Consider the following 213,000-nt stretch of genomic DNA (forward strand, 5'->3'; position numbering starts at 1 on the left):
CATGCATGCTTTATGTGTGTGTCACAAGTATGTACACATGTATGTACACATGCATTTTTTTTAAGAGGCCGTGGAATAAAAAAAAGCCTTTTCTGATCTTGTGCCGCACGCACACACACACACACACACACACACACACACACACACACACACACACACACACACACACACAAACAGAAAACAATTCCATGTGCAGGGGCAGAAATCAATCTCACATCTCTTTAGTTAATCCGCGATGGCTCTCTCCAGATCCTGACACTAATAAGGTATTGAGCAGGTGAGGCCATGGGCTGAGGGTGGGGGTGAGGGGTGGGGGGGTGGTGGGGACAGAAGGAGGAGAGCCTTCCAGTCTGGGGGCCCCCCGACCCACCCGGCTGGCACCGTTCCAGTGCAATTATGGGTCTTGTGTATGGGAGAGAAGGGTGCAGGAAAGAAGCAGCAGAGATAGAAGGGGGAGAGAGAGGCATAGAGAAAGAGAGGGTTGGGGGGTGGGGGGGGGGGAGAAAAATTGATCCCATCTGTGGTATGATGGTTAATTAAAGCAGCTCTTGAGCAGCCTAAGGATGAGAGGCTTGGCTGGGCTCCTGGAGGCACAGCTCTGATTACTCACACAGAATGGATGGTTTCTTAGCAATGAAAGGAGGGGGCCAAGAGCTGCCTGGTGGGGGGGCACAGACGACGTCAAGGAGGGGGGGGGGGAAGAGAGAGAGAACACATGTGCACGCACGCACGTGCTAATGCACGCACGCACGGAAACGTACGCATGCATGCATGCACACGATCGTAAACACGAGCGTATATACGTCGCCAGCCTGTTGACACATCCAATTAAAAATAATTGCATCAGGAAACTAATCAGATATAATGTGGGTCCACTACATGTGAACGAGATGAGCGCGAGAGGTTAATGACAAAACAAGTGAAGTTCAGCTAATTGTGGATTGTGTGGAGAGCCCATGTCTGCAGACGTGGAACACGCGTGTGGAACGAAGCAACCAGAGGAAACTTTCAACTCGAGGAGGGATTGGGAGGGGATTTTTTTTTTTTTTTTTTGCAAAAACTTGTTTTTTTTCTTACATTTCCAGTCTTCCAGGTTTGACTCCAATCCTGAGGGGACGTGGGTGACTCTGGTATGACCCCACCCTCCCATGGTGAGGTGCGGTATTGCATAACATGGTAAGAGAAGGTGGGTGTTTCTGCACTTCTGCTCAACATACAGGGAACGTGTCTGAGATTTAAAGGGTTACTGCAGTCAGCAAGTCACGTGATCAGAATTCGATTTTTTTTTTTGGGGGGGGGGTGTTTTTCTTCAGTGTATCTCAAGAAGTACTTAGTGTAGCAGTGGATTCTGGATTTTAGAGTCTTGATAAGGATATATATATATATATATATATATATATATATATATATATATATATATATGTGAATTGAATGAAATATACTCTTTGTTCCAAACAAATTTATTTGCAAATTCACGATGCAAATAAATGTAAAATATTATGTTTGTACAGTTTTTAAAAAAAAACATTCAGGAAAGAATTGTAGTTCAAAGTGTTTCACATTAAAAAAAATAAACCGTGAACCAAAACGCACAGATCAAAATGAACACCTGAAATTAAAATAAAAAATTGAAAATCAGACATTTGTCAGGAGTTCACGAATTAGTGTTAATTATGATTTGAAATATGAAGAACAGTGTCGGGTAGGTGGTGCTAATTCAGCAAGACGCACATTGGCATCAAGTTACATCACTAATGTTAAAACTTCAAGGCTTACACACAGGCTTAGTGATGTTTCTGTATAGATGTGTTTTAAAAAATATATGAAATAACTTGAATTATAAATACATTTTATCTTTTAAACATTTACATACTAAACTAAAATTAAAATTAAAATTGTATTCCTTTGTTCAACAAAAGTTTAGTCCAACACTGATTTCAAGAGTCAAAGAACGGTAAAATGTGAATTCAAAATACATATAAACAAAGAATTCTTGCTGATGTTTGTTTTTGTCAGACAGACACGCCCCCAATGACGTGATTGGACGATTGACAAAAATATAATTTGCTGGCAGACCTGGATGACACACGCCCACTGGTTTTCTGGAGGACATCCTCCATCACACAGTGCCACCACATTGTAGGTGGTTGTCATGGCAACACTGCAAAGCTACTGTGACATCATCTTCAACATGATGACCAAAGGACAGGAACATAGCGTTTCTGCTAGCGTAGCATGGGTAGGACAGTGATGGTGGCGCCAGGTGCTAATATTAGCCAATGGTATTTGTTATCATGGTAATATTTGCATTTCTTCAGGCTTATGCTAAAGTAAAGCTAACGGTGGCTAATGGTAGCTATCGTTATTTTAATACATACATTTGTTAATGCATAACCTCAGTCACAAATAATTTTAAATAATGCTACAAGTGTCAGTGGGGTAACATTTAACGTGAGAAATGTTTAGCATTATACCTGCTAAGGATTATCCAAATGCAGAGCTAACGGTGGCTAATGGTAAAAATTTTCACGGTAAAAATGAGAGTAAAGTTTTATAACAGCGTCATTATTTATTTATTTATTTTATTTTTAAATGCCTCACTGATAAACAGCCGATCCAGGAATTTAGACTATTTTTCTTATTGTTCCGATTTTAGTAAATAAGGCCTCAGTGATGATTTGGGCGCTCCGAGTGAGGAGTGGAATGAATTATTTCTTGATCATAATAATACAACAATGGCTGAAACACATCTTTACAGATAGATGGAGCAGATTCAGCCCATCCTCCTATTTTTATAAAGTTGAATATATAATCATACTCTCAGAGTTAGAGGGGGTTATAATAAACTTCCAAATCTGAGGTGTATGAATTATGTATATGGCGATGATTTGATGGCTGCAAAATAGAAAAGAGGGTGCCGGCGTCTGATTGAGGTGCGCCGCGTGGTGCATCGTTCGTCACCGTATGTGAGGTCAGGGCCTCGTGCTAATTGGTGTCGGGCCGAGCGCTCGTGAGCTAAATGAGAAAATTGCACGTTCCGGGGAGGAATCATCTGCAGTTGTTGGGGCGGCTTTTTAAAGAGCAGCTGCAGGCGTATCTGCGCACAGACACACGTCTGGCTCTGTTTGAAGGAGGCGAGGGAGGGGAGGTGGTTGGTAAACTTCAGTTTTTAAAGGTATGGGAGCTCCAGCTCACCTCCACCGCCCCACCCATTAGATATACAACACCGACTGACGCATAATCACAGAGGTGAAAGAGTTAAAAACGACATAAACGGAAATAAAAAGACAAGAAGACTCCTGTCGATCAGCTCCTGCTAATATGTATTATTTATCCTGGAATAATCATGCTAATAAAAACTATTTCAGAACCAGTAATGTCCAATAAATGCATTTATTTTCTGTACTGCTTTTTCCACCTTTGGGGGTCACGGAGGTTGCTGGAGCCTATCCCGGCGTAATTACGGGCGAGAGTTGTGGAGACACTCTCATTTTGGAGATAAAATATAATTGTGATGTAAAAATAAAGTTTTTTTTCCCAGCAGAAACAGATAAAGCCTTAATTCTAATATTTTATCCAGTAGAAATAACGACTGAATGATAACATACTAGAATTTGTGGGAAGCTAAAGTTTGCTAATATTAGCTGTCAGTAACGTTTATATTTGATGATTGTCACTCCCAAAGCGAGTTAACGTTAGTTAATATTAGCTGTCAGTAATGTTTGCAGTTGAATGTTCTTATCCAAACACAATAAAAGTTAGCTAATATTAGTCGTCAGCGTCTGGCGATGTGTATGCAATGAAGCTTAGACTCAAACAGAGCTTCTAACGTCGGGGTTGAAGGATTCAGAGCTCTCCGATCCGATAAAAAACGACACAAAGACGTCAAATCACATGGTTTACTGAACACGCATTGAAATAAATCAAACTCTGCACAGGTTTCGTTCAATGACGTGAGATCTTACCAAGAGGACGTCCAATCATGGAAGAACAAAAACTCTAATCCGTGCTGAGAAGCGATGGCGTTTCTCTCCTCCTCATCCAGACAATGCAGGACGACCCTGACGGGTTTGACGACCTGTTGGATGTTTTCTGTCGTCTGGTTTAAACACTCTGACACTCAAAACTCACGTTTTATCAGCCAGACCTTGAGTGTGTGAGGAACAGGATATTCAGTTTTAAACACATATGAAAACATACAAAAGCATAAGTTTTAGTGATCTGACTCTATTATGCTATATTAAAAGTGAATGAACCTTTAAAGTTAGTTATGTCTACTAAATGATTCCATGATTGATCCAAGCACATATCTGAGCAAACAACACAATTATTCCACCAAATAGATTATATGATTATATACGTAGATTAATTATATGATTGAGTAAATATTTTAACAATAATTCTGCATTTTTTGTAAGAAGATAAAAAATTTAGGTGGAATTAACCTCCTAGAAATACTGGGAGGCAAATCCTCGCCTAGTTTAGACTCTTCGTTCTTCGATGACTGGACTTCCTCTTGGTGAGATCAAATGTCGCTGAATGAACACTATTATTCATTTCATTGTCAGTTCAATAAACTTTGTGATTTGCTGAAATCTGACATCTCTGTCTGGTGTCGTTTCTGGAATAAACAAAATCCATGTGTGGGTTTCTGAGGACCAGAGGGTTCCAATCTCAACCCCAACATGAACAAATGTTGGTTGCCGGTAAGATAACTTTCATATTTGACAATAAAGCTCCATGCAGACATGCTGCTGCATGAATTGCTAAGCTACTGCTAAAGCTGCTATTTTATAAGCGAGGTTATTTAGTTCAGACATACGCGTTTAACATTATTTATTTGTAATTAACTTCACAGATACGTTATATGGGTTCTCATCATTGGTTTAATATATTTCTTATTTGTACTTTGGTGAGTTTTATTTGTCTAGTAGCGTCAGAGTCATTGGACACAAATGCTCATTTTTTTTATACATAATTATTACATTATTGTATAATAAAATGACTGCATGGCGCCGCATTGTTCTCTGATTTCTATCTTTATTGTTCATCAATCGCTTCTGAAGCTCATTTATCGAAAGGCTATAAAAGTTTAAATGACGGGAGAAGGTGAAATATGTTTGCATTGTTTCCTGGAGGCGAATTTACCCGTCTCAAGGGAAATGAAAGAAAAAATAAAAATAGACAGAGTTAAACAATGACAGATGGGATGATAAATCAGCGCCTTTACGGTCACCTGCCTCTATAAGATCAGCGTTCATTCTTTCTGATCACGAAGCGATCTTTGTTTTCAAATCAACTTATTGAATCCCCTGATGAGCCGTTGGGTCTCATCCAATCACGTATTTATTCATGCGATGCTTTCCTTTGTGTGCAGGTAAGGCGTTCGAGGCCCGAGCGAATGATTCACCGCTGAAGGCAGCATTCCTCCACTCCTCGGACACGCCCGACAAACAGGCAAACAACAATGTGGAGTAAATGACTAAAAGTGTTGAATAGCCTTCCTTTTGTTCTTCCCCCTTCTTTCTCCGCTCTGCCGTTCTTTCTCTCCCTTCCGAGGCCGACTCTTTACTGGTGAGCTCCGGTAATCTAAAGTAAACGTCATTAACTGTTTGCTCCTATCGCCCACAGAAACTACGCCACGGCCTCCTTTGTCTCATTATCAGTTGTTTAAAGAGGTTTGTGCTGTAATGGCGTGGCCAGCGAGAGCCGGGAGCTTTGAAGCACCGTCTCCTCTGGGGGAATTAACCTCTATGGTTGCGGCAATCCCGAGGCCGAAATGCCCAGAAATGACCCCCCAAGCGAACACCCCAACGAAGACTGCAGGGTGGCAGAAACACCCGGCACCACGTTCCAATACCGACTCATCAAGTACAGTATTTTCTACACTATAAGGCGCACTGGACTACGAGCGGTTTCTTTTTACTAAAACAAATAGTAAATAAGAACAGAAAAATTACATATTAAAATACATATTAACAAAACAAAACTTTGACCCCTTCAAAAATATAATTGGACTATAAGGTGCTAAGAACAAGCACCTTGACTATAAGGTGCTATAACAAGACTAACAAGTGTTATAACAAGTGCTATAACAAGTGCTATAACAAGTGCTTTATAACAAGACTATAACAAGACTATAAGGTAGTGGACTATATAAGGTACTGGTGCCATAGCAAGACTATAGCAAGTGCTATAACAGTGCTTTATAACTAGACTATAACAAGACTATCAGGTACTAGTGCTATAATAAGACTATAGCAAGTGCTATAACAAGTGCTATAACAAGACTATAACAAGACTATAAGGTACTGGACAATATAAGGTACAGGTGCTATAACAAGACTATAGCACCTGGACCATAAGGTGCTAAGAACAAGACTTTTGTCTTTTTCATTTCAAATGAGCCAAATCACTGGACTATAAGGCGCACCTTCAATGAACGGCCTATTTTAAAACGTTTTCATATATAAGGCACACTGGATTGTAAGGCGCAATGTCGGTTTTTGAGAAAATAAAAAGGCTTTTAGGTGCGACTTATAGTGCGGAAAATACTGTGATGTATTAATGTTTTACACAACAGGAATGTCCTTTGGATTGGTTTGCATCAGAACCCCCCCAATCTGAGACATCAGACCCAACACATTCCATCAAGCACAACTCGGCTAGCCCCGCCCACCACCGATTCTAAACCCCAGAGTCAAGCAGGACATGCAAGCAAACCTTGGTTTTCGAACACTTTAGACATGGAACAAATCGGAATTCGACCAAAAAATTCGGGATTTTTTTGTCTTAGAAGTCGAACAACATTTGGAAGTCAAACGCGAAACAAACACCTTTTTCTCATACGTTAGGCTAACCTGATTACATCGATGTTTCATGTTTGCTTCTTTCTTTTACATTTCTCTGATATGTTTCATTACTATACAATTTGATATATAAATGACATCATGAAATAACGTATTAGGTTGAAAAAAAGGTAGTTTTCTAGCCTCTTGGAACGGATTAAGACCATTTACATTATTTGTAATGGGAAAAATGGATTTGGAATTCGAACAAATCGCTATTCGAACAGCCTTCAGGAACAAATTGTGGTCAGAAACTGATGTTTTCCTGTAGTTTCCAGGTTGCGTTGAAAAAAAGGGAAGAAAATCTACAAAGGCAAACTCATCCCTGACCTTAATGCCAAAAAAAAATAGAACAGTTACATCCTAAAAAGCCCCCCCCCCACCCTGCAAGGTTTCACTCTTTTTTTTTTCCTTATAATGACACTCACTTTATGTCAAGATGCTTTCGGGGACCCGGGGCCCATTATTGCAGAGATTTTGGCACCAGGTGAGTAATGGCAGTAGTACATTAGGAAAGACATGTGAGGCAACATCAGAGGCCCGGGGGCCGACCCTATGACAGTGGTAGGGGGGGGGTCGCTCTGGTTTAAGAGCATCTCTGCAGCATCACTCCAGTCTGCAGCTCTCACCTGACGCTAGCCTTCCTTCCTGCTAACACCTGTCTGGAGCTGCGCTCTACTTTTAGGGGGTCAGATGGAGGCCCATCAGTTTTCTCCATCCATGCTGGGGTGGGGGGTGGGGAGGTGGGGGGGACTGAGCCCCTGCAGCGGTAAGTAAATACAGCCTAATGGCCTCTGATTAATTCCACATCGCTCTCATTTGGCCAGTAAAAAGAGACGTAATGACCTGCATCGCCCTCGTTTCCCCCCACACACACACACCCATTCTGGTCTTTCGCAATTTCTCCCTCATTTGCTCAGTTTTTGATTATGAATTAAAAGGGATTGCAAATGGTATGCTGTCGGTTGGCCCCCTGATTGCCATATTTGATTAAGAAATGTCAGCGTGCATGTTTCCCATGTGTCTTTTTCTTTTTTCTTTTTTAGCCCCTGTGTAACAGTCCGACAGCAGCACAATGGCTCTCAATGGCAGCTCTCAGACACAACGCCAACAGCAAACTTGTGCTAATCAAACGCATTCTTCTGTCGTTCCGGGTTCCTTTTTCTCTTTTTTTTGTTGCCTTTTTAAAATACAGTTTCGGTTTTCTAGTCAGCACAAGACGCAACCGAGAAGAAATGGAAAAATGAAGACCTCATTTGACCCGCAGATCTCTATTGGATCGATACCGACTAAAAAAGCATTACATGTTTCATCCGGATGGTCGGCCATTGTTGATCATTTTTACACAGAGAAACAAACATTTTCCTAGTATCAAGTCAATTTGGGTTCCTAGCGCTGGGTTGTAACCGAATCAGGAATCAGATCACGGAGGCTAGCTGGAGAAATTAGCTTCCTGTTTAGGGGATGAAGCTCAGCGTCACACCTTTTGTGCTGAAAACTGCAATAATTTCTCTTTGAATTTTTTTAAATAGTTCTGCAGTCACATGGGAATAATTCCCCTACAAAAGGAAAAAAATAAATAAATTGAAAATGCTGTAGTGTGCATGCCAGGGCAGTAGGTGGCAGTGTGACTTTTTAGAAATCAACACCATAGAATAAGATCACAGTGGTGGATCTGAAGATCTACACCAGAGGAGCATCAGTTCTTGTTCTTCTTCTTCTTAGCTGTTTGAAAAAGCCAAACAGGAAGCAGAATCGACCAGAAAGAGGGCGGCGACGTCTTTTTTTTTTTTTTTACCCATTTCCACGGCAACAGGAAGGCGGTGCTATCAAGATTTTGTTCTTGCATAAATGGACGACAAAAAAAAAACCTGAACAGAAGTTTCCTGTTCATGTTTCCTCGGTCACTGCTAAGCCATCAGTCAGAGGAAGCCATTTTTGTAGTTCCCTCTGGAGGCTTAATGCATCACCGTCATCACATCAGCTGATTATTCACAATAACTAAGTATTCATCATCAAGAATCTTCCATCAAAACAGGAGAAAAACAGATGTTTAAATGAAAAAGGGTCTGAAAACTTTAAGTCTGTTGAATTTGCGGCGATAAAAGACACGGAGGTAAAAAAAAAAAAAAAAGCCTCTTCAGGGCTGCAGCACTATCGCACCATAATGTACACGTCTGATGCATCTGTATGCACGTGCACACACGCATGTGTGTGTGTGTGTGCATGTTTTTTTTTTTGCGTGCAAGTGATGGTATGTGTGCGGTAATGGACCATCCGCACATAGAACACAAGTATCAGGCGGGAGGATGCATTTAGTGCCTGCCACAGGGTCAGGCGAAGTGCACACAAAGAACACACTTCTTTGAAAAACAGAATCCAACCAAGGACAGTTTTCCCATTTGCCAAAGAGCAAGAAAAGGGAATGGAAAAAAAAAAAAAAAAAAGGGAGGGAGAAAATGGGGATGGAGAAAAAGGTGTAGGTGCCTTTCCGGAGACAAATGTGTTGATCTTCAGAGATGAAAAGGACCGCTCTCACCCGCCTGCAAAAATGGAAAGGTGGGCTTCAGGGCCAAGGCTGTAAGGAGACGAGGTTCTTCGCCCTCCAGGTTCTTTTGTTATCCTCTCATCAGTCCATCTAGGAGGAGGTGGAAGCACAGGGGCGAGGGCATGGGAGGAGGTGCCCCCCCCTCCCTCCCTTCACATCCCATCAAAGGGGGAGGGGGCTGGATGCAGGAGGTACACCCCGGGACCAGGAGATGAAGACCAAGGTGAGATTGGGGTCTGACGCGGAGGAGAGTGTTAATGAGGGGGAGCGCTGGAGGAGAAAGAGGCGCCACTGGGCTCTTTTTAAGAAGGTGTCCCCTCTTGCATTATATTCTTGACTCCCCTCCAGGAGGGCCTAATGATGCTTTGTGAGACGGAGGGGGGGGGGGCTGGAATACCAGGAGGAAGCACCGGCAAATGCCACAGAGGAGGTAGCCAAGAAAAAGGGGAGAGAGAATGGTGTCCCCACTAGAGACAAGAAGGAGCTCCTTTTCTCAAGACTCTTCATGCTCCCATCTTCCTCTCACTTCAATCTCTCTCTCCTGCCTCACCTCACCTCTCCACCTCCACCCATCCTCTCTCCTCTTTTCATCTCCATCCTCCGGAGCAGGTTTGTCGCACACAGGAGCATTATTTTCCATTAGCTTAAGTACGTACAAGGAGCATGAATCCTGACTGAGTTAAACGTGGATTCCGATGTCCGTCCATCCGCCCGCCCGCCGCCCCCAAAAGATGAAGATGAAACTCGTGTGTGTGTGGGGGGGGGGGGGGGGGCTCAGTTTGAAGAACTGTTCTTGACCGTTTCAGACTTGGAGCGCGAAAAACAAACTGTAGTTTGTGACGTCGACGTTTCAAGTCGCTGACATATCCGGCTCAACCTGTGAGGCGGCGAAGGTGAAACCGCACAGGAAGTTGCGGGAAAATTCCCATCCTTCCCAATTTTTCACTGCAACCCCCTCCCCCCACCCTGCAAAACCCATCTGACTCCCCAAGAGCGTCAGCATCTACAAACAAAATCAGGGGTACAGTAAGGTCTCTAATCAGGGCAATCAGTGCTGTTGTCAGAGGTGTGCCGCCGCCGCCGCTCCCATCTTTGTGCTTTAATTACTTGCTTCTGCATTTTGATGGAGGGGGGGGGGCGGGGGGAGGAGGATGATTGTGCCTTATCACCTATCCCCTAGGATAAAAGACGCACAATTACTTTGTTTGGATGCTAATGATTGCATTTCATTAGTAGCCGCTCTTAGCCCTCCTCACCCGGTAAATGAATGAATATGGCGTAATTTCAATTATTGGAATTATGAAAATTGCTTCTTTTTTTTTTTTTTTTTTTTTTTTAAAAAAGAAAAGAAAAATACGGTGAGGGTGTCATCAGCTCTCCACTGTGACATGATGCCAATTTAATTTCTATAATGGTTTTAATTGTCGGCGGCCCCCGCTGTGCATTAATCATTTAATTGTATTGTCTTTTTCTCCATTGCAAACACCTACACCCCCTGAATGCGTTTGCGCTTTTCCCGCCCCGGCTTTGAACAGACAAAAGCGCAATCATCTCCATCAGAGCGACGAGTCGGGAACAAGTTAGAGGCGTAATTTAAAGTTTAACCACGTCCCGTGGATGAACTCTGACCCCAGATTGAGGTCTGATCTGATCTAAAGCGTTGAAGTTTGATTCGTTTGTGGATTTAATCTTTACAAAATAACATTTTATTATGCGTGTCGGGCATCACCGAGTCAAGGCTGCTGTATCGCGAGGTCACATAGAAAGGTTAAAGGTCAAGAACATCACACTGCTCTTTGGGGGGGGGGTGTTGCGAGACAAACATATGAGAGCAAGTGAACAGAAAATGTGTGTAAAATAAATAATTTATTTTTAAAAAAAAGATGATTTTGATTATCCGCATGATAAAATCAGGAATATTTATTAGTTGATTTTTCAAATTAAAATCCAGATCCACCAGATTTAAGTGTGTTCTCCAGTGGGGGAGGGGGTGTGACTTTAAAACCAGATTGAATGAAATCTGGATTGGGATCAGGTTGTATTGGAGGTCTATTCTGACCCCAAAACCTTTGATCGAGAGCTCAAACTGGACTCTAAACGCGACGCTTTTGAATCCTAGCATGTGATATGATGACGCCACTGAAGCAGCTAATGATTCCAGTCGGAACAGAAAGCAGCTCTGCAGCGAGACAAATCTATAAAATCGGTTTACTCCAGGTTTTGTTTTGGGGGGTTTTTTTACGCGGCGGAGTCGCAGCGGCGGGAGAGGAAAACATCAGACTGACAGCCTTGAGCAGCATCCCACTGTCTCCTCCATGGCTCCTCAAGAGGGAGGTCAAGTGTGCCCCCTCAAGCAAACACACTCAGATGCCCATGCAGAAACCTTGCCAAGCCTTTTTAGACAGACATTTTTCTTAAGCTCGTGTCATGAAGAGCACCAGAGGCATCTCTCAGCCTTGAACTTGTTGGGTTTTGAAGTGGGACGATGACCTGGCAGCAAAATACATCAGTGTGAGGCCGATCAGGTGTGTGCTCCCCCCCCCTACCCCCACCCCCCAGGAATAATGCCTCAGCCTCCAAATGTTTTCATTGAGGTGCTTTTAAAGTGTAGAAAAAGAAAAGAAAAGAAGCATTCCACCAAACGTTTATCAGGCGGCACAGAGATGGAATCCAGTCAGACAGAAAAAAGAAAAAAAAACCCTTCAGAACCTTTGAGATGAGGAATATAAAGCGAACACACACACACACATACATGTACAGATACATACGTGTGCAGATGTATGCATATACAGGTCGCTGTCACTTAAAGGAAGAGTTCCTACTCACCTCATGGCCACAGGAAGTGGTTTAGTTCATACGTCTCTGAGCGCTGCAACGAAACGCCTGAAGAAGAGGAGGCTAGTTTAAAGTCGTTTGTTTGCATCAGTTTGATTTTTTTTCCCATTCCGCATTATAATAACCAGAACCAACTACTTCCTGTTTATTCATTAAAGCTGGAATGAATCTTCTCACCTTAAAAAGAGTTAATATTTTCATGAAATTTTCATGAGTTTGTGGCTTCAGACGGGTGGCGTAGATAAGAGAGACGGACATGGAAAGAGGTGGACAGAAGGTCTCTTTGACTTTTTATTCCCTCGATAAAGTTTCTGTATTTTAATTATGAAGTCTTCAGGTGTGTGTGTGTGTGTGTGGGGGGGGGGGGGGGGGCTGGGGGTCTCTCACCTGCAGGAAAGAAGGTGGATGTTGTGTTTGCCTACGTCACTGCCGACCTTTCCCTTCTGAGGTCACGGCTGCTGGTCTGAGAGCAGCTCCTACACAACACTGCCACCTGCTGGAGCAAGAGGGAAGAACATCATTCACAGGTTCAGCTTGATAGAAAATATCTGATCGAACAGATCGAATTCCTTGGTGTTAAAGTGTTATTTTAAACTTCTATAATTTGACTTTCTTGTGAAGATTTCTTCTGGTAATTATATGTAAAAAATAATGTATGTTTGGTATACTAGAGGTAACAAAGCTGTGTGAGAACTGTTTAACGGTTTACTAAACAAAAAAATGTCACTGAGCCAAAGAAATAATGTAGAAATGACAAAAAATATATCAAAATAAATAATAAATAACCACGTACCTAAAGAAACAATGATAATCAACATGTTACAGCAAATAAAAATAAAATAATAAACTAAAAACATAATGCAATATGTTATATTAGTATAATATGATCCTTTCTAAACATGTGTTTCTTATTAATTATAAATGATAACTAGACCACTTTAATTAAAATAGATAATATAAAAATACTAAATGTAAATGTTTATGTCAGGGATGCTTCGTTTGAATCATTTAGTGAGAATTAACTAATGTTGATAAAGAAATATAAATGACTCATTGATTTACTTGCTGCTGATCAGTCAACACAAACAAGTTGACAGCAGGAAAAAGCAACAGCCATCGAGAAAAAAATCTGACCGATGAAGAACCTGAACAAATGTTTCTGCATCTGCATCTTCCTCATTCCGTGGATCGTGTCGCTGCAAAAATCTAAACCAAGAACTTCCTGAGATCGTAAAACCGACCAACCAGAAGATTGTTTGGATATTATTAGCAAATAGGAACAACAGAAATGCCTCAATGAAGGAAAGTATTTGATCTTGGATGAGCTCAGAAGCTGGTGTGTGTGTGTGTGTGTGTGTGTGTGTGTGTGTGTGTGTGTGTGTGTGTGTGTGTGTGTGTGTGTGTGTGTGCGCGCGTGCTGGGGAATGGAGATTGGGCAGCACACAAATGGATCTGGCTAATAGACGGGCCTCTGATCCTGACCGGTGCACAGCTGGAGCTCTCCTAATTGGAGAGGGTGGAGAGTGGCGAGGAAGGAGAGAGAGAGGGAATATGGAGGAAATGCACCTCGGCGGCGGCGGCGACGCCATCGACTCCACGAGGATCACGTCGAACCGCCGGAGCAGCACACACACGTCACTGGGAGGGTGGCCTTATTTCCTGCAGCTCGACCCGTTTCTGTGCTTTAAATATCTGATGATGACTTTTAACAGAGAGACACCGGTTCCCCGACTCGGTTCAGGACCGTCAGACTCATGGCGTGGGCCTGATGAACCCACACAGGAACCGGTTTATTGGGCTGATCGATCAATGGATGTCAGACGCATTCAGGTGACAACGATAGGGTGGGAGTTCAAACTACTGACTGCACAAAACATCCAAAAATACATCGAGGCTCATCGATCTGATTCTGAAAGGAACCCGTCGCACCGTCATCCCGTTTCCATGGTGTGTTTTATAAAAACAGCCATCCTCTCTGAATCACTACAAAACCAGGCTGTAAGGAACCAACATCAGGAACTGACATAGGGAACAATCATTGGGAACAGTTGTAGGGAACAGACGTAGGGAGCAGATGATTTGGACAGTCATAGGAATAGTCATAGGGAAGAGTTGTCGGAACAATCAGAGAAATCAGATATAGGGAACAGATGAAGGGAACAGTCACATGGAACAGTCGTAGGGAGAAGATGAAGGGAACAGTCGTAGGGAACAGTCATAGGCAAAAAGATGAAAGGAGCAGTCATAAGGAATAGTCGTAGGGAAAAGGTGAAGGGAACACTTATAGGGAACATCCGAAGGGAACAGTCATAGAGAACAGGTGAAGAGAACAGTCGTATGGAACAATTGTAGGGAACAGATGAAGGGAACAATTGTAGGAAATAGCGGTAGGGAACAGGTGAAGGGAACGGTTATAGGGAATAGGTGAAGGGAACAATCATAGGGAACAGGAGAAGGGAACAGTGGCAGGGAACAGTTGAAGGGAACAGTTGTAGGGAACAGGAGAAGGGAACAGTGATAGGGAGCATGTGAAGGGAACAAATGTAGGGAACAGTGGTAGGAAACAGTCTTCGGGAACAGTCGTAGGGAAGAGGTAAAGGGAACAATCTAAGGAACAGTCAGCAAGCTAATGAAGGGAACAGCCGTAGGGAACAGTCTAAAGAAAAGTCACAGGGAACAGTGGTAGGGACCAGTCGTAGGGAACAGCAGAATGTGTTATAACCACCCAGCTGAGAGTCAACAAGCTAACGTCAACACATCAGCACCCAAACACACACAGTCAGGTCCCGCAGGGCGGGGCCCCTCCCACCGTGTTCCCTTTGTGGCGTCCATTGTAACAGTTTTGTAGCAGCCATATGGGCTGGTTTAGGGGACGTGGCCCCCCAGCAGCTGACGCTTTGTCCCGGTGTCCCGGGGGTCGCTGGGATTGTGTTCCCAGCTAATACCCTCTTTCTGGGGCTGCAGATCAGAGTCTATAATGATCTGGGAGGCCGAGCTCAGGGATTAGCGCCGCCTCCGACATCAACAGGCTGGGGGGGGGGGGGCGCGGGGGCGGGGGTGGGGGGTTGACATCTTAACATGAAACATCGTCGCTGCTCCTTAACAACAGGATTCAATCCTCCACCCTGAAAACGATCCACCCTCCTCCCAAACACACACACACACACACACACACACACACACACACACACACACACACACACACACACACACACACACACACACACACACACACACACACTGAATTTTCCAGCTCATTTCCTTCAGTGTATCCTAAACAAACATTATTATGGGAGGAAGTGAAGCGGTGGGGGGAGAGTAATCGCTCCTCCTGTTTGACCGACCTCCATCGGGAGCTTTACAAATCACAGGCCGCTGTAATGTAGCCGCTAAGGCTAATTAAGTTAAAGTATTGATCTGTTAAATCCAATACAAATACCTCATTTCCCAAACACAAAACTTTAATTTAAAGTAATTATGAACCAGTACAGTAAACAAACCTCTCCGTTATACAACATTATACTAAAATATTCAATTATTAAGATTCATTGACTTCAAGAATAATTTTGCTGAGGTGTGCTTAGTTAAATATTAGTGATTATTTTTATTTCAACTTGAATAATTGATTGATCACTTTAGTTGAGGAATTTTTCTGTCATAAATTTTTCACCATAAAATGTGTGAGATTTAGTTTTTACATTCGGAAAGTTTAAATTAGTCATCACTGCCATTTATTATTAATATAATACGATCTCAGTGTTTGATGAGTCAGGGTTTAGAGCCTGAACAATCAGGAAACAGTTTCCAGACCTCATCACAATAAAAGCATTTAATAATTATGGATTTTAAGTCATATCATATCATGTAATATTGAATAAATTATCATGAAATAATAAAAAAAAGTACCACAAAATGGGAGTTTCATTCAGTCAAATAAAAAGTACAGGAAGTTAGAATTAGACCTCCACACGTGATCTTTCACGTATTTTTGATCTATGATATATTCTCGTCTTAAGTTTGTGTGAATTTAAATGACCGTCCTATTTCAGCGAGAGCTTCTCACTTAGTTCCAGAAACACGGAGCTGGAGCCGGCGGACGGACGCTGATGTTTCCGCACCGGATTGTCAGACGTTCCTCAGAATAAGGAAGTAATCAGATATACATGTCTGAAGAGGAGAGGCCTCAGAGGAAGAGCACTCACACCTAGTGAAGAGGAGGCTCTCCAGTGCCTGATGAAGAGGACTTTCAACTGCAAACCAAACTTATTTGCTTCCCTTCATTCCGGTTTTCTGCTCTCATTTGTTTCTGTAGGAATCTACAGATATTTTATTCTCTTTCTTCTTTCGCTTGCTGAAAATAACGTTGATTGAAATTCAGGCACTCAAGGACCGGCGCTCATACAAGGCCGGAAGATAACAGGCCGACCTATTTACCCAGCAGTTTGATTTACCCACCTCCCCCACTCCCCACTCCGCCCCCCCACCCTCGGGCTGATCATGGCCGCTGCAGGGCGACAGCTATCTCCGGAGCATCAGCATTGCAAATGAAATGAAGGACAGATGAGGATCATGTGTGTCCGACCAGAGATGTACAGTCTGAACACACCAGGATCGGGATTGGGATCTGGATCAGGATCAGGATCGGGATTACGATCGACATTAGCAGCAGGGTTGGGATCAGGATCTATATCAGAATTAAGATCAGGGTCGGGATCGGGATCAGGATTGGGATTAGGATCGGGATTAGGATCAGGGTTCGGATCAGGATCTATATCAGAATTAAGATCAGGGTCGGGATCGGGATCAGGGCCAGGATTGGGATCAGGACTGGGATCAGGACTGGGATCAGGATCGGGATCAGGATCAGGATCAAGATTGGGATCAGGATCAGGATCAGAATCCCAACGGAATGTGATGATTAAAAAATAAACAATAATACAAATATTGATTTCACTTTTTTCTGGACGAGAATGTGGAACAGATTTTTCTTTCTACTTTTACATCTATTTTAAATTCAATATTTTCAGGTTTTCATATTAAATTTAATTTTCAAATGTTTTATATTTCAATTTACAGCCGCTTTAGCAGTTTTTGGAGATGTTTTTGACACACACACACACACACACACACACACACACACCTGTGCAAACACATTAATCTGGTGTTCCTGTTTTTCAAATAAATATTCTCAGGATCTAATTTCCAGACCATAAATTGGGAATAATTATAATTATAAAAATCATTTATATGAGGTTTTAATCATTACTACTGATGGGAAGAAGGGGCGTGGCTCCAGCACCCGACGCCATAAAGTTGGATTTGAACTCAAAACCGTCAGAAATACGATAAGGACATATCTCTGTCAGCAATTCTGACAAAGCAGAACAGCATGCGTCAAATGTGTGTACCTGAATGCATCACGAGGCATTCAAAGAGTCTCCTTCTGAGATAATTCAGTTTGTCTCAGTTTTCTTCCTCACTGGACGAAAACATTTCATCCCAAACTTAACAAAACTTCTCCCGAAGATTTTTCTGATGTAAATCAGAGCTCCGATGTCCTGGACCCTGAATGCAACACATCGTCAAGCGCTAGCATTGAGCTAAAGGTTTAGCCATGATGAACACCGGAACACAAGTTTACACCAATACTGCCTCAAAGTGGTGAAGAAACGACTTCAGATGTATCTGTCCTCACCTGTCCTCCAGGAAACACCTGGCCATGAAACCAGGAAGTGCCAAACAAGCCCCGCCCAGTGACAGTGGATGATAAGCAGGAGGGGGGCGGGGTTAAACCGTTGGAGTCTGTAGATTCTCTTCTTCCTCGTTTTGCGCGGTCACACCTGGGTCATGAGAGCCAATAGGATGCCAGACGGAGTATGGGACACGCCCACAATCAGCGTGGATTGGTGGATTCTTGTGGGGGGTGTTTTCATTTATTTATTTATTTATGTATGTATTTATTTATTGCAAGATTCTCACATTTAATAAATGTTTGAGTTGTTGGAAGAAGTTCTAGTTTTAGATCCCATGAAGCTACTTATGGAACAAATTTAATGACACCTCCACTAAAAAATATACATATTTAGTCCACATTTCTCTATTTAATTTTATTTCTTTAATATTTCTTTATTTTATTTTACCTTTTTTTTAAATTTTATTTTATTTTGTTTCTCTACTCCTCTGCTTTTGCTTTAACTATCACTGAGTGTTTTCACCTGTTCCACATTCACCTGCCAAACACGCCTGTGTGACGTTCAGGGCCCGTCGGATTTTACAGAGCTAAACAGACACAGAGCGAGCAACTCTTTGTAACTGTAACCCCCCCCCCCCCCCCCATCGGCAGCTCCCTCCAGCAGGACCATCATTAAATTCTTGGCCCCTCATTCTGCCCCTCTTTGTGGTCCTTGGAGGGGACACCTCACTCCAGTCTCTTCTTTTTCAGGTGCCTGTGTGGCCCCCGGTCGGAGACACCACTCAGCCTTTTCTCTCCTTTTTGGAAAGACTGAGACCAACTGAAAAGGGGGTCCTCAACTCCCTCCCCAAAGACCCTCTCCAGCCCACCCCGCTGTCTCCACCCGGGCCTGTGTGGACTCCCCAGCCTGGTTCTCAGACCCCCCACCCCCCCACGTCTGTGTGATGCAGCCGTATTGTGAGGGGCTGACAAAGAACAGGAAGCCCGGGGGTCGGCGGGGGCCGGCCCGAAGGTCAGCTCAATCAGTGTCCGTATGATGGATGCAGCACCGGGGGCCGGGTCACCTGGAACGGACCAAACGGGGCGTCCCGGGTGACGCCCCCCTTTACCCACACCCTCCATCATTTCACATCGTCAGCAAAGATGAAGCTCAGCGTCAAAGAGGCGTCACAGCGCCACCTGGATCCATCAGGAAGTTAAAGCGCCTTTTATTAAATATATCAAATAATTTAATTATGTAAATTTATTCATCTTTTTTTCTTTATTAAATGTTTTTTTTATCAACCTGCTGATGTGAGATGATCAGGAAGCCCCGCCTCCTCCTCCAGCTCAGTGGGCGGGACCAGGTCAGCTTGTGGGGAGGGGGTGTCTGTGGTCGTCATGGATACGCCTCCGTGTGGGAAGCAGTCCAAACATGACAGGCCTGAGTTTACTGACTCAAGGTGTCTGGGATGGGGGAACAACGGGGGGACAATGGAAGCTCCATTAGCGCTAATGTGGGACACATGTAACCAGATTAGGGTGAGGACACCTAGGGGGGACCACATGGGGAGATGTTACCCCCCCCTCCCAAAAAAAAAAGTGCCTGTCCTGTCCTACTCCATCAATCCTGCACAAAACCAGCTGTCTGGGATCAAGAAATGATTTCACATCCGGGAATAAACCTGAAATCTTTAGTATATTTAAGGTTCTAAAAGATAATTTTTTAAAATTTTTTTGAATATTTAAAAAATATTTAAAATTATTCATGAAAAGCAAAGCTCAAAAGTGGCTCCAAATTTGTAATTCCAACTAAAACCTGACTAAATTCTTTCATCTGCACCTTAAATCCAGACCTACGCTAAAATTAATCCTTTCATTCTGGAAATCTGGAACAAACCAACAGACATCGACGCTACATCTGGATTATTTTTGTGTTTTGGCGGGAAAAAAAAAAAAAAATCCCTTGAGGAAAAGACCTGTCAGATTTGTCCCTTTATCTGCAATAAAAAAATATTCCTTGACTCTTTCCGGATCCTTTAACGACGATTCGTGGAATTAACTTTTTGAACATTTGGAGAAAATGATGAAATAAAATTTAAAAATTTGTTTTCCAATAAATTTTAAAAAAACCAAAAAAAAAAAAACCCCACAATGATGATATTCTCACTGGAACAATCCGAAAATTTTATATTATTAATTATTTGAAAAGTCAGGAGGGTAAAAACATTGGAATCGTTCTCTCCTGCTGATGTAAATCAAACAGACAGAAGTCCGAGCTTCGTGGATTCTCATTGGTCGATTGGGACTCTTCCCCGCCCCTCCCTCCCCTCCGTCCCCTCCGTCCCCCTTCTTCAAATTCCTGAACTCTGCCCAAGACGGCCAGTCAATTAATAAGACATTGTCTCCTCCCCTCGGAGCCCGAGCACAAGGGGCCACCCAGGAGCCGGGGGGTCCACACTCTAAAGCCGCTTCTCTGGTGGCCCCCAGGAATGCCGATCACCTCCACTCCCCCCTCCTTACTGGATTGGACTGGGGGGGGGGGGGATAATAGAAACAGCCCAATCATGATCCTATGCCAGGGCAAGACAGCAAAAAGTGGAGGGCAACAAAAGGAACCAGGGGCACTTCAGCCGGACCCTGGACCCCTCTGAGGGCCGAGAAGCAGGAAAGTCATGGATCAGTTGCCCCCCCCCCACCTGGTTTAGATCTAGACCCGGGTTTAAACCCGAAGGTTTTTTTTCCCCCCATTCTTCAACGTCTTTAGCTTATTTGACGTCTTTATAAACTCCGGAGGGTCAGATGGGAGGAAATATCAAATGCAGTGGAACTCCTCTGAGACACACTTGTAACCATGGAAACAAAACAAAAAATTTAAATCAAAGAACTTCCCAAAAAAACACATCAGCAAAAAAAAAAAAGCATCATTTTATATCATGATTGATGTTTCTGTGGAAGTTTCCTGAAAAGATGTGTTGAGGAGCAGATTGGGTGGAGGCGATCAATAACCTTCATAATTAACAATAATTAACAGATAAAAACAAGACGAATCTGTTGTTTTTAAAAAAAATTATTCACATATTTATTTATAAACACGACAGGTTTTTTTAAATTGTTTATTTACAATCAGGGCATTTCCTTCTGAAATGTACTGATTTTATTTTCATCTGCTGATTAAATCCATCCTGATCTGTGATGATGGGGAGGGAAATGGGGTGGGGGGGTGGGGGGGTGGGGATGGACGTCTGATCGGATCCGGATCCTTTAAAGATCCGGTTTATTCTTGTCTTGATTGTATCAGAGCCTCCATCTGAACACTTGACGGTGGAACACAGTGGATTGTTATAATGCATCGTACCGAGAGATTTTCAAAGAGATCTCTCTCTCACTCACACACACACACACACACACACACACACACACACACACACACACACACACACACACACACACACACACACACACACACACACACACATGGAGTAATGAGTCTCCTGCTCCATACTGACATCCACACTGCAGAATTAGCCCAGCAGAAGTGCCCTCTAAGTGCACCAGCTGTATTTCTGCATACGGTAGTAAAGTGGGCTGAAATCACAATAATTCAAGCAGCTGCTTTGTTTTCGAAATGTTGTGCAGAAGGAGGCCGAGAGCTTCGACTTGATTGTATCTGCTCTCATTGTTACCTCTCTTGTCTAACTGGATGTTGATAGTACTGGGTTTGCATGTGTGTGTGTGGGGATGGACCCAGAAAAGAGGGGCTCAGTGATGCTCTGGATGCTGCTTCACTTCCTGGTCCCCTGAAAAACTTGGTCAGATGGATCCCATCACGGATCAGGAAATCCTGGATGAAGGCACCTTCGTCTGTGATGATGAAGAAGTTTGGATGGTCCAAAAAGAGAAAGGATCCCGAGCAGGTTTCAGAACGCAGAAGAAATCATTCTAGAGGCGTCACTGTCACCTGAGTGGAATCAGTCAGGTGACCTTCACTCAACAAATTAGGCTACCTATATGTATGCGAAATATTTTTTTTTAGCATTGTGTAATTTAAATGGTATTATATTATTATTGTCTGAATCACGTCCTTAAAATAAGGCACCACTGGTGAAGCCTTGATGTTTTATTACAGTTATTATTAAAGTCATTATAATAATAATAGTTCCCCTCCGTCAGCTTCAGGTGGGAACGTGAGTTACATTACTTGGATGGAAAAGTTCCTTCTTTTTTTTTTAAACACTTAAAAAGAACGAAAACAAAAAACAAAAAAACCAACAAAAAAACCTACATTTTTTTATTAAAAGATGTTAAAAACCCACGCATTGCGTCAGTGACGTCACGCAGAGGCTTTTGTTTTGAGCGACGTAACGGGAAAAAAGGTCACTTCATAAAAAAACTTCAAACCAGATGTTAACGTCAACTAATTAATGTGTGAGAATAATGTAGAGACGTCAGACTGTGTGATAAAATGAACTAACCGGAAGTCACCTTCAGTCCACTTTTTTTGCGCTGACGTCACAGCCAGGCTGATGGAGATGAAGAGCGCCCTCCTCTGTCGTAATATGGTACTACAACACGAAGGAACTGCATCGCTTCAACACCTGATCGATAGCTGGATTTATAGATTCTGTATCTTTTTTAAGAGCAGAGACTGAATGATTTTGGTTTCTCATTTGTTAGGTTTTTCTGCTTTTTAAAGATTTCTATGATCACAAATTTTCTATCTTGGATTTGAAACTGAATTGAGCAAAAAAAAAAAAAAAAAATAGACCAGCTTTGATTTTGATAAAATTTTCTAATCTGCCACTAGAAAACTTTCATTAATTAGAAAAAAGCATGACATACTCAGAATTTCTTTACATTTTTACTAGTGATAGTAATTCTTAATACCTGTGTATAATTTTTAAAACAAAAATTGACATCTTAAAATGTACCAGAACTCAACAGGTGGCTCTCCAGCAGAAAATCTGGTGACAAATATTCAATAGAATGAACCTCAAATTATGTATGGAAGAAATAAATCTCCTAAATTAATTGAAGTTTGCAGAAAAGTTTAAAAAAAAATATTGGAGAGTGAGGGATGGAACCGTTTCCTTTACCTCCCTCCTCCCTTCAGACTGGGGACGAAAATAATTCACTTCCACCACGATGGACACCATATTTAATCTTATTATTACAATATTATTTTATTCAAACAATTGACAAACATTTCATGTTTTCCTTAAAGCCCTTCACATGTAAAATGAACATTTCTCAACAGATATGACACCAAACAGGTTAATATTAGTCCCACAGTAACAAACATGGCTGCATCTTTAACACAGGCTGGATACGAATATTTTAATCAAGCAGAACATTTACTGTCGGTTTGCTTATAAATATGCATTTAATGGATAAAGGTACAAAGACATGAGCCTCTAGTCCTGCTAGACAAGATGAAAATACTGTTTTAATTTTATATTGGACTCTAAACCAGGAGTTCATGCAGCACACGCTCTTAAGTGGTGCTTTATCAAACACTGCCACCTACAGGCCCCCTCCGGACATGCGGTTTAAATGTCAATATGAATAAAAGGACATGAAACATTTATTATCCCCTAGGATATGTAAATACACTCCATGACTGGTACCAGGCGACTAAATCTACAGATGTATTCAGCCAACGAGAAAAGCATTTATTGAAGCAAATCAACTGATCAATCAATACCTAAAGACCCGGACGGTGTTGCTCACAGTGGCCTAAAACGAAGCAGCTGTGGTCTCAGGTGTTGTTTCAGTATAAAACAGATGAATGAGCTCAAGAGACAGTTTCTTCACAAAATAATTAATTGCATGATCAAAAATAACATTCAAGTGCAAAGTTCTGCCCTTTAAAGCTTGATTGGAAACAGTTCAATATCGACCGATCTCAAAAGGGATTCGCTGCTACAGTACTGTTGAAACACGCTTCAGCGACAACACGACCAGAAATCCATAGAGAGAGGAATCCAGAAACGCACGCGTTACGGCGAAGATGAGGATGAGGATGAAGAAAGAGGACTTTGTAAAACACCGAATGAGACGTTTTATTAAAGGGTCGTCTAACGTGAGTTTGATGCCGACACAACAAGCTGATCTCAGGTCAGTCTGGATCATCAGACCAGATGTGTGCTGGATCTGATGGTGATGTCATCGGCTCTTTTTTCGTCTAATCAATCACTGCAGACGTTATCCACAAAGTTAGAAGATTAAATCTTGCAAAGAGGTTATTTTTTTTAGTCTAATGACTCAAAAGCTACTGAATGGATTTGAATGACACTTGACGGAGGAGGCGGGGCTTGTTTACATAAATAAATAAATACATTTGCATTAGTTTAAATTCACTTTGAATTAAAGGCATTGAAGATCTTGGTGGAGTTACACACTCCAAGTAATATTTTTAATTCTCTTAAAAATACTTCATTGATTTTAAATCAATAATTTACCAGCAAAGACTTCTGGCTACTTTTGTTTTTAAACCTCCAACCACTAGATGGCAGTGTTGTAATTTATCTTCAGACTTTTCACTCATCAACATCAACTGAGACAGGAAGTTAGCAAGTAGCCCTAGCGTAAACACAAAGAACACAGGTTGATGAAATAAATCACACCACTTACATAGAAAACTGTAAACTGTTTAGTGACTCGTATCACATTGACAAGTTTTTTTTTGTTGTTTTTTTTTTGTTTGCTAACACACGACTATAAACACCATCGGACTAACGAAGACGAGTACGAAATCGAGACAGAAAAATCCGTTCACTTTCATTCTGCACGTTTTCTCCCTCGATGACTCCGTTTCCCACAATGCAACTCAGGCACAGACAGTTTGGTGGAAGGATCAGGTGTTTTTTTTGTGCTAGCGAGCTTCGAGCAGAGGAAACAGGTGGGACAGAATTGTCTGGGCGTGCTAATTTTGTTTTTGTTTTTTTTAAACGTGTCGTTTTCAGTTTCCGATGGACTCGAATGACATCACTGGACGACTCTTGACGTCACACGGCTCGATGTAAAACGATTTCATTGGCTGAGTTCCACTTCATGATCAGCTGTAAACAAGTTTGTTTTTTTTCTTCCTTAGAATAAATTTTAATTATTAACTGGAGTTCCACGAAAACAAAACGAACGAAACAGTTTAAAAAAAAAAACGGTTTGCGCCGACCCCGCCATCAAAGGATCCCGGTTCAAGCAGGAGCTGGAAGACGCCGTCGATCACACGTTTAGCTGTTTGACTGTGAAGCTCCAGAAACGTTTTACAGACCAAGAAACTTTCCATCTGAGTGGATTTAACATTTAAACAATTAAACTTTCATTTCTGGGTGAACTGCTCCTTTAAAAGTGGAGCGGTTCCCTTCTAGCACCAGAAGTTGACTAGTCCAACAGCTTCTGTCCGAAAAACCTCACAAACGACATCTGCAGAGGAGACGGTGAGTTTCCAGAGCAAAATGTCACCTTTAGGACCAGACGTTTCCATTCCAATGGAGAAGAAGAAGAGGAAGTCCTGCAGGGAGAAACCTACAGATGATAAAACCTTCCTCTTCCTCTTCCTCTTTCCTAAAAAGGAGTGAACCTGGTTTTTGGGAACCTGTTTTCTTTGGAACAATCGGGTCTGCGGTACATCAGCTAATGGAGCCGGCTCCCGGAGGGAAAGCTCAATATAGGACACTTCTCCTCTTCCTCCACTCGAGCTATTAATACCCCCAAACAAAAGAGGAGGGGCTGAAGGAGGCAGCGGCGGGGGGGGGAACTCGTGCAAACCGACTCGGACGAGAGCCGCGCGTACGTCGGCCTTCCGAGCTTCCTGTTTGAACGTCTACGGAGAAGAGCTGCATAGTTTAAAGCGTGACGAATGAGCCGGCGTGACACGGGCCAAACAGAACGGTGACACACGGAGCGTTTCTTTGCATATTTGCATGAAAAGAAAAAAATCTCATGCGGATGAGAGCAGCTACCTTACAAGTTAATGCTTTGGTTCAGGTTCAGAGTGCATTCCGATGGAAGATGAGGGAGGAGTGTGTTAAAACGCAGTTCGTGTCCTGACTGAGCAGCTGCACACACACACACACACACACACACACACACACACACACACACACACACACACACACACACACACACACACACACACATACTGAACAAAAACACACACACGGAACACAGCGTTTCTACTGTTAGCATGGAAACAGACTCGTGTTCAGTCATACTGGCGTACCGCCGCCGTCAGGATGGACTCCGTACCGCGTCACATGACCGTTTGGATCACATCCCACATGTCATGTGTAACCTTGATTAATTTATTTATTAATTTTTTTTCAATTAATCTAGATCGGCATCAATTCTTCCACTTTTCTGTTCTGTTCGTCGTTTTGAGACGGTAACACAACGCTAAAGGCTGCTAACTGCTAATTCAAAGGAAGAGGAAGTGATGCTAAACCTCCATATGTGGGTAAAATGATCCAATGAGAGCCCGCCTCTGCATTTTAAAGGTTAAATATAGCAGGAAATTTATCAATAAGGGCCGAAAGGTATGAGAAAAAAACCCTGATATTACGATATCTTGAATCATAATTCATCATTCTGGGTGCAGTATTTTCCACACTACCTTTTATTTGCTCAATTTCTTATAATCCAATGTGCCTTATATATGAAAAAAGTTTTAAAATAGACCATTCATTGAAGATGAGTTCTCAGATGAGTTTTATAATCCAGTGCACTTCATATAATCCAGTGCGCACATTGAGGGTACACTTTATAATCCAGTGCGCTTCATAGTGTGGAAAATACTGTATTTTAGAAGTCCATCCTCTTCTAATTGAACTGACACCCCCCCCTCTGCTTCTACCACAGATGGTTCAGTCCAATTTAGCATCATAGGGAGTGTGAAATTTACGAAAGTGTGCTAATCTGAACACACACACACACACACACACACACACACACACACACACACACACACACACACACACACACACACCGGAAAGACCTCACAGCGCGTAGCGTCTACTGGTCTGACACCAGTAAGGAAATACTTGAACGTTACGATATTCAGACGACAGCAAAACAAACAAAAGAGGTTTCAGGTGTTTCTACCTTCAAACGACAAAGATTCAATCAGAGAAGTAAAAAAAGTCACAGAATCAGGCAAGAAAACAGAGAAGAAGAAGAAGAAGTTGATGTTTGAGTTTCGGAGCTGTCACAGTGAAAAGATCACCGCTTCAGTGGAGCAGTAAGAAGAGCAGGAGACACATCTGAAGGAGAACCTCCTTCATAACAGGTAGAGGAACGTCACAGGTGAACTTCACCCAAACATCACCACCTCCTCACCTCCAGGCTGATGGGAGTCTGACGGCGTTCAGCGAAACGCCTGAAGGAGGAGTCACAGAAGCAACACCTAGAAGATCTGAAAGCTTCACTTAAACCGCTGAGCTAAACATGTTAGCGCTAACCCAACAGCGAGCCGTACGGACGGGTTCTTCTCCGTCCAATCAGCAGGGAGGTGAGGGAGGGAACGGCGTGAACTGTTCCTTTAAAGCCTGGAAAACGAAACGAGGGGCAACTTTTTTCACTTTTTTTTTTTTTTTTCAAACTCAAACCTAATTTTCTGACTTTTTTTTGGGCACATTTAAAAAACAAACAAACAACAACTTAGAAACTAAAGAAGCTACTTGAAGCTGCCCAATAAACTCAACCTCACACATCTGAACTCGTTTTGCACAAATCCGATCCGAGTACCGCTCAATCCGATTGGTCGAGCTGACAGCTAGCTTAAACGAAGTTCCATACGCAAAAATCGCTACTGGGCTAAAAGCTGAGCCTCAGAGTCGTCAGACTATCAACACACCGCTCTTGTTCGGGGGCCACACCCCCCCGAACGGCGACAAAACCACAGATTTGGCTGAACGTCCATATTTGGACGTTCCTACAAAAAAAACACTTTTTGCTGCTTTAGTCCTTATAAATAAATACTTTTTTTCTTCTTCTCTTTTTGACACAAACGCAGCTCGAATCCCAAAGTTCATCCATAAATAAACATAGAAATTTGCTTCTCGCCTAAAATCGTAGAAGATGGTCGTCATGGAAACGGCCGCGAGGGGAAAAAACACACAAATGTTAAAGTTTCTTCTTTTTCTATCCGTTATTTCTCTTCAGATCCATCTGAGCTTGAAAGAAATTAATAATAGAGCTTATATCATAAATACACTTCAGTCTTTAAAACTCGCATATAAATTACCCTGCTCCCTCTCACAGAGAAGCCCCCCCAAAAAAAGAGGCGGGGTCGACTCTCCTCCCCCCACTTTTTGACGTCACAAAGCATCCGTGACGTCTCTCCGGCGTCCGTTTGGACCGGCGGCAGCGGGCGGGGCAGCCCTTAACGTGTCCCAGTCCAGTCCCTGATTGATATGCGAACATATGGGGGGAGCTGGGGGGTTCAGGGGGTCGGGGGGGGGGGGGGCTATTGCTAGTCATGAGGTGTTGTTGCTCCTGCTGCATGCTTGGTTTTCCAGACGAGCCATGCAATCTGAGGGACGGACAAAAAAAGAAAGGAAACTCCTCCGGCTGCGTCACGGTCCTGAGAAGTCGAAGGCCGGGGGGGCGGGTTGGTGTTCGGAGTCCGGCCCCAGCGCCACTGGCATGTCGGTGGGCGTGGTGATGGGCGTGGTGGTGGGCGTGGTGCTGGAGGGCTGCGGGTTGGCGCCGCCCCCTCCCGGGTAGGTCTTCTCCTGCGACTGGGAGGAGGAGGAGGAGGAGTGGGTGCTCTCGCTGGAGCTGCTGCGGGTGTCGGTGCTCGTGCTCGTCTTCTTCATCTTCCTCCTCTTGGCCAGCGGCGCCTTGTCCACCGTCTGCAGGCGGAAACCTTCACGCTTACATTTGTTAAAGGCCTGGGGAGAAAAGATGAGAACCAGAAAGGGGGGGGGGGTTAACTGATGAACTGATTAGTTTTGGTCTTCAAATTTTCCAATGAAAAAACATTTTTCATGTAAAAAAAACCCAAAAACATATTTTGTTCAGAACAGGATTCAAAAGTCAACGCCTGGAATTATAAAAAGCTTAAATTAATTATAATATTTAAAATGAGAATTTAAATGTTTTACTTGGAGATTGATACAATTAAATGCTATTTAGAATTAAATAAATATTTTAATTGCAAAATAGTACTTCAAATGTATTGAATTTTTTTATAAAAAAATTGTTAACTATTTTATACAGTTTAAATCATATAATGTGAAAATATTTACGTAATAAAATCACTGCACATTCTATTAAAGTTTTAGCATTTATTCTTGATAAATTAGATTTTCATAAAATTTCACTGCCTCTATTTTTAAAGTTTATTTTAAAGAAACTATAAAACAATGAAAAATTCAACAACAACAACAATAATAATAATAATAGTGATAAAAATAATAATAATAATGTATAAGTTACTTTACTTCTATGCGCCACGTGCGGAAATTTTCCATAATTTCACATTCAATAATGTATAAAACATAAAATACAATAATTTGCTTAAAATGGTCACTAAATTTGACATTATTAATAAAATTCTAAACTCTTCTTAAGTACATTTTTAAATGATAATGCTGAAGTCCTTCACTAAAGCGGACTGTTCTCACGTTGAAGGTGGCTTTGACGTAGGTGTGGACGGAGGCGGTGGACGAGCCCAGGATGTCGGGGGTCATCAGCGGGTTGGAGGGCAGCTGGCTGTCGTCCTGGAGCCAGGCGTTGTAGCGCAGGCCGCTCATCTTGATCCTCTTGTTGGGGTCGACCGTCAGCAGCTCTGACACGAGGAGAAGGAACCTCTAATCAATAATAATAATTATCGATAACCAACCAGGTGGCGTCCTGGGTAACGGTTTGCTCACCTTGGATCAGGTCCTTGGCCTGCTGGGACACGTTTCTCCAGGCCTCCCCCTCGAAGGAGAAGTCCCCCTGCTTGATCTTCTTCATGATCTCCTCGGCGCTGGTGTGAGTCAGGCTCTTCTCCTGACACTGGAACGGCACCTGGCCGGACAGCATGGTGTACTGCAGACAGACAGGAGACAAACCGTCTGTCTGACGTCCTCCTGATGGTCACATGACACACGGTCTGGGCCCAACGTGAGGTAGGAGCCACAGAGCCCGTTTTTAATTCATCTGTTTGAAAACTCCTCTCCCATCAGGCCTCACGTCTCATTAGGACGTTGGGAACGGCCCTGGAGGCGGTGGCTGTTCTGCTCTCTGTCCTGCCCCCCCCCCCCCCCCCGTGTTTCCACTCTTTGCTTCCAGTTCTTTGAACACACAGCTTGTCAGGAGACATTTCATCAAACCTCCATGGGGGCACATTACTCCCCTCTGCCCCCAGGGGGCGGCGCTGAAAAAAAACGGAACGGGAACGAGGAAACGGAATGGATGAGTGACCGAATATAGAAGTCTGTCAGCGCTGCCTCCTCTTCCTCTCCTTCACTCCTCCTCCCTTCCTCTCCTCTTCCTCCCAGCAGCGTTAGGATGACAGATCCGGCGTCTCTGAGCCTTAAAACTGTGTCAGTTCACCGCGGGATGCTGAGCGTTGTAGCGCACAACAGGGAGATGAGTATCAGGCAAAACAGAGCAAACACACTGATATGTAAAAAACCACACACACACATACACACACACACACACACACGTATGCAAGCGCGCGCACACACGATCTTAAGTGCCGACAAACAAGAATCAGCAACTGTTTCATCATAAATTGTGCGGCTCACGCTGAAACTATTCGTTCTAGAAACGCTTCTTTAACAGCGTTGGAATAAAAAATTTAGAAAAAAACCTTTAAATTGCAGTTTTAAAAAGGAAAATCACTAAATTCAGTTCCTCAGAACGAGGTCACTTCCTCCAGGACACCAAAGGAAGTGATGATTATCCTGGTTGTTAGAGGAATAAAATTGATGCCACATATCTGGGGCAGAGGTTTACATGACAATCGAATGTAGCCTTAGCTTAGCTCAAATGGAATGAATGAAATGAATCCGGCTTTAGCTTTAGCATGTAGCTCGTTTCAGACAGCTAGAGCGAGGATGTCATCAAAAAGTTAGCTTTAATCACGCCGTAAGAGCTGCGAGCATTTCTGAAAACATCCTCCTTATTATTATTATTATTTGCTTCCTTATCCTCTGCTTCCCGTGGCGCCCCCCCGAACCCACTCACCAAGATGACCCCCAGGCTCCACAGGTCGCAGGACTCGTCGTAGCCGTCGTACTTGAGGATCTCGGGCGCGGCGTACTGCAGCGTGAAGCACGGCGTCTTCAGCAGCTGATTGTCTGGAGGTTTGAGGCGAGCGAAGCCGAAGTCGATGATCTTTATCTCCGAGCTCTCGCTGTCGTCCGTGAAGAGGAGGTTCTGGGGGGGGGGGGGCAATCCGAGACACGGGTGGGAGTCATTTGTCTCCACTCGGGAAAAACACTCGATGGATCCTGAACCGTCTCATCGGTCACGTTTGACCCGACTTAAGGTCAAACAGTTTTACACAGAATATGGCCGAGTCAGAAAATGTTGAATCATGTGTGTGTGTGTGTGTGTGTGTGTGTGTGTGTGTGTGTGTGTGTGTGTGTGTCCGTACCTCCGGCTTCAGGTCCCGGTGCACCACCCCCACGTCGTGCATGTGGCTGACGGCCGACACCAGCTTCCTCATGATGCGGCTGGCTTCCGTTTCGCTGAAGTGCTGCTTCCTGCGGATCCTCTCCAGCAGCTCCCCCCCGCCCAGCAGCTCCAGGACCAGGTAGGTGTGGAGCTGCAGATCACATGACAGCGTTTTTTACACGTCTCACCTGACACCCCCCCATTTGAAACCTTTACTGTATGCTCTGAACGTGGGCGTTTTGTGGGGTTTTGTTTCTGATAAACCTGAAGGGTACCAAACGTATTTAGACGGAGCTAGAGGTGGTGCTGAGTGTCGTGATGGAGGTGAGGCTCAGATCTGGGTCAGATGCCTCTGAGGTACAGTCCTCCGCCACCCCCCACCCCCCTGCTGGGCTCATCAGACTGAAGTGGTTTTCCTGGTTTTGAAACATCGCGGCTAATCAACCTGTTTGAGGTCATCAATCCAGGGGCTCCCGTTCATACCTGACATCGACATCCGTCCCGGGTGACCCTGTGGGTTCACGTCTAACCAAACACCCTCTTCTGATTGGATATCGCTTGTTTCTATTCACTAAGGACGAGATGTCGAGACGACACAATACATTCAGGATGAAACTGCGAGCGCCTGGAGAGACGTTTATAGGACGGTTGTCAAAGATCTCCAGGGGGTTCCCGGTGGATCCGCCCTGCTCCAGTTCCAGGACTGAACTGGATCTGGAGCAAACGGGTCGGACTCACCTGGTCGTGGTAAATCTCGTGAAGCTTGACGATGTTGGGATGGCCGTCGCAGAGCTTCAAGGCGGCTATTTCCCTCTGAGTTTGTGCTTCCATCCTGCAGCAAACACAAACGCATCATTAAACATCTGCACACAAACACACACACACACACACACACACACAAAAGCTAACAGGTTAGCCCGATCTTTACCTCTTGCTGACTATTTTGACGGCGTACTTCTGTCCGGTCTTCTTGTGGGTGCAGCGTCTGCAGATGGAGAAGCTGCCCTCCCCCAGAGCGCTGTCCCTCAGGTCCATCTCGTAGCTCATGTAGAACGGAGAGTCCTGCAGGAGGAACGGAGGCGGGCCGTCAAACACTTCTCCAATTTTTTTCATTTGCATAAAAAAACAAAAAAAAAAACAGAAGCAGTTCCAAATGTGCTCAAAAACACGGAAGTGAAAAACACAGATTGTGACGATCTGAACTGGAGGCGACGGGATGCTTGTTTTACGACCATCAGAGGATATCAGGGGGATTGAACCGACAAAAACAACCAGGATGACGATGAGAAACTGGCTTATATAAAAACATATCAAATAACAGGATGATGAAAAGTGAATCTGAGCGCGGCAAAGCAGAAGAAAGAGAAGAACGGTGGGGGGAGGGGGGAAGGAAGAGCCTCATCTGTCTCTGGCAGCAGCCATTAGCTTAAGTGTGTTTGTAGCGGAGGGCCGCGGCCCATTCGTCTTACCTTCATCATGGCGCTGCGGGCTACGGCGGCAGAGCCCGGCCTGTCGGAGCCCCCACACAACTGGACGGGGTCGTCCATCACAACATTCCTCTTGAACAGGATGGATGGGGCCATGAAGGAGTAGCCCTGCAGTCAGAGACACAGAAACGCAAAGTGTTTACGCTTCACAGAGGAGGAACCGAACGTTCTCTTCAGTTCACAGCCGCGGAAAAGATTCAGTTTGTTCTGCATCTGTTAATAGATGTAAAAATATAAGAAAGAAGCCCAGAGTGTTTCACTGTGTGAACCTGGACTGTTTCACTGTGTGAACCTGGACTGTTTCACTGTGTGAACCTGGACTGTTTCCTCGTGCGAACCTGGACTGTGTGTAGAACACAGAACCACCATTGACATCAGACATCGTGTCATATATTAAATCATTAAAGACGTCAAGTTGCTTTGCATTGTGGGTAAATGTCACAAACAGCGGAGACACACCTCTGATTTCTGCTGGGGGGGGGGGGTCACTTCAGGTGATGTCATCAGTATCTTAATGACAGATTATTTCATCACCTGCTCCATCAGCTGTGAATCAGAACCATCCTTTCTCTGACGCCTGCGTCAACAAAACTTGTACACGCAGGCGTGAGGACTAGCCTTCCTCTTCCTCCTCCTCACTTAAATTTGGCTGATGGGACAAAGGATTGTTGGTGGGAGGGGGGACTGACAGGCCTGTCACTCAGGGTGACAGCGGCGGCTGTTTAAACGCTAACACATTCAGGAAGTCGCTGCACAAAGACGCACAACAAACTTTGACATTGTTCCACCATCCAGAGGGAGTCCGACACGCCATAAATAAATCACATTTTAAATACATGCATTATTTTCTGTGAAACTCTAAATTGTTGTCGTCTTTGCAGCCTGTCAGCCTCACAATGCAGCCTCTTCTGCCGGTCCCTGAGTGACGCCGCCTGTCCAGCTGTCCCTATTGTCCCCCCTGTCATTGTGGAGCTGAGCTGGAATCCAGCTGTGGGGAGCCCGGAGCTTTGAGCCGGCATTTCCACTGACACACACACACACACACACACACACACACACACAGCTGTGTGGCGTGTAGTGATGGATGGATGGACGGAAGGATGGATGCTGAATGAATGAGATGCCCCAAATTGCCGGGCTTGAATATTTGATTGCTCTGCTGTGAAATTACATCTTGGCATCCTTAATGCAATTTTAATTTTGTTTTGTGAGGCGCCGTTGGGGGGGGGGTTTTGAGCAGGGGCGGGTGGGGTGGGGGGGGCAAAGCGCGCGGTTTCAAATTGAGACTGCTGTCGTTATCTCAGAGATTGCTAGGCTTGCAAATTATAAAGACCGCAAGATTTCAGACGGTGAATGGCAGCTGGGAGCGGGGTGGGGGAAAAAAAAAGAAAATAAGAAGCCAAGATGAAGTTGGCAATCAAAGACTGGAGGCGTAACCGAGACAGACGTGGCGATGCTCTCCAAGTGTAACCTTTTATTCCACGAGAGAAGCCCGTTAATGGATCTATTGATCTCGCCAGCTCAAGGATCCAGGAGGCAATCAGAGTTGAAAATTTCATGCAATACATCAGACAGCCATCAGCTGGCAGCGACTTGTGGGCCACATCGCGGTTCAAAGCTACATCAAAAATAGTCATTCACATCTGTTACTTCAATACGAGCCGCATGTGGCAGCAATTACCCCAATAAAGGAGTCTTTAGTGGGGGGCTGAATGGCAGTGGATACAGACAGGCTCATGTTGACTTACAGCAACCTTTTGAGGACATTCAGAACTTCACTTGACTACTCTGATTGCTGTGGAGTATTTCAAATATAGTCGCAGACCAAAAAAAAAAAAAAAAGTGACATTTTCTACTCGTGTCAACATTTTCACGAGCAAACATCGGCACAAAAGCAGGAAGAACGGCAGGCAGCTAAAGGAGGGTCCCGCCAACGGATGACTTCACTGACAGGTACGGTGGGGGATGGGAACGACTCCTGCGATAGCATCGCTAATTATTGTTTTAGCTTTTAGCTCCTGTTTTAGCAGGAAAGATGAAGAACATCACACCTTCCTCAAAATCAATTTATGTGGCCCGCGAGAGAATAAAAAGGTCAGTGTGTCTTAAAAATGACCAAAAACTACATTTCCCACAATGCAGTAATTAAGCCCATTTTAACACTGACAGAAACATTTTTGAACTAAGTTAATGTCCTCACTTTGTTAGATGTTTTTTTAAATAATTTTTTTCTATAGTTTTTGTTGTTGTTGTTTTTTTTAGATTGATGGTGATGTGGGTTTAATAACCTGACAAATTAAAAGGATTTATTTTAAAACGGAGCAACAAACGAACATATTTTTTCTGTGTAACTGTAATGTTTGTAACTGGAATAAGTAATAAATTCAGAGTTATTTAACATTTAGGAGTAGTTACATTTATTTTAGGTTACATTGAGTTACATTTAGTTACATTTATTAGTTACTTCTGGCCCTTTGAGGACAGTAACGATGAGTTTGGCACCCCCGCTCTGCAGTGTCTATATTCACACCCGACACCAAAGCATTGATGCTAACAAGGGGTCATTTAGAAAGTATAAAACTTTACATCCCCTTCAACAGGACTATCCTACTATCTGATTGGACTATTTTCAATCAGCTGACGTGAACACGTCCTTCATTCCGGCGTCAGCCTCCCACCTGGAAGATGCGGTCGCAGTTCTGAGGCAGAGCTGCCGGGGAGTAGGTGGGGTCCATCTCCGTGAACTCTTCGGCGAAGTTGCTGACGTCCAGCTCGTCCCGGATCACCGGCTTGAAGGGGGCGGGCATCTTCTTGGCCGCCAGCTCGTCCCAGCTGACCCTCTAAAGCGAGTTGAAAGACAAACACGGCTATCAGCGCGGCGTACACAAACACTCTGTTCCAAACGGGAACAGCCCACCCCGACGCCCGGTTTGTCTAAACACTGTGAGGAAGAGGAGACAGGCGATGAGATCCACCTGGTAGAACGGGTGTTTCTTGACGTTCTCCACTCCGTCAGGACCCGAGCCCAGCCTCTCCTTCGGGTCTTTGACGAGGAGTCGCTGGATGACGTCTTTGGCCAGCGGTCCCATGTCTTTAGGGAACGGAGGGTCTTTTTTTAAAATCCTCCTGTGGTGTGAAGAATACGACACGTCAGAGTCGAGGTTAGGAGGTGAACTGTTAACCGTGGTCGGTGATTGGCTGAGAATCCATACTTGGCAATGTCTGTGTGCGAGTTCTCGTCGCCGTCCACGGTGAACGGGGATCCGCCGGTCAGGAGCTCGTACATCAACACGCCGAGGCTCCACCAGTCCACCGCCTGGAACGCAGGAAGACAGCCAGGACGTAACAGACGGAAAGAACGACCCAACAAACACAACTGACTCATCATCTGGACCCTTTGAGCCCATGAATGGGAGGGCAGCGGTCCCACAATGCTTTGGGACAACTATGCCACACTGAGCTTTTCTTTTTGCCATCTTTTTCGAGAATCCCTGACGCTACAAAATCAAAAAAAAGGGTAAAAGTTGTCACAGGTGAAATAAAAAGGGTCAAGCAAGTTTGATTGTTAGGTTTTCTACTGACATGAAAACTAAAATTCAACTTAAAAAGGTCCAACTTCCTGTTACGTGAATGAAAATCAAGATATCAAAAATCTGGACGAACCCAGATTGGTTTCTGGATTTAATCAAACATCCTAAAAAGAGAAAGAATTCTGAATTACCTTGTCGTGTCCGGATTCTCCACCTTCCACAATTTCTGGGGCCATGTACTCGATGGTCCCACACACAGAAAACGCCCGTTCCACCTGTTTAAACAATCACAGAATTAGTAAAGGACGGAGAAACGTCTTTAGAAGACGAATCCAAACAGGAAAGAGAGTCTTCACTGCAGGAGAAAACCATTGTTTTAATGTTTCCTCTATAATTACACTCATTGTGGACTCGTCTTCCTTTTATTTGTCACAAACACAAACAGGAAGTTGTCATGGCATTATTTAATTGGTGCTCCATCCTCGGTAACTCAGCTAATCCGCATTATCAAGCCTGCGTGGGCGGGATTTGATCGGATCTGACTGACAGTGACGAGGAAATGACGTAAAAGGGATTGAAATCAAAACTTCCACCAGCTCAAGTCTGGGGGAGTTCACGTCGGGACGGACGACCTGATCGAACTCTTTGCTGAGGCCGAAGTCGGTGAGGACGATGTGGCCGCTGGAGTCCAGCAGGATGTTCTCCAGCTTCAGGTCCCGGTAGACGATCCCGAGCTGCAAGAAAAACAGAGACGACGATGAAGAACAGCCGGGAGACTCTTCATCAGACCAGAATGACGGGATCTGGGCGTCACCTTGTGCAGATGCTCCAGCGCCAACACGATCTCCCCGCTGTACAAGGCCACTTCCTGCTCCTTAAACCGAACACGTTGCACCAAGTGGGTGAAGAGCTCGCCGCCGTTGACGTAATCTAGAAGGGAAGAAAATGCACTTTGGCGCTCATTCGAGAAAACCTGAGAAAAGTGGTCGGTGTACTCCACCAGAGGGGTCCTGACCCAGGATGAGGTGGAGCTTGGTGTCCGTCTGGAAGGCGTAGTGAAGCGTGACCAGGAACGGCGACTGGCGGATGTGCTCCAGGACCTGGCGCTCGGTGCGCGTGTGCTCGGCGGTCTTCGCCTTCTGCACGATGGTGGCTTTCTTCAGGACCTTCATGGCGTACAGCTTCCCGGCGTCGTGGCCGCTCACCTTCCGCACCAGGAACACTTTTCCGTACGCTGGAGGTGAAAACGTATGAAAAGCGAGGCTCGAGTCGGATCAGAAAGGATTCTGGGTGTTCGACAGGAAGAGGAGGTTGTGGGTTCGCTCACCTCCTGTCCCTAAAACCTTCAGCAGCTCGAAGTTCTCGATGCCCACCTTTTCCACGTGACCCGTCAGGTTGGCTAGAGTCACAGCAGAAAGAAGCGTTAGCATGTGTGCAGCTAACATTAGCATTAGATTTCATCTAAACTTTATCAGCATCGTGTTTTTTGGGGGCTAAAACCAAGATCACATGACCTGCAATACGACAGAAATCAATGACAGCGCTGCTGCTTCTTCTTCTTCTCTGAATGAGACAGTCCGGATGCTACATCGCCGTACTGTCGCCCTCTACTGGTCATTAATAATGATCTTTTACTTCAGAGGAAGCCAAACATTTTTAATTCATCCACATTTGGGTTCAAGAGCTCAGGGTAAAAACAGTTCCTCTGCACCGCTGGGGAGTAAAACCCGTGAAACCCTGGAGGCCCCATCATACTAATATTTATAAGCAGCTACACCTTAATATTTTTCACATGAGCTATTTTCCCACCCAGTCTTATCTGGATGCTGACGTTCGCTGCATGACCAGTGTTGTATAATCAAAGACGAGCCACTGGAAAGTAAAGTACGCTCTTCAGATCGTCGGTGGTGCTGATGGGAAAATATGATGTTACACAATCAAGACGTTACAGACGCGAGTGGGTCGAGTGGCGGATGCAGATTGGAGAACAAAAGTGGGTCTGATTAGAACGTGGAACCACCTTTAATCCTGGAGAGTCCGCATCCTCAATATCTAATCAATACCTGTGTGAACGCGCGTGAAACCGATCGAGTGATTTAGGTCAAACCCTCTGCAGTCAGTTTGGTAACCACAGCTATGAATGATGTATTCTTGCATTTCATTTTCGACACAAAAGAGTGGAGGCGCTTTGAAGATGAGGAGTTTGAAGAAGAGGGGATTCAAAGCGGCGTTTTGACATCGGGAACGCTGGGAATCTCGTTTTAGAGCCGCATAAAAACCCCGATGTGAAGAAACAGAGACAGGATTTAATATCGCGTTGGGGTTAAAGTTCATCTCTGTTGTCTTCATCGCTCTGCTGTAATCAAACGAGTCAGCAAAATCCTCCGTCGATGATCACCGACTCGCCGTCGGTGAAGCACCACGCCGCCCTAACGACATCTCCATCCGAGCGGAACACGCTGGCAGACATCTTGCCCGCTGTAGTGGACGCATTCTTTCTGTCTCCCACTATGGAAACAGGCTGCTGAGCAATTAAAACGCCTGATTGGATGGTTTCTCCCATCACGCACCCTGAAGGGAATTATTACACTTCTCAAAACAGAACTTCCGTTTGTGACATCTGAGGTCAGAGGTTAAGTTTGACGTCTCACCGCTGGATGAGAGGAAACAAATCAGTCTCTTCAAAGTAATCATGAAATGATTGGTTTCCTTAGTGATCAATGGTAAAAACACAACATTATAACCTAATGATCACATATTGATCATCTGCATGCATCACTGAGATTATTCAACTGTAGAAATAACAGTAGAAGAAGTTACTGGAGCTGCGCTCTCGACGTTTAACGATAATGTTTGATAAAGTTCATTATTACGCTTTCAGCCCCTGCATAGTGATAAATATCTGAAGCTTTCTGTTTTTACTTCATTGCCTCTCCTGGTTCGAATGCTGTGAGTTCACAACCGTGAGAAATTTATCCCAACAGAAACGAGCGCCTGGGTGACAACTAGACTTACTGCATATTTAGGGCAGGGCGGTAAACGGAGGAGCAGCGCAGTCATGTTGCAGCCTGAACAACATTACTGTGTCATTAGAAACCCAACCAGTTGGAGCTGAAGCAGCTCCATTCAGGAATGAACCCGAGGAACTGAATAATGTTAACAAAGCCAACCATCATTATGCATTTAAAAGCAAAATGGTTCCGACTGACATTGTTGTTTATGTGAATTGACAGAATCTATTTATCAGGTTCCTTCAACCACCACATCAATCCCCAGCAGCTTCAGCAGATCAATGCAGCAGGTACTCAAGTGTTTTTACTGCAGGCTCTAATAGTCCGATCCTTAATGACCAGCGTCGCCAGTTTTACCTAGAGAGCCTTTAGCTGCAAACCTGAAGCAGATCCAGACTCCTGCTTCTGGTTCCTGAGGAATCCTAACCCAAAGGAGAAAAACAGCTGTACATTAAATGATTCTGGATGTTTTGTGTTGAAGAAATTGGATGGATGCATGTCTGCGATGCCTCTAGAATGATGCAGGACTTCTTCTGGTAACAGGTCTTGATGGTCTCTAAGGTTTGTTTGGGATCAGTATCCTTTAGGAACATCCAAGCTTCATCTTCCTCACAGATGGAGATATCTTCTACGGATTTCCTGATTTTTTGATGGGATCAATCTGACCCGCCACAAGGCTGCAGGTTTACAGTGGACCAGGAGTCCCTGCCATGCTTCATGCAGGAAGGGATTCATCTGCATCTTCCTCTTCCACACAGCTGATCCAGAAGCCCAGATGGTCCAGTATGGTTTCAAGGCTCCACAGAAACCCATCCCAAACCTTCTTGGTTTGATCTGGATGGTTCTGAGTAGCTGGAGTCTCTTTTCTGAATCAGCAGAGGTGAGTTTCATGAAGTAGATGGAGATCAAGACCTGAACAGAAAAACCTGTGGGACTCTGCTGTTGAAGTAAGAAATCAGATCTACCTCTAATCTGTTATTGTGATGATGATGATGATGATGATGATGATGATGATGATGATGATGATGGTGATTATAAGTTTGCATTATTGAGAGTCTGCGGTTATATCTGTCGTATTAACCCATGCAAACCAATCTTGTTAACTCTGATTATTACAAACATGCTTATATCTAGTACAAATTAGCTAATAAACCTGATACAACTCAATAATTTTGCTTTAGATTGAATCTGTTTGAAATTATATTTTGCATGTTACACCTGCAGTGTTTTCTAGTTTGTTTTTTTAATTAAAACTAGCAGAAGTTGACAGTTCATGCTAACAAGTCCAGGTAACATCAGGATTGACTTAGTGACTAAAAGCAATCAAGGATCAGTTCGTAACATTTGATTTAGCCTTGTTCCATGTCAACAGCTTAGCTTTAGCTAATGCAATAAGATGGGTCGGTGAACACTAACAAGCTAACGCTGCTGAAACAGCTAGGTTAGCATTAGTTAGCGTCCTTTAGCAGCAGCCTTACAGGTAATAAGGGCAGCTAGCCTTCCTTCCTCTGCCATGTTTGGACTCCCATCGCTGCTAGCGCTCACTACTGACAGTGACAGCTTCAAGCTAGCCAGCTAGCCCGCTAACATTCCCACCAGCCATGTGTGAATGCAAACACAAGGTGTTTAATTTTTAAAGTTAAAACGGTCCCACTCACCGTTGGTCAGCTCGTGTTTCACCGTAAAGAGGTCACCTTCTTTGGAAGAGCCCTCCATCGGGGATGGCATCGTAATTCCCACTTTACTTCAAAAGATGCTCTTCAGCCAAGCCTGCGTTCAGCCCCCCTCCCACCCCACCCCCCCGGGTAAGTTTGTAATATTAGCATGCACCAGCTCAGATGGGAACGTCAGGGAATCGAACCCCTAACCGTTAGGCGCCAAACTTATCAATTACATCGATAGAACGGTGCTACTACACGTAGCGGTAAACCTGGAGGAAACACTCGCTTCCTCTAGTACACGAACACTATCGCTACCCTTCGCAACCTGACAGCTCCTCTTCGCTGATTGGTGTTGCTACATGAGAAGCTCTACTCTGATTGGATGATTCCGTTGGCCCGACACGTACGGTCCCGCCCCTTTTAAAACACTGATGCTGCCTTCCCGTGTCCGTCATTTACGCGGAATTTAGACAATACAGTTGTAATAAAGATAAATATAACGTAATTGTTACGTTTTAAGTTTGTTGTATTACGCACAACACCGCGAGTAACTAAGTACTTTGCTCAGGTTCTGTATTTAATTATAAATAGTGTTTTGAGAGAGTTTTTGGCACTGGTGCACTTTTAATTTCACGTTACGATTCTAGCTCAATGTAATGTTATGTAAATATGAAAACTGACTAGAACAAGTTTATTGACAGATACAATTTATGGAAAGAACATTGCATACATAAGATAAAACATGATGCAAATGATGAATTATTGTTGATATTTATGTGGAAATACTTGCTGCTTTTAAAGGGATCGCATCAATCTCTGCACTATACACGGGAGGGTATAGCATTGACATGATTTAAGTTAGAGGGCAAGCAATTCTTTTCAATAAAATGATTTCATGACTATTCCACCAGCACGGGAAAGCATCTTTCAGAAAGTTGCCTAAGACAGCATATCTTGTGAAAGTGATGAGGTCCTGATATTTGAGGTAAAACGGAATAAATAAACCCCATATATTTTCTCTGTAAAGGAACTCAGTGTAGGTGAACATGTCCACATTGAAATACAACTGAATAAATGTTAAGCAAATCCTAAATCAAATCATAGAATCAAATAATTGAAATAACCCAGATAATTAAATTTACACTTTCAAGCTTCTTGTTTTCAGAGCGTCTAAGAGTAAAAACCTCCAGTTACAAAATCAAGATATTTCCTCTCAAGGATATTTGAAAATATCGAAATCAGATCACATTCTAAATTCTGTGGCAAGCTGCAAATTTTATTTCTCATAGTTTTGATGGTGTTTTAGGATTTAAATCTGACAAACTGGTTTCTGCTTCCCTCTTGTGTTAGCTTGCTGCTATTGTTTTCATTTCATTCTAATTTACATGCTTGTGTTTTCTTATATACATAATAAGACACATTGAAGTGTTCGTGAAGCCACAATATCTAATGTTTGTCCTAATTTGAACGACAATGTAAAATAAAATATAATTCTGGACGCCAGCAATCATATATTCAATTTATCGCGGGACTACGAAAGTTGACGCGTTAGGGGGCGTTTTGTAGTCCTTAAACATCCAATGAGAGACGAGGTTTTCAAAGCTAGCCAATCATAGGCGGACATTTTCCACCGAAAGCCAATCAGCGCGTGAGACGGTTTTCAGGAAGTGCAAACTCTTCAGGGAGCTAGCTAGCTCACTTCACGCCACACAGCCGACTGACCTCCGCTCCCAACATGGCTGGTGTAAGAGCCCTTGGTGTTTTGTGCAGGTTAACATCAAGGAGATACCCTCTCTGCACAGGTAAGTAAAACATTCAGCTGTATTTATAAAATATAGAGCTGCCATGAGGTGAAAGATGACGAAAACACGTAGCTTACAGGGCACCGTAGACGGCTAATTAGCTCGTTAGCCCCGGAGTCATTGAGAATCGGGTGGTCGTGCTTCATATATTATAATTATTACGCTTTATCTCCAAGACATAAGATCTAAAACAATAGTCGCATCAAAGTACAAGTTATATACGTTTTTGATTTTTGTTAGGAAGCTAACACACTTGCAATCTTTGCTAACTAGCTAACTAGTCGCTAAACTATTTTTTTTTAGTAATGGTGACTTTGGTTCGGTTCGAAGTTTATCAGTCACTTTTTTTTTTTTTGACACGAGTTGTGATAATAAAATGTTCCCGATGGATGCTTTGTGTGGAGATTTACAGCCGTGGACCGTGGATTGTCTCCTGTCACGGCCGCGGCTGTCTGAATGAGAGGCAGGGAATGTAGGTGAAGGGTCGCTGCCTAGCGGAATCCACAGTGGGAGAGAGACCGTGTGAGGTCATGGTTGTGTGACGTCACCGACTCCTCTCTCTCTATATATATATATTTATAAAGTACAGACTGATGGGATATTAAAACGATCATCTAAATTAATAACCCAAAGTTTGTTCATTATTAACTTTAATTGATCATTAATAACCATTTAGAGACACGATAAGCATCATAAGTTTTGTCCTCCTCCTCATGGACCGCTATGACGTCTAGATGACGTCATCACAGGTCAGAGCCGCATATAGACATACTGTATATCCTTACGCATCTGTGTCGTTACACGTTGGCGGTCTGTTGTTCATCTGGGGAGATAATGCTAGTATATTATGGGATGGTTAGCGTTCACGTCTATGGTGACGTATCTCATGCCAGGGATGTGATCCCTGTTCCAGCTGGGGGGGCTCTTCATCCTGTTTTCTCCCCAATCTTTATGTTGATTAATGACTTGGGTTAATAATAGATTACTCCTTTACATATGGTTATATTTTTTTTAAAACTGTTGCTTTCAGGCACATGACAATCAGTTAAATGTGACCAAACCAGAATGGTGGGAATTCTCCCAGAGGACTCTCTATGTGATCGGTCGTAACGTTGTGCTAAAATATTTGTTTTTGAATCCTTGAAAGCATTTTAAATGTTTTTCTTTTCTTTTTTCCCCCACAATGACAGCTATGTTGTTCAGAGTCATTCAACCATTAACATGTGACTTGATTCTGTCAATCATTTCTCTTTAGGTGGTACCTGCCGCACGTTCTCAGTAGCTTCTGCGATGCTCGGTAATCCCTCACACACACACACACACTCACATTAATGTAAGAAAAATACTTCAGCATCCCCCATGTCCTCTCTCTTATGATATCTCCTCTGCTTTCAGCGCGAACCCACGTCAGCTATGAAGTCAAGGGCGACGTTGCTGTTGTTCGGATGAACGACCCAAACTCCAAGGTATGAGGTCGATGATTATTCAACAGTCTAGAATTTGTTCATGTTATGATTTTGCAATGTCCAGAGAGGTTAGTTTTGCTGTAATGACTTCCTATCATTCATTGCCCCCACCCCAGGTCAACACACTGTCGGTCCAGTTCCAGAATGAGATGACTGAAGTCCTGAGTGAGGTCTGGAAGAACGATGCCATCCGAAGCGCCGTCCTCATCTCCACGAAGCCGGGATGTTTCATTGCAGGAGCTGATATCAAGTAAGAACGTCTGATGAAAATACAGATGAACATTTATTCTAAAATATAAATATAGGAATCTATTTTTCTGCGGTGAAGTTTGGGCGGGTTCACGTCTGGTGTTGCGTCTCTGGTGGCCTCTACTGATCTGATCTCACCTTCACGCTCCTGCGGTCAACAAACGTTTGTTTCTGACAGATCGATATTTAAGTGTTGTGAGAAATGAACGAATCTTTTAACTGGATGTGTGTCAGCATGATCCGGGCCTGTAAGAACGCAGAGGAGGCGACCAAACTCTCCCAGGAGGGCCAAAGGTTGTTCGACAAGATCGAAAACTCCCCCAAGCCCATCGTCGCCGCCATCAACGGCTCCTGTTTAGGAGGAGGCTTGGAGGTAAAAAAAAAAAAATGTTTGCCTAAGCTGGAAATATTTATCAGGATGAGAATGGGATTATAGTCTCATTTGCAAACTGTTTGCTTTACAGTTTGCCATCGCCTGCCAGTACAGAGTGGCGACGAAGAGCAAGAAAACAGTTCTGAGCACCCCTGAGGTCATGTTGGGTCTGCTGCCAGGAGCCGGAGGCACCCAGAGGCTCCCGAAGATGGTTGGTGTCGGAGTTGATGTTCAATCCACTGGAGTTCATTCTGTAGAACCCATCAGAACAGCCTTCATAGTCTTCATCATTCTAATGTGGTGTCAAGAGTTTAAACAGCTCAGCTGAGACGAGATAATCTGGTTAATGCTTTAACTGGTTTAACATGTTTATGTCTGGAGACCTGACACACACACACACACACACACACACACACACACACACACACACACACACACACACACAAAAAACAACTTTTTCTTTTAAAGGTGTATAATCGATACCTTTGTGACTCCCTGTCTTCAGGTCGGGTTACCCGGTGCCTTCGACATGATGCTGACGGGAAGAAACATCCGAGCAGATAAAGCCAAGAAGATGGGGCTGATCGACCAGCTGGTGGACCCCCTAGGTGAGCTCTCTAGACCCAGAACCCCCCAGGAAGGGTTAGATTGAAGTCATTACTTCCTGTAGAGGCATCAGCTGATCGTATTTCTGCTCCCGTCCCAGGACCTGGGCTGAAGAGTCCAGAGGAACGAACGATGGAATACCTGGAGGAGATTGCCATCGACTGTGCCAAAGGGATCTCCAACAAGAAGATCTCACTCAGCAAACCCAAAGGCATGATGCAGAGTGAGTTCCCTTCATGGTTTCCTTGTTTTTCCAGTCGGGTTTACATCGGAATTAAAAAGGCGTTTCTGTCCTCAGAAATTCAAGACTACGTCATGAGCTATCCCATCGTACGGAACCAGATCTACAAAACCGTCCACGGAAAAGTCATGAAGCAGAGCAAAGGACTTTACCCAGCGCCCCTGAAAATCATCGAGGTCCCAAAAAAGTCTCTTATTGATTTAAGAAATGGATTGATTGAATGATTCCTCCAGCTTGTTTGACGTAAATACTTTCCTCTTCTCAGTCTGTGAAGGCTGGAGTGGAACAAGGAGCCACCGCCGGGTATTTAGCTGAGTCTCAGGTGAGGTCGGATTGTAAATGTCGTGTTTAAAGTTAGTAGAACTTCACCAGTAAACACCAGCGTTAATGTTCGGTCACAGAACTTCGGTCAGCTGGCACAGACGACAGAGTCGGCCGCCCTGATTGGTTTATATCACGGTCAAGTCGCCTGCAAGAAGAACCGCTTTGGGACCCCTAAGAGAGAAGTCAAGTGAGTCCAACGTGGATCTATTTGTACTGCAGAATTTTACCTCGTTTCCTTCAGTTTCCCCTCACAAACGTGTTAAAACACCAACCGTCTCCGTTGGTTACGACCCACCAGGACTCTGGCCATCCTGGGAGCGGGTCTGATGGGAGCGGGTATCGCCCAGGTGACGGTGGACAAAGGTGTTCACACGATCCTGAAGGACACGGCGGTGGAGGGGCTGGCCAGGGGAGAGCAGCAGGTTTACAAAGGGTAGGTGGGCCGATAGAGATCCAGACAGGACCCTCAAGGCTGGAACGACTCCAGACTGACATCATCGGGTCGATCAGTGTCATTGAAAGATTTCAAAATTACCCTGTTGGAGCCTAAAACCTGTTCCCTGATGAATCATTTTGCTCCAGACTCAACGATAAGACCAAGAAGAGGAGCATCACGACCTTCCAGAGGGACTCCATCCTCTCCGACCTGACGGGCCAGCTCGACTACAGCGGCTTCCAGAAAGCCGACATGGTGATCGAGGCCGTGTTCGAGGACATCAAGATCAAACACGCCGTCCTGAAGGAGGTGGAGGCGGTAAGTGAGCTGGAGTATCGTTAGCGTTAGCTTCAGGAAAGGTTGATCCACCTTATCCAACATGTCCTTCCGCAGGTGATTCCTCCTCACTGCATATTTGCCAGCAACACGTCGGCTCTGCCCATCAAGGAGATCGCCGCTGCCAGCAAGAGACCAGACAAGGTTTCGTGCCCGAATTCGAGGCCCAACCTTCAAAAAGCTTCACGGATGTGACCGGATGAATGTTTCTCTGCTCTCCTCAGGTGATCGGGATGCACTACTTCTCTCCGGTGGATAAGATGCAGCTCCTGGAGATCATAACCACCGATCAGACGTCAAACGACACGACGGCGTCCGCCGTGGCCGTCGGCCTGAAGCAGGGAAAAGTCATCATCGTCGTCGGGGTGAGTTTCAGCCCCAGTTTTGATTGTGGAAACTTTACAAGACCTCCAGTAACAAAACGTTTCTCCCCAGGACGGACCTGGATTCTACACAACAAGGTGTCTGGCTCCCATGTTGGCTGAAGCAGTCAGAGTCCTTCAGGTTAGTGGGATTATTACTGGGGAGGTGCTGCTGGGTCGTAGGAGGTATGAGAAGAAAGGTCATGACCTGTAGTGAGAGGAGTGTAGAGGTGGTTACCATGGTTACTGCTGTTCACCCCGCAGGAAGGCGTCGACCCCAAGAAGCTGGACTCGCTCACCACCAGCTTCGGCTTCCCGGTGGGCGCGGCCACGCTGGCCGACGAGGTCGGCATCGACGTCGCCGCCCACGTCGCCGAGGACCTCGGCAAAGCTTTCGGTTCTCGCTTCGGCGGCGGAAACGTGGAGGTCCTGAAGACGATGGTGGAGCTGGGGTTCAAGGGTAGGCGTGATCACACTGAACCCCGGGTGAGGGATTAGTTAATTCAGATGGATTGACCCTCGTTTCTATTTTGTTTTTAATCAATAAGGTCGCAAATCTGGAAAGGGTTGCTACGTCTACATGCCAGGACTGAAGGGCAAACAGATCAACCCAGATATAAACGACATCCTGCAGAAATACAAGCTGACCCCTAATCCCGCCGTGTGAGTCTCAAAGCTCCCTGAGATTATTTCACGTTTCACCGGCGTCGCATCGAACGATTTAAATCCTCCATCTCTGAATCTCTCCCCCCCCCCAGCTCCTCGGACTCTGACGTCCAGTACCGACTCGTCTCTCGGTTCGTCAACGAGGCCGTGCTGTGTTTGCAGGAGGGGATCCTGAACGGGCCCCTGGAGGGGGACATCGGGGCGGTGTTCGGTCTGGGGTTCCCCCCGTGCCTCGGAGGTAAAAGCACAATAAGTGGTGTTAAAAAGTGGAGTGTAGATTCCTGAGACAGTCCGGTGTCAACATTCGGTGATCCAATCAGCTCTGAGTACAGGTGTGAGCTGCTGGACTGTGATTGGATGGATTTTAACACCTGGTCTGATCCTCTTTCCCCCCCAGGACCTTTCCGGTTCGTGGACACCTTCGGCGCAGACAAGCTGGTGGAGAAGATGAGGCAGTTTGAAGCCGTCTACGGGAACCACTTCACGCCATGCCAACTCCTGCTGGATCACGCGCAGGACCCAAGCAAGAAGTTCTTTAACTGAGCGACCCCCCCCCCCCCGCCGCCGCCCCACCCCCAAGGCGGGACGCGATCAGAACTCCAGCCTGTCGCTAGAATGTGCCTAAAGTTTCTACCAGTGGCAGCAAACGTGTTGAGGATCCAATCAGTTAGCAGTTAGCAGAGGGGCTCCAGCTAAATGTTTTATTAGAGAAATGAAAGACTTGTCAAAAGTTTTGAGACACTTCCCCAGTCATCAGTATGAGAAGGTGTCTCTTAACTTTTGGCAATTTTTGTCTAGAGGAGTTATTTAACCGATACTCATTGATAGATGCGTCAGCAGATACCAAACAGGAAAGATTGATGGGTTGATTGCATTTCAGTTGTGTTAGCATTCATGAACTCAGTATCTGGCAGCTGAGAGCGACGTTAGCAGGAAATGTATGTTTTTTATTAATTAAATTGAGGATGAGGTGAACGACTCACGCGTTGTGGATGTAAAGGTACCGTAGAGGCAGAAAATGAAAAACACTTTTCGACTGGCAAATTCTTGATTGTCGGTGAATGTTTAACATCTGATGTTTTTTGTGTAAAAGACTAAAAGGCTACGTTTGAATAAAATATGTAAATGTGAAGCCTGAATAAAAGTTTCTTATGAATCCTGACCTGTTATTTTTTTTGTTAAAGTTTTGCTTTAATCAAGATGAAAGAATTAGTGTGTGTGTTACTGTAAAAAAAAAAAAAAGCCAGCAGGATAGAAAGCATGGGTTTAAATAATGTAAAACATGAATTTAAAGCATTGTCCTTAGATTTTTGATATTCTGAAATTGCAATATCATTATTTCAAAAGAAATTATAAGATTTTAAAACTAAAAATTCTGTATTACTTAAAAATATTTTTATTAAAATTAAGTATTAAATAAAAATAATAGATTTTTTTTCCTCTTTCATCCTTTCTGGATGGATAAATCATAATTTTCTGTCAGTGGTTTTCCTTTTTTCTCCCCGTTACCCCTGCCCCTCAGACGGTCTCCGCCCGCCCATGAACGTCACGCATGACGACCCTTCTAATTGGCTGCGTTTGTCACGTGTGTCGCTGCCATTGTCCGCAGAGCAGGGTGTGTTCCGTGGGAGGCTGAGTGGGCCGGGCCGGGATGTTTTTCTCCATCAGCATCCTTTTATTTTGACAGGATGCTGATGATGCTGATGAGGAGGAGGATGATGATGACGACGGAGGCGCAGCGGCGCGCATGAGGCGCGTCTGGAGAAAATGTCCTGATTCTGATCCCCCCACCCCAAAAAAAAAATGTCCAAATGCAAAAACTGCGAGTCGGTTCGGGTGGTGGTCCGGTGCCGGCCCCCCAGCAGGAAAGAGGAGGTCAGCGGGTGCGAGAGCATCCTGGAGGTGGACGCCAGGCTGGGTCAGATCACCATCCGGAACCCGAAGGCGCCCCCTGATGAACCCATGAAGGTGTTCACGTTCGATTCCGTGTTCGGATGGGGGTCCAGACAAAGCGACATCTACGAGGACGCGGTGAGACCCCTGGTGGAGTCGGTGCTCCGGGGGTTCAACGGGACCATCTTCGCGTACGGCCAGACCGGCACCGGTAAGACGCACACGATGATCGGGGATTCGAGCGACCCGGACTCCAGAGGGGTGATCCCGAATTCCTTCCAGCACATCTTCACGCACATCTCCAGGACCCAGAATCAGAAATACCTGGTGAGGTCGTCCTACCTGGAGATCTACCAGGAGGAGATCCGGGACCTGCTGAGTAAAGACAACAGCAAGAACCTGGAGCTGAAGGAGAGCCCAGACTCTGGGGTGTACGTCAAGAACCTCTCCTCGGTGGTCACCAAGAACGCCACGGAGATCGAGCACGTGATGGACATCGGGAACCGATCCAGATCGGTCGGATTCACCAACGTGAACGAACGCAGCTCTCGATCCCACGCCATTTTCGTCATCACCGTGGAGTGCAGCGAGGTGGGCGCAGATGGAGAGGACCACATCCGCGTCGGGAAGCTGAACATGGTGGACCTGGCGGGGAGCGAGCGCCAGAGGAACACCGGCGCGCAAGGGAAGCGCCTCAGGGAGGCGGCCAAGATCAACCTGTCCCTGTCGGCGTTGGGGAACGTCATCTCCGCGCTGGTGGACCGGAAGAGCACCCACGTCCCGTACCGGGACTCCAAACTGACGCGCCTGCTCCAGGACTCCCTTGGTGGGAACGCCAAGACGGTGATGATCGCCACCGTGGGGCCGTCACACAGGAATTTTGACGAATCCTTGGCGACCCTCAGGTACTCCAGCCGGGCCAAGAATATCAAGAACAAACCGCGGATTAATGAGGATCCAAAAGACGCGCTCCTGAGGGAGTTCCAGGAGGAGATCGCCCGCCTGAAGGCGCAGCTGGAGGAGAGAGGGATGCTGGCGAAGGAGAGGAGGAGGAGGAGGAGTAAGAGGTTGAGCATGGAGGTGGAGATGCTGAGAGAGAAGGATGAGGACGTGAGGAGGAACCAGAGGGAGAACAGGAAGAGTCTGATGGAGGAGCTGCAATGGGATCAGGAGGCCGCGGAGAAGATCATCGAGAAATATAAGGTTCGGGAGTTTAAGACGAGACACAAAAGGCTCGACGTCTGCGTTAATAATTCATGTTTGTGTCTGTGTTCTCAGGCGATGGAGAGCAAACTGCTGATCGGAGGGAAGACCATCATCGATCACACCAACGAGCAGCAGAAGATGCTGGAGATGAGGAGGCAGGAGATAGCAGATCAGGTGAGTGTTACCGAAATGAAAGAGAACTTTTGGTTTGAAGGGAAAACCCTCGGTACGGAACATCTCAGGGGCTTCACTGCAAAACAGAGGGTTATAAATAATAAATAGAAGCATAAACAACTCCATATTCACACCTTTTTCAAGATGAAATCTAAAAAAAAATGGCTGAAATGACCTTTTAATTTTTTTTTCATTTTTATGGGTGTACTGCTCTTTTAATTTGCAGATCAGACGTGAGCGAGAGATCCAGCAGCAGATGATGCTGCAGGATGAGGAGGCTCTAGAGATGAAGGAGACGTTCTCCTCCCTGCAGCAGGAGGTGGAACTCAAGACCAAGAAGCTGAGGAGGGTGAGATGATCTGCCTTTTTTGAATAAATAATTATCTTTAAAATTTATGGTGGGAATCATCTGGGTTCAGTTTATTAATGTTTTGTTTTTGTGAACTTAATTCCTCATCTTTTTAAGCACTTTCCATATTTATTATTATTAGTTATTTGTTTTTTGTCTTCTTTAGTGGTGGGAATTTAGTTTCTGATCATCTGACTTTGTGGTTGATTTTATGCAATTTTTGCAACACTTTATGAATTAATGAATAAACATTTCACTGCGGAAAATTTTTTTTTGTGTGTAGGGATCATTCCTCATGAGAAGGGAAGACACTGTAGATCTGTTTGTGTTTACTTGTTGACACCTGTTGTGTTCCTGTTGTGTCCAGCTGTACGCCAAACTCCAGCTGGTGAAGGCGGAGATGAGAGACGTCATCGCCGAACACGTGACCACCAGACAGGAGCTGGAGCAGACGCAGAACGAACTCACCAGAGAGCTCAAGTACAAGTGAGTACAATTAACAAACGTCCACTGACTCTGAACCTGCATTATCTCAGCTACCGATAGGGGGCAGTGTCACATCTCTACTCCTGACCCCTACTGACCCCCGTCCACCTGTAGAGCTGCTAAGCTATTGATAGCTATGAGACAACGCTCACACCTGGGTATTTTGATTTTTATTGGTCTATTTTTGTTGTTTTCCATTTTATTAGTAACATGTTAAAGATTCTATCTCATAAAAACGACCAGATTCACCTCAAAATAAAATTCCCTGGAGAAAAATGTCTATAAATACATTTATTCTGGAATGTTTGTGTTCAGGTGAGTTCATTCATTAAATTTTTGTTTTTCCTGCCATCTCATCCCTGGATTTAATCTTCCAGATATCTCCTGATAGAGAACTTCATCCCTCCAGAGGAAAAAAACAAGATTATGAATCGGCTCCACTTTGACAGCGAGGAGGATCAGTGGCGGCTCCAGCCGGTGCTTCCAGAGAGGTCAGTGGGTTGATGGTTCATCCTGGATCCAACGAAAGGTGTGTTTTATGATGTCAATCTAAATCTTTTCTCCGCTCAGTGCTCCCATCCAAGTCAGGAGAAGGCCTCTCTCTGCTGTGGGATACAAGAGGCCGATCAGCCAATATGCACAAGTGGCTGCTGCCACGGCAACCGGGGCCCCATATCGATACCGGGTCAGTGCATTGGGACAATCAGCACAGAGATGCTTTTACGTTTAGCCCGTTTCCGTTTTCCCCAGGCTGGATATAAACTGTGATTCATGCAGGCGGAGAACGTGATGCTGCTGGAGCTGGATATGTCTCCGCCCACCATGTTCACCTTGAAGCTCGATGGAGCTCACCTGGAGAGAGCCTTCAGTCCCAGGATGATGCAGGACCTCCTGGTGAATGTCAGGACGAGGAGCGGCGCGTCGTCACGGGTCAGGAGGTCCAAATCATGGTGAGAGCAGCAGAAACTTTTTTTAAATTTGAAGACACATTGCATCATTAATACATGATTTTTGCTGTTCTGTACAGGTATCAACCACCACAAGCTGCATCCGTCACACCTTCATCATCCGCCGCTCTGATGTCAGAATCTCAGAGTTCGTCTCCATCACAGAGACCCAGACCTTCATCTGCTGCCTTTCCTCCAGCGGGGGATTCGGTCCAGACGAGCCCCTGAAGGGGGGGGGGGGGCGTCACGCCCGGGTTTCAACCCGGGTTTCACTTTAGTCAGCATGCATTCCGCTTCATAGGTTTTCCTATCGACTAGCACAGCCAAAAAGCGATCTTATAAAACCAGGTGCGACTTTTACAACCACACAAGGTGCAATTTAATTTATCTTCTAAATACAGCTCATCATCATAAGGGAACACTTTAGAATGGTAGCTTTTACTCTTGGAACAAATTACTCTTGTGTGCGCACATAAGTTATTATACAGCAGGAACATATTCATCTTGTTTGCATAAATTATAATCTTGTTGGCAATGTTTTTAGGAACAAATTATTTTGAGATGACAGGATAATTAACAACTTAAACAAAGCATATTATTTTATTCTGGGGAGTGCATCACGTGCACACTATATAAATAAATCCACATTAACAAGACTTCATAGGTTAGATGATCTATAGTTTTTACTTTATTTAGAACACTTGAATGTCTTTTTTTTTTTTAAAAAAAGCCTATGAAATGCATCTGATCTTTGCCAAATCAAATCAATGTAAGGCGATCAGGGAACTGCTTCAGCTTCTATGCTTTGATGGATCGTCGCTTCAATGTGTAGTTAATGTAAAAAAAAAAAAAATGTGAGGGGAAAAAGCTTTTTCTTCTAATTATCTGCCTTATTCTGTTGTCAAATCGTGCCAGACTGTTTCCGCGCACATGAAAATAAACAGACTTGCTGAATTTGCGGGTGGTCGTGCGGGGAAACTTGCGGGACTTTGATGACAGCCATATACAGTGGAGTCACGTGACGCTTTACAGTAAGTCCCAACATGGCAGACGGAGTGGATCCCAGGCGGTAACTCACGCAATATTTCAACTGGAACGCACAATTCTGAACACTACTCCGCTCCAGGACAGTCCACGATGAGGGAGAGACAGAAGAGGAAGAAGGGGAGGACGTGGGCCGAAGCCGCCAAGACGGTAATCCTCGCGTCTGCGCGTCCGTTTGCAGCGTCCGTCTCCCTCGGAGCCACTCGTACAAACTGTTTATGAGTTCATGACCCGCCGCCGGGGGCGAGTTGTTGCGTTACGCCGCGAGAGGCCCACGTTTGACGGGCACGCAGCTGCAGGAGGACCGCTGGTGTTAGCCTGCTAGCTAAAGCCGCGTTAGCTTAGCATTGGGGAGGGGGTAAACAAACAGCAGCCGCGCGCACCTGAAAGACCCTCCAATAACCCCCCCCCCCCCCGCGTGCCGCGTCCGGACAGCGCGGGTGACACGTCTGTCGCGAGCTCAAGTCCGAGCAAAGTAAACACGTCAAGTCCGTGTCGCGCGCTAGCTGGGGCTAGCCGCGCTGTAAGCTAACGCTGACGTCACGTCGTCAACAAGTTTGAAGTGGAAGCGTTTTAAAATAAATGACAGATAAACGTTGAGAGTTAAAATCAAACGTATATCCGTGGCGTCACGTTAAGTTAGCTACATTAAAGTGTCATGCCCCCCCCCCCCCGAGGCTAGCACTTAGCGTGCTAGCGTCCGGTGAGATGTCACAGTAATGTATGCTGCTAGCATAGCAGCGAGCTGTGTAGCATAGCATGCTAATGAAAACACACAACTGTCAGAATTATTAGCGAGTGTGTGCAGCGGTGCGTGAACATGTGAGTGATTTTCACACGTAAACAACAACATATGTAGTAACGCTACTTTAATAAACACAATGCATTTCAGTGACATGTGTAACATACTGCAATTATTTAGGAACAAAGATGCTTAAAGATGTATTTATTTGGGATGAAGTGAGAATATGATGATAAATTTATTATTATTATTATTATGGTGTTAGGTGTTGTTATTGTTGTATTACATCATTAAAACATAAAAAAAAAGTACATCATAACAACAGAAATTTTAAATAGCATCAGAATAGAGCCTATAAAATAAATCCAGAGCCAGATTTAATGTTTTCACACTCAAAGAGATTCCTTTGAGTGTTTCTGAATGGATTTATTTATCTGTGAGAGAATGGAAGTTCTATGTAAATGAAGAAAAAAATCGCTCTGGATGGAAAAAAATTATATTTATGTTAATTTCTTACTGTTTTTGTTGTTATTGGTGTAGGGATATGCTGTCCTAGCAGTTATTTGACAGATAAAGTCATCTAAACTTTGTATTTTATTTAGATAGTATATTAGTAGGGCTGCATTCCTCCTCTTCCATCACATAAAGAATTCACCCATGATGTCGTCCATGTATGACCATGCTCAGTTGCCACCTGTTGTTTATTATCACCATGATGATCGATGAGCTGAGGCCCCGTCCACATGATGCTGGAACTTTTTGAAAACGCAACTTTTTTTTTGCGTTTACACCTTCTGTCCACACGACAACGCAGATATCCGGAGCGAAAACGCAACTTTTTAAAAACGCTGGCCGAGGTGGATTTTTAAAAAAAATGCTGGGTCTGCCTTGTCATGTGGACGGTGTATCCGCAACTTTTTAAAAACGCTGACGTCTTGCCTGCGACGAAAACCTCTGTGATGTCATAATTATGGGCCTGTGTGTTGTGACAACAAAACACGGAGGATTCCAATTGGATAAAATTTGACTCAATACTGCCACCACATGGTTTGGCATGCTTATAGCCGTCTTCGAAAACGCACTAGTGCGTTTACGTGTGGACGGAGATTTTTTTGAAAACGCTGTCGTGTGGACGCAAATCGTTTTCAATGCGTTTTTAAAAAGTTACGTTTTCAAAAAAAATCCGTCATCGTGTGGACGGGGCCTGAATGATGACGCTCTGAACTTTTATTGTTCTAGGTTCTGGAGAAATACCCCAACACACCCATGAGCCATAAGGAGATCCTGCAGGTGATCCAGAGGGAACGACTGAAAGAGATCAGGTAAATGTCTTGCTGTTAGTTATCTCCATGGCAGCGGCGGCGATAACTGGGGGTGGGGGGGTTCCATGAGAGCAAGGGAGGGAGCAGCTTCCTCCATCCGATAGAATACCATGTGCTTTGCTCTTCATGTTCAGGATTATTTTACTGATTGATAATTCTTTCATCTCTTTTTTGTTTCATTGTCACTGTTGTCATCCAGAAGGTAAGAAAAAGCTAGACCCCCCCCCCACCCCACTACCTCCCATCCCTCACCTTTTATCTTAACCTCACCGTTACGCCGCTCTGTTTGGTTTTGCCTTTTGCATGTTATTAACCTTAGACCTAAGTTGATCCACTTAGAGACGCCGCGTTAGACTCACGCCTAGATCGCTAAATCCACCTGTCGCATAAAAGCTACCCTGTTTTCCATTAATGTCAGATATTTATGGGTCTGATAAACTAAAGATACTTCTGACAGTGTTTTAATAGAGTCGACATGACATCATCCAAAGAATTTAGAGAGGGTGTAATGTTAATGAGGGAACAGTCTGCTGCAGAATGTCCAAACATATGTTGATGAGATTTAATGAGACAAATGATTCACCCTAAGACCTAAGAGTCGGTCATTTATAGCCCTTTTTACACAGCAGGATCTTTACCATCATCATTCAAACACATTACAAAAACCGTAACAGAGCTTTTATGTTGTTGTTCGTCTCAGCCAATGGGAGCGCTGCAACTCTAAATCAATGTCTGTAACAAAGAGGCAAGAAAACGAGAAAGAAATGTGTGATTTTTTTTGAAGATATGTCAATTAGAAAACTCACAGCCAGGAGGTTTAAATATATCTAGTAGCTGTTAGCATCTCATAGCGGTTAGCAGCTAACTCAAAGAACACTTTTCAAATTCCATCGTTTAACAGGGTCGCTCAGTTTTCGCTATTGTGTCACGCTTTGCAGATGATAACATGAGACAGGGATGCTCTTTAGCTTAGCGTGCTAGCATCGTTCTGCTAACGAACTGAAGAAGATAGAGATACATTGGAAAACAAAACATGAAAAGACCTGATCTGTCCAGTTCTCCAGACGACCCCACCATCATTTATTTAGTGAAACCCTGTCAAACTAGCGCAGCTTCCTCAGTTGCAGGTAAAGACTGAATTTTTATATTTGGGTGAACTGTTCCTTTAATTCGCTGATCCAAACTTTCCTCCCAACTGTTTGGACGCCAGTCTGTCCTGAACTCGCTCACGTCCTCCGGGTGCATGGCAGAATTCTCCCCAGATATCAGTCCAGGATTCACCCTCCGTCCTCCGAGCTGCGATCCGTCAGACAACAAACGGCTAATCTGAATTTTTCTCCCTAGTGGAACCTCGCCGCTGGCGTGTCTCAATGCGATGCTGCACACAAACTCTCGTGGAGACGAGGGGATCTTCTACAAAGTTCCAGGCAGGATGGGGGTCTACACGCTAAAGGTTCGTCACACACCGAAAGCTGATGTGAGAAAAATGATCCCTAATTGTAATTCGTCTACTTGAGATCAAGAAATCAAAAAATCCCGGGTAGCATCATCTAAGCTAACAGCTTTCTTCCCTATAATATGAATATACTCTGTGTTGTCTCTGCAGAAGGACATCTCAGATGTGGCGAAGGAGCTTTCTGACGATGACTCCGAGGAGAGCAGCGACGAAGGTTCAGACTCCCAAAGCACAGAAAACAGCGGCGCCATCACTCCAGAGGGGCGGAGAGGAAGGTGGATGCGAAGAGGTGCGATGCCTAGAGCGGGTCTTTGTCTTTAACAGCTCATCTCTCCTTCATCCAGCACAGATTTTCATCACCAGAATCCCCCCCAAAAATACTCTCAGGTTTTTCTGAATCCACAAAACATTTCTGGAGCGTCACTGTGTAACAAACGCCTAAAGAAGACGAGGAGTCATTTGGAGCTCTGAAACTGATTTGAGGAAAATGCAGCTCCTTCTGGTAGACAAACAGTTTATAATTTGATGTAAAGTAAGAAAAATGCTTTGAATTCAGTGCGATATTTTCTCAAAGGTGTGTTTTTTGGGCTAAACATAAATTCAACCAATCAGAGCTCACCTCCTGTCCCTTTAAAATGTCTCACCTGGAGCTGCTATTTAACCTGAGGGACTCTGATGGAGCCTCTGCCTCCACCGCCTCTCCATCCTTTGTCCCCTCAACACCTCCATCTGATTGGAGAAGGTAGAGGAGGTGCATTGTGGGTACTGGGTGTGAAAGTAACAGCTGCGCCGGATGTAACCAGCTGTGTCGCTCTGGGCCGGACGTAAAACCTGAGAGTTAACGCCCACTTTTTCAGCCGCCGTTAGAAGCTGAAGCGGAAACACAGGAAACCAGCTGAACTCCAGCAGCGGAGGAGAGTTCATAGAAACCTTCATCGCTAATATTTAGACGTCTTCTTCAAAAGAAATCATCCCTGGAACACGCCAAGCGTCAGACATGAGGGGAGCATCAGGTGGGTTTGGGCTCCATCAGGTTCAGGTTCGCCGCCAATGGAGGAAGAGGAGGAGGAGGAAGATGCTCATGAACATCAGTATAACTTTAATTTACTATCAAGCTGTGTTCTCATTTCTCTCATTCTCATTACCACTGAAACCAGTTGAATATTTCAAGTCGCCATTAAACAGGAAGTGCATTTTCTCAGCCACTTCCTCATTACACTCAAATAAGTAGAAGGAAAAAAAAAAGCGGCTCTGCAACTAAGTCGGAGGAAACTGGTTTTATTATCCTGTTTGTTGGCGACAGCGTCTCTGCTCAGACGTAACGTTATATTTCAGTGATGTAACACTACCTGCTTCTTTGTGCTTCTGTTGGTTTTGGTTTCATAGAGACAAAAGCCGCACCAGGTTGCAGGAAGTGTGTTTTTCTGACACGTTTTTGTGCGTTCTGTTCTCGTCAGTTCCCTCCAAGCTGCCGTCTCAGCCGCCGTCACCTCAGCCTCGATGCTCCTCGCCGTCCGTCACCCCCGGGAAACTCATCTCTCCCTCCCAGAAACACAGCAAGAAGGCGCTGAAACAGGTACGGACGGCGTCCGCGTGAGCTCCACCCACCCCCGCTCTGCTACGCTTTTAATGTTGGGGAAACTTCCTGTCGCTGCTATCAGTTCAACTCTGACCCCAGGTCATTAGTTAAAACTGAAGGAAAAGTGAGTCTCACAGGGGAGATGTTTTCTCTTTCTTTTTTAATTCTAATTTAGCCAAAACTCCCCAGATAATCTAGAGTTTTTGAGATTTAGTCACAAGAGACGACTTACTCCTGCTTTAGTCCACCTGTGTTTTGCTGCTCAGCTGTTGTTCCACCAGTTTGGCCCCTGGGGGGGGGTTTCACAGGGAGGTTACCCTCATTCACTCACACCTGAACTGTTTTTTCCGTCTCTGTTTTCAGGCCTTGAAGCAGCAGCAGCAGAGAAACCAGCGCAGACAGGGGGGCATGCCGACCACCTCCAGCCCCAGACTGCTGCTGAAGACCATCAAAGACATGACGGACATCACTACCAAGACAGGTAGGAGGCCGATCACGTGATCCGACAGCAGATTTAACCCAATCACTGAATGACTGGAGACTGACGTTGGCGTTAGCAGCATTACTGTGGAAGCGGTGACATCACTGAGGCTCCTCCCCTTTCTATCCCATCAGATTTGTGCCTCCCGGTCGTCCCGAGGAAGGTTTCCCAGAGGTCAGGCCGTCTCAGCGCAGGTATGTTGGTGGTGATGCTACAAGTAGCTTTCTGTATAAAGAGAGGGTTCTGGAAGCGTCTTTGCTCACATCTGTTTCCTGTTTTTTTTACGGACGCAGGACACCTGAAACGCACCAAGTGTACCATCGACGTGGAAACGCCAGACTCCATTTTGGTGAACACCAACCTGCGGGCGATCATCAACAAACACACCTTCTCCGTCCTGCCGCCGGACTGCCAGCAGAGGCTGCTCAGACTCCTGCCTGAGGTCGACCAGCAGGTAGCCTCAAACGCAGCGCTAAGTGTAACGCTAGCGATGTCAAACGCAAGCTAGGAGCAGGTTGAGCTAATGCTAGCGATAGCTTATCATGGAGCAGGTTGTTATGTTAGCATGGTTGATAGCATCCCCTGGCAATAGCATGACACCCTTACTATCTGAGGACCAATTGGACGCTGCGAGCTGCTCTTGGTGATGATGTCACAGCGTTGTGTGTGTCCCTCAGGCCTGTATGGACGGCCTCCTGAAGGTCACCAGCTCCGCCTTAAACAACGAGTTCTTCACATCAGCGGCTCAGTCCTGGAAGGAGAGGCTGGCTGAGGGTCAGTGTGTGTGTGTGTGCGTGTGTGTGTCCGTGTCCGTTATCCCCACCAACGTTAACGGCGATCAAAGCGAGCTCACACTTCAAATGACGTCTCGTCTCCTTACAGGGGAATTCACTCCTGAGCTGCAGCTGCGGATGCGACAGGAAATAGAGAAGGAGAAGAAGGTGGAGCTCTGGAAGGAGGCCTTCTTTGAGAACTATTACGGGGAAAAGTAGGTTTGGATTGTGTGTCAAGATCAAGTCAGTATTTTAGAATGAAGATAAAGAGTAAAAAAAAGCACAGAAAAGCTTCTCTGTAGTGATTTATCGATGAAACAGAGACGACGCTGGTTAGATTCTTCACATTTAGCTCAAACATGGCCACTAAAGAAAATATAATCTCAGTTTTCGCAAACAGTTTCACACATTTTTGGTTTACATGTTGATTTCTTTGTCTCTCTGCAGTTCTGGCCTCAGCTTGGAGGAATCCAAAGAGCTGACGAAGGCTCATCTGAATCAGGAATGTGTCCGACCGCAGACCCCAAATCATCCGCCAGGACCCGTCGCCCAAACGCTGGAGGATCCCAAGGCCCCCAAGGACGGCAGTTGTACTGATGCTTCTGGCGTGAAACAAACTCAGGGGTCTTCGAAGGCCCCAGCTGCTCAGAAGGAACCGGCCGTCGCTGCGGAGCCCATGAAGACGCGCCGCTCGCACCACGCCGAGGACCGCAAGATGAACATACCAGCACCATCTGTGCCAATACCTGCAGCGGTAGCACCAGGGGTCAACAGAGAGACGGAGCAGACCGTCGTGGGCACGCCACCTGAACAGGAACACAAAGAGGAAGGGAAGGAGGAGAAACCGGATGTCAAGGAACCTGAGGAGAGGAAGGGGAGCGTTCCACCAACAGTCGGTTCGGAGTTGAAGGAGAATCCGCCAACGATTGCGGTCGAGCCGGCCCAGAAGGAAGAGGTGACGTCTGAGCTAAGCGAGCCGTCGGAACCGGCGAAGAGGAAAGCGGAGACGGAGGGCGGAGTCACGCCAGAGAAAAGGCCTCGCATGTCCTCGGTGTCCTCGGTGTCGTCAGCCTCCTCCGTGTCTCCGACGTCCTCCACATCCAGCCCCACGACCCCAACGCCGACTGTAAAGCACAAAGTTCCACCGCTGAAGGTAGGAGGTTCAAATTATGACCTGATTGGTTTGAATGCAACTAAACTTTTCTGCATGAATGGGTTTCTTGTAATAAATCTCTGGTTTTTCCACTTCACAGATCCCCGTGTCCAGAATTCTTCCGGTTCCTCTCTCACCAAGCCAAGTGTCTCCAAAGACGCCCCTCCAGGCGCCGCTGACCAGTCCGGGTCGGACCGGCGCTCGCACGCTGGCTGACATCAAAGCCAAAGCTCAGCTCGCCCGAGCACAGCGAGTAGCGGCCGCCGCTAAGGGACACGTTCCGGGGCCGGGACCGGGGGGAGGCGGGCAACAGACGCCCCCGTTATCCAGCCCGCTGAAGACATCGACTGTATTATCAGCTCTTAATGGCAGTCAGACCGGTACGAACCAACCTGCTCAGCTAAAAACTCAAACGATTTCTTCAATCATTGAGGAAAAACATCAAAGTCAGTCTCCTGGAGTGTTCAACGCAGGACTCCAGAGGAGTTCTGACCCATCAGCTCAGTCCACTCCGTCGGTTCCGGCCCTGAAGGGACTAGAAAACCCTCCATCTGTTGGATCCACACCTTGGAACGTCTCCTGCATCCCCGCTAACAACCCGCTGGTCACTCAGCTCCTGCAGGGCAAAGAGGTTCCGCTGGAGCAGATTCTCCCCAAACCGATATCCAAGTCGGAGCTGAAGGTGTCGAACCTGAGCCTCGCCGTTAAAGGGAAAGCGTCGCACTCCATGGAGCACAGGGCCGACAGACCCATGTCCCAGCAGTACAGTGCGGCAGGGGTTTACCCAGAACACACCAGGCACCACAGGGAACCTCCCGACAAGGAGACCCAGGAGCAGATCCTCCAGGCTCTGATGCAGAGGAGCCTCCGGCAGAGCCAGCCCTACCTCGGGATGGGGCCCCAGCAGCCTCAGATTAAAGTCCACCAGCTGGTGCCCACACAGGACCAGTCCAGGATAGGTTTTCTGGGTCGTAGGCGGATCCCAAGGCCTGCCATGACGGGACATTACCTGCTGAACGTGTCCACGTACGGACGAGGGCCGGAGAGCAGGAGGCTGCACCAGTCGGCCATCATCAGCAGTTTGAAAAGGGAAAGTACGGACGGAGAGGAGGACGAACCGGCCAGGAAGGATCTATCTCCGGTTTTTAGGGTAAAAACGGAGCATCAAGGATTGTCGATAAGCAAACCCGACGAATTGAGGAACCTTCAGGTTTACCCAAACGTGAAAACTGAACCCGAATCGGACGAACGCTCAGCAGTTGGTGCCGGAAACTACGGCATGATATCCAAAGACACCAGTCCTTTTTTTCAACCGCACCAAAGGCTTCTCAAACTCGATGGTAATCAAGGAAATTCGGAGCCATATCACACCGACGTGGACGCCGGTCACCAGCGGTCTGCCTTCGACAACCAGAGAACGCTCGGCAATCAGGACCCCGTCGTAGCGTCGTCGCGCTACGGCGGCACCATCAGCATGTCTCTGAACAGCGGAGCCACCGGGAACTCATCGGCGTCGGACAGCGGCAGCATCAACGGGAGCGTCATGTCGTTCTCAGTGACCGTCACTGCCATTCCCACCGCTCGGCCTTTGGACGACGGCGAGCCATCGCCCGATCAGACGTACATGGAGGCCTCCAGCATGGATGACGTCCAGTCGAAATGTTACTGCCGCCTCAGGGCCATGATCATGTGCAAAGGATGCGGCGCCTTCTGCCACGACGACTGCATTGGCCCCTCCAAACTTTGCGTGTCATGTTTAGTCGTGCGATGATGTGAAATTAACGACAGCGGAAAGAGTTGGGGATTTAATTTGAAGCGGGTCATCCAGAATCAAGACGGGTGACCGAAGCTGCCTGAAGAAAACCAGCGCGCCGTCGCCGTTGGATCTACACTGGATGCTCCACGGAAGGTCGTTTGTGCCGTTATTTGTGGTTAAAAAATCAAGAGTCTGTTTTTAAATGTAAAATCTGGCAACGTTTGCACTCGGCTAGGATTAGCGCAATATATTTTTTTAAATATACATACGTGTAGTTTTTAAAAAAAACGGAGGGAAAGTAATGAATGTTATTTTTTCAGAACATAAAATGTTTTAGAGTCTCTCTTTTTAATCCTAGGCCTAAAAAGGCTTGAAAAAGGACGCTTCTGATAATCATTGGTTGTAGAGTACCTCCTATCTGGCATTTATGCATGCAGGGCAGGGAAGTGCAACTTTATTTCTATGAAATCTGTACATGTATCTGAACACATTCATTTAATAGCATGTAGGATTTTAGAAAGAGCATTTTGATTGCACATGTCATCAGTTTTACACAGCGTTTTGAAAACCACCTGGATTCATGTTGTTTTCTGTGTCACTTATAGAGACAAATAGAAGCAAAGAGGAGGGGAAAAAAAGTTCTAAAGAGCTCTTAAACTCGACGAACTTGATCTCCGTAGGGAAAGAAGTCCCTGACAGAGATTACTCGAGACGTCGAGAAGCTTTTCAGGGGCGCTGGGCATTAGGGATTTGCTCCGAGACGCTGAGGCCTTTAGACATTTGTTGAGTTGTCTTTGTTGACACGCCTGCTTGGTGTGACGTCGTGTATCCGGGTCTCGATGGTCCTCCTTTTTAAAAAGGGTGGACCGGAGGAAGTGCTCTAATTGTCGGGGTGGTGCAACGTTTGTCCTGCCCTGGATATTTTATTCTAGGGTGGCCTCGACTGATAGTGTAGATATATAGTCTGGGTTCGTGTCGACAGGGGTAACTGTCTCCGGTCCAGAAGTGGGGGGGGCGTTGAAGTGTCTTTGGGTCTCGGTCACAGATGTTGGGAGAACGGACCGTGAGATCGCCAGGCGTGGCGTCGGCAGTGGGTGTCGTATCGGACCACTGTGGCAAAGACCATCCCTGTTAGTTGTGGTTCTCCATTCGTGAGTTGAGCTACGCTCCAACCCTCAGTTGTGATCAAGACTTCTGAGGAGGGGAGAGAGAGACTGTAGATTAAAGAGGGGGAGATGAGCTTCGTCGGTCGGACGTCGACCGGAAAAACATGTTTGTTGACTACCTTTTTTTTTTTTGCCATGTTTGAGACAATAAGACACAACACCGACTTTACTGAACACTAACCTCGACTAAACCAAGGCGCAATGTTGTTGACGAAAAATATGAGATTAATGTAGTTTAATAAAAACGTAGGGAGCAGCTGGTGTGTGGTTTAGGTGCAAGACTTGGGTCTGGAGGTTCGATTCGTGGTCTAAATGTCAGGTGGGGTCCTCTGGTGGAGAGGAGGCCAGAGGAGGGGGTTTGGTCACATGAGGATACCTCCTTAGTTTCCAAGAAACTGGGAGGAGGCCACGAAGTCTACTCAGAAGGGATTGTTTACGTCGTCGAGCCTGGGACGCCTCAGGATCCTCCAGGAGGAAATAGAAAGAGTTCCATAGACGACTTCCATCGCGATCCGCACCTCAGAAAAAGTGCACGAAAACGTAAATTCTGATCTTTTTAATCATAAGGTGTCAACCGGCATTTTCTCGCCTCCAGGAAGTCAGTTTGTAGATACGAGGAGGCGTTTTTCACTGTAAATATTTACAGTATTTGATGTATAAATTTATTTGTGCAGCTTATTTGATCATATCCAGCTATTACGTAATTATTTCACTCTGGAGGAAGAACAGGAAGTTGTGGTGAAACGCTAAATGCCTGATCTGTGAGGGATTCAGCGCTGCCACGATTTGGAGGTACAGTCTGACGCCTGTTAACCGGCAGTCGACACTTTTAACGCGGCACGTTCCGTTGCGGCGTGACCGACCGGCTCTGTAGCGTGTTCGTATGACGGCGTGAGGACAGCGGGAAAGTGCGCTCAAAGCGTCCCGGTGGTTTTATAGCAATCATTTCCAAGGTAAATACCAAAGTCACCTTAAATCAAATAATCAGAACTTGTTTTTAATGTTTGACTAGTTAATCAAAGTAATATATTTTAATTAATATATTTTAATATAAAAAAGAAATCTATTTGCTAATTGTTTTTGGAAATCAACAGGGTATTTACTGTAATAATGGCTGTCCGGTTTTTGTTTCTATGGTCTTTTGTTTCGGACAGGCCTGTACAGAGAACAACTTTTTATGGCTCATGTTGCCCGGCCTTCGCCCTACGTTTATCTGATCGTAGCTGTTTACGTTTGGATTCTAAAATCGCTGTTTTTAGTCCGTTTTGTATGTTTGTGAGATGAAACGGGGATTAGTTTCCATAAATTTAACAATTTCACTAAAAAAAAAACCCCTGTAAATATTAATTTCTTGGGTTGTGATGTCACACATTTTAGGGGTGGAGGGGGTTGAACCACACAGCAAAAACAATAAATCAGTCAATCAACCCGAAAGGCAGCTGAAATCTTTAATAATGAGGACTTTAAGTCACCCCCCACCCTAATCACTGAAGTCACCTGTCTGTCCACAGGTGGAACACGTCTGTCTTTTGTCTCCATCTGAACTCCAGGTGACTGTAATATAGCATTCAGCACTTATAAACAAAATGTATTTTATCATAGACTATTATGAATAAATAATGAGAAGACAAGTTGTGTGTGTGTTCACTGCTGCTTGTATAGAAAGTTTCCTCTTGCACTGAAAGCAGAAAACACATCTTTTTCATCCCATCACTTCTTGATTTAATGCTGTTTTTTGTTTTTTTTAAACGTGTTGATGTAATGTCTGAATTAATTGTCTTTTAATTTATATAACCTCAATTTGTGGGAAAATTGCAGATAATGCAGGTTAGAATAAACTTGGAAGATGAACCAAATTTCTACTTTATTCTGCATTTTATACATTTTATTTTTACTTTATTATACAGTATTTTCTGCACTATAAGGCACAACTTCAATGAAACATTTTTTCATGTATAAGGCGCACTGGAGTATAAGGCGCACTGGATTATAAGGCGCACCGGTTGGTTGTTGAGAAAATTAAAAGCTTTCAGGTGCGCCTTATAGTGCGGAAAATATTTCATTTCCAGAGTTAACCTGTCACCCAGAAGCCCCCACACCTCCACCAGGTTAAAGTGGATCATATTTTCCTCTATTTTGGGGGTCCAATCTGAGCGGTAGTAGCGGATGCTCCTTTAAGCGTCGTGCGTGCGCACATGCGTAACGTATATAGTAGGTGTCCGCGCATGTCTCCTGCGCTCCCGCTCCCGCTCCGCCGTCCTCTGCCGCTCGGTCGCTTGACGATGCCGCGCGGAGCGACGCGCTCCTGCTTCTCCGACGCGCGGCGGCTCCCACCGCGGATCACCGGACGGAAGATGACGGATCGCCCCAGCGGCCGCCCGTCGCCCGGACAGCTGTAACGTCTGGGCGGACTCATCACAGGTGAGAGCGCCGCTGCGCATCGAAGAGGAGATCCTCCGCATCCGATGAGGATGGAGATGAGGATGCTCCGAACGTGATTCTCCTCCGCTTGAGGCCACACACACACACACACGCGCGCACACACACACACACACACACACACACCAACACCATCTGAGACACCAGTGGGAGCATGTTTCTCATCCCCACCACATATTCATCACGACGCGCCAGTGCCACTGCGGGGGATGAGGTAAGCGGCAGGCGCAGCGGCAATATGGCTGCGTTTGTGCGCGTCACAATTTGAAGAGTTGCATTATTTGTGAGTGAGAAGCCGAGAATTGGATGATCCGAGCTGGGGGGGGGTGTGTGTGTGGGGGGGGGGGGTGGGGGGGGGGCACTGCGGTGAGTCGGGATGAAGGTGCGGTTACAGTCAGATACACCTTTGAATGACGCTACTTCAAAAAGTAGCCTTGGTCACGTGATTATTTAATGTACGGATGAGTGAACGGATTCATCCGCACGCTCCATGAATTATTCACAACTTCCTGACATGAAATAATCATCTCATGTAGATTTCCCGTCATGCTCTGCTTTACATTACCGGGGGCCTGAGTTGTCCACTTCGTGCTTTCCCCCCCCTGCATTTCCTGCACAGCCTGGATGTTTGCTGTCAGCTGTTGTGTTATTTTACTGCAGAGCAGGTAGTTCCTCTCTGACGTCATCAGATAGCGATGACTTCATCTCATCCTGTCATGACGGGTCAAAGGGAACCTGGACCCTAACCTTAACCTGTCTGAATATTATTTTTTTATTGTCAAGTCAAAGATAAAATCTGATGAAGATTATTATTATTATGATTATTATTATTATTATTATTATTATTATTATTAGTAGTAGTAGTAGTAGTATTATTATTAATATTATCATTATTATTATCAATTTATTCCATGATTATATTTTATGAAGCATTTTATCATTTCAGTCATTTGAAAAGCAGCCCCTTATAAATAAATCGATACCTAATCCATATTCTAAATACGGGCATAGCCTCATAAAGACGCCGATGATGTCATCACTGTTTCACTTTGACCCTGTTTGGTTCTTTCAGCGCTAGCAGGTGACGTAAAACCTGAGATTCTTTCTCAGCTCGGTCCAAAATTAAGATATTTTTTTAATCAACATCATAGAAAAAATGGAAATCCAGTCTCAGAGTCTCGATGATCTTCTTCTCTGATTGGACAAAAATCTCCTGGACCTCAGATTGGCTTCGAACCTTGAGTTAATGCTAACTGGATGATGTCCCGCCCCCTTCGTACCTTTCCTACTGATGCTGATGCGGCGGCGCCACCGTCTGAGGCTCCTCTCCCATTGGCCGGCTGTGCCGGTTCCGTGTCGGCCATCATTAAGCGGCTCCCATCAGTCGGTGTCATTAGCCCACGGGATGAAGGCGCTGCTGAGAGTGATGTCATAGAGAATCATCATCAGCACGAGCCACAGGCGCTGGAGCGTCCCCATGCCTCTCTACGGGAGCAGAGAGAGGACAAACAAAGGCGCAAATTAAGAGTTAATGGAGTCCTTGAGGTGTTAATGACTTATTTAACTGCATTTTGTGATCCCGTGTCGGTAAAACAAACCCTCTCTAACTCTCTCAACGTGTTTTTTCTTCCCAGGATTTAGGATTCATCGTGTTTGACGTTCAGACAGCGACAGGTAAACATACATTTCTTACACATCAGTTTTTTAGTCATTTATGGGACATTTTTTCACAACATTACATCACTTTTAAGCCACTAACACATTAATGGGTGTTAAACATCTTCATATTTTGTCAAAGAGTCCCTGGAGATCAAATTAGAAAGAGAAATGACTTGTGAGGCTCCACTGATTCTTCCTGAAGGAGGAAATAATGCAGCCTGATTCTCTGATTCTTTGACGTGAGACGGACATTTTTGTTCATCTGATCGTCGGAACGTTTGATTCCTGCAGCCTGAAGACAAAAGTTCATTTACGACCTTCTAAAGCGGTTTATCTGAGCTCTACAGGAGGATTTATGATGGGTGTGTGTGGCAGGAATGTTCATGTACAGTAGTGACAGTAACACTAGTATAGTTACTACTACTCTAACTAATAGTACTAGATAAATATTCACTTGTAAGTAAACCAATTCAGCTTCTACTACTACTATTACTACTACTGTTAATACTCCCACTATTACTATTACTACTACTACTATTACTACTACTGTTAATACTCCCACTATTACTATTACTACTACTACTACTACTACTACTACTACTACTATTACTACTACTACTACTAATACTACTACTACTACTACTACTACTATTACTACTACTACTAATAATAATATTACTACTACTATTACTACTAATAATAATAATACTTTTACTACTACTATTACTACTACTAATACTATTACTACTACTACTACTAATAATACTATTACTAGTAATATGACTACTACTACTACTACTACTACTATTACTACTACCACTACTACTACTACTACTAATACAATTACTACTGCTGCTGCTAATACAGTTACTACTACTACTACTACTACTAATAATAATACTATTACTACTGCTATTACTACTACTACTACTGTTACTACTACTACTAATACTGCTACTACTACTATTAATATTACTAATGCTATTAATTCCACTACTATTACCACTACCACCACTACTACTATTGTAATTACTACTACTGTTATTACTATTAGTACCCTTGTATCCGTGTCGATAGCATCAGCAATACAGATTGGAGTCAGTGTCTGCAGCAGTAGTCTACTGATCCGGTATCAATACCTGTGATTGATTCGGTGTGTATAGATCTGTGTGTTGCCTTCACTGCCTCAGGTCTGAACTGAAATCCAGACTCTCTGTTCCTCGTGTCTCAGAATGATCGAGGAAGGCAGCAAACGAGGGAAGGCCACGGTGGAGAAGAGGCAGCTCTTCATGGAAATGAGTGAGTCAGTCCATCCTCCATCGCTCCTGCAGCCGGGCGTTGGTGGTTTTCCTTCCTCCGGCTCAGACTCGCTGTTTGAACACAACCGTTTTCACGTCTTTTCCTTCAGGAGCTCAGAACTTCGACGTGATCCGACTGTCCACTTACAGAACCGCCTGCAAGCTCCGCTTTGTCCAGAAGAGATGCAACCGTGAGACTGCCCTCTTCTAGCCTCCCTGTTGTTGAGTAAAATCATTGATGTGGATCAATGGCAGTCTGATCAATATCTTTCTGCCCCCACCCCCACTGACTGACTGCAGTTCACCTGGTGGACGTCTGGAACATGATCGAAGCCTTCCGTGACAACGGTCTCAACACGCTGGACCACGGCGCTGAGATCAACGTGTCGCGGCTGGAGACCATCCTGTCTTCCATCTACTACCAGCTGAACAAGCGGCTGCCCACCACCCACCAGATCAACGTGGAGCAGTCCATCGGGCTGCTGCTCAACTTCATGGTGGCCACCTACGACAGGTAAGGCCGGGGGCGTCGGCACGGAGCAGGAAGCTAGGTTTATCTGTATGTCTTCTGTTAGCTACGGCTCAATCAATCCAGACAAGGGTCTGGATCGGCTGGTGCTCTAGGTCCGTCCCTCCTCTTAATGTCTGCAGCTTCCTGCAGAGAAGACAGTCATTATTGACCGCCAGCCTCCCTCTCATTATTGTACCTCGTATGGATCGGCCGCCCACCCCAACCGTCCATTGACCCGTTCACTTAGCGTTCCTCTTATCGGTCAGGACTGTTACTGTTACTGTTACTGTTAGCGCCGCTGCTTCTCTGGGATACCTGGAAAAAGACCGACTGCCATGACAGGAAGGAAGTTTCCCGTCTCCGAGGTCCCAAACTGAATTAGGAAGCTCTCACCCGGTCTGCTCGGAAACGCAGACGAGGATTCCGAAACGAGGAGCTGCTTCCTCCTGACAAATTAAAAAGAGCTGAGTTCATGAGGCACAGAGAGAGAGCACCAAGTTTAAGCTGTCTGGAAATTATACTTTCAACTACGACTCCACAAAATAGAAGATTATATATTCTACCTTTTTATCACCTTTTGAATTTCCTTGTGGTCAAATAAATAAAGTAAAAACTGGGGGATGACATCATATTTTAAAGCGTAGCCTAGCAGAGCTAAAAGAAACAAGTCAGTTAATGTTTGCTTACAGTAGCTAACATCAGAGGCTAAATCATGACTGACTGGATGAAACATCATTTAATCTTTCATGTATGACATTTCAAGTGGACAACCGCAGCTGTGTTCTCTCTACTGGCCACTAGGGGGCTTCACTGGTTTCATAAAGAACACATTGCATAGAAGCTTATGAGAAAATCAACTACTTCTACTTGTTTTGGTAGTTCTTATTAGACTTGAACTTCTTCTTCTCCTTGATAATTGTTTGTTTTACTTGAAGGGTGATGATGTCACTTCCTCTTTGGAACCTTTCTCTCCTCAGTGAAAGCCACGGGAAGCTGACCGTCTTCTCCATGAAAGCCATGCTGGCGACGATGTGTGGAGGAAAGATTATAGACAAACTACGCTGTGAGTTCATTTCTGAACACGTTACAAATCAAAAAAGCTTTAAAGTACATTAAATATATAAAGATGCAGGAAATAAAACACTGGATCTGTGAGGGTAATAATAATAAAGGCTTTTATAAAAGTGTGTGATGGCAATCTAGCATTCAACGTGACATCAATGCTCCTGAAATAAGACTTTATACAATACTTTTGCAAAATAAAAAGTTTTATTTAAAATAATTAATCCTGACTCATAAATGTTGTCATTTTAGAATTGAAATAAGTGAAATATTTCAAATAAAAATAAATAATAATACACCTAAGGCAGGAAAACAAATGTAGCCCAGCTTTAAAATGTTTTCTAATAAATAACAAATAATTATTCATTCTGGTCATTCAAGGTCATCAGATATGTGAAGAAATTAAATTACTTTCATCAAGAAGTAATGAGTTCTCACTGACAAAGTAGTTTCATACTCAGTCAGTGTTGATCAGACGAAGCTGAAAGTTTTCAGTTATTAAAAGAGAGAAAAAGTTCCAAAATCCAATTAAGATTATTTTAATAAAACAGTCTGATAAAAGAGAAATTCTGTAACATAAAAAGTGCCTGGATGAAAGAAACGGACTTGATTTGAAAATTGGATTTTAATTAGTTTTTAATTGAATGATGTCACCTCTTGGTGTAGTTGCTGTTGTTGAACACAGGGGGGCGCTGTTGAGACACTGAATGCATGTGGTTTATTTGATACGCCTGTGAATGGCTGACCTTTGCCCTTTTCCCAGACATCTTCTCCCAGATCTCCGACTCCAGCGGCGTCATGATGTTCGCCAAGTTCGACCAGTTCCTGCGGGAGGTGCTGAAGCTCCCCACCGCCGTGTTCGAGGGCCCCTCCTTCGGCTACACGGAGCACTCGGTCCGGACGTGCTTCCCCCAGCAGGTATGAAGAGGATGTTTGACCTTCATCTCCTCCTTCACACTAATCCACGTGTGTTTGTATCCCAGAAGAAGATCGTGCTGAACACGTTTTTGGATGTGTTGATGGCCGATCCGCCCCCCCAATGCCTCGTCTGGCTGCCGCTGATGCACCGACTCGCCAATGTCGAAAACGGTAACGGAAAACTCCCTCCAGAGCGCTGATAAATGTCTATTTTCAAGGATTTGACATCATCTAATGAACTGAAATACGTTCGCACAACATTTGCCATCCTCATACGAGTGGATCCAGGTTGACAGACTGATCTGGGGTTTGATTTCAAGATTTTTTTTTATTGTCCTAAAATATTCCAGGTTGAACAAATTCTACCTCACACGAACAGAAACAACAGAAATGATTGATTTCACAATCGTTGCGTTATATTCTACCACTTTTATTACTTTAATAATAATAAATAAAGGTAAACATGTGATTTATTGTTGATAGATGATATTTAAAGATCGTAAGGATAGTCACATGACCTCACTAATGATGTCATCTCTCTCTTTCCAGTCTTCCATCCGGTGGAATGTTCTTATTGCCGGAGCGAGAGCATGATGGGCTTCCGGTACCGGTGCCAGCAGTGTCACGGCTACCAGCTGTGCCAGAGCTGCTTCTGGCGCGGCCACGCCAACGGTCCCCATAGCAACCAGCACCAGATGAAGGAGCACTCGTCCTGGGTAAGGCATTCCCGTCATTCTCCGTCCAAAGCCATAAATTTTCTTTTTTGACATCATAAAAGACGCGACAGTTAATTCAGAGAATGTGTTTCCCTCAGCACAAAATTATGACCGCTGCCTCTTCGTCCTTCCTCACAGAAGTCTCCGGCCAAAAAGCTGAGCCACGCCATTAGTAAATCTCTCGGGTGCGTTCCCATCGGCGAGCCGCCGCATCCTGTGTTCCCTGAGCAGGCGGAGCGACCCCAGGAACTCACCCACACCGTGTAAGAGCCGTTGATCTATAGCGTGTTTGGTGTCATGTCACCGCCTCCCATCAGTTCCATTTCGCCGTCACCTCATGACGGATGGGGCCCCGCCCCGCTGAGATGTCAGGCCCCGTGATTGCGTGCTAATGTCGGGATCGGTGATTTACGGCGTGCGACGCCCGTCCTCATCAGCCCGCCGCTTGAATAAAACGGAGACGGCGGGATAAATCTTTTCCCAGCAGCCTCCTCCGAGGTTCCGGAAATCATCGCAGGAAATGCATTAAAATCTTCTTCCGCTCATTTACAATTTCAGCTGAAAAGTAGCGCAATTTCCATAATCAATTCCGTCCATGTCGATAAGGCCACGCCGCGTTTTTACTTTGGCCTCCGTCCAGGAAAAAAATAAAAAATAAAAATCTTATAATGTTTCAGATTTAAAAAAAAAAAAAAGTGATTTATGGTTTTTCTCGTTCGTGCCGTCGCAGGAAATCGTTCTCATTTTAGCGTCGGACGTTTCTCACCGTGCATTTCGCAACGAAAATTCCGCGTCGTATTTCAGTCACGACCGTAAACCTATGCCGTATAGCATGAAATGACATCAGACCATCAGATTAATATTGATTAAAACAGAACTTCTGGCTAAACTGGATTGGATTTCGTCTTTTCAGGCATTTATTACCTCCATCAGTGAGGTCATGTCTGATTTATCGGTGAGCAGATTACACAAAAACCACTAGATGGATTTCTAGCTGATGGGAGGATGTCCACCAGACCAGGAAACTCCTGGTGCTGATCCAAAAATTCCTTTTGCGTCTTCATTTATTTATTTAGTGATAGCAGCAGTTAGCAGCAGCTTCCAGTAATTCCCAGTAGTTCTCATGAATGTGTAGACGCACATCCGGGGGGACGCTGCCTATAAATATGTTCTGGTGATGCTGGAATGCTGACGTGACTCTTGTTAGATGGTTGAGAGGTCTATGTGCTAATTTAAATGGATGCGTGTGAAGAATGTGCATTCTCCTGATGTCAGATAGCAGCTGACGGTTAGCATGATGGATGTTGACCCCTGGGACACAGATGGAGGTCTGTTTCAGTTTCATATCAGTTGTATGGATGTGAAAACGTGTCATTGCAATATTTCCGTATTTAACTGTTAATTTGTTCAAAACACAACAGATTTTAGACTATTAGTTCAGAATGTGATGCCAAATTTCAGATTTAAAGGATGAAAAAATCAATTCTGCATTCAAATCTATTGGTTCCAGATTAAACTGGCAAGACAGTTAGCTTAGCCTAGCTCAAAATCTGATAATTAGAAATTGATAATCTTATCTTCCTTCCAAGTGTCATGATATTTGCTTCATTAAAGTTGGTTTGCTAAAAGATATTATGTCTGTTTTGACATGACACGTGAAATCTGAATCTATGGGATGTTAATGTCTTTGGGGACCTGCAGTAGTTAAACATGGCTGTGCATGGTTGTTGGTATCTATGAATGTTCGTAAGTAGAATGTTTGTATCTTGAGGACTAGCTATAGTGGATGTCTGTACTGTCTAGCAGTTCTGAAGGTGGCTGATTGTGTCCCAGATTATTAACCTGTGGGGGGTGGTCAGGGCTACTCACAAAGAACCTGGACTGTTTACTGTGTGAACCTGGACTGTTTCACTGTGTGAACCTGGACTATTTGGGACCTTTCAGGTATGTGGAACACAGAACCTTGTTCTCCCTGTTCTCATGAACAAACAGCTGCTCTGATGTCAGACATCTCCCCCCCCCCCTGATCCTCGTTTCCCTGCTGCCTCCAGAACCCTTCCCTGGAACCAGATCCCTCAGATAATTAGTCACAGGAAATCTGCCAAACCTCCAGTTTTTATTGATGCTAGACAACAAAGTTGTGCTGAAAATAGAGCGGATCCTGATGAGTATTGTCTGTGAAGAGGTTTTATTTAACGCCGTGAGCCCTGAGACGTCTGTCAGCGCCTCTCAGGTGGGTTGGAGAGGCTGACGAGGCTCCAGTCGGTGAGTAATGATGGCAGATTCAGGCTAGAGTGTCAGATTTGATCTCCCGGGGCCGGACAGACGTGAGTCCTCCGCCTGCCTGATCCGGTGCACCGTCTTCAGACAAAGTGCAGCGCTTCTGATGCTGTTTTGAAATATTTACCGGCGTCTGGAAGGCTGCACGCTGAGCTGCGAATCAAGCTGTCAGAGAGATTCTTGGGGATTTGTGTTTTTATCGGTCTGTCTCAAAAACTTTGAATCTGTGGTACATCCGACCTTCAGACTGACAAACAGTCCAGGAGTCAGGAACGGGCTCCAAAACTTAGAGATCTCTGTTCCGGGGGGGTTAGCATGGCGCTAGCACTACTGAATTTACCCTTTAAATTTCATGTTTGTTCTTAAAATGAAGAGATCTGGCGTAAAACACACAGATTGGGTTGACACCAGCACGGAGAGGCTTTAGTTTTTGGTGGTTCGACCCCTGGGTGATGTGTTTTGACCTCTGAGGCATCAACCGACGGCTGGACCGATTCCTTCAGCATCCGTCTGGCGTGCAGATGCGGATGCAAACGCGATGATCCGGGCAGGGAAGTGAAACTGGTCGGGTGTTTCTCCTCAACCCCGGGATGAGTTGTGTGTTCTGACTCAGGAGGCAGAGAGAGAGAGAGAGAGAGAGAGATGAGAGGGAGGGAGATCTAAGTCGTCATAGAGTCATGTGACCGTTTCCGTGGAGACAGCAGCAGTGTAGTACATTGAGATGCTCGTTCGCTCAGTCGACGGCTGAGCTGGAAGCGGCAGCGGTTGGATGTATTTTGCCCGTCCGACCGGAGCTCTCTCTCCTGACAGAGGTGAGTGAACGCCGCGTCTCTCTGGGGATCTTCATTCAGGATTATTGACTTTTATTGATCAATTAATAAGAGGTCAATATATTTATTGGTGCAGATGCTGGAGGAGGCGAGAAGGCAGCATGTGCAGCTTTGAGAAGTGACTTTTCCCGTTTTCCGCCAGCGTTTTTTGTCTGTCATCAGATTGAAATGTTTTGCAGAGGTGGGATCAGGTCCATCAGATTCTGGTGTCGATCCGGATCAGAATCCAGATTCAGATTGTCTTTAATTAAGGAATTCATTTTATTAGGCTTTATCTTCTAACTTCACGATGAGATTGGATAATCATGACCCAGCGTTATGACAAAACAAATTCCACGACTGTGAGAAGGATCCAGACTGACCTGAGATCAGATCGGACCTGAACCAGATTCAGTCAGGAATCAGGTTGGTCTCCTAAAGTTCCTGATCCAGATCCTAAAGGAAACCTTCAAGAAATCTACTTTATATAGGATCACATTAATAATCAGATCAGTGTGATCTAGATTCTGGGGGCAGGTTTTCATGTTCCAGTAGTCACATGATGAGGCTCAGCCAATCAGGGGGTTGATGGTTATTGGAGACATCTAGGAGTTTATTTGTGATATAAAGTTGTGGATAAAGGTATGAGTTCCTCAAATCTGCATCTTTTTGGGTCGACTTTGTGTGGAAAAAGCTTCAAATTCTACCATCAGACCCGGAACCACAGTTGGATTTGTGATAATTACGTGTTTAAATCTGGTGAATCCGCCCAGATCCAAACCCCTTAAATTAATTTCTGTCGCATGGAGTGAAAAAAGGAAATCCTGGATGTGCACCTAATCTTCTGTTCTGGTCCAGAATCCTTCCATAGAAATTCATTCTGCAGCTTTTGTGTAACAAAACAGGAACCAATGGACCAGAATCTAAAAGGGGGGCAGGGTGGGGGTGGGGGTTCAGGAGTCACATGATCTGAACACTGATCTGGAGGAGTTTTAAAGTCGTGATTTCTTGTCTTTTCTTTGTTAGTTTATTCCTGCGGGGGAAATTCTAAATGCAGCGTCTCTTTAAAAAAGAACAAATACTTCCGCAGATGATTTAAATGCATTTAAAAAAAATAAAATAAAAAATCTTCTCTCGTGTCTGTTTTCGCTTCTTGTAGCAGAATAATTCCCAGAGAGAGAAAGGAAACGATGTTCAGATAACACAAATTCTCCTCAGCGTGGACAGAAATAGTCTTGATTTTGACCGAACGAGCCGGCGCCGCTCGGCGCTTTTAATGTGATAATTAGCACTTTAAATAAAACACAATCAAGGTTTGGACTACATGAGTGGTTGGATGTTTTGGATGCGATAATGAGTCCGTGGTGGGTTTCGGCTGGCAGATGTTTACCCTCACAAATTACTTCCCCCAATGTCACCTTTACTGGTTCTTCACGCACACTTCCAGTATAATTGGGTTTCTTTTGTTGTTGCTGCTCTTGAATTAAATTTCCCTGGGATTAAAAAAAAAAAAAAAAAATCCCGGAGAAGTCAGTCGGTTGTCGGCGGTTTTGTTGACGACGAGGCCTCTGCAGCATTAAAGCCTCTAATCTTGTCTTTTAGTCAGCCCAAACCAGCGGCCAACAACATGAACGACACAATGCTCATGTCCTCTGGGGCACCCACTCCCACTAAGAGGTAAGCCACCCCCCCCCCAACACTCACACACACACACACACACACACACACACCATCTTTCTGATGATGCAGACATCTGTAAAGGTGACTCCAGGTCGCACACACACACAATAAGACGTTCTGATCACCTCGGGGTTGAATCAGCGCTCAGACTCTCGGATGCCTTTTTTTGTGTGTGTGTGTGTGTGTGTGTGTGTGTGTGTGTGTGTGTGTGTTTCAGCATCGCCTTCACGAGGGTATTTTTAGAGTGAAATTTGTTACGCTGTCAGGAAGGATGCGTGAGCACTCCTACTTCAAGGTATGACAAATAGACGATGATGGAGCTCGTGGAGCAGCTCGGATAAATCTCTCATTATTTACTGTCAGCGGCGATGAAGAGTCAGACACCCCCCCCCCCCTTTTTGTGCCGTTCTACCTCTCCACCTTTCAGTTTGTGCCTCTAAGCTGCTCGGGGAGTCGGGACGTCCCACAGCACATTAGAAGGGAAGAGACGAACGGAGGCGTCCATTTTTTAAATGAGCTAAAGTGCAAAAGGTGCAAGACTGTGCAGGACGTGGGGTGTGGCGCCGACCATTTGTAATCTGGGGGTGCGAGGAAAGGTGCGACGCAGACAGAGGTTGTCTAAAATATTCATGTGTGTGTTTTAACCAATCAGAGTTCATCTCAACCCTTAAGATCAGGGGTGTCAAGCTCAATTTCACTGAGGGCCACATCAGCATAATGTCTGTCCTCAAAGGGCCAGATGTAACTAATAAATGTAACTCAATGTAACGTAAAATAATAATGTCAAATAACTCTGAATTTATTACTTACTTAAGTTACAAACATTAGAGTTACACAGAAAAAATATGATTGCTTGTTGCTGTGTTATAAAAGAGATCTTTTTAATTTGTCAGGTTACGAAACCGACAAAATCGAGGATCAAAACTGTCCAAGAGAATAAAGAAAAATCACATCAAACACAAGTCAGAACATCAACTTTGTTCAAAACTTTTGTGTTAAAGTTAAAATTGGCTCAATTACTGCATTGTTTTTTTGGTCAAAGCACGCCTAAGACCTTTTATTCTCTCGCGGGCCACATAAAGTGATATGGTGGGCCACATTTGGCCCTCGGGCCTTGAGTTTGACACATGTACTATAGAAAGTGGAACAGACTTTAAATTCATCCCAAAGACGCCCGTCAGAGCCAGAATAAAACCTTAAAGTTCCTGTGAAGGACAAACCCCCCCCCCACCGTCTCTACTTCTCTGACATCCCGGAGTGTAATTATCTAACCCCCGCTGGAAGATTCTGTGTTCAGGAAAATGAGACGTTCACAATCAATAACGAAGACGAGCTGAGACGAACGTTCCCAGATCCCAGCGGGGGGGGTGTGTGTGAATGCATCCGAACGCCCCCCCCCCCCCGAGGCGCTTGAGCGTTCGTCCGGACCGCTGGAGGTCAAGCGTGGGGTCACGTGTCTCCGCCGAGCTTCATTTCGCCGTGGCGCTAATGAAGACGAAGCCCGATGGCCCGAGAGTCGACGCTTTGCTCCGTTGAGTCAGAGCTGCTCTGTGAACGTGTCAGAAAGAGGATTTCACCCCCGGGGGGGGGGCAGAATGGCGCCGAATTCTTCTGCATTCAGGGTAGAAAGCGTGCATGAAGCCACCCTCTATTGTAGTTGGGTAGAAGATGCTGAAGAAGCTGGTCCTGGTTTGGTTTCTAAAATGTTAATGTGTTGTTTTAAGTACCCCCCTCCCATCTCTTGCCCCCCCCCCCCCCCTATCTGTAACTAAAAAAATGCTGAATAACCCAAAACTCCTCCTGGCCCTGAAAAGCAGCTCCGGTTCCGTCCTTGATGGTCGACCTTTTCGTGAAACCAGAAGCGTTTCCGAGGAGAACGTCGTTCCTGTCGTGTTTCCAAACGCCGTCAAACCGCCGTCCGCTCTGCTGACACGACATCTGCACCACCACCCCCCCGCCCCCACCCCCAGTGCCTCCCTCCATCCCTCAACGCGCCGCTCCTCCAAGGGCGAACGGCAATTTATTACCTGCTAGTCATGCAGAACCGCCGCCGCCGCCGCCGCGGCAGAAGATAAAATTTTTAAAAGACGGGGGAAAACAAAATGAGGTTGATGAGTTTCAGTTGGTTGCTGCATGAAAATGGACCAAATGTGAGTCAGATGTGTTTTTATTACTCCAACAATTCTCATTTAAAGGGAGGAAAAACTTTGGATTCAAGCATTTCCTCTTTGACTGAAATGACTATTAAGCGACAGCAAAACGTACTTGATCACAAAATTTTGTAAATATCTCATTATTATCACTCAGAGATTGATAGAATTGGGTTTTACTGACTAGATGATTGATTTCTAAAGTGAATTTAAGGGAGTCCGTCAGCTGATAGAAGACGTCACAGTTAATCCACCTTAAAAGATCGGTCCACCCAAAAATGAAAAAGTTCTTAAGTAGATGGTAGCATGTCTCGTACAATCTGATCCGATCGATTTTATATAAGACGTAGCAGAGAAGCTAAACGTGTTAGCGCCACAAGATGAGATCAATGATATCAATGATATTGAAAGACAATATCGGTCACAATCCCATTGGCCGCTTACGTCAGTCTCACCAGCAGAGGGCAGCGGTGTGTAATGGAGCAGTGGGCTCCATTACAGATGTGTTTAGAAAGAGAAGATGAGGTTAACTTTAAGACATTTTTGGTTTTTTTCCTTCCGCAGAACAACCGAATGTTTCTCTCGTCTTCAAACGAGCGAACTATTTTAAGACATCGTCCAAAAACAACAAAAAAAAAAAAAAAAAAGCCTTGAAAGAAGCGAGGCGGGCGTTTTGTCTCGTCGCTTGACAGCTTGTTTATCTGCTTGGTGGAAGAGTTTTATTAAAAACATTTTTTTAAAAACCCCAAAAAAAACCCGTTGAACTAAAAGTTCAGAGTGTTTATTTTGGTCTTGGCACTTAGTGGTTGTTGATTCAACAGCTTTAGAGCCAGATTGGGTTTAATGGTCTTAATCATCGCTCACTCTCCGGTCCGATAGCATCCAGCGCCGTTTCATCTGCCCGCCGACAGCATATGTCCCGTCGTCTGTCGCCTCGCTCATGAAAGTCTCACGCTTCATTTGACATTATCAGTCACCGCTGAAATGGCCAGGACAGGTGTTGGCTCAGACTCCGATGCGTTTTGCATCCCAGAATTCATCTCATTCTAATGATACCAATTACCTCGGACCGTCCATCAACATTCATACATGAAGGTCACCTCCATTACGTTCATACATCCTGTCCAAACTTTGCTTATTTCTTCACGGGTCATCAACGTTGGTTGACGCGTGTTTGTCTCTGTTTGGACAGTGTCTTGGAGAGTCCCAGCCGGCTGGATGAAGAGCACCGCCTCATCGCTCGCTACGCCGCCCGCCTGGCAGCCGAGGCGGGCAACTCCACCGTGAGTGTCTGGCAAGACGCCCCGGGGTGGGCGTCAGTCAGCCTGCATTTCACATTGAATGAGTAGACGAGTTATTCTTAGGCTGTAAAGGCCAAAGACAACTTTACAGTCAGACTGAAAGATAGGCAAAATGTACGATGAGTGAGGAAAGGCAGGAAAGCTGCCTATTTTATAGCTATTTCACAGCAGTTTGTCTAAAAAATTATGAAACAGGAAGTCGCTGCAATGAATTAAAGGACTAGTTGAGGGAAAGAATAGACATTGAGTCATTTTCTCTTCACTTTTTTGTTGACAGAAAGTAAGGAAAGTCAGATGTTTCATTTTCTACCAAACATTTCTGGAGCTTCACAGTTAATCAAACAGTTAAACAGCATTCTCCAAAACACCTGGAGAAGATGGGGACTAGTCCTGAAATCCTGAATACCGCCTGCAGCTTGGGGTTCAGCTCAAGTCTGAAGAATCTTTTTTGAAGTGATGCCACCTGTCTGTATTCTGAAAACTTTATCTGCCTCGCCGCGGGGAGTGCTCACACCTGGACATCTATTGAAGTGCTGCTCGACGACATCAGGAGGTGCTGATCGCTGTGTACCTGTACATCAGTGTTCACCTGCGAGTCAGAAGCTGCGTCAATCACACAAAGCCGCTGGAGTTGCAGCGTCCTGAGCTGAGGGGGAAACGCTAACGCTTTTAGCTTGAGGCCACAGTGAATATCCCATCTTTAAAACGGTTTAAATCATATTCTAGAGACGTGGATTACATCATAAGAGCTACATGGAGTTGTTTTATATTTGTTTTTCCATCTTCAGCAGGCAATGAGAACCCTGCACACTGTTTTAATAATAGATTAAAAATTTAGCAGCTCGATTTTTAATATATGTACTGTATACTTGAAGAGAAAATGGAAATAATTTCTCCACAGCAAACTGGCTATGGTTAAACAATGTTAGGTTTGTATTTGTTGGGGTGTTATGAAAGCTGTGGTGAGTGGAAACATGATCCACCTCTATCAGACAATCGTTACTGCCCACTATGGTGAGGAAGTGGGTGCTGAAATCTGATTTTAACGCCATTATATGATTATTTTCAGCAGCAGTGTCCACCGTCTGATCTGAGCTTCAACTTTGATGCCAATAAGCAACAGAGACAGCTGATCGCAGAGCTGGAGAACAAAAACAGGTAAATTTAAAGTTCAGTTTAAAAAAAAAAAACCATCCGTATTTCATTTATTTATTTGGTTGCATAATAATTTATTTTGCAATATTTCTTGTAAAAATGAACATTTTTGTGCCACACATTTATTGTCAACTATTTATTGCATGCAACATATGATGAGTGTATAAAACAATGAATGAAGCTCTGTCCAGTGAAAGCTCTAAAGCACATTAATTAAAACATTTATTTTTTGTTCCATTCTAACAGAAATATGTTGCTAAGAAATACATTGATTATTTTTACGTTTCTCTACCTATAAATTTTTGTTGCGTTTAAAAATGGCTAGCTTGAAGTTTTCGCACTAACTTTAACTATTATGGTCATAACACTTGAAGGTTAATTTAAATATCGTTTTAAATTTCTGATTGTTTCTCTTTTTCTTGCTTTTATTATTTGTGTTTAATACGGACTGAAAAAAAGTTTTAAATTAAAAGTGAACCGGAAGAAGGGGCTGTATTTGTTTCCGCATTTATTACGTACTTCCTGTAAGCATAAAGGGGCGTGACTTGCAGAGACACTGACGTTGATTTACAGATGATTGTTACCCCTCCCTCTCCTGTCGTGTTAATAAAGTTTTTTTTGAAACCGTATTCCGTCATTTCCGTCCTCCAGACGTGACGGGCTAACGCTAATCCGGTGCAGCTAAAAAAAAAAAGTGGACATTGATTGAAGGCTAGCTGCTCGAGATGCTATTGGTTTATGCGATCGGATTTTGGGAACGCCTACCGGAAGTAAACATCACGTGTACTAATCGGAAGCGGATATAATTTTATTATAAAGTTATAAAATTCTGTGTCAACTAATTAATCTAAAATGCAAGACTTGTTTGGAAATCACAGGTAATTTATTTCTATTTATTTGATTATTGTTTTTTAATTTATGTTATGAGAAGAATTAAAATCCTTGCACCTTGTGCTGTCCTTTATCAGTAGAAATGACATTACATTTCTATTCAATTCTATTAAATTGTGTTCTGTTCTTTTCTATCCAGGGAGATTCTCCAGGAGATCCAGCGGCTGCGTTTGGAGCATGAGCAGGCCTCCCAGCCGACCCCAGAGAAAGCCCAACAGAACCCCACCCTCCTGACTGAACTGCGGCTCCTCAGGTATCATTCACCACCGGCAGCATCTTCCCCTCAACAACTTTAAGAAAGACTCATTTATCATTGAAATGAAGTGGTAAAACCACTTTGAGGTGATTATATAAATGTAGACTGGACTCTAGAAGTCAGGCTTTGCTCATTCAGGAAGGTGTTTTTGAATTATCTCCGCCAGCAGCAGCATTTGTCATGCTGGCAGGACGCTGAGACCCCGGGGGCCAGCTCTTGGAAGAGACTCCTTAAAACACTTGATGTCTTAAAGTTGGTTTGGTCTGACCTGAATAATGAATCAGCAATAAAGTTTATCGTCAACAGCCTCAGATTTATATTTATCTCATGCTTGACGACATAAATCATCACGTCTTGTTAGTGGAAATCAAAGTTTCCTCCATTATCATGTTAGAAGATTGTTGCATGTAGAAGAATAACGTTAAAGTTTAAGCTGAGAACATATTATTTTATATCACTCCAGGATACTTTCACTCTCCTTCCCCTATACTGTATGTTCAAAGCATTTTTCAGCTCACAGAGCTGTTTATGAGTCATGAATAATTTCACGGTAGGTTGGCTGTGTTTGCCGCCAGGCTCTGATATTTCTTTTGTTTAGTCTGGGGTTGGATAATACACCAAAGTTGTCTGTCTGCTGACGTCTGCAGGTTTTCCTGAGGATAATTCCACGCAGGTCGATGACTGCAGCAGTTTTTTGTGGGATTTTTCGGCATGTAGTTCCTGGCAATGACCAGCAGGGGGCGATAACTAGCCAGAATCACAAACTGATTACCTATTAGGGTTTTTAAATTAGAATTAAGAACACTAGCAGAAGTCTCAGAGATCACAAAAGGCTCCAAACATGCTTGTATTTCTGTTTAGTCATTCCATTTAACCCAAATTATTACATTACTAATGTAAGGACAGAAAATTTCATAGAGACATTGAGTGAAATAAGACACTAACAACACTGTTAAGAAAAACAACACAACATGGAAAATAAAAGGCAAAAACAAAATGAAAACGCCAGGATGTAATTAGTGATTAAATGATGACAAAATAAATAAAGGTTTTCTCCTCAGGTTCATTAACACCAGTTAACAGGAAGTAGTGAGACTGTTTCCTCTTCCTGCAGACACAGGAAGGACGAGCTGGAGCGGCGCATGTCGGCGCTGCAGGAGAGCCGGCGGGAGCTGATGGTGCAGCTGGAGGGCCTCATGAGGCTTCTGAAGGTGAGATCATCACCTGATTGGCTATCACAGGACGGCGCGTGACAGCAGACACACGCAGCGTGTTAACATGTCGTGTCTGTGCCGTGTGCTGCATGCAGAAATCCTTTCTTCCTCCTTTTTTTTCTGCTTTAATTCTGTTGCTCTCGCTCTTCTTGCTCTCTTTCACTGCTGTCCTTTGCTGGCTGATAGGATGAGGAGCAGAAGCAGGCTGTAAGTTTTCTACCTTCTACCCCCCCCCCCACCTCACAAAGATGGGTTCTATTCCCCTCATCCTGCTCCACCACGTCTAGGCTCTTTAAATTCAGTTTTCTCAGGTCAAATGAGTTGAGAGGAGTGTTTTTTGTTAGCCCACATGTCAGGTACCTGTTCCCTCCTCAGCAGTAACAACCCCCCCCCATAATATGACTCCAGTCTGGCCAGCCATCTGCCGCCTGGCTCGGAGCCATAGACCTGGTTCTGTACCAAACCCCTCCCTCACATGGCTCTCATTGGACGATGGATCTCGATAGAACCAGGAAGTGAAGCTAACATCCAGGCTTGTTTCTGACGATTCTGTAATTGTGTGTTTTTTGTGTTTCAGTCCCAGTCTGGAGGCTCCCCCCATTCCTCCCCCAGTCACGGTGCGGGCTGCTCCATGCCCATGCCCATCCGCTCCACCTCGGCTGGGTCCACCCCGACTCACACGCCCCAAGACTGCCTGGCGGGGGTGGGGGGGGACGTGCTGGAGGCGTTTGCTCAGGGTAGGGCAAAACAATGAGAAGCAGTGGATTTTTATTATTTATTTTTAAATCATGTGGATTTATCAGCTACAAGCTGCTAATCCCGTGTCAATCTGTGTTTTCCAGGTGTACCCAGAAACCTCCGGAATGATCTGTTAGTCGCCGCCGACTCGATCACCAACACGATGTCGTCGCTGGTGAAGGAGCTCCACTCGGGTTAGTTTGTTTTAAACTCAAAAAATTAAAAAAAAAAAAAAATTCAACCAGCTGGTTGAATTAAAAAAACATTGAATTCATTCCATTCTGTAACAGAGGAGCTGATTCTTCGTCTCTTGACGCCAGAGTGGCGCCTCACTGCCCCCTGCTGGTCGATATTAGTAACGCGTCACCGAGTTGACCTTCATTTGTCAGGTTCAGACTAAAAAAAAAAAAAAAAAAACGTCTCCGGCTGATCCCACATCTGTCAGCAGATTTTTGAAACAGAAACAGATTATTGTTTTCCTGAAATAATATTTTCTCTCTCCAAAGAATAAAGTCCCGAAATAAAAGGCAGCTGGTTAGCGTTAGCAAACATCATCAACACACACACCTACTCCAGATGTCTCTCTGAGATGTGGGGTTTTTTTTTTTTACAGTGGATGATGGAGGAGACGAAGAGGAGACCAACATGAGGAACGGTGGAGACAGAGGTGCGTGAAGCCATTCGTTCTTCTTCTACTGATGAACTCAGACCCTCCTGGATGTCAGTGTGTGAACACACTACGTTTGTGTGTTTGTCCAGGAACAGTGAGAGTACCCAAGCACTGACGACGACACCGCCCGCCCCCGTCAAGGACACGCGCTCATCCACCGGAGGGAACTGAAACAATGACCCCCCCCCCCTCTACCCTCCCCTGGCATTAGCACGTAGAGTAATGCATGCTGTAACCTAACAGGATTTCACTATGTGAAAAAAAAAAAAAATCACACCTTGCAGGTAGCAAGTTGTGTGTAATTAGCGAGTGTGTGTGTCGTCCTGTAAAAACACCCTGCTGTAATTACCCCCCGAGTTTCCTCACGACCGCTAACGAGAGGCTTATTGCTGTGCTTGCTCCCCCCCACCAGACCCACTGCAGCAGATCATCTGTAAATACAAAGGGGAACGCCCCCCCTACCCCACCCCAAAGGCCGGGACGCGTTCCCCCCCACCTCATTGCTTTTGTATAAGTAGCGCTAGTTTTAGTTCGGTTTTGTTTTTAATCTATGTTTGATTTTTGCATGAAGTTGCACTCGTGTGGATGTGAGCACCGTCGGATGAGCTGCCAGCTCCTCGTGGGTCTAGGAGGTGTCAGAAGCGTCCTGCCTCAGGGTGTGTTTACCCCCCACCTCCAGACTCGGACCGGGTAAAACTAAATAATCTTTCACGATGACAAAAATTTAATCGAAAGATTTGTTTTCTTTCATAATTTTTTTAGACATTTTTTGCTTAAATTATGAGTCTTGTCTCATATTTATGAGATTATTATATTTAGGAGATACTGGTCTAAAAAAAATCACAGCTTTTCTTATAATTTCTGATTTTTTATCATAATCTTTCTCAATTTTTTCAGATTAGCAAGACCGTTTCTCAGAACAAGATTTTTTCTTATTACATTTTCTCATAATTAAAACACTTGTTGGTAAATCCTTTCCAATTTACAAGATAATTTCTCATCATTTACTATTTTGGCAAAAATAGTAAGAGCGTTTCAAATTACAAGATCTTATCTGACATATTTGAGACTTTTCTCATAATCATGATGCTATTTTCATGATTGCGAGATCTGTTCTCATCATTACATGATCTTTTCTCATAATTTAGACACTTCTCAAAATAGCAAGATCATTTCAAATTATAAGATCTTTTCTCATAATTATGAGAAGTCTCATAATTATGAGATTTCTCATAATTATGAGATGTCTCATAATTATGAAACTTTTCTCAAACAGGCATGATCATTTCAATTTACAATTCACAAAATCTTTTCTCAAGATCTTTTCCGACAAGATAATCATGAGACTTTTCTCATAAATTATTTTATCGTCCACACAAGATCTTTTCTCATAATCACAAAGCTTTTCTCATAACATTGAGATCTTTTCTCATAATTACAAGACTTTTCTCATGATTATGAGACCTGATAGTTATCGGTAGTCTTTAAAATCTCATTCAGCCCATGGTGAAATGGAACCTGTGATTTTGGAAGAGTTATTGATTCCTCCTGTTTTCATGATAATGTTGTTTGTATGAGAACTGGAATATGTTTTAGTCCACTATGGCGACCGCTGGTATCGGAGTACTGTGTGCCTGTAAACACACCCAGAGTCATATACTACTATTACTACTTATACTACTACTGTTGCTGCTGCTGCGCTCTCACTGAGGTGCAAATAAGAGGGCTGCCAGATTAACACTCAAAAATCCCAACCTCTCACTGGACCCTGAACTCACCTGACCAGCTGGTAGCCTCGGTATTTATCGTTTTAAATGTAGGGAAACACCTCAGGATGTTTGGTCATGAGGTAGACACTGAGTTTAGTCATGAGGTAAAACGTACACGAGGATGTAAAATCGTAGTCAAAAGTAAAAAAGCTTTATTTAGTTAAAGAGATTTTAAAAACTGTTCATGTGCAATGACGGATGGAGCTCAGGGACTGCGGAGCTGCTCGATAGGCGTTAAGAACGGAGAGGTTTATTCCAAAATATACATCCAGTTACTTGAAATCAGTCCTTCAACTTTCATCAGTCGATTTGGAATGAAACTCTTTCAATGTGTGGAGGAAACAGCAGGAAGTGACTCGGCTCTGGGTGGAGAATGTGACGTTGGTTGTAGTTTTGTGTGTGTGTGTGTGTGTGTGTGTGAGAGATTTTGTGTCTGCAGAACGGAGGCGTTCAGTTTGGAATCTGGTCTCGGAGCCCGTTCACACCCGGTGCTGACGTCCGAACTGAGATCAGCTGATCCGTTGTTTCCTTTAATCAGCTTGTTTCACAGTTAGAAAGTCTGTCTGAGTCGTTTTTGTGAAATATTAGATAAAAATCTCTCCAGAACCAACAGACGTCAAACAGTCTGGTGATAGTTTGGATTCTTGGGGCCTCGGAGCTTCTGATTGGACGTGAACACCAGGTCTGAACGGAACCTCTTTTACATTTTTGTCTGGTGCAGTGTTTGTTTGTTTTTTGTTGTTGTTGATCTCAACTTTAGCTGAACGGTGTGATGCATTCTGGGAAGGGGTCGGTCTCCTAAACTGTAAGGTTCATCCAACCAACCTGCGACACTGTGTCAACGACTAAACGGACGTTTCCTCTCGATGCTTTCATCACTTCTTCTTCTTTTTCCTGCTTCCTGCAGTATTAGTGTAGTGAAGTCGATGTAATGAGTTCCACGTGCACGCTCACACTTGTGCCCAAAATATACATTGAAAGCAACATAATCGAGACTCCGTGAGAAGCTTCTTCAGCCGAGTTAAAGGTATAAAAAGTGTCTTCCCCCCCCCCTCATTCGTCTTCTGTTTTTTGGGTTTGTGCCTGTTAGCTGTTCCCTATGACGTAACCATCCAGCCAATGAGACGCTCCGTCAGCCTTTATGTCGTCTGTGACTTCATTTCTTTATTAAATGTGTTTTTTGGGGAGGGGAGGAGGCGGGAGGGTAAAGGGGGGGGGGCGATTGATGCTCAGCCTTTTCCATTTTGTGCCAAACTGTTTGCAGACATTGTGCGTCTTACAGGTAAATTATATCTGCATTAGTCTGTTGTTGTTGTTGTTATTGTTGTTTATTCACACAACAGTTCGTGTGTAATCGTGAGTAAAGACAGGAAACACATTCCAGACCTGCTGGTTGGATGATCGCTGCCATCCAGCCAATGTGGAGGCAATACTGTAAACCTGTCAGACCAAACCCGGGGCGAAAACACGCCGCGCATCCATTTATAGCCTCCCCCCTGTTGTTATTTATCTGTATGTGTTCTGTATTTGTTTCTCATGTTGATTTTACAAATCCTAGTTTATGTCACGACGCCACTGTCTTTTGTAAATAAATGAAATGTGAGATATATTAAAAAAAACAAAACAACAAGATTTAAAATATGGATTTAATGGTCCAGTCGTGCTTTTTCTTGAAACAACTTGGAGAAAATTGCATTGATTTGAATTAATTGAATTAATTGAATTTTTAATTTTTTTAAAATCAAAAATTAAATTAAATTAAATTAAACTGAAGGAACGTTTCACGTAAAAATTAAAAATTTACACGCAATTACTGGTGAACTGTCCCTTTAATCTTAACACTGTTCTTGCATGAGAAAATAAATATGATACTAAATAAATGGGATAAATCTGATCTCCTCGATCTAGCAGACCTCTCCTGTGGATTCAGCTCCACTCAGGTGTGTTGAGGTCGAGACTCTTCGACCTCCTCATCCTCCTCCTCTGTGGGTGTCCGGCCTCACGCTGCTGCAGGTCACGCGGCACGCCGCCGCCGCCACCGGCTGCTGATGTCCTCGCCTGAACCACTCAGTGTCACGGACTCCATGAGGAAGAGGAGACGCCTCTACATCGATGAACCGGCACGTATTTCCTCTCCCTAAATCTGCCCTCTATCTGGGCCCCCGTCTGCCGGGTGGGTGTGGGAGGAACGAGGCAGTCAGGAGTCGATATCTGGATCCTCTAGAAGTCAAACCAGATACAGAAGAGAATCCGGGTGAATCCGGTTCAAGGTCAAATAAATGATCAGTTTATTTGACCTTGAACTGAGATGATATCGCAATTTAAAACTACTTTGTTCCAGCAATTAAAAAATGATTCAAGTCGTCTTAAAGTCAACATTGTGCTGTGAAAATAAAAGTAAAATAATCCTGTAGTGACATTTCAAATTAATGAGAAAACTGAAAATGAGTTGGTATTACAAATTAATTTGAGTTAACAACTCAAATTAATTGATTTCTACAGAGTTAAGGTCGTATTTTAATATGTAGGACAAAATAATGACACGTATGATGTCATATCAGCAGAAAATTTTATTTTTTTAGCAGTATTTCAAAAATATCCAGAAACTTTCTGGTGATTATCCTAAAATTAAAAGTCAGTATTTCAAAATAAAGGAATGACAGTAACATAAAAAATTAAATAATATGTTTTTAAAATTTCTAAAAGTCACGGTGAGAGACTTTTTCACGATGATTCCAGAAGAAGATAAAAGTCATCATGTTCTAGAATAATCTTCTGGATTAAAGTCCATAAACCGTTAATACACGTCTGTGGTGGGATTAGAACCTCTGCACCTTCAGAGGTAAATACTTGGAGTCCCCCCAGATGTCGGCGCCGGCCCGAGGCTCCGGCTAATGACACGGCAGCTTCGGGCCCCTCAGCCACCAGGGGGCCCGTAAAGGCAGCAAATTAAAACGGGGAAGTCTCCTCGGGTTCCTGTTCTTTACTTCAGAGCATTAATAACATCTGGTCCTCTTTATTTTCTACCTGTCAGTCGATTCTGCTGGGATCCATCACGACGACCAGCAGGTGAATTTATCACGGTTGTGACGTCACGGGGGGCGGGGCTAAACTGAAGATGCTGCTGCTCTGAACCAATCAAACTAACATGGAGCCAATCTCTGGAGGTGGGACCGGAACGGGTCATCCGTCTTCATGCTCCGGTCCGGACAGGATTTACTGCCCCCAGATCGCGTCAGAGGGGCGGATCACATCCCCATCCGGGGGTGGGGGGGTGGAGGCAGATGGATTAATCGACAGGGAGGCTCCGGGCCCCTTAATGGAGGCCGAGAGATGAAATAATGACTGTTTGTGGCAGTAAAAAGGTGCTGGTGGATTAATTGGTTGATGTCACCCCCCACCCCCCCTTATATCACCTTAAATGGTCGGATGATTAATCGGCGTCGGTGAAAGCTGATGGCGGTTCAATCGTCACCTGTGCACAAGTATATAAATGAATATCAGTACATAGTAGTGGTACTATAATGAAGTATCAGTATCTAAATTGAGACCTACGGGGTCTCAATATGCGTTGACCAATCAGGGCAGAGAAGAAATCTGATTGGAGTTCTGATCTTCCAATCAGCATCAGCTGTGTACCTGTATCCAGTATCAAACTGTTTCTACCTCACACCAAAGATTTGTGATTTTTATTCTGGGGTTTGTTATTTTTCCTTTTTTTTTTTGGTAGGATGTGTGCCAGAAACGTTTCTCTAATCATATTTTTGGATATAAAAAAAAACAAACAAACATTAAAATAAGTAAATAAATAAAAATAATCTGCAGGTTTTGGGTTGTTTTCTGTGAACCTGTCGGGTCAGGAGGTCACCATAAAGTTCACAGGTGAGTTTATAAAGTCTGCAAACATTAGATAGATCCAGACCCCAGCAGCGTTTTTATTGCTGGTCTCCTGAGATGAAATCCCATCCTGAGGCGGTCCAGATCTCCTCTTCCTCCTCATCCTCTTCCACCCTAGTGTAATCAGCGGGGTTTAGGACCCTGCGTCCTCCTCAGACCGTCTGCAGGCCCCTGCAGTGAGAGCGGTGCATCTGGAGGAGACCTGGCCGGCTGGGGAGGTGGAGGACGGGGAGAGAAGAGGAAGGAGGCTCCGGGAGCAAGAGAGAGAGAGAGAGAGAGACAAAAACGGGGTCAGGCCTGGGACTCGGGAGAAATCGGGTAAGGAGCGTTCGGACGCCCGTTTTTACGCGCCGCTTGGCTGCGGCGCAGGAGCGCAGCGCCGCCCGGAGCGCGAAGGCGCGGAAGGCGCTCGATGGAAACGAGGAAATCTTTTTTGCGTTTGCAGATCGAGACGTGCGTTCAAAACCCGAATCCTCCCCGCAGAACCAGAACCTGATATTTGGACCGGCGCGTATTTGGTCTCCAAAGACCCTCCCGGTTCATCCTGCGGAACCTCCCGCTGTCCTAAAGTTTAATTTTACGCACATCCAAAAATAAATGCATGGCAGGAATGTGGGCTAAGTGGTTGTAGCCTGCGTGGAAATGGGACTCTAATAATTAATTATCCTGGTCGTGGGTTGCAGTTGTGCGTTTGGAGCAGCAGCTCATTAGGCCTCTGAAATCTATTGGAACCGGCTGTCATCAATCTGGATTCCACCTTTGGAGGAAATTAAACACATCCTAGATGATTTTTTTTAATTTATTTAATTTTATTTTTTGCACATTTATCATCCGTGTTTAAAGCTGACTGCTGCATTTACTCAAATCCAGATGTTTAAGGTGGAGGAATAATTAAAATAATTGAAAGAAATTCACCCCAAATTCATTTCTGCTGCACATTAGAGGCCACTTCATGTCGGCTACTGTACATGCATCCATGTGCTGTAAAAAAAAAAGTGGCCTAGGCCCTATAGGCGAGCCATACAGTGGTCTATAGTAGCCCGTGAGGTTCCTATACGTGTATTCAACAAAGGAAAGCAGAAACAGCCTCTGGAACCACCAAATGTTTCAGGGATTGTCATAACATCTTTTCTCCTTCCCCAGGACAGAAGAAGGATCATCTGTCATTCCTTTAGTTTCTTTGAGTTTATTTCCCCACATCAGCCCCCCCCCCCCACCACCACCACCACCACCCCTCAGATCATGCCGTCCAACGCCGCCGTCACCAACGCCACCAACGCTGCATTCAAAGACCCGGACTTCACCGACTCACCTGGAAGCAGAATGGTAGGTGACGTAACAGCTGGAGGAGGGAGGGGGGGGGGTGGCTCACCTGGAGCTCAGGTGTCGGTTGGAATGACAGGACAGAGGTTAGATGATGACATTGTGGGAGGGAGGGGCCGAAGATTAGATTTGGAGATTTCTTTTGAACTTTTCACTAAATCCTGAGTCGCAGGTGAAAACGATGAAACTGTAATATTTGTGATTGTTAGCGTTGATCACCGTTGCTGCTGCGCCGTTAAACGTTTGTGTTTTATTTTCTAGATGGTTTTACTTTGATGCTTTTATTTTGACGAGTCGTTTAGCTGAAGTCACCACAACGGGACGTTGTTGCGGACAGAGGTCAGCCCCGCCCCTTGGCGAGGGGCGTGTCGCTTCACCAAGGCGTCGCATCGTCCAGACTGGCAACCGAAATCCCATTTGTAGCCAATCCGGATTGAAAGCGGATTGGTCGTTTGTAGTCTGAACAGGCGGATTGAAACCGCTTTGAGGAAGGAGTTTCAATGCACATTACCGAGCATGCTCCGACGTCGTTGCTACGGCAACCTGTCAGCTCATCCAATAATGTGGCCCAGTCTGAACAGAACAAAATCCCATTTGGACACTTTCTAGAAACGGTGTGGACGGTCTGCCCTAAAAACCGGATATGAAAGGGAATCCGACTGGAATCCGATTTGGCTGCAGTCTGAACGCAGAATTAAGTTTAATCTGGGTTCACTTCACTGGGATTATCAGATGTTCTGATATCCAGACTGGTTTCCATGGAATCCCAGTTTAAGTTTGGGGCCGCTTTGGTTTCATGTTCTATAACGTGGTTTGTAGAATATTGACATCATCACTAGAGCAGTGACATCATCATTGGAGTGGTGACATCTGTGTCTGGTTCTGGCGCTGCTCCAGAGGCTTTCTGTCCATCTGGATCGATGAGTCAGCGCTGTCACACCCAGATGCACGCAGCTGATGCTAATGCTAACTGAACTTCCAATCAGTTTACTGCTACATTCCGATTGGACCGTTCATTTTTTTTTAGCTATTTAGCTAAAGATCGTTTAAATGGAGAATTTGTAAGAACAAATTTCCATCTTAAATTATTCATAACCTTTAATTCATCAATAATTTCTTATACTCAAAGGTTCCATTCAGGGTAAAAAAATAAAATAAAATAAATTAAAAAAAATAAATTCATATATATATATATATATATATATATATATATATATATATATTTGAATGATTTAAACTAAGTAAGCTGATGAAAAATGTTGGATTTAATTCTCCATCACTGCAAAATCCAATATTCTTAAATGCTTTCCGGTCGCTAGAGCTGATGTAAAAGCAGATTAATCCCACCAGGCCTCATCCGACAACCTTTTTCCTAAAAATATCTCCAGAGACAACATGTGGGCAGCAGTTTGTTTGTTGTCGGACCTAAAAAAAAAAAAAAATCTGTTTTGGTAATTCAAACCACGTCAACACCAAATATGGACAAAAGCAGGAAAGGAGAAAATGTGCCATAAAACAGGAAGTGAACTACAAAAATAATTGTGATTGATTCAGAGCCGACCAATCAGGTGGTTTTAATTAAATTAAATCCCTGCTGTGAATTAACAGATGATAATCCAGTCAAATCAGACTAATAATGGGATCAATTTGATCCAGATTCTCAGGGCAGGTTTCCTGGTCCAGGTGTCACATGATGAGAATCATCCAATCAGGATGCTGATGGTTTTAGGTGACATTCTTGGGGAGGGACTGAGCCGCCTTTGGCGTTTAGAGCCTCGCCCATGTGAAATGAATGCCTTTAGTGAACGATTGTGTGTCAAGTGTCACGATGAAGAGGTGACGACAGCCTCGTCATCGTCAGCGCGTGACGCCGCAGCATCGCTGAGGCGGCGCCGGCCGCATTAGGTGACATCTGTAATGGTGGTTGGTGACGTGGGCGTTGGCTGCTGGTGGAATGGCTCGTGTGTGTGTGTGTGTGGTCGTGTTCTGTGTGTGTGTGTGTGTGTGTCCTCTTCTTCCATGTTCCCATTACACATTACTGCCCGTAGTGTTGTTGCCTGGCAACAGATATTGCCTTAAATAACCGTCCGTGGAAACGGCGCTCCGATATCGACGATGTGACGGAGTTCACCCCAGGCAACAACGGGGGCTGCGTCTCACTCTTTACCGCCGCCGCCGCTGCTGCTGCGGGGAAACGTGAGGATGGAGGGTTTGTCCTATCCATCCGGCGCGGGGCGGCGGCAGCGGCTGAACGGCGTGTTCCTGCAGGCGTGAACATGTCACCCGAGTGAGCGGCTCCCAAATGAGCCTGGCTCGCTCTCACCAACATGCTATTATCTACGCTAATTCTGCTGCCCCGAAAGGAAGAGCTGAATACCCCCCCTCCCCTTCCATCCCACCCCACCCCATCGCCACCACCCCCTCCCAACAGAAGCATCTGCAGATGCAGCCATCATCAACGTTTTCTGTCGTTTATCCAGGAATTCATTGATTTGTCGATGGCGGTGATCGTTTATTTCTCCTGGACGTGAACCTCTGATGGATTTATTCCCTCTAACCGGAAACACAAGAGCCCGGCACCATCTTTCTTTATTTAACCCCTTCCAATCCAACCTTAGCTTGGTGATGCTAAGCTGTCAGTTTAGCCTGAGGGAGGTGAACAAATGTCCCCCTGGATCCCAGAGGTTTTAATAAAACACCCAAACGACAGATTTGCTTGTTTGTCCTTGAGGGGGTTTCACATCGTTTGAAATGAAAGGGCCGACGTGGGCCCCCGACCCCCATCAGGAAAGACCCTTTGGTCTCATCTGATCCAGGTTAGCGTCAGTTAGCATCTCCTTTGGGTTCCTGGTGGGAGCAGTTTTGTTAATCAAAGGGAACCAGCAGCCATTCCACATCCTCCTGATGATGTCATCAGGTGATGTCAGCGGAAGGTCAACACCTCCCGGGGCTTTCACTGAAACGAGTCATTTATTTTCTGTCCGTGTCATCGAGGACGCGCCGGGAGTCGCAGCCCGTCCGGCGTCTCCGTTTGGAACTGACAGCATGAAAAGACGTCTGAAATGTGACGTTGATGAAAGCAGTGATGATTGAATGTTTCACTGGAGTCTGAGTGACGGTTCTGTTACTCTGACAGGCTGAAAGCACAAGACTGAACATGGACCTGATGATGGAGGAGAGGTCAGAGGTGAGCAGTCCCTCCTTTAAGGGTGGCAAAGCTGGAAGGAAGCGCAAGCAGTTCCTGGTGAGTGTCTGTCTGTCTGGACTGTTTCACTGTGTGAACCTGGACTGTTTCACTGTGTGAACCTGGACTGTTTCACTGTGTGAACCTGGACTGTTTCACCGTGTGAACCTGGACTGTTTCACTGTGTGAACCTGGACTGTTTCACCGTGTGAACCTGGACTGTTTCACCGTGTGAACCTGGACTGTTTCACTGTGTGAACCTGGACTGTGTGTAGAACCCTCTGGACATATAGAAGAACACAGAACCTTCATTAACATCAGATCCCATCTGTCCTAGATATAAATCTAGTGGCATTTAGCTGCTGTGCATTGTGGGTAAATGACACCTCCATCCAATCGGCTGTACTCGAATCGACTCTTTAAATTCTGATAGAAGTTGTTGAAAAGTTTCCTGTTTGTCAGACTTTCTCCAGGATTCTAAATCGAGTTCCTGTGAAAGCAGGAAGCGTTTCTTCGTGAAGATGCCTCCAGCAGCCTCAGCGTTACTGAAACCACGACTCATACATAAACATCATAAACGTGTTCCTCGGCTACACGTGAACTTTAACACGTCTCTTATCAGGCTGACGTGTCGTTTGTAGTTCACACGTCTAATAATAACTCCACGTCTCAGATTCGCTGCTATTTTTCTCTCTGACCTTATGAATCTTTAACATTCCTGCTTTAACTCCCGGATAGAGTGTTTTATTTACTGCTGATCAATAATTAAATATATCTAATAGAGGCGTCAGAAAACGTGAATACATTTGTGTGTTGCAATTTTCTGCTCGAGCCTTGAAGAGAAAATAAAATGCAAATATTTCTGTACCGTAGCAGACTGATAATAATTGTTATAATTGAAAGGAAAATGCATTCAAACAAAACTTTATCAGTATTTGTGAGTTCACAGAGACGCACGACTATCAGTGAGAGGATTACACAACAGATCTGTGACCTGGTGAACTTTACCTACCCTGATTGGAGGTCAGGTTTAGATGTCTTGACTTTGGGAGCCTGGAAGGAAATAATCCGTTAAAAGACGCTCATTTTAAAAAAAAATTTGTTTAACAAATCTTATTTTATGGATAAATGAAATCTTTCGAGAAAGAAAACAGCAAAAAAAGTTTCTTTAGATAGTGTCAGAGACTGTAGATCACAAATAAAGAGGACAGTTAGCCTCTGAAATCAGTAAAAATGGAGCATTTTGTTCATTTTAAATAAAAATAACTGCTTTTTACTGTAAATAACTGCTTGTATTTATGTTTGGAGGTAAATGTTGACAGGAAGTGGTTGAAAAAATGAACAAACCGGTGCATAAATCCTTAAATGCTAATGTCGTATCTCCCGATAGCAAAATGCTCACCTGTTGTCTTCTGATAGCATTCTGCTAAAGCGCTGCTCCATGACGTCTAAACGTTGGCCGTCCTGGTTCTGATTGGTCACGGTGGTTGCTACCATGTTTATGGATGATATTCCTTCCAGGAGGAAATCTCCATGTTTCCATGGTAACACATGCGTCCATGTCGACTGAAGGGATGCGAGGCAGGGAGGCGTGTAGAAGGCCTGGACGTTCAATAACCCTCCAGATCTGCATTTGTGGGGCGTTTCCCACGCCTGCGGGTCACGTGATCGCCGCTTTCCTCGTTGTTTTCCCCCGACATGTGACCTCTCAGCCCTCTGGCGCGCGATCCCCTGTTTGCTGAGTCTCGTACTGATGGATGACGGACGCCTCCGGAGGCGGGCCTGAAGCCTCGGCGCTGCTCTCATCAGTTTCATCTCCGAGGACGTGCTCCACTTTCTGCTCCCAGTAATGGGATTGTCTCAGGAAATGTTTTCCTGGCTATTTTTGGGGGGTAGGAGAAGCGACGCGATCGCCTTCCTGCGCAGCTCCTGGGTCGAAAATAATCTTTTTCTAGGTCTCGCTGCTTATTTCAAGCAGGAGGAAGTTAGGTGTTTCTGTTTGACTTTTACTCCTCTCCACACAATGAAGTAGTTTTTCTGGCTGTTCCGAACTTCCTGCCAACATTCCTGACATGTTTTTGCGCTGTTGTAACGCTGGCTGGACGACCACAGGAAGCTGAGCGCTGCACCTGATGAACCCCGACGTAATCTCCTCCTCACTCCTAAATTAATGGCATTTACTGCTGGTTTAATCGCGCTGAGACGGACGCGGTGTCATCCACCAACTAACAAAGTGTGGGGATGAATCTGAGGGGATTAAAGGACGAAATTAATCTGATTTAATACTGTGATTCACGTTTTCTTTCAAATGGCCGCTTTAGCCCTCTTCCTCTGATTACAGAAGCCTTTTATTGTCGCTCATTTCAAAACTTCTGAATATGAATTTGTCAGCTTTGAAGCAGACACAGATGGCCCACGACTGAATTTATTTGCTGGCGCTGGGAAGATAAATGCGCCGCTTGAAAATGAAAACATAAGATTTTAATCCAATAAGTGACAATTCAAGAACTCGCTAAGTAAAATAAACTTCTGTTCTGCTCTTTGTTTCGGTGTGAAAAGTTCTTAAAAGCAGGAAACATGATGGATCTTCTGAGTTTAAGAGGTTTTCTGTCTAAAAATGATGAAGCAAAGAAAAAAAAAAAGTCAAAAATCACCAATCATCCCTGTATACATCCCTGTATCTGCAATGAATGACCAGGACCAGGTCTGGTCTGGATCCACATCCGACAAAAAACCGTTCCATCATCTGCAGAGGCGACCCGATACCCATCATCTCAGCTGGTGTTTTTAAAATACATATTTAGATCCGATAGATCTGGATTATAATCTGGTTTTGCACCACATGATTGATAGATGGATAAACATCACACGCCCTGAGTGATCATTTACATCCTCAACCCATTTCCACAAGCCTGACAGACGGGTGGAGCGAAAAGCACATAATTTATTCTCTTTTTTAAAATTTTTTTTTTGCACAATATTAGGAAATCTCCACAAAAAAACTGGCAAAAACTTTGTTTATCGAGACAGAGCGGAATTGTGTGTTCACACTGGATCAGATTTTGGCTCTGGAGAGCCGTTGTTGTTTTGCTGGAGGTGTGAATTTCCCTTTTGGTTGGGATATATTTCGATAAAATAATTTAAAACCAGTGAAATTCTGAGAAGAAAGATGAAATAAAAGAGGTTGGCTTTGAGATATTTCATCTTAAATTAAAGTTTTTCCAGTAGGATTTTTTTCCGGCATGCCGGATGATATGTCTGAAGGGTTTTTTGCGCGTTAGCCGTCCAGCTGCAGCGTATCCAGCGATGCATTATCCGTTGTCCGCCTTCCAGACATCAAACCGACTGCTACGGTGATCATTTCTAAAAGCTTTCATGACGTTAACGTTTCTTCTCCTCTCGCCTGCAGGTCGAGAGCTGCAGCTCTCTGAGAGCTGGTGTGGGCTTCTCAGGGGTGGGCAGGCCGTCGATGGCACTGGTCCACAACGGAGACGTTGGCGGGCACAGAGACAGGACATCCGACGCCTGCTTCCCCAAACAGGAGAAGAGGGAAGTGGAGAACGGGATCCCCAGAGACGCCTCCTCCTGTCGAGCTGAAGACAGCTCTCAGAGCCGGAGCCCGTCTCAGGAGAACGGATTCCTGCCCAGTCGGGAAGATCAAGACCCGGAGAAAGACAAAGACGACAGCCTGACGCCGCCGCGCAAGAAACGAGGCAGGCGGAAACTGGAGCGTCCAACCAAATGTAAGGTTTTTGTTGGTTTTTTTGTTTTTTGGCTTCTGCTTGTGTGGCTCAGATAGCTGCTTTTAGCTCTGGCAGGAATGGTCATGTGACGAAGAGGAGATGTGGAGTAATGAGGCTCGAAGTGTTTGGTCAAGGCTATTATGGTCAAAATAGCTATTTACATGCTTAAAATAGTGACATGTATGCTAATAGCTAATCTAGTCGCGTCCGCTTATGCCATCATCATGAAAACCTGAACGTTCGGAAAAGTTTTCACCGAGGGCCACATCAGCATCACGGCTGTCCTCAAAGGGCCAGATGTAACTAATAAATGTAACTAAACATAACTCAATGTAATGTAAAATAAATGTAACTACTCCTTGATGTTAAGTAACTCTAAATTTAATACTTATTCAAGTTACAAACATTGTTTGTAACTTGAATATGTTATACAGTCTTTTTATAACATAAAACCTTTCAAATATCCCTTTATAACTTTTTTGTCAATGTTAAAATGGGCTTAATTACTGCATTGTGGGACATTTAGTTTTTGGTCAAAGCACAGTTTTCACATATTTATTTTCCAATTTTCAACCATTTATACTCTCGCGGGCCACATAAAATGATGTGGCGGGCCACATTTGGCCCCCGGGCCTTGATTTTGACATATGTAATATAGAAATTCACACTTGGTCATATATCAGTTAGTTTGTCACATTTAATAATAAAAATGTTTTTATTTCTCTTAAATCTGTGAATTTAAAATGCTAACTGTAGCTTTGTGGTTAGATGCTAACTACTCACAGTTGTACTCTATTATTTTTAATCGAAATTTACATGGGGAAGTGAATCTGCAGCAGCCAGGGGCAGATAACATAAAAGGGTAAATTACGGAGGAGGTGCTGACAGCTAGTTTTTAGTCCAAGATGGAGATTAGCGAAATCACTTAGCCTCCCCCACTATCCGCTTTTTGGTCCTATCTCGTCGTCACGTGTCTCCACTCCCGGCCTCAAATACATCGGCTATGACCTTGATGAAGAGTGCAGTAAGTGAAGCACGGGGAAGAGCCGCCGGTCTCCTGGCAACGTGCCTCTGGTGGGTCTCTGTTGTGGGCGCCTCCCCGTCGGGGGCCCTGCCAGGTGGATGGCGCCGTGCCCAGAGCTCGTAACAAACCCAGTCGGCACTCCATGTTCACCTGATCCGTGCTGGTGGGGTCTTTCTTCACCCCAGAGCAGAACTCCTGGAGAACCCTGTTTGCGGTTTTCACCAAATGCTATAAACTGGTTTTCTGGACTTCTGTTTTTCTTAGGTAGAGCTTCAGCGATCCTGTTAGCAATTTCTAAACCCGCAGTTTCTTCCTATCTTGACTGCAAATTTTTTTTACTTTAAGCGAGACAAAACCCAGCGCATCTCAAAGTTTAGGACGTTCAAGCAACGATGACGGCTGTCTCACTTACCTAGCCTGCTAGTTTCCCATACTAAAAAGAAATGCGATTCATTTTCTTTTTAATAAGTCACAGGCATACCATCATGGAGAAAGGATATGTCCATTGAAACACGGACAACGGGCAAAAGTAGCTGTTCTCCAACAGAATAACATTTGTGTTAACTTAGCGGTGCTAACAGCTGGTACAGGGCAGTGGTCGCGCCTCCAACACCATATAGACAGAGCAGACTTTCTGAAAAAGACTAATTAGCATCTCTAACAGGCTAATTTAATTTAATTTAATTTCTATTTAATTAAAAAAAAAATTCCATTAAATCAAAATTAAAATTGCTTATTAGCATCTCTAATAGGCTAAGGTCATGGCTAATTTTTTGAAAGGCGAATAACAGTGCTAGCTTCTAAACAGTCTAAGCATCATTTTAACTGTTTCAACTGACCAACATTGGCATTGGCTTTTCAATCAGATGTAAAAACGGTCATAGGTTTGATATGCATGTTTGATTTGGCAAAAATTTTACGTCGGATGCCCTTCCTGACACAACCCTCTGTATTTATCCAGGCTTGGGACCGGCACAATAAGACACTGGCATGTGCCCTCTTGCGGCTACATTGCCCTCTTAGATTTAAAAATGGTGTTTTTACATTTTTAGCATCCTTCTTCAAGAGGCTGTGGTCTAGCAGTCTAGCATCTATGCAAGCTTCCATAAAAATGTTAGCTTCTTCAATGTTAGCAGTTTGGCTTCTTCAGCAGGCTAAGATCAACGTTTGTGGTTCCGACAGGATAGCAACACTAGTTTGGACCAGGCTCGCATCAATTGTAGCTCTTAGAACAGTCTACGTATTGACCAGGATTGCATGAGCATCTTTTAACTTAAAACCCAGTTTCATGCCAACACAACTCAATAAGTTTGTGAAAGCAAAGTTAGCTGCAGCCCCAAAGAAAAGATTTCCAGATATTCAGATGAGAGGTGTGTGTGGGCTCTCTTAAGACCTGCAGCAGATGGTGGTGACATGTTTATTTCTCTCAAGGCTACCAGGTCATAGTTGCATAGTTTGCAAGACTGCACTAATACCTGATGACTTATTGAACCAATTCTTTCCACCAGGAAATTAAAATAGCATAGAGGATTAGGAAAGTGCACACTATAGATTGTTTCTTAGTGGGGGTTTGTAGGGGCGGATTACTGTAGAGCAAGAAGACCCAAACTTCCTTGTCTAAAGTTTGAGGCCTGAGGATACTTATAGCATGTACAACTCTATTTTGCTAATAATCTAACCACAAATAAATAACCAAGAAGCAAATTTACATTTACTTTGCTAATATTTTTAGGTGTGGAACATTCCAGGTTCAAACCGTGAAACGGACATGGCTAATTCAGTGAAATGATTTGTGCATCAGTAGCATGCAGCTAGAATTTAGCACAATGAAATCCTTCTGTCTACATGCATCTTATTTACCTTTAAATAGCAAGAAAACACTGCACCACTGACTTTGCACCAGGAGGTTGTTGGTCGGTGGCGCTCTAATTTTTTTGCACCTGACCACAACACGCCCGTGGGTGAACGTTTATTTACTGCTTATGTAATCTTGGCATTGGGCGTGGCAATGACAAATGCATCGGTCAGGCACTAGCAAAGATGCTTTGTGCTGTGCTCAAGATGGATCCCACAAACACTTAATTCAGCTAAAACATGCCCAGCGTATTGACCAGGATTGAATTGCTAAGTGACGTGTGGTAAATCACTTTTGTTGCTCCGTGGTGCCTCGAGGTACCCAAAATAAACATGCAGGGAGATTTTAAACCCCACTAACACAAAAAAGTTCAAGTCCAGACAGCTTGGGCATTTCAGAAAGGATCGATAGTCGGCTAAACAGGACATCTGTTATCCACCTAGAGGTCACAGGAAGCATTTGAGCTCCGGATCGAGTGGAACTGAGCAATACGAGACCTGGAACCAGCTCAAACCGGCGATGTATACTCTCTGTGGGCAACACTAGCCAGCTCCTCTCACAAACCCAACGACCTTGGCCAGCTTCACTGCCTCACCGATTTGTTATGTAGTCGCTTATTCTCGGGGAGGAACGCCGAGACCAGACCAGCACTGAGAGAGATGTTAAAGAAGAGCGAGGGGAGGGGGTCCACACATGGAACTGTAATGAAGAGGCTGCTAAGAGAGGCGGCTATTGTTGGGGAAGGTCTGTAGGGTACTTCACTGACAGGCCGGAGCTGGCAGTGTAGAAAACACACCATCTAAAGTTGTCCTTAGCTTCTCAGGGTTCAAGTGTTACGATAGTGTTTGGGCTCGGTGGGGCCATCGTGCTAATTTAGGCCACAGCTGCTTGAATGATGTGTTTATACTTCTATTTCTGCTGCTGGATCATAAATCCTGACTGCTGTCCTAGTGTTTCAGTTGGGTGAGGTCCATGCACCCTGGCTCACCCCTCCTAGCTCGGTTGAACACAGGAAAACAATGAAGAATGAATAACATGTCCTTGTTGTGGGTTGCCACATCTTAAATCACGATTTACAACAACTCCCAACTGGTGATTTTGTTGTGTTCCCAACCTTTTTATTAGACTCTGGTTTCATATCACCAAATATTTCCATTGCTATTTTTTACTCTGCGGCTTTTGTTTTTCTACAACCCCCTCCCTCAAACCCACCCTTCATATGTGGGTGTTTCCTTCCTGAGGAAAATAGTTGCCCTTCAAAGAAACTTCTAGTTTCTAGTAGCTAGTAAAAATGTGGATATTTGTCTCGTAGAAGTGTGAGGTTCCCCCAAATAAATGTTCCATACCTCGAACCCTTGTACGACAATTAAGGCACCACCTCTCAACAGTTTTATTAATTTGACTTTAATTTGATTAATCAGATCATGTGGTCTATTGACGAATGTGAGTCCAGTCTCTCCACTGCCCTATGAATGATTCAGGACATCCGTTGTGTTGCTGTCTTTTGTCTAGATGTGGAGCACAAGGAGGAGGATGGAGGAGACGCAGTCAAGTCCGAGGTAAGAGTTCTGCTGCATTGATTCTCTGTTTTTAACAAACTCCTTAGTTGGTGTCTTTCAAACCTTTCCTGTCCTGTGAACTGTGAACCCTCTGCTTTAGAGCAATAGATGATCTCCGCATGCATTAAGTTAACTTTTGGACTTTGAGAAGTAAAAGAGAATTCAGTTCTTCCAGTGTTTCTTCTCTTTCCTTCTCAGCTGCTTGATTGGTGGACAAATTCATACATGTGTTTTTCTGTATTGCTTTGACTGAAGCTGGGTAAAATTATTTGACATTTCGAGAAAAAAAACAAGGATATTGGAAATATAACTTGCATCTTTGGATAAATTTGAGCAAACAAGCAGTTAGCTTTGTTTAGTGCTTATTGGCATGGCGTGAAAACGGCTAGACGGCCCTTTTCCAAACTCAATGTAGACAACATTTGTCTTGACGTCAGTAAAGAACTTAAATCTGTCCAAGCCTCTCCTGAGGAAACACGTGGTAAATGCTGAATATCTCTAAGAGATGAAGACTGGACATATTTGACAGCCTGAGAGACAAGACTCCTTTATCAGCTGCAGCTAACGTTAGCATGTCTGTAGTTGATACGGCCTTCATACCTGTAGAGTTGAGAACTTTCGCTGAGGCATCAAGAGCTAATGACATCATCATGTTATTAATTATATAGTTTGATAGATTATTGTTGGCGATAACTAGACTTTTTTTCACTATCTTGGTTAATGCTAGCCTGGCATATCTACGAATGTACCCTCGACACATAGCTAGCATATATCACCTTGTGGACTTCCTTAGCATCGTATTATTTAGTAGCTAAAACAGTTTGAGATGCTTTTATTGCATCTTAAAACTGAGGATGAAACCAGTCGTACATGAACTGTGTACTATTTCCAGTAGATACTAGTATTCAACAGTATAAGGGCAGGTGATGGCACTGTTTCTTCTTCTTCTTTGTATGCTGCCCTCTACTGGTTAATTATCCTTTAAACAGCTCTTACTATTTTCTTTTTAATCCAATTATCAGGTCTCATAAAGTTTTCACAGTTTCAATAGCAGCTCAAAGGTGTTTCAAACATATTAAATATTATCCTTGCTTACCGCTAATGAATTCAAGCTGGATTTCCTGATTTAAATGTTAGGAAACTGCGTCAGATATTATTTCTGTGTGTTATAGCCTATCTCTAAAGCTGTCACTGAAGGTAAACTACACCCAGACCATACCTGGACTAGAAGTTCTTGCATTGTGGCCTTTCTTGGAGTCCTTCTCTTACCCTTGTGCTTCTGAAGTAAATGGTACCTAATGGCGTATGGATTTGAAATATCAAATACACTTGGGAGCGCCTTGTATCTGTTGACCTTGAGGCTGTTGCCAGGGAATTGTGAAGAGGGATTTTATCGCACACCAACATGCGAATCGTCTTTTTTTTTTAAAAAAATTAGAACCCGCAGATTCTCACTTGACAGATTAGGTGATTTAAAAATCTGGATGCTTCCTCATGAGACAAAAGCAGTAGCTAACTTTTTTGTTTCAACACCTTAAACAGGGAGATCGAGGCAGGCTGCGAGGGGGAGTTGGTTGGGAGATCAGCCTTCGTCAGAGGCCCGTGCCCAGAATAACCTTCCAGGCTGGTGACCCTTATTACATTAGCAAGCGGACCAGAGAGGAGTGGCTGGCCAAGTGGAAGATGGAGGTGAGTACCACAGCTCTGTCCAGCCACCATAGATTATCAGGGCGAAAGACAGGCATTGCCTCAAGCTGCCAGGGTCAAAGACAGGTTGTGTTCACAGCCAAGTGTATTTGATGGCTCATTTGATATCTCATGAAGGTACCATTTGTTTCGTTGGATCTCTATGGGCTCAGTTGACTCTTAGATTTCCTGGCTTAGTTCTTGTGTTTGTGAAATCTCTTGCTGCTGAGTTGACATGAAAACTTTACCTTAAGTTTTGATTTGCATCGTTCACCTCTAGTGTCTTAAAGTTGTGGTGAAGCGATACAATCTCTTGGCTGAATCAACCGGACTTCTATTTATGGTTTCACCTCGAACTTGACTATGGTGGAGAGTTTCAGGTACTTAGCCATCTGCGAGGTCACTGACTCGTTCAGGTCACAGGTGGTTTGGTTGCTTACTGGAGCGTCGAGTGACTCATTAGCATGATGAGCAGTTGCACTTTGGTTGAACCGGTTTTGGTTGCCACTGGGTTTGAAGTGCGCTGGGATGTTGTGCTTGGAGAAAATCTTTTTTCTTTTTCAGTACCTCCAGCCACATGTGGGATGAGGGTATATTCGCACAAGTTTTTCTTTATTTTCGGATGCAGTTTTGCTGACTTGGCAGAAGTTCAGTTAGCATAGCCACATGTTTTCTGGGCTTTCTTGAAATGTGTCCTCCTTTTCTTCGTAGGGATGTTCTCAGCCTGATGGTTTCAGGTTCTGATGACTCCCAGCTTGTTTTCCAGTTGATGGTAAGAATCAAAGAGCAGCCATTGGTCTTCATGTTCCGATTTCTGGTAAACTTCGAAGTTTGAGGTCTCCTTCCATCTCAATGTCAACGGCACAGTCCAGAAAGGGCAGCTTGTCCTCTTTGACATCCTCCCTTGTGAACTCGCTGTCTGCTGGATTGATGTTTTTTGTAAAGGCATTTGGCATTTTTCACATATCTGAACAAGTGTCCATGAGTTTTACCCTTAAAGGAGCTCAATGCTCGAGTTTCATGTTACAAGACGTCTTGAATCGAGAGGTAACAACTGGGCCTTTGTGCCAACCTTGACATTTTAGACTAATAACCTGATTTTGCCAGTACTGCTGAGTAATAATTCACTTAAATCAGTTTTGCCAAATATTAGTACCTTTAGAATATATTGGAAAACTAGACTCCAGTCTTCTTAACAGAGTTTGAGCAATAGAAAGGCATCGTGGAGCCTTTAGTATGCCACTGGTGTTCCTCAGGGTAGAGAAACGTGACGTAGGACACAACTCCGCCTGAGTCCGACAGGAACAGTAACACGCCAAAAGCATTGTAAAATCTATTTCATCCTTATTATGTTGTGGTTTATCTCCTCCTCTCCTCAGGGGGTAATGGATAACTGGACCTCATGTGTATAGTTAGCTGTGAACTGCTAGGAGGTGCTAACTGCTACTCACTGCTTTTGAAATGCATTAGTTTTGGGTTGCACTATGTACATCTTTACATTTTGTTGTTGATGACGTGGATTTATTGGGATCTGCTTCATGTCAAACACGCCTAACACCCCCTGATTCCGAGCCGAACTCATTTTTACGATTTTGACTCAATGTATTGTCGAATAAGGAGAAACATTGATCCACATCCTTCATCTCCTCCTGCATCCACCACTCCCAGGATGCACTCCTACGCAAAGTTTTACCACAATCATTTGACAACTTGTAAAGATTTGTTTGGAACACCCCCCCCACCCATACACCCCCCACACCCAATTAGAGGAAGTAATCACAACTCTGATCTCAGCCCTGATTTCCATGTCGTTTGAATTTATAATGAACATCCTCCACATTGCTCCTGTTAAACACATCTGCTGGTAGTGATATGATGAAGCGTGTTACATAATGACGGGTCTCCATTGTGTGAACACGGGGTCTTCTATCTCCCCGGTCCCCCCCATCCCCCCTCCGCTCTTCCCTTGACTATAAAAGTGTCTCCAGGGAGGAAATATTGCCAAATTAGCAGAACATGCCGGGGTCTTGCGAGTGAAACGCTGTAAAATACGAGACAAGTAGGTCACGTTCTCCACACCAGAGGTGGATTTTCTGGAACTAGTAGCTCTACAAGGCTGAGATTTACTGGGATTTGCGAAAAATGCAAATTTCCACTCTTTTCTCATCTGCCTTTGCACAAAGACTGATTTGTTCCGGCGCCGGAGCTCCTCTGAATATGATGCTGGCGTTTTTGCTTCTGCTCCTGACATGCTTCTGCCACACTTACTCCATGTCTTGCATTACAGTGGACTCTCTCTCTCTCCCTTGCCCTCCCCCCATTCTTCTCCCGACCCCTCCCCCCCCATCCAAGCTATGGAAATGAACTCCATGCTGTAGATATGAGGGTGAAGATGAGGTTTGCACCAATTTTCTAGTCCTGCCTGCAAGACAGCCTCTTGGCTGGGTGCCAACGTTTTGCAAGCCTCTCCAGCCAACCAGAATTCCTGTTGGCAATCACCTGACCCTGAATTCCCAGACAAAGAAATGTTCATGCTTTCTTTTTTTTTTTTTTTAAGCGATCTCCTCTACCCCAAGAGTGGGGGGTGAAAAAAAAAAATCTCCCCACTGGATCATGAGGGTTGCGGCCGGTGTGTATGGGTATGTGCACTGCGTTGTTTGTTTGATAGCACAGCGGATAGCGTGCATGTTTGATTAGCCTTCTAGCAGCGAGGGGAATATGCTGACTTCAGGTATTTTCCACCGGAGTCGTCGTGAACCTCTGCTTAAAGGGAAACCGTCTCTTTAAAAGAGGAAGAGCGAGCAGGCTTCAGCGGCGTTGGGGGGCGACGAGAGAAAAAAAGTTGCTTGCATGAAAAAAGTTCTTCCCGTGGGGTTAAAAACGCGCTGAATCTGTTTCCTGTTTCATAGCGGTAGCAGACTTTTGTTGTAAGTCAGATATATTCAGGAGGCTGTCGCTGTGATTTAACATTTAGCTTTAGAAAGCAGTCAAAGAAAAGTAGGCCTCAAATCCTTTACCCCTTTCGACCACTTTTGCTGCGTTTGCTGCAAAGAGGAGTGATTCGATTGACTTCAAAAAAAAAAAAAAAAAAAAAAAAAAGCTCCTCTGGGAACTTTTTTAATGAATCGACTGGCGGATTGATTTGAGATTTCTGCTCGTTTTCATGTCCGACTCGCTAATATCGCTCATTATCTGCAAAAAGGACTCCACGCAATGAGGACCAGATGGCCGTTTTTTTTTTTTTTTTTTTTTTTTGGTGTGACCCCTATAAAGCCGGTCCTGAAACACACAGCCTTTGTCAGGATGTCAGCTAATGAATGCAACAGAAGCCGCTGGAGGATTTTCAGACAGCGTTTCCTCTCTGGGATCAGATTTGGGGTTTGTTGCATCACCACCTGTTGTGACTTAAGGAAGTTTTTATTACAGTCAGACGAGTCTTTGCAGCAAAGACATCAGGGATGCAGATGGAAAATAACAAAACAAAACGGGAAATTATCTGCAAAGAAGTGATTTTTAAAATGAATCATGTAATCGGAATTATTTGAAATGCAACACGTCACTTTTTAATGGTTTGGTTTACGTATCCTGCTCTAGTACTATTTCCTCCTGGATTATTAAAGTATCTATCTAAAGATACCAATCTTTAGTTGTCATAGTAGAAAACAAAAGACAAACTGAAACTAAATGTGCAAAGTAAGGCAGGAATGCGCATCCTTCCACCAACACCTCCCTACATTAAATCGTTTTTGGATGGTCACTAAACGTAAAAGAGATAAATGTTCAGCAGCAGGTTTAACTCAGTAACACAATAAAGTAGTGGATGGCGACTCCAAGAGGGTGCAACTCTGGGCTTCTGGTAGTCTACGTTCTGGGCTTCTGGTAGTCCAGGTTCTGGGCTTCTGGTAGTCCAGGTTCTGGGCCTCTGGTAGTCTACATTCTGGGCTTCTGGTAGCCAAGGCTCTGGGCCTCTGGTAGTCGAGGTTCTGGGCCTCTGTTAGTCTATGTTCTGGACTTCTGGTAGTCCAGGTTCTAGGCCTCTGTTAGTCTATGTTCTGGACTTCTGGTAGTCCATGTTCTGGGCCTCTGGTAGTGTACGTTCTGGGCTTCTAGTAGTCCAGGTTCTGGGCCACTGGTAGTCCAGGTTCTGGGCTTCTGGTAGTCCAGGCTCTGGGCTCCTGGTTAGTACAGGTTCTGGGCCTCTGGTAGTCTACATTCTGGGCTTCTGGTAGCCCAGGCTCTGGGCCTCTGGTAGTCTACGTTCTGGGCTCCTGGTAGTACAGGTTCTGGGCCTCTGGTAATCCAGGTTCTGACTCCTGATGATCGACATGGACTAGCATGTTTCTCGTCAAAATCAGGGATCGACGCTTCCCCCCCAAGAAGTTTCGTGAGAATCTTATCCGGCGGTTTTTGCCAAGATCCTGGGGATGGCCATTTTGACGGCGCCCATGTCTGACTTTGGATCAAGTTTAATTAAACGGGTTTTGGTTGAGATCTTCCATTTCATGATGTCACCGAGTCAAACATGTGTTGAGCCAATCAGAGAACGAGCCGCCGACCAACCCGACTCGGTTGGTCGGCGGCTCATTAAATCCCATGTCTGTATGTTTTATAAAATAACAATGCAGCGGGATGAATTTCCGCCCCCCCCTTTCCAGGTTGTAATGAGATCTGACCTGGCGCTAACACAAAGCAGCCCCTGCCGGGTCCCCCCCCCCCCGCCCCTTGCCTGTTGCGACTGCATTCTGGGGTCAAACCCGTGCGTTTCTTCCGAGGCCGCGTGAGGAAACGATGGCTGACAGTTTATTTCATCCGCCTCCCATCAGGATTCAAACGGCGGCTCGTTTGTTTCGGCGCCACCTGAGCCGACGCGTTAACATCTCGCGTTTGATCCGGGTTGACGCTCGTCGTCTTTGATTCCGGCCGTGAAGGCGTTTCATCACAACAACCGCACTTTTGTCTGTGACCAAGAACGCCGTCTTTACAAGCCTGACAACAGGCAGATGTGCTATAAATAACTACCGCTACGCCGTAAACGTGACCTTTTTGTCAACAGCCTAAATTAGATGGTGACGGATCCTCTGAATCCCCCCTGTGAGACCTGAATCTCCTCCAGGCTCAGACCTCCAACAGGAGTCTCTGTATGCGGCCGACATGTTCCTACCCCCCTCAGAGGACCGGGTTTCACTCCATCCTAACCCAACCCGCCGTTGGCTTTCCTTTGCACAGAACGATGCATCTAATGCACGTCTGCAATGCAGCGTGACAGCAGATAGAGGTGGTGGTGTTTCTGACGGGCAGGCGTGTGCAAATGATAAAGACCACATTGTGTCTCCTCCCACCTCCTTCTTCTGCCCCCCCCCCCACCCCCCTCCTTTTTCGACTCGGCGGGCCTGTCGTGCTGGTGGAGCTGCACACACACTGTGAGGCCCCCAAAAGGGGGACGTTTACAACTGGGAAGAAGTCCAGACACAAATATCTGGTTCTTATAGCCGTGTCTTATAGCTGTGCTCCCGCTGGCATTTCCAGCGTCACTTTCTCATTGGCTGTCGGGAGACGGTCGGACCATAAACGCATCACAATGAGCATAGAAACAGCAGCTCTTCAGTGTTAGGCTGAGACTTACTGGTTATTATTATTATTAGTAGTAGTAGTAGTAGTAGTAATAGTAGTAGAAGTAGTATTTTTACTGGCTGAAATGGACATTTTGGTGTTCAGACTCTGGGAATGTTGACGTTTCGGGTGGTGACATCATCACTGGAGTGGATGGGAAGTGAAAAGTCATTTAGATTTTGTTCACTCCTTTAGTTTTTACTCCACTTCCATGATGTTGACATGAAAACGTAGTTAAATCTGTTTCCGATGCTAGCTATGCTAACATAAAAGCTAACAGACGTGCACTTCCCGTTGGGGAGGAGCAACAGGGCCGCAAACCATCAGCTTTATCAGATCCCATTTTAACTTGGAGCTGATGGAGGGGACAGGACCGGAGCAGTTTTCCTGTCGGGCTGTGATGGTCACATGTTTAACTTTGACCAATCAGATTCTAGATCTCCATCACCTACAGGTTCTGGACCAGGCTGTCTGGTTCTGGTGCTGCTTTAGAAGCTTTCTGTCCATCTGGATTGAGGAGCCGACGCCATCAGACCCAGATACACGCAGCTGATGCTGATTGGCTGATTAAACCTCCAATCAGATTACTCCTCTGCTCTGATTGGTCCATTTATGTCTGGATATTTGTGGCTGTTTCGATCCTCAATCGGACACCGGACCTTTATTGGTTCCATCCCTAACCCGTATGTATCTGGATTTTTCCGGTTCCTGCTGACATCATCCTCTACCTTCGTCCTCCAGCAGGTGTTTCCACGCCGTCCGACTCTCCTCACACACGATCGGCTATAATTTGATTTGCTTTTCTCACGTCGACGCGTTTGGATTTAAAGGGACGTTTCTTTTTGCCCCATCTGGATCTGGCTCCTGGGGGGTGGGGTGGGGGTGGGGGGGCTTTCTAACAGCACCACGGTCCAGATATTTATAAAGCACAGCGGAGCCTCTTGATTGAAGAGCACATGTTTTTACTCTTCTGCATCGAAAGCCCCTCCCCTCGCCATCCCCGGCTGCACCTCCTCTTAAAGGCGCTATTGTTTCGGAGTCATCCTGGGAGAGAGGACGGCGGGGCGGCGCCGGCGTCTCTTTCTCCTCCCTCCTCGACTCCATCCACCTCTGGACGTTTCCAGGGGGAGAACCAGAGGAGAGTAATGACAGCTGTGTGCCGCGGCCCTCGCGTGGAGCCTATAGTATCACCAACACATGTTTCCATACGGGGCCCGGCAGACCCTGTGGCGTGTTGTGAAGGACGAGGGAGAGGACGGGAACATGTGTGTGCATGTAGGGTTCCAGAGAGGGAGAGAGAGACATCACAACCAGTGCAGCTGTTGGGGATTTACCGGCTGAAGCGCCGCTTGTGTGTCGTCCTCTCTGATCGACACGGAGGCTCAGTGTCAGGTACCGCGAACCCGGCGACCTCGCCGCGTCCACTTCCTGTTTGCCATGCCAGGAGGCCGAGCAGCCGCTACCGCTAAAACGCTATCGGGAGCTGGTCGCGCCGTCGTCGAGGGAAGTTTTTTTTTTTTTTTTTAGTGACATTCTTACTGAGCTGAGCTATTCTTTTGTAGCCTCTGAGCTAAAAGCGTTAGCATGAACCCCGTTTGGAGCTGCAACACTGAAGCAGCAGAATTTTAAAAATATTAGAATTTAAATAGTCTTTCATTCAAATTGACAGATAAAGCATCCACCAATCACGTAAGAGGAGGTAAACAAGAGCGTCTTCAGCCCTCTTCTCGGTTTCCTGTCGGTTTCCTGAGTCACATGTGACCTCATTCAGGCAAAGAAACGGGTTTAGAGACACTGGTAACATTTTTAATGCATTTTGTACGTCAGAGTTGTAAAGTTTCATCTCCATTTCTCTCTGATTCTCTCTTTATTCCCTTTAGAATGTTCTATTTCTAAAAGATTAAGCGTTTTATATAAATATCCAACACCGCTATTCATATTAACAGTTATTATTGTGTTAAATAATTGTTTTTTGTGTACAAATACGCATCTATGATCAGTATCTCCTGTCTGTTCTCACTGTGTTTGATTCAGGCAGAGAAAAAGGCCAAACTGATGTCAGCGATGAACGCCATGAAGGATTACGAGGAGAGCGAACCGGAGACCCACAAAGAAGAAGAAGTCTCAATAATCAAGCACCCATCGCCTTCAAAGCTGCAGCAGCCGCAGCAGCCGCCTCAGTCACAGCCTCAGTATCAACAGCAATCACCGCCGTTGTTGCCACAGCAACAGCAGCATCAGCAGCAGCCTCAGCCTCAGCAGCAGCAGCCTCAGCAGCAGCCCACTGACCCCGCCTCCCCCACTGTTGCCACGACGCCGGAGCCCGTCGCCATCGGAGGCGGAGACAAGGTGTCCCCGAAGTCTGCAGACACTGAGCCTGAGTATGAGGTGAGAGTTTGGGCTAGTTTACCCTGATCATTGTCTGATAGGAGTTTAGTACAAAAATCAATTTAATTCAATTTTATTGTATATTATTAGAAAATTATAATTGCAATAATTTAAAGGAAAAGTTCACGCTGCTGCTTCTCTTGAGATATTGGTTTTCAAAATGTGGTCCAGGGACCCGTAGGGGTCCGAGTGGGGTGTTCAGGGGGTCTGGAACAAAAACTCACCATATGTTCATTATAGTTCCATCTGTACGTGACAAAGCGACAGAATCAGACAGTTTGGACCAGGGTTCAAACGCTTTCTGTCATCAAACATCTCCATGTTTAATTCATGACATTATAGGAAAAGAGTCGTCGATTCTTCCGAAGCTGAAACTTTTTAGTTCCAGCTGTCCTGAAGCGAAGATTTGAGGTGACGTCGGGCTGTAAAAAATATATCTGCGAGCATTTTTTAAAGGCTTCACCGTGAAACCCGTTGGGTTACCACACAGCGGATGATTTGTCTCGCGCTCTGGGCTGCAGGACGGTCGTGGTTTTGGCATCGGGGAGCTGGTTTGGGGGAAGCTGAGAGGCTTCTCTTGGTGGCCGGGCCGCATCGTGTCCTGGTGCATGACGGGACGCAGCCGAGCCGCCGAGGGAACCAGATGGGTCATGTGGTTTGGAGACGGAAAGTTCTCAGTGGTGAGCGACGCCAACATTAATACTGATGTCAGAAATTGAAGCAAAGCAGCGTTCTGTTTATGGTGACGACCACATGTTACACGATATGTTTATTTGTTTTAACCCAGACGTAAAAAACCATTAAAATACAGAAACGCTTCAACCTCAGAATCTGATTTGTCTTTATTTTATTTTTATTTTATTTTTTTAGGTCTGCGTGGAGAAACTTTTGCCTTTAAGCTCTTTCAATAATGCCTTCCATCAACCGACATACAACAAGCAGCCCATGTACAGGAAAGCCATCTACGAAGTGCTGCAGGTGAGAAGATGATGTTTACTTTCAAAATAAAAAATAAAAACTAAAGAAAACTTTATTGATTCAGCTGCTGGTACATAAATAAACAGACACAGATCATCTGACGGAGACGTTAAAACGCTTTCCTCCTGCGGAGAGTTTGATCTCAATATTTATGTCACTCATATTCATACATTAAAAACCGCAAAGGATGCTTATATCAGCACAAAGCATTCATTCATCTATATATAACTTATTACCTTCCATAAATAAAGGAATTCAATCAATATGAATGACTTTAAAGCTGCTTAATATTTTATCTTTTGCTGACAAATACACAAACAGAACCAATAATCTCACAGGAAACATAAAAAGTTTTTTTTTTTGGGTGCGTTTAAATACATTTGTGTTGCACAAAAATAAATAATAATAAGGCATATAAAACGCAAAAGCTAACGCAAATGTGAAAAATAAGAAGGACGTAATAAAAAATAAAAAAAACCTGTTTCAAACGAACGTTGCGTTCAGGTGCACTGGGAATTGTGAACGCAGCTCCATGTAGCGTCGTCTCTGAGAGACGCCGGCGTCGATCTATTCATGCATTTAAAACCAGCCGGTAAATGTCGTAATAAAACCCGGACGCGCGGTCGTATCTTCGCGTTTGCGCCTGTCAGCCGACCAGCAGCTGCTTTCCGGACCGACTTGGATAAAAGAAGTCCTTCCAGCGGACAATGAGTTGCAGTAAGTCGAGGATGGAAGTGATAAAAGCGCGGGGGCCATCTGAGAGTCTTCATTTAAAAAAAAAAGAAAGGAAGGGTTTGGACTGAGCCGAAGCTGAAGGAAGCTGTTTTCAATAAGACGTTGATCCGAAACATCAAAGAAGGACCTTAAAACAACTGAGAGATGCTTTACATGAGGTTCACAGTAGGACCCAGAAACAAAGACGGGCCTTCAGGAGGTGCAGATGGACGGTTAGCCGGAGGACGTTTCACAAATCTTTAAGATAATAATTGTTTTCAAACGCAAAGCTGGAAAAATCTGTTTTCACCTGAAGGCAACAGAAAGGATTCGACGAACCAGTTTTAGAAAGTTTTAGTTTGTTTGGTTTTTTTTAACTCCTTGAACGTTTCGTCGGCAGGTCGCCAGCAGCCGGGCGGGTAAAGCCTTCATGACCTGCCCCGACAGCGACGAAACCGAAACCTCCAAGTCAGTGGAGATGCTGAACAAGCAGATGATCGAGTGGGCGATGGCGGGGTTCCAGCCCACCGGACCGAAGGCCTTAGAGCCGCCAGAGGGTAAGGGGACGCCGCCGCCGCCGCCGCCTCTGGTGTTCCTCATCCGTAAGTGCCCTTAACGGTCTCATACCCGGCCCCCTCCCAGAGGAGCGTAACCCATACAAAGAGGTCTACCCTGAGATGTGGGTGGAGCCTGAAGCCGCTGCCTACACGCCCCCTCCGGCCAAAAAGCCTCGCAAAAGCACAGCGGAGAAACCCAAGGTGAAGGACATCATCGACGAGAGGACGCGAGGTGAGACGACCTCCTTCAGATGCTTTCTCCACGCATCATGTGATCACATTTACACTTACCCATAATTCTCATCTGGTGCCGCGTTGCAGAGCGACTCGTTCACGAAGTGAGACAGAAGTGCCGCAGCATCGAAGGTGAGCGAAGCTTCTCTTTTTTGTTGTTGTTGTTGTTGTTGTTGTGCTGAACAAAACGGATCGTTCCGTGGCGCCGTGGCGCCGCCATCCCTCTCTCAACTTCCTCTCCTCCGTCTGCAGACATCTGCATCTCCTGTGGGAGTCTGAACGTCAGCCTGGAGCACCCGCTGTTCGCCGGGGGGATGTGTCAGAGCTGTAAGGTAAATCCCACTCGCCTCGAAAATAATCGGCGCAGACCACGCCTGGACGTTCCCACGCAAAACCAGACTGGTTTTCCCACAGAACTGCTTCCTGGAGTGCGCCTACCAGTACGACGACGACGGCTACCAGTCGTACTGCACCATCTGCTGCGGCGGCCGCGAGGTGCTCATGTGTGGCAACAACAACTGCTGCCGGTGAGGCAATTGGACTTCCAATAGCTGCGTAATTGGCTTAAGTATTGGGACGCACCTCCTAATGAAGCGCTTCTGTCTCAGGTGTTTCTGCGTGGAGTGCGTCGACCTCCTCGTGGGTCACGGGGCGGCGCACGCCGCCATCAAGGAGGACCCGTGGAACTGCTTCATGTGCAGTCAGAAGGGCTCGTTCGGGCTGCTGGGCCGCCGCGCCGACTGGCCCAGTCGCCTCCAGCACTTCTTTGCAAATAATCACGACCAAGATTTTGTGAGTAGTTGGGCTCAAATGTGTGGCGTTCCTCTGACTGAGGTTGACCTTCGTCCTCAATGTCGCCCCCCTCAGGAAACGCCAAAGGTTTACCCCCCCGTCATGGTGGAGAAGAGGAAGCCCATTCGCGTCCTGTCGCTGTTTGACGGCATAGCAACAGGTGAGGCGGCTAATGAAGATAAATAAGTTCCTGTGTGGTTAAATCACACCGTCATCATCATGAGGGTTTAACATCCCGCTGACCTTTGACCCCCCCGGTGTGCAGGGCTGCTGGTGCTGAAGGAACTGGGCATCAAGGTGGATCGCTACGTGGCGTCTGAAGTGTGTGAGGACTCCATCACGGTGGGCGTGGTCCGGCATCAGGGTCGCATCATGTATGTAGGAGACGTGAGGAACGTCACGCGCAAACACGTGAGTTAGGTTTCTCCTCTTGCTCCGGTGGTCACGTGATGGTTTCAGCCGGGGTCACATGACCTCTCTCTCTACGTCTGTATCCGTTTCTTTCTCTCTATCCATTTATATGTCTCTGTCTTTATCTCGTTGTCTCTGTCCCTTTATCTCTTTATCGTTTCCTATGTTTATTTCTGTCTGTTTTTATCTCTTTATCTGCCTTAATTTTTCTATTATTGTCTATCTTTATCTCCTTATCTTTATCTGTCTTTCTTTTTATCTATCTTTATCTCTTTATCTTTATCTATCTCTTTATCTCTATCTTTATGTCTCTATATCTTTATCTATCTTTATCTTTATCTCTATCTTTATCTGTCTCTATATCTATTTTTATCTCTCTTTATCTTTATCTCTTTATCTGTCTCTGTTTATCTATCTTCATCTCTTTATCTTTATCTTTATCTGTCTGTATCTATTTTTATCTATCTCTGTCTATCTTTATCTCTTTACCTATCTTTATCTCTTTATCTATCTCCATCTTTATCTGTTTCTATTTCTTTATCATTATTTATCTATCTCTTTATCTATATTTCTGTCTCTATCTCTGCATTTATCTTAATTGCTCTACATGTGTAGATAAAGTAACAGTTAAAAACTTTATTGCTTTAGTTGTCTTTCTATTTCTGTCTTTTTATCCGTCTTCTCTCTGTCTTTATCTCTTTATCCATGTATTGGTGTTTTTTTCTCATCTCTTTCTCTTTGTGTCTTTATCTTTGCAGATACACGAGTGGGGTCCTTTCGACCTGGTTATAGGTGGAAGTCCATGCAATGACCTCTCTATAGTCAACCCTGCTAGGAAAGGTCTTTATGGTAGGTTTACCCATGATGCAACAGTCTCCCCAGCATCTGAGCGTCGGCACCGTGTCAGGACTGTTTGTGTCCCACAGAGGGAACCGGACGCCTGTTCTTTGAGTTCTACCGGCTGGTCCACGAGGCTCGGCCGAAGGACGGCGACGACCGGCCGTTCTTCTGGCTGTTTGAGAACGTCGTCGCCATGGGCGTCAGCGACAAGAGGGACATATCTCGCTTCCTAGAGGTCAGTGGGAGCTGTTACACCTGGTCACACCTGGTGGAAGTAGAGGTGTGATGTGATGGAGGTGACATAAAAACAGAGTCTGACCTCGTTTGATTTCCTTCTTTTGGATTTCAGTGCAACCCGGTGATGATAGACGCGAAGGAAGTGTCCGCCGCCCACCGGGCTCGCTACTTCTGGGGTAACCTCCCCGGCATGAACAGGTGGGTGAACTGGGTTATACAGTAACCAAATTTAGATTTTTATACTATTATTGCTTTACGTTTTGGTCTGAAGTTTTCATCAGTATTTATTTGTGCTGCATTTTCAGAGAATATAAATACTTTTCAACCCATTCTGTCCCCTTTTAGGCCTCTCACTGCTATGTACACTGACAAGCTGGACCTCCAGGGCTGTTTAGAACACGGAAGAACAGCCAAGGTAACAAAAACACACACTGTGAAACATCATCATCATCACTATCACCTTCATCATCCCCTCAGGTCTCACTGAAAGCTTTCGTTTCATCTCATACACTCATATTTGAGCTCCTTCAGCTCCGACGCCTTCCTGGTCTTTGAGGATCTGTGTAGACGGGCGCCCCCCAGTGGCAGCCTGAGGTAACAGGTCTGGCTGTAACTGCGCCTTTTTAATATTTGATTGATTCTCCTGAGAGGAACAAGTCAACTCAAATATTCCTGTGGTGACTTTTGCACAAGCAAAGTGATGTGAAAATGAGCTTTTTCTTCATGTAAACTCTATCCAACCCAAAAATATTCTGGTTCAAAGTATTGAAATAAACATAAAATTATGAATATTTCATCAAAATTACTTACGGAGGAAATAACAGAACCTCTCTGACACATAAGTTGTCTGTTGAGAAAGTTCGTCCTTTGCTGTGTTTGGTTTGTAAATGTCAGCTTTTACTGCACACCTGTCAAACTCAAGGTCCACGGGCCAAATGTGGCCCACCACATCATTTTATGTGGCCCTCGAGAGCATAAAAGGTCAGAGTGTCTAAAAATAAATAAGTCAAAGTGTGCTTTGACCTATAATCCCTTTAATTTCATAAACTGACAGATGAATGGAATTTATGTTATAGCAGAGAAACAAGCAAACATTTTTCTGTGCAACTGTAACGTTTGTAACTTGGATTACATTGAGTTATATTTAGTTACATTTATTAGTTTGAGGACAGCCATTATACAGATGTGGCCCTCAGTGAAAATGATTTGACACCTCTGTTTTAATGCATCGAATGATGAGCTGCTTGGACTTCCTCTCTACCAGTTTGACAAGGTGAGGACCATCACCACCAGGTCCAACTCCATCAAACAGGGCAAGGACCAGCACTTCCCCGTCTACATGAACGAGAAGGAGGATATTCTCTGGTGCACTGAGATGGAGAGGTACGTCCACGCCGCCCGCCGGACCTCCTTCAGTGGATTCTGGGACTGACCTCCGCTCTGGTTTCCCTCTCAGGGTCTTCGGCTTCCCGGTCCACTACACAGACGTGTCCAACATGAGCCGTCTGGCGAGGCAGAGGCTGCTGGGCCGGTCGTGGAGCGTCCCGGTCATCCGCCACCTGTTTGCACCACTCAAAGATTACTTCTCCTGTGTCTGAGCTGAACCAGTTAGGTGTGTCGTGACTAGAAACCAGAGCCTTGATCCTCAGATTATACTCCCGTATAATTTGTGAGCATAGATTTCACATTATTTCTTGTATTTGTAATTCTATTTAATTTTGATATGTCATTTTACCTTTTAGCAGTGTTATCAAGTATTGTTGATTTGTTTGTGCAAGCTATACTCGAGACGTTCTTCTCCAGACAGACGTTAGGAAAGACCCAAAAGATGAGATCCGTGCGGCGCCGCCGGGGGTTAATTTGTCCACTAAGACGTTGACGAACAACCGAAACGACACAACTGTGGATAAACTCTGACAAAATACGCAGAAATAGACACGACTATGTTGTTTTAAAATAATGTTTTCCAAAAATCCGTCTTTAAAGAAGAAAAAAAAAGAGCAAAAATATTAGAGGAACGAAAGATAGTGAGCTCCGCCCAAAGGGGGCGGAGCCAAAGGACCGTACCAATCAGTAGTGTAGGGAGTAGGGGCCAAAGATTATTGGAACCATCTAGTAGCCGGTTCCCCCCTAACAGAACCATCTAGTAGCCGGTTCCCCCCTAACAGAACCATCTAGTAGCTGGTTCTTTCCTAACAGAACAATCTAGTAGCCGGTTCCCTCCTAACAGAACCATCCAGTAGCCGGTTCTTTCCTAACAGAACAATCTAGTAGCCGGTTCGCTCCTAACAGAACTATCTAGTAACCAGTTCTTTCCTAACAGAGCCATCTAGTAACCGGTTCCCTCCTAACAGAACCATCTAGTAGCCGGTTTCCTCTTAACAGAACCATCTAGTACCCGGTTCTTTCCTAGCAAAACCATCTAGTAGCCGGTACTTTCCTAACAAAACCATAACCATCTAGTACCTGGTTCTTTCCTAACAGAACCATCTAGTACCCGGTTATTTCTTAACAGAACCATCTAGTAGCCGGTTCTTTCCTAACAAAACTATCTAGTACCTGGTTCTTTCCTAACAGAACCATCTAGTAACCGGTTCTTTCCTAACAGAACCATCTGGTACCCAGTTCTTTCCTAACGGAACCATCTAGTACCCGGTTCTTTCCTAACAGTACCATCTAGTACCCGGTTCTTTCCTAACCGAACCATCAAACTATAATCAGGTCAGAACCTGGCACACTGACTTGGTGAAAGTAGGTCAGAATCAATCAGCCAATCAGAATGCGTTCCTTAAAGCGACGTCATCAGAACAAAAACTTCCTGCAGAGTTGCGTCTGAATCATTAGAGCTACTTTTATCAAATAATGATCAGATCAACCTGATCAGAATCAATGACAGTTATCATTGATTTGGTTCAACTGATTGACTGAAACCTTGAGAACATAAAAGAGGAAACTTTTAGTGTAAACTGGACTTCACACCGGATCATGTGACCACACAGGACAGGACTAATGAGGACGTGACTGAGACTGCATCAGACTAAATTAACCCTGCCGGCGCCGCGCTTCCAGCTACTGAGCCTCGCCGAGATGTGAAGATTGAGGTGATTTCAGTGTGAGGAGAGTCTCCAAGAATCCAAAGCACCAGATCACATATACCTCTTTGTTTACAGTTTCTATACATAACTGAAGGTGATAACGGTACTACTGTAATATGGTTCCAATACCATGGTGCTCCGAGATGATGACACACATCATCGCCCATGTGGCGCTGCAACCCTCGACAATACAGAGCTGTTTGTTGCTGGAAAATTTTTACTAAAGTTCTCTTCCTGTTAACTGGGAGTGGCAGAGCTTTTATACCGTTTGTACTGGTGCTCATTGAACCTCTCAGCCTCGCCTTGTCACACTCAGGCACAAACCAGCCACATGGGAAATGATGCTTTTTGTCATCCAAAAACAAAAAAAAAAACAAAAAAAAAAACCAAACAAAAAAAAAAGAAACACGCGTGAAACTTCTTTTCTAGTTTCACCCTGACCAATGACATTACTGTACGAGCAGGCGCGCTCGCTCGCTCGCTCGACTTCCGCCTCTGGAACCCGTCAGGTGCGAATCCTCAACAACATGGTGCAGCTTCACAAAGTTCTTCTACCTTTTTATAGCAACTTTGTGCTGCTTTATCAACATTATAAAGCACTTTTATATGCATCCTTTCTTTTTATTTCTTCGATATTTTTTAAAAAAGTGATGTGAACTGATCTACCCTCGTGTAAAACTTTTTGTATACAGTAGTAGGGCTGTGCCAATAGAAGTAAAGAATGGATTTTCATATGTGAAACCTGTATGATTTGACCCCTTTCCCCTCCACCGTCATCCATACTGGTCTCTCAGTATGTCGCTACCCCGATAAAGAATGTCTATTTCTATTAAGATTGTATAATATTTTGTCCCCTGTGAAGGACGGCTAATGTCGCTGATTAGGGCTCACTTATGCTCGGCGTTGAAAACGGATACGGGTGGGGCTTTTCATCCGTTCTCTGCGTTCATTCGGTCCTTATTTGGGCAGATTTTTTACATTTACGGGCAAAACGGTGCAGTACCTCTGTAAGCCACTGGGGGGGCAGTGTAGCCATGATTCAAGCAAGATGCGACAAGCGTCTACAGACACAAAAAATAAACAGTGAAAAAGCTAAAACTCCGTCCGCACATGTTGAGGATTGGTCTCACAAGCCACTATACATCTTTACTTCTGCTTTTTATCTATTTGAATATGTGCTTAAATTATGACTCTTCGCTGCCCCCTAGTGGAATACAGCTCCTATTCGAAAAGCATCTGTGAATGATTACTTTTTCTTTTCTTTTTTTTAACAGAATGTTTTTTGAATTGGGATTTTTTTGCTCGACACCAACATAAAGCCGCGTGGCGGCATGTGGGTGTGTTTATTTTTGTACGTAGACGGAGCATAAAGGAACCTCTAATCGTCACATCGATCCAAAGTTGGATGCACAAACTGAATTCTCTTAAGCTACAAAAATAAATAAATAAAAATACGGAGAATTTAGGCTGCAGTTTGTCAAAACGAAAAACTGACACTCAAAGAGTAATTAAAGAAAGATGTTATCACTAATCTATATCGTATTTAAGATTCTAAATTTAATTTCTTAATGTAATTAAGTTCTTAAGTGACCTTATTGCCATCACGCCCTCGCGATACGTTAATGGAATGTTGTGCTGCGTTCAGGACGAGTTGGAAATGTTGCAATTCCAGCTCTGACTCAAGACAAAATGGTGATTGAAATCGTCATCATCAGGAAGGTAAATTTAGAGGCACCATTATTTCATTTTAAGAAATGAATAACTGTTGGGTGTGACGTGTTATTATTGATATAACCATAAAATTGACTGATATTAATTTTTTTTTTGCTTCTGTAATAATATTTGTCCACTAGCGTGCTCCAGCTTTATTGATATGCGCCTGATTGGGTGTTGATATGTCCAGTCAACAGAGCTGTGTAGAAATTTTCCACGTCTTTGAACGCAGCATTATTTCCCCTCCTCCTCATGTCTGTACATTTTGTACATAGATTTGTCCACATTTCAATTTATTTGTCTTTTAACTACGTATGAGATGTACAAAAATATTTCTTTTGCTAATATATATATATTTCATCAAATTAGGAACATTTTGGTGTAAAAACTTTTTTAAAAAATCAAATTTTGATTCAAAACGTGCTTTGAGCGTTAGACGTAGGGAGGCTTAGAGTCAACTTTCGTCTTTTTTTTTTTTTTTTGTCATGTGACCTGAATTAGTGCGTTTTCAGACGGATGGTCTCGGCTTCACAGCACAGCCCTACATGGTGGTGTTTTTCTTTCTTTTTGTAAAAAAGAGGGTTTTTAGGTGTTTTTTCCGATGGTGCTAAAAACTTTATCTAATCATTGAAAGTATATTTGATTGGAAGAGAAATAAACACATCTTGACAATGACTGTTTTTTTTTTTAAGTTCCTTGTAGTAACGGAAAATTATTTCACTCATATAAATATATTAACAAAGGCATTTTAACTTTGTACTTGAAAAAAAATAAGGATAACAAATAATGAAAGGTTTCCTATATTGTTTTAGACTAGAGATTGCTGTAGTTGGTGCTTATCTGTGGGAAAAAATTGTGTGAGAAAAAAAACGGTAATAACTTTTACTGTAGCATAATATATGCTTAATACGCATCGCTTCTTAATCCTACATTCCACGCCGAGCTATTCTCCATGTCAGAATGTTGTTTTGTTCTTTTTAATCGGAAGCATCATTTTAAGTTTCTGTTCAGGACAGGTCAATCTGTATTCAGTGATGCTGTGTGACTTTACTTCTGTCATGACTCTTTTGACGCTTTTCCCAGTTGGTACAGCAAATGTAGCAGCCATTCTCCACCTTGCCCCCACCCCCCACACTTATGTTTAGTGTCCCGAGAGAAGATAAAGGCTCCGTATGTACTTGTGCTGGAGAACACTTGAATAAATGTATTGTTTTTGTGCAAAACAATCAAGACAATTTCTGGCCTTTTTATTCATATTGATCAATTAAATCCAGATGTTTTTAATTGATATTTAAGCTTATGAACATGTGGATTCCTGTTATTATACACACACATAAAGTGTCCACTATGATTAAATCACCACTAAACTGGAGTGTGTCGCCCTGTGTCCAATGACAGTGTTCCATGGTGTGTGTATGTGTGTGTGTGTGTGTGTGTGTGTGTTCAAAGAACTTGGAAAATCAGCTGCTAGAAAACCTGGACGACACCTGTTTCACTTAAACAAGTGTGTCCACAACTGTAAAACTCTGTCATGTGCATCTCAAATTATTGAAAGAAAAGTAACTCAATTATTCTTATTTATTTCAATGAAAGGAAAGGTGTACAAAACTGTGGTGAGACCAGAGATGTTGTTTGGTCTAGAGACAGTGTCACTGAAGAAAAGACAGGAGACAGAGCTGGAGGTAGCAGAGATGAAGATGCTGAGGTTCTCTCTGGGAGTGACCAGGATGGATAGGATCAGGAATGAGTACATCAGAGGGACAGCACATGTTAGAGGTTTTGGAGATAAAGTCAGAGAGGCCAGACTGAGATGGTTTGGACATGTCCAGAGGAGAGATAGTGAATATATTGGTAGAAGGATGCTGAGTTTTGAACTGCCAGGCAGGAGGCCTAGAGGGAGACCTCTATTAAACTACTACTGCTGCATGAAACCAGTATAATTGTATATTTGCTGCAGTGGAGCCCAGTCTCTGCTGTAAGCAGAACGTCTCCTGGTCCTCATCCTCCTGCCCTGCACAAAAGCAAACATGAAGTTTGATCAGATCTCAGACACAATGTGTGTGGTGATGATGTAGAGAGTGAAGCATTGTGGGATTGGGAGGGGGAGGGGGCTCTACTTACATAGTTATCTCTGGCCGACCATTCTGGGTACAGCTTCATGTGGATTTCTCTGGTTTGATCGGCTTTAGCGTAATATATATTCCTCTCTTCCTGTGACAACAACCTCCACTGTGGACAGACGACAACACACACACTTAGTGGTAACACAAACACACACAAACGTGTGCAGACGCGCATCAACACACATGCTGATGATGCTGCTACCTGCTGTCCCAGAGCTGCGTTCACGACGCCGCTCCCCTGGCACTGGATGCTGGGGTCCACATTCGTCCTGTGTTCCTGCAGGAACAGCATGAAGGCGTTCGGAGGCTTCTTCACGTACAGACTGGAGCCGTCAGACTTGCGACGAATCCTGTGACGCATCAGAGAGCTGACGTTAGCAGAGGAACGTGGACAAGAAGGGCCACACACAACGTGTTGGTAGAAAACTAGTCAAAGCGGATGGCTTTCCACAAGAGTCTGGGTCCTGCCCTAAGTTTCTTCCTCAATGAGGTAGTTTTTTCCAACCAAATATATTGGACACTCAAGGTGAAGAGAGGGGCAGAGATATCAACCGATCACCACCTGGTGGTGAACTGGATCCGCTGGCAGAGCAGGGGGCTGGACAGACTCGGCAGGCCCAAATGTGTTTTGAGAGTCTCTTGGGAACATCTGGCAGAACCCTCTGTCAGTGAGGTCTTCAAATCCCACCTCCAGGAGAGTTTCTCTCAGATCCCCAGAAGGCTGGGTCAATGAGTCAGAGTGGACCATGTTCTCCACCTCCATTGTCGAAGCAGCTGCTTGGAGCTGTGGTAGCAAGGTCTCTAGTGCCTGTCGCGGTGGTAACCCCAGCCAGAAGTAAGGAGTGCTGTCAAGCTTAAGAAGGACTTCTATCAAATCTTGCTGAATTGTAGGAATCCGGAGGCAACTGATGAGTACAGGCAGGCCAGGCGTACTGCAGCTCGAGTAGTCGCGGAGGCAAAAAGTCGGGTCTGGGAGGAGTTTCGGGAGGCCATGGAGGACGACTATCAGTCAGCCTCGAAGAAATTCTTCCAAACCATTCAATGCCTTAGGAGGGGGAAGCGGTGCACAGCCAACAATGTTGGTTGTCGGGTGGTGTAAAGAATATTTGGAGGATCTCCTCAATCCCGCTACCATGTGTTACACAAGGGAAGCAGAGCCTGAGATCTCAGTGGTAGACTTGTCCATCATTCAAGCTGAAGTCACTGAGGTGGTCGCCAAACTCCTTGCTGGCAAAGCAACTGAGGTGGATGAGATTGGCCCTGAGTACCTCAAGTCTCTGGATGTGCAGGGACTGTCATGGTTTACACGTCTCTGTGACATCGCATGGCAGTTGGGGACAATGCCTCTGGATTGGCTGACCAGGGCGTGATCCCTCTTTTCAAAAAGGGCGACCAGAGGGGGTGTTCCAACTATAGGGGGATCACATTCCTCAGGGAAAGTCTACTCCAGGGTACTGGAGAAGAGGATTAGACAGATAGTCGAACCGCAGATTCAGGAGGAACAATGCGGTTTTTGTCACGGAACACTGGACCAGCTCTACACTCTTCATTCAAGTGCTGGAGGGTTCATGGGAGTTTGCCCAACCAGTCTACATGTGTTTTGTGGCATTCGATGGTGTCCCTCTAGGTACATTGTGGGGAGTGCTTTGGGAGTATGGGCTTTGCGGCCCTTTGCTGAGTGATGTCCGGTCCCTGTATGACCAAAGCCAGAGCTTGGTTCGCATTGCCAGCATTGCCTGTTCTAGGTGCATGTTGGACTTTGACCGGACCGCCCTCTATCACCAGTTCTGTTCATAATCTTTATGGACAGAATTTCTAGCCACAACCAGGATCCAGAAGGAGTCCGGTTTGGGGACCAAACAATTTCATCTCTGCTTTTGGCAAACGATGTTGTCCTGTTGGTCTCATCAAACCTGGACCATCAGAGTGCACTGGGACAGTTTGCAGCTGAGTGTGATACAAGTGGGATGAGGATCAGCACTTCTAGATCCGAGGCCACAGCTCTTGTGACGACTGGCGTTGTGTGTGTTTTGGGATTGTCCTTTTGCTCCCTGTTTTTCTGTCTGCTCCTTATGTATGCAGATTAACTGGTGCCATAACTCGACAGTGATTGGGGGAGTGCACCTGTGCCCTCTCCCAATTGGCTATGCCAAGACCTCACCGGATACATAAAGATCCGAGATGGCAGTTGTTTGTGGGAAGCAGGGCAGCAGGAAGCGGATCCTCATCCTCTCCATCTTCCAACCTGCCACATGTCGTGTTGTATCAGCTACTTATTTTCGGTTGAGAAGTAGGGTTAGACTGCCGATTTGTTTGATGATTCTTTTCTCCTTTTGATTTGGTTAGTATGGTTAGATCCTGTCATTTGGTTTTCCCATTAGTTTAATCACTATTCTTTTGCATAGGATCCTTTTGTTTGTTATTTTGGCATTAGTCCTTTTAGTTCTTGTAACTAAAAACTCAGTTTTTCCTCATGTACTTCAACCATTCGTCTGGTGGCTCCTCGGGACTTGGAGAAGATGGGGCCTGTTTGTGTTATGGCTTAGGCACTCATAGACTGGACATAATAGTTCTCGACTGGAAAAGGGTGGTGTGTCCTCTTCAGGTCGGTGGAGAGTCTTTGCCCCAAGTGGAGGAGTTTAAGTATCTTGGGGTCTTGTTCACGAGTGAGGTAAGGATGGAACATGAGATTGACAGACGGATCAGTGCCGCTTCCGCAGTGATGTTGCTGTATACGTCTGTTGTGGTGAAGAAGGAGCTGAGTTGTAAGACGAAGCTCTCGATTTACTGGTCAATCTATGTTCCTACTCTCACCTATGGTCATGATCTTTTGGGTCATGACCGAAAGGACAAGATCCCCAATACAAGTGGCTGAAATGTTGGGAGACCTCGGGGAAGACCTAGGACACGCTCAGATTGCCAAGGAACGGGATCCCCTTGGAGGAGCAGGAAGAGGTGTCTGGGGAGAGGGAAGTATCAGCATCGCTCCTGAGACTGTTGCCCCTGCGACTTGGCCCTGGATAAGCCTTTGAATATGGATGGATTCATGGATGGATGATTGATTGAGATTGAATCAAGAAGACGAGTCCATTAAGGATGAAGCTCCACAACAAACTGACCATCTGGACCTCGTGTTGGAGGTTCCTGCTGGGGGGGCAGAAGCAGCAGCAGCAGCAGAGGAGGGAACCGCAGGTGGTTGGAGGAGGAGGATGGATTTTGGGTTCCTGCACAGAGAGGAGACGAGCGTCAGATCACAGACACACAGTCAGACGTCAGCGGCTGCTTTCATTCTGGTGTCACTCACAGCGTCCCAAACACGTCACCCTGAGGGCTCGTCATCGCTGGGGGGGGCTGAACCTGGAGGCACCGGCAGAACGGGAGGTTAGAGGAGCTGCAAAGGTGTCACCTGGACCCCCCCAAGAATTTATATCAAAGGTAGAGCGGGGCTTACCGCAGGAAGAGGGTTCCTGAACGCCTCCGGTGTCACCATGTTCTGTTCACCCCACTGACCCTGAGGGGGCTCTGGTGGGGCAGCAGGGGGGTAACAGTGGACCTCTGGTGGAGCAGCAGGGGGGTAACAGTGGACCTCTGGTGGGGCAGCAGGGGGGTAACAGTGGACCTCTGGTGGAGCAGCAGGGGGGTAACAGTGGACCTCTGGTGGAGCAGCAGGGGGGTAACAGTGGACCTCTGGTGGAGCAGCAGGGGGGTAACAGTGGACCTCTGGTGTGGCAGTAGGGGGGTAACAGTGGACCTCTGGTGGAGCAGCAGGGGGGTAACAGTGGACCTCTGGTGGGGCAGCAGGGGGGTAACAGTGGACCTCTGGTGGAGCAGCAGGGGGGTAACAGTGGACACCCTCTGGGATGTTCTCCACATGACCCTGAACCTGTTGGGGCTCTGCTGGGGAAGTGGGGGGGTCACTGCTGGATGAATCATCACAAAGCAGCTCTATCGCCTCCTCTAGAGGGATTTCACCTTCCAGCTGGTCCAGTGAGGCCAGAAGGTCCAACTGGTCCTCCACGGGACCCTGAACCTGTGGGGGCTCTGCTGGAGCAGTGGGGGGGTCTGTACTGGAGGGCGTTTCCAGCTGGTTCTCTCCAAACCACTGGTCCAGTTGTAGATCAGCAAATAAAGGGTGCATGCCGGGTAACGCTGAGGGCAGGTTCTCCCCAATGAAGTCCATCAGCAGCTGGAGTTCGTCCTCCAGGGGGGGCGGGAGGTGGGACTGGTTCTTCAGCGCTTCGTCTGGCGCTGGGATCCTACAACACAAAACAGATGGACGTCAGCTCCTTCATGGGTCAGAGGTCATCAGATCATGTTTGGACTCTACATTAAAGAGAAACGATGGATGAAGGAAGGTTCTGAATGAACGGCTCAGGTGGACACCAAGTTTCTGGAATTAAATCTTATTGCTCCAAACATACATTCCAAACATTCTGATTTTAAAAAAAAATTAAAATCAGGATTCTAATGACAAAAAAGGTAATAAAATGAAAATAAAACTGAAGCATAACAAAAAAGAAGACATTTATGGATTGATCTGGTATTAAAAAGATGTAAAAAAATAAAAAATAAAATTATCTGTCACATTTTGGACGTCTAGCAGCATTGATAGTGATTTATTTAGTGATCTGTGTGTTGTGGTGCTGCCGTGAGTCCTGACAGGTGTGTGTGGACACGGATCGCTCACCACACGTTCACTGACTCCATTGTCTGACTTCTGCCGTCTTGATGTGAATTTTCTGGTGTCTCGACCAGAAATGAAGTCTGCAGCGCGACGGTCGCGTTTTTAGGGGCTTTGAGGTTAAAATGTCTTCATGACGTCACACAAAAAATATTCTTCTGACAGCCAAAAGTTCAAACGGGTAGCGGTTGGAGTGGTTTCCATGGGTGCTGGAGTCTAAATTGAATGATTCTCCACACATGAGGGGGGGGGTATTGATCATCCAATCGGATGAGCATCAAATCGGGTGTTGATGATCGGCCCGGTTCGGACCCGCATATAAAGCCCACATTTGAACTCAGGAGGACCTGGTCTAAACGGATCCATGACGGACTGAAGTCTCCAGCTGATGGTGAGTTTTTAATAAATCACGGATCGATCAGTGGTTTTTCCACGGAGGTGTGTGTGTGTGTTAACGGACACACACACACACACACACACACACACACACGCACACCTTCTTGTCCACCTTCTTGTCATTTCCTCAACAGCGTTGAAAAAAAAATCACAACTGTTTTGTGTCTTCTATATATTTAATCTAAAATTAATGTTGAATATATTGAATTTTTATTTTCGTGGAAAAAAAATTATATTAATTACATTAAGAACATCCTTCATTCATTCATTCATTCATTCATTCATTCATCAGATGTAAAGAAGTATATTTAGTAATAAACATTAAAAAAGTCAACACATTTTTGAGAAAGATGCTGTTTATGTTATATTTAGGTGTTTCAAACAGAAGTAATTGATAATCACGTGACTTTGCTTAAATTTTTATGTGATCAAAATGTGATCATGTGATCTCTGAGGGCTTGTAGAACTCGCTGCTGACGTCACGTATGCCTGTCTGATGCTGAAATTAACTGTCAATAATTATTGATCCGGTCATGTGGTAAAACGTTCATAGTAACAGATAACGATCCCATAATTATTCTGATCGTCAACATCTCTGTCCCCTCCTCCTCGGACACGCCCTGACTTCACAGCCATTGGTTGCTCAGGAGACCAAGCCTTCAGTCGGAGCTGCTGATTGGATGCTGCGAACCGTAGGTCAGACAGGAAGTGTGAGGATTTTCCTACAAAATAAAAGTAGAATAAATTAACAATTCAACAGAAATTGTGATAATAGCAGTGAAATCGTTTATAGTGTATGAAAAAAAATTATAAATAAATTCAAAAGGTTCATTTAATTTAGTAAATAGCCGTTTAACATGTTCTGTATATTTATTAAACAGTTTAATTCAGAAACTCGACTTCCGCTGGGTGTCTTTTATTCTGAAATCATAACCGGAAGTGCGTCTCGTCGGTCGGTGCTGGCTTGACGGCGGTGCTGCTGAAGCGGTCAGGAGGGCTTTCCGTCTGGAGTGGACCTCGCTGGGATCGATCCTCTCTGTTCCCGTTTGCAGACCGGAGGAGGCCCGTTCTGGAGGTACGTGCTCCTCCTCCTCCTCCTCTTCCACTCCACCTTCATCTATCCGCGGGTTTTTGCGGTTCTTGTCAACGGGGACCGGCTCCATCAGAGCCCCGGGGTGGGGGGGGGCAGAGGCACTTTGTCTCGTCCGCCTCCCGGCCTGGTTGCGTCCGTCTGGGTGTCTGACCTCAAAAAGCCGGCATCTGGACCCCTACGGGCCACACCTGTCCGGAGGAGGTGATGGGTGGGGTGGGGGGGGGGTGGGGGTGGGGGCACCAGACGCAGACTGGTCCTGATGGTGCGGGAGGAAGAGGAGGCTCGTTAAGGCTGCTGATGAAGGCGGGTGGTGACGCGTTCTTTGTGTCAAGACGCACAAACGGAGGAGTCTCCATCTGAGAGTCGGGACGTTTGTTTAGAGCATCAGCAGGAATAAATATGAATTTAAAAGTTAAAACAAAACGATTTTAAATGTATTTCTACCTCACGTTGGGGACTTCCTTCTCCTCTCTGTCATTTATTGTCTCACCTGTTCACCGGGGCGTCTCCTCCTCTCCATGTTCCTGCGCGTCACTGAAACTTCGGTGGGGAGCGGAGGAGACGCTCCTCTCCTCCATTGTAGCATCCATCACATCCCCCCCCCCACCCACCCCCCATCCGTGAAGTTGCCGCACCCTCTCACGCACGTAATCACGCACGGCACGTTGAGGGCAACAAGAGGAAGGGGGGGAAAGAAGAAGAGTTCATCTCTAATGAAATTTACGCACTGGTGTAAATCGAGTTTTATTTTTACAGAACAGGATCTGGGGTCAGATTTTAGGAACCGGAATTCCCACGTGTGTAGAAGTGACGTCATATCTCAGATGGGGCAGAAGCCAATAATGATGATGATGAAAATGATAACCGATTATCTGAACACGTGACCAAACCTCCATGTGGTCCAGTTCATAAACTTGAGATCTAACGACCGATATTTGTTTTAATGATCAAAATAATCTTTTAAATTAATTCCGTCGTGACAGATTAAAGATGTACAGCGACATAAATAAAGAGTAAGTGGAGGAGATTAGTTGTTGGGACGGATCGATTCATGTTTCTGTTGTCTAAACCACAAATTAGTCGTAAAACGGTGAGAGCTGTGGCGCTACATTCATGGTTCGATATTTATGCAAGCTCCATCTCGCATCGTTGTCATGGAAACCACTGTCATATACCGATGCTTTCAACTCATGCTCATCAGAACCCACCATCCATCCATTATTTTCATTTAGGAGGAGCTGCACCTTACCAGGCTCTGGTAAAGGGGAGCTCCATTACAGATTTTTGTAGAAAAAGAAAAGTATGGGTCACAAATCGCATTAAAAAGCGAGTCTTTGTCTCCAGTTAGCTTAAATAGACCAATTTTGTAAATGCTAGGCTCATCTATAAGCATTACCTCATAAAGTTGCATCAACCAGGCGATGACTCCGCCTACTGGGCGTGGCTTGAAATCATCAACCGGAGGACGAAAACAACAAATAAGTGTAATTTTTTTTGGGAATTTTCTAACAGCTTTAGCTGCTGTATAGCATTACCCTGGTTATCATCTGGAGACCATGAACCACTGGTTGCCTTCCATAATGGATTTGTCTACGCATCATTTAACGGAGCTCCAGCCTTAAAATAAAGGCCTCGTTGTTTCCACTTGACGTCAGGTGACAGGCGGCGACTGACACGGCCTCCCAGGGCTGATGTCAGTCTGCGCCTGTCAGACCGGCCGCAGGGCATCAATCTCTCGGCTAGACTCTGCGTCAGAATGAGGTGCTGGAAACAGTTTCTACAAGTTTATTGCTGAATTATTTACCGCAGCACCAATGTTTTCTTCCCCTCCTCCGTCCAGAGCTGTAGCCATGTCTTCCAGCTCGGCGATGGTGCGGATCCTGATAAAGGGCGGTAAGGTGGTGAACGACGACTGCACCCAGGAGGCCGACGTCTACATCGAGAACGGCATCATCCAGCAGGTGGGGAAGGAGCTGATGATCCCGGGCGGGGCCAAAGTCATCGACGCCTCTGGGAAGCTGGTCCTGCCCGGCGGCATCGACACCAGCGTCCATCTGGAGGAGAGCTTCATGAACGCCATCACGGCCGACGACTACTACAGCGGCACCAAGGTAACAGAGCAGGGAGGAAGACGGGAAGTAGGTCAAATATGACAAACTTTTTTCTGCTGAGCTCATCTTCTCTGATGATTTTTTTTTTTGGGGGGGGTTCATAATCACAGATTTTTGTTTTCACCTAGAAACTTTTATCTTATGCTAATTTTAGCGCAGAAGCGTTTTCATTTGACGTCTTTCGCCACATTTTAGCATCAAAATTTCTGTTTATTACAAACACTATTTATTTATTTCTGATTAAAGCGAGAACCATCATCAGGTGACATATAAACCTATAAAAAATTATTTTATTAGTTGATCAGTTAGTTGGTCAGTTAGAAATACATATCAAAGTGGAGCTAATAAAAAAACTAGACATGGAAGCAAACCCTCCCCTCCTCTGATACCAAAATTAATGCCAAATTGTTGCCATGGAAACAAAGAAAGGAAAATCCAATTCAGAAACGATCTCCATTCGTTGATTAGCTCTGAAGCTGCATTATCTCAGCTGCCTCTAGGGGGCAGTGTCGTGTCTTTACCGTTTTCTGTTACTAATCGAGTTAATCTGGATCCTGATCCGGATCTGATCCAGATTTAGGAGGAACTCCAGGCGTGTTTTGGGGGGTATTCTGTGTCAGTTTTGGTTTTTTCATGAGTCCAACAAAATATTTTAAGGTCACGGGGTCATCAGCGCCGCCGGCGATGATGCCGATGCTGGGCGGGACTCCCCGTGATGACTCATCCCTCTCTCTCTTCCATCACTCGCTCTTTGAGACGACGGAGACCTCGAGACGACGGACGGATGACGGATGGATGTGCGGTGGGAACTTTCGTCCGACCCTGGGCGACAGACCCTATTCTCTCCCGTCTCGCCCCTCCCCTGCCCGCTGCCGCGTTCCGAAAGACGAATGCAGCCCCGTTTCCATGGATACAAAAGACTTTCACTGGGGCCATTGTGCTTGAGGACAATACCTCTCATACCCCCCACCCCACCCCCAACCCCAGCCCCCCTCTCGTGCCTCAGGGGTCAGCTGACAGATGCTCAGTGAAGCTTGTAGTCGCACCAAAACAGTCTGACCTCATCCGATGTCGCAGCAACCGGAAAATTTAATTCAGGGGAATAAAAACTTGAATTCCTTCAGGTGAAAATGAGAGGACTTCACCTTTATTTTGTTAAATCGACGTCTTCTCCTTCCAGGCGGCTCTGGCCGGAGGAACCACGATGGTGATCGGACACGTTCTGCCGGAGAGGAACGAGTCTCTGCTGGACGCCTACGAGAACTGCCGCAGCTCGGCCGACCCCAAAACCTGCTGCGACTACGCCCTGCATGTGGGGGTGACCTGGTGGGGGCCCAAGGTTCTAGCTGAGATGGAGACACTGGTGCGGGACAAAGGCGTCAACTCCTTCCAGATGTACATGGCCTACAAGGAGACGTTGATGCTGAGGGACGGCGAGCTCTTCCAGGCGATGCAGCACTGCAAGGACATCGGCGCCGTGGCGAGGGTCCACGCCGAGAACGGAGAGCTGGTGGCGGAGGTGAGGCCGGCGCCGCCGGTGGGGATCGAATTTAAGATGTTCTGTTTGTTTTGGCACTGATTGGTCGGATTAATTTTTTTACCCAGGGTGCAAAGGAAGCGTTGGATCTGGGAATCAGTGGCCCAGAGGGGATCGAGATCAGCCGTCCGGAGGAGGTAAAGATAAAATTAAAACACTAAAACACAAAAAACAAACAGAATAAACACAAGAAAACACAGGGAGGAGGTGAAACTACAACCAGAAGACAACAAACAAGAGGGAGAAGGCGGGTTAAATGTGAGGAATGACCAATGAACAGGTGGCAGACAGGGGTGGAGCCAATCAGAGACAGGTGAAAGAACGAGATGAAGCAGGGAAGAGAAGGAGGGCAATAAACAATAAACAATAAACAATAAACAATAAACACAACAAAGAACAGGAAGAAAAGTTGATGAAAAAACATGGAAATGAACTTTCAAAATAAAAGAGGATACAGATTTACAATCCAGCCTTCAAAATAAGAGCCTGACCCTTTGATTCCTTGCAGCTGGAGGCGGAGGCGACCCACCGGGCCATCACCATCGGCAACCGGGTGAGTGAGGAAGACTCAGATGAAGAGATCGGTTTATCAATATCGTGTTTAATGTGTGTGTGTGTGTGTGTGTGTGTGTGTGTGTGTGTGTGTGTGTGTGTGTGTGTGTGTGTGTGTGTGTGTGTGTGTCAGGCCCACTGCCCGGTCTACCTCGTCAACGTTTCCAGTATGGCTGCCGGTGACGTCGTGGCGACCGCCAAGATGCAGGGTGAGTCCGTCTCGCTGTTGAGATGCAGTTGCCATAGAAACGCTTTGAGTCAGCTCACTCTGACCCATCTTGGGGGCGGGGGTTATCACAGGTAGGGTGGTCCACGGTGAGACGACCACGGCCCACGCCGTCCTCAATGGGATGCAGTACTACCATCCGGACTGGGCCCACGCCGCCGCACACGTCACGGCCCCGCCCCTCCGCCTGGACCCCAACACCCCCAACATCCTGATGAGCCTGCTGGGAAAGTGAGGAGACAGTAGCATCGTTTTAGACCAGGAAATCGATGTCTCCGCTCTAACAAACTCCGCCCCCCTGCCCCCCGTCTGTCCCGCCGCAGCGACACCCTGAACGCCGTGGCGTCCGACCATCGCCCGTTCACCGTCAAGCAGAGAGCCATGGGCAAAGACGACTTCACCAAGATCCCCCACGGACTCCCGGGGGTCCAGGACCGCATGAGCGTCATCTGGGAGAAGGGCGTGGTACGTGTGCCCCCCCGACCCCGACCGCGACCCCTTCCTGCACGAACTTCCTGAATTAAATCCGTTTCAGGAACGGATTTCTTTTACAGATCGGAGGGAAGATGGACGAGAATCGCTTCGTGGCCGTCACCAGCTCCAACGCCGCCAAGATCTACAACCTCTACCCCAGGAAGGGGAGGATCATCCCCGGAGCTGACGCTGACGTGGTGGTGTGGGACCCCGAGGGATCCAAGTACGAAACCCGATCCCCCCCATCGATCGATCGATCGATTGATTGATCAATCGAACGCCCCACCTGCAGCTTTCATCATCTTTCTCTCCATCGCCGATGCAGAACCATCTCCGTGGACAACCAGGTCCAGGGCGGAGACGTCAACCTCTACGAAGGCCTGCGTTGCCATGGCGTCCCGCTGGTCACCATCAGCCGCGGTCGGCTGGTTTACGAGAACGGGATCTTCACCTGTGCCGAGGGATCCGGAAAGTTCTGCCCCCTGAGGACCTTCCCGGATTGTCTCTACAAGAAGATGGTCCAGAGAGCGAAGGTTCTCGCTCCGATCGCCATGGCGACAATCCGTTCACATCTTCCCCATCAATCCACATTCTAGATGTTTCCGTTCTGTTCTAATAACCGTCTTATGACCCAGCAGCTCCAGGCGGTGAAGGCGGTGGAACGGGAACCCTACGCCGGCGACGTCGTCCCGGTGGTCAACTCAGGGAGGAGGGATTTAGGAGCTCCGGATCTGGACACGCCCACCCGGCCCAGCACCCGCCACGGGGGTCAACGGGACCTCCACGAGTCCAGCTTCAGCCTGTCTGGTGAGAACCCGTGAAATCTTTCCTGGTATCTGAACTGTTCCATGTTTAACCTCCTCCTCCTCCTCCTCCTCCTCCTCCTCCTCCTCCTCCTCCTCCTCTAGGAGCCCAGATCGACGACAACATTCCAAAGAGGTCTTCGGCTCGGATCCTCGCTCCTCCCGGAGGTCGATCCAGCGGGATCTGGTAACCGATTGGCCGGAGAGGAGCGGCGGCTGAAGCCAGACCTTTGTGTTTCTGGGAGCGTAGAATGTGTGTGGAGGTAACACGGTTTTTATTTGGAAACTCAGAACAAACGGAACGACGCCACGTTAACGTTAACGTGACGTCGCAGAAATAAAGAAATGAGCCGGAAGGGGAACTCGTTTGACTGATGGATCGTGTAAAGACTCGTTTATGCTCGTAAATATGTCGGTTCAACTCCAACTACGATAAAAACTATAACGTTTAAATGATTAAAAAAACAAGACAAGAAAATTCACATTAATTCACAAACAGGGTTTAAAGGTCACATGATCTATCCTTAAAAACCATCTTCTTCTTCTTCGTGTCTGTAAATATTTTGCACGTCTTCCTTGAATTTCTGCCCACAACACTGCCCCCTGTGGTCTGTGGTGGTACTGCGCCGTCGGAATGGAACGAACGCAGACGTGTGTAACGTCAAGCTTAAACGAGTCTTTAGCAATAACGGTTGCCGGGATACGGTTTTGATGGTCGTTACCTCACACGTTCAGATTTTGCACTTGTATCATGTCCTATCTAGATGCCTTTTTACATGATTTAACGTCACAAATGTCTTTCTACTGCGAGCCGTGCTGAACGAATGAACTTAACATGTATTTAAACGTCTATTTATTTGTCATTATGTGTAGAGTTGCTCGATTTGAATCATGTTTACAGCAGACTTCCACCTCCACTCAATGTGAACGATTCCTGTGTGCATGTTAGCGTAGCGACGGTAATTATTAGCACTGATACTGCCCACGCTGCGTTCTTTGTATTTTCCACAGAGAGCTAAAGAAGTCTCACCCAAACGGCCTTTTTCTCACCCCCCCCATTTGTTGATCGCTGTCATTTCTTTTAGCGTCGGCACTCTTCATGCTACCTTTTATGTGAAGCATGTGGAGATGTTAGCATTCAGAGAAGATCAAGTCAATAAAAAAACATTCAAAACTCATCTCCTCAACCTCATTACATGGAAAGTTTTTTTTTTGGCCATAGAACATTTAGCATCGAGCTCTGCTGGATGAAACCACCGTCATTTAAGCACTCAGGGGTGTGTGAAGATGTTTCCAGCAGCTCCAGGGAGGTTTCTAGCATGTAGAAATAATATTTTAGCATTAACTCATCTTCTTTCTCCTGCATCCGGTTGAAACATGAAGTTCAAACTTCAGTTGCTAGTTTTTATTGCACATTGTGAACAACGGTAATTTACTGTGTTTTTTTGTGTAAACAAGCTGTTACGTCATCATGGTGTGACATCATCTGTTCGTCTACACTGGTGCTGAACATGTCGTCACCTTCAATTCATCTGTTGCAGCTTTTTATCACATGATCTGAGTGCAAATAAACCACCAAGAAATCTGATTGGCTCCTGAGTCTCACTTTGTTAGTCACCTGACCTTTGATTCCTTCTGTTTTACGGTTCACCATCTCTTTATGTTGTCATCTTTATTCTTATATATTTGTTTTACTTCTTTAATTCTCATAATTTATTCTAATTATAAAAAGTTGAAATGAATTTAAAAAAAAAAAATTCATTCAAAAATTCGGGTTATTTTTTATTTTGCAAGTTTGGAGTGAAGAATCTTGATTTAAGCATTAAATGAAATAATTTTATGTAATCACAGTTAAGGTGGATGAAATACTTTACTGTGCTTTTATCTATTTTAATTAATAAACAGATTAAAACGTTTTTGTTTTTTTTTTGCAAGAAGAATTATTCCAGTCCTGAATCCCCATCACAGTCAGGAACACACTTTCAAATCTGTATTGATCTCTTAACTATTGATTATTCCGTTCAATAAATTCCTATTTGCTCTATTACTCCAGAAAGTAATCTGATTACTTCTCCCAGCCCCGTCGCTGACCTCGGTCACCCCCACCCCCCCCCCCCCTCCCGCACGCATCATGTGTCTCTGCGGCCGAAGTCCTATTTATAATGAACCTTTAGCAGCATGGAGTCGTGCGCATGCGCAGTGGGAGCTGGATTGTTGCAGCCCCAGACAGGGCGGCCCGTTACCACGCACCGCACCGCACCGCACCGCAACGACGAGGCGCTGACACCAGGAGCACGGCCGGCGTGATACCAGCACGGACACCGCGAATACAGTGAGTATGCCCGCATGAAGGCTCCGCGGAGCCGCGGCGGGGCGCCTCTTTTGCGGGGTTTTTTATTTTAAACCCGGTCCGGTCCGGTGGCGGTCCGGAGGTGCTCCGGGAGGCCTGCGGAGGGGGCCGCTAGCAGGGCCGGCGATGCAGCTTTTCTAACCGGGAGGCTCCCAGTCGCGGTCACCGGACGGATTTATTGTTCTCCGCTCCGGCTGGAACCGACACCCCCCCCCCCCCTCCCTGGCCCATCAGGGGGGGCCGCAGCGGAGCCCCTCTCCTCCGATGCGGGGGTGATCACATCCGAACCCGCATGGAATGGATCTGTGTTGATTATAATAGTGATCAAGGAATTGAGAGGGGAGGGCCCCGCATAGGGTGGTGGGGGGGGGGTTACTATTATCTGACCTCTCCCATCCTTTCACGCCACACCTGCGTGAATGTGTGTGTGTGTGGGGGGGGGAGGTGTGATCGTGACATGACGGCGCTAAAAAGGGGATTTAACGGCCAGGCGAAGTGAGCAGAGCCGCTGCCAGATGTGTTGGGATGCTCACCGACATCAGGAGCGCTAATCCGGCACGGGATTACGCTCCCGACACGTCCGCAGATTAGCGCCCGAACGAAAGGCGCTCCAGAGCCGCTGCTGCGTTCACTGTCACACATCTGTCCGGTGATTCTCCTAAAAAACAGGGATTTACAGAGAGGCCTCTCCAGGGGCGTGCCCGCAAACTACTGACTGGGGGTGGGGGGGCGATCATCCATGGGGGGCTGATGTTCAAAGGCCCAGAAACAGCTCCGTCTGCAAAAGTAAACGTTTGATGTCAGGAACTCTTTATTAATCCACGTTTTATCAGTATTTTATGGAAATTCCCACACATTTCTGACCCGTGAATGCCACATGGACAATACTGAAAATAATATAATAATGATAATAATTAGAATTAGAATGACATTAGAATTAGTCTGTAAATTATCTAAATTATTTTATTGGATGTTTTGACGCTTTTTAAAACTGGAGCTGGAAATTATTTCATACCGATCAGCTTTTGAAGTAATAAAGCTATAAAAAAAATTACATTTCTAATTTCTAATTTTTAGATTTAGTTTCATCAGGTCCAGATTTATTAATATAATAACTTATATCATCTAATTAATTTCTAATAGCATAATTTTTGGTTGTTGCATATCCCATGATTATTATTATACTATTATTATATTATTAAGACAACTATTTTGAAAATCCACTTCCTGTTCCTGTGATACTTGGCAGGGATTAAGTTTAGGGCAGAGGTTAAAGACGTTGTTTTGTTTACATACACTAGCCAATCAGAAACGAATGAGGTCATCAGGTTGACTTGCTATTGGTTTGTTTATTAACAGCTTCAACCGACAAACTTCTTCTTCTGTGGTTTTCCTCAGGTAGGGGATGGCAGTGAATGTGTACGCCACGTCTGTGTCCATTGACAACCTCAGCCGCCATGACATGCTGGCGTGGGTCAACGACTCTTTGCACCTCACCTACACCAAGATCGAACAGCTGTGTTCAGGTAAGGTTAAAAGCTAACTGCTAAACGCTTGCTACAACCAATAGTCTTGTCGTGGAGCTAACGGCTAACGGCTACGTCTCCGTCCTGCAGGAGCGGCGTACTGCCAGTTCATGGACATGTTGTTTCCAGGCTGCATCCTTCTGAAGAAGGTCAAGTTTCAAGCCAAGCTGGAGCACGAATTTATACACAACTTCAAAGTTCTTCAGGCGGCGTTCAAACGGATGAGCGTCGACAAAGTCAGAAAATTTGCGAATATTAATGTCTTGATTCTACGTCTCGTTTTTGACACTGTTCATTTCCTGTTTCCTGTTTCCTCCCCCCAGATTATTCCCGTAGAGAAGCTGGTAAAAGGGAAGTTCCAAGACAACTTCGAGTTCGTGCAGTGGTTCAAGAAGTTCTTCGACGCCAACTACGACGGGAAGGAGTACGACCCTTTACTAGCCAGACAGGGGCAGGACGTGGCCCCCGCCCCCAACCCAGGTGATCACTTTACCCACAAACCAAAGAGAAACCCAGGTAAAGCCATCGGTTCCGCCCCCCGCTGCACGCTCATCCTGAGCTTTGGATGGCTCGCAAGCAAAAACCCGTGGCGTGAGCAGCACGATTCACTAAACCACCCCCCCAACCCCCAGAGACCCGTCTCGCTGCATCCGTCGGCGTGAGTCGCTGGGAATCGCCACGGCGACGACTACTGGGATGCAGCGTTACTTTGTGATGTAGTAGCGCTGACGCTAACGCTGCAACTCCATCGCCATCTGAAAGCAGGACAGGTCATGTGACTAACCAGAGTGAATCAGCCTGGCTTTGACGGACGATCTAATCCGACTCAAACTTTGATGCATGTTTTTCAGTGTGTTAGAATTTATTTGCTGAAGCACTTATAGAGGTTTTTTTTTTTTTTTTTCTCTCATTTGCAAATTTTTAATTTCGAATTCGGTCCTTTTTTAAAATCCTGACAATCCACATGTGTTTTTTTTTTTTTTTTTTTTTTTTTTTCTGTTAAACCAATTTGAAATCAGCTCTCTATAACGTGCTCTGTCCATCGCCGCGATGCTGCAAAATGCCGACATCAACGCTTCAGTTCGATCCGTTTCCGTTTCCAACGATGAACGTTCTGTCTGGTGATCGTCTCTTGACCTCTTGCAGGACCACAGAGGACGTCTCCAACAGTTCCTAAAAACATGCCCACGCCACAGCGGGTCCAACACAACACTCCGGCCATGAGGAAGAACCCGTCTTTGTCTAGAAACGGGGGCAGCGACGCCGAGATCATGGAGCTAAATCAACAGGTAAGTGCTGAAGCAACGCTTATTTAGACGTTTTTTTAAAACGGCTGACGTGTCGCCGCCTCCTCCTCCAGGTGATGGAGCTGAAGCTGACCGTGGACGGGTTGGAGAAGGAGCGCGACTTCTACTTCAGCAAACTACGGGACATCGAGTTGATCTGCCAGGAACACGAGAGCGAAAACAACCCGGTGCTCAGCAGGATAATCGATATTCTCTACGCAACAGAGGTAAAAACATCCTGCAAACGGCGTCGCCATAGAGTCGGAGGAAGAACCCTGTTTGTGATTTGTTTTGGTTCGTTTCCACGGTAGCGGCTTTGTTGACGGTTCAGCTCTCTGTGCTCGTCCTGAATTTCTTCTTCTCTAATTTTTTTTATTTTTTCAGGAAGGCTTCGCGCCACCGGAGGACGAAGACCTGGATGAGCAAGCCCACCTGGACCAGGACGAATACTGAATCCGGCCCCTTCCTCTTCCTCTTCCTCTTCTTCTTCCTCTTCCTCCGTCGTCTCTCCTTTTCTTTTAGCTCGCGTTTGCTTTCTGCACGCTCTAGAAACACTCACCCACTCTCTGTCTGTCTCTTCCTCCGTTTTTCTCATCAGTATATCTGTTTGTAACACCTCCTTCCTCTCCCTCCTCCCCTCATCCCACCTCCATCTGACCTCTGACCTTCACGCAATGACATCATCATCACCTGCTGCTCCGACCTGCCTAAACATAGGACGCATCCCGGTTGTCTCAGCGTGAGCAGCGAAGAACCCGAGCGAGGCGCGGAGGTCGTGACCACAAATGCTAAGTTTTGTAAATATCGCCAGAGAACGACGTCGCCGGAGTTATTTAATTCGCCTTTGGTGCGATGTGATTGGTCGATTCCAACAAAGGCTGCTACGATGTGCCATCAGGACACTCCCAGTGCTACTAAAACTAACGTTCTAACAGCAGTTTCTTATTTATTTAACTTATATTTCATTTAGATCGACGTTCTGTAGCATAATTTGGTGCAAAGCCTACTGTACGTGACTCGGGCTGGCGGCATGCGGGGGCGTCGGCGTACGATCAGTGCTCTGCGTTTGTTTGTTATTGATCAGCAACATATCTGAGCATGAGAATGTTTAAAAAAAATTGACTGTGAATGAGTGATATTTTGTACATGTGTGTATTTCCTGTGGAGGTTTTGTCCCCGGAGTCGTATCGTATGAAGACAGACTGACGACATGGTTCTAGATTGTAGCAGTTCTAACCTTTTATTCTGAAAAAGCAAGGCAGCCAGAAACCGAACAGCCGTTTTCATATCACAGCTTTTAATCCCGTTTTGTCCTGCTAATCTTGAGTTGAAACTTTTAATTTGATATTGGAGGAAAGCCAGTCTAAAAGAGATCAGTGGCCAGGCTGACTCGGTCGTCATTGGCGACCAGTTAAAACCAGTTGGACCGCCAGTCTCCTTGGATTCCTGGCTGTGGTTTGTTTTTTGTTGTTGTTTTTTTTGGGTTTTTTCTTTTGCAAACTCTGCTCCCTGAGATCATTGACCATGTAAACATCAACAACATTCATCTTTTGGGTTTTGAATAAATAAACAGTTGTGAAATAAATACTTGTGGTTTATTTTGAAGGAGGGGGGGGGGTTTCTTTGGAGGAAAAGAATAAAGGAAAAAAAACAAACATCATATGGACCAACAAAACAAAACAAGATCAGTTTGAATAGATCAATACAAGAGACAATAAAGTTTTCATTGATAGAAAACACGTGTCGTTTTGGTGATGACTGTAGTCTGTAATGAATGAACATCACCGGAAAAGAAACAGGTCAGGTCCAAACCATCCGGATCAGACCCGGAAGGTTTGGGTTGATGAACCATATATATAAATTAATACCCACGGTTCTCCCTATTTACCAGAGCGGGGGATTAGCTCAAATGGTAGAGCGCTCGCTTAGCATGCGAGAGGTAGCGGGATCGATGCCCGCATCCTCCAGATCCTTTTCTTCACGTCGTGTTTTTTTCAGATACTTTTACTTTATTTATTGTGATTACTACTAATTAGTACTAATAGCACTTAATACTTTGTTACTTTGTGATTTAAGCACAGAGTAACGAGTAACGTTCTCGTTACCGCCCCATAGAGAAACGTTTCGCTTTCCGTCACTGAGATTATGTAAAGTCTAAACTCCGTTCTAGTGGCGCATGGACTTCATGTATGTTGCAATTCATCCTCATAACGATATAAATAATGTTATTGATTATTCATAGTTTTGATAGTTTTAATAGAGAAGACGTCGTTTACAAATGTTGATTGCCTAGAAGTCTAAATATCGTAATAATTAAAAGTAATCTCCGCATAAAAGTTTATTCTTATGTTTGTTAATGTTTTTTCAATACGTAAATTAAATACGGGATTTTATTTTTTTTTTACCAGATTTAATAAATTATTGAAATAACTATACTATATTGTACTGTACTATCATAAATATTCGTTTTTAATTAATTAGACAGTTATCTTCATGGTCAGAAAATGTTTGTTTGTATTTAAAAATCAATAAAAATCCGGGTTCAATGACGTCACTTCCTCTTTTTCTTCCGCTTCTGCTGAACTCAGCGGTGAGTTTAATTTTCCTTTAACTAACTTAAGGTGAGTTAAATAATGCCAAACGTATTAAAGGAAGTTGTTGGATAAAAAGAAAATTAATAAATGAAATATTAGTTTTCCTCCAGATCTTTTAAGTCAGGTGTTTGTTATCTACGTCATCTTGACACGAACCGTTTTTAACCCACCTGGATGTCAGTAATTATGGTAGCTCGTAAATCATTATTTATTAAATTTCAATGTATAATCACCATATGATTTAAATGTCATTACTACTCTAAATACTTAAGTATTATTCCCTGAGACTGACCAGAAACAATTACGGGAAATAAAAACAACGCTTGACAAAATAAAATATAAGTAAGTCGTTTTGAGTTAAGGTCTGTTGAATCCATATTATTTTGTGATAAGATTTTACACCTTATAATTTAATCCTTGTGAAGAACACTTCAAGAAACTCTCCATCGTGAGTTCCATATTCGACCAGCAGATGGCAGCACACCACACGTTACGGATAATCCTATCGAAGAAAAGGTGAAAATAAAATGAAGATAAATGAAAGAGTCAAAGATCTAATCAGCAATCAATAAATTGTATTTTTGCAAACATCCGAGACCTGTAGTGTTTCAGTGTTTGAATCAAAACAAACTGGAATCTCTGGACGACCAGATTCCAAATTGAGCTTGTTTTCATGTTGTCGAGAGATTTTAGGGTGGAGCCGATATCTGATCGATATCTGTTTCTAATTTGTTTTGTATCATCGCTAACATGATTAATTTTTAACGACCAAGGGAAAAGTTTGGAAGCAGCTGAGTCACACTCAGATGATGAGTTGTTTGTTCAAGACAAGCTGGACGGCCATCCAATCGTATTAGAAGTATGTAAGCAATGCTAATTGGCTACCGGTAAAAGTGGGCGGGACCTTGGGTTGCATCCCAGTTTTGGAGGATCTGGTTTTGTCTGTTAGCAGAAATGAAGAAAAGAAACAGATGTAGAAGTTTAACTCATCCTTTTCCTGAACATCCATTCCAACACAAACTGTAGATATTTTGTGGAACAACAAACAAACAAACAAACAACAAAGAAATGTATGGATTTATCTTTAATTCAATATGACACATTTAAATTTTTAACAACTTGACCAGCAGCAGATATAAGCATTACCTAATCTATGAGATCAAATATTGATTATGGATATATTTATTTCTATATGCTGTTATCCTAATAAACATCAGAGCATCTAGCTGAGAGCTGCAGGACACTGAGAACAAAACCTCTTTTAGAAACTAAATTCCTCTGCGGCTGTGAAATATGTGGCTGCTTGACCTCACAGGAGAAACGCTAATGAAGGTGCTAATGCTAAATCCACAGTCACGGAACTGAGGAAGGAAAAAGTGCTTAGTTGGCAAGAAGTATTAGGAATAAGCAGAAGCGTGTGGCTAACGTGGAATCGTTGGAAAAGGGTCTTCCTAATATTCCGGAGGCGACTCTTTCAGCTCACGTTCATTAACCCACATGTACACGAGTTCAGAAACCTGCTGGACTCGAAAACCAATTCTAATATTTGTGCCGTTGATTAAACTCTTTCCTCAGCCGTGTTCTGACTTCCTGGACTCCAGCGGCGGGACGTCTCGTGTTTCAGAGACGCCGCCGTTCTCCGTCAAAGCTTCAGATGATTCCCGGGATCAGATGACCTCTGTGGGATGAAACAGAGATTAAAAAACACGTTTTGATGCTTTTTGTTAACCCAGCAGTGACATGAAATCACTCCAGGTGACCTCACCTGCCTGCTGGTGGGTCTGGATCTCCTCAAGCCCGGTCAGATTCCTCAGGGACCGACGTTCTTTGAAGGCCACGACAGGAATCACGTCCGTCTCGTTTTCCTTTGGTTGGCGTTCCTTTGGCGAAGTCGTCTCCGGTGCGGATTTCTGTTTGGAAAGAATAACTCCATTCAGTCAGGGGGTTCGTCGTTAGCGTCATCCGAGCCCCGGGGCTAATGTTCAGTCGGTCTCACCGTTTCTGGAGAATCTGCCCTCCTGGTTCTCCTCATGATCTCCTCCAGTCGCTGGAAAAGAAGGCAGCTTTGTGAAACATTCGGCGTTCACCAGGAGACACAAGGTGCTTTATTCTCAATCTAGCGGAGACCAGAGGAACGTTCTGGTTCCTTTTCCTCTGATTTCACCTCCAGGGAGAACGTCTGGTTGAATGTTCCTCTGAGGAACCTCCAGAGGAACCTGCTCACCTTTCTCCTGGCCTGACGTGCCACCTCCTCCTTCTGTGCCAGTTTCTCCCTCTCCTGTCTGACCTCCTCGGCTCTGGTCTTCTCTCTGATTTGTTCTTCTTCCCTCTACGTAAAAAAACAAACAAACCCACAAACAAGACCAGTGATTGGTTGATACCCTGATCCGATGTTGCTGATGTTTTCTCCTCCCACCTGTTTCTGTAGAAGGATGGCTTCCCTCATCGCCTGAGCTCGCTCTTCATCGGCTCGTCTTTGCTCCTCCTCTTCCCTCCTCCTCTTCTCCTCGATGAGACGCTGGGCTTCGGCCTGCCGTCGCGCTCGCTCCTCCGCCCGCCGGCGCTCCAGCTCCTCACGACTCCTCCTGGACGCATCACAAACTAGATGTCAACCAACTTTGCTCGTCTTCACCGCAGCATTTCTCCAGAAGCTCCTTTACCGTTCCTCCTCCTCTCTCTGGAAGCGCTCCTCCTCCTCTCTCTCCCGTTGCAACCGAGCCTCTCTTCTCTTTTCCGACAGGAGGCGCGACGCTGCCTCTGGGTCCGAGACCCCAGACGAAGGCCCGCAAACATCCGGAGGAGACTGTGGCGGCGAAGGTCCTCTGAGAGGACCTGAAGGGTCGCGAACCGCATTAGATGTGATTATCAACACATTAAATGCTGCGTCAGCGTTCTTACTTGCTGTCCTCGTCGCGTCCGTTTTATCGTGGGCCAGGACGGAACTGGGAGTCTTCGGTGGGTTCCTCTTCTCTTGCCGACCCGTCATCCTGATGGGTCTGGAGTTCCCGGGGCAGAGAGCAGAGCTGCAGACGGCAGCATCCTCCTCAAGGACCGGGGGAAGCTCCAGCTGAGGCGCCGGGTGTCCGCCGGAGAATCTGTGTAACGTCCTTAAAGACCAAGATGACCCAACATCGGTCAGAGTGGGGTAGCCGTGCCAGGGTTGGATGGGGTGCGTTTGCGGTCACCTACCGTTCAGGCGAAGGCGAGGCTCTGTTTTTAGGAGCTGGAGCCGGTTTGACTCTGGTGTTGGCAGCAGGAGATCCAGGGTTTGGGTTCTTGTTGGGGTCCTGGTGTCTCAGTTTGGCCTGAACCGCAAGAAACTCAAATGAAACCCGTGTTTGATGAGATCGTCCACGTCAAACCAAATCCTATCCGACAAAGAGTCCTAATAGTAATGTGTCCCAGGGGCCCAGGGGACACCCAAATGCTGTGCTACCATTGGAGAAGACCCACCAGAAACTCACACACTACCTGAGCCACCTTGACGCCCCCCTGCTGCCTGCAGTTGCCCCCGGGGGCAGCAGGTGGTCTGTAGTTGGGACCGGTGGACAGAGGTGGTCTGTAGTTGGAACCAGGTGACGGTGGCGGCCTGTTGCGGGCCGAACCAGAACGCTGCTGCTGGGGCTTGTGAGGGGGGATGATGGGGGTTGAGCTGTTGTTCATGGAGTGGAATGAAACTGCACGGTGACAAACGTGGAGGACTGATCAGGTGATTCATGACGGGAGGACAGGTGTGAAACAGGTGACGGAAGGGTAGGAGTTAGCGTCGCTAGCATTGACAGAGCTGGAAAAGTTAGTGGGAACATTAGCGAGGCAAGGGGTCAAGTAGCTTAGCCTCCATTGGTTCAACATGGCGGGGAGGGAGGGGGTGGTACCTTCTCCTGACTGACCAGTCTTGCTCCTGGCCAGGTAAGAGCATGTTGGGGTGGTCAGACGCCCGACCAGGTTCTCCTCCCACGGCGTCAGCGGTAAGCGACGTGGAGCTAGCATGCAGATCAGCGGAAAGCAAAGGATAAGCTAAGAGAACAGAGACTGCTAAACGTGTTAAAAGAGAGGGGGAGGAGTCAGAGAAAGGGAAGCTGTGGGCGTCGGCCTCACCGTTCCTGCTGACGAGGTTCTTCCCTCGAGCCTTTTGAGCGAAGTTCTGCTTGACCCGCCGGCTCTTCTCCAGCGTCTTACGCACGGTGGATTCATGCCGCTCCTTTAGTTTGAGACGGGAAGCGTCAACGTGACGTAAAGTGCTTATAATGCGTTATAAATGTAGGCACCGACTGATGGACACTCACTTTCTCCTCCTTCAGGCGCTGCTTGCGTTTCTCCTCCACGGCGGCGCGCCTCGTCTCCTCCTTCAGCCGTTGCTCCTGGAGCTTCTTCCTGCGCTGCTGCAGCTGTTGCTCGAAGTACTTCCTGGCTCGCTGCTCCCTCTCCAGCCGCTCCAGCTCCCGGGAGGCTGAGGAGAAAGAGCGGAGCGGTGATGGACGGATCGGGTGATGGACGCATCAACGGCGTTATAGGCGTTACAGGAGATCACCTACCCAACAGCTTCTGGTGCTGCTCCCTTCGTTGTCGCGCCGCCTTCAGTCTCTCGTCCACGTTCTGTCCAGACGTCACTGGAATGACAGATATATAAAGATGACATCTGGTTCTCCTGTCAACCCATTTTTGATTGGGTTTCCTGGTATAATCTAGTGTTTTGCAATAAACAAGCCTGATGCTTCATCAGCATCAGCTTCCTTCTTCCTCCTCCAGACGTCCAGCTGACCCAGGAGCTCCCGTTTGGGTTCATGGCTCCACAGAACTGCATCTCAAACCTTCTGGGTCTGGATGGTTCTGGAGCCTCTTTTCTGGGTCAGCAGTGATAAACATCTGGGAGCTGATGGAGATCTGGACCCCGAACAGAAGCACCGCTGGGATTCTGCTCCTCAAGTAGATGAGGATGAGGATGATAGTAGTCATTCCCAGTTGCATTGATGCATTTAGACGGTTATGATTTGATTATTGCAACCAACTGATCTAGAAAAGAGTATTTATGTAATCAAATAACGAGAGTTGAATTGACAACCATGGGAAAAGGATGGAGGGGATGGAGAAGGACTGGTGATGGAGGACATGCAGATGATTGACAAGGAGGAAGGAGGAGGAGACGGGAAATGCAAAGAGAAGGAAAAGGAAGAATTTTCCAAACCTGCATCCTGTTGAGAGGCCGCGTTGCAGACTTTGGCCGACATGTTGACAGACGAGGACGTCTTCCTCAACTGGGAACTTTGTTTGTCTAAAGGCAAGAAAGACATTTTATCCTCTCCTAGTGCTGCCCTTCATATCCAAAAGGATCCAAATCCAAGCATCATGTCAACAAACAAAAAGGGCTGCATGCAAACAAACATCCCGGCTCCCTTGGGTCAGCTGCAAATAAAAGACTCTTTATTGAGGCTCTTGCACGATAAAGACCAGGAGAACACGAAAGCACCTGACCTGGTGAAGACCAGCAGGGGATCAAATGAAGATGTGGACGAGTTTATCTCGTCCAGGTTTGTCCGTTAAGGATTGAAAGCTTCTGGAGGCTGATTATTAGGCTGATTGTTGCAGCACAGCTCCGATAACACAACGATTAGAATCAATATATTCTGTCAATGTGTCATCGGATGGTGGTGTTTTCATGAGCTACACTCCGACTGGATTTGCTTCGACAAAAGGTTCTACCAGATCAAATATAATCCTCAAACCGGAAGATGAATTAAATCTACTCACCTCCATTTCTTCCATATCTGCCCCCGTTCTTCTGGTTCTGGATGCTGCGTGCAGAAGTCGCCTGCGATGGAGGGATGACACTGGTCTGCACTGCCATGCTAGCTGTGGAGCCTAGCATACCAGTGTTCTCAGTCCAAACGCCTTTCCTCTCTCCCTCCTCCTCCTCCTCCTCTTCTGAATTTCTATTTCAGGATGCCTTCAGGCCTCCCAAGTGTGACGTGTAAAAAAAAAAACGGCATCAGCTGCTCGTCCGTCTGTACCTTCCCAATCAGTAATGGAAAAGGCGTGAAGACAAAGCATCCAGTCAGACGGGGATTCAGTTAAAGCACCGACAACGTGTCCTTATCTCCTGGAAGCCCCATGAGGTTCTGGGAGATTCTGGTCATCTGAAGATGACACGTGGAAAATACAAACAAGACCTGTTTGTGTTGGAGAGGGGGATGAACTGTAGACCTCTTCTCCACCTACAGGACAGCTATGCTTCCAGAAATAATAATATTTTTCTCTATTTTATGATGTGTACACAAGGGAACAACATAAATAACTGTTACATATCTAGCTTTCAACACCAACCCCATTTTTATCCTTTATCCATCTATCTTATCCTACCCTATCCTATCTGTATCTCATCATAGTCCTATCCTAACTGTATCCTATCCTATCCTATCCTATCCTATCCCATCCTATCCTATCCCCTCGTGAGCTGCTCTGCTTTACTTCCTTCCTCATTCCGCTGCGTCCCTTTAACTCCCCTCCTCTCCTCCTCTTCTTCCTCCTCCTGGTTGGATGGAGTGTCCTTGCCTCCCAGTGTCAGAATAAAATGGGGGCAAAGCTGCACGACGACGGGATGTTACGTTCACTGACATACATCTACTGCACCTAATGAACGACATCACCACTAGATGGCAGCCTTTGTGTAGAATGACCTGAATCAGACTGACCTGAACCTGTTTTCATTCAAGTCAGGTTTGTCCACATTAAAGGAACAGTTCACCCAAATGTGTAGCACCAGTCGACATTTCCTCACCCTTAGTTGACCTTGTTATTAGGACTGATTTGTGCAGGAGGGAATCAACTGATACCGATTAGTCATTGCTGAACTGTATCACATCTACGTCTGTCTGTAACCACAATGCATCATGCTGGTACTTCTAAAACTTACTACATCTGCAGATAAATCAACGTATTTGTATATTTGGAAAATTTGTGCAATGGTATATTACCAACCACGAATAAACGTGAACATAAACACTCTGGTCACTGTCCCAGCCCTCAAGTTTGAACATCACAAAATCTGCAGAAATGAAAATTATTTCTAAAGATAAATAAAAACACTTTGGGAAGAGATCTTGACTTTGGGGTTGTGATCGGTTTGGTTCCTGTTGTTGCCCAAGAATTTATACAGAATATGTTAAAAACTGTGTTTTTATACATTTAAATGTGGTATGATATAAAAGTTTGGAGACATTCTGACTAATTCATTTTCTGCTTCTGGGGTCACCTGAGGTTAGATCTCCACCGGGCCCAACACTGCCTCGCCAAAGCTCGCCAACCTCCCTGGTTGAGTCTGCAATGCGCCCTCAGGACACTCTACACCGCGGTCATGTGGCGCCCACAGTCACTGGAGCACAAACAAGACGGTGACAGCCCCCTGCCAAAAAAGGCTTTGGGACACTAGACCTGCCTGGAATAAGATTGCACGGTTGGTATCAAGTCATTCTGTGGGTCACCTTAGACACCATTGTCCAAGGTGTCAGTTTAAGGGCTTGGTTGCTCTCTCATGCATATTAATTAGTGTCACATAATTATTTCCTATAATACACATCTTAAATGTTTTTGTGTGTGGCTACGATGAGATCCCCTCGATGTGGACGGCTTTTAATCGCTCTAAACGCCTTTTGTTGTTTGTCAGAGCCGGAGTCTGGAGGCAGAGGTCGGATGGCGGATGTGTTTAAAGTTGCATTCGATGACAGCAACCGTCAGAGAACGGGGTCAGTATATGAGCATTCAGTCGGTAACTGTGTACGTCCTGGAGGAACTGGGACGTCTCCTCCGGACCTGGTAGCCGTTAGAGAGTCATGTAATTAAGGACAGGGTCCGTCAGCAGCGTGGTCAGGTCGGTGTCACTCAGAGGATCACTGGTTTGTATGTGTCTCTGCTGTGGAACAGCACCCTGAAACCACTGAGAGTTGCACATAAAGGGTTTTATCATGTAGTGGAACCCAAAAAACAAACTAAAGCCCTGCTCATGCAATGAGAAGAAGTTTTGTCTTTGCATTTTGAAAAAAAATTTGCACCGTTTTTAAAACAAACCCTGAAGAAAAAAACTCTCGAACCCTATGGTTTGGACTCCAGGCCAGCAGGGGGCAGTGTTAACTGTCAACACCACAGAGTAAGACCTCGGTTCAGAATGAACTAAACCACAGTTGTTTTATGTTGTTGTAAATAAGGCTAGCAGGAACCGCATCCTATCCTGCAGTATCTTGTCCTATCTTATCCTGTCCTATCGTGTCCTGTCCTGCCCTGCCCTGCCCTGTCCTGTCCTGTCCTGCCCTGCCCTGTCCTGCCCTGCCCTGTCCTGCCCTGCCCTGCCCTGCCCTGCCCTGCCCTGCCCTGCCCTGCCCTGCCCTGCCCTGCCCTGCCCTGTCCTGCCCTGCCCTGCCCTGCCCTGCCCTGCCCTGCCCTGCCCTGCCCTGCCCTGTCCTGCCCTGCCCTGCCCTGCCCTGCCCTGCCCTGCCCTGCCCTGCCCTGCCCTGCCCTGTCCTGTCCTGCCCTGCCCTGCCCTGTCATGTCATCCCAGCATACACAAGGAGTCTGCATTGCCATGGTTTCCAATGCATTTCTTGGTTTTCTTGTTTTCACAACAACGGGAGGGCGTTGGAACTCAATTTCAAAAGTTCTGCCATGACAGACAACCAGAAGGTTTCTGTTTTTGAATGAAATGGTTGTCCTGGAAACAAACAGGAAACAAACAAAACAGGAAACAAACACAACAACATCTTGTCTTCTAGCAATATATGCTAACCTCTATTTATGATCAGTTCAATGTTTCTCCAGCAGTTTAAAAGCAACTCTCTCCATCTGAAGCTTCTATCAAGCTGTTTGATCAAGTATCTGGCGACTAGAAAATTCTAGTTTGTCACAAAATAAAAACATGGGGTTCTAAGTTCATCTCCTCAGGTAGCCATAGTAACTGTTTACTGGCACTGAAAGGAGTCTGGCTTCTTGCTAATCTACTAAAAGTATTGGTCCTGAAGCAGACAGACCATCATTGTTGATCCTTGTGGGTAAAATGTGTTTGAGTTGTTGTGAAGAGCGACACCTCGACACGGCGCCACATTCAACGCCAACCAGAGGCCCTCAATAATTCAGATGCTGGATCCATGCAATGGCAGCGGCTTCGGCCCGTCTGCGTGGAACCAACCAGGTGATCAGTCGTCCTCCAGCCGGTCAGGTGAATAGAAGTCGCTCAAGCATGAGTCCTGAGAAACAAAGTCTTCCAACGAGGATGAGATTTCTATTATATGTGTTATTTACAGATTCACAACATGTTTACATCACGCTCATGCATTTCAAGGCTTGGATGGTTCTTCTAATCTGCACAAGGTCAAGAGTTCAACCACGAGGCCTTCAGGCTCTGCTACCCATCGGGAAATTCAACAACCTGCAGCTGAAACGTGCAGTTGGCCATCTTCATGGTTGGGTTAGGATTCAGGAAAACAAAGAATGGAATATTTTGTGGCGTTCGGTCAAAGCCGGTGCCGATTGGCCGACGCCGCTCAGGGTGACGTCTCTCAGCAGAGCCTAGTTATAGTTACCAGTCTCGGGTTCAACGCTCATGCACTATTCATCGCTGTATCACATCACTCCTGCTCAGCTTCAGACCGGGACAATTCTTTTCTGCACAGCTTCACTTCTGACTGTGTGTAAAAGTGGAAAATGTTTCTGTAGACTTGTTTCATCCCAGAGAAAAAGAAAGAAACCTCTGAGCGTGTCGGAGAAGAAACGAAGCATCGCGTCCTTGTATGGTAGGTGTTTCAACTTGATTTTATCTATAGCATCCCAAGAGAAGATTTTACAAGCAGCTGTTTCAGCCTGAAATGCTTCACTCTTCCTGCTGCGGAAATATTTTCATCTTTTTTTTAGTTTTTAAAATTCAGGAGTTTTGAACTTTCCAAGTCGTTTCTTTATGTTGCTGAACTCCAGGTTTCATGAGAGAGAATTTTAAGAAGGTTGAAGTTCTATGAAGGACTCCAAAATGTGACATAAAATAGCAAAGAAGAAGAAAAAGGCATTTAGGACTAAATTGAATCAAACAATCTTTAAGAATGGCTGCACATCATTTATGTAAATCTTTTTGAAAATGCTAATCGTGGCAGTAATAAACGTTAAAAACTATCATTACAATGGTACAAGTTGAAATCCAGTGGGTTAATTATTTTAGGTGTATTGTTTTTCACCGTGCATGTGAAACTTATCCTGGTTAATTGATGTATTAAGGTCAGCTGATATGAATAATTTAAACTCCTTTTGAAGCTAAACCAGGGTGTGGTGGCACACATGCTGTACTTTAAGATATGCATCACAACACCGATGGATAAATAAGCATCGAATGTTTTACCTGCTCTTAATTATTTACACATTTTCCAATTGTATGACTTCATAGTCAAAGTTAATTATTTCTGAAAGTGCAAATTAAAATCCAGCCGAAACGTAATCAAATTTAAAAAAAAGATTCACAATAAATAAATTTTAATTGCAAATTGATTTTGATTCAGCATCTTATCTAGAGGAGAAATACGTCCCTTGTTCCGTATTATTATTATTATTATTATTATTATTATTATTAACATTATTAATTTATTTAAAATGAGATTAATTTCATTTTGAGATTTTATTTTGAATAAAAATCTGCAGAATATTAAAATAAGTAGAAAATAAAACTTGTGAACGTGTTTGTGGGTGTCTTTATGTCCTTCAGACGGAGACGTTTGAGCCATGAAGCGCAGTAAACACCGCGGACACAAGGAGGACCGGCACGGAGGTGACGTCACACGAGTAGTTCAAAGACGCTCGGAAATCCTAAATACAAATAAAATGCATCATCTTCGTTTGTTGTTTTTTTAAAAATATTTTGCCATTATCATGTCATATGTCACAAAAAATATCTGAAATCACTAAAAATATATTTGTTACCATGGTTACAAGTGGTTTTAAGTCTCAGATGAGATTTTTAAGATTAGAATTTTTTTTTAATTTATTTGCATCGTTCACCTTTATGACCCCCAGATGAGCCGGCTGTCCTGGAGACGGAGAATCTGGACCGTCAGGGCATGTTTATGGGCGGGGGCCCCGATCCTGACGCCATCTCTGTGGCCTCGGTCACAGCTGTCACCACCAACGTATCCAACAAGAGGTCAGAGGGTCGTTTTAAGCACCTTCATTGTTGGTGTTCATCATTTCAATCTGTCTTCTTCATCTTTGTCCCCTTCCTTACCCTCGTCTTAATTTTCACCGTCGTCTTCTTCTTCTTTGCTCCTTAAAGATCAAAGCCAGACATAAAGATGGAGCCCAGTTCTGGGCGACCAGTAGACTACCAGGTGAGCTAAGTCTTGCCTCTTTTGCCCCTGCTGATGGTCTCCTTCTGACTGGAGTCTCGTTGGATCTCAGGTCAGCGTGACGGTGATCGAAGCCCGGCAGCTGGTGGGACTGAACATGGATCCAATGGTTTGTGTGGAGATCGGAGAAGATAAGAAGTACACCTCCATGAAGGAATCCACCAACTGCCCATACTACAACGAAGTCGGTCATCACATTTTCCCCATACAATTTAGTTTTATTTCTGCTCAACAGCATCTTCATTCAGTCGTTTCTCTTCCCAGTATTTTGTGTTCGACTTCCACATCCCTCCAGACGTCATGTTTGACAAAATCCTGAAGTTGTCTGTGAGTTATTACAACATAAATCTGCTTCATGCAACCGTTATAAAACACGTGTTCAGTGCTGCAGCGTTTATTTCCCCGTCTCTTCAGGTAATTCACTCCAAAAACCTTCTACGTAGTGGAACTCTGGTCGGAACCTTCAAAATGGACGTGGGTACCATCTACTCCCAGCCTGGTAAGTTATCAACCAATCACATGTTATCACGGATTTATGATACCATAATGAATCCCTCCTGCTTCCTCCTGCAGATCATCAGTTTCACCACAAGTGGGCGTTATTGTCCGACCCTGACGACATCTCCTCTGGCTGTAAAGGCTATGTTAGATGTGATATTGCAGTTGTGGCCAAAGGAGACACCATAAAGACTCCACACAAGTCCAGTGAGGCAGATGAAGACGACATAGAAGGGTAACTTCATTCTTATCGGTCAGGGGTTCTTCTGAAAAACACCCGGAAATGATCACCTAGCTGCTCAACTAAAAAGTTTTGGCTCGTGTCCCATTTGAGGAGCACATGTTCAAGTTCATCAAGGGTTTACCTACTGCCCAGAAGCTTTTGTCAGAGACGTTCAGGTGTAGGGGATCTCACCTGTAAGTGCTTGTGCATCTTCCTCAAATGGGCTACCTGCTAATGTTTTAGCTTGGAGGCTATGGCGAAGTTTGGGATCTTTATTCTGTTGTATTTCTTATTTTTAATTTCACTTGTCGCCAACAAGTTGAGGATTCTTTACAGGATTAAGTGGAAGATTACGTTTATCTATGGATTTATAGCTTTTATGCTAAGCTAAGCTAATTTGCTACAGCTACATGTTGTCCATACAGAGAAAAATTCAAGCCAAATAATAAACCTGATCGAAAAGCATGTTAATTATCTTTAAAGTAAAAAAAGATTTTTTTTTCTTGTAACATGTCGGATCCACTTCCTGTTTCAGCAACCTCCTGCTGCCGGACGGCGTTCCCGCCGAGCGACAGTGGGCTCGTTATTACCTGAAGATCTACCGAGCCGAGGGACTCCCCAGGATGAACACCAGCATCATGGCCAACGTCAAAAAGGCCTTCATTGGAGAAAACAAGGACCTGGTTGACCCGTATGTTCAAGTCCAGTTTGCTGGACAGAAGGTTAGCAAAAACCCTACGGATCCCTGTGAGGTCAAAACATCAGAACTCTGCGGGTGTCCTCATGGTGGCGCTGTGTTTGCAGGGGAAAACCTCCGTCCAGAAGAGCTGCTATGAGCCCATCTGGAACGAGCAGGTAGTCTTCACTGAGATGTTTCCGCCGCTGTGCAAACGCATGAAGATCCAGATCCGCGACTCCGATAAAGTGAATGATGTTGCCATAGGAACGCACTTCCTGGACTTGCGGAAGATTTCCAACGATGGAGACAAAGGTGAATTCACGAGATCAGTTTGAGTTTACCCTTCTACACCTCTGAACAGGAAGTATCCAGATGATTCCATGTCTGCACCCCCTCCACCCCATCAGGTTTCCTCCCGACGCTCGGCCCGGCCTGGGTGAACATGTACGGCTCCACCCGTACCTACACCCTGATGGACGAGTACCAGGAGCTGAACGAAGGCCTCGGCGAGGGGGTGTCCTTCAGGGCGCGCCTGCTCATCAGCCTGGGCGTGGAGATCCTGGACGTGTCTTCGCCCGACATTTCCAGCTCCACCGAGGTGCAGGTGGAGGGAGTTCCCAACATCTCAGAGGTGGGCGCCTCCCTGGATGGGAAGTCATGCATGTGGGGGGGCGGCGATCATTGATCCGATCGGCAGGTCGTTGAGTAGGGGTCTCACCTGGTGCATTATTAACATGCTGTTTGGATGTGACGTCTTTTTGTTGGGGGACAATATACATCAGGGGTTAGAATTCAAGCTGAACATCTATAAATTGAGATTTTGCTATCAAACAGTAAATTTCCCTTTTAAAATTAGACTTTACGTTTAACAACACCCCCGTTTTCCAGATGAAATGATTCTGGACTCTGTTGTCCTAATGTTCTGTTCATTTTACCATCACTACACACATCAAAATGTCGTATATTTCACTTTTAATTAAGAGAAAATTTTGCTTGTTGTTTTGACAGACCGCTACGGGGAAGGTGGAGGAGTTTTTCCTCTTTGGCTCTTTCCTGGAGGCCACAATGATTGACAGGAAGATCGGAGATAAGCCCATCAACTTCGAGGTCACCATAGGTATCCTCCATTCTCTACCACCGTCTCAGCCTGAAGCCAAAGGACTCCAACCAGAGACTAACTTTGCTTGTGCCAGGTTACTACGGAAACGAGATTGATGGGGCTGCCCAGCCAAAAACCAAAGGTAAGAAGGGGGGAGACAATGGAGACGAGGAGGAGACTGAGCTGATCCACAACTCCAGCGAGGAAGAAATGGATGACGATGGTGGCATGACTTCAGTGGCCATGACGCCTCCCATGAAACCAGTCATCACCGACAGGTCAGGGCAGGAATAACATCATCATAGACTGACTATTGTAAATCTTCACTTACTCACTGTAGTTTTCACCTTTGTAATATATTGCATTTCTTATTTCCCAGAAACTACTTCCACCTGCCGTACTTTGAGAGGAAGCCATGTATCTTCATCAAGAGCTGGTGGCAGGACCAGAGAAGAAGACTGTACAACGCCAACATAATAGACAACCTGGCAGATAAACTGGTGAGTCATCGACATCACTGGTAACTAGATAGTTACAGGTGAACCTCAGCTTACGGCATTAGTCGGTTCCAGAAGACGCGACATGAGTCAAAAAACGATGTAAATCCAAATAAGTGAAGATAAACATCCCCAGTTCTGTACTGAACTTTATTTATGAATGTAATTTCAATAATATTTGTTGATATGAATCCATTTTAAGCTGACAAACAATGAAATTTTATTTTTTTAATTTAGCACAGAAATAAAGTTGCTGTCTCGTCTTTAGACGCTTCTTCCTCATTGCGGGTCACGGGGGTTGCTATGGACAAATTATATAATTCTATGTTTTTATTCTGATTTATTGTACCATGATATTATGTGCTTTTAATAGTTGACTAGTGATTTTAAGAGCTAGTTTGTTATTTGTGGCAGACAGACATAAAGTGGAGTAAAATTTCGTAAACTGAATTTTTAATTTTCCGTGTATTTTTTTTTGTTTTTTTTGAAAACCGACGTATAATCGAGAATGATGTAATGTAAATCGACGTAAGCCGAGGTTCACCTGTCCGTGCAAACATGCATGTACTCAGTGACATGGTCTTCACTCGCTGCTGCAGGAGGACGGCCTGAACGATGTGCAGGAGATCATCAAGACGGAGAAGCCGTACCCTGAGCGCAGACTGAGAGGCGTCCTGGAGGAACTCAGCCAGGGCTGCAGGTCTGTGGTCGTAGCTTCAAACTGAACGTATTCACAAACCTCTGCCTCTGACCGAGCTCCACTTCCTGCAGTCACTTTCTCACGCTGGCAAACAAGGACCAGAGCCAGTCGGGTCGAACCAAACTTGACCGGGAGAGACTGAAGCTGTGCATGTCAGAAGTGGTGCGTCAACCGTCGTCCTCTTCTCCACGATTCCCCCTGTTTGAACTCTTTTGCTAATGGCGGGGCTGTTTCTGGATTCAGGAGGCCGTCGGCCAGCAAGCCAAATCCATGAGGTCACAGGTGAAGAAAAGCACAGTGAGAGATAAAATCAAGCTGGCGCAGAACTTCCTCACCAAGCTGCGCTTCCTGGCTGATGAAGTAAGATCGACGACATCGTGTCTACCGTTCAAGAAATGATCCCGCTGGTTTTGTTGTTCAACGTAACTGTTCTTCCTCATCACAGCCTCAACACAGCGTCCCTGATGTCTTCTTGTGGATGATCAGTAACGGGAAGCGCATCGCTTACGCTCGCGTTCCCTCCAAAGACATCCTGTATTCGGGTGTGGAGGAGGAGAGAGGAAAGGACTGCGGCAAAGTCAAGACCATCTTTCTGAGGGCGAGTCACACGGAATACGAGTTGAATCCGTTCAGTGACTGAACTCAAACATCAAACATTTCCCCGCTTTAAAATAACTACAGCCTTGTAAAAAAAGAAGCCCTAAGTCCCTTAAATTATAAATAAAAAACATATTTTTTATCAACCAGTAGACATGTATACGTGCACATGATTAATTATATATAATTTACTTTCTTTGTATTCTACAGATCCCTGGCAAGAAAGGCTTTGGGCCGGCCGGCTGGACGGTTCAGTCCAAGATTGAGATCTACCTGTGGTTGGGTCTGAACAGGCAGCGTAAAGACTACCTGAGCGGCCTGCCCAACGGCTTTGAGGAGAACAAACTGTCTCGAGGACCCGGTCTGCCCTGCTCCCCACCCATCAGCCTCACCTACATGAGTAAGACCACCAACCAGTTTTCTCTGGACCTGTTTCGGATTGCTTCCTTATGTTTCTGATCTATATTGGAACGTTTTTTCTATGTTTAGTGAAGCAGATCTTCCAGCTGAGGGTCCACATGTACCAAGCTCGCAGCCTGTTTGCTGCAGACAGCACCGGTCTGTCCGATCCCTTCGCAAGAGTCTTCTTCTCAACGCAAAGCCAGGTCACTGAGGTGAGCTGGTTCTAGAGGCTTTTCAGTAAGTCAACGGCGAGGACGAAGTGTGATTACCTCCGTACCTGTGTTCTCTTACCAGGTCCTGGGTGAGACGCTGTGCCCGACGTGGGACCAGCTGCTGGTCTTTGAGAACGTGGAGTTGTTCGGAGAGGCTAGCGAGCTGAGAGACGACCCTCCCATAATCGTGATTGAAATCTACGACCAAGACACAGTGGTGAGGGTCGCTGTTAGACGTCAGTGTGAGCAAACGCTCTGCATCCACGCAGCTTCAATTTCCAGTTTCCCCTGGAATTTAATTTAAGTTTGGCATTTGTCTAATCACTCCCAATTTGACGGAAAGTCAAATGTTGACCAGACATTTCTGGAGATTGACAGTAAAACAGTGTCGCAGCATTCGAGTAACACCTAAAGAAGAGATTTTAAAAAGGATAATAATAATAATTTCTCCAAAAGAAATAGTCTGAAAAGTCTGGAGCCTCTATGGTAAACATGTTAGCATTCACCACAACCCACAAATTGTGTTCACGCACCGCTAGCCACACGAGATTATGTGTGAGTACTAAGATATTCAGAGATATTCAAAGATTTTCAGAGATACTCAGAGATACTCAGAGATACTCAGAGATATTCAGAGATATTCAGAGATATTCAGAGATACTCAGAGATATTCAGAGATATTCAGAGATACTCAGAGACATTCAGAGATATTGAGAGATATTCAGAGATACTCACATATTCGGAGATACTCAGAGATATTCAGAGATATTCAGAGATGCTCAGAGATATTCAGAGATACTCAGAGATATTCAGAGATACTCAGAGATACTCAGAGAGTGTGAGTGGTGGTGGTTGTGTGACGTGTTTTTTGACCAGAAAAAAAAAATCCCCTGACTTTGATCACAGTGGGAGTGATTTTATCATATTTGGGTGATCTGTTTCATTGTTGGACTTCTGTGAATGAGACTAAATAAGTTACCGAAAGAGATTAAAACCAGTTTTAATTTACTTTAAATCATGAGACTGTTTTTCTTTTACGTTTCAGGATATTTGACACACACAACCTGATATGAAATATATTTGAAAGGATGCTTTTGCTGACTGTCCGTTTTATATCTGCTTCTGGCATTAACACCATTATTTTGGACGCCCCTCTGGATAAGTAGAGTGTGATTCTGATGGCTTGATCTCCTGTAGAAGGAATGTGTGCAGACTAGATTGTGTTTAAAGGCATGCAAGAAGACTAAGACTCACTGATGAGTAGAGACTTAACCCTGTTGCATTCCTTTAAGTGGAATTTGTGCTTTTTTTTTTGTTGTCAACAGAGAATTTGCAGTCTTCATAACCACTAACTGCAAGAGAGGCTTAATAATCTGTTAATGATCACTTTAATACACTGTTTTGCAGTTCACTGGTTATTTTAGTTTTGTTTTTATTTTGCTTTTTTAAAATAATCTCGTCCATCTTGAAACATTGAACGACTGAATCCATGTTTCAATAGGACAAATGATCAATGATACCGACCGCCGATGGATCGGTCGCTTCCAAAGACCACTTTTTGAAATAGTCGACCTTTTTAAATGTAGGTGAGGATAAGGGTTTTATTTACCCCCATCCTTCCAGGGTAAAGCTGACTTCATGGGCAGAACCTTTGCCAAACCTGTGGTGAAAATGGCCGACGAGCACTACGGTCCGCCGCGCTTCCCTCCCCAGCTGGAGTACTTCCAGATATACCGGGGGAACTGCAGCGCTGGAGAGATGCTGGCAGCCTTTGAGCTGCTTCAGGTTGGGCCGTCAGCCGCCGTTTACACAGCTAAAGCAGTCGGATCACACGGTAAATAAATTATTCCTCCTGATAGATCGGCCCCAACGGGAAAGCTGATCTGCCTCCCATCGACGGCCCGACAGATGTGGATCGCGGCCCAATCCTGCCTGTCCCGTTGGGGATCAGACCCGTTCTCAGCAAATACAGGATTGAGGTGATTGGAATGAAGCCATGCTTGAAATAATTCTGAGAGTAAAGCAGCGTGAAGACTGGAAGTGTGTGTATTTCTCTCAGGTTCTGTTCTGGGGTTTGAGGGACCTGAAGAGGGTGAACCTCGCCCAGGTGGATCGCCCTCGTGTGGACATAGAATGCGCCGGAAAGGGAGTGCAGTCCGCCCTCATCCCCAACTACAAGAAAAACCCCAACTTTGGCACGCTGGTCAAGTGGTTCGAAGTGGTACGCTATTAAAATCATAATTCAGTAGAGAAACAAGTATTGATGATACTAGATTGACAACAAACCGACCGATTGACAGACATTGGGTAATTTTTGTTCGTTTTTTTTGGTGTGTGTCAGGATTTACCCGAGAACGAGCTGCTCCACCCTCCACTGAACATCCGAGTGGTCGACTGTAGAGCGTTCGGCCGCTACACCCTGGTCGGGTCTCATGCCGTCACCAGCCTGAGGAAGTTCATCTACAGGGCGAGAGACAAGCAGGCCAACAGCTGGTCCACCACAGGTAACCATAGAAACCACAGGTAGTACTAGCAGAACACACACCCATGTGTCACGATTGCTGTCCACCAAAAGCTAGCACAGGTTTTGTTCGAAAGCTAAAATACCCAAAGTGTTTGAGCAGTCGTGTGGTTGATGAAGATCTGATGAAGATCTGTTTAACTTTCAGAGGAAATCATAGTTGTCAACATGGAACCCGAGCCAGGCTTCAAGAAGATGGACACCGTGGTCAAACTAGACTCAGTAAGTTTTTTTTTAAATGTTAAAAACCCATAATGTGCTTTATCTTTGTAGATCTACTTTAGAACAGTTCAGGCATAGATCTCCATCAGGGCTCCATCAAGTCCCAAATATTCACTCCTGCTGATCCACAAAACACAGAACAGCTCAGAACCATCTAGATTAGACAAAGTCTTCAGGTTTTCAGCAGGAACTAAAGTGTTTCAACAAAGAACTAGAGGTGCTAGTCTTCAGGGGTTGGATCAAATGGGCTAACAACTGTTTAAAGACCTGAAGAAAAGATTGTAGTCTCATTATCAGACATTAAACCATCTGGTTTCTCTTCAGGGTTCTGATGCTGTGGTAAAAGTTGAGGTAAGCAAACTAACGTTTAAGGAAACTAGAGGATTTTTATCCGCTGATATTTTTTTTGTCGCTGAGAGCATCTCTTTATCTACCAAAGGATGACGACAAGGATGGAAAAGGTAAGAAGAGGAAGAGGAAGAAGGGTGATGAGATTGAGGAGGAGGAGCTGGATGAGAGCATGTTGGACTGGTGGTCCAAGTACTTTGCATCCATCGACACTTTGATGGAGGTGGGTCACCCTAAGTATTGGGGAGGGGGGGTCTTGTTTTGGATGAAACAGATGCGTTTGTTCATCCACAATCTGTTCCTGCAGGCCCTCAAGGCTCAAGACGCTGCTCTGTCAGACTCAGAGGACAAAGACGATATGGACATTGCAGATGGTGGAGGTAAAAGGAGATGATGATGTCAGAGTTTTGCTCTGATGTCATATAAGAAGTAGTAAATCTAAAGGATCAGTTCATCCAGAAAAGACAACTCAGGTGTTATCAGATGGGACGGAGATGGGTTTGAGTCGCAAAGTTTGTATGTGTTGGACTCAAGATTCATATCATTAATGAACATCAGCTTCTATCCATTGTGCTTAAATGGCACAGACAGTTGCCACAAATACTTGCAGCTGGATGCTCTGTCAAGGAACTTGCACCATGGACTTCGAGCTGAATTCTCAATTTCATGTGAATTGTTCCTTTTAAACATAATTTTGTGTTTTTTTTAGAGTCATATATGTTAAAAAGCGACGGGAAAATCCTTTTTTTCATACTTAGATTGCTGCCTGTGTTTTATGAGCTCACCAACTGACGTTTCCTTTCTACTGTGCAGTAGTGAAACTCTTAGATAGTCCAGGAAGTCATCCATGTAGTTGCTGACATGAATCCGATCTCCAAACGTGGGACAACTCATTTGTCTCTCCCATAAACGTCTGCATATTATCCATATGCGTGCCAAGAAAGTTGTCAATGCAAAACTCATGAAGAAGAAGACGAGGAGTATTTATTCATGCGATGTGAAATAAAATTTAACAGAGCAGAACAAACAGAATGGTTTATAAATGCTGTGTGTCTGCAGGATGCTGTGACATCACCAAGCATGCCAATGAGCTCTACACCTCAGCTCATTGGTCAACTTTTAAAGGCGGGGTTTGGCAACTTTCATGTTGAATTCATGTCTGAGTGTTCTGCTCCCTCCCTCCCTTTTCTTTCCCTCCCCAACGCTAACCCGTGCTCAGAAATCAAACCTGATGACTCTCCTGTGAAAGGCTCCAAGAGAGGAAAAGGGAAGAAGGAGAAGAAGAAGTTGCTAGATCCACTAGAGAAGAAAAAGCCAAAGCTGGACGAGCTAAAGGTAGCCATACCGGACTAACGGTTGCTAGGAGACGTGATGCATCCTGGAAAAAGTTTTTAACAATGCTTACTTTCTGATTCCAGGTGTACCCGAAGGAACTGGAGACTGAATTTGACGACTTTGAGGACTGGCTCCACACTTACAACCTCTTCAGGGGGAAAGGAGGCGATGATGACGATCAGAATGTACTGGATGAAGACAGGATCGTTGGAAAATTCAAGGTTGGAACGGAATTTTTACACATTTATACGTAGGATTGATGGATTATCTCACGGGGGACAGTTAGCTTTGAACTGTCCTTGAATTGTCCCCCCAGGGCTCCCTGAGCGTGTACAAAGTGTTCGACGACTCGTCCAGAGACACGAACTTCGACTCCAACATGGGAACATTTCAGAACATTCCACACAACGACCCCATTAACGTCCTCGTCCGCATCTACGTCATCAGGGTACGTGTCCCACGTTGATGAGAGAATCAGGACATGAGATTATTATTCATGTTTCCGATCAACTCATTTTTTTTTCTCTTTTTAAAATTAATTTATGTATTGCTAGGCAACTGATCTGCATCCAGCTGACATCAACGGGAAAGCTGATCCATACATAGCAATCAAACTGGGGAAGACGGAGATAAAAGATAAAGAGAACTACATCTCCAAACAGCTGAACCCTTTGTTTGGAAAGCAAGTAGAGACGCTTATTATTATTTTACACAGTTAGTCCTGTAGGAAACATGACACGTTAACAATCATCTGAGACCCTCACCTGTGGTTATCGATCACTAAGAGCAGGGATGTCAAACTCATTTTCCCCGAGGGCCACATCAGCATAACGGCTGTCCTCAAAGGGCCAGATGTAATTAATAAATGTAACTAAATGGAACTCAGTGTAATGTAAAATAAATGTAACTACTCCTTAATGTTAAATAACTGAATTTATCACTTATTCAAGTCACAAACATTACAGATACACAGAAAAAATATGTTTTTTCTGTTACAAAATAAATCCTTTTAGTTTGTCAGGTTATTAAACCCACAGAACTCCATCAATCAAGGATCAAACTATCCAACAGAATAAAGAAAAATGACATCAAACACAGATTAGGACATTAACTTTGTTCAAAACGTTTGTGTCAGAGTTAAAATGGGCTGAATTTACTGCATTGTGGGAAACGTAGTTTTTGGTCAAAGCACACTTTTGACCTATTTATTTTTAGACACTCTGACCTTTTATGCTCTCACGGGCCACATTTGGCCCCACAGGCCTTGAGTTCGACACATGTGACTTAGAGGATCATGCTAAGCTAAGCTAAGCTAAGGTTGAGTCTTGGTAAACATGTTGACAACATTATCTTCACACCTAAAATATCGTCTTTTAGGTCCTTTGACGTGGAGGCCACGTTCCCGATGGACTCCACCCTCACCGTATCGATCTACGACTGGGACCTGGTGGGAACCGACGACCTGATTGGAGAAACCAAGCTAGACCTTGAGAACCGTTTCTACAGCAAACACAGAGCCACATGTGGCATCTCATGCAGCTACGCCATGTAGGACCGTCTCCTTTATCCGGGATGGAATGATAGTGTTTGATTCTGACTCAATTTGTGTTTTGATTGTCTTCTGTAGCCATGGTTACAATGTGTGGCGGGACCCAATGAAGCCCACCCAAATTCTGGCTAAGCTATGTAAAGATCACAAACTGGACGGGCCTCACTACGGCCCTGGAGGACGGGTGAAGGTGGAGAACCGGGTCTTCATGGCTCCGACTGAGATCGAGGATGAAAACGGTTGGAGTTCACCTCATCCAAACGCTTTTAGCTCCTCCCACTGAATGAAAATTAACGTTTAAAAAAAAATAATCTGCATTTCTGGTAGATTAGCGTTTAGCTGCTTGCATCCTGTGATTTTTCAGGTTTGAAGAAGCAGACGGAAGAACATCTGGCTCTGACCGTGTTGAATCACTGGGAGGACATCCCACGGGTCGGCTGCAAACTTGTCCCGGAACACGTAGAAACCAGACCCCTGCTCCACCCCGACAAACCGGGCATCGAACAGGTACGCAGGCTTCAGCCAACTCCACCTTTCAAACAAGTCAAACTAAAGTATTTAATCAATTTTAATCCACTTACTTTGTGTTTTACTGCTTTCAGGGCAGAATTGAGATGTGGGTGGACATGTTCCCAAAGGATATGACTGCACCCGGACCCGCTCTGGACATTTCACCACGGAAACCAAAGAAGTATGACCCCGGAGTCAAACCTTTTACAGCTTTGATGCTTCTCTACCCTTACCTAAATTACTTTTAAAGTTACAATTCTTTTTTATATACAGTAGTTGTACTTTTGCTCACGTCTAGGTTTGAACTGAGGGTGATCATCTGGAACACCGATGAGGTCGTTCTGGAGGACGACGATATCTTCACTGGGGAGAAATCAAGCGACATATTTGTGCGAGGGTAACGATATGATTTGATTTCATTTTAAACGCAACTCCCGGTTACATTTGCTAATTACACGACTTGAATATTGGATGCTGAAAGGACGACAGATAATTTTATCCCTCTGTATTTTTGCTCAAAGCTACACCACAGCAATCCAATGATAAATGAAATCATACAAAAATGATTAATGAATCTGTGGCTTCTTTCTCTTTTATCAGTTGGTTGAAGGGTCAGCAGGAGGACAAGCAGGACACAGATGTCCACTATCACTCCATCACCGGGGAGGGAAACTTCAACTGGCGCTTCATCTACCCCTTCGATTACCTCATGGCTGAAGAGAAGATCGTCATCTCGAAAAAAGAGTCAATGTTTGCCTGGGATGAGACCCAATACAAGATCCCTGCTCGTCTGAATCTACAAGTGTGGGACGCCGACCATTTCTCTGCAGACGACTTCTTAGGTGCAGCAGACGAGCATTATGATTAATAATTTTTAATATTATAATGTTATCAGTCTTAATTCCATGGATTTATAACAGGTTGTGCTGCAACATGAAAAGGTAGCCTCCAATAAGTGGAATGTACAGTTGTGTGTCGTCTGCATAACGGGAGAAATGAGTATTAGAGCTTCAAATTACCCAAAAAAAGCATACAAGTAGAGAACAGTAAGGGACCAAGAACTGACCCCTGTGGGACACCATACGTTAAGGGTGAAAAGAATAGAAGTAGGGCAAAACAGGTTGATAATTCAACAGGATGTTAAGGTTTGTCCACATACGAACTCAATATGAAGAATATTGAGACTGAACAAGTCCCAGAATCAGCATTGTGCGGTAACTCCACTTCTTAAAAAGACGATTCTTTTTGTCAAGACGCAAATCCGTGTGCTAACTGCTGCCTTTCTCTTCAGGTGCAATCGAACTGGACCTCAACCGTTTCCCACGCGGTGCAAAAACCGCCAAGCAGTGCACCATTGAGATGGTGACGAACGAAGGAGAAATGCCCGTTGTCTCCATCTTCAAACAGAAGAGGATTAAAGGCTGGTGGCCATTCGTGGCCAGAAACGAAGAGGACGAGTTTGAACTCACGGTGGGTCAAAAGGATATTTTCTATGGTCGTGATGTCAGAAGTCAAGATGAAAAGTTACTTAATACTTTAGAATTTTGTCGTTTCAGGGGAAAGTGGAAGCAGAGCTGCACCTCCTGACAGGAGAGGAAGCTGAGAGGAGTCCGGTCGGTGAAGGTCGGAATGAACCGGAGCCACTGGAGAAACCCAAGTATGAAGGACCATTTGTTTTCACCACCGCTTGCATCCTTATCCCCGCTATCGATTTGTATTTCTCAAATACTTACATAAATCATCCTCCACTTCTGTTACGCGTAACTCTTGCAAAACGCGATAGAATAAACAAAATAAATCCAATATTTAACTTTATTATGAACACATGACTAAACAAGATAAATCAGTCAAAAATAAAACATTCTAAAATATAAAACAAGAATAAACATCATAAAATAACAACTAAAAGAAGGTATTTCCTAAAATGAGGGCAGACGTTTTTCTGTTCACGTCAACCACATTCTGGATTTTAGCCTTCGATCGTCTTTCTTTACACGGTAAGTTGCTATTTCTTCTTTTCTTTACTGTATTTCCATTCACCTTTTAAAGGAACAGTTCACCCAAAAATTAAAACTGAGTTGTCCTCACTGCTTGAGGTTTACGTCATCGGTATAAAATGTTACCCAAAAATGCTCATGACTTCTAGCCCATTTTGAAAAGCTAGCCCGGTCTGTTTGATTTGGGATTGAAGACTACTTTACATCAAAGAGGGCTTGACCCACCTTGTGTAACTCATTAAGGTAAGACAGGAGGGGTCTAGTCCAAACAACCAAACAGAAAGCTGTGAAGTAGACCCCAAACACTGGATCAGCACCTACCAGCGACCCCAAGAAGGTGCTGGTTTGTTGGGCCAGGATGATGCAGCAAGAATCCCGGCAGATAATCCAACCACCCTCCCAAACTACAATACCCGGGAAACCAGAGCCGAAGCGCTAGAAGGAAATCAGGCGTAACAAATCGGCAAGGAGGCCCAGGAACTGCCCCAACCAGCAGTGCCAGAGCACCCAGGACCACCAGGACCATGGGACAGGAAGGGCTTAAAGGACACCCCACCATTAATAGCCAATGGTACTCACTGGCCCAGAGGACCTGGTATGCAGTGGGACGACCCCATCAGAGGGAAGGATGCAAGGACACCCAAAGTCCCCACTTGAGTCATTCAGAGTCTCTCTCAGTGGCCTCCCCAGGTGAAGATTTTGAGTCTCAGAACATTTCTCGATCTCCACAATCAAACAATTTGCAACGTTTTCCTAAACAGCTGATTTGTAAGCTGGGAGCTGATTTCAAAGGACGTCATTTACCCCCTCGTCATCATTTAACTCCTCAGCGCTCACATATAAAATGAAGACGCAGTGTTAGAAGGTAGGTGTGTAAGTATGTTTCAGTTATTGTCATGAAATGTTGTTTGTTAGTCCCGTAGAAAGTAAAAATGCATTTCCTCCATTTTTAGTAAATGTAATGTCAACTTTCCATGAACACGAGTAGATAGACCGAAATAGAGCTTCTGGAAAAACTGTTCCTTTAAATCTCAGTATGCTATAATACTGTAATTTTATTTCATCACTCTTTGCTTCTGTATCTAAATTTTTATTGACATAACCCTGACCCGCAAAGTCCTTATCACTGAACGCATGTTTCTTGTCTTTCCAGCCGCCCAGATACGAGCCTCCTGTGGTTCCTCACTCCCTTCAAAGCTGTGAAACACTTGATCTGCAACCAGTACAAGTGGCTCACCATCAAGATTGTCTCTGCTCTGCTGCTGCTGGCCATGCTGGCTATTTTCCTCTACAGCATGCCCGGCTACATGGTCAAGAAAATGCTGGGAGCTTAAAGACGTTGCTCAGAGACGTCTGCAGAAGGTTCCAGCACTTTCAAATGGCTTCTGATTTATCCTCTGTTGGTGCCTCCCGTCTCCGGTTCCCCTCCAATCGAAGCATCTTTGGGCTGGGTTCACAACACCAGCCTCTGGGCTCACGTCACCACCTCTGATCGCCAGAAGATGGCGATCAGCAGATCTGGATGCCTGGATTCCATAGCAACCAATTTGAGACGCATCAGATGTCGTCCGTCATATGAAACGGGCTGAATCTGATTTTAAAAAAATCTGATTTATGTCACATCAGGGCAAAGAATCAGAACTGAATCCCGTTAGCCTGGTGACGTGAGCATAGCCAAAGCGTTTAAGAGGTTATCATTCATCACTTCTCGAAGTTTTAGTTCTAGCGCCATCCTTAGGTGAATGTGGGAACATCTCTGCAGATGGTCGTGAGTAAAAAAATATTCAGTCTGAACTAATTCAGACTTAATCTAGTTAATCTGGTTTAATCTAGGATGCAAAAAAGCAACAGAAACCAAAAGTGCGTCTTCACTGTCTGTGACATTTACGCACAATGCACAGCATCTTAACTAAATTAATAAAATACCTAATATTAAGACGAAATAATACGTACGAAATACATTCAAACCAATGTCTATGTTGTACTCTATTCCAAGCGTTGTGAAAATGCAGCGTTTAGTGGTTCATCGTGATTCATCTTCAGCCGAGGATTCCAAGAAGAGGAATGATTGCGGTCCAGTTAATCCCGTCACTCTGCAGATGTCCGGGATGAACACAACATCAAACACTGCAGACGTCGGTGTTTAACGGGAACCGTCCGTATCTTTAACGCTGATCGTCTCTTTGCTCCACCAGCCGTCCGGACGTCGCCCTCCTCTGGTTCCTAATCCCCCTCAAAGCCGCGAAACACCTGATATGTGACCAGTACAGGTGGCTGACCATCAAGATCGTCACCGCCCTGCTGCTGCTCGCCATCTTGGCCCTCTTTCTCTACAACATGCCCGGGTACATGGTGAAGAAGATGCTGGGGGCCTGACCATCCATGTTCTTCATCATCATCTTCTTCAGAGTTTCCTCATCGGACAGAAGACTCCATCCAGATTCCATCGTTCTTTCCTTCCGGTTGTTGCTGTTGCGACTTTGTGCTGATTTGTTGTGAACTCAACAGTGTGCAGAATCTCACCTTTGAATTTGTGAATAAAACAACAGCTGCAGACGTTCAGGAGTTTAATCCAGATGTGTGCATTTGTTAATAACCTGACTAATAATTCATTGTTTCCAGCACCAGGGAGGTTTTATGACTTGTGTAGGTTTGTTTGTTTGTTTGTTTGTTTGTTGGTTTATCAGCAGGAAAAACTATGAACATTATTAAACAGATTTCCATGAAACTTGCTGTTGGAGTTAAACCCTTTCATATTTTCGTTTGGGTGTCTTGGTTGGGGTTTTTTTGGCTTTTCATTCCATGACAACATCAGGATTTCCTTTCATTTCTCAGGGACTTAAGAGTCAAAAGTACGCATTGAAGTCTACTTATGATTTTGACCACAAGGTTCTGCATCCAAATAAAAATCCAGAACCACTACAGTTAGATGTTTGATAGAATTTAAGTAAATCATGGTTCCAGGGCAATGGTTTTTATATAAAAGAACGGTTTGCTCCGGACTCCATCAGATAGGAATAAACAATCCTATGCCTTTCCTAGCCGATGCCCCGCCCCCTGTGGAAATTAGTTCAATTGGGGTTTTTTTTCATAATTAAGATAAATACGGAAAAACCTATCACCCTATCTGATGAAGTTCACATCATAATGTAATCTGTGCCACCCATAGAGGAGCTCAGCTCCTCAGCAGCCCGGTGCCCTCTTCTGGTTGGAGGACTGCAGGTGCAGCTCCTTCATCCACCTCCCTGAGGAACACCTCAACCTGGTAGCGAATCATCAACAGTTAGTCTTTAATGACCCGGATCACCACTGAAATGTCATGGATCGTTGCTCATACCCTCCCCCATTAACATAAGTAATCCTGCTGACGGATGAACCAACAGCAGAACTAACTCCTTGGTGGAGGTCGCGAAAAATGAATGCCTCCGTGTTTACAAGTCATCATGTGGCTGTTGTCTGTAGTTTTTCTTATTGTTGAAAGTTTATTATTATTAAGAGTTATATGATTGGTTATGTTTGGTTTGTATTGGAGTTGTTTTGTGGAAGTGTGTGTGTGATTTTTCATAAATTATTAAAAATTGAGCTCCTGAGCATCAGTTTCTCTGGTTGTCCTGTTTGTGTTTACAAAACTTCAGAGAAAGTTTCAAATCTCAGGCTATAATCTTTAATTGTAAGCATTTTATTTAAGAAAAATCAAGTCAATTTAAGTCGGTTGAAGTTCCTTACGTTTCTGGAAGTTCACAGTGGAAGCAACTCTGGCAACTTCACTGAAAAAAGTGAAGACTGAGACTAGTGACAAACAAAAAGACTCCTTGCATCTTTTAATCAGTATAAACAGAATTTCTTTAGCCTTTAAGCTAAAGGTGTGTTTCTGCATACTTCAGGAAAAATAAAAATGTAGGCATTAGTTCACCGTAGCCACAAATGAAAGGGTTAACCTGCACCTCTCTTCAGATGAGTGAAGGTATCTTCAGGAATCTGATGATGTTTTGGATGTTTTAAGTTGTCAAATGTTCTAACAGATTGTTTGTCTCCCAGCCGTCCAGATATCGCGCTCCTCTGGTTCCTCATCCCCTTCAAAGCGGCGAAACACCTGATATGTGACCAGTACAGGTGGCTGACCATCAAGATCGTCACCGCCCTGCTGCTGCTCGCCATCTTGGCCCTCTTCCTCTACAACATGCCCGGGTACATGGTGAAGAAGATGCTGGGGGCCTGACCATCCATCATGGAGGTTGTTTTTTTTTTTTCTTCCTCATCATTTCACAGGGTTTGTTAAATTTACTCTTTTTGAATTAGTGATTTTGTTGTTGCTGTTCTCTGTGCTGATTGGAAACCTAATTGTGTGCATTATGTTATGACTTTTGTCCTGATTTTCTGAATAAAGTACAGCTGCAAACGTTTTTGATCATTAAAACTCTTTATGGACAGCCGTTTTCATACCTAAGGGGCTTCATCTTATATTGCGTCTGTGCTGTTTGAACTTTTTCTTCTCACAAAAGAATGGAATTGTGTTAAAAAATTATAAAAAAGGTCAAGATAAATCGAACCATTTAATGTAAATAATCGGATTGCTTGATATTTAAAGCAACTGAAATAAGTCAATATATTTGATGATTTTTAGTTGAGAATAATATCAACTAAAATTATTGAGATGACTCCTAATTAAATTAGTTTTGAGTCTGAAAAGTCAGTTTAAATAAACCTCATCTGTCTGTACTGTTACTTCTAGTCTTAAAAAGTATTTAACACTAGTATTAAAAATCATACATGTTAACCAGTTGGGTTGGTGGAAAGTTAACACAAGTATACTACGTTAATTATTGATTTAGATTTATCGGGATTTCTGATAAAGAGGACAAGCGCATGAACAAGTAGAAAAGAGGAAAAGGGTATTTTGGAGGATGCGGGCATCGATCCCGCTACCTCTCGCATGCTAAGCGAGCGCTCTACCATTTGAGCTAATCCCCCGTTCTGTCGAAGGTGGCGGTCAGGATGTATTCATAGCTGACCCCACCGCTGACGTTTTCAGCGGAGGGGACTGGGTGGAGCTTGTCAGTGTAAAGTCAGTCTAGTAATGGAATTAAAGCGTCGGAGGAAGTCCGCCGAACAATATCAATTGCTCCAACGGTAGCGCTGGAAGCGAATGAGTTGAATACAAACGTTATTTTTAATGAATTGTTTATTTTGTACGCTTTAACTCGCGTTAACACAAATTCTTCTTTTTTTTAATAATTTGTTTAGCGCGACCAGCATACAGGCGCTTAATAGACAGCTGAATTTTTGTAATTTTTGTAATTTCTTATCAACCCTCTCACACTACCATCCAACAGATGGCAGTAGTTGCAGCCTAACCCGGTGATCAAGCGCCAACAGCGTTCAAAAAAGAAGAACATGACGTAATTTGGCGTTCCATATCCTCACATTTCATTGGTAGATTTTCCAGTCAGGTCCCGCCCCCTTCATCTGGTTGACTTGGAAACCGGTCCTGGCTTTGTAGAAGAAGTTCACCGCTCAGTGCAATCACGGCGGCGCAGAAACGCAGTTAACTTTTTGTAATTCACGTTTTTGTGAATTTATTTTATTTATTTATTTTTTACAGCGGTTTGATTTAGTTTTGTTAAAAGCTCATAAACTAAATCTTACTGTGCGAAACGTAGAAACGTAGTAAGCTAGCTACGAGTGAGCTTAGCTAAGGCTCGGCTAAGAAGCTATCACGACCCACACAGTTTGGTGTTATTTTAGGGTTTTTCCTCTCACTAAACGACCCTGAAACGCCTCATTTAAACCAATTATTCGTTTCGAAACGAAGAATTATTTTTTTTGCGAACCCCGTTTTGTGTTTTCAGAATGAATTCAACCCATTTTTTAAACGCTGTTACCCACAGAATGAGATAGAGAGAGAGAGAGAGATACGACATTACCATGACTGATAATGCCAGCAGGTGAGTGTCCCGTTAAGAAATACTCAGATACTTTATTAAAAATAGTCAAAGTGTTGTCAAGAAACCAGTCATCAAATCATCATCACATTTATTCTTATGCTAATTTAAAGAATTAACTGGATATTTACTCTCTGAAGAAATGTGACATCATCAAATGTCCAATAGTGACACTGGAAGCAGATGCATTTGTGTTGTTGCAGGGTTTTTTTATTGCACATGAATGAGATGCAAACTTTTTACAGGTGAGAGTGATGAACGGGCAAAGACCCGAGAGAGATTCAATGAGATCTTCAAGAAAACGACCAAGAAGAAGAGAAATGCTGAGACTCAGGAGGCGATTGCGGTGCGTGTTCTGATATGTGGAGTTCTGCCGTAACGGGTGAACGCCGATGGTGAGATGAATTCATATTTCTCTTCTCGCTTTTTTTTTTTTTTTTCAAGCTTCAGAATCTAAGAACAAATCTGAATCTTGAGAAGGACACAGAAGATGACCAGGCCATACTCCAGAACACATACCAGCCTGAAGAGGGAAGCCTGCGCTACACCAAGAACAAACGGAGGGAGAGGGAAACGGTGGAGAAGGTGAACACCGACAACAGCCGGAATTTAGAGGACAGCCAAACTTCTAAAGGCAAGAAGAAAGGTCCGAGACAGCTTCCTCCCCTCTCTGTGCCAGAGGACGCCTCCAGCTACCAGGATGAGGATCCCAAAGCTGAGGTCGATCCACCCGGAAGGCAATCGAAGAGGAAGAGTAAGAAAGGGAAGAGCAAAGGAGTGGCAGAGGATGAAGTGGAGCAACGGGTGGAGGATGGAGAAGACGAGCTGCTGCAGGAATACCAGCAACGGATTGCACAGGAGGAGGAGAGGACGGCGAAGAAGACAAAAGCCAAGACGGAAGAGGAGAGCGTTGCCTCCCAGAAGATGACATTAAATAATGATGTTGGGAAGAAGAAGAAGAAAAAGCTCAAATCTGTCGTCACTGAATCAGAAGAAGGGTGTGTCTATCTGCTGTTATAACACTGTTAGAACACTAACATCGTGGTTTTTCTTGCAGTATGGTAACGTGGGCTTTCATACTTTGTGTCCAGGAGGGACGAAGATGCTGGTCAGGACCCTGACGGGGAAAACGAAGTGGAAGCTAAAGGAAGGAAAAAAAAGATGAAGAAAAAACACGGTAACTGGACGTCAGCTGTTAGGAAACGATGCAGAAACTTCCAGATCCGTGAATCTCATGTTTGTGTTTTATTATTTAGTGGCCACAGAAGAGAGTGAACCTGAAGCTGAGGTGCCACAGAGACCGGCGTTCGATGACAGCCTGGTGCTGGGGGTGGACGTCCACCGAACGGATCGCCTGAAGACCAACATGCTGATCTCACACCCCATGGTGAAGATTCATGTCGTGGATGAAATCACCGGACAGTACGTGAAGAAAGAGGACAGGTGAGGACAGAGGAGTCTCTGCTAGAATGAAGGACAAAGTTTAGGAGACAGTGGTGTTGAACAGAAGACAGGAAGTGTAGCTGGATGTTTAGGAAATGAAGATGTTGAGGTTCACTAGGAGACACCAGATTGGCTCGTCTCTCTTTCTCTAGCCATCGTCCGGTCGCCTCGTTTTACGAGCGGGACAACGTGGACCACATCCTCCCCATCATGACTCAACCGTTTGACTTCAAGAAGAACAAATCCATCATCCCCGAGTGGCAGGAGCAGATCATCTTCAACGAACGCTTCGGCTACTTTGTGGAGCAGCGTGACGACGGCCCCAGAGTTCTCGTCTTCTTCGAGGTGAGAGACGACTCCGTTTCCGACCGATTCCGTCATGGGCGTCGTTAATAATGGTTCGTCTCGTGAAGATCCTGGACTTCATGACGATGGAGGAAGCGAGGGCAAACGTGGACGGCGACCAGCAGGAGCGAGGATTCAGGAAGATCGCCTGGGCCTTCCTCAAGGTGCTCCCTCCTCCTCCTCCTTTGTCCTTTTGCAACCTCAGTCGCTCTTGTTGACGCTTGCTTCTTTTTTTTAGCTCGTTGGCACAAACGGCGTGCTGAACGTCGACACCAAGCTCCGCCTCCAGCTCTTCTACCCTCCCCCGCGGGCGAAAAGACACCCCAGAACGATCGAGGTGGTTGAGTGGTGGAGGAAGTACCCACGAAACAAGTACGCATCCACCCTCTACGTCACGGTGAAAGGCATCAAACTTCCGGAGCACGTACGTTAACCTCCGACGGCGCCGCCAATCACGGGACGTGATCATCGAATGACGATGTCAATAAAGTTTTCCGTCCTGCAGGTGGACCCCAGCATTCGCTCCATGATGGCCCTGCAGGAGGAGAGGGGCAGCACCTCCTACAGCGAGCTGCAGAGTGCCGTCACCAGGAGGAGCCTGACGCGGCCGCCGGACAGCAAACCACCGGCGCTGACCTGGAGCCGGTTACCTGGACAGGTGGGGGGGTGACGCGGCGCTCTTTGAAGGGGGGTGTGGAGGAGGAGTGTCAGTCTCGTTTCCTTTCTTTGGCAGGTCTGCCGGATCCCCAACAAACCCACGCTGTCGTTCCGCGGCGGTCAGATGGGGTGCTACACGGTGCTCTTCTCTCACGCCGGTACCATCCTGGCCGCCGCCTGCGCCGACACGGACGCCTACCCCGTTATCGGTAAGCAACGCTGACTTGGCAGAAAAATGTCGTCCGTCAAACGGCGGATACGTTGTGTTCACGCTCTGAACGCGATTCGTTTCAGTTTACGAGATTCCGTGCGGGAAGGTTTTAGCCGCGTTCAGCGGTCATCTGAAGATCGTCTACGACCTCTGCTGGTCCAGAGACGACCGGCGCCTCCTGTCCGCCTCCTCGGACGGAACGGTCAGGTAAATAACACACCTTATGTCATTTAGACATTAGATTTGATGAACAGTCACCATGTTGTTCAGTTTCTCTGCCCCCCCCCCCCCCACTAGAGAGTGGAACGTGGAGGAGCTTCAGGCGACGGCCCGGAAGGTTCTCCCTCACCCGTTCTTCGTCTACTGCGCCCGGTACCACCCCGCCGCACAGAACCTGGTGGCGACCGGCGGCTACGACTCTCTGGTGCGGGTGTGGCACCTCGACGTGGACGACGTCAACGGCCAGCTGCTGCAGGAGTTCGAAGGTCACGGCAGCTTCATCAACTCGCTGTGTTTCGACTCCGAAGGTAACGGACGGCGTTTCGTTAGCCGCTGACCGCCGCTAGCTGCTTCCTATCTCACGTCTTGTTCTTCCTTTTTTGTCGGAACCAGGAATGAGGATGTTCTCGGCGGACAACGCGGGAGAAATCGTCCTCTGGAGAACGCCGGCGAACGAGGGCGGGCATCCGTGTCGGGACTGGAGTGTGGAGAAGGTGAAGGAGGCACCGGCGCAGCCAAACGGAGCTCCCCGCTGGTGAAGTCTGAAATAAACGTGAAATTTTTTATTCCGGCAGAAAATCGCGGAGAGCGAACTCAGAGGCGTCCCCATCAACATGCTGAAGCTCCACCCTAATGGGAGGAGTCTGCTCATCCACGCCAAAGACAGTGTCCTGAGGGTGATGGACCTGAGGATGTGAGTCAGACTCCGAATCTCAGCTTCGTGTCCGATGAGGCGAAACCTTCCTGACGGCTCTTCTGCTGCTTCCAGCCTCGCCGTGAAGAAATACGCCGGCGCCACCAACTACCGCGAGCGGATCTACAGCACCTTCACCCCCTGTGGGAACTTCATCTACTCCGGCAGCGAGGACGGGATGGCGTACGTCTGGAACGCCGACACAGGTGGGAGTCTCTCGTCCTGTGATTGAAGAAGCCGCCCCCCGCCTCGCTCTGCTCAAACCCCGCCCCTCTTTTTCCCCTCAGGTGACCGGGTCGCCGTCTTCTCCGATCTATGCTACCCCTCCTCCCTCCACGGCGTGTCCTTCCACCCCCACGAGAACATGGTGGCGTTCTGCGCCTTCGGTCAGAGCCAGCCCGTCCTCGTTTACACGTACGATCGCAAAGGTGTGTAACGCCACAAGCCCCGCCCCGTCACCTCATCTTACTGTTAGCAAAGGAGGCTAACGCTAGGTGGTTCTGTAGCAGCGACCCAGCGGGAGGCGCACAACGTGAAAGCAGCGTCGATCCGATCGGCGTCGGCCGACTGGACCACCAGGACCACGACGGACCCCCCGGAGCTGCTGGACACCGGAACCTCGGCCCTGGACCAGTTCGCCATGGCGACCAGGGTGGCGTTGAAGATGCAGAATGTGAAGGAGCGTCTGGATTCTGTTCTGGTGAATGCTTTGACTCCGCCCCCTTTGGGTTAAAAAAGAAATTTGGATTCAAAATGTTATTTTGTTCTGAATTAATAATGAGTAAACAAATAAACAGACGGATTGCAACGACAAAGTTTTAAAAGCAAGCTTCTCCAATCCCGTGCAGGAGCCCCATCAGAGACCGTCGACGCTTGGCTCCGCCCACGACCACGGTGCCGTATGTTCACTGAGACGTTGCTATGGCGACTGTTTGCTGGATGACGTCATTTACTGTTGTTTATTCCTCACACAGGCAGGAGCTCCAAGTCAGAGTCTGGACCGGTGAGTGTTCTTTAACCATGTGTACCGCCCCCTGCTGTCCTGGAGTGTAACTGCTGTTCCTGTCATATCATTGGCACTTTTTTCATGTAATAATCAGCTGATAATTGGTAGTTTTAGTATATTGATTCGATCCTGCTCCTTGTTGTATTCTTTGCTCTCCGGGTTTTTTTATATTTGCTGCAATGATTTTATTTTTCCCCTTTCAGACGGGCTGGAACGCCTCGCTGCCGCCTCCCTCGCTCCTCTCGCCTCTCTCCAGTCTGCGGCGGTCTGTTTCCGCAGCGGAGCAGCTGATCCCGGCTCTGAACCGTGAGTCACCTCGTAGAAATAATCTGATTGTTACGTGTGGGGGGGGGGGTGAGGTCAAATATTTCCTCAGATTATAGCGGCGTAAAGCAGAACACGTGACGTTAAGAGAGATGAAACGTTTGTGGTTTTTTTGTTTCAGGAGGATTCGATCCAGCCGGTCAGCGTCTGAAAGGAGCGTCGTCGTTCAGGTCACAGTCGGTGAGGCGGTTAGCGGTTAGCAGTTAGCATACTTCATTTACTGCCTCCCATTATTGAGGAATCTCAACTCGATTATGAAGAAGCGAAATGATTCAACCCCCATCATGCATCTGGTGTATAAGTGTAATCTACTTATCAAATCAGCTGATCCGCTGATGGGGGGGTTCTTCTAGGATTTCTTGTTTTTTGAAAATCTGACCCACTTCCTGTAGACCAGGAAGCAAAGCAGCCCCAGAGCATCACCCGCCACGACGACGATGATGATGATGATGATGATGATGATGATGATGATGATGATGATGATGAGAGGGTTGAATCATTAACTTCCAACCAGAAACAGACAAATCTCTTTTTCTCTGTCAGAACTTTACTGAAAGTTTTCCTCCGGACTTCCGGGTGGAAACGGACTCGGATCAACAGACGGTAAGTCGTCTGTAGCTGTCAGCTCCAGCCGCACGCCGCCTCCGCCCTCCTGAGCTCACCTCCGCCTCCCTCTTCTAGGTGGTCTCGCTCTACGACTACAGAGCCGGCCGATCGGACGAGCTGACCGTCCGGCGCGGCGACGTCATTCGGGTTCTGTACAAAGACAACGACAGCTGGTGGTTCGGCCGTCGGGCCGACGGGCAGCAGGGATACTTTCCCGCTTCTTACGTGACGGATCAGAGTGAGTGGCGTCGGCGTTTCTGTTAGAGATCCGTTGGTGGAACCTTCAGATCGGTGAAGCGTTATTTTGTGTTGTAGGAGAAGAAGAAGAAGACGTGACTCGACCTGCGGAGGCTCAGGCGGCCATGTCTGACGGGACAATGGACAGGTCGACGCCCACCAGGGTAAGGACGCCAGGGAATTGATGATGACCCGGTTTCATGGTCATCCTGGATCATTCTGATTATTTATCTCATCTTTATTTTTTTTATTTAGGAATTTTCCTCATCTCCATGGTTACTTTCTGTTTCTCCTCCTTCCTCCTCTGAAGGTGTCTGCTGTCATCAGTTCTTCCGGCGAGCTTCGGTTTCTCTCTGAGCCGGCGCTCTCCGACACCGAACCCGAGGTGGCCAACGGCAGGTAAGAGGGCCCACGGTTACCACGGCGACACATCGTACCATGGTCTGGAAAGGACAGATCCTGATTGTGACCTTTTGTTTCTCTTCTCCTCTTGAAGAGCCAGGAGGAAGAAGAAGGTGAAGAAGGCCGGCGTCCCGGCCGCGTCGCTCAGGGCCACGTTTTCAGGCGCCGACGCTTCGCAGATGAGCAACATCAGGAGAAATAGGCCCCTCCCACAGCGGCCTCGGGGGCGGTCCAAAGACGCCTCAGAGGCCTGATGCTAAATAAACAACTTTAATTTTTGTAATGAGTGTTTTGTACTTTTTACTATCATTTGTACTCTACAGGATCTTTATATTCTATTTATTGTTTTTTATATTTTTAGTGATGTAATTGAATATTGTGTAAATATTTACAGATGATTTAGAAAAGATATTTTATATTTCTGATGTGTAGAAAAAGTTTCTGCCATCGCTTCACTGTACTAGAATATTTCTGAATGTTAGTTTTGATGTCTAAAAATGTATAAATAAATATTCTAAAAGGATATTTTGTTCATTTATATTTTTACAGACGTGATAATAACCTCTGAAAAAAAAATTATTCATATTCTGGTCGCTGGAAATTCTGGTCTAATTCAAAATTTATCAATCCTTGGAAAAGAGTTTGAGACACAGACGGTGTCTGAGATTAAACGAGTTAAATCTGTTCTGAAAATGAGACCGTTTTGGATCATTTCAGTTCTATTTATTTCATGTTTTTTTTGGGTTTTTTTTAAAAAAACATTAAATTCTGATCTTCTGAAAGCTGAAACAGAGGAAACAAATTTCTTTAGTGTTTTTAATCAAATCAGTGCAAAAAAAAAAACCACACCAAACATTCACAAATGCATTCAATTGTACTGAATTACAACAGTCAGTGGTTCCAGTTTGAGCTTATATAGTATAGTGTCATATATTACAGTATTTAATAGTACCGCCGGAATAAAATCACTTTACAACCACAAACGTTAATAATTCTGTTAGAATCTAAAATAAGGCACTTTGTGTGGTTGGGGGTCGATCCCTGAGTTTCCGCTGTTTTTATTTTGATTGGCGTCTTTCTGTCAGGAGGGGCGTGGCTTCACTCGTCTGTCCGGCGTCTTCTCGAGCCCTTAAATCCAAACACACACACACAAACACACACACACACGAGGGTTAAACACTCGTCCGTCCTGACGTCCATCAGTCTGATCCGGTTCATGTCTTACCGTTGTTGCGTCCGTTCACACAGGTAACACGAGGCGAGGAGGACGGCCTGAGGGCAGAGGTCACCGAACGATCAGAGGGGTTCGAATCACATCGATCATGTATGTTTGGTAGGTAAATAAACGTTACTCACGCCTAAGAAAGCCAAACCTCCTTGGACTACGGCCGCCCAGTTGAAGCTGAGATGTTGTGTGACGAGGCCGCCGACGATCGGGCCGTAAAACATCCTTTAAAACAATTAAGAACACGTTTGAACAGTGATGTCATCCACCTGTAGGTGGCAGCGTCACGTCTCTGTAACCGCCCACTGGTATCCAATAAAGCCAACTCAAAGGGGCGGAGTCACAGTAAACCAGCAGCAGGAAGTGAAGGTGATGCCATCAATAAAAGAGGTGAGTTTACAGTTTTCCTTCTGTATGGTCACCTGATCAGATGATGATGATGATAGGATGAAGGTGTGTCTGCAAAACACACTGGGAAGTCATGTAAACGTACACGAAGACACGCAAACCTGAACCAGAGTTCAGAATTCGGTCTGAACCAGATCTGAATTTCAGTCTGGATCCGGATCTGGATCTTCTTTCCCGTCTTATTTTAATACGGTTTTATTTTGTAATCACTTCCTGGTTGTTCTTACTTCCTGTCTGGTCCTAATTGGTTTTATCTGCTGCTGATTACCTTATTAGGATCCTGTTTGGTCTCTCTTATTTTAAAGTGAGTTCCTGCTTTATGTTTGATGTCGTCCAGTCGGACCCTCACTGGGTCGGTTTAGAACCTGATCCTCCTGCTGCTCAGTGACTTTTATTTCCTGAGTGGATCTCTGATCTCACACCAAACACTTCCTGGATCTCCCGATTCAGACACACATTTCTTCTTCTTTGAATTCGCTGCTAGTCGAGTGAGAACCCAGGACTCACCCCAGAGACCAGACTGCGCCGAACAGTCCGGACACCATCCCCAGGGTGCTCAGACCTTCTTCGTATCCCAGACCGCTGTAAACAACGAGGACCAGGATGTCACCGCCGTTCACACATGTAAGAACACGTCACGGGTGTGAGGAGACTCACTATGCGCTGGAGATGATTTCAGGGAATGTTGGGATGGCGGTCATTCCCAGAGAGAAGCCGATCAGAGAGAGCATGATGACCATCAGCCACAGCTGGCTGCCAACGGAAACACACAGCTCAAATATGATGTTATTTCTGCTTATTATTGATGAAAACACGGCAACGCCGTTGGGCATAACTATTAGACTATGACCTTTAATGCTAAGCTAACAGCCTGCTCACCTCGGGATGTGAAGGAAAGGGGCGGGGCCGAGCATACAGAAGCCCACGGCTGTGACGCTGCCTCCGATCACCATAATCCAAGGCCTGATCACCTGAGATGGAGGAGAGAAGTTCAAAAATGTTCCGCCTTTTGGAGGTGGTTAGCCACATTAGCTTAGCTTCCATACTCACAGGATACTTATCTGTGAGGTATCCCAGCAGCGGCGACACCAGGCAGTACGGCAGCGACACGCTGAGCATGATGAGCCCCACGTATCCCGGCGACAGGCCGAACTAGACGGAACAGAAGGAGAGACGGTCACTCCAGCTCCCTGATATCGGTCGGCTGCATCGGATGAGGATGGAGGGGGGATTAGGGGGGTGTGGTGGTTACCGTCTTGATGGCGAACAGCGACAACGTGGCGTCCAGGAAGCCCAGGCCTGCGCTGAGGGTGAAGGTCATGTAACAAATCATCACGATCTTGGGTTTGGTGAGGAGACGCAGGAAGGAATCCTTCGAAGGTCTGGCAGCTGGGGGGACGGAAGCAAAAAATAAATAAATAAATAAATAAATAAATTTTTTATATATATATATATATATATATATATATATATATATATATATATATATATATATATATAAAAATATATTTAATGTATATAAATTTATATATATATTTTAAAATAAATATAAAAAATGTATATATATATATATAAATTTTGTGTTTGTTTTACTGAAATGAAAATACACTGAAACGTTACCGATGGTCGGCAGGATGTAAATGTTAAAGGGGACCATGATCAACAGGAGACACCCCAGAAGCATGAAGGGAACTTCGTATCCGAACGACTGGTAGAGCCATCCTCCGAAGGGGGGGCCCACGATGAGACCCAGCCCTGTGAAAATCTCCAAACTGCCCTGCAGAGAGAGAGAAACCGTTCAAAACAAGCCTTCATGTTTCAGCTGCAGCACCGGATCACAACTTCCTGCGTGAGGAATTCATCCACAACAACAACAACGAGCCTGAATGCTGCTTCTGTCCGCTCGTGATGCTAACGGCTAAACAACGGCAATTATCTGCACTCACCAACACAGTCGCCACCTTGTTGGGGAACATTTTTGCTACCATGGAGAAAGAGGAAGTCATGGCGCCGGCGAATCCCACGGCGTCGATGGAGCGCACTACAAAACACAGAGCGATGAAAGGGGCTCCTGAAGGGACTCGCGTGAGCAGTCTGCAAAGAGCCAACGCACAACAATCACAACACCACACCCGACAGGGTCGCCCGGATTTAACGGAACAATCAGAAGATGTGTATGTGTTTGAATTTGTGCGTCTCCTCTAGAATAATCCAGAAGATCCTGGATTCATTAAAGACGTTTTTGTGCCGTCTTCTAATCTGAAGCCTGAGCTCTTCCTTCAGCTTTGAGGCTACGTTTCCAGCTTTTCGAGAAGCGGTTCAGAATCTGAGGGCCTCTGGAGATGTGATTTGGAGCCACATGGAGTCATTTCAAGCCACTGAATGGGTCGAGTCAGGACATGTTGGTGCTTTATGTGTTGATTTAATCTGAACTACAAACTGGTTTCCTCTAATCTTTATGGCAGGGTGACGCAAGAGTCAGCCAAGTCCAACAAACCTAAAGGCCGTCCCGCCTCTGCAGAGGTTTAACCTCTACTGAGAGTTGTTCCAGTTAGTTTATACATTATAAAACAGATCTCCAGCCTCTCTAGTAGTTTAACACAACGCTGCTGGTGAAGCTCCAGAAGTAAAAAAAAGTAAATCAGACCTGAAGAATAGCAAACATTTCCTCTGATGCCACAAAATAAAGAATTTATTGGACTCTGACAGGCTTCATTTCCTTTCATCGCCTCCTAGCTGCACCTTTAACGTCTAAATCTACTGGAGTTGTTGCATAAAATTTTGATGAGGAACTCCATGGCATTCAGTTTGATTGATTTGTTGATTGATTATCAGGAACTTCTGTTTGATTGAGTCACGCTTGTGCTCAATGTTTGCGCTGGTCGTTTTTATTGCCGCTTCAGATCAACACTCACCCGAACATGATGGTGCAGCCCGAGGAAACAAAGAGTCCGGCCACCAGCATGAACTTTGCACCAATTTGAACGATCTGATTGGACGACAGAGACAATAAATGACCGGGCAGTAAATCACACTTTAGACTGATAGGAGTGAGGACTGAGCGTCGTAACCTTACGTATCTTCCCAGAATCAATGAGCCAATCAGGTTGCAGACGGCGTAGCAGCCAAATATGAGCCCGATGACGGTTTGATTGGCGCCCTTCTTCACCGCCTGTGGAGAAATCATTCATTACATACCAACGCAATTTGTTTTTCTTGAGTCAAAAATTAATCTTTTTTACGTTAGCAGCATAAAAAAAGATCAATTAAACCAACTAAAAAAGATCAATTAAACCAACTAATCACAGTTTTCAACCACTTCTCTACTCAGATTATTTAATTTTTACTTCCAAACTGGAATAAATTAGGACTTTTGTGATATTTCAGAATTACCAGATTCCATAACTGAATGTTAGCGATAGCACTTGAATGCTAACTGTTTTCAGGCAGTGGGTAATGGGTTAAATTATGTCCTTCTCCAAGGTCGTTTTCAGTTGTTGACCAATCAGGAAGCAGCAAACTGTAAACAATTATTCAGATTTCTTTTTGACATCACGAGGAAGTTTAGTAACGTGGAATTATTTTATAACTTTATTGAATTGGACAATGGAATTTGGTTATCAGTGTGTGAATTCACGTTAAAACCACACAAACATGTTTCGTGAATTCACAATAACGTCTGACCCACAAATCCTAATCGGTTCATTTGATTCTCTGTAATAAAAGTAATTGATTAATACCCTGTAGTAGATTTAAGGCCACTCATGGCGCCGGCTGATGGTTCCTGAGCGCTTCTATCCTCTGACTGGAGGGGTCATTCTCCAGCCTTCTGGGAGGATTTCTCATGTCAAGCACATGATGAATCATTCATGGACTTCCTGTCTCACCTTTGACATGAGAGCGTAACTAATTATGGCCTCAAACCATCACATTACTCCTTGGTTTCAGGGCATCTTTTGTTTTCTCGGCGGAGGCATCTTCCTTATCAGCTGTAAAAACACCCATCCTGTCATTGAGTCCATGTGATCACATTTATTTTATGATCTTTCTTGTTGTTGCTTTTCAATCACTTTTACTCCTCTAAAACATCCTGGCTTCCTGTTGTTCATGGCTCTGATAGGTTTGAGAGTTAGCCTCATGCTAACTCCAGCAGTCGTAAGACCAGTAGGTTCTATAACTCAAATACCCTGATCCAACTCCAACACGGAATCCAACAAGATTTAATCCAGATTATATTTTTGACATGTTCCCAAACACTGTCGCCAACTTTCACTGTAATCCGTCCAGGAATGTAGTGAAAGTCTCATAATCTGATGATGTCGAAGTCAAATAACTCCTCAATCCTCCCCCCCACTAAAATACTGGCTCTTACCTCACATTTACAAACTAAAAGTTTCTCCTAGGTGATGATTATATAATAAATACAAACAAACTGCAGATATAATTCCAACCCTGAGAATCCTTTTCTAAAAAAAAATCTGTAATGGAGCACGCACTCCCAGGGACCTGGGGCCCTCTCCTTCAGCACACGGGGGAGCCTAAGCGGGGCCCCAAGAACCGGATCGCCATTAAAACACCAGCAGATACACGACATTCATCTCTGGTCAATTCAGCTTCTAATAAACAGAAGAATAATCAATAATTAATCAATTAATCAACTCACCTCATTGGGGAAGAACGGGCCTAATATGGAGTAGCAGATCATGGAACTGAAGTTAACGGACGCTACTGATATCAAGGTGAGGATCTCCTGCCTGGTCATCCTCTGGGGGGGGCCCGGCTCCTCCGGAGTGACGTCATCTGTCAGAGGAATATGTAATAACATTGATGTTATATCATATTATAACATATTCATTATCGTGAGTTGATTTTTATGGAGATATTAATCGAATGTTTACTCTTTACCGCATGTTTATAACATTTTTAAATTAAAAAGTTTACCTCACATTAAAAGTGACCAACCTGCTGGCTGGAGATCAACCGGCTCCTCCATTTTTATCTTTATTTTTAATTTCCCGGGTCTGTTGTCCTTGACGGATGTTCAGGACGGACACACATACCGACACACACGCCCCGAGCCCCGGTAAACACACACCGCGGTCAAGCGCGTCGCTCCGGTGGGTCTGAGGCGCGTCGGCTCACACCGCCGCTGTGCCGCCTTCTGGGAAAAACTTCCGCTACGACGTCTGACGTCAAGCGTCGACTGTGAAGGACAAAGTTTGTTTCCGGTGTGACTTTCAGAATAAAAGCACAACGTGTCAAGACTTCTTGTGCTTGTAAAATCAAAATTAAAAACTCATGTTTGTGTGTTGGTGTAATGAATTTTTCGGGGGGAGAAAAAATATATCAATGCAAGGAGAATTAAATCGTAATTTTACAAGAGAAGCGTGACGTTATGAAAAGAATAATAAGTCAAAAAAATAAAATTTTAATGAGAATACTTGTAAATTCGTAAATTCAAGCTACAGATTAGACAAATATGAAAAGAGTGTCACCAACATGCAGTAGAGGAAATTGGAAAAGTTATATTTTATTATATAATCAAATATGTTGACGTTATTCTGTCAATATTACTTTTTTCCATAAAATTACAACTTTGCCCATGCAATATTTATGCTTTATCCTCAAAATCTCAGGTTTTTGTGGCCTTAATAGTTACAATTACAGATAAAGTACAGGTAGATTTTCAGTAGTCGATGCTGAAATGATGTTTTTTTAGCCCTAAAAGAAACAGCCTACATGTGGTTCATATAGTGCCAATCTGATCAAGTCTGGCAATTATTATAAATTTAGATGGTTAAATATTAATAAAAACACGTCCGTTAGCTCTTGAAAATTTACAGTATTACTGTTGTCAATGAAATAAAATCATATTGAAATGAAAACAGAGGTGAAGTTTTCAAGAAATATATATGTGTGTGTACATGTGTATATATACAGTATACTGTATATATAAAATAAAAGATATCAATAAAACACAACACAAAACCATTTGGAACAATGTATTTTATTGATCTTAAATTCTATTAGATCCTATGTGAACATATGGTCATATCTTAGTTGCTCCTTCACAAAATTAGAGAAAAAAATCAGGTCAACAACAGTTCATATGCAGTATTGTTGATCACCAACACACTACTACTGCATTGAATTAAAACATTTTCACTAAACATCCTGCACCCTGACCCAAAACAGTTTCTTGTTATACTCTTTAAAATAACCTTTGATTAGCAGAAGACAAATGTGCAAACCTTTCCACTGTTGGTTCTTTATACATTAGCACCAAATCTACGTGAATTTCCCTCCTTCTGGAGAACCTTTATTTTCTTGTTCTTTTTTGTGTAACATCAAGAACTCTTGGTATCATGTTAAAGCAAAGGTGAGTACAAAACTGCCAAAATTAGCAACATAAAAGCACAATTTTTCAAGCCAATAATGAAGTCACTTACTAAACACAGCGTGAGCAGCTTTGCGTTTCCAAGTACAACACCGGCCCTATGCAGCGTTATTTCACACAAGCTCTATTTATCTAAAGCAGCACTTGTTCCAGAACTACTGATGTAGCAGCATCATAAACACCCACTGAAAACAACACAGAGCCAACCAAGAGAGAACCTCAGCATTAATGTGGGGATGGGGCCATTGTCCACCACCTTCCATGTTAACTTGAAGTTAAACGTGTTGGTCATTTTCGATGTATTTGGCACGTAAACTCACTGGGAACATGAATGACTCGTCGAAGGGGTTCAGAACTGAAATGAAAAGGAATATTTACAAAATGATTGGATTGTTTTGGCTCTGACTCTGTAACGATCGGGTCAAAAAAATATGATTTTATGTTCATTGCACCACTTCATAGAAGTATCACGAATACAAAACATACTAAACTATGGTTAAGTCTTACGTTTCAGTTACAGAATCAATATATTCTTCTATTATATCTTTGTCAATCTTCATATAATGTAGAAAACATTTAACAGAAAAATGTAGTGAACAAAATAATTTAATTGATTGAGGATTGTTTTTTTCAAAAACTGTCATCTTCCTGACCCAAAGCCAATGGAAAGTCAGTTGGACGTTGAGCAGGATGCAAGCTGATGGATTTAGCTTTGAGGCTACATCGAAGAGCTCTTTTTAAAATTGTTAAAATAACACCTGATATGCACATAGATTCTTGTGTGCTAATATGTTTATATATAACCTTATTTGTTGGATACTCGAGTATAGTTGTCCCGTACTCTGGTTCTCTTTTTAATGATAATCTCCACAAATGATTTATGAACTTAGAAATGTGACCTGACTTTCTATCAGGGTTGACAGATAGTTACCGTGAAGTGTCCCTTTTCGAACTTAATCAAAATAGTGCAGTCTTTATATCAGGTGTGGTATGGCTTTGTCACAATGTATTTACAGCCTTGAAGGTGACCATACCTCACAATTAAGTAAACCTAACACCACAAACATATAGGAAAAAGTAACACATCAAGTCTTCTATTGTTTAGAGATGTACTAAACCCTTTTACTCCTTTTTTAAAACCATCTCAACATATTTTACCATTTGTTTTTACCCAGGAATTCTTTTTTTTACTTGGTTAAATACCATTTGAACCTGTGAAACTAACTGGAGTACATTCAATGTAGGAACTAGAGGTGGTGGAGTAACTGGTTTAGTCTCCATGATAACACATCTAGACTGTCTTGGCCTTCAACAGGCGGATTGTCAGTCATCAACCTACTCGAACATTCATCTTCTCTTTTTAGAAAGAACAACCACAACACATCCCACCGATAACCTGACACACCGAGGTTCTTTTGAATCCCATAAAATAACCGTTTCACTTCAGCCGTTGAGTCACGTTGGCCAAGGCAACAGCAAATGCCTGCACTGCTGAGAAAGGATACTGGAAATCTAAGATATAAGCGTTCCCATCAATTCGCCCAAACTGCATCACCTAAGAGACAGAAAAAAAAGATTTTACAAAGTATGTATTATGGAACACAAATATTTTTTTTCCCTCTTTCTAAATAGTGACTGTTTGGTTCTATTTGAGGTCTATGTGGTCTACCAACATCTTATCAGTCTACGATGCTCAAGATAGCCTTTGTTTCAAATTTGAAGACATTCCATTGAAGTATTCCCAAGATACTGCCTTGACAAGAATGGAGGCAACCAGAAACCTGACATCTATAATTGGTGCAGAAACAAATTAATTTCCAAGAACTCAAGGGGAGATATTGAAATTGTAAGTTTTATTGAACCAACTATCAAAAACTTTGAGATATTCAGAGTACAAAAAATTGCAGATACCCCTTTTTGATTGACTAAAAGGGAAACTGCCTAATTTATAATTACCTGTCTCCCATCCAGCTCGATCTGAAAGTTCTTTGCTGACTCCTGTGTGACTCGTCCTCCGAAGTCCAGCTGGTAGACCTGGGTGGCTTCGTTCCACAATGGTTGTTTGTTGGCCATAACATAGACAAAGCCCTGACTTCCCAAACTGCGGTCCTCCCTTTCGTTTGCTTTTCGGCTCTTTATCTCCTCCAGCTCGCTAGCCATACGCATGCTGCGCTTGTTCTTCCAGCTCTTCTTACTACTCTGATTCTGGTTCATGAGCTCATCGCCGCTTATGAACAGCTCCGGCTCACTCTCTGAGCTATCCTGGAACTCATTTGTGGTCCTGCTCATCTTCTTGGTTTTGTTGAGTTGTTCTCTCTGGCCTTTGGGCTTCTTCTTCTCTCTGCTGCCAAGCCTCGGACTTGAAATGAGGGAGTTGAAGTCAGATAGCCCACGTGCCTCCTTTCTGGACTTGCCCTCAGAGACGGTGGACATGTTGGCCTCCTCGGCTCTGCTGTCCAGTCTTTTGCGGCTCTTTTTGTTGAAGCGTTCTGACTCTTGCACAGGGCTCTCAGTCAGGGAAGATGGCTCAGGAAAGTTGTTGGCAGACTCCGCTAGATCATCTGTGGCACTTTTGGGTGGTGGCTCAGTTGGTGGAAGTGGAGGAGGGAGAGGCGGTGGGGGAGGTGGTGCAGTAGGAGGAGGTGGGGACAGAATTGGCTTCTCTAAAATCTGGTGTGTCTTAGTGGGGAGAGGGGGTGCCGGAGGGTCTTGCATGGGAGGTGGACAGGGGTAAGGGTTCCAAGGATGAAGGTTGACAGGGTGAAGCTGAAGCCCAGCACACGAGCTGGCGCCAGGATACATTGGAGGGAGGGGGCAACAAGCCAAGTTAGCTAGATTTGGAGGATATCCAGGAGGCAACACCAAGTTGGGGTCTTGCTGAGCGAAAGGAACAGAGGCAACCACCTCATTTGGAGAGCACTGCTGTGGAGGGGTTTGTAGAGTCTGGAGTGCAGGACCGCTGTGACCCACGCCTGGAGGAAAAGGCGAGAGCGATATCTGGTACCCTGATGGGAAGGTAAGAGTGCTCGTGCTCGGACTGCTGGGAGGTTTGGTTGTGAGGACAAATGGCAGGCGAGTCATGTCCAAATGCTGAGTTTGACTAATGATGAGTGGCGGCGGTTTATGAGGTGGAGGAGCTATCATGGTTTGTTCTGGGGTCAGCCAGAACTCCTCCGTCGTGGAGGCGTCCCACTGGTAAGGCGGGGGGTGTTTAACTGTCAAGCTAACATCTCCGAGAGCCAGCTGACGCTTTTCAAGGTGACACTGTTGATTTAAAGTCTCGTCTTCTGTAAAGGCAGAGTTCACGTACACCGTTCTGTCTCTACTGTTATCGATAGCACCTAGAAGACTGTAAGACGACTGCGAAGCCAGGGATGAGGCTCCTTTTGAGTGCACGATGATGGTGCTGTGATGGGCTCCCTTCCCTGGTGGGAAGTCCTGCCTCACCACTGTACCTCCAGCAATGCCGCTACTGGTAGTTCCACCACCAGTGACACTGACACTGGTGCTACTGCTGTTACTGCTGCACTGCGTGCATGTGTACAAAGCAGTGGGCACCCTCTGCTGGTAGGTAAGAGCTAATGCGCTATTTATTTTAGCTTTTGAAGGAAGGGTTCTGGAGCTTTCCATCATCTGCGGCACTTTAAGCCCCATGTCCCTCCGTTCACGTCGTAGCGTAGCATGAATCAGAGTGTTATCAATTCTCTGGGGAGGAGGAAGCGTCGCGCTTACTTGATTGGCCGGATCAGGGTAAGGAGGAGGGTCTCCGCTCGGTATGGAGTACCGAGGGACCGAGAGACGACTCAGTGTTGCTGAACTGTAAGGAAGCTGGATTTTTTTATTCTCAGAGGAAGTGACTTTGAGCGTGGCCGAGCCATGGACAGCATACGCGTTTTGGTTGCGAATGACACGCCTGCGTGGCCGGCAAACCTCCTCCACATTCCCACTACTGTCAAAGGTCGTGATCCTTTCGTACCCCAGAGGGGTTGGGTATTGCAAGGTGACTGGATGAAGCAAAAATTCATCCTTCTTGAGGCAGGGTGCTGGTGCCAGGACACTCGGGCTGTCACAGTTCGTGACAAGGGTTTGAGGCGTGGTGGCAGCCGTGGCTTGCGCCGCAGATACTATAGTGCCTGGGTAGGGAGGAGGTGGATTGACCTTCCTCATTTGTATTTCTATAGACCCTTCCATGTCAGCGAAAGGAGGCAAAGTTCTTGGCAGACTTGGCTTCAGGGTATGTCCATGGTCTCCCCTGCTGAGCCCTGGTTCTGTGGTAGGGGGAGGAATCTGAGGCAGTAGATGAATTTGCTGTAAAGAAATGGTTGGGTAGCCGGTTGGAGGAGGCGGCAGCGACATCTGCATCTTCAGTTGCTGCTGCATCTGTTGATGCTGCCTCTGCATTTGTTGATGCTGCTGCTGGATCTGTTGGTGCTGTTGCTGAAGTTGCTGCTGCTGCTGCCTCATCTCCTGGATCTGTTGGCGGATTTGCTGCTGCTGCTGCTGCATCTGCTGCTGCTGCTGCTGCATGTGTTCGTGCTGCAGCTGCATCTGTTGCTGCTGTTGCTGGATCTGATGTTGGTGCTGAAGGTTCTGTGGCGTCACTTGCAGTTGGTTTTGTTGCATTTGTTGGTGTTGCTGAACCTGGTGTTGCTGATGTTGCAGTTGCTGGTGGTGCAGCTGCTGTAGCTGTTGCTGTGGCTGCGATTGGGCCTGGTGATGCTGCTGCTGCTGCTGCTGTTGTTGATGATGATGCATTTTCTGCTGTTGTTGTGTTTGCATTTGTCCCAACTGTTTGGATTGCTGTTGGCGAGGCTGCTGTGAATGTGACCTCTGTGGGTGAGGCTGCGGTGGGAGGTGGTGAGGTGGAGGAGGAAGAGTACCAGGAAGAAGGGGACCCATTTCCATCCCATTGAAGATCACTTGACCGGGACTTGAGTATCGAGTTGGCACCGGGTAGGGTGATGCATCTTGGCTGTGATCAGTGACGGGAACTGAAGCAGCTGAAGCTGCAGCTGCTGCCGCTGCAGCTGCTGCCGTGGCCGTTGGGTTGGTCAGAACATCCAGCTGGATATTCTGATTGGCCAGAAGAGACTGAACCAGACCAATACTCTGAGTCGGACTCATGGCTTGAGCCGGGCTATGGATTGGAGCAATGGGAATGTTGACTGTACAGGGGGGATTGTCTCCTGCCACTCCAGACGGACCCATCACTTTATAAAAACACCAAGGAGAACCGTTAAAAAGAATTTAACACTTTTTCTGAATTGCGAATATTGCGTACATATATATTATTCATTTATACCCGGCAAATCGTCTTCATCCTCACTGAACACGTTGGGGTTGAACACAGGAAGGCTCATGAAGTCATGAGAAATCTTCCGCACTTCTGGCAGGTAGATTGTCATCTGTCTTGGTTGCAGATGAAGCAAACTTGTCTTATAGATGACTGGAACATAAAAGAAAGTCATGGTGTGTAAACAAAATATTCCGTGTGATGTGTATCTGTAACTTCCGCAATTTTTACCTGCACCCAGGTTGGCAGGGAGAAAAGAGGCAAGTCCGACAATTTTGAACTTTGTCCCCCAAATGTTGGATGTGACTTGAGCGAGGTAGTTGTGCTTTGAAGCAGAGTAGATAGAAGTAAAAACTAGTTAGTCAAGAATCAAGTCAGCCTAGAATACAGGGTATTAAAGGTACACGCTCCCAATAATGCTGACTCCTACCTCTGTGATCCCATCCATCAAAAACTCTCGACGCGTCAGACTAGGAGAACGAACTGCAGGCTTCTTTGTTGGCAACCGCGGCGACCGTTGGCCTTCCTGATTGGCGCGTGAAAGTTTGGGAGATTTTCGGGATTCCATGTTCATCCTTAAAATTTATCAAGTACTTATGGAATTAATTAACATTGTAAAACAAAAATATCTGAAATTTTGGGTAAAGGTTAAATAATGTCTGACATGTAGTGATGGGAAGACCTGTTTCCTCGGGATAACTTCGGTGACTTCTTCCCTACCCACTCATCGCTCAGCTCGATGTCGCTGGAATCTGAGCAGTTACAGCTGTCAGTGTATGAGATCATGGGGTTCACACACAGCTCCTCTGGACAGACAAAAACAGAACAGGTTTGAGCCAAGACCTCTGGCCTCTCTGGCTTATACTGAGTGCCTTCCTGTGGAAAGGGTTCTGGACCACCCCTGTCAGACCCAGGTGGCCCACCTGCTTTGCTGTCCGTTTTTGGATCCATAATGACAAACTCGGGTCGAAGTTTACTAATGCGCCTTCCTTTGAGAATCGGCACCAGTCCTCCTAAATATTCGAGGTACAGAGTGTAACAGGGTCCGCCGGCCTCGGGGCTGTCCTCTGCTCGCTTCATGGTGCAGTGGAGCCTCTCGTTCCCAGCTGTAGGGTAGCTGACAAAGTCCCGGATGTTGTTGGGGTCAGGGATTGGGGGCTAAAACAAAGAAGAAAGTTAATCACATAACAGCAATGAGGAGATAAAGACTAGTAATGGAGGTTGGTGCACCTTGATGGTGGGTATGAAAGCGCTGGTGACATAGGAGCAGAGCAACGAGGGCATGTTCAGTTTGCCCACGTCCTTCTCCTCTCGAAGGGCGCTGGCGATTCCTTGTTGGCAGAGGAGCTGGAGGCTGGCCACCCGGTGCTCCACGCGCACCACGTACAACGCTGGTCCACACGCCAGAAACAGGCGAGAGTCCCTGTGACCCCAACAAATGGTGGTGATGGGTCTCTGGAAAACAGTTCAATCAACCGTCAGCTCCCCGTGAAGTCAAAGGAATTAATGTGATCAGATCCTGATGGTCTGTCTATCGTCTCAAGCAGTTGTGTTGGATTTGATTCAATTTTGTCAAGAAATTGATTTAGAGCCCAAAAAAAGACAAGAAAAGCATTGAGTAGATTTTGCAGTAGGTCCAGGATTTACTTACATTTCTGTTACCTTTGTAAGAGGGCAGAATGACAAGGAGATTTTTGTGAAAAAGTCATGAGCTATAGGTGTGAATTAATAAATCATGTATCTCATCTCATCTTTGTTGGTGATTTGAGAGTTACATCTCATGTAACCCTTGTCAGTGTTACCAAATTTTATCTCATCTCATTTCATCTCATTATCTCATCCCATGTAACCTTTCAGTGTTTCCAAAGTGTATCTCATCTCTTCTCCTCATCTAATTTTATCTCATTTCTTCTCATCTCATTTCTTCTTGTCTCATCTCATTCTCATGTCGCCGCACCTCATCATCTTATTAGCTCATTTCATCTCATTTCATCACATCTTGGCCTGTGTTTCCAAAGTGTATCTCATCTCATCTCATCATCTCATTTCATCTCACCCCCTCTTATTTAACCCCATCTAACTTCATCTCATCATCTCATCTCCTTACATTTCACCTCATCTCATATCTCCTTTCATTTCATCTCATCTGGACCTGTGTTTCCAAAGTGTAACTCATCTCATCTCACCTGTGCCGGTGTTTCCAAAGTGTAGATGTGTTCTCCTTGGACGTTATAGAACTTAACAAGAGCATTCCTCATGATGGAGGCGCAGGCAGACTCCGCAGGAAGTCCGTGTCGCTCCATGCCGGCCACGGCCAGCAGGTCTCCCTGGGAGCACCACTGGGCCTCCACATCTGCACGGGAACGGACAACAAGTTGTGGTCGTACGATCAACACAGTCATTAGCAAAACTGGGATTTTAATACCTTTCAGCCCTGAGCGAATCACAGCAGGAGAGAGATCGTCATAGTTGTTCATCAAGCTGATATCTCCTGATAAGAAGGTGACCGTCAACAAAGGCTTGACTCGCCGCACTTGGAAGAAAAGAAATAAGTTAGCTTTCCACCGCTGGAAGAAGGTAGCGAGCTGTTGTACGGGCATGGCATGTACCTAAAGGCAGCACGTCGTCGGAGTCGGTGTCGCTCTCTGTGCTGTCCTCCACCAGGAAGTCAGGGCAGTTCCAGGACATGCTCACAATGCCGTCCGACTCGTGTAACAGGACATGGGCGAGCATTCGTCCATGACAGTCCATCACTATCACCTGACCATCTGCCGTCCCAAACAAGACCTGGAAGACCACTTAGGTTAGTGTTAATGGATTAAATAACACAAAAAGTCATTGATGAATAAAAACGGTACCTGTTGGTCATCAGGCGTCCAGATGCCACAGGTGATTTGACTCTCCAGGTTGATCTCGGAGGACCAGTGTCTTTGTCCACTGACTGAACCGACTAGCACAAAGCCGTCCCGGTACGCGATGAGCGCTTGAGTGCCATCATGTGACCAGGTAAAGTCGCTTACCTGGAAAAGATGATGGAATGAATGTTTCTGATGTAAATTCCACATTTCGGAGGCATCTGAGTCGACACCATACTTACCTGTGCTCCTCTGTCGTTCACCAGCTCCACAGACCATCTCCCTTCATACTGGATCCAGACAAAGATTCCTCCCTCCATGTCACAGGTGGCCAACTTCTGAAAGGGTTCATTCCAACGCACCAAGACAACCTGCAAAAGTCCAACAATACTGCTTACAACAAGTAAGTTGAGAGAGAACCTCAACACCTAGACTATATTTTCCTAATCTTTATACTCATTCATTTTTTTTAAGAGAACAAACCAATGATATTTCATGAATCCAACATTGTTGTTGGTCAAAAGTCCATGTCAAGTTTGTCAAAAAGCTTTCAGGGACCGGACCTTCAACCTAATCCTCTACCCACCTCGCTATTGTGTCCTCGGAGGTTGAAGTTGATTCTCTGAGGTGTGGTTCTGTCCCTCCTGCAGTGACTCGACGTGAACGTCACCCCAACGACTCCTCTCCCGTTCCCAGTGGCGAGCCAGCCCTCCTCGTAGTACCGTCTCCGGCACACCGGCTTGTCCTTTTCGCTCTTGGGAACTCGTCCTTTCCACGAAAGGCAGAGGATGTTGGAGTCGCTGCAGAGGATGGGACCATGTTCCACGGCAGCCAACATCCCTACTGATTGACCAGGCTGAGAGGTGAAGCAGAAGAACAGACATTGTTCAGCTTCGTTCACCTTAAAACCCAATTCGTCTGTGACCATTGAAGTTAAAGTTTCCTCATTCTGAGGTTAAAGTTTATTACTGGGCCATGTGGTAAGGAAGACAGTCCAATACGATCTTAACTGTCGGCTACCAAATAGATATTTTTGTGAAATTATCAAACAGCTTCAGAAGGTCAACTGGTGGAGGACAGGAAACCATCAGCCTCCACCTAAAATGATAAACCAACAGTCAGAACATCACGTGACTCTAGATCACAAGATTTAAAGTGTTCTTTCTCATCCAACCATCCTACCAAGTTTCCTTAAAATCCGACAAGATGTTTTTGTGTTGGAGATGATAATATAACTTCTATACAATCAACGCGGTCACATGACACCTACGAGCTCCGCCTCACGACTCTGGACAAAATGCACCAGAGGCTGAAACAATGGCTCCTTTGCTTCTCGAGCTGATCCATCAGGACGAGCTTCCTGTGAGGGAACACAGTGAATCACTACTCGTGCCCTCCTACTAGTAAAACCACCACGACTGCTGCTCAGAATGTTCTCGCTGTTCTGTTAATCACAGTCTGTGGAGCAGCTCCAGGTGACATCATCACTCCAGTCTGTCGGATTTATTTGTACAGCTTCACAAACTGAATGAAAGAATTAGAGACATGTCAATACATTCTGTTCCGCAGCTCAAAGGAAATGTTTGCAGCTCGGGTTGAGTATCGACTGATCTTACCCCGTCGTCTAATTTCTTTTACTGTCACCTGGATCTGGATCTTGATATGGATTCTGGATTACATTTAGTTCTTTATTGCTCCAGATTTCTTAGATTTAAACTCTACGTGAAAGAAGTCTGTTAGGACACTGCCCCCTACAGGTAGTTAACAATGCAGGTTCAGCATCGTGAAGGGATTTATATACCTGTGGAGCTCAGAAGCTCCATCCAGACCAGAATCAGATCTAGATCCTCCACCTTTTAGCTGATCAATCATAAACTCCTGATGTAGGATGGGATTTAAAGGGTCGACCAATCAGGTGATGTTACTTTGACATGAGGCAGATCCCGATGGCATCGCCTTGCCTTGGTTGCGATGAAGCAATCGATGACTTCATCGAGCTGAAATGCCCATGATGTTCAAACCCTTTCTTCTCACTGATAAACAGTCATTACAGGGTAATAATACCTCAAGAAACAAAAGCAGAGAAACGTACCTCATAGTTCCTGGGCATGTTGAGTTAAGAATCCTCCATTGAAGGTGTCCATATTTCCATGCAGATGAAGCTCAGAAGGGTGATGGCCGCTCTGCTCTCGATGCCTCCGGCACATTCTAAGGGGAAGTAAAACGCATCATACAGATAGACGTTGTCCACCTCTGCATTTGCGTGAATCCAGCAGCTCTACACCTTCAGTAAGGTGGAGGTCTTGGAGAACGGTGGGTCCACCCCATGTCTGCTGGAGAGAGTTGTGTAATCCTGCAGCGAAGAAGAGGGGAAAAAAATAAAATTATTCAACAAGTAAAGAGGAAGAGAGGTGGATCTGCCTTTAAATAGCCTTTCAGTGCATAAACATGTTTCTCCCCCCCCCCCTCCTATCAATGCAACAGGAACACTGCATTGGAGACCAGAGCTCTCTCCGTCTCCATGGGTACTGATACAGTCTTCCTATTTTACGTCAAACACAGATCAGCCAGCCAGAATGAAGTGAAACAGTTCCTACATGGTGAACACCGTTAAACGTCTCCAGCTGTAGAATTAAAAATTAATTCAACCTGAAGCGTTAAGTATAAAACAGATCCTCTCCTCTGTGGAGGTCTCCATCAGTTCTTTTTTTTTTTTAATTTATTTATTTATTTTTTTATTCACATCACCTCCCAGCACAAATGGATCTGACGAGAGCGAAGAGCTGCAGAGGAAGACGAGCAGGAGCCTTCATCAAATATGATGCGGATGAGCGTTGAAATGCAGCAGGACGCACCTGACACCTCCGTAACGCCGCTAATCCAGACGCAGTCGGCGCTCAGTGCGGTCGTGTTGCCAGGCGCTGCTCCGCTGGCGCACTTCGGGGTTGTGGCTTTAACTCGGGTTGCCATGAGGCCGGTAACACGGAAAAACAGACCCGAACTTCACGTCCAGGTAAGAAACAATAGAACAATACGTCAATACGTCTATCAATAATCGATCGTGGTTCATATGTGCGATCTGATGTTAAAAAAAAACAAAACCCCACATTCCAGGATGGAGTTTAGTCCAAAGTCGACCTGAATCATCTGGAAGCTTCTCCCTAAAGGGGGTTTCTGTCATAATGGCAACCGAACGGCGACTCTTTCTAATGCAGGGTGACGTTTCTGACCTTAATGTGACGTGTGTTATTTATCATTATCTTCAGTTCAGTCCTTAGGCGTTATGATGACGTCATTGTTAAGGTTTATTGCGTAAATCAAGTTTATTACTGTGTTCTTGTGAATTTGCAGAAATACGGTATTACTCTTTCCACTTTTTTTTTTACATATTAGAGATAATAATAATACTACTAATAAATAACAATAGTCATCTAATGTTTCTTTTCAAATGTTTGTTTAATCACAAACCAAAAAGTGCAACACCAGCAAACCCAAACCCAGTTAAACTAACTTGATCTCTTCACTTTTATTTCTTTATTTTATTATTTTTTTAAATTGACAATTTCTTATTTGAACAGTTTTAAATAATGATTATTCTCAATTTTTGGTCAGTAGAACAGCTTCCGTTTACAGCATTTATTCACCGCTCACAAATAAACTGATTTCACTTTTACACAAAATAAATCATCTTTTAAAAATAACCCTAACTCTTTATTGATCATAATCGTGTGATCAGACAGGAACCAGCCCGACATGTGGACCTCATTGTGGGTCATGAGACGCCTCTGCAAAGGTCACAAACATCACCACCCCTTTGACTGGTCAGTTGGCTGTAAACTATTTGAGCAAATTGTGAAATGTTTATTGATTAATTATGAAAATAACAGTCACTTTCACTCAATTGAATCCAAATTCCAGTTACTGAAATAACCAAATGAAGCTTCCATGTCATGAGAACGTCTGGAAAAGTCACAGGAAGTGACAAATCATCCTAGATCCGCCTATTTATTTCGATCCACTGGAAAATTAAAGGTTTCCTCCTTTCCCATGAAGTTTCATAAAAATCCATCAGGTGTTTTTTTTGTGTTGAATTTTCAAAGAAACAAACAAACAAACCAACAAAGACATGAGAGTATAACCCCCGTGGTAGAGGATATTATTAGTTGGCAGGACTGCGTTCAGATTTTGCACCAGCCCCCCCAGGGTTGGTGCATTTATGAGCGTTTTACCCTTAATGAAGACCAGGAAATAGGCAGAGAGTCTTTTGCAATCCCACAATGCTTTTCAGTTCTTGTTGTGTTTGCGTGGGCCGGCTCAGGTGCAGGTCTCCTCAAACGCACGGATGATGCTGTCGTATGCAGGAGGCGGAGTCTGCGACGGGAGGAAACCTTTAAGTCCGTTGTTGCCCAACCAGAAGGAGTGCCTCTTGTTCGGCACCAGAGAGGTCGAATCGGAGTTTGACGCTGCCGTATCGTCGGGCGGGGCCACCTGAGTGTCCTCCCCCATGTCCAGGCCGGCCCTGCTCCTCTTGGGCGTTGGGCGAAAGGTGGAGGTTTCCAATCCGGGTTTACTCCCCAGGGGCCCCACCGGCTCCAGGGACGGCTGTCGGTAGACGCTGAGAAAGGTGCTCCGGTAGAGGCCCATCTGGTTGCCCAGGAGGTCGTGTGTTTGGGAACGGCCCGACCTCTTTTTGGAGCGCCTGGTGATCCTGGCGGTGGCCTGGCGCCGGGACGCCCAGGTCAGGAGAACGTACACCAGAGCTCCCAGTAGGAGCCCCACCAGCACAGACAGGCAGAAGGCCAGAATCATGTCGCCTGGAACGGGAGAACCGAGTCAGGAAAGGTGAAGAGACGGAAAGAAAGGGACAAGAAGGGGCACCCTGAATCCCCCTTCTGGATGCACCCCTGGACGTTGAGGGAGGATGAATTGAGCTGATCTTAGAATTAGATTTTTTCCTCTGAATGTAGAAATTATTTTTTTTACACAGAATTAAATCAACCAGTTACAGTTACTCTTATATTTGTTTCTGGAACTTATGTTATTTCTGTTGATTTCTTCTCTGCTGCCTGCTGCTATACTGGGAACGCTGTTGAATAAAGTCTTACATCATACCTGTGAGTGGGCCGACTCTAGTCCCAGTTCTTATTTAACAGACCTTGCACTGATGAGGCATGAAAAAGAACTTTTTCCATTTTATTCTCATGCTGTTCTTGAGTCAATTTTTTTATCTCTTAAAGAAATAAAGCAAATTTGGAAGAAAATTTCTGTCAGTAATGCTTTATATGACAAAAAACACAAAGATGATAGGTGGAAAAGGTGAAAAAATAAGTGAAATGTAAAAAATATCAGCTGAATATTTGAAAATTTGAATACATTTCACTTAAGATTAAGATTCAGATTAAGAAGCTTTTATTGTCATCATTCAATGGTACAACAAAATTGTAAGATTGGAATGGAGAGAAGGAACATTTTAAATGAAATACTGAAAAACATGAGGATTTTCGTCGAATTTTATGCTTAAAATGTGTTTGATTCTATATTTCACTTTGAAAGTTGCAACATTTTGTTTTTTAACTTCATTTTCCATCTAAAAGAGGCTGAGAAAATTTAGCGAAAGCATATTTGTCGGTTTTCCAATGTGGAAATAATAAACCAATAATATGAAAATGGAATTTGCTGTTTACAGTTAAAGAAGCCTGGAAATGAAAACTGACTATCATGAGAAACGAAAATCTGAATCGCTTACCATGATTAAAAGACTTTAGTATCTCCAGAAGTGGATGTGTTTCATTATGAGCCATAATTCCACTGATGTTGGGTTCCACCCTGACTAACTGACTGAGCTTTTTCCAGGACGGGCTTTTTTTCTCTTTGGTTTTAGCGGAAACTTGGCTGTCATGCTTCCTTCCCTTCCGAGGCTTTAAAATTAGCAAGAGCATTGCTTATCTGTGTGGGACATTGCACTGGTGGAAGCAGGGCTGCTTCCTTTTGCATCATTTCCTCAGGATCAATACTTTATAACAATGGCTTTATCGTTCTCTCCTCCGGTTGGAAAACTCATTATTTTGCTTGATGTGGTTGAATGAAATTAATTCAAAAAGATTAAAATAAGGTGTCTAACGCTGAACTGGAGTAATCTGCATCTATGGAGTCTGCAGACAATCGAGTTTCAGAGTTTCTGTGGGGATTTCCTTCTATTGTTGATCTGTTCCCGCTTCACTTCTGCTCCAAAACCTGATGACAGGCATTTAAATATGAAAACACATTATTACTGTCACAAGAGAAGGATTTACCCTTTTGTCAAAGCCTAAGTCAAGAGGCCCTGAGAGAGGTTCATAAGAGGAAAAAGGACTTTGAGAGGATTCCAGCAGGTGGCGCTGATGTACCGGCAGTAAAGTTAATTATCGGTAAACAGGAACTACAAAATTTTTTGCTTTGTTTGAAATTGATGGGAAATTCAGAAACGTCGGCACGAAAACACCTTGGTTTTGTAAAATAATTGTGTTTTTTTTTCTATCATTGTTGATATACCTCTGACCTGGTATGTGTCGTTTGATAGATATGCAATTGATGACCTCATCAACCTTCAATCGCTTAAAACAACACGTTTCCATGGAAACCGTTCAAACTAAAATCAGACTATAATCCCAGCAAATACAAGTAAAAGTCAATGCATGTATAAAGTTTGTCAAAGCCAGAATTTATCATTTGTAAGATGACCACCCCAAAGATCCATCATAACCCTGTTTCCATGGAAACATAATAAAACCATAATAAAGTTAATTTGTGTAAAGTTTGAAGCTACAGTTGGGGGTTGGCAGATCTGCTACAACATGACTGCCCCTTCAAATTATGAATAAAGTTTCCATGGAAACAACAAAGAATAAATATATAGATAATGGATGTATTATTTTTTTTACATGACAAAAACAAAAAAACAAAGAAAAACAGGGAAATCATTCAAATTACAGTGCAAAAAAAAACAATTTTATGGGTTGAAAAAAGGTAAAGTTTAAACATCAATTTTTTGAGACAAACATTCAAAGTGGTTTTTGTTTTTTTCATATAAACTAAGTGGAGCTGGCCTGTGTCTTGCTGACATTTAGCTTGTTTCACAAGCAAGTGATTCCACTCACTGTTACCATGACATTGGTTATCATAACGTTAGCGTGTAATTTAATTATATTCAGAGCTGGCCGGGTATGTTGTTTCCTCACATCCTTTTAATATGAACAAATGATGGATGTTTTGGTGACGGTAATTCACATATGGAACACAGATGTAGTGTTATCTGCCACATGAACAATTTATTAACACAGGAAATGTGATAATTAAGAGTCTTATATAAGATTAAATAATGTTGTTTCACAATCAACTTTAGAGGTAAAGCAGACTGAGCTAATATATATTACTACAAATCAAAATACTGCTATATTTTCCCAGTTTCCAATGAGTTATGGATGCAGCGTGTAACATCACCTGATGTCATGCCTGTGGATTCTTTTTTTTTTTGCCATCACTTGAACGCATCATAAGGTGACAATCACGGAACAATAAATTTCAGATTGCTCTTTATTTTATTTAACAGAGGAACAACTTTGTTTAAAAAAAAAAAAATATTGGTGAAATGACTGTGATGTAAATAAGGACTGGATGCCATCAATCCAAGAAACAACTTCCTGACTCTGAAAATGGGAGGAGCCATGACTGGTGTCATCACTCTAGCTCGCTTCTGATTGGAGGAAAAGACTGGAGCATCTTGGTTTCAAACTTTCACCGTTACCAATGGCAACAAGGAAACACAGGCGGGCACTTCCCGAGTGAAGTTATCACGTCCTCCCGTCCGAAACGCGGCAAGTTTAATACTATTATTATTATTATTTTATTGATCTATTCGATTCATTTTTGACATGGTTTGTTTGTTACTTAGCTGTTGTCGTTGTTGTTGTTGTTGTTGTTGTTTACTTTAGCGCGAAAGTGTTTTGTGATGCTAGTTTGTGTTGCCGTCTTTTAGCTGACGCAGCAGTCATTCATGCGGACACACAAAAATCAAAACGTGACGTTAAATAACGTTATGATAAAATAAATGTGCGTTAAAATCACACAGGCCAATAACACAGGAACCCAGTTTGCTAATTCTGACACTTTTTTAATGCTAATTTCTATGTTTTATCGCTCAAAAGTACTTCCTGTCGGGCTGATGCTAACAGGTTGTTGATTCACTCCCGTTTATATATCATCAAAACCCTCAATTTCATGTTATAGAATGAGTAGAAGTATAGATTAGAAGAGCTTTATATGAAATAAAGACATTTATAGGATATAAAAAGATAATAGGAAAGTAAATGTAAACTTGTGTAGGAATAAAAGAAGAGAAAACAGGGAAGGTAATAGTAATAATAATAATAATAATAATCAGAATGCTAATAATAATAAGCAGGATGAAAAGAATCCAACATAACCAGAAAGACTAAATGAGTATAATTATTATTATTGTGAAGTCAGTCTTTTAGTGCAATTTCTAAAACCACTCAGATGTCTCCTTACCTGACTTAATGCTGACAAATAATATGATTTATGATCAATGATTAGACTAACATCTATGATCCAGTCATAGATGTTAGTCTAAATCCTTTATATATGTCACGTAGAATTAAAATAAACTATTGTAATAAACGATTCGCCGCTGATGACCTCTTTGAAATCAAACATTCTCCTCTTTTGCAGACAACAAATGGAAGAGTCGCTTCTATTGGACGGTAGACCTGCCTGTCCTTCCATGAAACCAGAGATTCCGTTGGACCTGGTCTTGCAGTGAAATTAGAAGGAGCGAGGAGCCGCGAGGGGGAGGGCGGGAGGGGGATGTCCCGCTCAGGACAGTTGTGAAGGATCTTCATCCTTGAGCATCAGCGATCCGGTTTGTCGTTACAGCTGCAAACAGGGGGTGGGGGTGGGGGGGCGACATGGCCTTCCAGAGACACTTAGACATCGCTAACATGATGCAGAGGCTGCAGGGTGAGTGTGATTCTCCCGTCGGATATATATATATATATATTTTTAGAGATCTGTCTCCCTGCTTCGCTGCTGCTGCTGCTGCTGCTGCTGCACAGTCATCCTGTGCTGATTCAACGCCTGGGCTGCTTGCCCATCTAGAGTTTGCTCACACTTACATGCCTGAACACACACTTACACACACACTGACTCAAATAGCAACACATTCGCACACCACTGCAAACGTGTCATCAAACATGATCTACTTATTTTATCAATTATGATATTGAGTAGGCTGTAAGAGTTCAAAAATCAACTTTTATCCGTCTCTTGTGAAACAGAATGAGGGAGAAATAATAAAATATGATATGCACAAATTATCTGCATCACTTTTATTTATAGCATAACGACTTATTATGATATCTCGTGATCAAACCACTAAACGCTCAATAAACGGTTTCACGGCGTAGATTCTGTGGAATGTAAGAAGCTTTTTGTACGAACAGGATTGGTTTGATTGAAGCTTAAAACTTCAGAACTTGTCTTATTTGGAGACACATATTTTTATTTTTATTTTTGGAAGTTTTCATCCGAGTCTCACTCCATTCTGTCTCAGAATCATCAGGAACATTTCATATGATCTTGACACGGGATACGGGAGTCCCGCAGCCGTCTCTTCACGAACGTTCAGACTGAGGATGACTAAAACCCGACACCCCGTGTGCCCTTGGCAGAACAGCCGATCGATAGCGGGAGTCTCTTTTTAATGGTGTCTCCCTTTTTTTTTTTTGGAAGGGCGTCTGACGGCCGCCTTTGCCACATCTTGGTTTTGGCGCGTTCAAGGAATTTTCACAAGTTACTGCTTGTTGCCATAGCGATTCCTGTGACACATCCATGTGTGGCGCCGTCCTGTTCCTGCTGAGGAGATTCAGGGCTTCCGTCACCGCACAGATCTTTTAATTCACTCATTAGTAAGAGAATGATTTCCTTCAGATAATTTAAGCTTCTTTTTCAAGCTCTGGTTTTCATAAAGGCTAAATAAATAAATAAATAAAGTATGTGAATTTCTCACAATCCTCTAGTTCAAACTAAACACACAAACTAAATATCTTCACACCCGCATCATGGAATTCAATAAAATAATTCCAAATATTTGACAGAAAACCAAGAAATACTGATCCTGATTTTTATTTTATTGCACCAAATGAGAAGAATGGGTTACTTTAATGCATCCTGGAGGAAATAATGATACGGACTGTGATTAACAGCTTTTGACCGTTGCTGCTTGTTAGAAGGATTCTGCCTCAGGTCACATCTGCAGGTCATTAAAGCGCCTCTGGTTTTATGTTCTCTGTTGATGGCGACCCGTTTGCTGGTGATCAAACAGCTTCCTGTCTTTAAAGGCTTCCTGCGGAGCCCGGCTTTGACCTGAGCGACGGCCCGTCTGTGTGGATGAATTATTGAGAATAACTCGTCATGTGAACATGTGGATTCTCCTGCTGGCGTCGACAGCAGTAAACATGTTGTATTGAACAGATTCCTGGATGAGCAGAGTTTCAGGTTGTTGCTTTAGCTGTTAGTTTCCTGTTGGTGGTGGTGGTGGTGGTGGTGGGGGGTCTTATTTAGGTTTATTTTTGATAGTTTTCACTCAACTTGAGATTGTGAATCAAACAGGATGTGCAGAAACCTTGAAGAGATGTCACGGTGTGATCAGTTAGACCGATATGGAAGCAGATTTTGTTACCAGCTGGGAGGTTCTGCTATATTTCGTATATCTCAAATTCTTTGGAATTTTATCCAGGAGTGAGATTAGAATTAGATTTTTTAAGTTCAAATCTGAGTTATTAAGTCAGTACTTTCCAAGAAACACCAATGTAACCAATGAGAGAGGTCCCAGAGCAGCTGATTGAGCCACAGATAAGCTTTTTAGCCTTTTTAGCTAACATTAGTTCGCATACTTCGGTTCCCTCTGCTGGACAGCTGACGTCATCTTTCCCCATGTTTCCTCATCTGTGCTCCTTAATTCTGCTTTTATTCATTTCTGTCGCCATGACAACATCATCAGTCACTTTGTTTACATCCTCAGCTGCTTCCCGGAGATCACGTGACACGGTGTGTTTATCGCTCCCTCGACTCGAGTACCTAAGGAGGGCCCATTATTGTTAATCTCGTTTGAGTTTTTAGAGAGAGGAACTCAGGGCCGATACCGTTAACGACCAACAGAAGTAAACAACAACAATCAGCTGATTTATTGACGGAATTTTCTTGTTGCTGCGATGGATCCTTATTGGACATCACCGTGTACCTTGTCAGCTGTCAGCAGCATTTGCCAGAAACCCCTCCCCTCTATTCTGCAATTACTTCCTGTTTGAACTTTTCACCTCTTATTCTGAGGTCAGAAATGACCCACTGACTAAAAAAACAAAACAGAAGAGGAAGTGTTGACGAAAATAAAACAGAACTCTTCCAACAGGAACAGAAACAACTCGTCTCAGAATGACAATCTGTCCGTTTATTTCTGTCCATTCACACAGAGCGATTTATTATTTTTGCTTCCCCCCCCCACCTGCGGTTGTTATCCTCCTTTTGGAACCTCTCACGGTTCGTCAATATCGTTTAGATGATGATCAAACTTTTAGCGAGAACCGGACAGCCGCTGAAAGATTTCCCATCCTGCCTCATCACCGCGGCTAAAGTGGAGTAAATGGACCGACAGCAGAGCGACTCGGGCTTTTACGGGCTCCCAGGTGACCGCCGTAGGCCGATGAAGCCGAACACCTACAGAATTACCTAAGGCATCATCTGCCCTGAGATCACCTTAAGTACTCCATTACTCCTGCGTGCTGCCAGGCTTCAGCCGCTCGATGCGCTTCCTGGTGTTCGTTGCCGGGGAAATCCACTTTTAATTGCCTCTTAGCTGCTCCTACTACATCAGGCTTAATTAAATGGGCTGACGGAGACGTAATGACTTCATGATGGGAGCTGTTCCTCCCAGAATCCCTTGCTTGTCAGAGTCGATACATCCGGACCTGATCCGCATCTGAACCTTCTAACTCGACAAAGTGAAGCAGCTTCAGGACTCTGGACAGCTCCTCCAGGACAGCTCCAGACAGTTTGGTCTCCAGGTCGGGTTTCTGTCTCTAGAGCGTCAGAACCAAGAAGGTCGGACATTCTGTGAGGAAAATAAAGGATTGAGCTCCAAATATCGGCAGCTTATGATCGTTTTTCATCAGAGAAGTAAAGTAAAAAGTGATGCCATGTTTATTCCAGATGAGACTACAAATAGACAGTGTTCATTCAAGATTTAAATGCATGTGATGAATGATTCCAGGTGACTTCTCTTCCTGTTTTTCTCCCGTGGAAACAGAAACATTGAACTTCCTGTGCAGCCGTGTCCTGGTTGTAGATTGACATCGACCGGAATGAAGAGTTTTAGCCGCCTGAGGTTCTGTTCCACAGACTGTCATGGAACACCATGCAAAGATGTACATATACGTATAAACAGAATAAACATATTGAATCCTCATATTAATACTGTATTAATAAGATGCAGTCGACTGCATGGTAATTTAAAATACGTTGAAAGGAGTGGAAGGAAGGAATATAATGAAAGACAGAAGGGTGGTGAAGCAGGAAGTAGGAATGAAATGGAGGAAGGAAGAGAATGGAATTAAAAGGAAGGAAGACGGGAAATGAAGATGAAGGTTCTGAATAATTAGGAGAAATAGTTTGAATATTTCTTTCAGCATCATTTGAATAAAGGTTCCCACCAGCAGATATCGTGCAGTGAACACAGAACCAATGCCTTCGGTCTATTTTTAGTTTCAAAGAAGCTTTTAGTCTGAAAGAATAAAGAGATTCTTCTGCAGGAGACGATGAGCTGTCAGGAACTAGACGTATCCACGGCTGGGCTTCGTTCAGAGGGGATGAGTGGTGGGGTGACTGTAGGTCGTACTGTAGAGCTCCTACAGGACTCCTACATGACTCCTATATGACTCCTACATGACTCCTATAGGACTCCTACCTGAGTCCCATAGGACTCGTACACGACTCATATGACTCCTACATGACTTCTACATGACTCCTCTCGGACTCCTACACAACTCCTATATGACTCCTACATGACTCCTGTAGGACTCCTACATGAGTCCTATAGGACTCCTATATGACTCCTACATGACTCCTACAGGACTCCTATATGATTCCTACATGACTCCTCTCGAACTCCTACATGACTCCTACAGGACTCCTACACGACTCCTATATGACTCCTACATGACTCATGACTCTTACTTGGTTCCTCCATGACTCCTACATGATTCCTACATGACTCCTACATGACTCCTACATGACTCCTATATGACTCCTACATGACTCCTATATGACTCCTATATGACTCCTACATGACTCCTATATGACTCCTATATGACTCCTATATGACTCCTACATGACTCCTATATGACTCCTATATGACTCCTATATGACTCCTACATGACTCATGACTCTTACTTGGTTCCTCCATGACTCCTGCATGGTCCTACATGACTCCTACTCCTCTGTGTGTGTGTGTGTGTGTGTGTTGGGGGGGTCTTGTGGTGGGCGTGTCCGGCTGTCTACCCCACACAGCAGCAGGTGGTGGGCGTCGTCCACCGGCCTCAGCATTAATAATTCAGACTGGCTGCAGCGGTGAGCCTCGTTTCATTTGGTTCTGGTCTGGTAATCAATGAGCCTGCAGGGACGCCGTTACTTAAAAACACAGTTAGTGCTGAAGCTGCAGGCTCACGTTTAACTAAACACAGGTTTCATTGTTGTTATATTTTACATTCGATGGGATTTAAGTTCCTTTGCATGAAGGGACACAACAGGGAGAACTGAATGAATTTACTGAATTTTTTAAATTATGATGATCTAAAATGATTCATTAATAAGGCATGTGAGATTTTAGGACTTAAATCCAAACTCATAGAAGAAAAAAAATATTTTGATTTACAAGTGTTTTAATCTCATAGAAGATGAGACAGATTTCTCTCTCTCTTTTCTCTCTCTCTCTCTCTCTCTCTCTCTCTCTCTCTCACACACACACACACACACAGATCGGGATCATGCAGCTGAGGCTGTGACATCACCACCTCCCACATGCTGATTGGTGGAGCTGCTTTTCTCTCCAGCCTCAGACGCTGTGATGATGCAGCAGCAGCAGGAGGGAGGGAGGGGGGTGCTCTGCACATCCACACAGGCATGGCTGCTCTGGATGGGGGCAAACACAGGAAGATGGAGGGCTGGGGTTGT

At 44.9% G+C, this 213,000-nt stretch overlaps 14 protein-coding genes, 2 long non-coding RNA genes and 2 other non-coding genes across 32 annotated transcripts; 10 read left to right on the top strand and 8 right to left on the bottom strand.

Annotated features, from left to right (window-relative positions):
• Nucleotides 1-28,368: 28,368 nt before the first annotated feature.
• Nucleotides 28,369-41,334, bottom strand: rps6ka5 (ribosomal protein S6 kinase, polypeptide 5). The gene is made up of 17 exons (XM_068338401.1): nt 41,203-41,334; nt 37,861-37,932; nt 37,549-37,767; nt 37,348-37,463; nt 37,166-37,267; nt 36,725-36,808; nt 36,216-36,319; nt 35,979-36,129; nt 35,682-35,843; nt 32,986-33,111; nt 32,445-32,578; nt 32,255-32,348; nt 31,497-31,667; nt 31,085-31,276; nt 29,779-29,938; nt 29,530-29,693; nt 28,369-28,794 (listed from the first exon to the last, which is right to left on the bottom strand). Exons 1-17 carry the CDS (start codon nt 41,270-41,272, stop codon nt 28,477-28,479), a joined length of 2,439 nt encoding a protein of 812 aa, XP_068194502.1. The 5' UTR covers nt 41,273-41,334; the 3' UTR covers nt 28,369-28,476.
• A 1,546-nt stretch (nt 41,335-42,880) lies between these two features.
• hadhab (hydroxyacyl-CoA dehydrogenase trifunctional multienzyme complex subunit alpha b) lies at nt 42,881-49,228 on the top strand. The gene is made up of 20 exons (XM_068338403.1): nt 42,881-43,007; nt 44,263-44,304; nt 44,403-44,473; nt 44,590-44,723; nt 44,957-45,095; nt 45,187-45,306; nt 45,601-45,703; nt 45,802-45,924; nt 46,000-46,118; nt 46,208-46,264; nt 46,344-46,453; nt 46,565-46,699; nt 46,849-47,020; nt 47,096-47,182; nt 47,263-47,403; nt 47,474-47,542; nt 47,665-47,860; nt 47,949-48,063; nt 48,159-48,304; nt 48,464-49,228. The coding sequence occupies exons 1-20, from the start codon at nt 42,941-42,943 to the stop codon at nt 48,607-48,609; spliced, it is 2,292 nt and encodes a 763-aa protein (XP_068194504.1). The 5' UTR covers nt 42,881-42,940; the 3' UTR covers nt 48,610-49,228.
• A 486-nt stretch (nt 49,229-49,714) lies between these two features.
• On the top strand, nt 49,715-53,359 carry LOC137610587 (kinesin-like protein KIF3C). Of its 2 annotated transcripts, XM_068338249.1 has the most exons (8): nt 49,715-51,162; nt 51,238-51,339; nt 51,566-51,688; nt 52,056-52,174; nt 52,552-52,665; nt 52,745-52,859; nt 52,952-53,124; nt 53,202-53,359. In XM_068338249.1, exons 1-8 carry the CDS (start codon nt 49,870-49,872, stop codon nt 53,347-53,349), a joined length of 2,187 nt encoding a protein of 728 aa, XP_068194350.1. In that variant the 5' UTR covers nt 49,715-49,869; the 3' UTR covers nt 53,350-53,359. The 2 variants fall into 2 exon arrangements, with proteins under 2 accessions (XP_068194350.1, XP_068194348.1); XM_068338247.1 differs by having other exon boundaries at nt 49,715-51,339.
• On the bottom strand, nt 52,419-53,355 carry LOC137610588 (uncharacterized). The gene is made up of 3 exons (XR_011038520.1): nt 53,234-53,355; nt 53,027-53,140; nt 52,419-52,779 (listed from the first exon to the last, which is right to left on the bottom strand). It is a non-coding gene; the product is annotated as an uncharacterized lncRNA (long non-coding RNA).
• A 597-nt stretch (nt 53,360-53,956) lies between the features above and the next one.
• Nucleotides 53,957-66,437, top strand: asxl2 (ASXL transcriptional regulator 2). Of its 2 annotated transcripts, XM_068338245.1 has the most exons (12): nt 53,957-54,315; nt 56,147-56,229; nt 57,574-57,682; nt 57,836-57,974; nt 59,143-59,261; nt 59,628-59,745; nt 59,880-59,939; nt 60,039-60,199; nt 60,423-60,519; nt 60,628-60,733; nt 60,966-61,671; nt 61,772-66,437. In XM_068338245.1, exons 1-12 carry the CDS (start codon nt 54,259-54,261, stop codon nt 63,440-63,442), a joined length of 3,426 nt encoding a protein of 1,141 aa, XP_068194346.1. In that variant the 5' UTR covers nt 53,957-54,258; the 3' UTR covers nt 63,443-66,437. The 2 variants fall into 2 exon arrangements, with proteins under 2 accessions (XP_068194346.1, XP_068194347.1); XM_068338246.1 differs by lacking the exons at nt 53,957-54,315; nt 56,147-56,229; nt 57,574-57,682; nt 57,836-57,974 and adding an exon at nt 57,982-58,698.
• A 731-nt stretch (nt 66,438-67,168) lies between these two features.
• dtnbb (dystrobrevin, beta b) lies at nt 67,169-87,087 on the top strand. Its single transcript, XM_068339481.1, has 19 exons — nt 67,169-67,246; nt 68,667-68,706; nt 69,923-69,990; nt 70,100-70,180; nt 70,290-70,503; nt 71,478-71,563; nt 72,326-72,480; nt 72,546-72,651; nt 73,030-73,196; nt 73,335-73,459; nt 77,888-77,962; nt 81,308-81,398; nt 82,489-82,574; nt 83,602-83,715; nt 84,833-84,929; nt 85,510-85,669; nt 85,775-85,864; nt 86,284-86,337; nt 86,430-87,087. The coding sequence occupies exons 3-19, from the start codon at nt 69,924-69,926 to the stop codon at nt 86,453-86,455; spliced, it is 1,794 nt and encodes a 597-aa protein (XP_068195582.1). The 5' UTR covers nt 67,169-67,246; nt 68,667-68,706; nt 69,923; the 3' UTR covers nt 86,456-87,087.
• A 4,373-nt stretch (nt 87,088-91,460) lies between these two features.
• On the bottom strand, nt 91,461-98,923 carry LOC137611430 (uncharacterized). Its single transcript, XR_011038626.1, has 3 exons — nt 97,916-98,923; nt 97,526-97,566; nt 91,461-91,584 (listed from the first exon to the last, which is right to left on the bottom strand). It is a non-coding gene; the product is annotated as an uncharacterized lncRNA (long non-coding RNA).
• On the top strand, nt 92,208-122,642 carry LOC137611429 (DNA (cytosine-5)-methyltransferase 3A-like). Of its 5 annotated transcripts, none has more exons than XM_068339625.1 (22): nt 92,208-93,332; nt 96,466-96,573; nt 99,923-100,256; nt 104,648-104,694; nt 106,237-106,383; nt 114,025-114,378; nt 114,900-115,058; nt 115,249-115,356; nt 116,471-116,627; nt 116,713-116,859; nt 116,949-116,993; nt 117,114-117,193; nt 117,276-117,388; nt 117,470-117,653; nt 117,729-117,813; nt 117,919-118,064; nt 118,823-118,913; nt 118,991-119,139; nt 119,254-119,339; nt 119,487-119,556; nt 120,406-120,524; nt 120,598-122,642. In XM_068339625.1, exons 1-22 carry the CDS (start codon nt 93,249-93,251, stop codon nt 120,737-120,739), a joined length of 2,955 nt encoding a protein of 984 aa, XP_068195726.1. In that variant the 5' UTR covers nt 92,208-93,248; the 3' UTR covers nt 120,740-122,642. The 5 variants fall into 5 exon arrangements, with proteins under 5 accessions (XP_068195726.1, XP_068195724.1, XP_068195725.1 ...); XM_068339623.1 differs by having other exon boundaries at nt 92,208-92,324; nt 93,150-93,332; nt 117,470-117,813; XM_068339624.1 differs by having other exon boundaries at nt 92,208-92,324; nt 93,155-93,332; nt 117,470-117,813.
• Nucleotides 122,643-132,117: 9,475 nt separating this feature from the next.
• dpysl5a (dihydropyrimidinase like 5a) lies at nt 132,118-139,533 on the top strand. 2 transcript variants are annotated; one of them, XM_068338438.1, is made up of 12 exons: nt 132,118-132,224; nt 134,083-134,353; nt 135,534-135,872; nt 135,959-136,027; nt 136,399-136,443; nt 136,576-136,651; nt 136,743-136,899; nt 136,992-137,133; nt 137,223-137,365; nt 137,468-137,675; nt 137,778-137,949; nt 138,051-139,533. In XM_068338438.1, the coding sequence occupies exons 2-12, from the start codon at nt 134,093-134,095 to the stop codon at nt 138,134-138,136; spliced, it is 1,698 nt and encodes a 565-aa protein (XP_068194539.1). In that variant the 5' UTR covers nt 132,118-132,224; nt 134,083-134,092; the 3' UTR covers nt 138,137-139,533. The 2 variants fall into 2 exon arrangements, with proteins under 2 accessions (XP_068194539.1, XP_068194540.1); XM_068338439.1 differs by having other exon boundaries at nt 137,781-137,949.
• Nucleotides 139,534-140,153: 620 nt separating this feature from the next.
• Nucleotides 140,154-144,675, top strand: mapre3a (microtubule-associated protein, RP/EB family, member 3a). 2 transcript variants are annotated; one of them, XM_068338276.1, is made up of 7 exons: nt 140,154-140,277; nt 141,694-141,821; nt 141,912-142,057; nt 142,145-142,337; nt 142,968-143,110; nt 143,182-143,334; nt 143,492-144,675. In XM_068338276.1, the coding sequence occupies exons 2-7, from the start codon at nt 141,701-141,703 to the stop codon at nt 143,558-143,560; spliced, it is 825 nt and encodes a 274-aa protein (XP_068194377.1). In that variant the 5' UTR covers nt 140,154-140,277; nt 141,694-141,700; the 3' UTR covers nt 143,561-144,675. The 2 variants fall into 2 exon arrangements, with proteins under 2 accessions (XP_068194377.1, XP_068194378.1); XM_068338277.1 differs by having other exon boundaries at nt 142,145-142,301.
• A 326-nt stretch (nt 144,676-145,001) lies between these two features.
• Nucleotides 145,002-145,074, top strand: trnaa-agc (transfer RNA alanine (anticodon AGC)). Its single transcript has one exon. It is a non-coding gene; the product is annotated as a tRNA-Ala (tRNA).
• A 606-nt stretch (nt 145,075-145,680) lies between these two features.
• Nucleotides 145,681-174,793, top strand: LOC137610603 (otoferlin-like). Its single transcript, XM_068338272.1, has 44 exons — nt 145,681-145,728; nt 152,961-153,151; nt 153,362-153,440; nt 156,431-156,493; nt 156,739-156,865; nt 156,995-157,049; nt 157,120-157,251; nt 157,332-157,394; nt 157,482-157,566; nt 157,641-157,800; nt 158,324-158,510; nt 158,593-158,779; nt 158,875-159,098; nt 159,476-159,584; nt 159,661-159,844; nt 159,946-160,066; nt 160,663-160,763; nt 160,835-160,925; nt 161,007-161,123; nt 161,209-161,361; nt 161,571-161,760; nt 161,850-161,974; nt 162,057-162,191; nt 163,598-163,759; nt 163,834-163,953; nt 164,034-164,195; nt 164,316-164,478; nt 164,644-164,717; nt 165,042-165,068; nt 165,157-165,288; nt 165,373-165,445; nt 166,285-166,400; nt 166,484-166,621; nt 166,717-166,848; nt 166,955-167,082; nt 167,778-167,948; nt 168,028-168,188; nt 168,314-168,456; nt 168,552-168,640; nt 168,758-168,856; nt 169,060-169,301; nt 169,751-169,929; nt 170,016-170,116; nt 174,495-174,793. The coding sequence occupies exons 4-44, from the start codon at nt 156,448-156,450 to the stop codon at nt 174,673-174,675; spliced, it is 5,385 nt and encodes a 1,794-aa protein (XP_068194373.1). The 5' UTR covers nt 145,681-145,728; nt 152,961-153,151; nt 153,362-153,440; nt 156,431-156,447; the 3' UTR covers nt 174,676-174,793.
• On the bottom strand, nt 146,779-152,589 carry LOC137610604 (ensconsin-like). 3 transcript variants are annotated; one of them, XM_068338273.1, is made up of 15 exons: nt 151,450-152,589; nt 150,887-150,973; nt 150,237-150,311; nt 149,988-150,151; nt 149,800-149,902; nt 149,577-149,684; nt 149,173-149,402; nt 148,891-149,006; nt 148,600-148,808; nt 148,362-148,533; nt 148,118-148,286; nt 147,926-148,030; nt 147,698-147,748; nt 147,467-147,611; nt 146,779-147,379 (listed from the first exon to the last, which is right to left on the bottom strand). In XM_068338273.1, exons 1-15 carry the CDS (start codon nt 151,565-151,567, stop codon nt 147,369-147,371), a joined length of 1,863 nt encoding a protein of 620 aa, XP_068194374.1. In that variant the 5' UTR covers nt 151,568-152,589; the 3' UTR covers nt 146,779-147,368. The 3 variants fall into 3 exon arrangements, with proteins under 3 accessions (XP_068194374.1, XP_068194375.1, XP_068194376.1); XM_068338274.1 differs by having other exon boundaries at nt 149,173-149,378; nt 151,450-152,586; XM_068338275.1 differs by lacking the exon at nt 149,577-149,684 and having other exon boundaries at nt 149,173-149,378; nt 151,450-152,580.
• A 561-nt stretch (nt 174,794-175,354) lies between the features above and the next one.
• trnaa-agc (transfer RNA alanine (anticodon AGC)) lies at nt 175,355-175,427 on the bottom strand. Its single transcript has one exon. It is a non-coding gene; the product is annotated as a tRNA-Ala (tRNA).
• A 516-nt stretch (nt 175,428-175,943) lies between these two features.
• ahi1 (Abelson helper integration site 1) lies at nt 175,944-183,053 on the top strand. 3 transcript variants are annotated; one of them, XM_068339393.1, is made up of 26 exons: nt 175,944-176,401; nt 176,644-176,744; nt 176,843-177,396; nt 177,490-177,575; nt 177,655-177,841; nt 177,994-178,186; nt 178,255-178,350; nt 178,425-178,610; nt 178,692-178,844; nt 178,920-179,052; nt 179,138-179,261; nt 179,352-179,581; nt 179,667-179,767; nt 179,849-179,967; nt 180,043-180,173; nt 180,255-180,395; nt 180,477-180,667; nt 180,816-180,861; nt 180,942-180,970; nt 181,177-181,279; nt 181,419-181,477; nt 181,841-181,900; nt 181,979-182,141; nt 182,219-182,304; nt 182,451-182,539; nt 182,637-183,053. In XM_068339393.1, the coding sequence occupies exons 1-26, from the start codon at nt 176,392-176,394 to the stop codon at nt 182,794-182,796; spliced, it is 3,531 nt and encodes a 1,176-aa protein (XP_068195494.1). In that variant the 5' UTR covers nt 175,944-176,391; the 3' UTR covers nt 182,797-183,053. The 3 variants fall into 3 exon arrangements, 2 of the variants coding, with proteins under 2 accessions (XP_068195494.1, XP_068195493.1); XM_068339392.1 differs by having other exon boundaries at nt 175,945-176,401; nt 180,474-180,667; nt 182,637-183,052; XR_011038603.1 differs by lacking the exons at nt 181,979-182,141; nt 182,219-182,304; nt 182,451-182,539; nt 182,637-183,053 and having other exon boundaries at nt 180,474-180,667; nt 180,816-180,866; nt 181,841-181,902.
• Nucleotides 183,054-183,350: 297 nt separating this feature from the next.
• On the bottom strand, nt 183,351-189,326 carry slc18b1 (solute carrier family 18 member B1). 2 transcript variants are annotated; one of them, XM_068338934.1, is made up of 14 exons: nt 189,138-189,326; nt 188,839-188,975; nt 187,252-187,347; nt 187,091-187,164; nt 186,122-186,269; nt 185,796-185,952; nt 185,428-185,564; nt 185,226-185,327; nt 185,055-185,146; nt 184,833-184,928; nt 184,683-184,757; nt 183,899-183,992; nt 183,768-183,814; nt 183,351-183,670 (listed from the first exon to the last, which is right to left on the bottom strand). In XM_068338934.1, the coding sequence occupies exons 1-14, from the start codon at nt 189,166-189,168 to the stop codon at nt 183,601-183,603; spliced, it is 1,356 nt and encodes a 451-aa protein (XP_068195035.1). In that variant the 5' UTR covers nt 189,169-189,326; the 3' UTR covers nt 183,351-183,600. The 2 variants fall into 2 exon arrangements, with proteins under 2 accessions (XP_068195035.1, XP_068195036.1); XM_068338935.1 differs by having other exon boundaries at nt 189,122-189,326.
• Nucleotides 189,327-190,175: 849 nt separating this feature from the next.
• tulp4b (TUB like protein 4b) lies at nt 190,176-201,805 on the bottom strand. Of its 2 annotated transcripts, none has more exons than XM_068339021.1 (16): nt 201,576-201,805; nt 200,813-201,073; nt 199,307-199,576; nt 198,963-199,091; nt 198,724-198,885; nt 198,475-198,652; nt 198,291-198,398; nt 198,052-198,218; nt 197,096-197,320; nt 196,789-197,023; nt 196,530-196,671; nt 196,296-196,440; nt 196,097-196,190; nt 195,875-196,018; nt 192,529-195,782; nt 190,176-192,127 (listed from the first exon to the last, which is right to left on the bottom strand). In XM_068339021.1, exons 2-16 carry the CDS (start codon nt 200,828-200,830, stop codon nt 192,011-192,013), a joined length of 5,388 nt encoding a protein of 1,795 aa, XP_068195122.1. In that variant the 5' UTR covers nt 200,831-201,073; nt 201,576-201,805; the 3' UTR covers nt 190,176-192,010. The 2 variants fall into 2 exon arrangements, with proteins under 2 accessions (XP_068195122.1, XP_068195121.1); XM_068339020.1 differs by having other exon boundaries at nt 201,469-201,805.
• A 387-nt stretch (nt 201,806-202,192) lies between these two features.
• Nucleotides 202,193-204,563, bottom strand: myct1b (myc target 1b). The gene is made up of 2 exons (XM_068339074.1): nt 204,467-204,563; nt 202,193-203,534 (listed from the first exon to the last, which is right to left on the bottom strand). The coding sequence occupies exons 1-2, from the start codon at nt 204,519-204,521 to the stop codon at nt 203,035-203,037; spliced, it is 555 nt and encodes a 184-aa protein (XP_068195175.1). The 5' UTR covers nt 204,522-204,563; the 3' UTR covers nt 202,193-203,034.
• Nucleotides 204,564-213,000: the final 8,437 nt, after the last annotated feature.

Source organism: Antennarius striatus, chromosome 17 (assembly GCF_040054535.1).
Source record: "Antennarius striatus isolate MH-2024 chromosome 17, ASM4005453v1, whole genome shotgun sequence".
In the NCBI taxonomy this organism is placed as follows: domain Eukaryota; kingdom Metazoa; phylum Chordata; class Actinopteri; order Lophiiformes; family Antennariidae; genus Antennarius; species Antennarius striatus.

Bases quoted from the DNA above. Each gene is read 5' to 3' on its own strand.
- ahi1 (XM_068339392.1), top strand. The intron at 177,397-177,489 runs GTGTGTCTATCT...CTTTGTGTCCAG, and splicing joins GTCACTGAATCAGAAGAAGG to GAGGGACGAAGATGCTGGTC. The intron at 182,540-182,636 runs GTAAGAGGGCCC...CTCCTCTTGAAG, and splicing joins CCCGAGGTGGCCAACGGCAG to AGCCAGGAGGAAGAAGAAGG.
- hadhab (XM_068338403.1), top strand. From the start codon at position 42,941: ATGGCTGGTGTAAGAGCCCTTGGTGTTTTGTGCAGGTTAACATCAAGG. The intron at 45,307-45,600 runs GTTGGTGTCGGA...CCCTGTCTTCAG, and splicing joins CCCAGAGGCTCCCGAAGATG to GTCGGGTTACCCGGTGCCTT. The intron at 45,925-45,999 runs GTGAGTTCCCTT...TTCTGTCCTCAG, and splicing joins ACCCAAAGGCATGATGCAGA to AAATTCAAGACTACGTCATG.
- LOC137610587 (XM_068338247.1), top strand. From the start codon at position 49,870: ATGTCCAAATGCAAAAACTGCGAGTCGGTTCGGGTGGTGGTCCGGTGC. The intron at 51,340-51,565 runs GTGAGTGTTACC...TTTAATTTGCAG, and splicing joins GGCAGGAGATAGCAGATCAG to ATCAGACGTGAGCGAGAGAT. The intron at 51,689-52,055 runs GTGAGATGATCT...TGTTGTGTCCAG, and splicing joins AGACCAAGAAGCTGAGGAGG to CTGTACGCCAAACTCCAGCT.
- dpysl5a (XM_068338438.1), top strand. From the start codon at position 134,093: ATGTCTTCCAGCTCGGCGATGGTGCGGATCCTGATAAAGGGCGGTAAG. The intron at 136,028-136,398 runs GTAAAGATAAAA...GATTCCTTGCAG, and splicing joins AGATCAGCCGTCCGGAGGAG to CTGGAGGCGGAGGCGACCCA. The intron at 137,676-137,777 runs GTTCTCGCTCCG...CTTATGACCCAG, and splicing joins AGATGGTCCAGAGAGCGAAG to CAGCTCCAGGCGGTGAAGGC.
- asxl2 (XM_068338245.1), top strand. From the start codon at position 54,259: ATGAGGGAGAGACAGAAGAGGAAGAAGGGGAGGACGTGGGCCGAAGCC. The intron at 59,940-60,038 runs GTATGTTGGTGG...TTACGGACGCAG, and splicing joins GTCAGGCCGTCTCAGCGCAG to GACACCTGAAACGCACCAAG. The intron at 60,520-60,627 runs GTCAGTGTGTGT...GTCTCCTTACAG, and splicing joins GAAGGAGAGGCTGGCTGAGG to GGGAATTCACTCCTGAGCTG.
- tulp4b (XM_068339021.1), bottom strand. The intron at 199,092-199,306 runs GTGGGTAGAGGA...GGACTTTTGCAG, and splicing joins TCCGAGGACACAATAGCGAG to GTTGTCTTGGTGCGTTGGAA. The intron at 196,441-196,529 runs GTCAGACATTAT...ATAAATTTTAAG, and splicing joins AGGTCTTCCCATCACTACAT to GATGAACATGGAATCCCGAA.
- dtnbb (XM_068339481.1), top strand. From the start codon at position 69,924: ATGATCGAGGAAGGCAGCAAACGAGGGAAGGCCACGGTGGAGAAGAGG. The intron at 70,181-70,289 runs GTGAGACTGCCC...GACTGACTGCAG, and splicing joins TGTCCAGAAGAGATGCAACC to TTCACCTGGTGGACGTCTGG. The intron at 73,197-73,334 runs GTAAGGCATTCC...CCTTCCTCACAG, and splicing joins TGAAGGAGCACTCGTCCTGG to AAGTCTCCGGCCAAAAAGCT.
- LOC137611429 (XM_068339623.1), top strand. From the start codon at position 93,249: ATGCCGTCCAACGCCGCCGTCACCAACGCCACCAACGCTGCATTCAAA. The intron at 93,333-96,465 runs GTAGGTGACGTA...TTACTCTGACAG, and splicing joins ACTCACCTGGAAGCAGAATG to GCTGAAAGCACAAGACTGAA. The intron at 118,065-118,822 runs GTGAGTTAGGTT...TTATCTTTGCAG, and splicing joins GGAACGTCACGCGCAAACAC to ATACACGAGTGGGGTCCTTT.
- myct1b (XM_068339074.1), bottom strand. From the start codon at position 204,521: ATGGCTCATAATGAAACACATCCACTTCTGGAGATACTAAAGTCTTTT. The intron at 203,535-204,466 runs GTAAGCGATTCA...CTCCCGTTCCAG, and splicing joins ACTAAAGTCTTTTAATCATG to GCGACATGATTCTGGCCTTC.
- slc18b1 (XM_068338934.1), bottom strand. From the start codon at position 189,168: ATGGAGGAGCCGGTTGATCTCCAGCCAGCAG. The intron at 187,165-187,251 runs GTAAGGTTACGA...TCGTCCAATCAG, and splicing joins CATTGATTCTGGGAAGATAC to ATCGTTCAAATTGGTGCAAA. The intron at 183,993-184,682 runs GTGAGTCCTGGG...ATTGTTTTAAAG, and splicing joins GGCGCAGTCTGGTCTCTGGG to GATGTTTTACGGCCCGATCG.
- LOC137610604 (XM_068338273.1), bottom strand. From the start codon at position 151,567: ATGCTAGGCTCCACAGCTAGCATGGCAGTGCAGACCAGTGTCATCCCT. The intron at 149,403-149,576 runs GTACCACCCCCT...TCACCTGATCAG, and splicing joins GACTGGTCAGTCAGGAGAAG to TCCTCCACGTTTGTCACCGT. The intron at 148,031-148,117 runs GTGGGAGGAGAA...TTTTTTACGTAG, and splicing joins CCATCCTTCTACAGAAACAG to AGGGAAGAAGAACAAATCAG.
- LOC137610603 (XM_068338272.1), top strand. From the start codon at position 156,448: ATGAAGCGCAGTAAACACCGCGGACACAAGGAGGACCGGCACGGAG. The intron at 160,067-160,662 runs GTGAGTCATCGA...TCGCTGCTGCAG, and splicing joins ACAACCTGGCAGATAAACTG to GAGGACGGCCTGAACGATGT. The intron at 160,926-161,006 runs GTGCGTCAACCG...TTCTGGATTCAG, and splicing joins AGCTGTGCATGTCAGAAGTG to GAGGCCGTCGGCCAGCAAGC.
- rps6ka5 (XM_068338401.1), bottom strand. From the start codon at position 41,272: ATGCCATCCCCGATGGAGGGCTCTTCCAAAGAAGGTGACCTCTTTACG. The intron at 37,268-37,347 runs GTGACGCCCAGA...TTTTTCTTGCAG, and splicing joins CGCTGGAGCATCTGCACAAG to CTCGGGATCGTCTACCGGGA. The intron at 29,939-31,084 runs GTGAGTGGGTTC...GTCTGTCTGCAG, and splicing joins GGAGCCTGGGGGTCATCTTG to TACACCATGCTGTCCGGCCA.
- mapre3a (XM_068338276.1), top strand. From the start codon at position 141,701: ATGGCAGTGAATGTGTACGCCACGTCTGTGTCCATTGACAACCTCAGC. The intron at 142,058-142,144 runs GTCAGAAAATTT...TCCTCCCCCCAG, and splicing joins AACGGATGAGCGTCGACAAA to ATTATTCCCGTAGAGAAGCT. The intron at 143,111-143,181 runs GTAAGTGCTGAA...CTCCTCCTCCAG, and splicing joins TCATGGAGCTAAATCAACAG to GTGATGGAGCTGAAGCTGAC.